At 38.9% G+C, this 263214-nt stretch overlaps 12 protein-coding genes and 1 long non-coding RNA gene across 16 annotated transcripts; 9 read left to right on the top strand and 4 right to left on the bottom strand.

Moving 5' to 3' along the window:
- Positions 1-16857: 16857 nt before the first annotated feature.
- LOC134662945 (uncharacterized) lies at positions 16858-17895 on the top strand. The gene has a single exon (XM_063519247.1). It carries the CDS (start codon positions 16883-16885, stop codon positions 17888-17890), a length of 1008 nt encoding a protein of 335 aa, XP_063375317.1. The 5' UTR covers positions 16858-16882; the 3' UTR covers positions 17891-17895.
- A 9634-nt stretch (positions 17896-27529) lies between these two features.
- LOC134662480 (low-density lipoprotein receptor-related protein 6) lies at positions 27530-53636 on the top strand. The gene is made up of 24 exons (XM_063518713.1): positions 27530-27838; positions 28060-28283; positions 28567-28757; positions 29669-29959; positions 30305-30489; positions 31381-31610; positions 31985-32155; positions 32528-32761; positions 33482-33623; positions 35709-35873; positions 37406-37556; positions 37691-37818; positions 38287-38440; positions 38847-39121; positions 39570-39815; positions 40264-40402; positions 40955-41230; positions 41833-42015; positions 42909-43080; positions 43896-44077; positions 44458-44619; positions 46030-46135; positions 52263-52453; positions 53414-53636. Exons 1-24 carry the CDS (start codon positions 27748-27750, stop codon positions 53634-53636), a joined length of 4512 nt encoding a protein of 1503 aa, XP_063374783.1. The 5' UTR covers positions 27530-27747.
- A 4006-nt stretch (positions 53637-57642) lies between these two features.
- LOC134662681 (cubilin-like) lies at positions 57643-68910 on the top strand. Its single transcript, XM_063518952.1, has one exon. It carries the CDS (start codon positions 57643-57645, stop codon positions 68908-68910), a length of 11268 nt encoding a protein of 3755 aa, XP_063375022.1.
- Positions 68911-76629: 7719 nt separating this feature from the next.
- On the top strand, positions 76630-82259 carry LOC134662481 (dolichyl-phosphate beta-glucosyltransferase). The gene is made up of 6 exons (XM_063518714.1): positions 76630-76781; positions 77004-77178; positions 77406-77614; positions 78254-78468; positions 80801-80938; positions 81978-82259. The coding sequence occupies exons 1-6, from the start codon at positions 76710-76712 to the stop codon at positions 82174-82176; spliced, it is 1008 nt and encodes a 335-aa protein (XP_063374784.1). The 5' UTR covers positions 76630-76709; the 3' UTR covers positions 82177-82259.
- A 3951-nt stretch (positions 82260-86210) lies between these two features.
- On the bottom strand, positions 86211-93465 carry LOC134662947 (programmed cell death protein 6). 2 transcript variants are annotated; one of them, XM_063519248.1, is made up of 6 exons: positions 93340-93465; positions 90323-90376; positions 90043-90149; positions 88772-89040; positions 88059-88154; positions 86211-86345 (listed from the first exon to the last, which is right to left on the bottom strand). In XM_063519248.1, coding segments are annotated over exons 1-6 (540 nt in total). In that variant the 5' UTR covers positions 93342-93465; the 3' UTR covers positions 86211-86333. The 2 variants fall into 2 exon arrangements, with proteins under 2 accessions (XP_063375318.1, XP_063375319.1); XM_063519249.1 differs by lacking the exon at positions 86211-86345 and having other exon boundaries at positions 87960-88154.
- Positions 93466-94047: 582 nt separating this feature from the next.
- Positions 94048-95999, top strand: LOC134662508 (uncharacterized). Of its 2 annotated transcripts, none has more exons than XM_063518760.1 (2): positions 94048-94264; positions 94656-95999. In XM_063518760.1, exons 1-2 carry the CDS (start codon positions 94180-94182, stop codon positions 95915-95917), a joined length of 1347 nt encoding a protein of 448 aa, XP_063374830.1. In that variant the 5' UTR covers positions 94048-94179; the 3' UTR covers positions 95918-95999. The 2 variants fall into 2 exon arrangements, with proteins under 2 accessions (XP_063374830.1, XP_063374831.1); XM_063518761.1 differs by having other exon boundaries at positions 94262-94396.
- A 3-nt stretch (positions 96000-96002) lies between these two features.
- LOC134662536 (uncharacterized) lies at positions 96003-96715 on the top strand. Its single transcript, XR_010098079.1, has 2 exons — positions 96003-96129; positions 96280-96715. It is a non-coding gene; the product is annotated as an uncharacterized LOC134662536 (long non-coding RNA).
- A 1990-nt stretch (positions 96716-98705) lies between these two features.
- On the bottom strand, positions 98706-102313 carry LOC134662482 (large ribosomal subunit protein uL15). The gene is made up of 4 exons (XM_063518715.1): positions 102167-102313; positions 101909-102006; positions 99628-99780; positions 98706-98864 (listed from the first exon to the last, which is right to left on the bottom strand). Exons 2-4 carry the CDS (start codon positions 101939-101941, stop codon positions 98736-98738), a joined length of 315 nt encoding a protein of 104 aa, XP_063374785.1. The 5' UTR covers positions 101942-102006; positions 102167-102313; the 3' UTR covers positions 98706-98735.
- Positions 102314-102913: 600 nt separating this feature from the next.
- LOC134662501 (protein SPT2 homolog) lies at positions 102914-111837 on the top strand. Its single transcript, XM_063518747.1, has 9 exons — positions 102914-103132; positions 103340-103736; positions 104459-104569; positions 105543-105702; positions 106785-106918; positions 108149-108997; positions 109354-109474; positions 110710-110798; positions 111726-111837. The coding sequence occupies exons 1-9, from the start codon at positions 103076-103078 to the stop codon at positions 111812-111814; spliced, it is 2007 nt and encodes a 668-aa protein (XP_063374817.1). The 5' UTR covers positions 102914-103075; the 3' UTR covers positions 111815-111837.
- A 4794-nt stretch (positions 111838-116631) lies between these two features.
- LOC134662519 (7-methylguanosine phosphate-specific 5'-nucleotidase) lies at positions 116632-126605 on the top strand. 2 transcript variants are annotated; one of them, XM_063518776.1, is made up of 8 exons: positions 116632-116841; positions 118048-118252; positions 118818-118977; positions 119673-119735; positions 123492-123621; positions 124281-124493; positions 126187-126336; positions 126576-126605. In XM_063518776.1, the coding sequence occupies exons 2-7, from the start codon at positions 118057-118059 to the stop codon at positions 126304-126306; spliced, it is 882 nt and encodes a 293-aa protein (XP_063374846.1). In that variant the 5' UTR covers positions 116632-116841; positions 118048-118056; the 3' UTR covers positions 126307-126336; positions 126576-126605. The 2 variants fall into 2 exon arrangements, with proteins under 2 accessions (XP_063374846.1, XP_063374847.1); XM_063518777.1 differs by having other exon boundaries at positions 116632-116779.
- Positions 126606-134545: 7940 nt separating this feature from the next.
- On the bottom strand, positions 134546-237074 carry LOC134662530 (phospholipid-transporting ATPase VB). The gene is made up of 16 exons (XM_063518790.1): positions 235892-237074; positions 170448-170652; positions 168273-169091; positions 167679-167821; positions 159023-159167; positions 158216-158422; positions 157180-157402; positions 156634-156878; positions 155868-156071; positions 151732-151822; positions 150151-150302; positions 148876-148999; positions 140308-140570; positions 137048-137235; positions 135910-136053; positions 134546-134762 (listed from the first exon to the last, which is right to left on the bottom strand). The coding sequence occupies exons 1-16, from the start codon at positions 236689-236691 to the stop codon at positions 134705-134707; spliced, it is 4011 nt and encodes a 1336-aa protein (XP_063374860.1). The 5' UTR covers positions 236692-237074; the 3' UTR covers positions 134546-134704.
- Positions 237075-243775: 6701 nt separating this feature from the next.
- LOC134662509 (rab GDP dissociation inhibitor alpha) lies at positions 243776-245716 on the top strand. The gene has a single exon (XM_063518763.1). It carries the CDS (start codon positions 243931-243933, stop codon positions 245260-245262), a length of 1332 nt encoding a protein of 443 aa, XP_063374833.1. The 5' UTR covers positions 243776-243930; the 3' UTR covers positions 245263-245716.
- Positions 245428-254874, bottom strand: LOC134662487 (beta-alanine-activating enzyme). The gene is made up of 6 exons (XM_063518724.1): positions 254488-254874; positions 253155-253984; positions 251736-252573; positions 250932-251244; positions 247292-247555; positions 245428-246199 (listed from the first exon to the last, which is right to left on the bottom strand). The coding sequence occupies exons 1-6, from the start codon at positions 254715-254717 to the stop codon at positions 245783-245785; spliced, it is 2892 nt and encodes a 963-aa protein (XP_063374794.1). The 5' UTR covers positions 254718-254874; the 3' UTR covers positions 245428-245782.
- Positions 254875-263214: the final 8340 nt, after the last annotated feature.

The following is a 263214-nucleotide window of genomic DNA, read 5'->3' on the forward strand; positions in this document are numbered from 1 at the left end:
GGTAAGAGATTAATTGACATCTCTTTTATTTTTTATTTATTAGAAAAATAAACAAGATTCTTCATGAACAATAGGTAATATTAAAAAAGATAAGATTCAGTTTCCATTAGTAAAATAACCACATAAACGCATAATGCGAGAACATAATAGTTCTGCTGTAAGTAAACTTAGATCTTTTGTACAATTTGCTCTTTAGTGAATTCATATAAGGTCACTGCGGGCAAGACCGGCATACTTTATTTTTTTTCTACTTTGGAGTGATCTAGTTGCGTTAATTATTCACCTACGTTACCGTTTGTAATCGCATACGACGTAGAATTTAATAATTAATAGTTTAGCCATAGTGACAGATCGTTTTAATCATAAATTAAGCAAAAACATTTGTATTTTTAAAAAATCGGCGAGTAGACGGACTTCCCTTGTAGTTTAAGGGAAGTCCGTCTAGTAATGATATCAGCCAATCTATGGGTGCGTATATGTTCGTAGTCGAATTCCTAAAAAGAATGAATCAGGACAATGAAAAGTGTACTTTCAACTTGTTAATATAGGGTTCTGGTTCGAAATAAACGCCATTTTTCTAATATAAAGGCAAAGTCATATACTACGAAAATGGGGTGGTAAACCTTTTATGGCTAATAATTACACGTAATCATTTTTTGGATTTCCGAAATAAAAGACCAATAGAAATTTTAAAATGTACTTTATTCGTTTCTTTTAATTTACTGAGATGAAAATTTAGGAAACTAACATCATGCGTAATGTCAGGAGGATTTGTCGATACCTTATCAAATCGTTACAATATTAAAATCGCAAAAACAGTTGGTAATCTCTGATTTAACGAAAGTCGGATTTAACGAAATATGACGGACTTGCCTTGTAAATAATAGACGGACTTTCAAACTTAGTCAAATTTTAATGTGATAAATGGTGGAACGTATAATTACAAAACTAAGCCAAATTATGATATTTTAAACACAGAATAAAGATAACTGGTTCTTATGCTATTTACGTAGGTACTTTCTGATGCACAATCTTTTCAAAAACTATTTTTAATAATTTTTTTTCGAACGGCTGTCGAACTATGACTTCGAGTTCAAAACACGAAGTGACTTATTTAGGCGGATTGCTCTGAAATTGGTTGTCACAGCGCCATGTGCATGTGTTTTAGAGTGAGGGAACTAACGCGCAAAACTGATTAATCGACTAGACTCCAAAGCGGCATACGCCTTCAAATTCAAAAGTTATAACGTGTTGACGGACTTGCCCTGTAGACGGTCTTGCCCGAAGTGACCTTAATATCGTACAATACAAATTGGAAGCAATAAATACTAGAGCTCATGTCATAACCAATGCTTTGAAAAACTTGAAACATTGAGCGTCGAGGGTGACCATAATGCTGAACTTCTTAGTACTACGAGCTAAAAGTACCTATCTAATATGATATGATATACATACATCCAGCTGAATAGAAGAAGCATCTCCGGAAATGAGGAATTATTTACATATAATTTCTATACGTGCGTAACGAGTATTTCTGTTCATTTTATTTCATTTTAATCTCTACTTATTAGGTAGTACCTACTACTAGACTAATACATGCTAGTACTTACATTTAATAGGGATGATGACACATGTTGAATTTTATAACAAAATCTAGTAAAATAGATAGCAAACGAGCAATTTATCACAATAATGTGCATATTAAAATAAAATATTGAAATATTACAAAATTACAGGACCTGAAAGTTTCAAAATTTAAGTTTTTGTTAACTTCCAAAAACGATAAAAGTAAGGGTACCATTCGATTCCTTACATTTCATCCAAAAAAAAATATTGTATAGCAACTATATACGTAAACGCAATATTTCACCGACAAAAACGCATTTTTCTTGTTTTGTCCATACTACAAGATGGGCGATGACGTCACGGCCTCTGGCCGTTTTGTATAGGGCGTTTCGCGAGTGAAGTGCGACTGTCGGACTTTGACTACAATTTCTGACTTTTGTGTAATGGGTCCCATATAGACATTTGATCCTAAAAACAAACCCGATCGATTAATATCATTAAAAAAAATAGTCATGTACCCTATTATATATTGTTACCGAAGTCATTTTTGGGCCTAAGTCATCATAAAACTGAGACTCTTAAATACGTTACCAATATCGCCAATATTTATTTTATTTGACAATTAACAATTCAAAACAAATCAGAAACAAACTAATATCTTAAATTTATAATTAGTAGATAGCAAACAGTGGCGGGGGTTCATAGAACTTGATTGCCAATGGCTTCTCTAAAATTCATACAACTAAGCCCTTGCCCTTTACGCAGACACATAGGTACACCAAATATGTAACTAACTGAGCACACCTAGCCGTAATAATTATCCTGTAATATTTCTTGTAGTAGTACCTATTAACCTCCTTCCTATTTAGTTTCATAGATTCTAAAATACATTCAATTTGTTTCATACGGTTGAAGACACTTGATGGGCACCCTTGCACAGCTCCAGTTATTGAAATTGCAAACACTGAAAGAGTGCTTTGATAGCTGGGAACGACTCGCCGCCGCACAAATTGCAATTTGTATTACGTTCATTTTGCCGGCGCCTGATATCGGGGCGATATTATACAGCGCTCCTGCTTCGGCGCCCGTCCGCGAGTAAAGCCTTACTCAGCTAAAAGAGTTTTTAAAGAGATTTACTTTGGTTTTTAGGGTTCCGTAGCCAAATGGCAAAAAACGGAACCCTTATAGATTCGTCATGTCTGTCTGTCTGTCTGTCCGTCTGTCCGTCTGTCCGTCTGTCTGTCCGTCCGTATGTCACAGCCACTTTTCTCCGAAACTATAAGAACTATACTGTTGAAACTTGGTAAGTAGATGTATTCTGTGAACCGCATTAAGATTTTCACACAAAAATAGAAAAAAAACAATAAGTTTTTGGGGTTCCCCATACTTCGAACTGAAACTCAAAAATTTTTTTTTCATCAAACCCATACGTGTGGGGTATCTATGGATAGGTCTTCAAAAATGATATTGAGGTTTCTAATATCATTTTTTTCTAAACTGAATAGTTTGCGCGAGAGACACTTCCAAAGTGGTAAAATGTGTGTCCCCCCCCCTGTAACTTCTAAAATAAGAGAATGATAAAACTAAAAAAAATATATGATGTACATTACCATGTAAACTTCCACCGAAAATTGGTTTGAACGAGATCTAGTAAGTAGTTTTTTTTTATACGTCATAAATCGCCTAAATACGGAACCCTTCATGGGCGAGTCCGACTCGCACTTGGCCGCTTTTTTAAGGTTCCGCGAGGAGAAACCGTGGCGCGGTGACACGATGATATATGATGCCGAGAATACGATAGATACGAGAAATCGTGTTTGTTCTGGTTTGGAAATGCTGTGATTGTGGTTCGTAGGTATTTCAAGCGAACAAAGCAAACACGCTTCAAAATTAAAATCGTCACAAATGGATTCGATCACACCGATCAGCGACACAGCCAATGAATATGGCAAAATAATCTCGCCGTGGGTTGTTTGCACACACGGCACGTAACAAACCGAAGAGACCTTTTCAAAAATTATGATCTCCTGTTAGGGTGCGTGTGGCAGAATTTTATTTCAACATTCGCGCGTGCCTCGGCCGACACAATTTGTCGGAGTTTTAAATATTCACATGTCCCCGTAGCGTATGCTTAATATATTCCTCATCTGCATAATGTAATATTTCGCGCGAAGTACCGTCTAAATGTACAACACCGTGTTACTGTTTTCTTTGCCCAAAATTTTATAATGCTTCTTTTATGTGCGGATTCGAGGTGTTTAATTTGGACCGCGAAATATTTATTACTGTATCAGGTAGCATTATTTCTTTCTTTTTCTTGCTAGTACTGCTACGAGTATTGGATTTAATTGGATATTAAAGCTTTGCGGTAGCTACTACTAAACCCCTCGTGTTTAGGCTCGTTTTGACCAATCTAATATTTTGAGAACGTACACTTCCCATACTTGAAATAAGTATTTTAAAAAAAACATTATCGAAGTAGTTAGGTATTTAAAATACGTAATTTTCACTAATAATCAATAAAACGCCCAAACTGAAATAACCCCCCCTTGCATCGTACCCGGCTCATAAGTCTCATAACGATAACGCCTGCAAGATTTCTCCGCTGAACTGCTATGGAGATTTGTTGGACCAAGTATGACTCGGAGTTGGGATGACAACCTCAAAAGATCTTGTTAATTGTCTTTGAACTCATATAATGCATGTGTTAAGTAGTGCGACAATGTATTCCAACTGTGTTAGGTAAACTAATTTATACTTTAACTTTACTAATTACATGCAATCCGCACATTGGGCTTCAATTACATATATTAATGTCAGATATATTATGTATTTCAAAGTGTTTTGTAAAGTCGTTATTTTGTGTAAAAGTATGTAATTTGAGATAAAACACGTGTTTTCTTCACCGTCTTACGTAAGCTTCCTTAGATATTATGATAATCTCAAGCATTAAAAACCCGTCTAATCCTTACGCATAATCCAAACAACATAAGCATCTGAATAGCATCACAGGAAAATGGCTTATCAAGATCCCCTGCTAGGCACGGCGTAGCCGATGCCATTAAAATGTCACTCCACGGAATCGTGAGTTTTCAAAAAACATCGATCGCTATTGGCCTACTGAGTCAAACATACGACCCTTGGGGACTCCACTCTTAGCCATCTCCATTCTTTACTGGATTTAGCTAATATAATGTATGTGGAAAATCAAACCTTATTCTATATGAAACAGGATCTTAATTTTGAAGCGAAAGCCAAACCGATATACGATTATTAGAAACTTTGGTTCGGACCTCACTTTGGTGCCGATGGGAGTTTGCAGTCGTTTATTCGGGGAATCGTAAAATATAGGGTATTTTGTTAGTTGTTGATTTTGGTAATAAGATTTATTGTATGTTTTAATTTAAAGAGCATTTTGGAAAATAAAAACTTGATTAAAAAGATTTTATTTAATAAGAAGTTCATTAAAAAAATAATGTTGAAAAGACGCCTGTGCTCTGTAGACGCTATCGATTAAGGATTGTCTATAGGTAAGCAGTTTGATCTCCTAGAACACAGAAACAAATACTTAAAATATATTCTTTGCAAATAAATACTTACTTAATGACAAACCTACATCCCAAACGTGCTCATCATATAAATGTCCTTACCGAGATTCAAACCCAGCAGTGCCAGCTTCGTAGGCAGGATCATTATCAGATCAACAGACTGAAGTAAGGTAAACGTACTAGTGCTCGACATGCTAATGCCCAATAGATGACGCCCTGCTGTCACCTCTATTGATAGTGACTTAAGTTTCAAGACACACGTCACTGGGACCGCGTCGAGCCCCAGTACGTTTACTCGTTGACCGAGAAAGTGTCCGTTTCAGTTTGGGCAAAACGATTTCGTATTTCAGTCAGGTCACATCTCACAACCGATTCACGTGAAAAATTTAGTTATGGTTTTTTTTTTCAAAATTGCGGATTTTTATATTATATTTAAGTAAAAGTAAAAATTATTATCTATATACAGGGTGTCCCAAGAAGTAGTGATATACTGAAGCTGGGAGGTAGAGGACCTAGAGGGCTATCTGAATCACCCCCATGTATGTTCCGCGATTTTTCGTATTTTCGGAGTTATGATTTTTTTTAATTTTTCAGCTATCGCCGAGTATGATGAGATTTTTATTTATGGTGACGTGAATTATTGCGGTAGATGCTTGATTTTTGTTGTGTGCTACGCTGATAGATAGGCCAATTCAGTATGGTAACATTTACTATCGTTAGATCTTTGAATGGAATTAAAAAAAAAATTAATGCCTAGAAAGATAAAATTACCCAGTATGTTCACAACTTCAAGGGCGCTTAGAAAAATAAAACATACTGGGTAATTTTATCTTTCTTGGCATTAATTTTTTTTTTTGAGAGTGCGGGACTTGAATATTTGTATAAAGCCATATTATTAGAACTTAAGAAAAGTAATTTCAGCGTTTTTAAAAATTCATCCCTTAAAAGGGCTAAAAAGGGGATGAAAGGTTGTATGGGGTTCAAGTTTTATTTTAAGTTAGGAATTTGAAACTTTGTAAAAATGTATTATATAAAAAAATAAGAAAAATAATTTCAGCGTTTTCGAAAATTCATCCCCCAAGGAGGTGAAAAAGGGGTTGAAAGTTTGTATGGAGATCAAATATTTTTGTGAGTGTGGGACTTGAAACTTTGTATATGGGTATATTCTTAAGACAGGAAAAATCATTTCAGCTTTTTTGTAAATTTATCCCCTAACAGGGTTAAAAAGGGGTTGAAAGTTTGAATCCATTACAAATGCTTTGAAACTTTTTAGAAAGGCATAACAGCCGATTACAAAAAAAGTAATTGCGACGTTTTAGGAAATTCAACCCCTAAGGGGGTAAAAAAGGGGATGAAACTTTGTCTTGGGGTGTTGGGGTGCAAATTTTATTTTAAGCTAGGACCTTGAAACTTCGCAAAAAGGTATTAAATCAACAAAACTAATTTCAGCGTTTTTAAAAATTCATCCCCCGAGGTGGTGAAAAAGGGGTTGAAAGTTTATACGGCGATCAAATATTTTTGAGAGTGCGGGACTTGAATCTTTGTATAAAGCCATATTACCTATTAGCTCAAGAAAAGTAATAGCGTTTTTATAATTCATCCCTTAAAAGGGTTAAAAATGGGTTGAAAGATTGTATAGGGTTTAAATTTTATTTTAAGCTACGAATTTGTAACTTCGTAAAAAGTTACTTCATTAAAAGAGAAGAAAACGAATGTCAGCGTTTTGTCAAAATTCAACATTTAAGGTGGTGAAAAAGGGGTTGAAAATTTGTATGGAGGTCAAAATTTTTTTAAATGCGGGACTTGAATCTTTGTATAATGACATATTATTAGAATAAGAGAAAAGTGATTTCAGCGTTTTTAAAAATTCATCCCCTATAAGGGTCCAAAAGGGGTTGAAAGTTTGTATAGGGTTCAAATTTTATTTAATGCTAGGAACTTGAAACTTCGTAAAAGGGATTTTATTAAAAAAACAAGAAATCCTATTCAGCGTTTTTAAAAATTCATCCCCCGAGGAGTTTAAAAGGGGTTGAAAGTTTGGATGGAGATCAATTATTTTTGAGAGTGCGGGACTTAAATCTTTGTATAAAGCCATATTATTAGAACACAAGAAAACGAATTTCAGCGTTTTTATAATTCATCCCTTAAAAGGGTTAAAAATGGGTTGAAAGATTGTATAGGGTTTAAATTTTATTTTAAGCTACGAATTTGTAACTTCGTAAAAAGTTACTTCATTAAAAGAGAAGAAAACGAATGTCAGCGTTTTGTCAAAATTCAACATTTAAGGTGGTGAAAAAGGGGTTGAAAATTTGTATGGAGGTCAAAATTTTTTTAAATGCGGGAATTGAATCTTTGTATAATGACATATTATTAGAATAAGAGAAAAGTGATTTCAGCGTTTTTAAAAATTCATCCCCTATAAGGGTCCAAAAGGGGTTGAAAGTTTGTATAGGGTTCAAATTTTATTTAATGCTAGGAACTTGAAACTTCGTAAAAGGGATTTTATTAAAAAAACAAGAAATCCTATTCAGCGTTTTTAAAAATTCATCCCCCGAGGAGTTTAAAAGGGGTTGAAAGTTTGGATGGAGATCAATTATTTTTGAGAGTGCGGGACTTAAATCTTTGTATAAAGCCATATTATTAGAACACAAGAAAACGAATTTCAGCGTTTTTAAAAATTCATCCCATAACAGGGTTAAAAAGGGGTTGAAAGTTTGTATAGGTTATAATTTTATTTAAAGCTAGGAACTTGAAGCTTCGTAAAAGGTATTTTATTAAGACAAAAGAAAACTAATTTCAGAGTCTTTGATAATTCATCCCCCAAGGTTCACCACCAACACCAAAGGGGGTTTAAAATTTGTATGGAACCCAAATATTTATTTGAGTGCGGGACTTGAATCGTTATATAAATGCATATTATTAGAATACAAGAAAAGTAATTTCAGCGTTTTTAAAAATTCATCCCCTAAAGGTTAAGAGTTGGACTTTAACAGGGGTTGAGAGTTGGTAGAGGGTTCAAATTTTATTTAAAGCTAGGAACTTCAAACTTCGTAAATAGGTAGTTAGGTAGTAGGTTTTATTAAATAGTGGACTTGAAAATTTTCTAGGGGTTGAGAGAGATTATATCGAGAACAATTTTATTCAGTTGGGGGCTTGAAACTTCGTAGCCAGTTTGTGAAAGACAAATGTCATGCGTTGTATAATAATTAACAAATGATTAACTGTCCCTACTGCTACCTTTTGCTGCATAATGTTCTAAGCTAATGTAGAATTTATAAGTTTTATAACCACCAATATACAAATCCACGCGTACGAAGTCGCGGGCAACAGCTAGTACCTGTATAAATACATCATAAAGCCACCATTTTAGCGGCGCTGTGCTTGGAGCGTTAATCGTAGTCCTCGGAATTAACTCCTCCATTTTGAATCGCCGATTGTCTTGTTCATTGAGAAATTACTGTTCCGATTGCCCTGACTTATCTTGCGATTAGATCGACCTTCAAGCTTTTATACTTGTTTCAATTCACTGCTTAGTCCTGTTTCAATGGAGGACTTGATAGCTTACAATAGATATCTACGTACAGCGATTTGCAAAAGTGCATGGACATTTTATAAATGATTTTTTGCAGCTGCTGGGTGTAAGTACAATCGGGTACATTCCCGGTGAACCATTTCAGAAAATTCAGATGAAAATCAGTCAGCGTCATGGGAGTCTTAAAATAACGAAAACATTGAAATCATAATGATTGCGGGCTCGAATCAGTTTTTACCTGTAGGTAATCAATGATACGAAATATGTTACAGTGTAAAGGTACGGGTAGGCTTACATAATTAATTAACTTAACAGGAATAAAACACGTTGATTATTAATTAGATCTTCAATAATAATACATCTTTTGAAATCTCAATGAAATTCACGGTTTCGTACGTGCGTGACGAGATGAATTTGATATCTCTGCTAATTAGCGAATACGGTTGTATATAGCCGTAGATACATATGTACCTAACAACATATCCATTAAGTATGTACCGCAAAAGTATATAACTTTGGCGGGCAAAGTTATGTTAAGGGCAAAGTTGTATATTTTTATGGTACACAAGTTAATACAATACCAGAAACAACAAAACAAAATCAAAAACTATTTCGGTAAAACTGTTACCTGAATGTAAAACTACTATTTTCAGTTTCTCGTCCTTTCTTTCCAAGAAAATCGCCGCTTTTTCCATTTTCGGAAGTGGAGTCTTGAGCATTGCGAGGGATAAACAAACTTTGCTGCCGTGCCGAGTGAAACGCAATAATTCGGCCGATGCAATGCAATGGCATTGCTGAGTGTAGACCTCACGTACTGATTCACATGTTTGTTTTGTTGTGAATGGTTTGTACTCGTAATTTGCGTCTTATTTTAGCGCATTGTCGGCTGAAGTTGAGTCAAACAATGAAGCTAATAACGCCGACTAAAATCCCATTTCAACGATTTTAGTACGAAGCGTGTTAATCTCAAAAGTTAGTAACAAGGTGGTATATTAACTAAACACCCTCAGTAATACCTAGCCGTTTAAAGAAGAGCTCCGCCAACCACCGATTTGGTTCCTAATGAGGGTAGTTCCACGATTTCCAAAGCTCAATTTAAATCAGTACATAATATTGTGAGTACTTAGTAGGTACTCGGACGATTGCTTTAATAGGTTAAGGTGCTAACAACTCTTGAAATTTACCGTGAACGAATTGTATTTCGTTTTAGCGAAGTTGCGGTCTTTTGTTTTTAGTTACCTAGTTGCTAAAATTTGGTGAATTATTATTTATTCGTAAAATTTTACGAATCCTGTTTAGAAGTTTGTAACTAAGAGGCTTAAATTTGAACAGTCAGATTATTTACAAAGGGCAGATACTTAATTGATATTAATTACCTAAGTAGGTACCTATATTAATTTTTAGGGTTCCGTACCTCAAAAGGAAAAAACGGAACCCTTGTAGGACCACTCGTGCGTCTGTCTGTTTGTCCGTTTGTCACAGCCTGTTTTCTCGGAAACGACTGGACCAATCAAGTTGAAATTTGGTACACATATGTAAACAAATGAATCAAATGAAAGAGCTCATTTTGAGGCCTGCTGTTTACAGAAACTACGGGGTCAAAAATTTAAAAAAAATACACATAATAGTGCTTTACCTATAGATGACAGGAAACCCAATTAGAAATGTGCAGTCAAGCGTGAGTCGGAGTTCATGTGCGGAAGCCTTGGAACGCGAGTCTGACTCGCACTTGGCCGGTTTTTTAGTGTTTACAAAAACTAACCCCCTAATTTTTCCAAGGATTTTATGTATATTCTTAGAACATGTATTTGTCAATCAATAGTTTGTATCCTTCGTTTAAAACTAAATACCTATTGTCTTCAGGATTTCATGAAAATTGGAAAATATCTTGAGCGGAGAAACCAAACATGTGAAGTGATTCCATTTTATTGCTCGCGACTGTACCTATGTGTAATGACTAAATACTTGACGACAGGGACAGGGGATATTGATACAGTATTAGAGACCGCTTTGATTGTATTGTGACAGTAATATTTGCTAGGAATTTATATCGTACAAATAAGAACAAAGGTGCCATATTTTTTTTTTCTTAAAGCACTTAACAGTTAGGTGTTTGCGCATGAACATGAACACCTGTTAATTGTTCAGATAAATGCAATTATAAATACTAAATTAGAGTTAGTAATTTAAAGGAAGAAAATGAATCTGCAGAACACAACACAGAGTACATTCCAGCTAAAATGTTGCTTCAAAAGCACCAGCGGCATTTTTACAATAGCAGCAGAAAATGTAAGTTATAGGTTAAAGTCAGTGTGTCATGAGAACAAACGAGCGGCATTAAGGTCACCGCGCCACCGGACGTCCCTTTCAAAACGGTACGTTTAGCCACAGTAGCGAAACTAACCAGAGTTTTAACTTCGGACGAGAGGTAAGTTTCACCACACAAAACTTGGCTTCACAGTCTGTGAGTAGTCGACATGATCTGGTGAAAAGTCGCCGCACCCAACATGGATTTGCCTATATATATCAAGGGAGTGTATGCAGAAGCGGTAATCTACATTCCTTTGAATGATAACGCAGTGTGAGATAAATCCTATAGGCATGTGATATGTATATCGTAGTCACATCGGAGTCAACCCCGAAGTGTCAGCACCCATTGGTTTGCATTGCATATAAAATCATATCATAAGATCATAACGTTTCGTATTTTTCTGCCGTTTCTATGTGGCATAGGTGGCATGTTTCTGCTTCGCTGAATATTTTTATTCCATTCGAACTACCTACACTTTTGTAGTAAATTTGCTAGGCATTTATCGTGCACTTACTGAGACGCAAAATTGTTTGTACTTTCAACTCCGTCAGTAACTAAGTAAATTTTGTGTTTTGCTACCGTATTGGACATTGTACATATAGGTCATCGTGATTCAAATTCGTGATGCAATTGACCATTACGGACGGTTACAGTTTACGGTTCCATTTATAATAGTTAATGGTCAAAAATTGTCAATTGAATTAACGTTTCGGTCAACACTGTATTGGGACCCATACATTTCACGACTCTTCTATTTCAGCACATACTCTAGTAGGTAGTTGTCCCGTGACAGATTTACGATTCAGAAATATGAATAAACATTAAACACATATCAGTGAAAGAATAAGGATCAAAGTCAAATAGCGTTCTAAAAGTTTTAATCTTCTGTCGAAAGATGGCAGTAAATTTACTGTAATAATTTACTTTGATAATCCGCTTTTATTTCAAATTCTCTTTGCTAATCTGCCGTATTCGAACTTCAAGATATTCACAAGAGACGACACGTACTAGATCCATTCTAGACACGTTATACCTAGTTTAGATTTCAACTAGTTCTCTTTTGCAGCGCAATTCGGGCAACCAATGTCACTTTTACTATAGATCGTGTTAGATATCTATTAGATGTGAATTAGATCTCTAAGTAATATCTTGTGGAAATCGTTCAAGAGTATCTCCCGGATCGCGGAAATATCAAATTTGACAGGTTAGATCTTAAACATATCGTTATCGTATCTTGGCGATGTCTAAAAGATATCTAATAGATTTCTATTGCAATATCCGAATCGGGCCCAATGAGTAATTATCCGCCACACTCACTTACTTACTTATAAATATTATATTTCTGCGTCATTCATTAGCTTTAAAAAAAATCTTAAATGATGGAAATAAGACACGGTCCACAATAAAGTAATTACATGTAATACTAACAAAGGAACCCATATAACTGCACATTTAGGAAAATATATGAACATACGATAACGTAATTGAATAACAACATTAATAACATGAAATTACTTTGCCAATAGACCTAATAACTAGACGGTTGGAATTTAGTGCGTCTACTCCTAATGAACGGAATTTCCACCATAAAATACGTTAAGAGCATATCCTATTTTCAGATCTCACTCCAAACACACTCATGACGTAGAGTACTTACTAATAGAGCCTACAGAGCCCCATCATGCCTCGATAGGAGCTTGAATAGATGGGCCATTATTACTTTGTTTAACTGCATCAGAATGGGGTGATATTTTAAAACAGTATGAAGAAAAATATTTCATTTCTAATAGGATAAGAAAGTGTCCCAAATTTTATTTCCGTTACTTACCTTTTTTCTTAACTTTCTATAACGGTAACGGAATGGACCGATCGAAAAAAGTATGGAAATTTTTAGATAGGTAGCTGCTAGGTGTATCTAGCAATTGACCGACACATAAACGAACCACCATGCGAAAGGCAGCCGTTGATTTCAGGCCTGATTGACAAAAAACGAACAAAAATTGGGCGAGTGTGTAGTTTTCAATTGCTTTTATATACCAGCATACTAGGTAGTAGATATTTTTTATCACACTTGCTCGTAAAAGGTGTTATTACACGTCGGAAATGCGGTCCGGTTGTATATTGTTACAATTTATCATGTAAAGTTTGGAAATTAAATACTTAGGTAGGTATATACCTACTTGAAAATCGCCGTGAAATGTGTCAACGTAGAACGTCACTTGTCCAACAGCAAATCTATAGGCTCGCTCCGATCCACAGACTTGTCATTTTCGCGCTCGCGCTTGACAGACAGCTGAAGTGTGCGAAAGGGAAGCCATCACGTATATGAACATCCCATGAGTGCGAAAGAGTCAGACTACCAATGAGAAAACGTGACCACTTTTGAGTTCGATGACGGCCGCAGACGGCCAAGAGCGTATCACGGTAATTTTCAAATTGAAAAATATACACGGATTAGAACGACAAGTATTAAATAAAGTAATTCAGTGAAGATGGTGTCTTGTAGTGTGCCGAATTTCAGTGTCACAGGGCCAAATCATCCAAGCAAATACTCATTTCAGAGGATTTATGATATTCAGAGCGTAATTTTCTTAACGATATTTTGTCAAATTAACAGCGTAAAAAGTGTAAGAAGCCGGTTTATACAGTTAATTATAAGTTTTTCTTCCTTTGTGTGCTAATATTTTATCATATTAGTCTATAATTTAAAATATTTTGTGTAAAAACATAACCTGTTACTTTACGTTAGGGCTTGACAAAATATTCATATGACAGTATCGATAACTTGTCGGTATATTAATAGCTATGTAATTATTTCTTCACAAATCATCATTAAGATATTAGCTTTTATAACCGACTTTAAATAATAACGATTGTTATACCTTTTTGAAGGTGCTCATGTTTAGCGGTAAATTTAAACTTCACTTTCCAATATAGTAAGAGTTACATTAAGATAAGTCTGCAACGATTTTGATAGCACACGCAGTGCAAGTGTTCTTTATACGTCATAATGTCGTAGAATCTTAACGTTTAAAATAACACATTTGAAAAAGTAGTCGATAAAGCAATCAAACATCGACAGATTATTAATATGTTGTAACATGACATCACTATTTTTGATCTCACATAGACAATTTACGCACACACTTGCATTTCATTTTTGGTCGCATTTTTGAAGATTGACAGTTGTTCTATTACATTTTATTTCTATGCTCCGATCCCTCTCGGCTCTCCCTGATAGAATGAGATGGATGTTAGCATCATGTTTGTGTTTCCCGTTAAAGCTTAGTGGCGCCCTCTAGAAACGTCTACTCTTTCTTGCCTGATTGCAGTACGTGCCCAGAAAATTTCAAACTGCCCTAAATGTTGCTCCTCTAGACATTATCTTATTCCTTAATCAACTTTGAAAAGCAAACTCGAGGCATGTTTAGTTTCTCGTATCAAAGTATTTCGAGAGATCTGAACTGTGGTGTTTGATATCAAAGAAAAAGTTTTAGGTACATACGCACCCAAATTCTTCCATTATCAGATATTTCAAGTCCTTTTAATATGCTTAGCGAATATTCAAAGCAAGATAACATTTCGCCCGCGTAAGACATGTTTCGAACTCGGATTTGATTGCGAACTTTGAGTCAAATGTAACTCTCTCTTCTGGCCTTTTCCTGAATTTATAATAATTATAATTATAAGGCAAGTAAATTAATTATATCATCGAAATTAACTTTCCGAAATTAGCATACACATACCCTCTGCACACCAAGCCCTGTTTTAGGCCAATTAGTTTAGTTTGAAGTTTGAACTACCATATTATAAGTAAAGTCATTTGGGGTAAAACTGTTCTTATTAGATATGCCCTGAAATCGAACGTACGTTAAAGAAGTAAGTAACGGTGCGGTGGTTGATTTTGGGCCCCTAGCATGCTAAAGATAATTAAGAGGATAGCACCTGCACGGTTGCTTCTCCATACGAGCGTAGTCCCTATTTACCTCCCTACACACATACAAATTATTGACATTATGGGAAATATTTTTAGGAAAATGGGGACTAGGTACGTTTGTATTGAGAATTTGAGAAGCGGTTTTCCACGATCTTCTTAATAAGATCAAAGAGAAATAGAATGTATTGAGGCTTTTTGTCATAGTTAATTTTGTAGTCACAGTAAATTTACTGCCATCTTTCGACACAGGATTAAAAAATGCTTAGTTAGGGTATGATAGGAGAAGTATCAGGCAAATGTTCAGCTTGCCTCAAGGACTTACTCCAAAATGTCTACCAGCTCTCGGACCTATAGGTCCCTATTGCGATCGCGAGATACATCAAGACCAAATTTATCCAATAAATATACATGTCATATTATTTTAATTACTCTCCCTGGTTTTATTTATGATAATTATGTTAAACTGCCCAAAGTAATACCCCAATCAGTTAATGGTCACAATTAATCATTAAAAAACCGGCCAAGTGCGAGTCGGACTCGCGCACGGAGGGTTCCGCACCATCAACAAAAGATAGAGCAAAACAAGCAAAAAAACGGTCACCCACCCAAGTACTGACCCCGCCCGACGTTGCTTAACTTCGGTCAAAAATCACGTTTGTTGTATGGGAGCCCCACTTAAATCTTTATTTTATTATGTTTTTAGTATTTATATATAGCGGCAACAGAAATACATCATCTGTGAAAATTTCAACTGTCTAGCTATCACGGTTCGTGAGATACAGCCTGGTGACAGACGGACGGACGGACGGACGGACGGACAGCGGAGTCTTAGTAATAGGGTCCCGTTTTTACCCTTTGGGTACGGAACCCTAAAAGGCAGTCCTTTAACACGCAGCTGCGTTAACAATTTAAACCTTCAGTTTTTCTGTCCAGTATTCAAGCTAAACAACGGGCCGTTCTTTTCTAAAATTTATGAGCAAATTTTAAGAAAAAAAGAAAACGGAGCTCAGTTTCGCCTTATTAAGACGAGAGCGGGCATCATTATTCTGTACATAATTTAATTCGAGTCCTTACAAATTACGACGACTCGACACTCCATTTCATCCGAGCTATCTGTGCTGTTATGTGCTCTGAAGACGCCTACGTAACGGCGGCGTATATGTATGTATGTATGTATATAATAACCGCGTCGTGTGAACGCTCCCAGCCAGTGACTGAATCACTTTATGAATCGTCTTGTGCGTAACATAATTTGTTAAGAAATTTCCTTAAGCGACGAGTAAATTTGTGGGACTTCCGACCTACGCCCATAAACGCAGTGCTATTACTTAATTTAATCAAAGCCGGCGCCAGTTGAGATTATTAAAAACAGAGCTGAATTAAATGGTTAAAATATTAACGTGCTAATTGTTTGGCTGGTTGGATAATTTATTAAGAGTGCTGGAGCTAATTGGCAACTTTGCGACGACGTTGCAACAGTAAAAGTGGCTTTTAATGCGCAGTATGTAAAAAATAGGGTTGCTGCTGATGTAGGTACCTATTACATAGTAACCTACCTACATATATTATTCGTACACTAATGAAAAGTATACCTACTGATATTACGGTATTAATTAGGTAGGTACACAAAATATTCATAATTTTTGCCATTATTATAAACGGTATGTATATTTATCGATTTGTTAAGTTTGGAATTAAAATTTTATTTTATGTAGGTAGGTAAATAAAAAATAATGTGATAATGTATTGGATATCTGTAAGCTTCAGTGATCGTATTACGACACATATTTACATTGGTATTAATTAATTGTTTGCTTTTTCTTGTTTTGCCTGTCTTCCTTCCCATTTACTTGGGGTCGGCCTTCTAATCATGCGCCGTCCTGGGTCGTCTCAGGTCTTAGTAATAAATAATTATTATTTTTATATTGCACCCCCTTTACATGGCCTTTCTTGACCTGCAAAAGGCTTTCGATTGTATCTCACGTCAGATGATCTGGTGGGCACTGAAGGTGAAGAACGTGCCACAAGTCTACATTGACATTATCCGAGACATGTACCGCGATTCGGTTTCTCTGGTAAGGACCTCCGTTGGCGACACAAAACCCTTCCCGATTACAGTTGGTGTTCATCAAGGTTCTGCTCTGAGCCCCTTTCTGTTCAGTGTGGTGCTTGACGCCGTCACGGCGGAGATACAAGACCCACCGCCGTGGTTGCTCATGTATGCAGACGACATCGCACTGACAGACGAGGACAAGCAGGTATTAGAGCGAAAGGTGAACCAGTGGAAGGGGTCGCTAGAAAATGGAGGTCTGAAGCTAAATGTCGCGAAGACCGAATACATGGCCTGCGGAAGTACGGATTCCACTCCCATCAATATAGGGAACGAACCTGCCGTGAAAACGGACAAGTTTAAGTACCTGGGATCAGTACTGCATGAGTCCGGGATCATTGATCACGACATCCGGGCCCGAATCAGCGCGGCTTGGTCTAAATGGCGGGAGGTCACAGGAGTCATCTGCGATCGCAGAATACCGCTTAGACTCAAAGGGCTAGTGTATAAGTGTATTATCCGTCCAGTACTACTTTATGGCGCCGAGACGTGGCCGGTTCTTGGAAGGCACGTTCAGGAGCTTCACGTTACAGAGATGAAGATGCTGCGGTGGATGTGCGGCGTTACACGCGCTGACCGCATCCGTAACGAGTACATCCGTGGCAGCCTCGCAGTCCGTGACGTAGCAGAGAAGCTCCAAGAATGTCGCCTCCGGTGGTTCGGCCACGTTTGTCGCAGGCCAGCTGACTACGTAGGAAACATATGCCTTAAACTAGCCCTTGACGGCCCCCGACCCAAGGGCAGACCAAAAAAGCGATGGCTCGATGTCGTGAAAGCAGATATGAGCGTGAACGGGCTCACACGAGACGACGCCCAGGATCGCGCAAAGTGGAGGAAAGCAAGTAGGAAAGCGGACCCTGGCAAAGGCCGGGATAACGCTAGGTAGAAGAAGATTGCACCCCTGTAGCCGCCGTGCAGGTCAGGAGCTCGACGACCCAAATAAAAAGCTTCAATTCTTAGTGAACTGATATAATTCTCCAATGTACTGGTTACAAGGGGTTCTTGACTAAACGGTTAAATGTAGAAGTGGTGTGGATTGTATGAAGGCTGATGAGAGAGTGATTTGCAATATTTGATCAGTACAAAAGGTGGTTTAAATTTAGGTGCCTCTAATTGGCCGCGATACAAAGTATGTGGAGCGCTCCTAATATTGGTGCTTAAGAAAAAGCTTCCGAATACTAGCCGAGCCCGACGGCCGCGTTTAGCTACTGCATTAGGAATATAGGTATTGAGATTTTATACAAATATAAAGGTTGCGTTCGCAACACCCCTTTAAATTGTTTATGGCGCCAAACGGTAATATTTAATGTACCAAATGCGTCCGTGTTTGGTGCAATAAAACTTCAAAGGGATGGATGCAATTTAAAAATGGTTGAGAAAAAAATTGGTAACTATTGGGGTGATCTGTCGATAAAATTCATCGTTTTATACGTGGTTAACGGCTCCATCATAATTGTCCAAACTCGTCCAAAGATTCCAATAATTCTACTAAATACCCAAGTTCCTGTAATAAACCACTAAAATGACTAAATTACAGTTAGTTGAGCACCCCGGCGCTCGAACAATACTAATGTGGATTTAAATTCCATTTATCTACCTGCCTGAATACGAATAAGTACTACATACCTTCATACTAGTTCGGCGAATAGGCTGAATTATCGTCGCCAATACTTGACAATAGGGTATGTTGCTGTTCACATCATGCTGAAATGTGGTCGTGCTCTCTTAGTGGTTGCAGTGATGAAATCAATTAGTGGTCGCTCCCCTTCTGTTCGAGATAGGTACAATGCTTACTTAACATTTAGTAACATTGGTTAACCGTATCGTATGGTTTACCGATAAATCAACTCAAGCGAGCTACTTAAAAACTACTCGCCTTATTGGCATTTTTGTGTCCGCACCTGCTGATTTGATCGGGGAATCAAATTGGCGTTTGCGATTCGATCGGACAATTTCATCAGATTGGCGAAAAATTGTCTCGTCTGGACTCCACTTAACTCACAACGCACTCTACAAAGGACAAAGGGCAAATCTAAATCCAACTGCGAACCGTGATTCTCTAGTGAATAGGGTATTATGTAGTTGTTTTTTGTCCTTTTGATGACAAACAAAGCATCCCGGTTATAAAAAGAACAAGATTTAAATAATGTAGGTACAATCTACGGACTTTATATATATAGGGTTAGGTAAGTGGGTATTTACTATTCTAATAGTAAGTTATGTATTTATGGTTCTCAATTCGTTTAGATCTTTGTTTTTTTTTTTGTACCATGCCTTAGTGTACGAAATATCATTTGATATTTTACCAGTCGCTTTTCGGTAAAGGAAAACATCGTGAGGAAACCGGACTAATCCCAATAAGGTCTAGTTTAACCTCTGGGTTGAAAGGTCAGATGGCAGTCGCTTTCGTAAAAACTAGTGCCTATGCCAATTCTTGGGATTAGTTGCCAAGCGGACCCCAGGCTCCCATGAGCCGTGGCAAAAAAATATCGGGATAACGCGAGTAAGATGATGATGAAAGTTAACTTATAATTGATTTAAATTTCATTGAACTCAATTTGTACTAAAATGAGCACTTTAGAGCGTAATCCAAATATTGTATCTTGTGCTCCCCTACTTATTACATACTAACCTAAACATTTGCCGTGCCGAGTTACAAGTAGGTAGAAGTTTGAGATCATTAATATACATTAATAGCACAACTTGGGAATATTATCCAAATCAACATGTTAGACGCGCCCAAAGTTAATAATTTGTAAATAGTTCCTTATTAGTTTATGGCGGGTGCGTCATATTTTCATATTAAAGGAGCTAGAGGTTCGACAGACGGCTGCGGCTGAGAGCCTACCGCGAACATCGAAGATGAAAATTCCGTTACAGGATAAATAGGGATGGCGGGGTGAATAGGGACAAAAACGGAACAAAAACCTGATAATTTCTTTAAAAATGTTTTAAAATATCTATCACAGATTGAAAGTAATAGTAGGTAATTATTAGACGCTTTGATAATAGAAACACTGCAAAATTCCAAATTGAATCTCTCATGAAAAGTAAAAGTTAGACCAGAGCGCCTACCGTTCGACGTGTTGCCTCTCTGTCGCACTTGTAAATTCGTACGTAAGTGTGACAGGGAGATAACACGTCGAACGTGGTTCGCGGTAGGCCCTCAGGATACGTACGTATGCAACGATTTCGAATGTCAACCAAGAGCATGTCGGGCCATGCTCAGCGTAGAGTTCCGTAGTTACCATTCTGTCAGAATAGGATAAACGGGGGCTATTAGTAAGTATCATGTATATCTATCTATCTATCTATCTAATACCTTTAAACGAGCAATTCTTGTTTATATATATATATATATATATATATATATATATATATATATATATATATATATATATTTCAGGGATCTCTGAAACGGCTCTAACGATTTCGATGAAATTTGCTATATGGGGGTTTTTGGGGGCGAAAAATCGATCTAGCTAGGTCTTGTCTCTGGGAAAACGCGCATTTTCGAGTTTTTTTTATGTTTTCCGAGCGAAGCTCGGTCACCCAAATCTATATAGAGTCGGACCAAGAAAAGTCTGCAGCGGATTTGATAGCCCCCGCAGTGCAAGTGTTATTTATACGTCATAATTTCATAGAAGTTTGACGTTTAAAATAACACTTGCCCTGCGTGGGCTATCAAATCCGCTGCAGACTTTTCTTGGTCCGACTCTATATAAATGCAAGTGTCCTGACTGACTGACTGACTGACTGACTGATTCATCAACGCAGAGCCGAAACTACAAAAGATAGAAAGTTGAAATTTGCACACTAGGTTGCATTTATAAAGTCTACAAGAGATAAGAAGCGATTTTGAAAAATTCAACCCCTAAGGGGGTTAAAAAGGGGATGAAAGGTTGTATGGGGAACAAGTTTTATTTTAAGCTAAGAATTTGAAACTTTGTAAAAATGTATTATATTAAAAAACAAGAAAACTAATTTCAGCGTTTTTGAAAATTCATCCCCCAAGGTGGTGAAAAAGGGGTTAAAAGTTTGTATGGTGATCAAATATTTTTGTGAGTGTGGGACTTGAAACTTTGCATATGGGGATATTATTATAAGACAGGAAAAGTAATTTCAGGGTTTTTAAAAATTCATCCCCTAACAGGGTTAAAAAGGGGTTGAAAGTTTGAATCCATTACAAATGCTTTGAAACTTCTTAGAAAGGCATAATAGCCGATTACAAAATAAAAGTAATTGCAACGTTTTTGGAAATTCAACCCCTAAGGGGGTTAAAAAGGGGATGAAAGTTCGTCTTGGGGTGCAAATTTTATTTTGATCTAGGTACTTGAAACTTTGCAAAAAGGTGTTAAATTAAAATACAAGAAAACTAATTTCAGCGTTTTTGAAAATTCATCCCCTAAGGTGGTGAAAAAGGGGTTGAAAGTTTGTATGGATATCAAATATTTTTTCGAGCGCGGGACTTGAATCTTTGCATTTGGGGATATTATTAGAAGACAAGAAAAGTAATTTCAGCGTTTTGTAAAATTCATCCCCTAATAGGGTTAAAAAGGGGTTGAAAGTTCGTATAGGGTTCAAATTTTATTTCAAGCTAGGAACTTGTAACTTTGTAAAAAGTTATTAAATTAAAATACAAGAAAACTAATTTCAGCGTTTTTGAAAATTCATCCCCTAAGGTGGTGAAAAAGGGGTTGAAAGTTTGTATGGATATCAAATATTTTTTCGAGCGCGGGACTTGAGTCTTTGTATTTGGGGATATTAATAGAAGACAGGAAAAGTAATTTCAGCGTTTTGTAAAATTCATCCCCTAACAGGGTTAAAAAAGGGTTGAAAATTCGTATAGGGTTCAAATTTTATTTTAAGCTAAGAACTTGAAACTTCGTAAAAAGATATATTTTTAATATGCGAGAAAACTAATTTCAGCGTTTTTGAAAATTCATCCCCTAAGGTGGTGAAAAAGGGGTTGAAAGTTTGTATGGATATCAAATATTTTTTCGAGCGCGGGACTTGAGTCTTTGTATTTGGGGATATTATTAGAAGACAGGAAAAGTAATTTCAGCGTTTTGTAAAATTCATCCCCTAACAGGGTTAAAAAGGGGTTGAAAGTTTGTACGGGTTTCAAATTTTATTTTAAGCTAGGAACTTGAAACTTCGTAAAAAGGTATTAAATTAAAACTGCAATAAAATTATTTCAGCGTTTTTGAAAATTCATATCTCAAGGTGGTGAAAAAGGGGTTGAAAGTTTGTATGGAGATCAGATATTTTTGTGAGTGCGGGGCTTGAATTTTTGTACAGAGGCATTTATTAGAATACAAGAAAAGTAATTTCAGCGTTTTTAAAAGTACATCCCTTAAAAGGGTTAAAAAGGGGTTGAAAGTTTTTATGGGGTTCAAATTTTATTTTAAGCTAGGAACTCGAGACTAGTGTTGAGTCGCTCACTCGTGAGGCACCTCATTTGTACCACTCATTTTGTTAATTTGTCGCAGTACTTCGTACCGCAAAAATGTCTTACTTCACTCCTCTATTCATTTTACTCATTTACACGCGCGCATCACAAACACCTCTTGCCACACAAATCATTCACACACTTCTAATTTAAAAAAAAACTCTTATCCGTTCAAATTCACTCGCGAGTCTCGCGACCCTCAAAACTCATACACTCCTCACAACTCGCAACAGAGTCCCTGGATCGCGCGAGGCGCTAGGTGCTCGCCTGCTCGCCGACACTCAAAACTCAAATGTCTCAAATGAAGAAACGAGTAATGATCCACACTGTCAACTGCCGAACTACAAACCTTATTGCAACGACAAAAGGTCCACCGACAAATGCGTTGAGTTTGTACCACTCACCGCCTCTCTGTGACATGAACCCCTCAAAAATCCTTTCAAAATGAAACAATGAATTAGAAATACCCAAAGAGGGAGTGAGACCGACACGCGGCGTACTTCAATATCGCTTCGCGTCACCACCGAAAATACGTTAACAATTAAACACGAAAGACAACAAGCGTAAGCGCTGCAAGCTTTCATACATCTTAAAAAAAAAATTGTCGCTGTTAGTACCTCACCTCGTTTGAAGTAAGACATTGTAACAACTCATTTTAGAAAATGAGGTACTCATACAAACTCATTTTAAATTGATGTCCTACCCATCACTACTCGAGACTTCTTAAAAGGGTATTTTATTAAAAGAGAAGAAAACTTATTTCAGCGTTTTTGAAAATTCATCTCTCAAAGTGGTGAAAAAGGGTAAAAAGTTTGTATGGAGATCAAACATTTTTGTGAGTCTTTGTAAAATGGCATTTTATTAAAATACGAGAAAAGTAAATTCAGCGTTTTTAAAATTCATCTCTTAAAGGGTCGAAAGGGGGTTGAAAGTTTGTAAAGTTGCAAACAAACTTGAAACTTCGTAAAAAGGTATTTCATCAAAAGAGAAGAAAACGAATTTCAGAGTTTTTGATAATTCATCCCCATGGTGGTGAAAAAGGGGTTGAAGATTTGTATAGAGGTCAAACATTCATTTGAGTGCGGGACTTTAATCGTTGTAAACTTTGTATATAGGCATATTATTAAAATACAAGAAAAGTAATTTCAGCGTTTGTAAAAATGTATCCCCTAAAATGGTTAAAAAGGGGTTGAAAATTTGTATAGGGTTCAAATTTTATTTAAAGCTAGGAACTTCAAACTTCGTAAATAGGTAGTTAAGTAGTAGGTTTTATTAAATAGAGGACATGAAAATCTTCTGGTTGAGAGGGATTATATCGAGAACAATTTTATTCAGTTTGGGGCTTGAAGCTTCGTAGGTTGTGAAAGACAAGTATCATGCGTTGTAATATTAATAATTAACAAATGATTAACCGTCTTACTGCGATCTTTTGCTGCATAATGTTCTAAGCTAATGTAGAATATATAACCACCAATATACAAATCCACGCGTACGAAGTCGCGGGCAACAGCTAGTATTACATATGATAATTATGATATGACAAGCAAAAGGGATTTTTCATGTCTTGTCCTAGCTAATACTTAGTTATATTTTTATATTTTCCCATGCCTTTTTTTTTCTCTCTTGCCTTACCTTTGCTAAGTTATCTTAGACTTAGTAACTAATACGTTTAAAAAACACCTTTTTTATATTTTAATATATTATTTGTAATTAGGGGTGAACTGAAAACCAATGCTGTGACAGCTAGTCTGTAACACAGCAAATGCTGACTCCATTCCTTTTGTCACACCATTGTTATAGATAGACTTAGGAAACTATGCTATGTTAATTGTTGCTGTTCTCCTATCTACATGTATATTGTTTGTTTTTCTTTGATCGTTTGTGTAAGTATTCTTGTATGTGTGTGGCAATAAACAATTTTTATTCTTATTGTTATTACTTTCGCGGCGCTTTGTTTGTATTTTTACTAAGAAGAGAAGACTTTTTGTAATAACTCAAAAACGGCTACCTATAGTGATCCAATAAGCTCTATTTCTACGATTTTTTTTTCATATTTTTGGACCCATGGTTCAAAAGCTTTTAATAGGCACTTTTTTTTTTCTTTCGGACCGATTACTGCCAAAAATATTCCCTTTATCAAAAAAAAATAGTTGAAGACCCCTATTCGTTTTGAAAGACCTATCCAACGATATCCTCCAACACTGTAGGGTTGAAGCCAAAAAAATTACACGAATTGTTTTCCTACATTTTATTGCACAACTTTGTCGGATTTATTGATTTACTTATGCATGCTGCGTGAATTTATTAATACCTGAATCTCATAAACAGAACAAGTGTGTAAAGAAACAGATAAACTAGAAGCTCTGGGAAATATCAATAAAATCAAATCATTGGAACGTAAGGAGCTACTCACAATCACAAACTACTAAGAAGATATCACTACATAGTATAAAACAAAGTAGCTTCCCGCTGTCTGTATGCTTAGATCTTAAAAACTACGCAATGGATTTTGATGCGGTTTTTGAAGTGAAAACTTCTTTAGCGGCGCTGGGCACTTTTTGAGGTGGGGAAAAAATGATAAACTCGAGACAGCGTAAGGCGATCACGTGACCGTAAGGTGGCTAGGTACTCATAATTTACATGGCATACTTTTATTCTTATTGTCCGCTAAACGTATGTATCGTGTTACCGGACGTCGGTAACATAGTGAGGTGAGTTTTCACTTCTATCGGCACTCCCGGAGTGCAACCGTTGTTGCTTGTTTTAATAGATAGAGTGATTCAAGAGGAAGGTTTTTGTATAATTTGTTAACCCGTGCGAAGCCGGGGCGGATCGCTAGTTACGTATAAACCAATATTAAGAAGAAATCTGTGCAGTGACTGATGGTCAGTACCAGGTCAGTACCTAGTAATTTGGTATAAAAATATAAAATATATAAAAATATCTTGGCGAAATAAACCTGTAAATAAAGTCCGTCAACCAAATCTTGTCAGTAGTAAAAGGCGGCAAATTTGAAAAATCGCGGGTTAGCAACACTGTGTTCCAAAACGCGTGTCATCTGTGTTTTATCTGTGGAATGTGGATCGTGAATGACAGCCGTCACCTTATTTGTTTTCATTTGGTTTTCATTCTGAATCGTTTCTGTTTCAAGAGATATTTCTGCTGTCACCATTAAATACCAATACATTAAAGAAGATTAAGCAAAGCTAAGGGGCCTACAATGTACAATCATGCTCGTTGATGGTAAACATTACTAAAAATTGAGGTTATGACAAGTATTGGAAGAACTCTTTCGAACTTTTAAGATTATGTTCAGTTTTTTTGTTTTAGGGTTAAAAGGCATAAATAAAATTAAAACGTATGCCTAAATCTATCCAACAAGACCATAAATTGTGTCCTGGAAACCGTCCATAGGCCCACATGTCAAATATTTTCAGCAATCAGTTGTGACTATTTACAAAGGTAAACCTTTTAAACAGTATTAAGAGCCATTATTATATCGCCGTTCTTTCGCAATATCTACCTAATCTATACATGTTTGTTGCAGGATTAAATCTTGCCCAATATAAGGCGTTCGTAGTAGGTAGTATCTTTTCAGACAATACTTACCTATGGCGGTTTATGTACGTGTACAACGCAACCAAGTCGAAAAGTGACCCTTATCTTATTTACCTTTAAATTAAATAAACACCTAAATATCAGTTGTTTTATTTTTAATATGTATATTGTACAATATATACCAATCAAAAAAATTACACAGGTATGTCATATTCATCCAGAACAATACACTAATTTACATTAACAAGTGGCATATTATATTGTAAATAACAAATATATGCACTATCTAATTATCTGCATTTTGATATGATTTTATTTTAGTAAACTTAGAAGACATAGATAGGGAACAAAGAGAATATAAGCAGTTGTTTTTGATATCTTCAAATTTGTTCATCATTTTAATTAACATTGTTTTAACATCGCTTTTAAATTGCCCGTCCATGTTTCAATTTTTTTCAATAAACCGCGAGTGACAATTTGAATTGACGTACGCAGGGCGCGCTCAGCGGAAAAAAAATCTTTGGTTCGATGTACATTGCTGCTTTTCTTAACGCAATACTGCTCTTTGAGTGTTGCCCTACTTTAGTTTGTTTTACATTGCTACTGACAAGATTTGGTTGACGGACTATATTTTCTAGTATCAAAACTATAATTCCTACTACACAAAGTGTGACCAGCCCAAGATCTCTTGAATTTCCCGCCAAAAATTGGTGTAATGGCTTCTCTACACGATGGGCCAACGCCGGCCACTCCAAGGGACGCATTTATGCGTTAGAGGGAGCAAGTGATATTGCTATCTCATTCTACCGCATGGCTGCGTCCCTTGGAGTGGCCGGCGTTGGCCCATCATGTAGAGGAGCCATAATAAAGCTGGTCAAGCAGATCTTGTCAGTAGAAAAAGGCGGCAAATTTGAAATTGTAGGCGCGAAGGGATATCGTCTCATAGAAAATTTTAATTTCGCGCCTTTTTTTACTGACAAGGTCTGCTTGACCAGCTTTATTTCAGTAGCCAGACTAGTTTTTAAATGAGAATCTTTTTTATGGGTTAGTGATATTCGGCGAGCTTGCTGTGGTGCGGTCAGTCGGCGGTCCATCGAACAGGCCTCGGACCGGATCCAGATCGCGGTCCGGTACGACCGTCTGTTATAGCTTTTAAACTTTCGTGCATATCAGCCTCACAACTTTTAAAAAATGTAGTCTGGCAGTACCGGCAGGGATCTAGTCTTTAAAAAAAATATGAATTTATGACCCCCAATTTAGACTCTCGCGCGAGCCACGAGACGAGCCGCGAGCCGCGCCACGAGACGCGAGTGTAAGCGGTGGGCTCGCGGCTCGTCTCGTGGCTCGCAAGCTCGTCGAGCTAATATAATTTAAACACTAACGGCACGGCATAAGGTTTATAACCGAATGACAAGCCGAACGAGAGTGTAAGCGGTGGACTCGCGTCTCGTGGCGCGGCTCGCGGCTCGTCTCGTGGCTCGCGCGAGAGTCTAAATTGGGGGTGAAAGAAAAAAAGAAATGTCGCTTGCAAGCGGTGCAGCCATCTCTCGTTGTTGATCTCAAAATATAATTATGTTGTTTATAGAAATTGCCTAAAATAGTTAACTAACGTAATGTTACCTGTGCGATAAGAATAAATTAAGTTTATTGTCATTTAGTGCCTTAATGTGTCGGTGCATTGAACATTAAAATAAACATATGAACCATTCAAGTGCTATTCATTTGTTTTCATTATGACGAAACGCCGAAGAATTCTTTATGCCGACAAAATTATACATAATGTTGTTAACATATTCTGTTTGTTAATGTTTTTACAACTAAAAGGTGATTAACAAATCAAACGTTAGTTTTTTAAATTATGATCATGATAAACACACGTAAACAATAGTACCAATGTCGACAGTCAGTATTATCATGAACTTCCAAAATAAGCTCTTTAAATCGTGTCAAAAGTGTTTCGCTTTCATTCATAAAATGAGAATAGTAGATACCAACCTTGTTTATATTTTGTTGTATGCTAATTTCCTATCATTGTACTCTTTCAGGTTTTTATACAGTGGCGAGTAACCCAGTGCTCTTATATTCGACGGGAACAGATATCAGAGTAGCGAACATATCAAAGCCCGGCAAAGTCAACACTATTATCAGGGGCTTAGTCCAGGGCTCCGCGGTTGACTTTTTGTATAAAAGAAACCTTATATGCTGGTCAGACCAAACAGATGAAGTGATACAGTGTATGAATTACAATGGGACACATTCGGGTGAAAAGGTAATCTTAGTTTTAACAAGTCTTTGATTATGAAGTGCTAAGGAATACATCCTCTCCCAAAATGTGTCTTTCTCCCGCATCTTGACATTCCCTATAAATACAATCCAAATTAAGAAGTTTAAAGTTTTGATGTGATCTGATGAATAAAAAAACATTTAGACAGATTGATTCTGTGGTTAGTTCTGCTAGTATTTACAGTTCAAATTCAGTTTCTTAAACTATATTTTTTACATGCTTAACATGCCAACACTATCAACATTAAACATAAATTATACTGTTGCAGATGGGAATAGTCTCCGAAGGCCTCATCACACCCACTGGAATTGCTATAGACTGGTACACAGATAAAATTTATTGGACAGATGGCGACACAAACCGTTTAGAGGTGATAAGCATAGATCAGAAGTACAGGAAAGTTTTATTTTGGTCTGAAGTGGACCTGGCTAGAGCCATAGCTGTTGTTCCTAAGGAAGGGTTTGTATTTTTACTGTATCTGTATTTTCCTTTTTGGCAAACTGCCTACTCTTTAGTTGAGCTACATAATATAACAGTAACTAAAATGTGATTTTCCAACATAGTAAAGTTAGCTTTCCTAATTTTTGCTCCATTGCCCTAAAACCAGTGGCACAGTTATAGCTAAGGAAGTAAAATTTAGTTGTATTTTTAATAGGGTTGAATTTCATTTGTTCCAAAATTTTATGAAACAAAAGAAATGTTACTTTGTTTTAACTGAAATTCTATTGAAATACAGTGTACACTGTAATGTACATTGGGCTGCATGGTGTTATATTTTTCAAAAAACTCATTAGTGCGAGCCCCCACCTCAAGTGTAAAGTCACATGCCTGGACCACTCTGCCTACCACAAGTTTTTATTGCAGACTTTTGGTAGGTATAGTAACAAACAAGATTATTACTAAACATTTTGATGTTATTGCTAGTATTATAACTATTATAAAAATAGGTATAAGATTGTAATAATATCATGAACTGTATTCAAGGGGGTCCCGTTGTTTCCCATAAAGTTTGAAGTCATAATGTATTGTTTGTCATATTATCGTTAGTCATAAAACTGAAACCGTTAACATTTCAGGATTTTCGTTAGGTTATCCTATAGATAGGTTAGGTTAGGTTAGGTTTGTTTTATGGCAATCCTGAAAAGCGACGCGTTTCTGAACCAAATGAATTATGAATAACGAAAATTCGGGCAAACAATACATTATGGCTTAAAACTATTTGGGAAACGATAGAGACCCGTATTCAAGTCAATTACAAGTATGTCATACGAACTTTACAAATAAAATAATGATTTGTAAAATATACCTTATTAAGGAAGCAAGAATATTCAAATAGCGATTTACTTATATTTTTCTTGTATTATCTTCAGGTTACTGTTTTGGACAGATTGGGGAGAAGTGCCCAAAATTGAGAGAGCCGGCATGAATGGTGACCCAGCCACGCGCAAAGTCATAGTCAAAGAAAATATTTTTTGGCCCAATGGCATTACCATAGATTATAACAATAATTTAATTTACTGGGTAGACGCAAAACTAATGTTTGTAGATGTAATGGACTTTAATGGAGAAAAGAGAAAGAGAATTATAAAAGGGGGACTCGAGTACCCTTATGCTTTGACGTTTTTTAATGACAATCTCTATTGGACAGACTGGAAAACATGGTAAGAAGTGAATTTGTAAATTATTCATTAATTACATGACAAGAAATATTCAGTTCATCTCTCAATTTAATTAATTTGCTTTTAAACCCCTGACTGAATGATATTAATAGGAAATTGGAGGACCCCTTAAAATGTTCCACCATACAAACAAGTTGTTGTATGATGGGTACTAAACTAACCCATTTTCCTTTCTGGATATTTACATCATAGAAAATATTTTTACACAATTTGACATATGTATTATAACTGTTATTTCCATTGATTTTTACCATTTAATAGTATTTAACTTTTACTCTGTATTCGCACTTGATGTTCACACGCGTAAATTCTTATCTTTATTTTCAGGAAAATCTACACATGGGACATATCAACAAGTGGTCCCATGAAGGAACTGATCAAGTCGGAACCGGTACCAGTAGACATCAGGGTATACGACGGCAGCAGACAACTGGCGCCGCCAGAGGACCACCCGTGTAAAGATAATAATGGCGGATGCTCACACTTGTGTCTCTTGGCTCCTACACCTCCTGGTAAGTTTCTTTACCACCCGTCTTCACGTAACGTGACGTGTAGCGAAGAGCCTCTGCCTACAAAATTACATTAATAAATAAAAAATAAAAAAGCCTTTATTTCCATATTTCCCTATTTTTACATTAGATTTTTCTGCGTATTGGTTAGTAAGTTTCTTATAGCTAGTAGTTAGTGTTAAGTTTATGTATGTACGTACTATTTGTTTATTTAATTTGGACCCCTCTAAGAGTGTAGGCCTCAACATTACATTATCCTTAATGTATTGTAGAATGGACAGGTCTCCAACTCGTCGACTAGCGCCTATTTTGCGTGACGGGGGTGGGGTAGGCTGGTCTTGCTAGCCCAACTCCTCAAGGAATCCTATCAGAACTGTGTGTTAAGTTAGGTCTCGGGAAAATCTCTGGGAGATCAGAGATGAGTTTGCCCTGTATGGAGCTACTCCACTACATTCGAGCACCACATGAGAGGCTGTCTCTTCTATCTCTATGCAGCCTTGGTGTAGGGGACTGGCTGTAACACCTGCTGATATAAAAGTTTTTTTGTTAAATATAATATATCCATGATCTGTTATGACTCTGGTTACCGTTCTCAGTCGGACCTTACAAAGGTGAAGGAGCGACTTTGTGAGTTTTATTATTATATTGTTTAATACACTAGCAGCTGAAAGCTGATGCGTGTATATCACGGTTTTTTTTAACGATTAATGTTCATTTTTATTGCGTTTGCTTAAGAGTTGATTTTCTAAACTTTTACTTTATTATAATATTGAACAATTGGACGAAGTATATCAAGTGCGCGTGTATGTGCAAGTTTTTAACTATATTAGGTATGGTATGGTTATACGGCATCAGTGGACATTTCTTGTCTTACCTTACACTTGTACATTCCAGGCTATACCTGCTCCTGCCCAACGGGTGTAAAGCTCCGCGAAGGCAGCAACACCACCTGCTTCAACTCTCCGCAGAGCTTACTCCTCGTGGCGCAGCGCTCCGCCATCTCCAAGATATCTCTAGACTCCCCTGACTTTACCCCTACCACGCTTCCCCTTAAAGACCTCAAGCGGGCCATGTCTATTGATTTTGATCCTAAAACTGAATACATCTACTGGTCGGATAGCATGGTAAGTATTTATCTTAAAAACATTAAAGCTTGACTTGTAAGAAATAAACAGTTTGCTCTATTAACAGAAAAGAATTCATATTTTCATTATTTAAAAAAATTACATAGAGGCAAATCACTCCCTGTACCGATATTTTTTTCAACCACTTTTAAAATGCACCCCATTAAGTTTTATGGTGCCACACACAGACGCACTAGGTAAATGAACACTCGATACATATGTACTGTCCAAATATTGGTGTTAAAAATGGTTAAAAAAAATTGGAATAGGGGTTATTTGTGTATTTCATCAACTGTATTACGGTTATAAATTGAGTGCTTGCTTAACATATAACTAATGTAACCTAATTCAAAGAATATTACTATCATTTGTAGGCCAAGACCATATCAAGGGCCCGTTTAGATGGCAGTGACCAGTCAGTGGTGATCCACAGCAACGGAGTGCCAGACAGCATTGCCATTGAGCCACTGGCACGGAACATTTACTGGACTGACCCCGTCACAGACACCATCAGTGTTGCCAGACTGGATGGAAGTGTGAGAAAGGTAACCGCTAATTTTACACTTGGCACTCTTGGTACCTAGTGACAATGTATTAGAACAAATTCAATTATTTTCAGAAAATATTTTAATTTGTTTTTATTTCAAGTAGACACTACTATATAATTTATAAACTTAAATAAATGTCATAAGAACCTATACTAAGAAAAAGTGACCAAGGCCTCCAGTGACCCAGGCTGGAATCGAACCAGCGTCCTCTGCTATCGCGGCAGGTGCCTGTGCCATTCGGCCACCGGGCCACAGCGGCATAACCGAATCTCTAAAAGAGTCGAGTTTTTCCTGGGAGCGCCACATAAGGTTACTGGCGATTTATTGTCGCCGGACTGTAACGATTGTTTTCTCCGTTTCGCCTGTCAGGTTATAATTTACGAGGACTTATACGAGCCGCGAGCCATAGCGGTCCACCCGACGGCCGGATGGATGTTCTGGTCTGACTGGTGCGAGAAGCGGCCCAAGATCGAGCGCGCGAGCCTCGACGGCAGCGGCCGCGTGCTGTTGGTGTCCGAGAAACTCATGTGGCCCAACGGTATCGCCTTGGATACCGTCAACAACAAGCTTTACTGGGGCGACGCGAGGACGCATAAGATTGAGGTATTGTATTGTATTGTAGTTCGGGCGATTTTCCGCAACTCGACGTCTTGCGCCTATTTTGCGTGATGGGGATGTGGGCTAGTCCTGCCAGCCCAGCTCCTCGAGGAATCCTATCAAACCTTTGATGTTGAGTAGGACCTCGGGGAGGTCTCTCGGGGATCCGAGATGTTTTGCCCTGTATGGGGCCACTCCGCTGCATTCCAGCACCACGTGAGAGGCTGTTTCTTCTGTCTCCATGCATCCACGGCATAGGGGACTGTCTGTGACACCTGTTGTAAAAAGATGTTTGTTAAAGAGTCCATGACCTGTTATGACACTGGTTACCATACTCAGTCGAACCTTTCCTAGTTGAAGATTGAGGTAATATTCAAACATATTACAACAGGCTAGTTGCCTGTCGAGAGGGTTTTGTACCAATCACTCGTCTTTATTACAAGCCTCATTGTCTGTAAATAATGAAATCTTGCAAGCTAAATTAGACTAACTTCTCATTATTCATTTAACACACAGTATGTTGGATGACAATGCAATATTGTGGTATGATTGCTGTAGAGCGGAGGTGGCAATAGGAACTCTGGAACTCTGTGATAAAACAACGCTACCTCATTTGTTAGAATTGTCTCGATAAGTATTGTAAGAAAAATAAGAAAGGTACAGTGGGCCATAAAATCTTGTATTAAGAAAGGACATTTTTGACAAAATATACCTACTTATTTTCAGGTGTGTAACATGGACGGCACAAACAGAAACGAGTTGCATAACAGTGATATCCTGCACATATTCGGTTTGACTTTGCTCGACCAACACCTGTACTGGTCCGATATGCAGCGGCGGACTTTAGACAGGATCGATAAAGACACCGGTATGTATAGTAATTACGTTTTCTGTGGACAAATTTAGAAATACGATTAGTCAGATCGACAGACGGCATGTAAATAAGGTTTATCCTGATACATTTAAATTTCTCTAACCTATTTAAACTGAAGAACCAACTTCAATTCAGCAAAAGAAGCAGCTCAGCATTTAATTGTTAAAAAGAAAAACATTCTCGAAGATCATTCTAAACCCAGCACGCGCGCTTAGTCTTCTGATGCTGACCATTTTCAAACCCAGTTTGGAGTAACTTATTTTACTTATTGAATAGGGTATTTTAAAGCACCAGATAATTATTAGAAAAACATATATAGCAGTTATTTTTAAACACAAGTTCTATTTAATAAATTGGATAGAAATATAAAAAGCGGCCAAGTGCGAGTCGGACTCGCCCATGAAGGGTTCCGTATTTAGGCGATTTATGACGTATAAAAAAAAACTACTTACTAGATCTCGTTCAAACCAATTTTCGGTGGAAGTTTACATGGTAATGTACATCATATATTTTTTTTAGTATTATCATTCACACATTTTACGACTTTGGAAGTGTCTCTCGCGCAAACTATTCAGTTTAGAAAAAAATGATATTAGAAACCTCAATATCATTTTTGAAGACCTATCCATAGATACCCCACACGTATGGGTTTGATGAAAAAAAAATTTTTGAGTTTCAGTTCGAAGTATGGGGAACCCCAAAAATTTATTGTTTTTTTTTCTATTTTTGTGTGAAAATCTTAATGCGGTTCACAGAATACATCTACTTACCAAGTTTCAACAGTATAGTTCTTATAGTTTCGGAGAAAAGTGGCTGTGACATATGGACGGACAGACAGACGGACAGACAGACAGACATGACGAATCTATAAGGGTTCCGTTTTTTGCCATTTGGCTACGGAACCCTAAAAAGTAGGTAAGTTGACCGTGACGTCACGATGTAATGTTTTATATAAATTCCAATTTAAAGGTATTAGATATCTGGGAGACCGAGCTCGGAAAACATATAAAAACTCGAAAATGCGCGTTTTCCCAGAGATAAAACCTAGCTAGATCGATTTTTCGCCCCCAAAAACCCCCATATAGCAAATTTCATCGAAATCGTTAGAGCCGTTCCCGAGATCCCCGAAATATATATACATATAAATAAATATATATATAAATAAATAAATATGCAAGAATTGCTCGTTTAAAGGTATTAGATAGATCGTTTTGACAGTTCTAAAAAAGAAACTGATTTGACTAGTAGGAAAATACCCTATTGTATAGGTAAACCAGAACTTTGGGAGTATTGTCAAGAGGGCGCTCGTTTTGAATTTTATATAGCAACAATTTGTATAGTGGGGACAATGGAAATTGGCAGATGATTTTTGTTTTATTCCGACAACTTTAATAAGTGCGAAGTTTGATGTTTGGATATTTCTTCGGTTTTTACGCTTAAATAGCTGACTCGATTTAGATAAAATGAATAGCGTAAAGTCAATAAGTAACGCAAGAGTTAGGTATAAGTAAGAATTTATATAGATAATTTTACAAATAAAATTATTTAACGTACCAAATATGTTCTAATCAGCATAGTTGAAATCGGGATCTAAATATTCTTCAGTCATCAAGGAATTTGACTCGTTCTCAACATTATACTCAAAATTGGGATCTAAATATTCCTCAGTCATTAAGACATCAACCAAATCGTGACGACCTGACTATAGTGACATTTGTCTATAAGTTTGAAACTTACCCGTCAATTCAGATGCTAATTTCGTTATGTTTTCTAATGGAAGAAATTTCTCTCCCGCACGTTTTTTTTTCCAATAAATAACTATATACACTATTTACAACTTTTTTTCTCTGTAAAATCTAAAACTTTCGGCATGATTATTGCAGTCTAATGATAATTCACACGAAACTAGACAAAGCAATGTTTACATTGTCAATATTGACAACTATCATAGAGGGTAGATGTTGTCTATTATTAAAATTGTTGCCATTGCTAGAAATTAGTACCAACAAATTTCCGTAACATGGCGCACCCTCAATAGATCCTGGTTCACCTATATTTATTTGTTTCGTTCGTCGGAAGGTCTAACAAGGCAAGCGGTAGTGGACCAGATGGCGAACATGATGGGCGTGAAGGCGTTCCGGCTGGGGGCGGGGCTGGGGCGCAGCGCGTGCGCGGCCGCGAGCGGCGGCTGCAGCCATCTGTGCTTCGCGCGGCCCAAGGGCGCCGTGTGCCGCTGCCCGCTCGGTAACGATACCTTCTGCGACCACGCAATTTGCTTTCGCTTGTTTATGGTATAGTATGGCTCTTCTGAGGTGAACTTTTCGCTTCGAACCTTAATCTTTCTAACAAAGGCCGTTGTCTCTATTATCGCAAAACCGCTTGCTCCCGACTTAGCACGTGCCAGTACAACATTCATATTGAAAAACAACCGGTATCGTCATAGTATTAAGGTTCAAATTTAATGTCACTGATATTCTAGATATTACGTTTTGGTAGTGTAGGACGATAGACCGCCCCGAAGCGATACGGCACTCATATTATTTTGATACTTAGTGTGGTGTTAAAAATGAAACCCGGTTATTTGAAGTTGTATGCACAGCACAGCACAGACTACCATAATTTCGTATCACTGGAGACATGTTAGCACCCAGCGTTGGCCGAACGTTAATTGCAATTGACCAATAACCAGTACAAATTGAACCGTAAACCCATGGTATAATAATATACTCCGCCTGGTACTCTATTCCGAGATTCGCGAATGACCTAACTGGCACTTGCCTACGTCATATGCTCTTTACAGGTTCTCAAACTTTAAAATGTGGGAGAATTTTAACCAACAGTGAAAATTATTTTAACGGCATTAATTTTAAGTTATTCATGTAGAAACATAGTAAAATAAAACAAATCTATACTGCACTTTTCACTCCTACTCTTACAGTTCCGAATAGAGCAGCCAACCATTTTCGTAACAAAACATTAATTACGAAGCTTACAACGTGAAAAGTTTGGAAAACACTGCGACTGCTGACACTGAGCGAGAAGGGAATAACAATTAACACGCGTTCGACAAGGACGGTCGGTCAGGGACAAAATGGCGGATTGTCAAATGTGAAAGCGCTATCCTGTGTTGCCAGTAGTGTAAATAGAATTACCCGAACGTCTGAAATTTCTTTCGTGAATCGGAAGATATTGCTAATGAATAATTAAAAATGACGTGTTATTGTAAAATTTAAGATAAAATACATATAAATGAAAATTATTAACTTATAAAGAAATAAATTAACTTATTAACCATAGATATAATGTACCCAAGTAACATGTTATGTTGAAATAAAGTGGCAATGTTATTGTGACGTAGGCAAGTGACACTCTGGGAAGAGAAGACCATGTTTTATTAGACCATGCGTAAACCGTAACGGACGATTACAGTTTACGGTTCAATTTATAATGGCTAATGGTCAAAAATTGTCAATTGCATTAACGTTTCGGCCAACACTGTTAGCACCTAAAGGCCTGTGCACACCGGCTGCGTGTGCGTGACGTGCGCGTGCAGCGTTGTAGTATACAGATCCTTATGAGAGACGGCATACCGCTTGCGTGACGTGTGCGTGTGCGGCTCCAACATTTTAGCGCACGCGCACGTGCACGTCACGCACACGCAAGCCGGTGTGCACAGGCCTTACGTCCTCTTAATTGCTACGCCGTGAAGCTTCATAAGTTTACACACCTTTATTTTCAGTGACTGTCCCTATCTTATGATATAATAATTCTTACAGGCTTAGAACTAAAAAGCGATAAGAAAACTTGCGCAGAGCCAGAAGCTTTCCTGATTTATAGTCGCAAAAACTTTATAGGACTTCTGAGCATTGAATATGACAACACGGACAACCATGCCATATTACCTGTAAGGGATATCAAAGAAGTCAGGTTAGTTACATTTAAATTTTAATATTCTTTGTATATATTTACGGTCTCTATTTAATCAGTATTAAATTAATATGAATGCTGTTTTAGAAAGGAACTTTAACTCGCTAAAATCAATAAATTGATTGTATTTTCAGTGCTTTGGCAGTTCATATTTCCGGCTCGAAGATATATTGGTCTGACAGCAAGGCTAAGACCATCAACCGTTGCTCTATCACCGGCGCACACATGGAAAAGATTGTGGAATGGATGGGTTTGGTCGAAGGTATGACGCTTTAGCATTTATTTGTATTACAAATCCTACATCATTGAATGTTTCTCAGACCTTGCATCTGGTAAGAATATCCATGCCAAATCGACGGGATCTGCTCAAAATCTTCATTTGCTTTTTTTTGTTGGAAATTTGTCCAAAACTGATTAAACCCTCCTAAGGCCCAGCAATACAAATGAAAAACCCAAAATTTGTCACTGAAATTTGAACCTACAGTGCAGGGCATAGAGTTGATTTTTATTTGTTTGAAAATTAAACGAAACAAATATTTGTTCCAATTTAATATGGCTTAAATTTATCGCACTGAAGAAGTACTATAAGTAGGACTAGGACCTTAGGAGGTTACCTAACCCTTTCACCGCCAAAGACGGCCACAGAAGTGCACGGTTACAGTTTAGTATTAACATTCCTGCATTCCAGTCCCATCAGGTTATATAACAGGCATGGTGATTTTCGTTTTAGGTTTGACGATAGATTGGTCAGGACAGAACATCTACTGGACAGACAGCACCACACAACGCATCGAAGTGGCGCGTCTAGATGGTTCCAGCCGTCGGGCGCTTATCTGGCAAGGCCTTAAAAAACCGAAGAGTATCACATTGGATCCTAAAAAGGGGTAAATATATTACCGTTTTTCTTACAATACCTTAACCGACCAAACTTAATGGAGTGTACTGAAGCGCTGGTGGCCTAGCGGTAAGAGCGTGCGACTTGCAATCCGGAGGTCGCGGGTTCGAACCCCGGCTCGTACCAATGAGTTTTTCGGAACTTAATGTACGATATATCATTTTGATATTTACCAGTCGCTTTTCGGTGAAGGAAAACATAGTGAGGAAACCGGACTAATCCCAATACGGGCCTAGTTTACCCTCTGGGTTGGAAGGTCAGATGGCAGTCGCTTTCGTAAAAACTAGTGCCCACGCCAATTACTGGGATTAGTTGCCAAGCGGGCCCCAGGCTCCCATGAGCCGTGGCAAAATGCCGGGACAACGCGAGGAAAATGATGACTGAATCTTTTACAGATACATGTACTGGTCCGAACTTGGATCAAAAACAATCAAGCGCGCTGCCATGGACGGATCGTCGCCCACCGTCCTCATGGACCAGGTGGGGAAAGTGCACGCTCTAGCCATAGACTATGAGAAGCGCACTTTGTACTGGGCTGCCCTGGAACCCCCGACCATAGAGTACGCGTTTCTGAACGGAACCGGCCGGAGGGTGCTGGCGGACGATGTAACTATGCCTTACGCGGTGACCCTGTTTGGTGATAGGGTATTTTGGGGCGATTGGAACACAGGTTAGTTTGAAATAATAAGAATAAGAATAAAGTTTCAAGCGGATGTGTAAAAGAACCATTCAAATACAGTATTATCGTACGAAAATATATATTGATTTAAATTTCATTGATTTACGATCGATATTAAAATGCTTTTGAGTATATTACAAAGTAACCAAACACAATGACCATTCACTAAAAAGCAATTTCACTTGAAATGACATTGTGTATACATATTACCATTACTATACTATTATCATTATTTGTATTATTTTTGTACCTACTAACAACCCCCTAGCTTGTAAGCTCTGCTAATAAAAATGTGTCCATGTGTTACACAAAAATAAATATTCATTCATTAATTCATTACAATGCTTATACAAAATGCATGCGCTTTCATAATATGCCTTACCATGAAAATTGTACAAGTGACCTTACATTACCCTACTACTGTTGCTGTCTCGTTCAGGCGTAATCCAAGCAGCCAAGAAAACTGACGGCTCAACCCGCAAATCCATCCACACCACCCCTCCCCTCGACTACATCTCGGACCTGAAGGTGTACCACCGGCGCCCGCAGCCTGGCAACCAGTGCGGCGTCGACAACGGCGGCTGCTCCCATCTCTGTCTGCCGCTGCCGGCGGAAACGAGAGAGGACTATCGATGCGCCTGCCCCACGCATTACAAACTGAATAAAGATAATCAGACGTGTTCGGGTAAGTTTTTGTTAGTGTCCGACCGAAGTTTCGGTTTCGGCCAAAAAACGGCCGACCTTTTCGGCCGGGGCGAAACTTACGAAATGGTACTTCGTACTATGAAACTAAACTATGTGACAAAGACCAAAAGTTGGGAAGCATGTAGGACAACAATATTTATGTATACAGAAATTAATTGGTTTATTAGAAAACACAATTCCCCTAATGAGGGCGCCACTGGACGGTCGACGCAGTATTAATATGTGTATAAAAGCGGTTGACGGTATGACATTTTTTCAACGATTTTAATAAGTCAATAAAAGTTTTGGTTTCGGCCGAAACTAAGGCCAAAGCCGAACCTTCGGTTTCGGCAAAAAAACATGTTTCAGCGGACACTAGTTTTTGTTTAGCCTCCTATGCCAGAAGCCTTAGTTTTATTTTGTAAATACAAAATGCATCTTAATTTTAGAACCAGAAGAGTTTCTCTTGTTCGCTCAAAAGAACGCGGTTGGGCGCATAATGATAGTGAACGGCGAATGTAACGATGCCTTCATCCCCGTGACCGGACTGAAGAATATCAAGGCTATCGAGTACGATCCTGACAACAAGTGAGTACCGCAAATACATTGGTTTATGTTACTGCAACTGCCATTGTGCAAAATAGTTACTCCAGTGCCATTGACAGTATTCACGTACCGATACTTGTCAAGGCATTTGAGCATTTTAACTAACTTTCTTTCTCTAAAGTGTTAATGTAAAAGCGCATGGTCGTTGAGGGAATCCGAATGATCCTTATATGTACAATGAACCACCGGTCATACTGTTCATGCGAGATCCTAAAAAGTCAGTATTACCATAGAGAAATATAGTAAGACAAGAATGCTCACTCCATACATCAGTTAGACTATTAATTTCAGTGTCTACATCTAGCATCGAGTAGCGGAACTATCAGTACTGCTACTTGACAATAGATGTAGCACCGACCGGAAAGTCTTATCTCAACAGCATAAGACTTTCCGGTCGGTGCTACATCTATTGTCAAGTAGCAGTACTGATAGTTCCGCTACTCGATGCTAGATGCTAATAGTCTTTTTGGTACTAAAACTGAGCAATCTATGTATTTTTTTCTCTATGATATTACGGTCTCAATCACTTCACAGAATGCTATATTGGATGGATGAAGACTCCCACTCGATCCGCCGCGTCCCAATGTCGTACTCCACTACCTCAGCTACCACAGACTCGACGACGGTCGTCAGTGATCTGTCGAGACCATTTCACATGGTGCTGGACGTGCTAGGTCGGGCGCTGTACTGGACCTGCCTCGACACAGACTCCATAAACGCCACGTCCATAGAGAACAACTCGCCGGCTGGCGTGATACTGCGAGGGAAGAATATGATGCCGAGACATCTGGCGTTTCATCAGACAAAAAGGTAAATGTGTGATTTCTTCCTCAGCCTCCGAATCCGAGATTTTTGCCCGAAGTGCAGCTATAATGCTCCCAGCGATGTGTGGTGTCTAAAGCACTCTCTTCAGGTCGTGTTCTGACATAGATATAGACAGCTGAGCTAATAGCTCTCAGTAAAAATAATTGCTTTCAAACCAATTCACATTAACTGAAATCTCTTCTCCATAAATATACGCCGCCCAACCAAAAACAATAAAAAACAAGTAGTGCATCTATCTATCTATCTATACCTTTAAACAAGCAATTCTTGCATATTTATTTATTTATATATTATGGTCAATAAAAGTTTTAAAAAATCTATACATCAAACGGTTGTCAAACCGCGCCCTGTACTGTAGCTTGTAGTCGAGTCGCTCCCAACAAAATACCGGTATATTTGAGCTCTAGGCAGGCTTTTATAGTTATTCTACTTCGTTGTTTACCTAGAGTAGAACTTCAGACAAAATCAGCATAAATTAAAAGTTATTGAATTACCAGATGTGTCTAAGTCATTTGCGTTTCAATTCAAACTGGTTAGTAAATTATTGTTTACCCCCCTTAATACACAATTTACTAATTGGTACGCAGGATAGTAATATGGAACGACCTGGGCCTGGGCGCCATAATGCGCGCGCGCGCGGACGGCACGGGCCGCGCGGAGCTGGCGCGCGCCTCCAACGCCACGGCGCTGGCCGTGGACCAGGCCGCCGGCATCGTGTACTGGGCCGTCAACAAGCAGATCCACGCCGTCGACCTCGACTCCAACAACAAGTCAGTACATAGTTTGTCAAAGGACTGTCTCATTTGTGGTTAAAGAATTTTATTGATCTCAAAAGAAATTTACATTTCACTTAATGAGATACATGCACTAATTTATTATATTATTCTATGTTAGTTTGCGCCCGTGAGCGACAATTTGATTCTATTTACAAAGTATATACAAGTATCGGAAGTAACATTTCAAACATAGACAGAGAGAATCATACCATTTTGTGGAATAAATAAATAAATCTTTATTTTGCTAACTATGATACAATTTCATGCTTAAGCTATTGCAAAACGGGCATATTTAGCTACGTACTAGCAGGCAAATAATAATATACACTTATAAGCTAACATCCCTATTATCAGCTTCCCTATTAGCTTCAATCAATCTTTGGGTAATATGGCTCCATCGATACTGTCGATGATTTCGCCAACGTCAAAGTGGATCCCACGTGGGATCGAATTAATATTATTTGTAATAAAATTCAGCCAGTGTACGGTATAAAAGTATAAAATTATTGCCTCTAGGGCTCTAGCCAGCCACGATTAGAGGTAGAAATACCAAAATAAATGCTCTAGAGCACGACGTTGTTCGGTAGTTGGGTTCTCAGTTCTTGTAAGGCGATAGCTAGACTTTACAAGAACCCGCGTGGGCTACCCGGCGTTGACGCCAGAATGGTGGTTTAACGCGTTTCATGATTATTTTTTCATGATCTGCACACTTCCACATTAGTTTACTGCATAATACGTTATTAATATTACACTTTAAACAATATTAATAAGCAAAAACAAAGAAATGAATCACGAGGCGATGTTACCAAAATGGCGGTCGACGAATAACCCCTATTAATTTAAAATCTGTCAAAAATACGGTGATAATGAATGATCCTTGTCAGCAGACGTATCATATGGCAAGGCGGCTGGGCGGGCTCGCTGTCCGTGTACGCGGGCTCGCTGTACCTGTCGGGCGGCGAGCGCGCGCTCATGCGCGTGCCGCTACACCGCCGCGACCTGCCCGCCTCGCCCGTGCCGCACCTGTCGCGCCTGCCCTGCACGCTCGCAGTCACCAAGGTATATACTATAGCAAGGCTGGGCGCTGTACCTGTCGGGCGGCGAGCGCGCGCTCATGCGCGTGCCGCTACACCGCCGCGACCTGCCCGCCTCGCCCGTGCCGCACCTGTCGCGCCTGCCCTGCACGCTCGCAGTCACCAAGGTATATAATATCACTTTCTGTCACTATGTACCTATATAATCTTGTTTACATTTTTTTGCCATACATATACATAAGTATGGTGATAATAAAAAGTGTTTTTCTCAAAAATTGGCGGCATAGTCGACGTTGCCGGTTAAAAAATAGGTCGCGAAGTGCGTAGTTTATGGTCATTCAAAAAATTAAAAAGTTAAAAACTTTGCAGTCTCGATTTCGGGACTGCAATGTCGCATACAAATTCCATTATTTGTCGAGTTCCAAACTTTGTAAAACTTTAAATGGCCATATCAAATGAAGGCATAGGTCCATTAAACAGCCAAACAGATGATCAGCACTTATTATTATAAGTAATGTTGGTACCGCGACTATTTAGGTGTCTCAAATAGGTTGGCGTATTTTCAGCAGAAAAATACACTTCTTTTTTTTTTTAAAGGCGGCAAGCAAATCTTTTTAATGGTTTTACTTTTTTCTGTGAAAATTAGAACGTTGCTTCTGTAAAATATTTCTATTTCTTGCGCCATTTTTGAGAAAAGCACTATATATGACTCGGCTGGAAGGCTACTTGCTGGCTTCGGATTCAATTAAACAGATTCCCAAGGTCGTCCGTTTAAAACGAATCCTCAGCCAGCAAGTAGCTACTTCCGATCCTCGACAATAATGTACTATTACCCCTTAGCCGGCGCGCTCGCACCCGTGCTACGGCGGGCGCTCGTGCGGCGGCGCGGTGGGCGCGTGCGGCGCGGACGGCGCGTGCGGCTGCGGCCTGGCGTGCCGCGCCTGCGCGCCCGGACACTTCGCCTGCGCGCCCGAGCCCGACCCGCAGGCGCAGCCGCCCGTCTGCGTACCCGACGAGTGGAGGTCACTATACTATACATACTTCACTATTCAAATACACTCCGTCTACGCTTCGCCAGCTCCTTTGAGTATTTCGTTTCTATGAATTTTAATATTATCGAGTGATCATAGGACACTAGAGAAAACGGTTCGAAAGAAAGAGTGCATCGAACCAGATGGCTGTATCTCACTTACACTAGTTACCATATTGACATATTGCTTTTTGTAACTTTGGTAGTAACAAGTTATTGATTTGAATACAGAGATCATTTTTTATAATAATCTAAAATCAAATATGAATCTAATGCTGTAAATATTGAGAGGAAAATGGGGACGACGTTTGTACGGAGAAGCGGTCCCGAGCCGTCGTCCACTGTCGTAAAAATCCAGTATTGTTGGTGTAGATGTGACGGGCAGGCGGACTGCCCCGGCGGCTCGGACGAGGCGGGCTGCGGCTGCGCGGCGGGGCTGCGCTGCGCGGACGGCTCGTGCGCCGAGTCGCTCGGAGACTGCGCCACCGGCGCCTACTGCGCGCCGCCCGACCCGCCGCTGCCAGACGCCTTCAGGTACGGCTACGAGGAATAGTGAAATAGGCAGAGTGCCGGGAGGGGAGTAGACACCAAACTCAAGTTATAGTTTGTAGCTTTCTAGTAGACCCCGAAGGCTTATCCTATTGTCTATTGTTCAGTAAAACCGCACTTGCTACTTACCTGCAAAAAAGGGTCTTCATTATTCTATTTGGCACCTGAGCGCGGGCTAGTCCAACGCTCAAAAAACCAGTGTAGGTCTGTAGGTGCGCTCTCCGATAACGCGCCTTTGTTACGCATCTCGATGACACATTTTAGACTGGTTCTGTAGCGTTCGACTCGCCGGCACTCAATAACCGAAGTCTGACCGCACACATCGTTACAAAATATTTATCCATTAGTTCATTTTGAATCTTATTGCAATTTCCATAGGAGTTGTAATTCAATTACCTGGGTAAAGTGAACGAGCGATTTTTTATGCAGGTGGTTGTGGCAAGTGGCACGAGCGGTTTTACTTAACAATAGACAATAGGATTAGCCATCGGGCTCTATTAGAAAGCTACAAACTATACTGTGTTATAGTTTATGTCATGACACTTTACAAGTCACCACCAATCTCCCTAGTAATTCTAATAATCAACTATATATATTGTTAAACTACGTATCTTGAAGAGGAAATCCCTTATCGGATGGAGAGGTGTTTAATCTGTTTATTAATTCGCTTAGCATCCAATACGTGGTTTACGTGTACTACGTGAGCTACGTGTAGATACGCGCATCTGCCTATCATAATAGGGATGATGACACATGTTGAATTTTATAACAAAATCTAGTAAAATAGATAGCAAACGAGCAATTTATCTCAATAATGTGGATATTAAAATAAAATATTGAAAAATTACAAAAATACAGGACCTGAAAGTTTCAAAATTTAAGTTTTTTTTAACTTCCAAAAACGATAAAAGTAAGGGTACCATTCGATTCCTTACATTTCATCCTAAAAAATATTGTATAGCAACTAAAGTCTATTTTTTATTCGGTAGACTGAAATGACAGTTAATAGTATGAACATATCGTCGTTGCGCTTACCAATTCTGATATGTGCGCGATTTTAATCAAATGAATTATAACCTTATGTGTTTTGTTGCTAGGTAACTATTTGTCAATCAAAAATCGAGCACATATCAGTTTTGGAAAGCGCAACGACGATATGTGATTTCATACTATTAACTGTCATTTCAGTCTACCGAATAAAAAAATAGACTTTATATACATAAACGCAATATTTCACGGACAAAAACGCAACCTCATCGTGTTTGGGTTTGTCGGAATTGTCTCGATGAGTATCAGTGAACCTCTGAAAGAAAAGTTAGTCAACAACGTATCAAAAATAAAAGGTTTGGCAAAAAAGTAATTCGATGTGTATGTAATATGTATCATTGATTGCAGATGCGACTCGCGGCTGTGCCTGGGCGCGCGCCTGCTGTGCGACGGGCGCGCGCACTGCGCGGACGGCGCCGATGAGGCGCCTGCGCACTGCGACCCGCGCCCAACGGTACCGGTACCCATCTCATACTACCTATAGTTTGTCAAAGGACTGTCTCATTTCAAACATAGAGATAATCATACTATCGTTGTCTTACACTAGTACTAGCACCCAAAAGAAAAGGATGAGTATAGTTTTATTTGTTCTTATTTACTGACAAATTGGTTTGACCAACTATACTTATAATACTCGTCTGCCCCGACTAGTCACATTGTATAGTCGCCACACACCCTACTTTGCATTTGCTCTTGGTGTACAGTCGTCATCAGATATATCGGGGCTGACGAGGTGCTCAAAAATATCTAAGCGCGCACTCTAGCGTCTTGATAATAGAGACGTGTTCAGGTATTTGAGAGCACCTTGGCCGTTCCGATTTATCTGATGACGACTGAACAACAGGAGCGAATGCGAGGTCGTGTGTCAATAACCTTTCACTCCGCACGCAAGAATCGCCACGAGTTAACAGGCGTTTTATTTATCTTGCCCACGAGTGTCGACAAGCTTTACCAGTGTATCGTTATAAATGCGATTTATCACGAAATAAGCTACATGTTTGTTCAATAAACACGTTCAATGACACAAAAGTACTCCAAAAATGTGAAGTTTGTTTTTTTTTACATTATTGTAAAGATATTTGAGTTAGAAAACGTATTTTTTTTTTTCGCTAATGGATATTAAACTCTGTATTTCATGCATGTAGCCTATTGCTAGAAGAGAGGCCTATACTCAGCAGTAGGCGATAAAAGGCTGATATGATGATAATGATAAGCCCATCGCTGAACTTATTTATTGACTTCACGCCTACATTAATTTGACTTCAGAAGCACAAACTTAAAATCAGCGGTCACCATAGGGTTTCGCGTGAAGTGTTTCGCCTATATTAGCCGAGAAGTAAACAATTTTATACATAATTAATTTAAGCTTTAGTTTTCATGTGTCGCCACAGAATAAATCGATGAGAGAACAGAAGAAGTGAAAGCAAAATAAAGAAGAAGTAAAGTCAAATAGCATTATTTCGTGAGGCGTATGAATAGGCATATCGGGCATAAGCTACTTAACAAGGCAACTCGTGTCTCTCGCGAAAATATGAGTACCTACATATATTCGGTTCGGTCATAGAGAAAAAAATACATAGATTGCTCACTCCATACATCAGTTTTAGTACCAAAAAGACTTAGCATCTAGCATCGAGTAGCGGAACTATCAGTACTGCTACTTGACAATAGATGTAGCACCGACCGGAAAGTCTTATGCTGTTGAGATAAGACTTTCCGGTCGGTGCTACATCTATTGTCAAGTAGCAGTACTGATAGTTCCGCTACTCGATGCTAGATGTAGACACTGAAATTAATAGTCTAACTGATGTATGGAGTGAGCACTCTTGTCTTACTATATTTCTCTATGTCCATAGTAAATGTATGCAAAAGTTTTTATTAATTTGTGGCTTTTTAGTACATTATCGAAAGTTGACCCCTAGGAAACTATTGATACTGGATAGGAATGGAATCTATTGGCATACAAAAATAGCATGTGAAAAATAAAAGTTTTCATTTTCATACAAATTGTATGGGAAAAGTTTTCCTCGATTTGTGGCTTTTCTAGCCGGAATTTTTTTTTTGGTTCCATACAAGCTTTTGATCCTGAATAGGAATGGGATCGATTGGCATCAAAAAAAAAGTTTGTCAAAAATGACGTTTTTCTCCCACCCTGTATGTTTTTTTTTTCAAAATCTTCATTAATTTGAAATCGAGGGAAGGTCTTCTAAGACCGTTTTCTCGTAGCAGCACGGGATCTGGTAGCTGCCCTCACTGACCCAAAAAGAAAATCCACCCTGTATATTCGGTTCGGTAAATAAAGTCCGTCAACCAAATCTTGTCAGTAGTAAAAGGCGGCAAATTTGAAAAATCGCGGATTAGCAACACTGTGTTCAAATAATTCCAAAACGCGTGTCATCTGTGTTTTATCTGTGGAATGTGGATCGTGAATGACAGCCGTCACCTTATTTGTTTTTTTTTTTTTTTTTTTTTTTAATGGACTTGAGGGCGGTGTTGCCCGTAGCCAACGTCAAGTAAATTAAAGGGAAGGAAATTAAACGCGGAACAAGGATTAAAGGTAATTCGGAATTTGGAAAGTGTAGTGGTCAGGACAGGTAGGTATATAGATGAAATACAAAATGATAAATATACTTAGTTTTATAAAATATTATACTTTTATATCATTGTAAACGATGAATGAAGCTAGGATGTTATAAAAGTCTGGATTGATGAGCAAGGAAGGGATGTCTATTGGAAATGGAACATTTTTGGATAGTAAAGAATCCATCAAAGCAGTACGATCATAAAAAGGACATGAAAAGAATATATGATTAATATCCGCCTCCTCGGCACCACAGTCACAATTGGGATCGTTAATAAATTTAAATCGAGCAAGGTCAGAAGGAGCAGATGTATGGCCCAATCTCATGCGTGTTAAACATGATATTTCACGTCTTTTAAAGTTTTTATTGTAAAACCACGGCTTTACAGGGATGTCACTTTGAATCTTAACGTAATAACTTCCGGATTCCAGGCTGCTCCAAAACCAAAAGAACTCCCAGGCTAACCTGAGATATCTTTTGGGGAGCAACAGAAGGTCATGACAATAGTTTTTATATGGAAATATATCACCAGAAGCAACAGCATCTACCGCCAGACGATCAGCCTTCTCATTTCCGGGAATTCCACAATGACTTGGCACCCATACAAAGTTTACAGTAAGCCCTTTCTTTTCGCATTTTAACAAGACGTCTCGGATATCATATAACAAAGGGTAACTGTTAGTCATTTTGAAAGGAGATTTTAATAGAATTTGAAGGCAACTTTTAGAATCGGAAAAAATTACACATTTATTTAAATTGAACATGCAAACATATTCAACAGCTTTATAAATACCAAATAGTTCTCCGGTAAATACCGAAGATTCTGGAGGGAGTTTAATTTTTTGTACAACATTATACTGGTGATGAAATACACCAACCCCAACACAACTATTTGTAGCAAGTTTTGATGCATCTGTGTATATGTAATGCCAACCAGACCAATATTCGCCCACTAAGTTGTTAAATACAGGTTGAGCAGTTATTATATCCTTAGAAATATTGGAGTCTAGAAAAACTTGTGGAGAAATAATCAAAGAGTCAAAGTCTTTCTCGTATATAGGAAGGTTAATATGTCTGACAGTAGGAGAAGATAGAGCCAAAAATTTAAGGTAACTATTAATTATACAAGGAGGAGTTCTATTACGCCAATATGGAGATGACTGCATGTGATCATAAAGAGTCGATAATTTTGTGATAAGAGGATGAACCGAAAATTGCATAGTCCTAAAAATGAATCTGTCGGATAAAAATTGACGTCTCAAATGCGCAGGTGGGTCAACACACTCCACTTGCATGGCATTAGCCGGACTGGTTCGCATAGCACCAAGGATTGTCCTTAGTGACTTATTCTGTATGACATTGAATACTTTAATGGCATCTTCTGTACCCGGAGTTAAAAGAAAAGAACCGTAATCAACAACGCTTCTTATTACTGCATTATAAATAAGCTTCAAATAGAAAGGATGGCTGCCCCACCATACACCAGCCAAGCATCTCAATATGTTTAATGAGCGTTCACATCTACCTTTAACATAATTACAATGACCCTTGGCTGACAAATTGTAGTCTAAAACCATTCCTAAATACTTGACTTCTTGACGAAAGGAGATTGTAGTTCCACCATAGGATAAACTTTCATTAACAGTTTTTTTCCTGGGAGAAAATATAATTGCTGAGGTTTTCGGGACTGAAAGGTCTAACCCATTATTATTTAAATATACATTTAGTTCATTCAAACTAGCATTTATGAGTTCACAGGCCTTTTGTACGGATTTATTTCTTGAGTAGAGCACTATGTCATCGGCATATTGTAAAATTGATATATAATCTGGCAAATTGGAACTAAGGTCGTATGTATACCTTATTTGTTTTCATTTGGTTTTCATTCTGAATCGTTTCTGTTTCAAGAGATATTTCTGCAGTCACCATTAAATACCAATACATTAAATAAGAATAAGCAAAGCTAAGGGGCCTACAATGTACAATCATGCTCGTTGATGGTAACATTACTAAAAATTGAGGTTATGACAAGTATTGGAAGAACTCTTTCGAACTTTTAATATTATGTTCAGTTTTTTTGTTTTAGGGTTAAACGGCATAAATAAAATTAAAACGTATGCCTAAATCTATCCAACAAGACCATAAATTGTGTCCTGGAAACCGTCCATAGGCCCACATGTCTAATATTTTCAGCAATCAGTTGTGACTATTTACAAAGGTAAACCTTTTAAACAGTATTAAGAGCCTGGATTATATCGCCGTTCTTTCGCAATATCTACCTAATCCATACATGTTTGTTGCAGGATTAAATCTTGCCCAATATAAGGCGTTCGTAGTAGGTAGTATCTTTTCAGACAATACTTACCTATGGCGGTTTATGTACGTGTACAACGCAACCAAGTCGAAAAGTGACCCTTATCTTATTTACCTTTAAATTAAATAAACACCCAAATATCAGTTGTTTTATTTTTAATATGTAATCCTATTGTACAATATATACCAATCAAAAAAATTACACAGGTATGTCATATTCATCCAGAAGAGTACACTAATTTACATTAACAAGTGGCATATTATATTGTAAATAACAAATATATGCACTATCTAATTATCTGCATTTTGATATGATTTTATTTTAGTAAACTTAGAAGACATAGATAGGGAACAATAGTAGTTTATGCAACAGTGATATAATAAGGGTTCTTAAAATTCAAGGGTCGAAGTTACAAAACGAGACGTAGTCGAGTTTTGTAAAAAAAGACCCGAGAATTTTAAGAACCAATTATGAGCTGTTGCATACATTACTTTTTCTATGACAGCTGCAGCAAAAAAAAAGAGTTATTATTAAAAAAAGCGGCCAAGTGCGAGTCGGACTCGCCCATGAAGGGTTCCGTATTTAGGCGATTTATGACGTATAAAAAAAAACTACTTACTAGATCTCGTTCAAACCAATTTTCGGTGGAAGTTTACATGGTAATGTACATCATATATTTTTTTTAGTTTTATCATTCTCTTATTTTAGAAGTTACAGGGGGGGGGACACACATTTTACCACTTTGGAAGTGTCTCTCGCGCAAACTATTCAGTTTAGAAAAAAATGATATTAGAAACCTCAATATCATTTTTGAAGACCTATCCATAGATACCCCACACGTATGGGTTTGATGAAAAAAAATTTTTGAGTTTCAGTTCAAAGTATGGGGAACCCCAAAAATGTATTGTTTTTTTTCTATTTTTGTGTGAAAATCTTAATGCGGTTTACAGAATACATCTGCTTACCAAGTTTCAACAGTATAGTTCTTATAGTTTCGGAGAAAAGTGGCTGTGACATACGGACGGACAGACAGACGGACAGACGGACAGACAGACAGACAGACAGACATGACGAATCTATAAGGGTTCCGTTTTTTGCTACTTGGCTACGGAACCCTAAAAAAAGAGTTATTATTTAAAAAAAATTGAGTTATTATTTAAAAAAAAAAAGAGTTATTATTGTAAATGAAAACATACCTCTTTCAATCAAGATGATCGGAACTTGTATCTTAAAAAAAATAAAGCAGTTGTATTATACTCATAAGATGACTGCTAGCAGTCATCTTATGAGCCTATAGACAAATCATTCAAATGACATTGCTTTAGATATCACTGTCAGTCATTTAATTGACACATTTAAGTGCTGGAGTAGAAAAAGAGAATATAAGCGCTACGATAGGGAGTTGTTTTTGATATCTTCAAATTTGTTCATCATTTTGATTGTTTTAACATCGCTTTTAAATTGTCCGTCCATGTTTCAATTTTTTTCAATAAACCGCGAGTGACAATTTGAATTGACGTACGCAGGGCGCGCTCAGCGGAAAAAAAAAACTGTTGGTTCGATGTACATTGCTGCTTTTCTTAGCGCAATACTGCTCTTTGAGTGTTGCCCTACTTTAGTTTGCTTTACATTGCTACTGACAAGATTTGGTTGACGGACTATATTAGTCATGTGATATATTGCAGCCTAGCGCGCGGTCGCCTAGCGCGTTCCTGGTGTGCGGCGGCGTGGCGGGCGCGGCGGGCGGGCTGGCGGCGGCGTGGGCCGCGCTGCGCCGCTGGCGACGCCGCCGCCGCGCCGCGCCGCCGCCGCAAGTGCTCGTGCCGCTCAAGCACGCCGACGTGCGCGCCCGGCCCGTCGGAGCCAGCGCCACCATGTGAGTCTCTGTCCTAGCATTCCGCGCTGCCGACTTGAGCGACCGCACGCACGTCGCACCGGCAACTTGAACCTCGTTCTCTGTTAAATAATAATAATAATAATAAATTCATTTATTTGCGACCAACTTGGATCAATTCAATGTGTTAGTGACAGTATCTATCTTAAGGCTAATGTTAGTATAATATACAAAATGATCTACTACTAACTATATACAAATGTGTTTCTTATAAATAAATAAATAAATAAGCAGATTCTCTCAAAGAGCAGTATAAAGAAAATCTGCCCACTCACCTATTCCTGCGCACATGAGTCATGCAGCAGTTAAAGCGAGCGTAAAACACATTTGAACGCAAGTGTATTTTGAGCTCGCTTTGACAGATTAACTATTACTGTGTTTGACTACTAAAGGAAGGTCAAATCACGCTGAAATCGCTTTCAATACCGACTTTTTAGGGTTCCGTACCCAAAGGGTAAAAAACGGGACCCTATTACTAAGGCTCCGCTGTCCGTCCGTTCGTCCGTCCGTCCGTCTGTCACCAGGCTGTATCTCACGAACCGTGATACCTAGACAGTTGAAATTTTCACAGATGATGTATTTCTGTTCCCGCTATAACAACAATTACTAAAAACAGAATAAAATAAAGATTTAAGTGGGGCTCCCATACAACAAACGTGATTTTTAACCGAAGTTAAGCAACGTCGGGCGGAGTCAGTACTTGGATGGGTGACCGTTTTTTTGCTTGTTTTGCTCTATTTTTTGTTGATGGTGCGGAACCCTCCGTGCGCGAGTCCGACTCGCACCTGGCCGGTTTTTTTTTAATTACCTGCCTGAGAATTTCGGTACAAAATTGCCCGGACTCGATGCCGGCTCGATCGGTACCCAGAAAAAAAATGTACTATAATTAATTAGTCCCTATCCCCTTCGGACCACCCCTGAAAACGCAATATACACCGACAGCTCCTCGGACAGCCTCTGCCGCTACCCGCGGCCGACGGCCAACCCGCCGCCGTCGCCGGCCACGGCGTCGGGGCTGAGCGCGCCGACGCGGCGCCGGGCCTACCGCCACTACCGCGCCATGAACCGCCCGCCGCCGCCCACGCCCGCCTCCACCGACGCCGCCGAGTCCGAGCCCGAGCACGCGCGCGCGCCGCCGCCCTCCCCCGAGCCCGTGCACTACTGAGTAGGGCATGCAGTACCGGTCCCGGTACCAAGAATTTCATTTCCCGGTTCTGGGTATAGCCGGAACCGGGATTCCCGGTTCTTCCCGGTTCTCTAGGCGTCTTATGATTATTTTCAAGAAATTGTTTGTGTTAGCGTAAATTACTTATTTTCATATAAATAATTGCATAAATATTCATAAATTATACTTATTTTATAAAAAAAATAACACTTTATTAGCGTTCCAACCTATTTTACGAAATTAACCGGCACACTTTGCCTCCGCCTGGGCTGGTGTTACGAGCCACACGGCCGTTAGTTGATGCACTCAGCACTATGACGGCACAGATACATTACATACGGGTCAGAAGGTAAAAATTCAACCCGAGAACGGAATATTTTCATATAAAACCAACTTCCTAGAAGAAGAATATTCGAATATAATATCCTAAAACTGTACTACTAAAAGATAACTACTATTGAAATGGGAATAAATACGCATACTGATGAGAACCGGGAAGTGTCGGTACCGAGTCTTCAGTATCGGTTCTTTAGACACTAAAATTCCCGGGAATTTCCGGGAAATTGAGAACCGGGAATTCCCGGGAGCATGCCCTACTACTGAGTGCTGGCGGTGGCGGGCGCGGAGCGAGCGATCCCAGTGATGCGAGGATCACCAGTTTAGTGCCTTGGATGTGTTCGTCGAGCGACCCCCATATTCGACTTAGCTCTCTGCTCAATTTTGTGTCCTAGCAAAACGACGGACGAATGATTTTAAGTACAGATGTACAAACATGGTATGCTATTTCAGTCAGTCTCAGTAGAAAAAGTACTGAGGTTGACTGAAGTAGCATGACAAATACGATTTTTCCGAGAAAATACGATGCCAAAAGATTATGCACTACATCTGTACATATTCCCCTAATGCATACGTATTGTACGTACATATAATTTTATCATTGTAAGTTTCTTGACGCGTTTTTAGTTTTTGTCACACGTCCGCAACGTGGCATACGGCATACCGCCACTTGCGCTTCGCCGATCGCATCTGTAAAGCCGGACGGCCACCAAGTTAGGTATCGATAATTTTACCCCTAACTACTGAGAGCTGATGTTAAGAGCATATAACAATTGGGCCGGAAAAAATAGTAAGGTAGGTAAGCTTTTACCTTAAGTTGAAATTGAACGGTTGTATTGTATCAATCGACTTGACAGTCAAGAATGTATTCTTAAGAAACCAGCTCGTAAGCCATGGTCTAGTGGATTGTTTTCAACATTTTCCTTTATATTTCGTTTTCATTTGTGCCATCTTGGTTTCTACATTGAAAATTGAAAAATATAGTTTTTTTGTAAATATCATTTTACATATTAAAATAATATCAATAACATATTGATGGCATTCGTTTAAACGTCAGCAAAGTTCCCAATTTATCATGTTACCGAATTTAAACTGTCGTGAGACATACTAACATTATTATAATTTTACGGTTTATAATATCGTATTTTTAGTTACTCGCGCGAATGACTAAAAATACGTGAGTTTAAACCGTAAAATTATTTTAATATCATGTTATGTCTATGTTCCAATACTGGAAAATTTCTACGACATAAAGAGTGAAATGTAACGCACACTCCTTGTAAAAAGTAGTATATTTACTAGTTATAGCATTTATAAATATTTAGTTTATAAGAAAATTAAAATTAGAAAGGGATTGGGGAATATTTGGGGCTTTTGCTTTATGGCTCCAAACAAAATGTAACGTTATATTACTAATATATTGTTTGGTTAGTAGAATGTTTCACTTGCGAAATAACGTTTTGCTAAATGTCGTCCAATAAGTCCAATGGGGCTGTTGCCACTGATCTCCCGATACTTTTACTTACTTACTTTTCCTGTACTAGGCCTAAAGTGTATACACGTTATTTACATGGCATTGCAAAAGATCCAGACATACCTACTTAGGCAAAACCTAACGGCTTGTATTGTTACATCCGCTTTGTCTAAGTAACTTATAAGTATGAAATCCTTTAATGGGAGTAATGTCGATATAATCCCAAATATTCCCCGTTTACAAATATGGTGAACTTCTGTTTGGTGCTAATTCACTGTGTGTGCCTCGATAGTTTTATTTTAAGCCAACTTTCTTTCGCATTGTAAGATTAAAATAAGACTAACAAATTAGAACTATGTATGTGTACATATGTACATACCTACAATTTTGATTGTAATATAAATGTCACCGGCGGCCGACCGTAAGATCAGGCATATCGTGAAACGTGAAAATCTTTGACCCGTTCCCTGAGTCGAAGGAGCCCCGCGTAGCGGGGCTCCTATTTCTGGGCCGTTTGCCCTTCGGGCATCTAAAGCAACCTATCGAACCTATCCTACCTATATATTGGTTTAATGTCACTATCGTCAAAACATTACACAGGAACATTACGATCTGCCTGATCTTACGATCGGCCGCCGACATAAACACCGATAATTGTAATAAGCAAGCAATTACAAATTTATGATCTATGATTGTGCAATAAGGGCGATATAGACAAAATTGTTAACAAGAATCTATTGAAGTTTTGAAGGTGCGTCCAGGTTGTCGCATGTCGCACGTGCACGCGCGTTATTAGCACAACTTCTGCAAGGCCCTCTCTAAACGCGCAATATATAACTGACTGATACGTGCGAATAGCAAGTTTTTAACCAAATAATTGTTAAATACGGTAAAATTTTTGTAATGGATCCGCCATTTTCTATATTGTATCGTAAAAATAGACAGATGGTAAATAGTGTTAAAATATTTTTTTTATAAAGAAACACCTTAAAATTAGGAAATATCTGTTTCATACAATGATGGCTTTAGATTAATTTGATAATAATAATTGTTGATATTTCAAATAATAGAAAGCTTGCTTACGAAATGCTTGAGAGCAACATATAATTGAATCTGATACGTTACGTTTCCCTGGACAAACATGCCCCTGTTTTACCGGTCCATGCCGACGACTGTTAGTGAAAGTTGGTCGGAATAGATAAACCATTTCAACACCTTCCGATTTATTCCTCCAAAATAATTGACGATACGTTGCCCAAAATATATTTTGATAATATATAAAGTACCTGGAGGTAATACGTAAAGTACATCGGTGTGTTTACCGCTTGTTTAACCTTTTGGACGCCAATGACCGATATATCCGCACCGTAGGTTCAACGCCAAAGACCGATTAATCGGTCACAGACCATAGAGCAACATCGACCTACGTGCATATACATAAAGTTCAACTTCCGTTTTGACACTTCAATGATGTGGCGTCTGAGTGACAGCTTTTGTGTTTGACACGGCGTGGAAAAGGTTAAACCCTTCTGATGCATTTTTGTTTTTTACATTTAATTATAATAATAATATTTCGTCCTAATTGTAAAAAAAACGCCTACTGAAAGCGACTGATAACCTTGAGATTTTAAATAAAACTTTTGTACCTGTTGTAAACGTATTTTTCTTTAATGCTTCTAATAAAGCGGTAGCCACCTATTTAAATCAGTAATCAGTTCGAGATTTTTTTCAAATACGGCGCGACGGTCGAACATATAAAGGTTCATAATTCAAAAGCATACAGGCCTTCAGCAAAAATGGAACCCCTATCCTTTCGTCATATCCGTCCGTATATCACAGGCATTTTAATAGAAAATTGTTATACTGAACCCTCAGAGAGTCAAAGGATTTGAAAGGATTTCTGCTTAAAATTAGCCCACATCAGGCCGCTAGTATAAAAACATTGGCAATGCATTGCCAAATGTAAAACATGTGTTAACTATTAAATGTAACATAAAACCACTGACCTGACTAAACAAATGATCACAGTTCGCACTAAAGTTCAGTTAGTTTCGTGTATTATAAGTTTTTGGGACCACATGGCTATCATCAGTGGGCGGATCGATGATAAGATTTTTATTTCACCTACGGGTAACGCCCCCTGTGAGAGAGCCACGACAGTCAGTCAAAGCGGTGCTATCGAGCACTCAGGACATCATGTCAACTCTACTTATACAATGTCTCTTCTTAACTGTTTGGTTTGTATACCTCGACTGTGAAGATTTTCAAGACCGACCCAAAATCAAGACTTCAGATGGCGATTTAATACTGCAGCCAGCTTTGAACAAGAATATATATCTTCTTCCTAACGGCCCCATGTCAAAAGTGTTCATCGGCTCCACAGACCTGCTCGCCGTCAACCGAAGCAGCACCCCTGGCGCTGCTGTACCTTCTGGCCCTGCCTCAAATTACGATACTAGTAAATATCAATCGGATATACCTGACATGTTGCGCAGATTAGACAACCTAGAGAACCGTGAAATCATGTCGACAAATAATGCTCAGACGAACATGTCTACGATTTGGAGAAGAATGAATAGAATAACCTCGAGAATTTCTCACCTCGAAGCCCAAATCAGTTCAATGATGAGAGACGCATGCCAATCAAATCCATGTAAACACGGTGGTACCTGTTTAACTTTAGTGGGCGGCTATCACTGCCTGTGCCCATCTAATTGGGAAGGAACTGATTGCGATGTGGATGTGAACGAATGCCGTAACTTTGCCGGAACAGACTTGGGCTGCCAGAATGGCGCTTCGTGTATCAATAAACCTGGATCGTATGAATGCCAATGCAAGTTTGGATGGTTCGGCCTCCACTGTACAAGAAAACAGAAGGATTGTTCTGGTGGCAACTATGAGATATGCGGCCATGGAACGTGCGTGGAAGGAAAAACCGGAACTGGTATCACCTGTTTCTGTAATCAAGGATGGACGCAGAATGACACTAGCTCCGCATGCTTAATAGACATCAACGAGTGCGATCCCAGCCAAGGACTTCATTGCTCCGTAAACCCAAGAGTCGACTGTATCAACACCCCCGGTTCATTCAGATGCGGCCCCTGCCCGCCCGGCTACGAAGGTGACGGCTACATATGCTCCGACATTGACGAATGCATGACACTTCCGAACGGGGGCTGCAGCCCGTTAGTCACATGCCATAATACTATTGGCTCCCGTATATGCGGAAATTGTCCACCCGGTTATATCGGAGACGGAGTTACCTGCAACTGGAGAGGCACGTGTAGCGTCAATCGCGGCGGCTGTCACCCCTCAGCGCAGTGCATCGATAATCCTGGTTTCCTCGGCCAGACGAGTCCGTGCGTGTGCCCTGCCGGCATGGCAGGCGACGGCGTGGGACCTCACGGTTGCTACGTTTCTACTGCAGGAAATTCTACACAAGGTTGCGAAAATAATCCGTGTGTTCACGGGCGATGTCATGCTCTACGCCAAGGTTACACTTGCATTTGTTTTGACGGCTACAGTGGCGCCCTATGCGACGTGTACGCCGACCGCTGTGCTAGTAACCCATGTTACAACGGAGGAGTCTGCAGACATGATTCCAGTTTGACAAGGGGCTTCAGGTGCGAATGTCTGGCGCAATATACCGGTGAGCTGTGCGACACTCCAGTTCAAAACTGCGGTGGCATATTGGACAACGAAGAAGGTAGCCTTTACTATCCTTTACACAATAGTACCTACACACATGACTCTAGGTGTGCTTGGGTAATCCGTACGGTCCCTGAAAAAGTCATTAATGTTACCTTTAGTAAATTCATTTTAGAACCCAGTCCAGACTGCAATTATGATTTTTTGCAAATACACGATGGTCGCAGCTCCGCCAGTCAACTTATTGGTAGATATTGTGGGAGTTCATTTCCAAAAGGAGGCAACATAGTATCTAGTCACAATAATTTATACCTCTGGTTTAGATCTGATGGTTCAGTTAATAAAGATGGATTCGCTTTGCATTGGACTAGTATAGTCCCGGTTTGCGGTGGCGAGGTAGATGCATCTAAACACGGACGTATCAGTTCTCCGGGTTCGCCCGGCAAGTATCCCCCCAATAGAGATTGTTACTGGCACTTGCAAACCAATCTTAATAAAAGAATACAGTTGCATTTTTATGAGCTAGACATAGAAGCACATTCTAATTGTAGCTTTGATCATATTACTATTTATGACGGAGAACACCTCAGCGACCCGCTAATCGCTCAGTATTGCAATTCAACCCTTCCTGCGCCTGTCCAATCGGCTGGCTCAGATATCTTAATTCACTTCCATTCTGATGCGTACAGGGGTGGAAACGGTTTTCAAATTTCTTATGCTCCTACCGAGGGCACCCCAGGTTGTGGCGGCTTGTACACTACAGATAGAGGAGAAATCGTCTCTCCGTCATTCAATGGTGCCTATTTACATAATTTACTTTGCGACTACAAAATTCAAACAGGTCCAGAAACTAAAATCCGAATTACATTCGTGTCTTTTGCGTTAGAGGGTTCACTTCGTTGTAAGTATGACTATCTCAAAATTTATGATGGGCCTTCGCCCGACTCGAGATTGTATGGCAAATTCTGTGGCAATACATATCCAAAAACCTCGTTCATATCTTCGTCTAATAGCGTCTTCATTAAATTTCAAACAGACTATAACATAGCCTCAGCGGGATTTAAAATAACGTATGAATCGATCTGCCAACATACAATAATCGGGGACAGTGGAGTCGTCAAGTCTCCAGGCTACCCCAATAACTATCCGGCAAATCGAGTATGCGAGTATGTCATCCACACAGTTCCGGGTAAAGCGATTCAATTAACCTTTCAAGATTTTGATCTCGAGGACAACAGATATTATAACTGCCGCTACGACAACGTTGAAATCCATGACGGACCTGATGTAAACGCGACTTCGATGGGTAGATTCTGCGGAGGCTTAGAACACATGCCACCCACAAAGACATCTACTCATAATTTCATGTATATCAGGTTCAGTTCTGATATGAGCCTCTCTGGCACTGGATTCTACGCAAATTACACAACAATCGACACCAAATGTGGAGGTATTTACAGAGATAATACTGGACTCCTCAATTATCCTAAATCGATTAATGAGCAGTACGAAAATCGCCAAACCTGTACTTGGATGTTAATAGCTCCTGAAGGATATATTGTAAAACTAACATGGAATAGATTTGACTTGGAAGACATGGATGACTGTGACAGTGATTATCTAGAAATCACTGAGATAAATTATAATAATGAAAATGATGTCCTGCAGAGGTACTGCGGCACCACTCTGCCGCCTGCCCTGACTTCTACTACGAACCGTTTGATGCTGAGGTTCCATTCAGATGCCAGTATACGGTCAACAGGCTTCTCTGTGCTATATGCCTACGTAGACGCGAAACAACATTGTGGTGGATATTATATCAAAACACATGGCTACATCTATTCGCCTGGATGGCCGAACCAGTATGAACGAAATCGTGATTGCACGTGGACGATCACAGTGCCTGTCGGCCAACAAATCATGCTAAATATATCTCAGTTCGATCTAGAACGACCATTACGGGGATCTTGTGACTATGGCGACTTTCTAGAAATTAAAAACGGTGCATCAGCTAATTCGCCTCTAGCAGGAAAGTTCTGCGGAAACTTTCAAACCAAGATTATAAAATCTCTCGGTAACACAATTTCCCTTCATTTTCATTCTGACATTTACTTACAGGGCAGAGGATTTAAAATTGAGTGGGATGGTACCATAACAGGTTGTGGTGGTACGCTTACTAGCGCCTCCGGATCGATATCTTCCCCGAACTACCCACAGACTTACAACGACAACGCAGAATGTTTCTACAAAATTATTATTAGTTCTGGGTCACGTATTCAAATCTGGTTTACTGATCTAGATTTAGAACGGACGCGGAATTGTAGGGATGATTACATTGAAATATTTGACGGTCTTACGGAAAACGATCCCAGCTTAGGGAGATACTGTGAAATGTCACCTGCCGTGAATCAGATTGTAACCTCCTTAAATTACGCCTACATTAAATTTAGGTCAGATATATACATAGGTAGTAAAGGATTTTATCTAAATTATAAAACTGTTTGTAACCACAATATAACTGGCAGCTACGGTATTTTGGAAAGTCCTGATTTCCCGGGCAAATATCAAGGTAGCTTGAATTGCCTTTGGACTATTACTGTTCCTAAAGGACACAAAATTAACGTTACTTTTACACATTTTGATGTCTACAGATCATTATATAGGAGTTATCTAAGTAGCATTACAGCGACAAGGGCGTTGTATTCGACTTGGTCTCCAAACATAAACGTCGACTGTATTGAAAATTACTTTCAAATGAGGCAATTACCTGACAGTGACTTTTCTGAAAAACGTTGTGGAACCACGATACCAACTGCATTCACTTCTAAGAGTAACGTGTTGCAAATTAAATTTGTAACTTCTGGTTTGGTGGCTGCCTCTGCCTTCCGGTTGGAATGGGCGAGACATGGCTGCGGAGGAATTCTGCATAAATCATATGGATCACTGTCATCGGATATAAATACTATGTCCGATGAAGAGATGGAATGTGAATGGTTGTTACAAGCACCCCTGGGCAGAAGCATTTCTATCACATTTATGAATATATATTTAACGGAAACCAACAATTGTACTGATGATGCCATTGAAATATTTAGTGGAGCAACTACAAGGTCCCCACTTATTACAAAGATTTGCCGTCGCCAGCCCTCTACAATCCAGTCAAACAGTAACACCTTGCTAGTTCGATACGTAAAAAAATCTAACCTAAGGGGAGCTTACTTTAAGTCCCATTTCGAAGCTTATCGAACTCGATGTGGAGGTAGAATTGATTCACCGACGGGAATATTTAGCTCGAAAAATTACCCTCAAAATTATGATACTAACACAGACTGTACTTGGCAGATATCGGTTCCTAAATATCATCGAATTGAAATAAATTTCCAGGATATTGATTTATACTCGTCATCCGCGGATAGTGACGACGATTGCCATGATTTTATAAAAATTTATGAAGATCTAGATGTGGTGAATAAAAATTATTCTATGTTAATATGCCCCAGGTCTATCATCTCTCAGTATACATCAAACTCTAATAGAATAGCTGTTCAGTTCGTGTCTGATACTTTCGGAACATCCAAAGGTTTCAAGGCCAACTTTTCTATGACTTGTGGAGCGCTTATCACTGCTCAGTTCGACGGTATTATAACTAGTGATAAATACCTAGACCACTTGAATCGAAGTTGTACATGGACTTTGCTAGCACCAAAGCCTGAGCAGAAAATTACGCTCACCATAACTCACATTGCAATTCCCAAAAATTACGACACCGTAAGTAATAGGAATTGCCCTTCCTCCTACTTACGAATTCGGGAAGGTAATGATAAAAACGGACCAGTCATTGGTGAATATTGCGGAAACAAAGTCCCTCTAACAATAATAAGTCAAGGAAGCGCACTTACCGTGGAACTAGGTACGTATACTAATAACATTACTGGTAGATTTTCTGCTCACTACACTACACTAAGCAATGCTTGTGGTGGATCCTATACTTCAGAGCAGGGCACCATAGCTTCACCAAATTATCCTCTAGCATATCCCGGTAGTGCGGACTGTGAATGGATCTTGAGCACGTCACCGGGTAATAGAGTGTACGTTATGTTTGAAAAGTTCGATTTGGCAATCTCCGAGGGTTGCAATGAAGACTATCTCGAATTACGAGAAGACAACGGTGCCGGTCGACTATTAGGAGTATATTGTGGCAACTCTGTACCAATGAATACTACATCAGCGACAAAAATATATATGAAATTCCACAGTGACAACAAGAATGCTGGTAAAGGGTTTTTGATCCATTACGGTTTTCTGCATGGAAATGAAATCACCGGTTTAGAAAATGGTGAAATCTCATCTCCGCTGTACCCTGCATCATATGAAGGAAATGGTGAATACACGTGGAGAATTTTTACGACAGACGCGTCAATATCTTTGATCGTGGACCGTCTAGAAATACATACATATGGAGCACGCTGCTCCAATTACTTAGCAATTTACGACGGGTATGACGATAGTGCTCCAGTTTTACAAGAACTTTGCGGAATACAGGACGGTTCCAAAGAATTCCGAACATCCAGAAATGTTGTATATATTAAACTCAAATTAGATAACTCAAACACTGAATCTTTATTCCATATTCGATGGGCTAAATCCGATAGCTCAAGTGAGATCAAAGAGGAAGCTGAAGTCATCAATTGTGGTTCAAACTTAACTGAACTAATACAACCAGGGAAAACAGTTACCGTGACATCTCCAGGATACCCAGAGCCATACGCTGATGATTTAAACTGTGAGTGGGTATACAAAGCTCCACCCGGCCAGCACATAAATATAGAGTTTCTTGACTTTCAGCTTGAAGAAAGGCCAAATTGTTTTGCAGACTACGTTTCGGTATTGTCCTCAGACACTGGGATGCAATGGAAACCCATAAAACAATTTATATGTACATTCGAAGCAGCCCAAAACATCAACGTGGATACTACTTTCATGAAGCTGATCTTTAAGAGCGATGACTCGATGACAGAAAAAGGTTTCCGAGCCCAAGTATCCTCAAAATGCGGCGGTCATATATCAGACCCGTCGGGTGAAGTCGGTGTCACTTGGAAAGAATTATCACATGGATATCAGTATGGGCCTAACATAAAATGCCAGTGGAGGATAAAAGTTCGGCCCGGTCGAGTAATAAAATTTAAGTTTGAGCAATTTAATATTACAAATCGGGACAACGACTGCTATAAATACGTAACTGTTCACAATGGTGATTCCGAGGAAGCCCCTCTTTTAGGAAGTGGTAAATATTGTGGGTACTCCCATGAAAAGCGTGGGGAAATTGAAACGTCAAGTAACGCTCTTTTTGTAACTTTCAATACCATTAGAAACCAGGGTAAAGTTCAAACTTTCCGGTTACACTATGAAGAGAATAATATAGAATGCGGAGTTACTTCAAAATTAGACGATGAACACAGCTGGGAGGTTTTCAGCACTCCCAACTATCCTTCTATTCCCATGCCATATTCTGAGTGTGTTTGGGTTTTCAGTGGTCCTGTGGGAGAAATATTGAGAATAGATTTCTCTGATTTTGATTTAAAATACGACTCGGATTGCAAAAAAGAAGTCCTCGAGGTTAGAAATGGTATATCTAGTTTGGCCCCACTTATAGGCCGATACTGTTATGAAAAACCTGGATCCATCAAATCCATTAGCAATAGCTTATATATTAGATATGTGACTCAAAGTGATATGCCAAACCGTGGCCTGAAAGCTAATGTCTCCATCGATGTATGCGGTGGAACAATAATTGCTAATTCTGGAGAACTATCGTCGCCCGGATATCCTCACTTAACGCCACTAAAGGAAGGCACAGTATGCGAATGGCGTATAATAGGGTATCCTGGTCATGTTTTCCAACTGAAAGCACAAACTATGGATTTACCTGATTCTGAGGTTTTATGTGCCACTAAAGTCACAATTGCAGACGGTACTAGTATTGGAGGCCAGTATAACACAAATATTAGGACATCGGACAACAATACAATAAAAACTTTCTGCAACGAGGACATAGAAGACCTGTATATCCCTATAGAAACATCTTCTAACGAGGTGATAATTAAATACTATGTCGGTAAAAGGTCTTTTTATCACACGTCCGATTCAAAAGGATTTCGGTTCACCTTCAATTCCTCAAGACCTATGTGTGGAGGTACCATTACAACACCAGAAGGCTATATAATGACTCCTGGATACCCTAGAAAAACAACAATGCACTACTGTTATTGGTTAATCACTGTGCCCGATACTTCCAGGCGAGTACGTTTAGAAATCGAGGATTATAACCTCGGTACAGATACATATCGTATAGGAATTTACAATGACAACCGTTTCCAAACTTTAATCCAAAGTATGTCAAACAAGGATTTGAATCCAGCGAAAGTTTTTGAATCGTCTGGTAATAAACTAGCTATTTATCTGTGGATGTCGCCATTATCTTCTCAACATAATAGGTTCAAAGCAAAGTTCAGCTCAAATGAAATGGCTTTATGTGGTGGTACCCTCACGGGCGATAGCGGCGGACTATCTTCACCAGTTCTGGATAGATCTTACTCTTGCGACTGGAGCTATCGTAGATATCCTATTATGAATCGAGGTGATGACAATGACAATGTTGCTGTTAAATATAGTACAATATTTATTAATGCTAAGGTCAACTCATCTACTTCTAGGACTCAATGCCGCTATAGCGACCCTAAACTAAGTATTAACGCTGTAGTTACTGATAAAAGTATCACATTCACGAGAGAACTCTGCGGTAATAACGAATTACAATATCGTATACCTTCAGATGGCATGGACTTAAAGGCCACTCAAAATAAAGGAGCGTCCCTTTATTTTAATCTCGATTGGAAGTTGCAGCCTTGTGGTGGAATAGTAACAGTGGGAGAAGAGTCTGTTAACGTTCTAAACGTCCCAAGTAATTATACTGATTCATTGGACTGTGCTTGGATTCTTAGAGTGCCTTCAGGAAACAGGATAAAAATCAAACTTGAAGGTGCATTTAAATTAAGTTGTTCTGATGAATTTATTCAGATTAGTCAAGGGACAGAAGCGTATCAACCCATTATCGGAAATTACTGTAAAGACAAAATGCAAGCCACCGATTTGACTGTGTCGTTTAGTGAAATTTACGTTCAGTATCATTCTAATGCTAAAAACAAAACATTCATTAAAGTCATGGCTGAAATTATTAACCACCAATGTGGAGGCTATCTCACAAGGTTTGATAGAATATTTACATCCCCAAATTATGGAAAGAATTACATTGAAAATCAAGAATGCGCATGGGAAATCGAAGCTGACGTAGGCAATAGAGTATCTTTGCAATTTGTAGATCGATTCGTTATAGAAGATACCCCGAATTGCACAAAAGATATGGTTATTATTTTTGATTGGGATGACGACATGTACACCGAAATGGCTCGCGTGTGTGGCCGCAATCTGCCACCCGTTTACAATTCTACGCAAAACAGGATGAAAGTAGTTTTACGGACAGACAGTGACACTAACTTAGACGGATTCCGTGCTCGCTGGACACCAATCTGTGGAGGAAAATACAGAGCCAGAGAAAAAGTGCAAATATTGTATAGCCCTAGTTTTCCTAATGATTACTTGCCGTCATTGGATTGTCTCTATGAAATTTCGGCTCCGGGGCAGAAGATAGCATTAAAATTCCTAGAGTTTGAGCTTGAAGGGACCTATCCTGAATGTTCTTATGATAACGTTACTGTATCCTCATATAATATATATAATTATGATGATAATATATATTGCGGTACCGAGATACCAACACTAAATCGATACAAAGACAAAGTGTTTATTAGTTTTAAAACTGACAGATACATTCAAAGCAAAGGGTTTAAATTATCTTTTTCATTTTATTCTTGTGGTGGCAGAGTAACTGCACCCACCATCATATCTTCCGGTGAGGGTGTAAACTATGACAGAGACATGAACTGTACCTGGTTTATTGAGGCTCCTTCTAACAAAATCGTCGTAGTAAAATTTGCCGGCATGAAAATTGAAGGTCGTTCGTGTTCTTATGATTACGTAGAATTATTTGATGGACATTTAATCGATTATAACAAACGTATAGTTAAGACTTGCGGATTCCTGCAAAAAGAAAACCCCGTTTTTAGAAGCGTCGGTAACAAAATGCTATTACACTTTGTGACCGATGGGAGTGTCAGCTACGAGGGATTCAAAGCTGGAATTTTCTTCAGCTATACTGAATCGGTTGGTTGCGGTGGATATATTAACTTGACAGAGACTTTGTCTCAAACCATCACATCTCCACTAATGAATAGTAGTGTCTACGAAAGTTTCTTAGATTGTTACTGGACTGTACGAGCACCGGACGATCGAGTAATCAAAGCAGAATTCATCAGTTTTCATGTAGCACCTTGCCAGAATGTCAACCAAACAGCCATGGGATACAGCAAATGTGACTGTGATTTTGTTGAAATTAGGGACGGGTTAAATCCAGACAGTTCCGAAATCGGTACTTATTGTGGTCATACAACACCATCTCAAGTTATTTCTTCCGGAAACCTAATGAGTATTAGGCTCTCAACGGACGGTGAAATTAACAGTTCAGGGTTCAAAGTTCGATTAACTGTAGTTCCTAACGTTTGCGGTGTCTCTGTTTTTTCAGTGACTACGCAAAAGTTGGTTATACGCTCTCCGGGATACCAAACAGGCTCCATTCGCCGAGGGTTGAATTGTGTTTATGAACTTATTCCGTCTGCTACGTATTATTACACTGCAATTCATATAAAAATTAATCAAGTAGATCTGCAACCTAGCGACAGAAACCAGTGTAAAACAGATAAACTTACTATATCTGGCCGGAATATACCACGAAACCTAAGTCTTGGCTCAGATTACGTATACGAACACAGAGATGCAGAGTTCTTTGATACGCCTTATTACTTTGAGGAAGCATTAAGTTTACCAAAAGAACTACAACTGTGCGGTGTTCAAAGTTCTGGGGATTATTATTTATATGGCACTATAATTTTAAATCTGTATACATCTCCAGATTACGATTCCAAAGAACATAGAGGGTTTGAAATTGAAGTAGCACATGTTGATTTTTGCGGTAGAAACTATACTGAACCACAAGGCCGCATAAGGGCACCACGACGAGATAGCGAAGAAACCGCAAAAGATTGTTACACGCTAATCACCGCTCCAGAGAATTACACAATTTCTGTATATTTTATAACTGTTAATCCCGATCATTGGAACGAAGAAGTATATTTGGAAGTCTTCGATGGCGATAAGAGGAATACGAAAAGTTTAGTCAGAGTTGCCGGGGAGTATTACGACTCGCAATTAGCAGTATTTTCAACTGGTAGGTACCTTCTCCTGCATAGCCACCAGGAAGCCGGTGACCGTGTTGGCTTCGATTTAAACTATGTTATAACCGACAAAGGAAAGGGTTGCGGCGGGAAAATGCAAAACGAGTACGGACTGGTGGGGAGTCCCCTGTATCCAAACACCTACCGTCAGAAGAACACCTGTGAGTGGGAACTGGAAACACTTGTCGGTACTAAACTGAAATTACATTTCTCGATATTCGACTTGGGTGTTGCGTGCAATGAAAACTACGTGAAACTGGTTAAACGGAATGGAGACACGATATCGACATACTGCGATGAGACTCCGGCAGATTACACCAGCGATGACAACTACGTTAAAATTGTATTTGCAACGAATATGAACAACGGTGGCTCGGGCTGGATTGTCCACTTCTTAGGTATTGTATAAATATGCACATAACATGTAACAGAAGTAAAATAACGTTTCTCTACATGTAGCTGCAGAGATAGGTGACCCCCTTGCATAGGTACCATCACTCAATGCAGGGGGGGTCACCTCTCTCTGCAGCTGACTGTACATATTTGACTTATAATAGGTATAATGCATACACACCAAGCCAACGAACGCCAACGAATGTTTTTCAGTGTTGGCTTTCGCACGTTCGTTGGTTCTCATTCAGGTGCGTAAGTAAACACCAGGCCAACTAATGGGTTGCGCTGGCCTTCGTTGGTTGTGTCTAGACGGAATAACAAACGCCAACGATTGTTTGATGGCGTGTGCAGACGATCCGCAGCGAGGCGGCAACATCATAGGATTTGAAGCAATCGACCGAACGCGGTGTGGATTGGGGACATTGGGGTGCGTAGCGTTACACACCAAGCAAACGAACGCCAACGAACGTTTTTCGAACGGTAGTCCAGACAGGGCCAACGAAGGCCGGCAAACCCATCCGTTGGCGTTCTTTGGCTTGGTGTGTTATGTACGCACCATAATAGGTAGGTAGGTTTCAAGTAGGTACCTATAAAGCCCCATCCACACTCGTGCGCGAATCGCGGCGCGAAGCCGTGAACGCGAGTGTGGCGTCGATTTCGCAGAGTATTGTATTCTTTGTTTGCGAATCCTCATTGTCAGGTTATGTAGGTAGGGTAGAGTCTGGCTACTGAAATTACTCAACTTTTTCGCGGGAAATTCTAAAAATCTTGGACTGGTCACTTTGTGTATTAGGAATTATAGTTTTATGTAATATTTATAAATACGACTGAAGGACTTGTATCCATGGTCATGAAAAAAAAGGAATTATAGTTTTGATACTAGAAAATATTTTTTATTTTCTGTGCACACGTAAGGTGGGAATCCCTACCTAAGGAAATAAGTTAAATATACGTTGACGTGCACTCAATGTCAGCTCACATAATTTCTACCACTAAGTAAAGTACAGTCAACAATAAACACATGTTTACACTTTCTTACCATAGATATAGTAGGTAATGGACCCTATAATGGACGTGGAACCGGTAATGGGACATAAAACCACAAATCCTCTAAAATAAATATGTAAAAGTAGTTTATAAACACTGGCAATATTTTACCATAAATAACAGTCATAGAGCTGTTTAAGTTCGACTTTTTATTAATTTCGGTTACTTTTTAAGAAATTAGCGCCAACCCAAAAGTTGTTGTGTCACTGGAAAAAATAACCAGTAAGAATTCTTAACAACTTCGCTAAGAGAGGTGAGTTCATATATTAAATTGTAATTAATTATTACTTGGTGTAAACTAGAATGTGTTTTGTTAATTGCATTTACCATGAGATAAGGTATACAACACACTATATTGTGACTCTAGAGATGTATAAAAAATAGTGGTATTTTGCCCAATCCCATTATAGGAGCTGTAAAACTGCATACCTCTTATGATGGGACAATTTACATAATGATATTAATGATGCTTGCCATGGCGTAATTTCATGTTTAAACAATACAGAAGTATAATGTAGTTACGAACTATGTCAGGAGGTCTCCTCGGACTTCGGATAAATTAATATCGTTTTTACAAAATTTTATTAAACTTGCCCTGTTAGTTTGTATGTTAGTTCGTGTGTTTCAAATCTTGGAAAAGGCATTTGAGCCACTTTCGGATTTCCGATCGAGTTGAAATTTTGGATACGTATGCAAATCGGATGACAATGCAATATTATGATAACATGGACCTGATCTCATGATGGAGACAGGAGGTGGCCATAGGAACTCTTTGATAAACGCAACCTACCTAATTGTGTTTGGGCTTGTTAGAATTGTCTCGTTGAGTATTAGTTGGCTGTCGAAAGAAAAATACATTCTTACATAAAAGCTTATACGAAAAATGACTAATAACTAGTTTTTTTTTCAAAAACTTATTCCCTATTCCAATATCATATACTGATAGGGTATGTCCATTATAGGGGGCCCATTACTGGATCCACGTCCATTACCGGGGTTCCATTACTGGAGCTTTGGTGTCCATGACTGGAGAAAAAAAACATACTTTTAATTAATTAATTATGTGGAAACTAATTGCAGCATCTTTGATACAACATGCCTGAAACATGAAAGAAGGATAGGATATTCATCTTTTAACAAGCTAAGCGGTAGAACTTTTACATGTATCAGGGAAATATCACAAATACTTCAAATTTCCTCTTAAATGTCCCATGACTGGTGCCGTTACTATATACCATTGTAACAAGGCGAAAAATGAAATGTAGTGTAAATAAGACCTAGCTCGATAATACCGTAATATTAATCCATCACCAAAACATGTACATAAGTATCAAAATATTTATAGAGCACCAACCTCCTCATTTGTTTATTACATTTGTTTACGACTTGTAAACATTGCAGTTTTTCGTTACACAACGCTACACATCGACTTCGCACATTGTCGTAATTATTTACGAGCTTAAATAATAGTTTGCGGACCTCACTCAGTAACACATTATTAATATTATTTAAAATAAACCGCAAACAATTTGAATGATTGACAACTGACTTTTAGCTTTTTTTTAATCATAGACAATTGGTGATACAACAAGGAAATATCTGTCAACAATATTTGGCTAGCCAGACTTCTAGGAGGTAAAACGACTGTATTCTGCTGGCTACACGCGTAACTATAAATCGTAGCAATTAATCTGTGCAGTCCGATTTGCGCAGTTTTATCTACCGTGTGTATGACAAATCGTTGTCGATTATTCGATTATCGTAACGATTTGTCATACACACGATCTTGGAGGATATAATCAAACGGAGACGCCATGTCTGTAATTTTCTGTACAAAACAGTCTGCCGATTTTTGCGGGGGAGGAGAACGTCAAATGTATGCGTAACGTAAAAATAGCCATGTCAGATAAACGTCAGTCCATACATTGTGTATGACCGTTGGCCGCCTATTTTCGACAGAGGGGAAAGCACACGATAGATAAAACTACGCAAATCGGACCGCACAGATTAATCGCTACGATTAAAGTGGTATCCAGACGGGACCATTTTTCGCCAATCTGATGACATTTTCCGATCAAATCAGGACGTGCGGACGCAGACATCAATTTGATTCCCCGATCAAATCAGCAGGTGCGGACACAAAAATGCCAATTTTCATAGTAATTGTCTATGGTATGCAAATTGGGGATTTAATTTGTGTACGTGTGGACGCTAGGTGAGATTGGCCAATTATTTTCCTGATGAAATCGACTGATTTGATCAGTCCCGTCTGGATACCACTTTATAGTTAACCTGTGTAGCCGGGGTTCTACATATAAGTAGCTCGTCAAGCAAATCTTGTCAGTAAAAAAATCAAATTTTCTATAGGACGATATCCCTTCGCGCCTACATTTTTCAAATTTGCCGCCTTTTTCTACTGACAAGATCTCCTTGACCAGCTATAACCCTATTTGTTTAGAGCCCCCTCCACACTCAGTCTTAGTAAGTAAGACATACAATTTTGCCTATTTACAATTGCTTAATTTTCAAAATAAATTATTTTGTCTTACATGAAGTTGTTTTTTACTTCGAACCCATTTCCCAATACTAAATTACGACTCAATCATAGCTGCGTCCTTAAGCACCATTCACACTCCTACATTGTAGTCCGCCTCATTATGTAGGATTGTGTATGGGGGTCGCGGACTACGTGCCGTCCTACAAAACCCAAGTAGGATGCCTCTTGGGTCCTAGGGTCCTACAAATCCTGCAAGCCCCGCCCACCGCTGCAGTTCGCCGTGCAGGATTGTTTGTGAGTTGACGTCCTACGTTGCGGACTGCCGTGTTTGACGTATGACAACAGTGCGCGCCATTTTTTTGAAATTTATAAAGAAAATCACTGTTTGTGGAGCCAAAAATCACCCAATCACCCCAACAAACAATGGAGGAATAGGCATTGCAACAATTATTACCATACTTAAGAAATATGACGCTCTCTGGCGAATTTTTAGCAGTTTCTTTTCCAACACTTTTTTATTTTTATCCAATAACAAGAAAATACATACGAGGGGCGTTCAAAATATTCTCAGTATTGATATCTTACGACCTCTTCTAAAATTTCTTTCGTTACTGGCCGCTAAGGTTTATTCATTGACATTAAAAAAAAGTATAATTCGAACCGTGATGGTCTTTTGTTTTTCTGCAATTGCTGAACAAACATGAACATCATGTGCGAATTGACAATGTTAACTAAATTAGAACATCGATGCGTGATAAAATTCTTAAAATCACGTCAACGATCTAATAAGTCATGCCTCGGAGTACACTCCCGAGCTTCCGCCCAGAAAACGTGTGCGTCGCCCGAGGCATGTCTTGTTGGATCCAGACGATCAAACAACGTTGGACCAAATAAGAGAGGCAGAAATTGACAAAGGCGGGTTTGTGACGAATAGTGGGAATAATTCTCCTACTATTCGTTACAAACCTAACCTGCGCAGACCTGTGGGGTACTACTCTACCCGCCCCCATTGGGAAAAGACCAGGAACTCATAACTCAAAACTTCTGTACAACTCAAAACATTCTGTACCTAGCGTTATTGTTTTTGCTACAAATTAACTTCTCTTCTCTTCTCTATTCTTGCTTTTCTCTTTTCTTACTCCTGTGAATTTCCTTTCCCTTTCGTCCTTGGTGGTGACGTGGCCCTTACGGCCACGTTACCAATCTTCTCCCAACAAGAGCAGTCGCTGGTCACAAGGTCGACCAAACTGCATACTAATTAAAAAAAAAAAAAAAAAAAAAAAAAAAAGTGCGAATTGACAATGTTAACTAAATTAGAACATCGATGCGTGATAAAATTCTTGACAAAACAGGGTAAAAATCAAAAAACCATAAAAGAGGAAATGGATTGTGTTTACCGTGAGTCTGCTCCTTCTTTATCTACCATTCAAAAGTGGTCAAGCGAGTTTAAACGCGGAAGGGAGAGTATTGAAGATGACCCTAGACCTGGCCGGCCTGTAGTAGCTACTTCACAAGAAAATATTGATAAAGTGGAAAAACTTATATTGGAAGATGGTCGAGTGAAGGTAAAATCTATAGCACAAGTAACCAATCTCTCTATTGGTACCGTACATGATATTATACATGACCATCTTAATATGTCAAAAGTAAGTGCAAGATGGGTTCCGCGAATGCTGACTCGGCTTCAAAAAGACATGCGTGTAGCTTGTTGTTCCGATTTTATTGACCTGTGCGGTGAAAATCCTGATGAGGTGCTGCAAAGAATAGTTACTGGAGATGAAACCTGGGTTCATCATTATGACCCAGAGAGTAAACAAGAGTCCATGCAGTGGCACATTAAGGGTTCAGCTCATCCCAAGAAGTTCAAGGTCATCCCTTCAGCTGGCAAGGTCATGGCCACGATATTTTGGGATTGTGAAGGAGTATTACTAATCGATCATAAAGAAAAAGGTGTAAATATCACAGGACAGTACTACGCTAACATTCTACGTCAATTAAAGGATGTAATTAAAGAAAAGAGGCGAGGAAAGTTAACCAAAGGTATTCTGCTTCTGCATGACAACGCCCCCGTCCATACTGCTCATATTGCCAAGGCAGCTATTGTTGAATGTGGGTTTAAAACTGTTACTCACCCACCGTATAGTCCGGACTTAGCCCTCAGCGACTTCTTTTTGCTCCCCAATCTTAAAAAGGATCTGCGTGGAAATAAATTTTCTGACGATGCATTGAAGGCGGCAGTGGAGGAGCATTTTTACACGAAAGATAAAAAATATTTTTACGAGGGATTAAAAAAAATAATTGATCGATCTTTTAAGTGTATGAACATAGGGGGGGAGTATATTGAAAAATAAAAATATCAAACTTTTCGTACTTGTTTGTTTTCATTCTCATACCGAGAATATTTTGAACACCCCTCGTATATATAATAAAAAAGGCGCGAAATTCAAATTTTCTATGGGACGATATCCCTTCGCGCCTACATTTTTCAAATTTGGCGCCTTTTTCTACTGTCAAGATCTGGTTGACCAAGTATAGCAGAAGAGATATTTTCTTTTTTTTTAATTGCACGTAGCATTTTCAAGAGTAGGTAGAGACACTAGTGAGAAACGAAGCAGTACTGCAATGCCGGACTGCAATGTAGGAGTGTGAATGGGGGGCTTTAAGTGGTATCCAGACGGGACTGATCAAATCAGTCGATTTCATCAGGAAAGTAATTGGCCAATCTCACCTAGCGTCCACACGTACACAAATTAAATCCCCAATTTGCATACCATAGACAATTACTATGAAAATTGGCATTTTTGTGTCCGCACCTGCTGATTTGATCGGGGAATCAAATTGATGTCTGCGTCCGCACGTCCTGTACGGCTATGATGGCCGGCTCTTTATCATTTGTCACCATGGCTGTCACGTTCTAACAAATATGTAAGTGCGAAAGTGACGCATAGCATGACAGGTGATAAAAATACGACCATGATAGCTGGTCTGATTTGATCGGAAAATGTCATCAGATTGGCGAAAAATTGTCCCGTCTGGATACCACTTTACAGACTGCCGCACACGTGCGCCAGTGTTGCCAAGTGTCCCATATTTCCATGTTATTCAACAAATTTTTGCAATGGAATTCTTTAAGAATTACATTCAATTAATGTGGCTCCGCTTTTTTAGAGGTAAGTACCTTTTTTAGTGTTTTTTTAGTGAACGACCTGAGGTAATATAATGCACCTTTTTCCATGAAAATCTGCGTCTTTCATGAATCTAGTCTAGTATTAAATTAGATTGGGCATGAGTGGTGGGGATAACTGACAGAACGGGATAGACTTATTAAATTATACAACGGGACTTAATCGCGTATCTAAGTACGAATATCGACAGTCGATAAATCGAATATCGTTAGTGTTGTGTGTCGACAGAGTGACATCCCTAGTGCGCAAAACGTTCAAGCGGATAAACAAGACCAAGTGCGGATAGTTCGAAAAACTCGCGCGGTTAGACGATGCTGATGTCAACTTAAGCCAGTCTTCTCCGAGACCACGGGGACAACGCCGTCCTCGAAACGTCGGAGGTAAATCTTAAAACTTAGATACGCGATTAAGTCCCGTTGTATAATTTAATAATGTGTAAAAATCGTGAAAGTTTAAATCAGTGGGATAGACTTATGTATCTTTCAGTAGGAGTAGCAGCGAAAGCGCTATTATTGTTTGTCCTTGTCACAGTCTCACATTTTTTTTATTCCCCACCGTAAATTAGTATGGATGATTGGTCGAATTTATTTGTTACCCACCATAACAAATAAATTCGACCAATCATAGCGTCGCATTGCGTATGTTTTGTCCCTCACGGAGGCACGCGTAGCGCGTAGACCACTTCTATAGGATGCTACCTTCTATGGCGTCTTTAAAGCACTGCTTCCGCATTTTTGTTATTTCATCAACTGGCTACATTGGTGTCCACTGGTGGACTATACTTGTTCATCGAATAGATCTCCAACCGTACCAAAATCGCGGTCCGGTACGACCGTCTGTTAGTGTTTTACTGACTTGTCAAGTTGTCAGCTTGTCACTGGTCACTGTCAGATCAGAAATGTCAGTTAACCGCAATATGCATGTTTCGCTCTAGGTATGGAGTGAAATGATTCAATTTAAATTATTATTATTAAATTGTAACTAACTCAGACCGTTTCTTCATTCGTTTTGAATTCATATATTATGTTAGTAAGCTGACTGACTAAAAAGGAATTAGCCCAAACGGTCAACATTCCTTACCTTACAATGGACATATTATCGCTATTATGGCTTTTTATCTTATATGGTGTTTCAAGCGCTGCAACACTTTTAATTTTGGTAAGTACTGTTTTATTTTATAAATTAATATATAAGGTTTTTTTTTACTGCGTCATTTTAAAACTATTTCATATTTGTGTGCTCTGCTGGCAAACTGTCACTGAAATAAATAAGCAACCAATTGCTATCGTATACGTGTCTTTGCGGCCTAAATCTTTATTTAAAGCATGTTTACTTTTTTAAATCACAATTAATATAATGTTCAATATATATTGTTTACAGCTTTCTATTGGAATTGTTGTTATGACAAATCCATATCCATCAGTAGAAGAATACCCAGAGGAGGAAAGTTACATGGATCCACACACCGGGAAGCGTCTTAAATTTCCAAGTATAAAAGACCCATACAGCGTGAATTTGAGTGTTGTAGTGCCTGCTTACAATGAAGAGGAGAGATGTACGAATACCAGATTTTTAATTTAGACACATTATAGTACAGTTGGTCCCCTAACATAAGTATCCACTCTTTTATACCACTTCCACAAAAGCTTTGGCTAATAATATTAGCAGGCTCACCACTCGCCAGTAGTGTTAGGGCAGATTACCCTATGTTTGTTGACTTGGTTGATATTGTTCAAATCATACAACCCATGCTAACATTAGCTAACGAAATTATTTTTACAGTGCCACCCATGCTTGACGAAGCACTGGAACATTTAGAAAATAGGATAACGGATTATCCCAATTACAAGTATGAGATTATAGTGGTCAGTGATGGCAGCAAAGACAAAACCGTTAAAGTGGCTGAGCGTTATGCGGCCAAGTATGGAAGTGAAAAGATTAGGTGCCTGGAGCTAGTGAGGAATAGAGGCAAGGGTGGGGCTGTGCGGTTGGTAAGTACTGTTGGTATACGAAATACTTATTAGGGCTATGACAAAAGCAATGCAAGTCACCGCGTTCTATGTGTTCCTCTCATTCAAAATGCAATATTACAATTTTTTATCTGCAATGAAATCATTCTCTTTACCTTTTTCTAGAAAAAACCATCTAATCCTTTGTTTAGGAACCATATGCATCACGTAAAAACATGTGTTCTATTCAATGAGTAAGACTAGCATTTTTTTTTTATGGTAGCCCATATATAAAGTGTCATTCTATGGTACTTGCTGGATTGGGACAGCACAGAATAGAGAGCTATGGAGAGAGCTGGAGGAGGCCTATGCCAAGAAGGCAGACTAAATAAGTAATAAAAAAGCAATAACATTAAAAATATATTTATTAAAATTACTTAACAAAAATGTTAAATGAAATGTGAATCAATTTAAATGTAATGTAATGAATTTTATTTTTTTGGTCAATAAAGGCTATTCTTATCTTATCTTCTTATCTATGGTACTTGCTAACTATGTAAACAAAAGTCACTAGTAAATTCATCATTCAGAGACAATTTCAATATGGCCGTTTGTTTACATAGTTAGCAAGTTCCATAGATTGACACTTTAGTTGGTTACAGGAGATAAAATTGTTTTTAGGGAATACAACGCGCTAGAGGTGCCACAATACTCTTTGCTGATGCAGATGGTGCTACAAAGTTTGAAGACTTAACTAAGTTAGAACTTGCTTTAAATCAACATGTGGAAGCTGATGTGAACACTCAGCCAGGAATAGTCGGCGATTGCCTCGCCATCGTCATTGGATCAAGGGCACATTTAGAAAAAGAATCTCTGGCAACAAGAAGTATTTTCAGGTATGTCTGAGTATAATAGGGATGTTGACATGAATCGCGAATCATCACTACATAGTATAAAACAAAGTCGCTTCCCTGTCTGTCTGTCTATCTGTATGCTTAAATCTTTAAAACTACGCAACGGATTTTGATGCGGTTTTTTTAAATAGATAGAGTGATTCAAGAGGAAGGTTTATGTATGATTTGTTAACCCGTGCGAAGCCGGGGTGGGTCGCTAGTATATATATATATATATATATAACATGTTATGTTTTTACCATAGCGGGGAATATTAGAATGCAGAAAATCATATTTTGCAAGTGTAAATATGTGTAATAAATTAATTAAAAATAATCAAAAGTTTTTAAAATAATGCCCAGTATCATGTGACTGCAAACGCCTATCGGAGCGCGTGACTTTACATGCCATGCACCCAAAGGTCCGTATGTAGTTTTAGATTTTCCCTTACAGTCTGTATCCCATTTGGATTAAATACCGTCATAGGTAGTATGGTACTAGACGTGTGCGCCGCGCCGGCGCGCCGCCGCCGCCGGTCTTTTTTGCCACGCCGCCGCCGCCGATAAATGATCGGCGTGAAATCGGCGTGACCTTGAGTGTTGTTAACTAGCTATTCCGAGTTGGCATCTGGATATCAATATGGATTTTTTGTATAATATATGTTACAGTTGTTAAATATAGGTACATCAATTATTAATTAAATGAAACAGAATAGCCAGTTACACAAACTATTTGACACACCAATAAAAATACTTAACTGAGTTATCCTAAGTATTCAAGAAAAATTAAGGAGCAATAATTTATGAAGTAGGATTTTTTCCTGTTAATTGTGAATTCACATTGCCTCACATACGAAGGCAGAATGTTCCATCATGAAAATACTTACAACTAGGCAACGAAAACCCCTGTTTTCGTTGCTCATGTAGTGGAGTCAAGCAAAAATCTGAGAACATTGGTGTGCGAGTTTTCGAGACCCTGAGTTTCCTAAAAAAATTCGTGTGCCAAAAATGTCTAGAAGAAAGAGACAGAGTGACAATACTGTAGATTCACTGTCAATCTGCCCCTGCAAAATGCTTGCCCCACGGAAATGTGCAAGCTGTAAATGGGTAAAGCAACATTATTTTGTCACTCGATGTTATAAGTTCTTGTAACAAACTGTGCTACTATTGTCGCCTTCCTGACGGGATTTACATGAAATGGCGACTCCTCTGAAGAAAGTTGAAGGTGAAAGTTCTAGAGAGGTCTTAAGAACAACCATTCCAAGACCAAAGTAAGGCGATTACGTAAAAGCGAGTTTATATCTTGGGTTGATAACCAGTGCCGGTGGTTGCACTGCCGAGATATTTACGCCGCAAATCTGGCATGGCTAAGAATGATATGGCTAAGGCTAACCTCGACAAGATCAGGAAGAATACAGGTATTCGGCGTGCAACTAAAGTGCGCTTGGTACGAGCTCTCGTGTATATTCCAGCTTCCAGCGCTTTTGAGATCTAGTGTTAACGAAGATTGCTGCTTATACCTTGGACAGCTAGAAGAACAAACCCCTCCATTATTTCTCAGAGAGCTCAATATCGCCACTCAGATCTTCACAACATGCAATCGGTGAGCCCTTAGATTCTTCGGACATATTAACCAACGCATGATGTGGAGAAAAACATGAATTTAGGAATTAATGGCAAACGTGCTCGAGTTGGAGCATGTGAGAGATCGTAGACCGCTATGAAGAGGTCGACTTGCGGCAGTCTGACCGCACAAAATGGACAACAAAGTACATGTTGTCGTAATCCTTAGCAATATGAAAACGAGAAAGAAGATACGTCTCAGTGAGCCTGGTGCTTACTGCTTGTACGACAAGAAAACCAATAAATAGAAGCCATAGCAGTCCACTATGTCTAGCAAACTTCAAGGATATTTGGAGTTTTGTTTTGTTAAAGTACGTCATTTTTAATACGGTAAGCCAATGAAATCATGAGAAAATTGAGAGTTACCGATCGGATCGAAGGTCATTGGGACCAGGTAATCCCTTAATGCAAGCCAGTTAGTAGAGAAATTTGAGTTATTATAGCTATGTTATATTCATTTACAAACCCTATTTTACTCACAGTCTATTCAAAACCATACGTAGTTCACTGACCAGCAATCTAGATTGATCAAATTTTCAAGAAAAACAACAAATTAATGATTTTTCTTAAGAAACCTGAAAGTCAAGGTCACGCCGAAAACACGCCGCCGCCGCCGATTTTTTGGCAAACGCCGCCGCCGATCATTTTTTAATCGGCGCACACGTCTATATGGTACATACATGTACCTGTCAATGACCAACCTTTTTTTTCAGGAATATCCTCATGTTCGGCTTCCACTTCCTGGTGTGGCTGTTCACGGTGCGCGGCGTCCGCGACACGCAGTGCGGCTTCAAGCTGTTCACGCGGCGGACGGCCGCCCTCACCTTCAGCAGTCTGCACGTCAACAGATGGTCAGCCACTTAATATTATATTATAATGTACTGTAAGTGCCCCAACTTACTTAAGGCCCCAGATACACTTGTAAGTTTTACTTACGTAAGTAGGGACAGAGCTATTTGTTAGGAGATAACGATATTCATCTCTCATTGTATTCGCTAGGTGCACGACTGGTGCTGCCCTCATTTTGGCAGACTTTCTACGTTAAATCTTATGGAGTAAAATTAGTTCAAGCGGCTGCCGCTAGTACTAATGGCGGCCATTCCATAAGATTACCTGTGTTTGTGACGATCAGCGCCACTTCCCCCTCCACCGACTTCGCACCTTGCCAATAGTATAGCTGTGTCCCCACTTACGTAAGTAAAACTTACAAGTGTATCTTGGGCCTAAGTCCGGGCACTTAATGTATGGTTGTGTTGTGTACCCACAATCCACATGGCCATACTAGCTGTATAAAAAAGTGGATACTTATGTTAGGGCAACAATTGTACCTGTCATAGAGAAACCAACCGTAATGGACTTATGGAGATGGTGATATTATTTATTTTATGGGCCAACCTCATACAAACCGACATAGTCCCACATTAAACACATACAATTTTATATTTTTGTTCTGTTAATCTTTGATTAGTTAACATTTTTATTCTTTTTGACAATGTAAGTATCTGTTTTCCTAGCATGTGAGTGAATTGGTCCAAAATTGTATGCTTGCATTGTGTTTAATGAATAAAATAAAATAAAAACACTCCAATCATTAGTGTCATTACCTTTCGAAAACAAGAGAGGGTGTCCATTAATTCCGTAAGGGAGTTTTTTTAGTCCTACACTAATTTTTGCCCAAAAAAGTATGTGACATTTGCTAAATCCCCCCTGTCTACCACGCCAGATTTAGTGAAACTCGGCTTCAACCAAGCTCCAACCCACCGCCACACCGTCTCTAATAGACAACTTCATTTTTCTTTGTGCAGATAAATTGGAATTTACCAGGCGCCTATTTCCCCACGCATCATGAATGACAATTTACGTGACATAATTGGTGGTTATTATTTTCAGGGCATTTGACGTCGAGCTACTTTACATAGCACAAAAACTGAACATTCCCATATTCGAGATCCCAGTCAGATGGACCGAGATCGAGGGCTCCAAGGTGACTCCGATCGTCTCCTGGATCCAGATGGGTTGCGACCTGGGCCTAATCTGGCTCAAGTACCAACTGGGCGCCTGGAAGATCAACACTGGAAAAAACGAATAATTCCTTATTAATCTTAGAGTGTTACATAATAATAGGTAAGCGCAACATATTTTAATATTGAGCAAATATATTTATTTACGTATTTTTATTGTTTTTATTAGTTTTCCACAGTCCGTTTAGGTGGGAATGTATTTTATTATAACCTCATGGTGTGTGGGGTGTCGTTTGATAAGTCTTTCAGAAGTACTTTGAACGTCAAATCCATATTTGGTGTACCCTTTTCCAAGTTGTACCAATCTAGAAAGTTTTCCCAACAAATCCAAATATTTTCCAAAGAGTCACGTTTTGGTGATTCATTTGAAGACAAGTCACATTTTCCGAAAGGTCAATCTAATTTGAACTTTAATTCGGATTGCTAAGGTTGAAATTAAATTGACACATATGTAAATAAATACTTTATTTGGGGACAATCTTACACAGAACCTAGACTCAAACTAAGCAAAGCTTTTACTATGAGTTTTAGGCGACGATATACATACGTATATAGATAAATACATACGTATACACATAGAAAACACCCATGACTCAGGAACAAATACCTGTGTTCATCACACAAATAGCCCTTGCCGGGATTCGAACCCGGGACCATCGGCTTCATAGGCAGGACCGGTCGTCGATAAATCGTACTACGCCGGAAAAGGGTTAATCAGCTGGATTCGACACGCACCTTTTAGATACTAGTCAAAGGAATTTGAAGCTTCTGTATAGTAGTTACGTTTTATTATTCGTTCTAACTATTGGGCATGGTTCTCGAGTTCTAGGCGATCAACGAAACCCTACGCTGAGCACACATGCCCTTTCCCACCCCGATCACTGATAGGCAATCTGTATGTCCTAAGTACTGATGTGCCTAAGGAAACTTTCCAAAATTGCGAAATGTTTCGGAAATTTGACGTAGGATTTTTTTTACATTCTTGTATGAGAATTGAAACTTTCCAATTTTAAATTTGAATTTCCCATATTTCCTAGTGAAAGTTTCATGAAATTTCCGAGAATTTATAGAATTTTATGGAAACTTTCCGCAACTTGCACATCTGTAGTCTTAAGGATTTAAAAAAATGCATAAGCCTTACGGATCCAAGTTGGGCAATAGCCAGATTTTCTATTAAAAGTTATTAGGCTTTTTTTGTATGTTTTTACATGTACTTTATTACCGTATTAAACGGATCTAAGACACATTTGTCAGATTCATTTTTCGTCAGGATAAATTATAGCCTGTTTTTTTTCGGACAACGGACTTTTGCTCAGATTCCGCATTTGTCAGAATTTTCTGTTCCAAAAACATTTCCTGCACAACTTAACCAGACGGAGCCCCGCGAAGCGGGGCTCCGTCTGGTTAAGTTGTGAAGGAAAGGTTTAAATTGTTCGATCCACTGGTGGAGCATATTAAGAGATGCAAGTATCACAGGATAATTCCAAATCTTCCATATTATAGTTAAGTTTTTTTCTGTCCAAAGAGTATTTCCGTTTTCGTCCGAAAAAAAACAGGCTATAATTTATCCTGACGAAAAAGGAATCTGACGAATGTGTCTTAAATCATTAAACGACTCAAATTGAGTTGAATTAAAAAATAAAACAAATAGTTGAAGAAATTCACGTTTAATTGGAAAAGGTATCAAGGGCAGCTTAATAAATATCTATACATAAATCTATAGGTAGTCTGAAACATTCAGTTTTCACAACAACATCGCCAGTGGACAATGTAATATCTATAATAGTTATTTTATTTGTGATACAAGTGTCATAGGTAAATTTTCAAATGTAATTTTTCCATAGAAAACTAGCCTATTTCAAACAAGTTAATAATAAAAATACGAGCGAATTTAAGTGTTTTGCAACGACGTGGCTGGGAAGCGCCCCACGTATGATACACGTTTTACGAGTATACAATGCATTGTTCGAAGAAAAAAAATGTAAAAACATCTGTATACAATTCAAAAAATATAGCATATTTTCTCTGTAAGAACGCTCGTCATGCCCGTCACATTGTCCTATTTATTGGCAGACATTTAGATCCATATTTTAAAAAGACAATTTCATATGCATTGTAAATTCTGTGATTGTAAAATAATCTGCGTCCTACGCTAAATTAAACCAAAAAAGTTTTTCGTCCCAGCTATCCATAAAACAAGTCAAGATATAATTTTGCTACGGTACTAAAGGTAAATATCTGAAAAGTTTTAAAAGTCCTTGCTAGTTATAAATAAAACTCTTATTGTCTTTTAAAATAAAGCGGTATTGGCCACTAGCGTACGTACGTAGGTACATACTAATATTTACACAACAGAAGATCAGCCCCACCCTGGCCCCACCTCCCGACACAGCCATTTTAAACCTCATTCAATTGTTTACTTTTTACATGCAACAATTTCCAAATCTAAATTTCGTACTAGTTTTTGAACGGCTTGTTAGTTTGTTAGGCCACGTACCCACTATCGGCAAGGAACGGCAGGGGATCCTTCGGCGTACCTAGGCGCAGGCGCACACTAACGGAAATTATTGCCGTGGTGTCCTCAGGCATGGCATGTCCAGGTGTACTTGGGAATGCCGAGGCATACCTCAGGCGTTCTCAAGCATGAGCAAAAACGCAGCAAGTGAACAGACGTGTGTATTAGAGATGAGCAACCCAAAGACTGGCGAAGCTTTCCGAAGACTGTTCCGGCGTCTTTAGGTACTCCTTAGGCTGCTGAAGCAACCCGAAGACTTCCGAAGAGGCTACCGAGCCGTGCCGTGCCTTGCCGATAGTGGGCGGCGGGCCTTACCGGTGCGGACAGGTTGATAGAATTAAGCTGGGGACAAACATCCCACGTACGCAGCGTATGCAATGCATTATGACATCTGCACCCTAAAATTTGTACGAGTAGAAACATACTTGTCATACAACGCAACGCATGACAAGTATGTTTCTAAGCATACAACTTTCAGGGTTCAGATTGTCATAATGCATTGCAATATTTCTGATTTCTGATTTCATACGTTGCGTACGTGGGATAAGTGTGTCCCTGCCTTTACATTTGTGCATTTTGCTTAGTTGCTATGAGTCACGAATGACTCGCTTGTCAACAGATGTGCAACGTACAAGTTGATTGCCTCTGGGTCTTGATAGCATTTGTTATCAGTTATCATCACTTAGTACTCAAATAAAGAAAGTACCTATAGGTATCATTTTGTTGCAGATTTTTATTATTATTATTCTTATAAATGTATTAGATCTTCAACGTTTCAGATCGATTTAATCGAAAGATACATCTTTAATGTCTAACGTAATTAATTTTCTAAATGAAAAATCTGCGAATATATTTTTAGAACAATAACATGGTGTCTTACCTAATTGAGAAATTTTATAAAAAAACAGAGCATAAACTTGTATTAAACTCACAATATTGCATGACATAGCATAGGTACGTAAACTACAAACTATTAATATAATAGGTATAAAATGTCCTCTACGGAGATTCTAAAAATGTGACTTAGTCTTTCCGGGAATCGTACCTTGGCCGTGCACTGCCGTGCACATAATAAGCTCGTAGATTGAGCAACATACAGAAATGCTTCTCTACACAAAAATTTGGCAAAGTGAGCAGAGACAGAAACAACATTTTTATACGATACACATATACAATTTAGAATAAACATTTAAAATCTACTAGGAGAGGCAAAAGATAGTATAAAAAATAAATAATAATCCATAAATGCAAGCGGTTTTATGTAGGTAGGTATCACAAAGTTTTACAGATATGTTACATAAAAAAACTACAGGAATATGTCTCCGTTAAACTTTTTATAGGTATTCATAGGTTCTTTACTAAGTATATGTATATATGCTTAATAAAATTTTGTAAATAGGCTACCTACCTATAAATAAATAAAGACTGGTATCTGCATATTAGTATGTATTATGTTCTTTAACGTAGATAACGTGTCTTAGCAAGTGATCTTAGTGAGCGCTTATACAATAACATGATTAGATTAGGTAGGTATGCAACTTTGTGTAAAGATCACTAGTCTAAATTATTAATTTGTCTCAAATACCAGTTATTTTTAGCTACATATAGAAACGTACGACTCGGGTATTTTAAGGTAAGTAGTTGAAAGTTTGCACGTACAAATGTCGGGGTGTTCCCAATCTTGGAGGCGCGACATTGAAACCCCGGAGTTTATGGCCAGCACTGGACGGAAAAAAGTCCACGGTTAGAGTACACAAAACATAATACACCAACAAACTACCTACAACATACAGTCACGGTCATAAACATGTATAAAACGTCTACTCTATTCCAATGGAACAGGTAAACGATAACTTTTTAGTCGTTAATTGACATACAGAGAATGTCAAAAACAATATAGCTGAATATACAGAATTCGTGTTTCGTCCCATTGAATGGACTGGAAATATCAAACGTAGCATAGAGCAATAGAACAACACTCAGCAAGTCAGCACGAACTTAGCGGGTCAGTAAAAGGAATATTAGGTATAGATACTTAATTAGATAGCTCGGCTAAAATTAGACCAGCATAAGCAAGACTACCGAGTAAGCGTGAATCTTCAAGTAAGAGACGCTAAGCACGGATCATTACGTACATGGACCCGCCTGTTCCTATCTATATCGCACGCGCGTAATTATATGTGACTTTATCTATGAAAAGGGACCTTATTGTCGATGGCGGTTACGCCATTATTAACGATGCTTCGATATAAATACAATGCCGCGCGACGCTGTGCGGCGTATGCGCCATCGACAATACGGTCCCTTTTCATAGATAATGCCCCATATTGCTGTCCCGCCCATGATGCCCATGGTCAGAGACACTGCGGGCGGGACAGCAGTACTTATAATTATCTGTATTAGATTAACTATTCAGGCGGATCTACATATGTACGAAATTCTACGTGCTTAGCGTCCTTTACGAATATGGAGATCAAGTTGTCCTCAAGCGTAGCGATAACGGCTTTTAAATTGTAAAAAAAATAATCTATTAAACTGAACCTTGTTGTAGTTGAAATAGGGTTGTTTTTCACGTTTGTGTTGTCGTTCAAACTTTAATACAGCAGCGTATCTACTTGATCATTGTTACGTCATATTTTCGGCGAACTTTGTTTGATTCTGTGCGTCTGTATTTTAAGTCAAGTGTCGTACAGGAAAATATGAATAGCTTTGTGCACTATTTAATATCGTGAGACAACATAAAGCACCTAATTTGTTATACCTTACGTTATTAACGACATATGAAACATCTAAACATATCCAATAACATTTATAATAACACGTATATTCGTTTAGCAATAGTTTTTTTTTATAAAACAAATAGGTATAGGTACCTAATAATTATAGTATAAAATTATATGTGAATGTTTTTTACATGCTCATTTTTGTATTAATAAATCACATTAATAGACTAAAATACTGACAAGCAACTCAAGCTCGTTTCTCAACATGAAACCTTATGCAGCGGTTCACTTTGCCTCGCTGAAGTAACTTAACAAGTAAGAAATGAAATCGAATTTGTTAAGTAATTGACCATAACAGAAATGTAATGTATGTATTTTACTAGAAACATACATAACATGTACAGTCACACCTGCAATAATATAGTACACAAGAAGGCCGCAAAAATATGTGACACGCTCTTATTGTGCTACAAATAAGAACAAACAAGATTGTGACATTTGTGACAGATATTATTGGGACCTTCGTTGTGAATATATTATTGCAGATGACCGTACATAATAATTTCAATTACAGAAATTATATCTAGCAAATAACATTTATAATTGTTTATACCTACATATTATTGAATATTACAAAAAGTTATGTTATTTGCTTGCTTAGAAAAATGTCTCAGAAACCTAGACGGTGGTTAAAGCATCTCCAGGTTTATACCTTTAGGCCGAATACCATCTTCAAGAACTGTTCGTAGTGGATGGTGATCACTCCATCTTGATCAGTGTCAAATTGACGAAATGCCGAAGTCAAAGTCTGGAAATGACAATTTAAAATAAGTATAAGAAAAAATCACATGCAGAAACACTTGGAAATATCTATATTCAGACACAACAAAATTAAAAAAGGTGGATTATAATAAGTATTGTTCAAAATAAATAATTCTAAATTTTATTTATTTTAAAATTACATCTAAACTACTAATTTTACTTGGAATTATTTCATAGATTAAAATATTTCCAATTTGATAGATTCATGGACCTATTTAAATTTTACTTGGAATTATTTCATAGATTAAAATATTTCCAATTTGATAGATTCATGGACCTATTTAAATTTCTAAGTGAATACAGCAAATAATGTTTCTACACAAACAAATGAAATAAATACGCTTTAAAACAATATCGTCATCAACCCATTACACAAAATACATGTATGGTCAAGGAATTTGATTTCCGTGTCCTGTCTGGGAAAACATCGTGAGGAAAAAGAAGGATTTCTAGTGTCTGTGCCAATTATTGGGATTAGATTGCCGAGCGGACCACAGGCACTCTAAGTAAATTCCTGGCAAAAATGCCGCGAAAAAGTTAGGAAAATGATGACGCGCTTTGTGGGTCAGTATATACCTGTTATAGAATGGTAATGGTACTTACATATAAAGTGACACAACATTGGATGAAATCATCAAACAAAATTGTGCCTCGTCCAAATCTATCAAATTTTTGGACCATAATGCCCACAACCTCATCAGATAGCCGGTACCCAAATGCTGTGAGAGCATTCTTCAGTTCTTGCCTGTCTATATTTCCAGAGTTATCTCTATCAAATGAGCGAAAGCAATTTTGCCAATCTGTGACATATTTCCATAGCGCGCCAAAGTCTTCAAATGATATGACACCTCTATTCTGTTTGTCAAACATACCTGGAAATAAGTTTTTGCATATGCTTTAATAATTCACAAAGACAACTTGAGGAGGACTGAGTTTGATAATACCCTTTTGATGGATATTTTCTATCGAAATATTCGAAATTTTGAAATAGGCTTAATCTGAAATAACTTAACTGATTAATAATAAAATATTTATAACTTTCATTCATGAAACTTTTTAAAAGTCTTACGTATGAAAGGCTCCATCTTCCATTGCCACTTTAATATTTGCATTGCTAGGACTTGCTTGGTGCATTAGGGTGGTATCCCACCTATCCAATTTCTTTGTCCAATGTGTATTGCGTCTCACATTTTACTTAATGAGAGAGTGAGACTCACTGACATTGGACAAAGAAATTGGACAGGTGGAATACCACCATTATGCACGGTACAACTTACCTATACCTTGTGCACTCGTATTTGCGTCATTTGACACATGACACTGACAACAGCAATAGAACGTAAAATATCTTGCACATCAAAATTACAAAGGAAGACAATTGCACTGCGAACGTTTACGTTCTACGTCTTTTTTTATTTATTTAGGGTTTGCCGGACACCACCGTTATAAATCGGTAGTCGTCTAAGTAAATCGATATAAATTTTTCATTTTAGGTCGCAACAATTCAATTCAATGTTTTATTCATAAAATATACATTTGACACGTCAAATTTTTAAACATTAAATTTAGGTAAATTTTGTTATAACTCATTCATATTACAATAGTTATTAGATATTTATAACAAAGAATTATTAAATTTATTATATCTTCTTATTATTATTTATTAACCATATAATTCTAGCTTTATTTAAATCTCAAATAAAAATTCATTAAACGTCACAATTCGATACCTCAGTCTAGGTGCCATCCAATCGTAATCGCTTGCTGTGACAATCGATTTGGGTTAGTTACATCTCTATATACGTCAGTCATAATGTGTCAAAAGACGCAAATAAAAATAATTTCACTATAATAAAAGATTTATTGAAACTTACCAATCATAAGTCTTACTGTTTCTGGGTTGAATGGGTTCCAGGTGCCATTTGACAAAGCCTGTTGCAGCTCATCCGCCGATATATACCCACTGCGGTCTTTGTCCACTCTGTTACACAAATATTAAACATTTGTATGTGGAAATTTCCATAATAAAATTAAAAATCACAACCAAGTTTTAAAGATAAATAGAAAATTAAATCAATTACTAATATTCTCCATCAATTCAAATATTTATAACACTAACATTTGTCTATACCCATAGACTGTTCTTATTGTTACCTTCTAAAGATATCCCAAAGGAACTCCCGGCTGGGCATTGGTGATTGGAATGACCTGAAATTGAAGGCAATTTATAAAGGAACTTGTACAGATATCACAACAGATAGCTAATCTGATCAATTCAATCATTATCCTTAACTAAAATACTATTCTATAAAGTCAAACAAATATTGTAAAAGCTATGAGATATTATGATTGTTAGTTATACAGGTTGTTAGTTAGACTAATAGAGAAATACCAAGAGAGACTGAGACCGCTCTACATTGCCTATGTATGTAGACTATCAGAAAGCTTTTGATATGGTTTCACACAATAGCACTAGTGTCCGACCGAAGGTTCGGTTTCGGTTTCGGCCAGTTTCGGCCAAAAAATCATGTTTCGGCTGTAGTTTCGGTTTCGGCCAAAAAACGGCCGAACCTTTCGGCCGGGCCGAAACTTACGAAATGGTACTTCGGACAAAGACCAAAAGTTGGGGAATAAGTAGGAGTAGGACAACAATATTAATACCTACATATACTGGTACTTCGGACAAAGACCAAAAGTTGGGGAATAAGTAGGACAACAATATTAATACCTACATATACTGATTCATGTATATTAGGTACAGACATTAATTGGTTTATTATAAAACACAATTCCACTAATGAGGGCGCCACTGGACGGTTGACGCAGTCTTAAGAGGCTGTCAATACCTATAAGTGAATGAGATAGCACTGTCGCATGTTACTGGGCCCTGGGCAAGATAATAATAATAAAACTAGCCTCACTTTTTACCTCAATTTACCATTGGTTTGTGTTCCACATGTCCTCTACTTCAACTTAGCCTTTGGCCTCGCTGCGCCATGCTCGGCCTGCGGTCTCGCTTTTGAATACAATGGACATTGGTTGGAGTCTGTGCTCAACTACTTATCCTGAAGCCTTAAGCACGGCTTTGACTTCGCATGAAAGTTCGCCTCAATGGGGCACTTCGGACTTTTCGGCCCAGGTGAAGATCGGTACCCGGCCTTGCGATATTGTTAACAAAAAATTTCGCGCTCGCTGCGCTCGCGTTTTTGGTTGACCCTGTATCTACATGTTAGTTTGACTGGTGAATGAATAGAGTTAGACCAAGAAAATTCTGCAATGATTTTAATAGCATACGCAGTGCAACTAGTGCAAATTTTATTTATACGTCATAAGTTTTGACGTTTAAAATAACACTTTCACTGCGTGTGTTATCAACTTATTAAAATCGTTGCAGAATTATCTTGGCCTAACTCTAGTAATTTTCATAAAAAACTGCTTAAGTAACATCAATTTCAAGGACTTTGGGTGTTGACAGCCCCATAATATGTGTGTAAAACCGGTTTTATGACATTTTTTCAACGATTTTAACAAGTCTACAAAAGTTTCGGTTTCGGTTTCGGCCGAAACTAGAGCCAAAGCCGAACATTCGGTTTCGGTTTCGGCAAAAAAACATGTTTCGGTCGGACACTAAATAGCACATGGGAAGCTCTTGGAAACCAGGGAGTAGAACACCCATTTAAATATTTAGAACTAACATTATAAAATTAAAAGTTAACTTTAGACTAATTCTAAAACACCAATGTTAAAATTTGCAAGAAATAAAAGGCTATTTTATTTTATATATTTATTTATTATTTATACTGATGCTAATGGCCTTTACCACATATAAGGTTCTGGCAAGAACTTTCGATCTACTAGTTTAAAAACATTTTTCAATCACTTAATAAATAAAATAAAAAAATATTTCAATTAAGGACAAGATTGTTAGTTTTATTTTTAAGCCAGAAATAAACATTTTTTTTTATTTATATAAATGCAATAGTCGGATGGAGAACATTAACACTATTACTGTATTTAATTATCCCTAAGAGGTATTGTTTGAATTTTCTTAAGTAAAATTCAGAAATTTAACCTCTAGCAGCCCACCACGCAACACAAATAGACAGTTAAATTTTAGTATTTGGTATTGGAAAACAGAATTAAATTTGTTTTATACTAACAAAAATATCTAGATTAATATGAAGTGGAAATGTTTTACTTCGACAGGTGATTTAGTAAACAATGTCTGTGTAAATATATAGAACATAATAATTGTTTTGTCAATCATGGCTATTAAACAGATTTGTGTAGATTTTTTTCTTGTTTTTGTTCAGTTTTAGAGCAGTTTACTGAATTGGCTGTTGATGGAAGAGACTAGGAACAAAAATTCCCACTAGTATTTTGTATTTGTACTTATACATATCACAAGCATCACATTTGAAGGAAAATGTGGGTTGGACTGTAGCAAAGGGGGGGCTGGGACTTAGATTTTTTTTTGACAAAGTGGTGTCATTATGACACTATTTTTAAATGATTGTAATGTGTATATCACGTCAAAATAAGCATCTTTTATTGGAAAAACTTTTCTCTAAAATAAAAAATGGCCGAGTTAGACGCCTCCAAAGATTGATATTTTTAAAGGGAGCTGGGAATTTTCATTGACAGTGGTGTCATTATGACATATATTTTAAATGATTTTAATGTATAGAACACATCGAAATAAGCAACTTTTACTTGGAAAACTTTTTACTAAAGCTGAAAATGGCGGAGATAGAGCTTAAGGCAGGCCAGGCTTTTAAGGCAGGTCGGAGTAGGTACGACGACGAGCGAAGCGAGGAGGAGTGTTAGGTAGAACTGCGACCACACAGCGCGCGAGCCGAGCGAGCGAAGCGAGCGTGCCGCGGCAGCGGCCGGCGAAGCGCCAGAACCGACGTTTTTATAATAATACAATTTTACAAGACCCAGCTCCCTCCGAATTCCCAGTTGTTACCACTGGTAACAAATGGTTTTGCCTTTATCAGTGTAACAAAAACGATCTTTTTCTTTATTGTATAAAGATACACAAGGAACCCTCCAGTTTGCGTGAATCACCGGTTTAGTTTCATTTCGATTAATGATGAAAGCTCTTGCAATCGAGGGAGAATACAAGATGTAAATGAGACTTGTCCAATACTTTAATGTCTTATACTTACATTTTATGAAGTTGCGATATTTAACAAAATCCTACAAACCAAAAAGCGATTTGATCTACACGTCCGAAAAATTCCAATACACCACAGTGCTACAATAATCTTGAAATTAGTTTTTGCAAAGTAGGTGAGGTGAATATGAGTAGTACCCTGTCAAGTAGGATCAAGCAAGAATATCAAGTTGACGTTCCTGATGACGTTTATCGTTTATCATACTCGTGATATTCAAGACAATGTTTAAACTATGACGAATTGATGATGGAAATAAAATCATTAATTAAACAACAAAAAAATTCATACCATCAGGATCTATGATAAATGGTTGGTCGTTCAATGGTTCTAATAGCTGGAAGAGCACTAAAAGAGTAGTATAATATATAGGACAAGATCACTAAAAGCCATAACACACTACCGCACCATATTCAAAAAGATATCTCTTTCTCGCTTTTCTGCGGTGTGGTAGTGTGTTATGACTTTAAGAAAATAAATGTCTTTATCTTTGGTGTCTTCTGACAATGGCAACACTTCCTAGTAATGTTGCCATTCCGCAGAATTTGTCGGTGAACGGAGTTCCGCTTTCGCCGCTTCCTCTGCGTTTTGTTATTTCACTTCAATTCTATGAATGAGTTTCGCAAAAATAGTTTTTATTAATTATCTACTCACTATATAGCACATTTTTATTATCCTAGGTTAATTATTCGTATCAATTTAGACATATTTGTATGAAAATGTATTAAAAGCGATAAGTTATTCGTCTTAGAAATGTTTTGTAGGTTTTGTTTCACAGTGCTGTGGCTGTTACGATGATTTGGTTATGCGTATGTAGCTTGCTTCGATATTAAAATGGCGGATGTCTCAAGTAATGACCGCAAAATAAAGCTTACTAAAAACGGAAAAGTTGTAAAACGACGATCTCGGAACCCAGAAGGTAAGTGTAAAGATAACACATTCAGTAAAAGTACTATCTTATTAACTGTATCGAGATTCACTTAAATATTACTTTCTTTGATTTTTCCTTCGCGAAATGGTCCAATTTTGCCTCTTAATACTTTCTTGACACGTAAGACCAAGACTTACAATAGTTTCTCGTAAAGTTTTTGCATCTAATGTTTGAGGTATACCGATGAATCATTATTTTTCATTGTGTAACTGATCTGGATAACGAACAAAGAATTACAAAAGACGCCATCCATGTACAACTGTGCCACGAGATATACATTATATATTGTATATTTGTTTATGAATCCGGGTCGCTCCTTTATTGAAACTTGCTAGGTATCTTTATGCCAATTGATTTCAATGCAATATTTCGATTTCAGAATGGCACAAACAAAAACAAAAACGTCTCCGTATAGCGGGGCTCGAGTACATAAATGCAAATGGCAAAATAGTTCCTCCAAAGCAGCCTGGCCCCGACTGCAATTGCCGCCGTAAATGTTTCCAGAAAGTGCCTGAAGACATCAGATTGAGAACATTCCACGGTTTTTATTCCATGAAAACACACGACGAGCAAAATGCTTACTTGTTCGGTCTCATGCGGCAAGTGGATGTTAAGCGCAAGAGAGTCAAGGCTAGCAGCAGGCGTACTTGCACATTCGAATATTTTATCCGCGTCAAGGGACGCGAGACCCAGGTCTGCCAGACGGCTTTTAAAAACATTCATGCCATTACTGAACGAAAAGTTCGAGTATTGTGCAAGAAAATGGATGATGGAGTTATGTTTCCCAGTGACAACCGTGGGAAAAACAGCCATCGTCGCTCTGGAGAAGTACGGCTTCCAAATACAGTGATTGAGCAAATTAAAAACCATATTTACTCTATTGTTCACACTCACCGTCTCAAGGACTTCATAAGGCTGGATAAAATTGCTGGTTTGGAGATAAATATTTCCAAGATGTGGAAAGATTACATTAAGACATATGATCCAGAAAACATAACAGCCACCATGCCCAAGTCTAAAAGAGGTTCTGAAATGCCTTTGCCAAATGAAATGCCTCCACAACCTCCACAGCCACCTGTCACTCAAGAACCATTTGCCCCACTGACATATCCAGGCAGTGGCCATCTTGTCAACTTGGCAGAAAACTACTTCCAGAACCAGTATCAATCGGCAGCACTGGCCTCTACTGGCACTCAAACAAACTTCTATCAGACTCAAAATGGAGCTCAGAGCATGGGAATTCTACTTCACTCCTCAGCTGCAGCACGCCCGGCCCCACCAACAACTGCCTACATTGTGCTGCAGACAAAACCGGAACCATCATCATCATCTCAAAATCAAGCTATTGCTTACAATCAAAATCCAGGGCAAGAGCGGGAGGAACCAGCAAAAGAGAAAAAAGTAAAGAAAGAGAGAAGGAGAGGTCCTCTGGTAAAGCAGTGGAGATACACTAATATCTTCCACTACGAGATTAATGGAGCAGCTCTTGCAGCAATTAAAACAAGACTGGGCATGTACTATGCTGAGAGTGATGCTGCAAGGAAAAAGGCCAAGCAGGGCCGTCCCGGAGAAGGTCCGTCTACTGCCCAGACGCCTGTTGAACAAATACGACCAACTCACACTGTTACTATTTACACCTAAAGTTTATGGCTAGGTTTACTGCTGTGAGTGACAACTTGAACATGTTTAAAGCAGGGCTAACAACATACAAAAATTTAAAGGGAGACATCTGTTAGAGTAACCAGGATTAGCCTGATATAATTATGAATAGTAATAACTTGAAGTTGTTGTAACTATCTATGAATATTTGCATAATGGTTTGCCTTAAACATATAGAATTCCTATAAAGCCCCGTCTCCATATTGCGCGGCAAGCTATCGAACATTGGCTCGTGACCCAGCGAGTTAGCTCGCGAGCCAACCCGGTATCCATTGCGCGCGGCTGCCGCGCGAGCCAATGTTCGATAGTTTGCCGCGCGATATGGAGACGGGGCTTAAGGCAAGTAGTAAGTTTAAGTTGATTTATTCTGAGTAGTTACCAACCACTTGCCAGCAGTATACTGCTGCTTATTGGCTTGTTTACTGAATGGTATGTGTAGTAACTACTGAGAAAATCATAAGTTTGTGTTAAATTGCAGCTAACAGATATTTGCTTGTAAGCTTTTTTTATTACTAGACACACCTACGTTATTAAACCAGGAACCTAATTCTGTGTTTTTTAGATAACATAAATTGAGGTGCAAGTTTGTATTTCATAAAATTATGATATATCTTAACAACACCTGGAGTTGGGTCCCAGGAATGTACTAATTCATCATTATACTGCCTTAGACTAAGTATCGAACTACATCTATAGGAGATAATCTCAACACTATTATTAATCATATGTGCATCTGTGCAACTTATCTTATGCAATTAAATATATGATATTATTTATAAACAGTTTCTTTTATTTCTTTCCTATTTATAATAGAACTTGGAGCAAAGCAGAGGTGGTGGCACAGGTGGTGGTACTGGTGGTCTTCTTAACCATTGGTTATACCAACATTCATTTTTATTAAGTAAGACGATTTATGGGTCGGGAGACGACCATGTTTTATTACAAGGAAGGCTGGAACTGTGTATATGTAATGGAACTTAGTAAAGTGCTGATGAAGAAAATCTGATTATTACCTAAATTTAAAAATTAATAGTACCTTTGTAGTTACAAATAAACGATTCTTACGTAATCTAATATCATTAAACGGCTCTAACGATTTCGATGAAATTTGCTATATGTATAGGGGTTTTCGGGGGCGAAAAGTCGATCTAGCTAGGTTTTATCTCTTTTTTAGGGTTCCGTAGCCAAATGGCAAAAAACGGAACCCTTATAGATTCGTTATGTCTGTCTGTCCGTCCGTATGTCACAGCCACTTTTCTCCGAAACTATAAGAACTATACTGTTGAAACTTGGTAAGTAGATGTATTCTGTGAACCGCATTAAGATTTTCACACAAAAATAGAAAAAAAAACAATAAATTTTTGGGGTTCCCCATACTTCGAACTGAAACTCAAAAAATTTTTTTTGTTCAAACCCATACGTGTGGGGTATCTATGGATAGGTCTTCAAAAATGATATTGAGGTTTCTAATATCATTTTTTTCTAAACTGAATAGTTTGCGCGAGAGACACTTCCAAAGTGGTAAAATGTGTGTCCCCCCCCACCCCTGTAACTTCTAAAATAAGAGAATGATTAAACTGTTTTTTTTTTATACGTCATAAATCGCCTAAATACGGAACCCTTCATGGGCGAGTCCGACTCGCACTTGCCCGCTTTTTTTTGTATTTTTGTGTATAGTTTTTATGTATTTTTCAAGCAAAGCTCGGTCTCCCAGATATTAAACAGGGGATCGGCCTATTCTTATTTCTTCTTAGAGGCGTCTGAAACTGGCAAAAATCGTCTTAAGGGACGTCATTGTAACTGCTGCTCCTCGTCTTTTCTTATTTTCTCGAGCCACTCCACGGCGACGATTAATTATACGTCACATCACATCGAGTGGCTCGAGAAATGCGAAGCTCCGATGCGTCAGACAAATTTGAATCCGCCAATTGCTCAACAAAACGTATCTGATGCACCAACCCAAATATTTATGCACCTCCAGTTCTCCACAAAAAAAAAACTACTACAAAATAGCCGAACCAGTGGGCATTAAGTTAATTTGGTCTATGAAGTTCATATGTATATGTACCTACTTCTTTTCATGAATAGATATAGGCCAGTCAAATAGTGTTGAGGTTTTGAGGAATTAATTCCCAGTAAGCTGGAAACCATTTTAATTCCTTCATTTGGTTCTACATGCGTATACTTAATCAGAGTTTGCGCCATCCCAGGAGGATGAGGATACATTTTGGGAGCCTTAGGAGATACTTTTTACCATGGCTTGACAAAAGCACTCGATGTAGAAGGAATCCACCATCAAGTACAATGTCACTACGTACGTGACACTAGTCTGTGCGGAAAGAGTCATGGAATCCAATACATTCCACGACTCTTCTCTTTCCGAACAGACTACCAGCAAGGTTGTTGTGGATCAGACACTGGCGAAAAATTTCGGATTTTAACAAATTATACAAAAAAAAAACTGGTTGCCATTTTTTACAATCTTGACTACGAATTCATATTAAGGTATCTTTCAGATCCTCAATGTCAATTTTTATCATGATTAGAGCAAATTTTCCGTCGGACATACAGTTTACGTTGAACTACAAGCAAAAAACTGAAAGAGCAAAAAAAAATTTTCTACTCCTGGAATGGAGCAAACTCGGATTACACTAATTTAGAACCAAATTACGATTTCCAGCTTCTGTGAATTAATTCCGCGAAAAAAAAATTGACTGGCCTAATATTTTAGGTCAGTCGTTATAAAAGGACCACAAAATAAACAAATGGGTTTTTAATGGAATTTTATTGTATACTTAAATTACGCAGACAAGACGCAAACGCCTCCGACGTCCTTGATCTTCTGTTCTGCCGTTTTCGAGAAGAACTTCGCCTTGACGATCACGGGCTGCTTGGGGAGCTTGCCTTTGCCGAGCAGCTTGTGGTAACCCTGTTACAAAAATAACAAAACTTCGGTTAAGTCATAGATACAGAAGGATAATTTTCACAAAATAAGACTATACTATAATTGCAATATTGGGCCTTGGTAGCCCAAACAAAACTTAATTAAGTGTGGTTGCCTGTATCCAGAGCAGGGATGTTGCGGATGCCGATTTTTTGACATCCGCGGATGCGGATTTTTAAAGGCTCGCGGATGTCAAGATAGGTACATAAAAAACGTCAAATATTACATTGTAGTAATTCTTATTTAAAAAAACCGGCCAAGTGCGAGTCGGACTCGCGTTCCAAGGGTTCCATAAATTAAGTCCCACTCACGCTTGACTGCTCATTTCTAATAGGTTTTTTTGGCTAATGACTAAATTACCCAGCAGTCTAGCACTTACGCCGATACAAAGACGTTCCTGTACCGACTTGTTCCACATCCGCATCCGCATTAAACTCCGCATCAATTTTATGCGGATGCGGATGTTGAAAATAATGCGGAAGTTCCGCGGTTGCGGATGCGGATATTCGCAACATCCCTGATCCAGAGTTATCAGTTTAGTATTGGTTTAAACGTAAAATGAGCGTGAGCAGGGTGCGAGCAATTTTGCGCACGCAAATTTCGCAGTTAAACCAATACTAAAACTAATCAGGTATCATATCACTTGAAACATAAGCTGAACAAGTGAACATAGCCAAAGTGGCCGACATAGCTAAGTTTTATAGCTTAGCTTAGCAGAGCTTTAGTCTGATTCTAGTGATGTACTTACAGCCTTAACTATGTTGATGACAGGCACCTTGCCGTCGGTGGCATTAGCGTGCTTGAGACGCGACTGCTCTGACACCAGGGTCCACAGCTTGTCCAGGTTAAGGACGGGGCAGAAGATCTTGTTCCGTCTAAGATGGTAGTTCCTCATGCCCAACTGGAAATGGTCATAAGTTTAGGTTAGTATTACTGTACATAATGCCGTCTCCGTCCCATCCGGACTGGAGGTATATGTATGGTATGGTGGATGCAAACAGCAAAGGAAAGGAATAAATGGAATGCTATGGAGGAGGTCTACATCAAAGGACAACTTGAAGTTATGTTGTGAAACCAAATTAATATACAGTAGAATCCGTTTATTATGACTCCGCTTATACTGACCAACCGCTTACTATGACGTAATTACTGTGCGATGTTTGGTTTTCATATAAAATTCTTTGTGACAAATTCGGATAAGATGACTTCGCTTATAGTGACAAATCGATTACTATGACCTAAAAATCTTATTTCCATGAAATTATGTTCGGTTATACTGACACATTCGCTGGTTTTCGTGGCCGTCACCACGTCTTTCCCTGCGAGGACGTTTGGTGCGTTCGTGGCGTGCAAGGTATTTTAGTTTTGATTCTCAGTGATAAGTTGATATTTGTTACAAGTTTAAAACTCATCTCTCACAAAAGAATTTCAAATTAATTTGGAAAACTTAACAAAAATAAGAAGCGTTACAACTCTGCTTTATATGACATCCTCTGTCATTTCCCTTCGATGTCATTATAAGCGGATTCTACTGTATTTTATCCTCGTAAGTGCTTGTGAACTCTGAGTTCACTTCAGTGTCCAATCAAAATTTGGACTGGCCAAAGGAATCCTCTATGATAAAATGCAACTACACAGAGTTTGGGCTCATTAGAAATGTCTTGGGAGTTCAAAGATGTACAAAAAAGACTAAGAATAAAAAACAACCCTTAAAAAGTAAATAGTTATTGGTTTTACAAGGGGGCAAAGTTGTTGTTTAACCGCTCGTGCTAATATTGATACCCGAGCAAGCGAAAGATTCAAAAATTGGAATCTTGAGCGTTGCGAGGGTTTCAAGGCACGAGGCTTAAACAAAATTTGCCCCCGAGTGAAACACAACATTTTTCACCACACCAACCCGAAGCAAATATTAAATGTAAAATATCAAACCAAATCAAATGAATGTTAATTAATATTTATCATCTAAAATCACCATTTAAAAGTCAATTCTACCAGCAAACATAAGAAAACAACTCAAAATTTGCATTTGATTACATGTGAATTACTAATAGCAAAGTGCAACTTTGCTATCCGTTTTTGAAGTGCAAAGTAAGCCTTTCCGAGCTGGTGGTGAAAAAATATTTGTCTTTTATCAGTTATTAGAAACCAAAGAAGCAAATGTTTACAGACATAAATAATATTCAACATTAGCCAACTCTAAACATAATATTATTTTCTGATAACTTTAGAATAAATTCTGTTTTGATTACATTATTTGTTTTTCTACAGTGCAAAGTATAGACGTTTGTTGAGATTTATAGTCGTGGCAGGGTACCGCTAACTTCAGAATGGATATTTAAAGTTTATTACTTTGCGATTATTGCTGCAGAAAATACATTTTTTTATTGTTTTTAATTATTAAGGGTTCTCTGAAAGAATCTTTGATGTCTTGATTCTTGCCCAAAAGCAGACGCCAATACTGCCCTCCTAAGGTAAAAGGTCGTATTTTCATATAGTGTTCTTTGAAAATACGGCCTTTTACCTTAGGAGGGCAGGATATTAAACTGTTTTCTGTTTAAGGACTGCATAATCAATTAATCACATCTAACATTGAACTTTATATAGTCATTTTAAAGTTAAATTATCTTATTTATAAGAGACCAGTGCCCTGTTTATCAAAAGCATGTAACTTGTAATACAAGTGGAAGTCTCTTTCTAGCAAAAGCTGTCAAAAAGGCACTTCCACTTGTATTACAAGTTACAAGCTTTTGATAAACAGGGCACAGATTATAAAATTTTGTTAGTAACCAAAGTTGATTCTTCATAAGAAAAGAAAATATTGTGCATCAATAGCTTTAATAACAAATTGGTTGATAGAGTTAAACCAAGATAACTCTGCAACGATTATGACAGCACAGACTGTGCAAGTGTTAAAGTGTTTAAACATCGTAATTTCATAGAAGTTTGATGTTATTTTAAGCTATAAGGCCTATAAGCTATCAAAATCGCTGCAGACTTATCTTGGTCAAACTCTATTAGATATTATTTACCTTGCCGAAGTATCCAGGGTGGTACTTGTCCATGTTGATTCTGTGGTGGTGCTCACCACCGGCGTTACCGCGACCTCCAGGGTGCTTGCGGTGCTTGCCTAGAATGGGGAAATGTTACATATGTATTATAAAAGTACTAGTTGGGGTACCAGGAACCAGCAAAAAAAGCGAGATTTTGAGGTTATCTTAGTCGAACATCTTTAAAGAAGAGTAATGTGTATTAACAGCATTAAGTGCTAAATGAGAAAAAATACTCACCAATACGACCGTGGCCATGGCTCACGTGTCCTCTCAACTTCCTAGTCTTCTTTTTGGAGGTGGCCTGCAGAATAAATCGTAGGTTATGATAAACTTCACTATAGAATCAAAATAATCTTTACACCACCACAATATCCATTTTTTACACGATATGCACCACGAAAATAAAATACTCCTAACACGATTTTATTGATAAAATTGGATAAAACATTGGGAAATAAACACCAACCATATTCTCGGCTTCAACGTCAAATTCACAAAAGAAAAAGAATGGATGAAATTCAAATTTGACATGTGTCAAATTTCGGAGTTGCCAGGAATAAAAATGTATATAAAAGGGTCAGCCACACTACCGCACCGCACATAGATTGCGGTCGAGAGCGCCCCTCGAGCAACCCTCGAGTCGAGTCGAGTCGCGAAGCCCCCTTAAGATCGGTTTTCCTATGATAGCGGTGCCGTCATATAGCGGCCGTCTCCATACTAAATAATACGGCTAAATATGGATGTCGTTGTATTTGTATGGAGACGGCCGCTATATGACGACACCGCTTTCGGAGGAAACCAAAGCTTTACAGGTATTCTAGTATGGAGACGGCCGATGACGGTGCGCTTAATATGGCTTAATAAAAGTGACAACACACTACCGCACCGCACGGTGACCTTGGTGCGGTGCGGTAGTGTGCTATGGCTATTAGGATGATGTTACCGACTCAAAATAAGATTGACTTCTATTTGAGTCCTCGCAGCTGGTAACTCGATTCAGTACGTTTCCAGAAAATGGCTCGGGTTGTGTGTCGAAGTGAAGTCTGACACGTATTTTGCTAAAATTCGTAGATGATTTGATAAAAACTTATTATGATTTTGTTTTAGTTACGTTATTGTGTATCATATTCTAACAAACCACCAAAAATGGAGTTCCGGGAGACATTGCTAGCTGCTCAACGAAATCAACAACAAAAGTCATCTGTGAGTTCATTTTTAGGTTTCGTGAATACATATTGCTGCGCCCTATATAAATAAAGTTTGAATACGCAATGTTATAATTATTCTTTTGCTGCTGCGCTGTCTTATTGAATACTCATGGAAAATGGTTTATCATAAGCATTTTTACTTTTCGTATTGTTAATCACCACCGTTAACAGACAAATATAAGTTCAAGTACTTTGTTTTTAGCGCAACACATACTACAGAGCTGGATTCGATCCGCCAAAGAAAGAACAACGGCAAAAGGACAAGTTGTCGGAGAATATATTAAAGTTTTTAGCTAAGAAAGATGAAGAAGAAAGGCAGAAACAACTGGAAGTTCAGAAGAAGAAGGATGAGCTGCATGCTATGCGTGACCCCAAGGCTTTGCGGAAGATTCAAAAGACTCTGAAGACTATCAAGTCTGCTAACAAGTCTGTGATAGATGATGCAGTGGACCACGACAACACAGCTGTCACCAGGGCGGGTCCAGATCAGCCGGACCAAGATGACTATGGATATGAATCTCAGGAGGCAGCTGCTTTCTATGGAAAATTGATGCAGAAATATAGCAAGATACCTGATGAACCCAAATTTCCTACGGGCAGTAAGTTGAATTTTATGTCCTCATCATACCCTGGGGATTTGTGTGTAAATGATTTAAAAAAGTGACAAGTAAGTGTTTGTGAGGGATAAATACTTTATGTTATATATAAAAAACTAGCTGAGGTACCCGGCTTCGCTCAGAGAGTTGACATCTGATTGTGTGGTAGTTGTAAAAAACACTTTCCACAACATTAGAGTGTTCTGGAATATTCCCTAATGATCTAGGATGTTCTCGAAAATTGTGGACCATTTATAAACCTATTTTGTATATCCGAATATTCGACAACATTCCTTCAATAAATGGAATGTTCCAGAACATTCGAAAGTGTCCTGGGATGTTCCACAGTGATCTAGGATGTTCTCGAACATTCAAAAACATTACAGAAGGTTCTGAAATGCTGTATAATGCTCTCGAATGTTCTGGACTGTTCTAGAAATGTCTAGCCTCCGAGACCCGAGACACCACACCAGGTACAAATGTTTGTACGTATATATTTCACGATCTATTCTGAACTTTAGTTTATTAAGTTAAGGTTCAAAATTCAAAAACAAAACGAAGCTGCTTCTGGGTCTGGGCGAAACTTTCAGCCCTTATCTCTTCAAACGCACACCCTTTAGGTAAAAACGGGAAACTTCTTCATGGACGGGAGGTAGAGGGCTACTGTTTTATGATAAGAAACACTATTATCTAAGTATTTTAATTCACATATTATCTTCTTTCAGAGAAGAGTGTAAAGACAGATTTGAAAGGCACCATGGAACGAGTGAAGAATGCCCTGGCACATGAGGATGATCCTGTCCCACACAAGAGAAGGCGGAGGACAGAAAATGGTGGTGTGTATTATTATTAGTTTACTTAGAACTTTTGGCTCGTGACACTTGTACTTTTCTATGTCTTAAGTTTTTGATGGGATAGACAAAATTACACTTCTAATGACAAAGTCTCAATCCCAAGTCATGTTGAGAATACATCAGAAACCATTTGCTGCTTGCTACTGCATACAAAATACTAATTCTCAATGCAACTTGAGACTCCGGTGCCGTCAAAAGATGTAATCGTCTTTCGGTAGATGTCGCTATATGCCACCCTTATAGCGTGTATGCATAAAGGAAGGGATGGAAAGATTTGCGATGTCCTGGTAGGCTTCCGATCCGTAGCTCAATTGGTTAAGAGCAACGCACGGATTGTGGAGGATGCGGGTTCAAGTCCTGCCGGAAGCGTAACTTTTTCCATTTTTTCCTTTAATATAAAATTTGGAATATCGCTCGCAGACGTATCTGCTTGTTAAAAAATTGATTTAGTATGGGTTAGCACATTGTTACTGGTGAATACTCAATGCAACTTGAGACTCCGGTGCCGTCAAAAGATGTAATCGTCTTTCGGTAGATGTCGGTATATGCCACCCTTATGGCGTGTATGCATAAAGGAAGGGATGGAAAGATTTGCGATGTCCTGGTAGGCTTCCGTAGCTCAATTGGTTAAGAGCAACGCACGGATTGCGGAGGATGCGGGTTCAAGTCCTGCCGGAAGCGTAACTTTTTCCATTTTTTCCTTTAATATAAAATTTGGAATACTAATTATGTTCTATTACCCCATAATAAAGTATGTGGTTCATTCATAAAATATGCGCCCGAATCATATTGACACGCAAAATGAAAAACCAACTCTATAACCCAAAGTAACTTGTGAATATGTTTTCTGTCAAGAGAAGAAAGACCTAATAAACCATTTGGTAACATTTATCTTGAATTCGCTATATTATAGCCGTGCTTATCATTTCATTACTTATTTTGTTTATGTTTTCAGAAAGAGAATCAAGTCCTCCTCAAAAGTATGAGCCAGAGAAACGAAAAGATGAGAAACCCGAGAAGCCAAAGTTCCGCAAGCCAGCGCCGCCGCCCATGGACTTTAACCAGCTGCTGAAGCTGGCCGAGGAGAAAAAAAGCGCCCCGCTCGAAGTGCCCAGGTATTAGAAAAAGTATCTGCTCACACGCACAGACTACATGTTACTAAGGTGGATAGGCTCTTTAAAAAAAATAAGTATATAATATTTGCATACACTACAATACTCTACCATTATCAACATTATTAATCGACGTGTGTATGCAAGCTCGTGTTATGGAGCAGGTTTCGAGTCCGTATTTTGATGCGCCGAAGGCGCCTATAAAGTAACGGACAGCCTTAAAGGTTTATTCTATAACCTTTTAATTTTAAGATTTTAGCTCTAAAATAAATTACAGTACTTAACTCCATACATATCTCTTTTTACACCTTCTTCACCTTTATACCTCTCTCAAAATATTTCAATTTCTGGCTGAAGGCAGTGGCCACCGTCTGCGTTCGAGCGCGAATTTATCACTTGCCATCCCTCCTCACAAATCTCGAGGATACAACAAGTCCTTCGCAGTGCGTCCAGTGAAGCTGTGGAATGAGCTGCCTGTTTCACTCAGGCAGGCACAATCGGTTGTGTCGTTAGGCGTCGATAGGCCCAGGAGATCACGCGGGTTACAGGAGATCTCCTTAACCCATGCCTGCGGGGAGTGCCACGCTCTGTATCAACCAGGGATGTTGCGGATGCCGATTTTTTGACATCCGCGGATGCGGATGCGGATTTTTAAAGGCTCACATCCGCGGATGCGGATGCGGATGTCAAGATAGTACCATAAAGAACGTCAAATATTACATTTTAGTAATTTTTATTTCAAAAAACCGGCCAAGTGCGAGTCGGACTCGCGTTCCAAGGGTTCCGTACATTAAGTCCCACTCACGCTTGACTGCTCATTTCTAATAGGTTGTTTTGGTTAATGACTAAATTACCTAGCAGTCTAGCACTTACGCCGATGCTAAGACGTTCCTGTACCGACCTGTTCCACATCCGCATCCGCATTAAATCCGCATCGATTTTATGCGGATGCGGATGTTGAAAATAATGCGGAAGTTCCGCGGTTGCGGATGCGGATATTCGCAACATCCCCGGTATCAACCAATGAAACGGAGCCATTAGGGTATTTCGCTGGGAATGTGTTTGAAGGCTGCCTTGTTTGTCAGGCCGGTGGCGGCCAAGTCGGAGTCGGAGCCGGAGCGGCTGATGACCAAGAAGCAGCGGCGCGAGTACGAGGAGGAGCTGGCGCGCCGCCAGCGCCGCCAGGAGAGAATCGACGCCGAAAACAACGGTCGGAAACGTGAGTGTGCCTTTATCCTCGCCCACTGACAATCCAACCTCTAGACTGAGCTTAGGCCAATTGTTTCATGAAACCGATGCTGCCAAAAATACGGGGGTGCGGGGGGACGAGGTGAGCGAATCCCGTGCCGTGATTGGTCCGTTCAAAGACACGGACCAATCACGGCACGGGATTGACTCGAAGATGGAGTAACGCTACCGTATGTGTGGCAGAGGGGGTAGCGCGACTATGCTATGTCTAGAGGTTGGATTGTCTGTGTCCTCGCCAAACATTATCGTCAAAAGGAATGGGATATTTACACGGTCGGAGTACCTGTAGCCTCGTAAGTTCTCACGTACGGTGAGCTGCGAAATTATGAATGAATTCATTCACAAAGTCGCCATGCACTTTTACGGCTAGTGCAAAATTAAAATCGAGTTTTGAACTATAGAAATAAAAGAAAGTTTCAAATTCAAATGCACAAACACTGCCCTGGGTCTTACGATATAGATGTCGGTGTCAGCGCAACTTTGATTTGACCGATAGGTTGCGGTTTTCTGTCTTTGTGATAATGTCTTAGTTTTATTTACCAGCATAATATATTATGATTATAATATACTAGCATAACAGAACTATTAACTAGAACATATGAAATAGTTATTTTCGATACAAGTGCGAAAAAGAGGAAATTCGAAACGAGTGGCGATAAATTAAAACACGACCGAAGGGAGTGTTTTAAATCGACACGAGTTGCGAATTACTTATTCGCACGTGTATCGAACAACGTTTTACAGTACATATGGCACTTTAAAGTTTCGACATACGCACGAAAAGTGCTATTTTACGCACTAGTGCGGAAAAGTAGCCCCCCCCATATGTACTGTAAAATACAGTATGATTTTTCTCTGCCTATAATCCACTGACAAACGACTTGTCCTACAGGTCCTACAAAAATAATATAGTTTGGCAAAAGTCGTTTGAAAAACCCCTGGTAGGTTTTATTGAAATAATGTATTGAACCAAGTTGCTTCCTTATACAACACTATTGACTTTTTCTTGCAATTTATATTTTATAAACATAGCTGGTCAAGCAAATCTTGTCAGTAAAAAAAGGTGCGAAATTAAAATTTTCTATGGGACGATTTCCCTTCGCGCCTACATTTTTCAAATCTGCCGCCTTTTTCTACTAACAAGATCTGCTTGACCAGCTATATATTATCTTAAAGAGTTGCATTCTTATTTTAATTCCAGCTCAAAGGGAAGAAAGAGACAAGCCTGCTGACAGAGAAAAGAAACAGATGCCTAGTGGATTTGGGAGAATTCCTAAAATCGGCGAGAAAACGTCTACCAACCAGTCTTCCAATTCCGGCTCCAACTCTCACAAAAATGACAGCACTAAAACATACGAGCGAAGCAAAGACAAACCATCCAGTGACCGGGACAGGGCCGACAAGTTGCAGAGAGAGAAAGAGAGGGCGAGGCAAAACAGGGACAGAGCGGACAGAGAAAAGGAGCGACTAGACAGGGAAAGACTCGATAAGTTGAAGGCGGAAAGAGAAAGGATAGACAGAGAAATGGAAAGACTAAATAGAGATAGAGACAGATTAGATAAAACAAAGATGAAATTAGAATCCAGTAAATCTTACGACAAACCTAGCAAAGACGTAGACAGAAGCAAATTAAGCTCCAAGGACCAATCCCCACGGCAGGAGGTCAAAAAGAGTATAGATCTAAAAAGCCAGAACACATACAGGATAGATAAAAATTCTAACGATAAGAAATTTACAATACCTAACAAAAACGGCGAGAGTTCGCAGAGCAAACTGCCACAGAAGAGTAAAGAGGACGCGAGAACGAGCGACAGAGACCGAGCTATAGCCAAGCAAAGGGTTCCGCAGGAGAACGGCAAGCGTCCGCCGGAAAGTAGGCCTGCCCGGCGCCCGGACGAGCGGGCCGGCAAAGCGCCGGCCGCGGCCGCCAAACCCGCCATAAACAACTCGTTCGACTTCGACAAGCACGTCAGCTCGCTCGCCAAGGACAAGCCCGCCAAGCGGCCCGACGCGAACAGGAAGATGGAAGATCCGAGAAAGAAACAGAAACGTGAGTGTATCCTAAACGGGAAATGGAATGTTAGCTATTAAATTTTGTTGTACCATAGAGAAAAAAATACATAGAGTGCTCACTCCATACATCAGTTCAGACTATTACTTTCAGTGTCCACATCTAGCATCGAGTAGCGGAACTATCAGTACTGCTACTTGACAATAGATGTAGCACTGAACGGAAAGTCTTATCTCAACAGCATAAGACTTTCCGGTCGGTGCTACATCTATTGTCTGAAACTAATAGTCTGAACTGATGTATGGAGTGAGCACTCTATGTATTTTTTTCTCTATGCCCTGACCAAGGGCTCGGGTCGGCACTGTATGATTGTAAACGGTTGCGTTGTCGGACAGGGCGCGCCATCGACTCGGAGTCGGAGTACGACTCTGAGATGGAGGACTTCATCGACGACGGCGACGAGAACATGGACTACTCGACCCACATCAAGGAGATCTTCGGATACGACAAGTCCAAGTTAGTTGTTCCTCATAGAAGGTAGCACCCTATAGAAGTGGTCTACGCGTGCCTCCGTCAGGGACAAAACATATAAATTGTTATGGTGGGCAACAAATGAATTCGACCAATCACGGTGGTCAATTTACGGTGGGGAATAAAACAAGATGTGAGACTGTGACAAGGACAAACAATAATAGCGCTTTCGCTGCTACTCCTACTGAAAGATACATAAGACTATCCCGTTCTGTCAGTCATCCCCACCACTCATGCCCAATCCAGTTATACTAGATTCATGTTGTTCCTACACACGTTCACGTTGGACGCGAATCTGAACGACGCTCCAGTGTGCGAGCGGTACATCGCTCTATATGTCATTGCGCTGTCTCGCTCACATACTGGAGCGGGGTCACAGAATAAATAATAGTACTAGGTACAGAAGATTCACTCTCTAACAAAATGCGTCTATTACGATTACGACAGATATGACCGCTAGGTGGCGCAAGCGCCACGCGTGGCCTATGGCTAGCCACCAAAATTGGTGTGGGACGGATGTACTTGTTGCGACGCGACGAAATCGCGGAGTGAGCCACGCCTGGTGGGGTGCAAAACCCTATCAGTGTTATAATAGGGTATTTGACTGTATTTAAAATAAATGATTTAAAATAAATGACCACCTGAAGATTAATAGAGAAACGTAGACAGCAGTTATTTTTAGTCACAATTTTTATTTTAAAACCCGTATAAAACTGTAAAGAGTAGGTTATTTGATTGTATCGTCACATGCTAGTGTGTCATATAAATTCCACAGTAGCAAAATCGTTTTGACAGTTCGAAAAAAGAAACTGATTTGACTAGTAGTCAAATACCCTAACCATGTATATCCTCAACAAAAAATACTATATGGAAATTCTAAATCTCATCTGTAAAATTCATCAAAGATTCAGATTCGAAATCGTCTATTTGCCTCTCTATAGCTCTTGCGTATTCGAGCGATAGAGGCGAAAAGTCGAACGAACGAAATGCTTCTGGACATAGCCCTGATAAACTTTTTCACCTCACAGACCTTAACCCTTCGAACGCCACGCCTATCGTGTGCGGCGCGTCATCGTGAACCTTGCCGGAAAGCACGAAGCTTGATATTAGGTTGTAGACGCGCGCATCAAATGACATCTTTGGCGGTCAAAGGGTTTAGGTTAGAAAATGTATTTATTTTGAAATGTTTGTACACGTTAGTAAATGTGTATGGTGTGCAGGTATCGGTACATGGACGACGACGACGACCCGACGATGGAGTCGAGCTTCGCGCGCCAGCAGCGCGAGGAGTACATCAGCAAGAAGATCGGTGAGTCCGCACCATGTCCGCACACTCCCCAGGCTCGCTCGTCAGCTATACTTCGTTTTTTTTAGCATTAGAAATAAGGTAAACAATCTTGATGTGTCTTTTAATTGAAAAACACATTTATTAAAATAAGTTACGGTAAATATGTAACAGTTATGAATCTAATACGATCTTTTATAGTCTTCTGCTTTCATAAGTAATAGTTATTGATTTTTTAAAAATGTTTTTCAATTAAAAGACATGTCAAAATCGCTTACCTTCTTTCAAGTTCTTTCTAATGCTAAAAAAAACGAACTATAGCCGGGTGTTCGGAAAGAAACAACTCGTCATATCGTCAGCTAAAGTCGCAAACATCCTATCCTCCAAATGAGTTTAAGAGTCTTTCAAATCAAAGTTGCAAATGGAATGTTCTTGAAATGGAGTTACGAGGTTTGCGATTTTTGCCGACGATATATATCGGTACCTCACCTACATAAAAACACGAAACCTACGAAACGAGCCATATACAGGGGCACTTGCGTATTATCGGCACATCAGAGTATGATAGAGCGATAAAATGGAATGAGAACGTATCGCAGCGTATATCAACGTTTCGTTTTACGCGGTTTTTAACCGATTGCAATATTTTGGATAATACCTTAGAAAAAAAAAACTCCTTACAAATGTTATTCTAGAAATCAAGGGATTGTTGCATCTTAAATTACTAACAAAAAACTTCGTTACCTGCTCATAATGTGTTGAAACGAAATGTACTACCCACGTTCAAGTTGTAGGCGTGACCAGCGATACCTCGAAGTCTGTGTATTAATGTATAGAGTCCCTCAGACAACTTGCGGCTACCATTCTGTCTCACTTAATATGAGAGTGTAAATAGCTCTCAATCGTGCTATCTCTCATTTCCCCGTTGACAATACACCTTTCTCTTTCCAGGCATCATGGAGGACCTGGAGGACATGCGCATGGAGGCCATGGAGAAGAAGAAGGCGGTCAAGAAGAAACGCCGCATCAGCGACGAGTGACCGCGCCACCCTAGCGCCGCGCCACCCTAGCGCCGCGCCCGCCCTCACGCCTGACGCCCACTCAACTAATCAGTAATCATACCTACGCTCCTAACACCCCGCGTCATAGACTAGGAATCCTCTAGACTGAGTTTAGAGCAATTATTTCATGAAACACCGATGCTGCCAAAAATACGGGGGTGCGGGGGGACGAGGTGAGCGAATCCCGTGCCGTGATTGGTCCGTTCAAAGACACGGACCCATCACGGCACGGGATTGACTCGAAGATGGAGTAAAACTACCGTATAAGTGGCAGAGGGGGTAGCGTTACTATGCTCAGTCTAGAGGATTCCTAGTCTATGCCCCGCGTACACATTTATGTAATGTACATATTCCACAATCTGTTCTGAACTTTTATAGAGTAAAAAAAGAGTTCCAAATTCAAAAACAAAACCACGATTTCTGAGGAGGATACAGAATAGACATATTAATAGTACTACATATATTGACGACTGGTCTGGCCTAGTGGGTAGTGACCCTGCCTGTGAAGCCGCGGTCCTGATGGGTTCGAATCCCTCGAAGGGCATTTATTTGTGTGATGAGCACAGATATTTGTTCCTGAGTTTTGGGTGTTTTCTATGTACCTATTTATGTATTTGTATATATTATGTATATCGTTGTCTGAGTACTCACAACACAAGCCTTCTTGAGCTTACTGTGGGACTTGAAGCTTTGGATTCCTCCGAAAACGGTGCCGTCATATTACGGCCGCTATATAGCGTTGTTGACTGACGTCACTAGAACGTTGTCTATGTAAACAAGATGGCGCGGTTTCCTAGACGGCGTTACGTTACGTTGATTGTCAACGTATACTTTCCTCTTCTGATGATATTTCATCCTCCAAGTAAATTATAGATGATCAAGCAAATCTTGTTAGTAGGAAAAGGCGCGAAATTCAAATTTTCTATGGGACGTTATCCCATCGCGCCTACATTTTTCAAATTGGCCGCTTTGACCTTGGTGGATGACGGTGTGTTATGACGCCGTGGTACTTTCCACATGTCGCCACCGTAAAGACGGCCGTCTTTTGCGGCCGCTATATGACGGCCGTCATATGACGGCACCGTTTTCTGAGGAATCCAAAGCTTTAGTCAATCTATGTAAGAATGTCCTATAATATTTATTATTATTTATTTATTATATACTTGGCCAAGCAGATCTTGTCAGTAGAAAAAGGCGGCAAATTTGAAAAATGTAGGCGCGAAGGGATATCGTCCCATAGAAAATTTGAATTTCGCTTTTTTTACTGACAAGATTTGCTTGACCAGCTATACATACTCTCTGTCCAATTTTAATGATGTCTGATACGGAAGATCTGTAATCTTGACGTCCCTGCCTATCGTGTGACTGTTTCTCGCTAGAGGGTGCCTTAGTAACTGTTCAGAAGTGTTGTGAACCTAGAGTCTCCTTTCGATAAAAACCAGCCTACGTCAAAATGGCTTCTTTGCCGTCAAAAATATAACATCTATCTGTTTGCACCGGTTTGGGGCGGGGTAGGAATAATATAGAATAGAACATAATTTACAATACTTAAAAAGAGGTACCAGCCCAATTATGAAAAATTGTATGCTACCAAATAAAGAATTTTAATTTTAATTTAATTTTTTAATTTAATAATAAGTAAAAAAACTTCCGTGAGACACGGACATATTAAATATATTAAAAAGGGGATTATTATTATATATATGTCAGTGACCCGTTTTAATATTTTTAATATACTTACTAATAAATATTTTCACAATTTATTATTTTGTCATAGTAAATATAATTATGATTGCTTTTGTTACATATAATCACAATGAATTGCGGACAATTTTCTTTGTGTCTGTAATCCTGTATGACACGAGTGTGAATAATATAAATATATAATATTAATTATTAGATTTAGTTAGTACATTTTGTACAATATTATGGCGAATAAATTAAATCAATGGTTATAGTTCACCTACGTTTAGTTGTGGTTGTATTAGAATTGAAACAAGCTGACTTTCGTGTGATTTATAGTAGGCAAAGTATGCCAAAACAATCAACAAAAAATGTACGCTATGAACTAATTTGCACTAGCAGACCTAGCAGTTCAGGTCACGTTTAGAAAGAGACAACTGAGTAAGAGGGGTCTTCCTTTATTTAATTTCATATAACGTCACTACTTTCCACTCTAATACAGTTGCCCTGACAGTTAAGATCGGTTTTCCTAGGATAGCGGTGCCGTCATATAGCGGCCGTCTCCATACTAAATTATACGGCTAAATATGGATGTCGTAGTATTTGTATGGAGACGGCCGCTATATGACGGCACCGCTATCGGAGGAAACCAAAGCTTTACCCATACTTTTTTCCTTTTAGAAAGTTAAAAAGTAAACTTATATTTTGAAACTTTCAGGTCCTGTATTTTTGTATTATATCCATACATTATTAAAATATCCACATTATTGTGATAAATTGCTCATCTGCTATCTATTTTACTAGATTTTGTTATAAAATTCAACATGTGGCATCATCCCTATTGTAGTGGGACCGCTTTGTACTTTATGGCTCCTCTACACGATGGGCCATCGCCGGCCACTCCAAGGGACGCATTTATGTGTTAGAGGGAGCAAGTGATATTGCTATCTCATTCTACCGCATGGCTGCGTCCCTTGGAGTGGCCGGCGTTGGCCCATCGTGTAGAGGAGCCATTACTAAGATCTCAATCTCACAACTATACTGGATCAACCAAATCTTGTCAGTAGTAAAAGGCGGCAAATTTGAAAAATCGCGGGTTAGCAACACTGTGTTCGAATAATTCCAAAATCGCGTGTCATCTATGTGTTATCTGTGGAATGTGGATCGTGAATGACAGCCATCATCTTATTGTTTACATTCTGAATCGTTTCTATTTCAAGAGAAATTTCTGCTGTCACCATTAAATACCAAGATTATGCATGACCTCAAGCAAAGCTAAGGTGCCTACAATGTACAATCATGCTCGTTGACGGTAAACATTACTAAAATTTGAGGTTATGATAATTCACTCGAACTGACGTATGAAGGGCGGAAAAATAAACACGTTTTGATTCGATGTACATTGCTGCTTTTCTTAGCGCAATTCTGCTCTTTGAGTGTTACATGGTGTTACCCTACTTTAATTTGCAGTACATTGCTACTGACAAGATTTGCTTGACGCACTATACTACAGCTCTTTATTTCCCAAATGTATGCTTACTTAAGATCGGTTTTCCTAGGATAGCGATGCCGTCATATAGCGGCCGTCTCCATACTAAATAATACGGCTAAATATGGATGTCGTAGTATTTGTATGGAGACGGCCGCTATATGACGGCACCGCTTTCGGAGGAAACCAAAGCTTTATTAAGTCTTAACTGTTGTTTAATTAAGTGTAGTAAATTGTAAAACTTGTACAGTTGTATAGCTTCATGACAAGTGAGAAAAATAAAAAAATATATTATTAAATTTCTATATATTGAGCAAGTTACCTAAAGTGTTTTAGTTTTGACCTTTTCCGGGTTTTCCTACAGCGTATTTAGATAAGGCGGTTATCTATCACTTTGGATGTGGTTGATTCCCTTGTCGCCGATGTTTGAGCGAGACAAGGCTATACGCGTATTATAGCGACATCCCGCTCGCACATCGGAGCTAACATGTCTAAATTTGACCCTCAGATAGCTGATAGGAAACTAAGACTTTTTTTTATCGACAAAGCACTATGGTTTGCCTTAACATCCCTGGGTGTGGACTAGTCCAATAGTCCAATGCATTCACGAGTGAACGTGAAAAACATTGACGTATAATATCTAAGGACGGGCTAATGGGGCACTAAACATCGTACTAGTTTAGCGGTGCTACCCAAGAATTCCAGCCAATCGTGCAGTCTAACGCGACTAGTTGCGACCAATAGCGCGCGTAATGCGAACTCGTCAACCAATCGCGCGCGTGATGCGAACTCATCCACCAATCGCGTTGTAGCGATTTCACACCGCTGTACTGGCCCCTGTCATGCCTCATTATTATTGCCCGTAAAACCAGTCCCTAGATATCTATGTCAATGGTGGAAAAGAATTACAAACTTATTCAATATAGATCTACCATTTCTTCGGTACCTCTATGTTATTTCCTTGCTCTTCTCTCAGCAGGAGCGCTTTATTTACCGTGTAATAAAAATGTTTGGTTTTCTTTTTCTACTAACAAATTGGTTTGCTAGCTAGACTATAAAAAAGTTATTTGTTTTACAAGGGGGCAACGTTGTTGTTTAACCGCTCGTGCTAATATTGATACCCGAGCAAGCGAAAGATTCCAAAATTGAACCACGAGCGTAACGAGTAGGCCGAAAAATGGAACCTTGAGCGTTTCAAAGCACTAGGGTTAAACAAAATTTGCCCCCGAGTGAAACACAAAAATGTTCACCACACCAACCCGAAGAAAATATTAACTGTAACATTCAAACAAACCCAAATCAAAATGAATGTTATTAAGTTTGTATCATTTAAAATCATCATTTAAAAGTCAATTCCACCAGTAAACATAAGAAAACAACTCAAAATTTGCATTTGATTGCCTACTTTGCCTCACATGTGAATAAACTGAAACTTTGCTATCGGTTTTTGAACAATCAAGACTAATCAAGAGCACAAGAGAGCCTTTACGATTCGCGCATGAGTGTGTAGGGGGCTTAACGTAGTGAGTTCTTTGCACAGATTAATAATATGTAGGTTCTTTGGCGCAGACTATAGAGTATAGAGTTGTCATTGTCAGTTGATTGTCAGTTTTAGTTTCTGAATACGGTGTCAACTGTGCACTCGATTCAGCTATTTATTTTCTCTAATTATTGTATTCGTGATTTTTTAAATAAAAGTGCAGTTAATTTCTGTTAAAATTAGACGACATATTTTACATAAAGTTTTAAGTGCTTGCAATAGCATCTTTAAGGTAGTATAATTAAGACCTTGAATTCGGAATTATAATTTTGATACAAGATTGAAATTGTTTTTGTGAGTAAAAAAACCTTTATTAGATGATCAAACCGTAACTTCGTCGTAGATATTAAGCAGTAAAGTGTGTGTCCCTTAGTAATCTCTAGTAGTTGTTTTATAATGGTGCTATAAAACTCATTTGTTTTCACTAGGCCACAGCACAGTCATAGCATAGTAGTGTGGCTTCATGTAGACTTAGAAAAAAAATGTGCTTTCCATGTTAAGAGAAAAGGGGACGGCCGCTTCTCCATACAAACGTAGTCCCCATTTTCCTCTCTGCCTCTCTGAATATTTACACTGAAAAATAGAAGTATAATAAATATAATAATCATAGCTATGCCCCTATGTTTCACTTTTTTCGATATTTAGATTACTGTAAATATGAGGAGCGAAAACCAGATTTCATACTTATTTTTAAATGCTTCTAACTTTTATAATAATTCAAAACCTCCATTTTCGTCTTAAAGATGTAAGATATCTACCATACCTTGGAAGTTCCCTTGTGACCATTTCCAGAATCTAATTCCTCTCTGGACTTGGGGAGGGGTAAATGTAAAATAGTAGCCATCACATTTAACATTTTGTTACTTATCAATTATTACTTACTAGGGCTTGGTATCATTTTCGTGTAGAAGGGATACAAAGACACCATTTTGTATGTGAAATTGTTGAGATTTAAGTCAGAACGAGAATTAAAAAATTCGAAATATTAAATCTCCATTATTGTATGAAATAATAACATCAAAAACAAAAACTTTATGAATTCTAATTCAACAAAACAATTAACTTTACACTGTTGGTTTTAGTAAAACATCACAAACATAATATGTTCTAGTTTTAGATAAAATTTTGTATAACATATTGGGGGATAGTGCAATACCGCATAACTAACAAATGCAGTAAGGTCCAATTACCTTGGACATTGTTTGAATTTTGAGCTCTTTCGACTTTGTTAGTTTTGCTATATGCTAGTTTTTAGATATCTACAGTCATGACCCACTAATCAACAACAGACAGATTTCATATAACTAGATACAGAACAGACAACTATAATTATCATAATTTAGCCCAATACAAGTAATGACTGTTAATTAAAGCTTTATAAATAGGAGAAAGTTATCAAAAACAAATTATCTTTGAGTAAGGGACTTGAAAGAAAATTCATAGAAAGTACTTTAATTTATGAATAACAGTATACTTAACAGTATTTTTTGTTACATACAGTTTTCAAACATGAAGCTACTGGATATAGTTGACATCCCAGAGTTGACGCGGCCAAATGTACATATTGGCAACACACCTCTGCTGATTGAGAAGATCAACAAACTTATCAGTGGCGGGCACAGGAAGCTGCAGATTGTCACCGACTTTGACCACACTCTCACCCGCCACAAAATGGACGATGGGACAGTTGTACTCACCAGCTTTGGTAACTATTTAAATGAACATTATGATAATAATAATAATAACACTTTTTCCCCGCCATATTTTTGGCTGTTAGGAATTTTAAAATTTGCTTTTGAAGGGGTATCTAATCCATTCATTCAATTCGATAGCCTGCACCCTATTGAAAGTAGATTTAATCTTAAATAATATATGTTAAGGCAGCCTCTTTGTCAGGAAAAAATTGAATTTCGCGCCTGTTTTCATGACAAGTTGGGTGTGTTTGAGTGATGAAATTCATCTTCAATAGTCCTTTTCGCTCGTAGTATTTTCTCTATGTACGTCTCATGATGTGGGCAGAGGGAGCATCCACCATGTACCCCTTTAATGTTAAAAAAGTTTCGACAAGTTTACTTCGACTCTGCGTATGCACCCCAAATAAATAGTCACACATGTACCATGATTTATTGGATAACACTGAGGGTCTACCGCGAACATCTAAAATCGAAATATCGTTATCTGCCCCTACGACAGAGAGAACGACAGAGAGGCAGAAAACGAAAATTTCGATGTTCGCGTTTGGCTGGTGTAGATTATGAACTTAATTCCAGGTATGTTTCGGGAATGCCCGTCCATTCCACAATACTATAAGGATGAAGATACACGGCTGTCAGGCATTTATAAACCTATCGAAGCCGATCCCCACATGAACGTAGAAGAAAAGATTAAGCATATGATTGATTGGTACCATGCGGCTCATGATATACTCAAGTAAGTCGAACATGTGTCGTATGACAAAATAGGTATGTTCTTCCCATGACTGCATCAACCTATCTTTAAACTTTTCTGCGTGTTGCTGTTGTATCTTTTCGAACCGCCTATACAGTTGTAACAATTTAAAACAGTTTATAACTGAATATTTAACACATTGAGTGCCGGGAACCCGCTCGGCGGGGTATCTGTTCGTAGTCACTTTCCTCTACAAAGCGGGGAAACGCTGGGTTCGGCTACGAGCGGAGCGCTACGAAAACGTTGGCAGCAAAAGTTCCGACATTGTTTTTGAGTTAAGTGTAGATAATGTGTACTTATTGAAGTTATTGACAAAAAAGTGTCGTGAATGTAATCGCTATTTTAATTCAAACGGCTCTTTGTTTCGATGTCCAATATGTCCATAGGCCATAAGAGCTTGTCGAGAAAACAGTTGATTGACTAAGAGTTTAGTTTCTCGCTATCGGTCGAACAGCTTCATGGTTACCTACTTTGACTCCCAATTTGAATGTCTCTTAATTCAGTGAGTCTTATGTATTCATCCTGTAGTAACATATACGCATCACAGATCAATACGATTACACCCAACCAGACCAAACCACTATTGGAATAGACCCTTAATTTTCAGCAACCTAATGGCAGTTCACGATTTGTACGAGTCACTGTAGGTACCTATATCTCTCGCATCCCTGTTTCAGAGGAGTCAAGTTGCCGCGGAACGAGCTGGCCGAAAGCGGGATTAAAATGAGAAATTGCTTCAGGTTGGTTTCTTTATTTTAAATATATAATTTAGCAATCTGAATATTTAATCATTGTGAGATGCCCACTTGTCTATGTCAGATAAATAAGTATAACTAATAGGTGTTCACGGTTGTTACATTATTTGAATACCATAAGGATTTCAAATTGATAATTGGTTGAGGAGCAGGTTGAAAATTAGACAAAGTTTATGCTGTGTGTTACCAGTAGGTATTTTTCAAGACCACGACCATCACGATTTAATGATTTCATAAATTAATCATTTTAGGTGCTATTTAGTGCCACCAATCACATGAATTTGTGCCGCATAGTACCATTGTGGTCGAACCTTAGCCCGACCGCAACATGATAACAAATTTTGTGCATTTACAAATTCATTAAGTACTTTTATTAAGTTTTATTTAGTACCACCAATCCTATGAATTTGTTGCGTATAGTTTTCAAGTGGCACTAAGTAGCACCTAAACTTAAAATGATGGATTTGCGCAATCATTATAATACTAGCTGTTGCCCGCGACTTTGTACGCGTGGATTTGTACATTAGCTTAGAACATTATGCAGCAAAAGATAGCAGTAGGGACGGTTAATCATTTGTTAAGTATTATACAACTTAATTATTAGATTTGTCTTTCACAACCTGGCTACGAAGTTTCAAGCCCCAAACTGAATAAAATTGTTCTCGATATAATCCCTCTCACCGGTTGGTAGAGGGTTCAAATTTTAAGGTTTTACAACCCCTTTTTAGGGTTCCGTAGCCAAATGGCAAAAAACGGAACCCTTATAGATTCGTCATGTCTGTCTGTCTGTCTGTCCGTCTGTCTGTCCGTCCGTATGTCACAGCCACTTTTCTCCGAAACTATAAGAACTATACTGTTGAAACTTGGTAAGTAGATGTATTCTGTGAACCGCATTAAGATTTGCACACAAAAATAGAAAAAAAACAATAAATTTTTGGGGTTCCCCATACTTCGAACTGAAACTCAAAAAATTTTTTTTCATCAAACCCATACGTGTGGGGTGTCTATGGATAGGTCTTCAAAAATGATATTGAGGTTTCTAATATCATTTTTTTCTAAACTGAATAGTTTGCGCGAGAGACACTTCCAAAGTGGTAAAATGTGTGTCCCCCCCCCTGTAACTTCTAAAATAAGAGAATGATAAAACTAAAAAAAATATATGATGTACATTACCATGTAAACTTCCACCGAAAATTGGTTTGAACGAGATCTAGTAAGTAGTTTTTTTTTAATACGTCATAAATCGCCTAAATACGGAACCCTTCATGGGCGAGTCCGACTCGCACTTGGCCGCTTTTTAAACCTTTTAGGGGATGATTTTTTAAAAACGCTAAAATCACTTTTCTTGTATTCTAATAATATGCCTTTATACAACGATTCAAGTCCCGCACTCAAATAAATGTTTGACCTCCAAACAAATTTTCAACCCCTTGTTCACCACTTTGGGGGATGAATTATCAAAAATTCTGAAATTAGTTTTCTTTTCTTTTTATAAAATACCTTTTTACGAAGTTTCAAGTTCCTAGTTTTAAGTAAAGTTTGAACCCTATACAAACCTTCAACCGTTTTTTAACCGTTTTAAGGGATGAATCTTTATAAACGCTGAAATAACTTTTCTTGTGTTCTAATAATATGGCTTTGTACAAGGACTCAAGTCCCGCACTCTCAAAAATATTTGATTTCCATACAAACTTTCAACCCGCTTTTCACCACCTCAGGAGATGAATTTTAAAAAACGCTTAAAAGTAGTTTTCTTCTCTTTTAATGAAATAACTTTTCACGAAGTTTCAAGTTCCTAGCTTTAAATCAAATTTGAACCCTATACAAACTTTCATCCCCTTTTGGACCCTTTTAGGGGATTCGTTTTTAAAAACGCTGAAAACACTTTTCTCGTATTCTAAAAATATGTCATTATACAAAGATTCAAGTCCCGCACTTAAAAAAATGTTTGACCTCCATACAAATTTTCAACCCCTTTTTCACCACCGTAAAGGATGAATTTTGAAAAACGCTGAAATTAGTTTTCTTCTCTTTTAATGAAATAACTTTTTACGAAGTTACAAATTCGTAGCTTAAAATAAAATTTAAACCCTTTATAATCTTTCAACCCCTTTTTAACCCTTTTAAGGGACGAATTTTAAAAAACGCTGAAATTACTTTTCTTGCGTTCTAATAATATAGCTTTATACAAAGATTCAAGTCCCGCACTCTCAAAAATATTTGATCTCCATACAAACTTTCAACCCTTTTTTCACCACCTTGTGGGATGAATTTTTAAAAACGCTGAAATTATTTTTCTTGAGTTCTAATAATATGGCTTTATACAAAGATTTAACTCCCGCACTCTCAAAAATATTTGATCTCCATAGAAACTTTCAACCCCTTTTTCACCACCTTGGGGGATGAATTTTTAAAAACGCTGAAAATATTTTTCTTCAGTTCTAATAATACGGCTTTATACAAAGATTCAAGTCCCGCACTCTCAAAAATATTTGATCTCCACACAAACTTTCAACCCCTTTTTCACCACCTTTGGGGGCGAATTTTTAAAAATGCTGAAATTAGTTTTCTTGTTTTATAATTTAATACCTATTCACAAAGTTTCAAGGTCCTAGCTTAAAATAAAATGTGCACCCCAAGACAAACTTTCATCCCCTTTTTAACCCCCTTAGGGGTTGAAATTTTAATAACGTTCAAATAATGTTATTTTGCTATCTTATGTTATGCCTTTATAAGAAGTTTCAAAGAATTTGTAATGGATTCCATCTTTCAACCCCTTTTTAACCCTGTTAGGGGATGAATATTTAAAAACGCTAAAATTACTTTTCTTATTTTCTAATAATATGGCTTTGTACAAAGATTAAAGTCCCGCGCTCAAAAAAATGTTTGATATCCATACAAACTTTCAACCCCTTTTTCACCACCTTAGGGGATGAATTTTCAAAAATGCTGAAATTAGTTTTCGTGTATTTTAATAATATATCTTTCTACGAAGTTTCAATTTCCTAGCTCAAAATAAAACTTGAACCCTATACAAACTTTCATCCCCTTTTTAACCCCCGGGGTTGAATTTCTCAAAATCGCTTCTTAGCTCTTATACATTTTATAAATGCAACCTAGTGTCCAAATTTCAACTTTCTAGCGTTTGTAGTTTCGGCTCTGCGTTGATGAGTCAGTCAGTCAGTCAGTCAGTCAGTCAGTCAATCAGTCAGGACACGTGCATTTATATATATAGATTGTATGCAACCGTTGTTTAAGAGAGCTCAAAAAAGGCGAGTGGCGTGAGTAACAATTTGAGGCGAAGCCAAAAATTGTTAATAAAGACGCCACGAGTATTTTTTGACTCAGTTAAACAACGTTGCATAGAATACTTTTTCTACGACCAAGCACTTACTTTGAAATAAAATTGTAAATTTAACAAATATCTTTCATATCATCTAGTGATTCTAGTGGACTTGGACTACGTTATCTACCTATTTTTAGTGACTTTGGGCTATCACTGATATTTCTTCAGGCGTAGACACTAAGTTTTCGTCGTAAGGTTTCGTCGCCAAATTTCTCTTAACATTACTTACAATATTTTAAATAAGTGTGCTAACTCGGGGTACGAATACTAAAGTGATGTTTATTGCAGCCCGCTGTCCCGGGCTCTAGCCCATTAAGGCTACAGCGTAACCCCCACGGTAATGGCCAAATATATTAAACGTCTGTTGCTACAATGTACTATTGATTGTCTTTCAGGCTAGGGGTACAGAAGATGATGGCGTGGAGCTCGGAGCGCGCGGTGCCGGTGCTGGTGTTCTCGGCCGGGCTCGGCGAGAGCGTGGTGGCCGCGCTGCGCGCCTCGCAGCTGCTGCTGCCCAACGTCAAGGTAGGCTGCGGCCGCGGGGCCGGAACACAGGACACCTTGATAGTACGCCCGGCCTACGGTTGATGTTAAAGCGAAATTTGGCAGTTACTTTAAAGGTCGATTGCAACGATTTCTAAATTTTGTTGTGTGAGATATCAGTGCGGGACTCATACTTATCCCATACCTATTAATATCCTTACCATACTCATACTATTACACATAATAACTATACACATCTTCATACTCACATCGTACATCACAGACTTTACCTACTATTTGTAGGAACTGCAACAGTAACTTTGTAATAGCATGTATTTACATGGATAGTTCCAAACTTACTTATGCAGTTCTTAAATCTTTAAAACGTGACTGATATTTCAATATTTTTAGGTTTTCTATAAGCTGCTGATAAGCTGAAAACTACTTATGTTTAAAATTTGAAGCTTGTGGGTATGCTAGAAGTACCTTAGAATTATGATGATCGTAGGTGCAAGTGTGTCAGTGTCGAAACTAAGGAACTTTGACGTACAATCATTCTTAAACTACAAGTAGGAAGTTTCATAGTTTCCTGCTGAGTGACGTCAAGGCAGGTGTTATTGGGTACTTTAATCTGCTGTCTATTCACGCTCTGATGCGCCCTCTACTATAGCATTAAGTAATAACACATCTCTCTTTCGCAGGTGGTGTCAAATTTCCTCGCGACAGACGAGAACGACGCCATAATCGGCATAAAGGGTGAAGTTATTCACACGTACAACAAGAACGAGACCGCGATCAAGGGCACCGAGTACTACGACCTGGTGAAAGAGAGAGACAACGTTATCCTGATGGGGGACAACATCGGCGACGCCGGTATGGCGGAAGGCATGGACCACTGCGACACGGTCATCAAGGTGAGTGTCATCATGGGTGTACAAGAACAGTAGTGAATCTTCATATAAATGTGCCGCTGACAGCTTGAATGTGTGCGTGCGCGCCGGGCGCCGTGTACGCACGCGCTGCCACGCACACATTCGCAAAAAATACGGGGGAATACGGTGGCGGCAGTGTGGGCCGTACCGCGACTGTGATCGCGCGCATTCGAGTACGCTCGCATTTGCCTGCTCTTACCGGCCTTAATTTATACCTCATTTCTGAATGGATAGAACATTTCATTATATTATATAAATAGAAACCTAGTGCTACTCATAATACGCAAATAATATTTAACTAAAAATAAAAGTGACGACCCTAAGCGCCAACGCAAGAGTAGGTAAATAACTTGCCGAGCGGCCTTAGATTCACTACTGTTCTTAGTATACTGTGTCATGGGCACCGGGGGTTGCGGGTTGGTGAAAGAGAGACAGATATCACCCATGGAGATATTTAATTTCATACCGTTGGATTGGTCGGTCTTATTTCATAAAAAAATAGTATTTTATACAATCGTGATATAATGGAGAGCTTTTCAGTCGAGTACCGTGTTTAGGCAACGAAGCTTGCTGAGTTGCCTAAGTAAAGGTACGAGATTGAAAAGCTTGATTATATCACTATTGTATACAATACTTTCTACGAGTCAACAAAAAAATTACTTAAAACTAGTAGAAGAATCATATATGTAGGTAAAAAAACCAAAAGTATACAGCTAAGATGCGCGATACCTTCATACTCGTACGAGTAGCAAAATAATTGAATTTTTTACGTGATTGGAAAACCAAGTTGTGTACTTTTTTACTGCTCAATACAAAAATCAACTTTATGTGAATACGATTAGGTCGATATCTATTTAGCATTAAACTGCAGACGTTCTCAAATATCTCAATTATCGCGTGCTACTCAAGTCAGTGCAGGAAAATAGTACCAACACAGGCTTAGTGTAAAAGAGACGGAGCATAGACGCTGGTTGCGACATCTGTAGCGAAGTAACCGAACTTCGGTTGACGAAGTTCAAATCATTGTGACGGGCGAGAGCTCATAACCTCATAATATGGCCAATCATGTCTCAAGATAGCGTTGTCTTTGTGGCGACAACGGTTCTCATAGTAATCCAGGCTTATTTCGCTTCTACTTTTTTATTTTTTATTTTGGTGGTACCACTGACAATCCAACCTCTAGACTGAGCTTAGGCCAATTCTTTCATGAAACCGATGCTGCCAAAAATACGGGGGTGCGGGGGGACGAGGTGAGCGAATCCCGTGCCGTGATTAGTCCGTTCAAAGACACGGACCAATCACGGCACGGGATTGACTCGAAGATGGAGTAACGCTACCGTATGTGTGGCAGAGGGGGTAGCGCGACTATGCTTTGTCTAGAGGTTGGATTGTCTGTGGGTGGTACATACCAAAACCACAACCCAAAAGGGTTATTTCGGTGTTTATTTGTTTTGCGACGGAATGTCCAAGCATACATTCATATGTTGTGACTAATAGCTCCTCTACACGATGGCCCAGCGCCGGCCACTCCAAGGGACGCATTTATGCGTTAGAGGGAGGAAGTGATATTGCTATCTCATTCTACCGCATGGCTGCGTCCCTTGGAGTGGCCGGCGTTGGCCCATCGTGTAGAGGAGCCATAAAAGCCTATCGAAATTTGAATAATTTGTTTCAGGTTGGGTTCCTCGGCCACGGCGCCGACAACCTGCCCAACTACCTCAAACACTTCGACATCGTGCTCGTGGACGAGCACTCCGTCGATCTAGTCAACGCCATTTTGAAACACGTGCTGTGATTATGTTCATTTGTCGGGGGACTATAGTTCGTTTTTTTTAGCATTAGAAAAAAGGTAAACAATCTTGATGTGTCTTTTAATTGAAAAACATGTTTTAAAAATAAGTCACGGCAAATATGTAACAATTATGAATCTAATACGATCATTTATATTCTTCTGCTTTCATAATATAAGTTACTGATTTTTAAAAAGCGTTTTTCAATTAAATGACATGTCAAGATCGCTTACCTTCTTTATAATGCTAAAAAAACGAACTATAGGGAATGTAGGTAATGCTGGATTCTTATTAACAAAGTTTTCGATTAAGGCAGGTTTTTTTTTTGTTAAAAGAAGCCGCGTTCCATAAACGAAATAGATAATTGTTATATATTTTTGTCCATGAGTTTTTTGTGGTTATTCCCGTGTGTTCTCTATTAGTTATATTGACATTAATTACCATTGTATTAGAATTAGAACAAACGGGATTAATCTATGTTTTGTTTTTGTTAAAAATATGTAAGATATATTTTATTATCAATTGTTTGTGTACAAATGTTGTTCCTCATTGACATTATATTAGAAACATTTCGTGTTTATTTAATATTTCTCCATTGTGATTTCATGTGCAGTAGCGTCATGTATCAAAACTGCACATCTTAAGAAGAAGTCGCTTTTTTGTGAAACTGCGATAACCGAATCGAAATACTTCGTTATATTATAATATTGTACAACATGGCCGAGAGGAACCGGGATGATTTTAACAGTGTAGTCCCGAGACTAAAATGTCGCGCCATGTTTTCTGGATTAGGCCTACTTACTTTCAGAGATCGATAAAAAAAATTGATCACGATCATTGCAAAACGCTACAAAATGCCACTAGGTTGTCTAGTTTGCTAATCGTTATTGACATCAAAGTGACAAGGAACACTTGGAAAAATTTGTTTTAAGTGATCGTTTTAACAATCAATTATTTAGGCCTCATGAATGCGTGGTTAAAATCCTCCGGATTCCGGGAATCTTCATTCAAATTGCAAGTATAAAGTATGTATATAGAAAGTAGTAACGGAGCAGTATAATGCCCGAATCTTTGCTCTGTCGGCTTTATGTATGTATAGAGAGTAAAAGCTCAGACAGACGGGAGAAATTAAGTTAGCTGCCTATACATTGTCAACTACTGAGGTAAAACCAATCAACCGATTGATCAAATACCGCAATGTAATGAAATTCGCATGTGAGTTCTCGCACTGTGACTTACCTGCCGAAACCGTCCCCAATAATATAGTTTTGGTCTGTATCAAGATTGTAGGTATTTCTTTCACCAAACACACTGTTGGACACGGGAAGGAAGAATTAGAAAGTCTGTGTACCTATGACTTATTTTTCTGATCAAATTTTTTTTGTAAAAAACGATTAGTGTAAGTTTTTGAAAAATGTACAAATTAAATTTTTTGTATGAATCTATACATAAAAGACGCCTCTAAGACAAAAAGAAGTTAGGTACCTACACTGTTGCCCGATTTGATTATGTCCTCGAGCAAATACAGGTTCATCGAGGGCTATAGGAAAAGGCGCAGAAATTTTAACGAGTTAGATTTCGCACCCTAAAACTTTGATATAGGGAATTACTTAACTGGATCAAGAAAAGCTATTTTTGTTACGACAGTTTTAGTATAATCAAAATTTTGATCTAGTATCTAGTCCTTGAAATCTTGAAAATTTAAAACTTAAAAGGAGGAAAATCTCTCGACGAAGCGTCGCTCCTATTTCTGGATGGATAGATTTCGGTCATCTGAAGCAACCTAACGAACCTACGTATCTATTGGTTTAACGTGACTAATTGACTACCGTCAAAACACACACACAGACACAGGTTCTGTTTTAGTTGATTTTTATTTAATTTCTACTGTTTATTGTCCGACCGTAATCCTATATTTCAGAAGAGCGATTACCAAGACCAAATAGCCTCAATGCACAAGTATAATAGTTAAAGTCTGCTATGATTATTGCTAATAGAATTGAAATTAGGAAAGTTGGTTAAAAATGAAGCTTGGTGGCGGTAGTCGTTTTCGCTGAAACTAAATTGGTCGTTATACATGTTGATAAATAAGTATCATGTATCATGAACACATTTGAGAATCAATAAGGTTCGATTTAGTCCCCGTCCCGCCACATCTGTCGACGCCGAACTACATCAGGCTAGTAAAAATAGGACCTTTGCCATTGTCATAGGACCATAGGAGTGTTACCAAAAAAAATATTTCTATTAACAATCATAAACAGTCGTTAGTCTGTTCGGGAAGAGAAGAGTCTTAGAATGTATTGGGCCCCATACATTCGACGACTCTTCTCTTTCTAGTGTTGTGGATCTTGTTAAACAGGTTACAAAATTTAGTGAAACGAGCCCCTGTGAAAAGCTTATATCTTTATATAAATATTGACTTAAGAAATCGTAACAGTTTTGTAATTAGCCAATAGTCGCACATGTAGTATTATGTATATGCAATTTACCTAATTGTATAGTAGAAAAAAAATGATAGGCTTCGAGGTCTCGAGATTATAGAGATAATTTGAAACGACTAATAAAACAACTGATATATTAAATAATTTGTTATTTTTATTTAATAAAACAACACATCAATATGTATTTCCAAGTCATCGTGGCTCGCGCCGGCATGCGTGGTGTCCTCTAGTTAAATTTAGACCGATATCACAAAAAACATAAATGCATTTTAAATAGATACAATAACTAGTCAAGAAAAAATCTACTTAGGTCAAATTGAACTCTTAAGTCTTATGTTAGGAAAACAGTGACACGACATCATTGTATTTATTTGAGAAAACCATATTTATACTACATAGGTACTCTTTGACTGTTTAGTCTGTATAAACATAATATCCAAAGATAAGTTTGATAAGTCTCCAATTAAAATTAATAGAATAATGCTTGGTAATATTTCGTTGACAATGGACTAGGTTGTTATACATAATAAATTAAAGTAAAATTAAATATTGTTGTGGCGTTTTCCACGTGCTCATAATATAACTATATATTTAGTTAAGAGAAACTGAAGCGAGCGTACCCGTTTTCATTGCTCTTGCTTTAGTATACACAGTTGAAATAACATTTCGATAGGTACAGTATGAGAACACAAGGAACCTGAATGTATCAGACTATTAATAATTTTTGCCATAAATTTGTATTCATCAGGATTAGCACCGAATCAGGAAACGCGCGTGTTAATGCAATAATATGACGTTTTTATTGTTTGCAATCGATTATCTAGTAAACTCATATTTTGTCTTAACAGTCAACACGTTATCTCAATGGTGCATCTTATTTTTACTCTTATTACAAACAATCTCATTCCGATCCATATGGCAAGAAAGTCAAAAGTATATGAGAAATTTAGCATATATCTCACAAAATGACTGGAAAATACATGATTTATTTCTAATACCTATTAGTAATTTAACTGAACAAATTAAAAGCTCTAGATAAACAACAGTCTTAGTACATACAAGTTATTTACACGAAGTTTTTTTTATATAAAAATATCCTACTGTACATAATATAACAATAACTATTAATGTAGAAATATAAATTGTCTCTATGTACACAACTAGAAACAGTATTAAAAATAGTCAAATCTTCTAGGAATCATTATGTTCAGAATACGCATATCGAGCGGTCGAGACATACGAGCTCGGAACAAAGGCGGGGCAAGAGCGGTAGAGTCTGGCTAATGAAAGTTGAGCCTGAGATAACGCGGGAATTTCAATAAAAACCGCACCTGGCAATAAAATTACTATGAAATTAAATGACAGCCTGAAACTGACAGCTTATTTGATAGGAAAAAAAGTTGCCATATAAAAAGTTTTAAATAAATCTCAGGCCCAACTTTCATTAGCCAGACTACCGATTGGAATGTTATATACGTCAATACGTCCCTTAGGTATTATCGCCCTGGATACATCCATAGTGTATTTCCCGCCACATCAGCCGGCCTAGCCAAGCTGGCAATCGCTATCGCTTCGACAACGAAACGCTTTGTGTCTCTCTATCACTCTTCCATATTAGTGCGACAGTGACAGTTGCGTTTCGATCGCTACGGAGCGTAAGCGATTGGCACGTTGGCTACGCGGCCTGGTTCGCTGGTCAGATTGCAGTACCATCCAGAAGCAGACGCGCTGCGTGGCGCTAGAAACGTTCTACCTGAACCACGCGGTGGCGCGCGTAACCGTTGCGTAACTTATTGTTAGTGATGATTTAGTTTTACAATATATAACCTTACACTGCCCAGTTAAAGTTGTATTTTGCTTGTTTCCACGTTCGTTTACACGTAAAACTTTAACATTTTTATGATTAGGACGCATAATGGTAGTTGCAAAATGACTCCCTGCCCCTTTTGCTAAACATCCCGTCCGTAACGTTAAAAGGAACGTTTTGCGAAAAGCGAGACATTTTTGAATAGCGATATGGATTTACAATTCGGGCATCTAGCGCATGGGACTTGTTATTGCAAAGGAATATTTTACTACTCCTACTGATATACATATTATACTTAGTTTTCCACGTGTGTCCGAAATAACATTATCTAATGTAGAAGAGATAATTAAGTTTCTTAAAAATCGAGCCTTCCATTCTTCCATTCTTGTGAAAATTTATGAGAAATTTTATAACTACATATCATAAAAACACAACTGTAATTACCGTCAAGTGGATTAACTGGGGACATAGGGGTATCAATAGACAATTTTTTTAAAGTAGGTACCTATGAATAGTTGAAAGCTAGTTAGTTGAAAATCTACCCTAAGGCTGATAGATTCTGATTCAAAGATCGTAAAAAGTACACTTCTGTCAGCCACGTTCATATAATAGGGGAATATTTACTTTGTCCCTCCTGTCCCCTGGGATAACCCACTTGACGGTATACGCCCTAACCATTTAAATTTTCCTAACAATCACTAAGCCGTCGAACGATTCGGCGCACTTTAAGTAAAGTTCATAAGACCCAATAAGGGGACAGTCTGGGGCAAGGCAGCGTCTCCGCTAGAAATCGTCAGGAAGCCAAAAATCTCACACTACGCTACGGAACATGGCCGCAGTCGCAATAAATATCTAACTATGAACACAAAATATAGCCACGGGTAACTTTCGCGAGCGGTTTAGCCTCTGAGGTTTAAAATTAAATGTTGTCATTAAAAGATTATATGAAAAACTGTTCATAATTTAGCATGTATAACTCTATGCCATTTAATAAGATCTGCGAAAATTGTCTGTCGATATGCTAACGCATCACTCACACACCGTTCACCCACGTATCTCAAGTCTCATGTCAAAAGTTACGGCGGACATAGCTACTTACCTACGAGTAAATACTTGGTCAAGCGTATGCAAAAATGCACATTAGAACTACCTACTAATAAATACGAGAATTTCACCAATTATTATACCTAAAAGTGGACAAGATAAGAGTCGTACGAAACTAGATAAAGGATCTTTAATACTTCTAGAATAATTATATAACAAAGTTAAGAAAATATTAAGAATTATAGATACCTACCAACTAGTAGGTGTCTATAATTCTCAGGTAACTACAGTTACCTACTAACTACCTTCTCGTACGACAAGAGTAGACTCGAAAATAAATCATAAGTACAGTCACCACACGGTATTGTTGTGTCGTTTAGGGTTCTTGCTAAATTGGAAATTCTATAGCGTAAGTATTGCACAACCAATTTAGCTAGGACCCTAGATGGAGCAACAAACGCGGAGTTTGATGGTACATTTTCAGGATACAAGTGGCGGCAGTAGGAAATATAGTAAGAGATCCCTTCATGTGAATGTGCCTGGCCTGTTAGATCCCACTAACATGCCTAGTGCCGTCACGCTCAACATAATACGAATAAATTTAACCCTAAAAAAAAGCATTTTCATTGACGCTTTGGAATTTTGAACAAAGAATATTACCTTTAATTATATTTATTTAACGGTTTTTGAATTAAACCGCAATGTAGTTTTTCTTATTTGGCGGGATTTAAAGGGTAAAAAAAAGTAACTATGCCTGTCGGGTTATTCCCGCTAGTTACCACCATGTTGTTACCAGTGGTAACTACTGGGATTTTTTTTCCACCTTTTACTACTGGTAACTACTGGGAAAAAATATTCTGGATTTCAGCTACTAAGAGATTGCGTGAACTGTAAGGTGGCAGCGCCTGCTTATAAGCATGTAAGTATCGTACTCGAGGGACCATTTTGCGGGCACGTCAGTTAGTAATGTTTGCAAATAAATCAATCAATAGGGATGATGACACTAGTTGAATTTTATAACAAAATCTAGTAAAATAGATAGCAAACGAGCAATTTATCACAATATGTGGTGGTGAGTGGATATTAAAATAAAATATTGAAAAATTACAAAAATACAGGACCTGAAAGTTTCAAAATTTAAGTTTTTTTTAACTTCCAAAAACGATAAAAGTAAGGGTACCATTCGATTCCTTACATTTCATGCAATAAAAAATTGTATAGCAACTATATACATAAACGCAATATTTCACCGACAGAAACGCAATTTTCTTGTTTTGTCCATACTACAAGATGGGCGATGACGTCACAGCCCTTGGCCGTTTTGTATAGGGCGTTTCGCGAGTGAAGTGCGACTGTCGGCCTTTGACTACAATTTCTGACTTTTGTGTTACTTTAATGCAATGGGTCCCATATAGACATTTGATCCTAAAAACAAACCCGATCGATTGATACCATAAAAAAAAAAATTAGTCATGTAGCCTATTTTCGAGTTCGAGTTTTCAAACAAATGACGACGACCCTCCAACCTCCAACGGACACGGTCCCTTTCGTAGTCGCAATATGATAGAAACAAATGAGCCCTAAAACAAAACCTCCTTTGTGGTCACCGCTACTGCCGGGATCTATATCTGAATCCCTAAAGTCTTTTCTCCTATCTTTGCATTCCCTAATATTGTTTGTCATAATGATCAGTTGTCCTAAGACTAAAAACCCTACTTTTGGTTTCCCTAATTATTGATTGCTTATCCTAATGTTATTAAGCATATTTTCTTTTTTGCGAGGGTCGCAGTTCTAACCCTAACCTAACCCACTTTTGTGGCAGCAAGTTCTAAAACCTAACCATTTTTCAGAACCTTACATTATGGAAAATAATTGTTATGACAATTGATCGTTAGGGCATGTGCCCATTAGGACAAACCAGTTAGGGCAAGTGACTTTAGGACAAACGTTGTTAGGGATTCAGAATGACATTCTACTGCCGTTAATGAGATGAGACATAAGTACATCAGCGTTATACCTATATTATATACCTACATTACCTACGCAGGAAACAAGTCCACATAGTTAAGTGTGGCTACAGTACGTCTACTGCCAACGTCGAGAGAGATTCACTATGCCAGCTACAAAGTACACTTCACACCCCTGAGGTCCGACTAGCCGCTTCCACGGCTCCGCCCAGGATGCGTAGCCAACATGTCAATCGTTTACGCTCCGTAGCGTACGAAACGCAACTGTCACACTAATATAGAAGTGTGATGGAAAGACATAAATCGTTTCGCTATCGTAGCGCAAATGATTGTCACCTTGGCTAGGCACCCGGGCATCCCAATAAGTATGAAGACTCAAAGCTATGAAAATTGGTCAGTTTGACTATTGTCAGAATTATTTCAGTTCACGTTTATTATTACCTAGAGTCCTAGAGCATATAGAGAACTAAAGTATGGTAGAAGTATCAAAACTTTACGGAATTGTGAACCAGCGTGCCTTATGTTCGACATAAGCTACAGCGACGACTCACAACTATGGGCAGTATATTAAAACAGTTATGTTAAAACTTAGACGCAGCATAATTTTCACATAAAAAGTATGTGTAATGTTTATGCCACTCGACTTTTTGTCGTATATGACACGGTGTAGCATGAATCATTAATTATAATGTGACACATTGGTCCCGACATCATACGAAAGCACTATAAATTAGTCTATAATCGAGCACGCTGACCCAACTAGCAACTAGGCAACAGGCTTATTATACAAAACGTTTCATCGACTGCACTTATATCGTATGCAAGGTTCAAAACTTATAAAGCTTATTTCCAGAACACTTACTACCATTATTTAATCGTATGTCATTATTGTTATTTATCGAGAATATAATTTACTTAGGGATCCAATTATTATTTTATCAAATCTGGTTCTTTCAGTTTAGTGGAAAGAATACCTTTTTTTACGTACACAATATAGGAGATTCTGTTTGTCGAAGGAAATGAGCGTGAGCGTCAGACGATGCAACGTTTCAGTAGCCGTGCCGTGTGGGCGCGCCGCCGGTCTACATCTACTTAAACGTTAAGACAGATCACAGCCTAGGTTCGGAGCTCGCGCGCGCGGTCACGTGATGGCCGCCACGTCCGCGGCGGTCTTCTGCAGACCGTCCTCGTCCGTAGACCTGCGGGGAACAATATACAAGCTATAGAACAACAATAAAAATAATATATTACAATTTATTAGCATTACTCACCACGCCATATTTGTTGCTTGCCATAATGACGCTTTAACACGTTATTCGTATAAAGATACAAGCAAATCTCGCCCTCATGGTAAGCGACAAAGTGGGACGTTTTGCCAGCTGTGGACACTTATTTTGTTCCATCTCATAACATTCAATAGGTATCGATAAAAAATAGCTTCTAGCACTAGGTAAATCCCAAAAGTATTACGTTTCGCCGACCAATTCCTATCTCTACTGATAATTTATTTTTCTAAATCGCATGCCAGGCGGCTCTGATCTTCACGCGAGGTCTCACCGGATGGTTACGTTGGGGGCCGAGACGTACCTAAGTGTTGTTTTTGACGCCTCGTCGATGGCGAGGTACAGTCAGCAACAACAGTTGCTAAGCGGGCCAGGTGTGTAAAATTATCTCGACACGACTTTATTGTTAAGAGAATAAGAGCGTGTCAAGGTAATTTTGAACACCTCGCTCGCAACTTCTGCTGCTGACTGTACCGTACCGCGCGGTCGGGACTTGACATGTCGTACCACCACTAGGTGCTGTATAGAGTCACAAAATAGATACAGTACAGAAATCAACCTACATACAAAGTGCGCTCGAGCAACGCACACATAGACACTGCTCACGGACACGATATCTCGGACCGGTTGGGACCAGTGCGAGCGCGAGTGCCACCCGCTTGAGACACGCGTCTGTGAACTTTTTTGTGCAATAATGGAGAAACAAAAAAAAGTTATTATAACTGTTCAGTGGACGGTTGTTTGAATTCAACATAAAACGATGAAATGTCGTTTTTTAAGCTACCAGTGGTTTCAGAGAGGTAAGTTATTAGGTAAGTAGGTATCTGCTTGTAGTTCGATGGTTCGTTTTAACGTTAAACAGAACAGTTAGGTACGAGTAGGTAGGTAAGCACCCCGCCTCGGCCACTACTAGATACTACGAGTGCCACTACCACGATAGTTTTTTGTGCATAAGTCATAGTTAACAACCCTAGAGCGACCGCCGAGCGTAGGTATGAAAAGTGAAGTACATACATGTGATTGACTTCTGTACTGTATCTATTTTGTGATAGAGTCGTGTTACCTGTAGACGTGCGCCTCGGCGCTGGCGGTGTCGCAGTGGTAGTGCGCGGCGTAGGGCAGCCGCGCGCGGCCGCGGCGCCGCGCCAGCACCGCCCGCCCCAGCACGTTCGGCCGCCACGAGTTACGCACCGCGTGGTACGCCATTCTGCGCACACAACATAAGCTCGGCCGCTTATCTCACCAACTCGACGACGAGTGCTTTTCCTGGTATCGTCTTGGATCGTCCCATTCGTTTTTCGTCAAGTTCTTAAATTAGTCCTATTCTGCTTTCGCCACCCATTCTACATTCGTCACAATCGTCGGTGGCTTTCAATGTAGAATGCGTGGCGAAAGCAGAATAGGACTAATTTAAGAACTTGACGGAAAACTAATGGGACTACCCAAGACGATACTTTTCCTTACGTTAAAGAAATGACGCCTGTTCCTACCTCTCTCGCCCACGCATAGTTATATTGCTAACCCGCTCGTACAGTGTTATTTACCACCGTCATCATGGGTGGAAATTAACCAATATAATTACTCGCGAGCGATAGAGATAGGAACAGGCATCTGACAACTTGAACTTAGATATGGGGGGTGGTTTGTCGATAAAGGGTCGATCAACTATTTCTTGTTGTTATTATGTACCACCAGCCAGGGGACAATAGTAGCAAAATTTGTTATTAGAAAAACTGTTATGTTATACCACGTTATGGAAAGGGGTCGTTTTACCTGTAGCATATTTACCGAAATGGTTTTTGATTTCGCCCAAGTCCATTTTTAACCGACTTCCAAATCTCAAAGAAGGAGGTTATCAATTCGGTTGTATGTTTTTTTTTATTCAATAAACTGGTGGACCAGAGGAAAACGGCCGAATGGCGAATACAACAAACTCATTGAGGGTAGTCGGTGTAAAAGTATATGTTTATCTACTATTATATTATATCATAACTTCCCTATAATATAAACATAAGCGATAAGCTAATGTCCTATATTAACAAACCTTCATTTGTGATTGAATTGTAATTGTTGATATTATTTAATGTTATTTTATTTATTTCCTTTAATTAATTGCGGTGTGTGTTTAGGTTTCATTCGTTTTAGGTGTTTGACATGTACGTTTATACATATGTGATGTTTATATATATGTGAGTACTGACCTCGGCGCGAGCGAAGCGACGGCGGCCACCACCACCACCAGCCAGTAGGTGGGGTCGGCGATGGCGTGGTGGATCACGTGGTACGCCATCGGCATCCCCAGGATGGAGAACGGGATGGAGTGGTAGATGAGCGTGCCCACGAAGAACGCGCCCAGCGAGCCCAGCAGCGCGATCGCGTGGATCACCGTCTATTCGTACACAAATACACATTTAACATATCTAACATTCGTAAAATTACAACTAAGGGCTCATTTAGACGATGCGAGAACTCGCATGCGAGTTTCATTAGTGAAGGCCTGAGTGGACGCTCATGTTGGGCGTGCAGCGGGGCGGGGCGTGCGGCGTGCATGTTAAACAAATGCAAACGTATAGGAGCGGCCTTAGTGCACGCTGCTCAAATCACTTGTAAGCCCGACGCCACGCTGCACGCCCCGCCGAACGCTCCGCTCCGAGCGTCCACTCAGGCCTTACACTTACATTGCGGGTTTCGATCGGTCGGTTAAATTGAACGTAAACAACAGTCCGCAATGTAACTAAAATTGCATGCGAGTTCGCGCGCTATCTACTCGTAAATCAGCCCTTAATAATAAAGGCTGAAATGCAGTATAACTCCTTGACTCGCACGGACGCTATATCGCATCGAAAATGATAATTCAATTTTAGATTTAAAACCTTAAGGTTGTTTAAAGGATAGCAAATTAATTTAGACCAATGAGACCCAAGGGGTTTACACGTAAAAGGTGACTGAAATGTTGCGAAGTTACTTTTATTTACAGACTGCTTAGATGAATCTTAATGCTCATTTATTTTGAATAATGGTAACCGAAAATAAATAGCCTCATTTAAAATGACAATTTGAATATCCCATTTCGTAGCCTAATTATGCTAAGGAATAGATCGCGTTCATTCTAATTCAGCTGTCTCCGCGTAAAACATGTATTTCTTTAACTATGATTTAAAATCTTGTTTAAAGCCGCTAACTTGTGGACAAGAACCGTAGTCAAGTGGGGTAAATGTACGTATAATCAGGGGTTACTGCTTGAAAGTTTTGTGCTTAATTAAAACTATTAGGCATGGTGTCGGCCACAATCGCCACACAGTGAAAATTAAACAACACAAAAACTGTGCTAATACATGGTCACGGTTTCCAGTTTCAGAAATTTGGTTATTATGCTCGATACGAGATTACTTAGTAAACAACGTGGAAGTATCCCAAAACCTTAAAAAAGAAACCAACATTCTGAGACCGGAAATTTACACATACAACACATCTTAATAAATAACACATCAAGACCACACTTTGCTACCCACTTACAAGTTTATGATAAAAAAGCTGCATGTAAATATGTGTTAATTTAGTCAATGCTGAGTAACAATCAACAATGTGTATAAATAACATCTAACAAAAATTGCACAGCACCTTGTCTTCAAAGGGGCCTTACACATGTGGATACTTTATTTCTTTGTAATTATTTTACAATTGAGTGACAAACGTAATGCTAAATAATGCAAACAAATATGTAGTATTTTTATTTAACCCATTCAGGGCCAGCGACTCAGCGTATGGGTCATGCTCAAACAGTTCCGCAGGGCCAGTGACTCACATGTGAGTCCTGAATAAATTCTGATTTAAACTTAAACGAAACGTAATTTGATGTAATAACGTAAGTAACATATAAGCTAACAATCATTTCTATAAGGCATTTAGGATAAAAATTATAAACACGTTTTTTTTTATGAAAACAGGGTCTCGAATATTCAAGTTTGGTTTACTATCAGTGCAATATAGTAAATATACTGAAATTCTAGATACATAATGCGATGCAAGCAAACAGAAAAATCTATATTGAAAAAATACAAAAAATATATATATTTCAGAAGTTATTGACAGGGCTCAAGGTATGGGTCACCGTGGCCTGGCGCTACTTGTAAAAACTGCTAATGTTTCCGTAGCAGGTTAAAATAAACTTTATTGGCTGGTTTTAAAGCTTATTTCATGTTGAAGCTGTTTGATATTGTACCATTTTACAACTGATTACTGTTTGGATGATGGTAAGCAACAATTTGTAGGAACCAAGCCGTAGTATAATAATATTTTGTTTTGTATGAGGGGTAAGGCAACGAGGATTTTTTCCCACTGTACTTTTATGTCATAATATTTGGTGATCGTTGTATTGTATCTTAGGCAATTACCTACTAACAATGATGTTAAAGTTAATTTTTTTTCGTTTCAATATAGAACAAGGCGGTTGAAACAGTCACCACTAACTAATATGTATTGTATAACAAATAGTTTGTGACAAATATTTACAAGTTTTTTCAAACATCGTGGTTTCTACGGCAGATTAGAAAGTAAGTAAGTACTATAATACATTTTAAGTTCTCTATTGTTACTAATATAATGGCGTTTACCAAAACAAAGATAATGACCGACCAGGTGTAAGCTTATCGGACACACTTGGACAATAAACAAGGAATGCATCCGAACGGCGGCGGCGGTATTATCTTTCATGTGGTATTTGTCACAAGAGTTCAAGATGTGATTCATCCCATTCCCCCTATTAGAGATGTATTTTGGAGTAACATGGGAAATATTATTTAGTCACGATTTATTCGTTGGCGACTTTATACTCCTCCTGTGCTGTTTAGTGATTTCGTATTTTGTGACCATGGCTATGGATTACCGGAATTTGAACCCGCCTAACCTGACCGACTGTGCTATGAACTGGACCCCGAACCTGCTTCATCCGAATGACCTGGCTACGAATTCTGGAACCCTGAACACTTGCACAGGCTGGGCTATAAAATTTGCTACCAACTTAGCTTGGTCAGACATTAAACGCTTGTAGAAAGTAAAAATATTCACTCCTACAAACTGCAATAATTAGTTTCTTTTTTGATAGGCACAGAAAATCGGTGGTTAGTAAAAATGTTGCATAATGCTGTCCAACTGGCCGGCTTCATAAGCGGCGATTTATTTACCGTTCGCGCCAGGCTCGAGACCCATAAGCTGAGTCATGCGTTTTAGCTAAAAACGATTTGTATGGTGGCCTGGCGTATTGTGTACGCTCGGCGGTTCGTGGCCATGAATGGGTTAATGATATCGTCAAACCTTTCCCACTTTATACTTTCAGATGTGCTAGTGGCGGTCAACTGTCCAGCACGTTCCACCGAGACCGATCGTGAAGTTAAAGATTAAATGATTGTGAACATTTTAGCCGAATTCTAAAAGTTTAAAGTACCGTTAAACGTGTACTCACCCAGCTCCTAGTCTCGATGGCGACGTACGCCAGCATGATGACCAGGCAGCCGGTCATGTTGCACATGCCGAAGGCCCACAGGTCCACGCCGGAGTCCCAGTAGGCGCCGACGGCGGTGAAGAAGATGACCACGCTGATGTAGAGCGACTCGGCCAGCACGAGCCAGTAGGAGTGCGCCTGGTAGGCCAGCCCGCGCCGCGCCGCGCTGTACAGCCCCGGCCGATCCGACAGCAGCGCGGCCGGCGCCACGCGGTCGTACGCACCTACGTACCGACGATAGGGATGATGACACATGTTGAATTTTATAACAAAATCTAGTAAAATAGATAGCAAACGAGCAATTTATCACAATAATGTGGATATTAAAATAAAATATTGAAAAATTACATGAAAGTTTCAAAATTTAAGTTTTTTTTAACTTCCAAAAACGATAAAAGTAAGGGTACCATTCGATTCCTTACATTTCATCCAAAAAAAGATTGTATAGCAACTATATACATAAACGCAATATTTCACCGACAAAAACCCAATTTTCTTGTTTTGTCCATACGACAAGGTGACCTTGACGTCACGTTCCCTTGCCGTTTTGTATAGGGCGTTTCGCGAGTGAAGTGCGACTGTCGGCCTTTGACTACAATTTCTGACTTTTGCATTTTGTGTTACTTTAATGCAATGGGTCCCATATAGACATAGTGTAGGGTTTTTGGTATTTAGCATACCTATTTAATTCGTTTTTAAAGTTACGGGTAGTTTGAAATAAGACCTAGCATACCTACTTAATAAGTTTTTAAAGTTAAGGGTAGTTTGAAATTGAAGACTGTTATTGGTTGGGTATAAAAAGAAAGACACTTGGCGGACAGCTCTCTTTGGTTGTTGAGTCGTGCTAGCAGGCGGTTGTCAAGAGAAGAGATTATTGTGAATTGGAAGAAGACAAGAAAATTAATGGATAAATATCTTCAAGGTGTTGTTATTTTTACACTTCAGAAGTGTGCAGAACGTAAGTACACGCCTACTGCTATTACTTATTGATTTAGTGAGATAACTGATAACATGACCCTTATTCTGAGCTTGGAGATAATTAATTAACTATACGAAATTCTAATGGATTACGTAAGAAAGATGGTACTGGTAACATTTTTATTTAATTTAAATGAGTACCTGCATCATTTATTAATAATATTATGATGATTATGATTATAGGCTATCTAATTGCATATCAGTTAAACTTAGGTTAGTTTGACCCATAAATGTAATTAAATGGACATAATATCAATGTGTAATCATAAGAATATATGCGTCAGTTGGTCGAGAATTCAAAGTATTTAACCACCATGCCACCGACAGCTATAATAATGTTCAGTTAACAAAATCAAGTACACGTGTTCTTCTTAATAAATAGATACGTGACTGTAGTTATTAACTTCTTTGCTACTTACTTACCCACACACATGTGGGAATTAGGCAGAATATGTCAACACGTGGGTCTTGATATGTGTTGGTTGGAGTATTCAAGGGTGCCTTAATTTTCATTATTTCTTCACTACGGCGCATAGTTTCAGAGATAAATTGATATTTATGATTTATAACCAGGTCTCGCAATTTAATTGAAGATTTTGAGTTTTGATTTTGATCCTTAATGTTAAAATTTGTGGAATATAAGTAGATGGCTTACTATGCAAACGGAGCATTGAATTTTCAGTCATTTTTTTTGCTACGACGCATAGTTTTTGAGATAAATGAATGTTTATAATTTGAACTACCATTAAACATTATTTTGTCATATAATTCCTTTATAGTTTATAAGGTATTATGATATAGTATACATATGTAACACCGGATACTTTTACGTTTCATGCCGAGTTGTTGGAGAATATGGCTGACGATGACTCATGATGATCAACGGCGCTTGCGAACACCAGAAGCCTCGGTCTTCGCGAAAGGGAATGTAGCTGGAATAACAGCGGCAGTGAAAAAGGAATCCAGACCGAAGCAGAGTCCTGTTGTGAAAGTCAGGAGTAACCCCGCTTCGACAGCCTTAGCGAGAGGCACGCGCCACTGGACATCAGGTCATGTACACCTACTTTTACTATTATATTATGAATGATTTGATATGGTAATGTGTGTTAGATACCGTGAATTGCTTGACTTCATCTCGTTCATCGACATCTAGCACATATAACATAAGTATAAGATGAATATATTGCCAGAGGATAAGTTGAGAAAAATAAATTTGATGAACCGATAGAAACTATTACTTGTGTACCAATTATGAGAAATTTTTGCCTAAATATGTCAATGCGATATAATAACGCGTATATATCTTATCTTACGAAATAATAGATACGATCTATGAGTGGTTCTCAGCCGGTCAGGCCTTTGACCCACTTTTGTGATTTCTATTTGAACTGCGAGGAAGCTCCACATTTATAATGCCATCTGATTATAAACAAAATTGGACAATAGTTAGCTCATTAACGGCACATTTTCTGTGAATTGATTGATTTGTTGCTTTGTTTATTTATTGGTCGAGTATCGAGTATCGAGTATCGAGTATCGAGTATCGAGTATCGAGTATCGAGTATCGAGTATCGAGTATCGAGTATCGAGTATCGAGTATAGAGTATCTAGTATCTAGTATTGATAGTCATTTGGTTTATTGAATTATAGTCATTTGGTTTATTGAATTATAGAGTCATTTGGTTTATTGAATTATAGAGTCATTTGGTTTATTGAATTATAGAGTCATTTGGTTTATTGAATTATAGAGTCATTTGGTTTATTGAATTATAGAGTCATTTGGTTTATTGAATTATAGAGTCATTTGGTTTATTGAATTATAGAGTCATTTGGTTTATTGAATTATAGAGTCATTTGGTTTATTGAATTATAGAGTCATTTGGTTTATTGAATTATAGAGTCATTTGGTTTATTGAATTATAGAGTCATTTGCTTTATTGAATTATAGAGTCATTTGCTTTATTGAATTATAGAGTCATTTGCTTTATTGAATTATAGAGTCATTTGCTTTATTGAATTATAGAGTCATTTGCTTTATTGAATTATAGAGTCATTTGCTTTATTGAATTATAGAGTCATTTGCTTTATTGAATTATAGAGTCATTTGCTTTATTGAATTATAGAGTCATTTGCTTTATTGAATTATAGAGTCATTTGCTTTATTGAATTATAGAGTCATTTGCTTTATTGAATTATAGAGTCATTTGCTTTATTGAATTATAGAGTCATTTGGTTTATTGAATTATAGAGTCATTTGGTTTATTGAATTATAGAGTCATTTGGTTTATTGAATTATAGAGTCATTTGGTTTATTGAATTATAGAGTCATTTGGTTTATTGAATTATAGAGTCATTTGGTTTATTGAATTATAGAGTCATTTGGTTTATTGAATTATAGAGTCATTTGGTTTATTGAATTATAGAGTCATTTGGTTTATTGAATTATAGAGTCATTTGGTTTATTGAATTATAGAGTCATTTGGTTTATTGAATTATAGAGTCATTTGGTTTATTGAATTATAGAGTCATTTGGTTTATTGAATTATAGAGTCATTTGGTTTATTGAATTATAGAGTCATTTGGTTTATTGAATTATAGAGTCATTTGGTTTATTGAATTATAGAGTCATTTGGTTTATTGAATTATAGAGTCATTTGGTTTATTGAATTATAGAGTCATTTGCTTTATTGAATTATAGAGTCATTTGCTTTATTGAATTATAGAGTCATTTGCTTTATTGAATTATAGAGTCATTTGCTTTATTGAATTATAGAGTCATTTGCTTTATTGAATTATAGAGTCATTTGCTTTATTGAATTATAGAGTCATTTGCTTTATTGAATTATAGAGTCATTTGGTTTATTGAATTATAGTCATTTGGTTTATTGAATTATAGAGTCATTTGGTTTATTGAATTATAGAGTCATTTGGTTTATTGAATTATAGTCATTTGGTTTATTGAATTAGAGTCGTTTGGTTTATTGAATTATAGAGTCGTTTGGTTTATTGAATTATAGTCGTTTGGTTTATTGAATTATAGAGTCGTTTGGTTTATTGAATTATAGAGTCGTTTGGTTTATTGAATTATAGAGTCGTTTGGTTTATTGAATGATCGAGTCGTTTGGTTTATTGAATGATCGAGTCGTTTAGTTTATTGAATGATCGAGTCGTTTGGTTTATTGAATGATCGAGTCATTGGTTGATTGAATTATAGTCATAATTTATAGTCATTGGGCTTGAATTATAGTCATTGGGCTTGAATTATAGTCATTGGGCTTGAATTATAGTTATTGGGCTTGAATTATAGTCATTGGTTGATTGAATAGTAATTGGTTGATTGAATTATAGTCATTGGTTGATTGAATTGTAGAGTCATTGGTTGATTGAATTGTAGAATCGTTGGTTGATTGAATTGTAGAATCGTTAGTTGATTGAATTGTAGAATCGTTGGTTGATTGAATTGTAGAATCGTTGGTTGATTGAATTGTAGGATCGTTGGTTGATTGAATTGTAGGATTGTTGGTTGATTGAATTGTAGAATCGTTGGTTGATTGAATTGTAGAATCGTTGGTTGATTGAATAGTAGAATCGTTGGTTGATTGAATAGTAGAATCGTTGGTTGATGGAATTGTAGAATCGTTGAATTATTGAATTGTAGAATCGTTGAATTATTGAATTGTAGAATCGTTGAATTATTGAATTGTAGAATCGTTGAATTATTGAATTGTAGAATCGTTGAATTATTGAATTGTAGAATCGTTGAATTATTGAATTGTAGAATCGTTGAATTATTGAATTGTAGAATCGTTGAATTATTGAATTGTAGAATCGTTGAATTATTGAATTGTAGAATCGTTGAATTATTGAATTGTAGAATCGTTGAATTATTGAATTGTAGAATCGTTGAATTATTGAATTGTAGAATCGTTGAATTATTGAATTGTAGAATCGTTGAATTATTGAATTGTAGAATCGTTGAATTATTGAATTGTAGAATCGTTGAATTATTGAATTGTAGAATCGTTGAATTATTGAATTGTAGAATCGTTGAATTATTGAATTGTAGAATCGTTGAATTATTGAATTGTAGAATCGTTGAATTATTGAATTGTAGAATCGTTGAATTATTGAATTGTAGAATCGTTGAATTATTGAATTGTAGAATCGTTGAATTATTGAATTATTGAATCATTGAATTATTGAATCATATTTTTAATTCATAGGTTACTGCAGTTAATGTTGCAGCATTACATTGAAATGATTTTAATATGATGATTTTAATATAAGCGATAATGAAGAGTGCATGGTTGAACCTGTAGAACTCACCACAATTAAACCGAGATCGAGGAGGATTGATGGCCTCTTATTGGTTATATTATTATGTTTAAATATTATGTTTAAATTAAGACTTGATAAAAATAGATGTACAATAATAAACATTATCTCATTACTAGATAAGCTGATATATTAAATAATGCATGAACTATAAAAAACTCGTCAAATAATAGTAGATTACCATTGAGTCAGTTTTTAAAAGAGATAATTTAATAATAAGAGATATTAATTTCAACTGGGAGGTTATTAAAGACACGTATTGCGGTAAAAAATTCACTTTTATACTTTTACTTATTGCCGAACTTGAAATTTGATAATTATATTTATACTAGTGCGCAAATCGTAATTAAAAGATTTATTCTTAATATTTTATGTTTACAAAAAGGCGAAGCTCCAGTATGTAGATCTCAATTAACGCAAGTATTTCCTTGAAGAAATCTTTGAGTGGATATTGGTGATACATGTTGCGTGGGCAGTTTTCTTACAACCTAAACATAATTACAACGTCGTCGTAATCACCCCAGTAGTTAAATGATACCATATTTCAGTTACGAAATATATGCGATTCCATGGTATACATTTTTGATTGTATTCTAGAACAAGTCGGAAGGTACGGATAGGTAAAACATCAGGTTTTTGCAGTTCTATCGTTTATGTCTGCCATGTAACATTTGAAACGTATAATTTATTTAATTCAACATGTAGAGAAAATATTACTGGTCCTTTTTCTGCGGAAACACGCCTATTTAGGTGCTATGTTTATTCCCGAACTGCGGGATTTGGTATGCTGTAAAGACGTTTAGTGAATTAATATACTGTTCAAGTCTTTCATAAAACAATATGCATATTATAAAAAAATCTAATAGTCTGAAAATCCCAACGCGTCTTGCGATTGATGGACTAAGTACTTTGTCAGCTTGGATAAATCCTAACAAGCTAGAATATACGACCTTCTCTGAAAACATTGGGAGGGGAGCTATTAGGTATAGGTTTTTAGTACCAGATGATTAATACATTGATAATGGGAACATAATAGGTCAAGTTGTACACAATAATTACTTAATTATCGCTGTTATTCATCATAGTAATATTTTATAAATTATAGTCAGGGTTAAAGTTACTGAAAGGTTCTCGGGAAATATTCCTGTCTCAAGAGTGAGGTTTATAATTGAAGATTTCTTGACATGATAATGGAAAATGATGTTGAAGCCACGAGAATTTGATTTGATTCGTGTGCTGACACAGCTAAGTACTACCATTTTAGAAAAGATTTGAACTGGTTCATATTATATATGGCAGGAAGATTGATAGTGCTTCAGTCACGAGAATTGAATTGGTTCGTGTACTCTGTTGTTTCAGTCACGAGAATTGAATTGGTTCGTGTACTATCTACCTGCAGATAGAGATGATCATTACTCATTAAAATCGAATAATAAATGGCAATTAATGATCTGTTACCCTGAATTACTAGTCAAGGTGTACACTGTTGTGATTATTAACCCAATGTTGGATATTTTTAGCAAGTTGAGCGCCGCACCTCTACCGGCGTCCCCCGCCTCGCGCCGCCTGAGTCCGATGCGAGCCGTCTCCAGCAGGAGCCCGCCTCGCGCCGCCAGAGTCCGGTGCGAGCCGTCTCCAGCAGGATGTCTCCGGCAGAAGAGTAACAATTTTAACCCTTCGTATGCTTTAGTCAAAATTTACCACTGAATTAATAACCTTGAAACTGTAAATTCTAGTCCAAATTGTGTGGCAGGCATACGAAAGGTTATTTAGATGATGTTTTTGAGATTTTGACTTGCTGATGCCTGATTGAAACTGTTTAGTATCCTATGCGATTAGTGTATCCACTGTTAAGTAGTATACGTAGTCTGTCGGCCAAGTGTAGGGTTTCCACCTGGCACGTGTATGAGGACATACACGGAGTCAGGATGGACGAGTGTAGGGTTTTTGGTATTTAGCATACCTATTTAATTCGTTTTTAAAGTTACGGGTAGTTTGAAATAAGACCTAGCATACCTACTTAATAAGTTTTTAAAGTTAAGGGTAGTTTGAAATTGAAGACTGTTATTGGTTGGGTATAAAAAGAAAGACACTTGGCGGACAGCTCTCTTTGGTTGTTGAGTCGTGCTAGCAGGCGGTTGTCAAGAGAAGAGATTATTGTGAATTGGAAGAAGACAAGAAAATTAATGGATAAATATCTTCAAGGTGTTGTTATTTTTACAATTTGATACTAAAAACAAACCCGATCGATTGATACCATAAATGAAAATTAGTCATGTAGCCTATACTCTTATCAATCTACGCAATTTAAATATTTATAGTTCAATATATTATAGGTCAATCTTACACAAACCAACCAACTTTTTCGTAATAGTACTTTAATCATTGAATAATTATACGGTTTAGACTCAGTTGTTTTAAGTCACTCGCGGGACATGTTTCGGAGAACCTAGGTCTCCTTTCTCAAGCACTAACAGTGCGAGCAGCGTTCACGACGGCCGTGTATCGTGTAGGTACTCAACATGTCGCGTACTCTCCGAAACATGTTGCGCGAGTGACTTAAAACAAGTGAGTCTAAACCGTAAAATTATTCAATGTTAGTATGTCTCACAACAGTTTAAATTCGAGTACTTTAATCATTTAAAAGGAAATTATTCGTTATGAATGATTGTGAACGTTTACAAAAATCATGTTACTTTTGTATGTTTTAACTAGTTTATCACGAAAAATAAATGATTTATGATTTTATTTGGCGTTTTTTAAAAAACGACCGGGCAAGTGTGCACTTGTTGAAGCCTAGCGCTTGGGAACCTTCCTTACCCTTGCTATAACATTAGTGAAGTCTAAATACAGAGACCAGAGGCCTGAAGTTCAAATCCCAGATGATTGATGAAAAACAAAGAGAAAATATATTAAAAAATCTTCTTCAGTACCTATAGTAAGGGATTTGTCTACTAAGAAGTAGGTACCTAAACACCAAAGAGTATTGTAGTGTATGCAACCTCCGGCCGCAGAACTACTTGGAATAAGGATTATGACTATACGTCAGTTCGAATGATACGTCAATGAATAAATGGTTAATGTCCTGGATGCTGTTCATCTTTATGTATATTCCTGCTGATATCCTAGAAGTCTTCATTTATACTTGTAGTGACAGTGACAAGTATAAATGAAGACTGTACAACATGTGTGAGGTGAGGTGAGGTGGGAACTCACCGATGACGAGCGGCGGGAAGGCGGTGAACACGAGGTTGTAGGTCATCATGTGCAGCTGGTCCACCATCACCGCCGACGAGAACCCGCAGTACAGCTGGTACCAGAACACGAGGAACACGAACGTCTGTAACACGACGAAGCTACATTATAAACCACTCCATGATCTCAAAACTTATATTGACTGTCGCGTGGGCTGTACGACCAAATTAAATAAATTAAGCAAGTTGGTTGTTTTAAATTAGAACTCCCGTGTAGTTTTTGTTTTAATTAAAAAATCCCTCAACTTATTGAGTTTTACATTGTATCATTTCGATTGTCGGTCACATTATCGATCACCTAAGAGCTAATTGCCACATAGTCCTGTTTTATCATAGGGCGATTTTTTTAATAGTAAGGTAAACGTACTGGTGGTGCTCGACGCGGTACCAGTACATGTCTTCTTGAAACTTAAGTCATTGTCAATAGAGGTGACAGCAGGGTGTTATCTATTGGGCATTAGCATGTCGAGCACTAGTACGTTTACCTTACCGTTCCACTTAGGTTTTAAATGTAAACTAAGAAGAGTTTAAAGTAAAATACATAAGTTATTTCTGAGATGTTCGATACTCACAGCGTTCTTGAGGAAGAAGTAGAGTATCATCCTGGCGAGGCGGTCGTAGCACCAGTGGCCGTGCACCAGCAGCAGCCGCTCCACGAACTTGAACCGCGACAGCGCGAAGTCGGACGAGATGTTCGATACTCACAGCGTTCTTGAGGAAGAAGTAGAGTATCATCCTGGCGAGGCAGTCGTAGCACCAGTGGCCGTGCACCAGCAGCAGCCGCTCCACGAACTTGAACCGCGACAGCGCGAAGTCGGACGAGATGTTCGATACTCACAGCGTTCTTGAGGAAGAAGTAGAGTATCATCCTGGCGAGGCAGTCGTAGCACCAGTGGCCGTGCACCAGCAGCAGCCGCTCCACGAACTTGAACCGCGACAGCGCGAAGTCGGACGAGATGTTCGATACTCACAGCGTTCTTGAGGAAGAAGTAAAGTATCATCCTGGCGAGGCGGTCGTAGCACCAGTGGCCGTGCACCAGCAGCAGCCGCTCCACGAACTTGAACCGCGACAGCGCGAAGTCTGACGAGATGTTCGATACTCACAGCGTTCTTGAGGAAGAAGTAGAGTATCATCCTGGCGAGGCGGTCGTAGCACCAGTGGCCGTGCACCAGCAGCAGCCGCTCCACGAACTTGAACCGCGACAGCGCGAAGTCGGACGAGATGTTCGATACTCACAGCGTTCTTGAGGAAGAAGTAGAGTATCATCCTGGCGAGGCGGTCGTAGCACCAGTGGCCGTGCACCAGCAGCAGCCGCTCCACGAACTTGAACCGCGACAGCGCGAAGTCGGACGCCATCACCGCTTGCCTGCCCTCTTGCCCGGACAGCCCTGGGAGAAAAATGGGGATGTTACTTGACATGTAGGTTCACATTTAAATTGAAAAGTGGAAAAATTACTGTCTTGGGTGAGACTTGACCTCCACCAGAGGCCGTGAGTTCAAGTCTCATCCAAGACAGTAATTTTTCCACTTTTAAATTTATTCTAAGCATAATAGCATCGAACGCAGACGTTTCTGCTTGTTAAAAATTAAAAATGTAGGTTCACATTCAGAAGCATGCAACACTCGCGCTTGTTCAGTTTAAGAACTTTGAGTTATGTTGTTATTTCATATTTATGAAAAAAAAGCACAGCGTAACGAACCATCGAAATAGTATTTTTGCGTGCTATATTGTTTAGAATAGAATAGAATAGAATTTCTTTATTTGCCAGAATACGTTGTACAAGATGACAACAGAAAAGGTTTTACATATTAAGTATCCTAAAAGTATATAGTACGCAAGACCTAATTATAGTACAATACTATATTAAATAGAACGGTTGGCAACCCGAGATGTTAGCTGTATTTAAAATAAATTATTTCAGAACGAACGAAATAAAGCTTTAGAAAAACGTAGACAACAATTATTTATTGTGTTTCATATAAATTCCATAGTGACTTAATCGTTTTGACAGTTTGAAAAAAGAAACTGATTTGAATAATCAATCAAATATGTACCCTATTAACCCTTTGAACGCCAAAGACGCCAACTGACACGCGCGGCTACAGCCGAGTACCTTCGTGCATTCCGACAAGGTTTACGATGACGCGCCGCGCAAGATAGGCATGGCGTTCAAAGCTAAGTATTTCCTGTTTGGTTTTTAATTGTCTTCTTATCGGGGTGTAATGCTTTGATCACACGTACCGAGTAAACGGGCGAGACAGTAAAACGAAGTATGAAATTGTTACTCGGCCGAGTAAAAATTCCATACTTCGTTTCACTGTCTCGCCCGTTTACTCGGTACGTGTGATCAAAGCATAAGGGCTCGGTTACACGTACCGAGTAGAGTGGCGAGACAGTAAAACGAAGTATGGAATGTTTACTCGGCCGAGTAACAATTTCATACTTCGTTTTACTGTCTCGCCACTCTACTCGGTACGTGCGATCCTGGCATAACTGCGCCGATTCGTGCGTATGGAAACCTTTATTAACTCTCAACTCAACAAGTATCAAACAAAATGTCGAAGGAATGAATGGTGATATGTAGTTCGTGCAGTTTATAGTTCAGTGTCCGATGTCTAAACTAATTTTAACTCTATAATAATATATCATTATAATTTGAATTGTATTCCAAACTGCTACAGAGACAGTTCCGCCAAGTTTAATAACATCATAATACTATTAAACGAAACGGGACTGCGTACTTCTACTATTTTAAGGCTAGTTTCGATACATAACAAGATTCCGTTTGGAAATCGTTTAAAAAGCGTTAAACATACCAACGCCGACGTCCGCGGTCTGTATCATGGATACGTCGTTGGCTCCATCCCCGATCGCGAGCGTCGTCACTCCCAGCTCTTCCTTCACCGCCTGCGAAGTAACAGCAGATTACTACAACGCAGACACAAAGGAATACTAAAACATATACGTTGAAAGTACCTACATAGTACAAATTAACTATAGATCATGACAGCCAAAATATAAGATCGGCAAGCTCAAACATTTCACGTTTCCTTTATCATAAAACGTAATGTGTGTGCGTCAGCGTGGCCCGGCCACCAGCAGGACGGTACCTTAACGATGTACGCCTTCTGCAGCGGCGTGGCGCGGCAGCACAGCACGGCGGAGCAGCGGCGCGCGAGCGTGAGGAACGGCGCCACCAGCCCCGAGCGCCGGTCCAGGATGTACGTGAGCGTGGCCCGGCCACCAGCAGGACGGTACCTTGACGATGTACGCCTTCTGCAGCGGCGTGGCGCGGCAGCACAGCACGGCGGAGCAGCGGCGCGCGAGGTGAGGAACGGCGCCACCAGCCCCGAGCGCCGGTCCAGGATGTACGTGAGCGTGGCCCGGCCACCAGCAGGACGGTACCTTGACGATGTACGCCTTCTGCAGCGGCGTGGCGCGGCAGCACAGCACGGCGGAGCAGCGGCGCGCGAGCGTGAGGAACGGCGCCACCAGCCCCGAGCGCCGGTCCAGGATGTACGTGAGCGTGGCCCGGCCACCAGCAGGACGGTACCTTGACGATGTACGCCTTCTGCAGCGGCGTGGCGCGGCAGCACAGCACGGCGGAGCAGCGGCGCGCGAGGTGAGGAACGGCGCCACCAGCCCCGAGCGCCGGTCCAGGATGTACGTGAGCGTGGCCCGGCCACCAGCAGGACGGTACCTTGACGATGTACGCCTTCTGCAGCGGCGTGGCGCGGCAGCACAGCACGGCGGAGCAGCGGCGCGCGAGCGTGAGGAACGGCGCCACCAGCCCCGAGCGCCGGTCCAGGATGTACGTGAGCGTGGCCCGGCCACCAGCAGGACGGTACCTTGACGATGTACGCCTTCTGCAGCGGCGTGGCGCGGCAGCACAGCACGGCGGAGCAGCGGCGCGCGAGGTGAGGAACGGCGCCACCAGCCCCGAGCGCCGGTCCAGGATGTACGTGAGCGTGGCCCGGCCACCAGCAGGACGGTACCTTGACGATGTACGCCTTCTGCAGCGGCGTGGCGCGGCAGCACAGCACGGCGGAGTAGCGGCGCGCGAGCGTGAGGAACGGCGCCACCAGCCCCGAGCGCCGGTCCAGGATGTACGTGAGCGTGGCCCGGCCACCAGCAGGACGGTACCTTGACGATGTACGCCTTCTGCAGCGGCGTGGCGCGGCAGCACAGCACGGCGGAGCAGCGGCGCGCGAGCGTGAGGAACGGCGCCACCAGCCCCGAGCGCCGGTCCAGGATGTACGTGAGCGTGGCCCGGCCACCAGCAGGACGGTACCTTGACGATGTACGCCTTCTGCAGCGGCGTGGCGCGGCAGCACAGCACGGCGGAGCAGCGGCGCGCGAGCGTGAGGAACGGCGCCACCAGCCCCGAGCGCCGGTCCAGGATGTACGTGAGCGTGGCCCGGCCACCAGCAGGACGGTACCTTGACGATGTACGCCTTCTGCAGCGGCGTGGCGCGGCAGCACAGCACGGCGGAGCAGCGGCGCGCGAGGTGAGGAACGGCGCCACCAGCCCCGAGCGCCGGTCCAGGATGTACGTGAGCGTGGCCCGGCCACCAGCAGGACGGTACCTTGACGATGTACGCCTTCTGCAGCGGCGTGGCGCGGCAGCACAGCACGGCGGAGCAGCGGCGCGCGAGCGTGAGGAACGGCGCCACCAGCCCCGAGCGCCGGTCCAGGATGTACGTGAGCGTGGCCCGGCCACCAGCAGGACGGTACCTTGACGATGTACGCCTTCTGCAGCGGCGTGGCGCGGCAGCACAGCACGGCGGAGCAGCGGCGCGCGAGCGTGAGGAACGGCGCCACCAGCCCCGAGCGCCGGTCCAGGATGTACGTGAGCGTGGCCCGGCCACCAGCTGGACGGTACCTTGACGATGTACGCCTTCTGCAGCGGCGTGGCGCGGCAGCACAGCACGGCGGAGCAGCGGCGCGCGAGCGTGAGGAACGGCGCCACCAGCCCCGAGCGCCGGTCCAGGATGTACGTGAGCGTGGCCCGGCCACCAGCAGGACGGTACCTTGACGATGTACGCCTTCTGCAGCGGCGTGGCGCGGCAGCACAGCACGGCGGAGCAGCGGCGCGCGAGCGTGAGGAACGGCGCCACCAGCCCCGAGCGCCGGTCCAGGATGTACGTGAGCGTGGCCCGGCCACCAGCAGGACGGTACCTTGACGATGTACGCCTTCTGCAGCGGCGTGGCGCGGCAGCACAGCACGGCGGAGCAGCGGCGCGCGAGCGTGAGGAACGGCGCCACCAGCCCCGAGCGCCGGTCCAGGATGTACGTGAGCGTGGCCCGGCCACCAGCAGGACGGTACCTTGACGATGTACGCCTTCTGCAGCGGCGTGGCGCGGCAGCACAGCACGGCGGAGCAGCGGCGCGCGAGCGTGAGGAACGGCGCCACCAGCCCCGAGCGCCGGTCCAGGATGTACGTGAGCGTGGCCCGGCCACCAGCAGGACGGTACCTTGACGATGTACGCCTTCTGCAGCGGCGTGGCGCGGCAGCACAGCACGGCGGAGCAGCGGCGCGCGAGCGTGAGGAACGGCGCCACCAGCCCCGAGCGCCGGTCCAGGATGTACGTGAGCGTGGCCCGGCCACCAGCAGGACGGTACCTTGACGATGTACGCCTTCTGCAGCGGCGTGGCGCGGCAGCACAGCACGGCGGAGCAGCGGCGCGCGAGCGTGAGGAACGGCGCCACCAGCCCCGAGCGCCGGTCCAGGATGTACGTGAGCGTGGCCCGGCCACCAGCAGGACGGTACCTTGACGATGTACGCCTTCTGCAGCGGCGTGGCGCAGCAGCACAGCACGGCGGAGCAGCGGCGCGCGAGCGTGAGGAACGGCGCCACCAGCCCCGAGCGTCGGTCCAGGATGTACGTGAGCGTGGCCCGGCCACCAGCAGGACGGTACCTTGACGATGTACGCCTTCTGCAGCGGCGTGGCGCGGCAGCACAGCACGGCGGAGCAGCGGCGCGCGAGGTGAGGAACGGCGCCACCAGCCCCGAGCGCCGGTCCAGGATGTACGTGAGCGTGGCCCGGCCACCAGCAGGACGGTACCTTGACGATGTACGCCTTCTGCAGCGGCGTGGCGCGGCAGCACAGCACGGCGGAGCAGCGGCGCGCGAGCGTGAGGAACGGCGCCACCAGCCCCGAGCGCCGGTCCAGGATGTACGTGAGCGTGGCCCGGCCACCAGCAGGACGGTACCTTGACGATGTACGCCTTCTGCAGCGGCGTGGCGCGGCAGCACAGCACGGCGGAGCAGCGGCGCGCGAGCGTGAGGAACGGCGCCACCAGCCCCGAGCGTCGGTCCAGGATGTACGTGAGCGTGGCCCGGCCACCAGCAGGACGGTACCTTGACGATGTACGCCTTCTGCAGCGGCGTGGCGCGGCAGCACAGCACGGCGGAGCAGCGGCGCGCGAGGTGAGGAACGGCGCCACCAGCCCCGAGCGCCGGTCCAGGATGTACGTGAGCGTGGCCCGGCCACCAGCAGGACGGTACCTTGACGATGTACGCCTTCTGCAGCGGCGTGGCGCGGCAGCACAGCACGGCGGAGCAGCGGCGCGCGAGCGTGAGGAACGGCGCCACCAGCCCCGAGCGCCGGTCCAGGATGTACGTGAGCGTGGCCCGGCCACCAGCAGGACGGTACCTTGACGATGTACGCCTTCTGCAGCGGCGTGGCGCGGCAGCACAGCACGGCGGAGCAGCGGCGCGCGAGCGTGAGGAACGGCGCCACCAGCCCCGAGCGCCGGTCCAGGATGTACGTGAGCGTGGCCCGGCCACCAGCAGGACGGTACCTTGACGATGTACGCCTTCTGCAGCGGCGTGGCGCGGCAGCACAGCACGGCGGAGCAGCGGCGCGCGAGCGTGAGGAACGGCGCCACCAGCCCCGAGCGCCGGTCCAGGATGTACGTGAGCGTGGCCCGGCCACCAGCAGGACGGTACCTTGACGATGTACGCCTTCTGCAGCGGCGTGGCGCGGCAGCACAGCACGGCGGAGCAGCGGCGCGCGAGCGTGAGGAACGGCGCCACCAGCCCCGAGCGCCGGTCCAGGATGTACGTGAGCGTGCGCCCGTCCACCACCAGCGCGCGCCCGCCCGGCCCGAGCGGGGCGCTCAAGTAGGCCTTGATCGTAGACTCGGCTTGATCCTGTCAAACGAATAACAACATTCTAAGATGCTACGGTCGATAGGGCCGGACCGGACATCACAGCGACGGCAACTGGGTGTCCCTGCCACCAATCGAGCCGTGTCGAAAGCGGATTTAATGCCTTAAGGCATTCTCTACCAGTCAACTATAGAGCAAAACATAAATACTGTTTAGTTTTCAAGTTTTTTGTCTTATCAGGTCTAGCTACCCGTAGTCACTCCCCGTCCCCTACCGACTGCGCCACTTAACACCACCTAAATTTAAAAGATAAGTTCTTATTTCTTGCGATTTCTTGCATACGAAACGTGTCACAGGAAAAATATTACAAAGTTGATGATTTTTAAAAATACAAAAAATACAAAATTATTTATTTATTTGTCCAACATAGGTAATTAATAGGGTATTACAGTAGGGGGTTTTTACCTGGAACATCCAATTAAAAAATTAACACAACGCCGAACCGAGACAATATATACTGTTCCCGTAATGGTCGTCTCTGGGTTATGCAAGCTCAAGAGCACACACACATTGCCGGACACGTTTTCCTATGACCTATACTGACCTTGTCTCTCGACATAAGATGGAGCAGCCTGTCTCTCTGCGAGAACAGCGCCGCCGAGTAGGCGATGTTGATGGCGGTCTCCGGCTTGTCCCCCGTGAGCACCCACACGATGATGCCGGCGTCCAACAAGGCCCGCACGGTGCGGGGCACATCCTCCTGGAGACGGTCTTCCACGCCCGTGGCCCCGACCAGCGTTAAAGCGCTTTCGAGACGAGCGAGCGATTCGCGAATGCGCTTCTCGCGACCTGACAACGTATGGAAATATGAATTATATATTCTTTAATTTGTTGTTTAGCTTCACTAAGAAAGCATGTTTTGAAATTCACTTCCTTTAATCATCGATAATATTTAACGATTTCTACATAGACCAACTGGACGAAGTCGAAAGCGGAGGCTACATAAAGCATATCCTCAAATTCTAATCAACTGATTAAGTGTCAAGATGATAGACTTATTCTTCAGCATTATTTGGTCAGTTCAAAAAAAAAAAAAAAATAGGTTTTATTAAACCTTCATTGGAAAAACGTTAGAACGCGACAAACGTACCTTCCCCCATCTCGGAGGCGCGCTGGTGCGAGGCGAGCCACTCCTCCCACTGCGCGGAGTTCATGCCGCGCTTGGCCATGACCAGCGTGCGCAGCCCCGCGCGCGAGTACTCGGTGAGCAGCGCGCGCGTGCGCTCCAGCGCGGCCGCCTCGGCCGAGCCCGCCCGAGCCGGCGTCAGCGCGCTCAGCACCGTGCTGTCCGCGCCCTTCACGTACAACACCACCTGTGCAGGTTGGGTTCATTCCCTTTGTATACTCGGACTTTATAAAATTAACCACACTACTTTTAGTGTAAGAAATAAATCGACATGAGCAAGATAAGTTTCTGTACCAAATCCTTTAAGTAGTTATTAATTTTGAGCCTTTTCTTGAAAGATAGTTGAAAATCAGGATTGGGAACAAATTTTCTTATATTATACAGGGTGCCATCTGAGTCGTGATCAGTAATATGTTTTTCTAACTCCATAAACAACGAGCAATTTAATGCCCGTACTCTTACTAAAATTAGTTTTTTTTTTTTTCATTTTTTCTTTTTTTTTGTCATTTATTTTTCTTTTATAAGTGGATTTAGGATATTACAACGGCTTATTAAGATATTTAAACTAGTAAATTGAATCGTCTCTTTGAATCGGAACTGTCATTGACATCAATTTTGTCATTTGTCCCAGTTAGCAATAAAATTTACATAATTTTTCATTTGAAACATCTTACAAAGCTGTTTAAATACCACATTGGCACTTGTAAAAGTAAAATAAATGACAAAAAATAAACAAAAAAAAAAAAAAAAATATCTTGTCTGATTTTAGTAAGAGTAGGGGCATTAAATTGCTCGTTGTTTATGGAGATAGAAAAACATGTAACTGATCACGACTCAGATGGCACCCTGTATTAACCATTTTATTAATGTCGCATTAACGTTGGACGTACAGTAAGTACCTATACAAGTTCGCTTCATCAAAATTGAAAGTTGAAACTCTCAAGTCTCTCTCAAAGAGGAGTATTAGGCCCGGTGTCGGTACTGCACAGTGCACACTCACCTGGCCGTGCGGGTCGCGCAGCGCCACGCTCATGCACTTGCGCGTGGCGTCGAACTGCTGCACGCGCAGCACGCGCAGGCGCGCCAGCTCGCCGCGCACGCCGACCTCCGCCTCGTGCGGCGCGCGCGACCGCAGCTCGTACCCGTACGCCAGCGCCGCCTCCGCCAGCGCCAGCTCGTCGGGGCTCTCCGCCTCGAAACGCACCGTCTGACACACGAAACGTAGAGTGCGATTACTTTTCTCGATTGATGCTGCTGCAGTTCTCCAGGGTAATTAATATAAAATATCGAAAATGTAGAAAATTATCTGTGATGTCTGAGTAGATCGAATAACTCATGCTTCAACTCTAGCATTGCTGCAATTCTGACCCCAACGACGTTGACAGTTTCAGTTTTTCAGTTGTGTTATATAAGAATTATCTATAATTATTTCTTAATAAGAATAAATTAATACTTAGGGGAAAAATCTAACAGACCAGGAAAATATATAAGTAGTTTGTGTTGAAACCCGTATCATAATATCGTAAGTTAAATAAAACCTAAAATATCAAAAGGTTCTATAATGTCTACAATTAAAGCGACCTCCAGAAAGATCTAAACCGGCTTTTTATGTACCTGTAATTATAATTATGTACCTGTCGGCCCTACGTTACGAAATCACAATGCCGTGATTGACCCGCGAGCGTTGTAATTTTAACCCAACTATTCAAGAAATAATGTTTACGTTTAAATAATTAGTAATCTTGCTCACTCCAGTCTAGCGCATATTTAATTGAACACGTCACAAAGGGCTTGAAATTTAGTGAACCTGTTGGTCGGCGCTAGTGCTGGGCTCGCTCGCGCTGTCGTCGCCGCGCACGAAGGGCAGGCGCGCCAGCTTGAAGCGCAGCGGCGACGTCGTGGACGGCGGCGGCGACGGCGTCGTCGACCGCGACTCTGTCAGCCGCGCGTACCTGTACCGATGCGTATCAATTGTCAAATGCCTTAAATAATTTCAATTATACATCTAATGAAAAGGGACCTAAATAATTGTTGACATTACAACTAATGCGACGCAGAGCAATGTAGGTACTTAAACACAGTCGAAATTAAGGTCCCCTTTCATAAATAACTTCACATATAGATATTAAACTTTCGTGAGACATATTTTAAACTGTTTAGACGACAACGGTTTCACTCACTTGCACGAGTTGCAGTCGCCGCGAGCACTCGAGCCTGAGGAAGGACCCCCGAAGGGCCCGAAACATGTCGCCAATAGCGACTAAAAATTCAAGTGAGTGAAACCGTTGTCGTCTAAACAGTTTAACTTCACATATATATACACGACAAAATATAAACGGGACCGAATTAAAAATTAAAACATATAACTACACATTATTATATGTATATTTTTTCGGCCTCTTCCTTAGTCAAGCTAAGGAAGAGGCCGAAAAAATTAGCTTGACTAAGGAAGAGGCCGAAAAAATATACATAGCTATGGACATGGTGCTCTAGGCCATTTTTGTGTTTTTACCTATAGATTTTTTGGCCACAAAATAAAACATGACGAAACGATTTATTTAACTGCAAAACACATTGTTTGACTGTCAGGGTTATTCCCACTAGTTACCACCAAGTTCTTACCAGTGGTAACTACTGGGAATTTTTTTCCCACCTTTTACCACTGGTAACTACTGGGAAAAATAATTCTCAGTAGTTACCACCAACTCGGTTTGGTGGTAACTAGTGGGAATTTTTATTCCCAGTAGTTACCACCAAAATTTTGTTAGGGTTAAATACTAATAAAAACAGTACAAAAAAATTAAAAATAAATATAGAGTGATTTAATAAATCATTATTAAGTCGATTAGTGTTTTAGTAAACTGCCTTAAAAGTGACGAAAAAATATTGAAACAGTTTAACCGGTACTAGTACAAAAACTATAATATATGCAAGGATAAATTTAATAATCCATTTAGATTATTTTTAAATGATTTTATTCGGTAATTCAAAATCACTCTATATTTATACTATACTATTTTATACTGTTTTTATTAGTATTTAACTCTAACAAAATTTTTAGTGGTAACTACTGGGAATAAAAATTCCCAGTAGTTACCAGTGGTAAAAGGTGGGAAAAAATTCCCAGTAGTTACCACTGGTAACAACTTGGTGGTAACTAGTGGGAATAACCCGACTGTCACTGTCGCACGAATATGGAAAAGTGATAGAGACACAAAGCGTTTCATTATCGTAGCGCAAGCGATTGCCACATTTGCCACCTTGGCTACGCACCCTGATCAGCCAAAGGGCCCGGCCACATGTCAGCGGTGCGACCGCTGTTATGTGGCCGGGCCCAAAATGCACGAAACGGCATTTTTTTTTGGTTTGATCATATAGTAAAAGTTACGCAATAAATATGTCTTATATAAATATTTACCTTGCAAGTGCCTGTTTATTATGTTTTAAACAATTTACATTACCCGTCAAACAATAATATAAGTAACCTAAAACATACAATTCAAATATAAGCACCAATGTCAGATAATAACCGCAAAAATTATGCCAACAAAAGTCGCCCCGCGACCCCCTCGCCCCTCCCGCCCGTTGCAAAACCTTAGTATCAGGAAGGACCCGGAGCTCGGAGCGAGGATCCGAACCTCTCTCCCGCATGCGTTTTAACCTTCACTTCCCCGAATCATAATTAACAAAGTTTGTTTATCACTTAATTAAAATATGAATGTTAATTGAGGATAATTGTACACATTTGCTATCGAATAGTTAATAGTTACCTAATGTTATATTAACAATCAATTTCAGTTTTTGTGCCTGCATTACTGCAGAGTTATTTGTTGATAAATACAGGTTTCTAATGTATGTAATATAAATCTTGGGGCACCATTTCTGCGGGTTGAGGCTGGGGCTGAGGTTTTAGGTGGAATATGGCCTAATGATGAGCATTGTAAGCAATTAACATTTAAGGCAATGGAGGCAATCAGACATTAAGACTTCGTCACAGTGCAGTGTAACGAAGCCTTTACTTTGATAATGCCATGGTAACTAGATACTGCAAAAACAATACATTGACACAGTACACTAAGAACAGTAGTGAATCTAAGGCCGCTCGGCAAGTTATTTACCTACTCTTGCGTTGGCGCTTAGGGTTGTCACTTTTATTTTTAGTTATATATTATTTGCGTATTATGAGTAGCACTAGGTTTCTATTTATATAATATAATGAAATGTTCAATCAATTCATAAATAAGGTATAAATTAAGGCCGGTAAGAGCAGGCAAATGCGAGCGTACTCGAATGCGCGCGATCACAGTCGCGGTACGGCCCACACTGCCGCCACCGTATTCCCCCGTAATTGACGAGAAGCTGGATTTCAAAGAGCACATAAAAACCACAGCAAATCGGGTACGCAAACTTATTTACGTTTTTAAAATTTTACGTAACTCCGCAAACAAAGCATTGCTCAGAACAGTCTACATTAGCATCTGCCAATCTGTACTAGCATACTGCATAACTGCTTGGGGCGGAGCATGCAAAACCTCCTTGATTTCTCTGGAGAGGGCGCAACGAGCTGTTATCAAGGTATCCCTTCGAAAACCAATTAGATACCCTACCAAACTAGTGTACAGCGATCTGGATGTCATCAGTGTTCGTGGTATTTTTATCCTCCGTGTTGTGTCCAGGATTCACGGAGAAGTCTTGAAGTCCTCCAACTACGACTGCATGCTACAAAAACGCACGTTCAAAGTCCCAGTTCCCCCGACTGTTTCAGCTTTCGCTCAACGTCTGCCAAATTTCATCCATCCGTTTGTCTACAACAAAGTCAACACCAAAATCCTCATCAAAAAATTAACGGTTAGGGAAGTTCAGAAAAAAATATCTTCATGGCTCAGCTCCTTTTCCTACGAGGACATAGAAGAACTTCTAAAAGTTGATAAATAACTACTTTTTCCTTTCACATACACACACACACACATACATTTATATATATACACAAACACACATTCACTAGCAACAATTAACTTGACTGAGTCGCACGCTGATGGATAAGTTTAGATTTTTCTAGGTAAATTTAGTTTTATTATAATTTAAGATAGTTTCACAAGATTTGTTTTTTTTTTTAATTTAATTTATTGTAAAAATGTAAGAGTAATTTCTGTTCGTATTTCCTCTTCCTTGGCTTTAAGTTTCAATTGTATAAACTCTCTTGAGTCTGGGTTACCTACGAGACAGGCTGAGCCTAGTGTAGGAACCAGAGCAACCTGACACAATATATTTTTTAGCTGAGGTACCTACACTTTGTCAATTGTACATAATTAGGATAATCTTTGCACCCCTGTAAATGCTTTTGTGTGTTACCTACAATAAATAAACTATATATAAATAAACTATATATATATTATGCGAATGTGTGCGTGGCAGCGCGTGCGTACACGGCGCCCGGCGCGCACGCACATATTCAAGCCGGCAGCGGCACATTTCTATGAAGATTCACTACTGTTCTTGTACTGTGACATTAATGTTCCTATTCCTAATTTACGTGTTCGTCAATTGTTGATATAAGATAGGCAAGTTCTCTTTTACGAGGTTTCCCATGACTTTCCTCGTAGAGTAGCAAAACACGTGTCGATGTTTTTCTTATCAGTTGTGGAACCTTACCTAATTTCATTTTGCGTGCATTACAATAATAAGCAAGCGTGTATTACTTATGGCCTACAATAGTAGTACAGCACGTAATTTAGCGGAATGGTGCAGTAATATTCATCTTTATTAATCTATATTGCCATTTGCCTTTATGAACAATTTCGATCGGGCTGAGAAAAAAAAAACAACGGGTTGCACTCAGGGAGTGCCGGCAGAAGTGAAAACTCAATGACTATTGCAAAATGCACTATGTATAATTGAGGTTTAACGCCATCTAGCGTTAGCGTTAATAACTTGAAACCCCTAAGCACATCACTGTTAGTACTCTAGTTATATTAAAACCAGTTAGAGCGAAACTCACTAGATGGCATTTAAATCAATAAAGAAAAACTCAATGACATTACATGTAACAGTTTTTCGATCAGGTCACGTGTCCGTCTTACGGTCACGTGATCGTCTTACGCTGTCTCGAGTTTAACATTTTTTCCCCACTTCAGTGCACAGCGCCGCTAAAGCAGTTTTCACTTCAAAAACGAAGCATTTTGGTGATGTGAATAATAGTGTTTTCATTTTTATAAAGGGCCAGCTTACCTGGCCCTGAGCATGGCCACCCAGCGGGGCAATGTTGCCAGCTTTTTGGACACCTGGCGCCCTCGCTGCGATCTATGACAAGCATTTAATAGTTTAATAGTTATATTCATTATGTTGGTGCCCAAGTGCATAGTGCATTCAGTAATATTAATTTTACATACATTGATGTATAATCTCTGTTTAATGTAAGGGTTCATGGGTGTATTTGAATAGTGTTTAAGGTGATACTAGTAATACTAAGCCTTTGAAAATAAGATAAAATAATATTGAAATAAGGTGTTAGAGCGGTTTCAGACTAGCGTATTTTTCTGCGCGTATTATACAGTCATTTCGGCGGTATGAGTTTACACGCGCCTTACATTTCCCTACATTTGGTTTTCAGTTTGGTCAGAAAATTCCCCTAAACATTTAGTTTGGCGACTTCGAATAAGTACATTTTCACATATACATGTCTCATTATGTTCTACTTTTCAGTGATCACGTCCTCAAGTCACATATTACCTAGTCGCTACTTACCATACCTATACTTAAGTATTCATGTCATCATAAACTTAATGAACTAAGTTCCCATAATATCATGCCATCGACAATCGATGTAAAAGTACGTAATGCGTAATGGTAGACCTACTCGTATTAGAAGGATATTTATTTATTTATTTAGAAACAAACAGTCATTCATTAACATTAATCAGTAGATTAAGCAGCAGTAAATAGACCTATAGTTTCCTTAATTCAATATAGTCATATACTCGTACTAAATCATTCAGAAATGACAATGAGTTGTTCACGAAATACCTATACAAATACTTGACTTTTATATCAGAACGTTAGCGTTCTTATAACCGTATATAGGGAATATATTGCTGTGTTTTTTGTAAGAAAAACAAAAATGTATTTATTCCACGACTAGGAAAGGTAACGGTTAGTTCTTACGAGGGGCGTTGAAAATATTCTCGGTATTGATATCTTACAACCTCTTCTAAAATTTCTTTCGTTACTGGCCGCTAAGGTTTATTCATTGACATTAAAAAAAAGTATAATTCGAACCGAGATGTTCTTTTGTTTTTCTGCAATTGCTGAACAAACATGAACATCATGTGGGAATTGACAATGTTAACTAAATTAGAACATCGATGCGTGATAAAATTCTTGACAAAACAGGGTAAAAATCAAAAAACCATAAAAGAGGAAATGGATTGTGTTTACCGTGAGTCTGCTCCTTCTTTATCTACCATTCAAAAGTGGTCAAGCGAGTTTAAACGTGGAAGGGAGAGTGTTGAAGACGACCCTAGACCTGGCCGGCCTGTAGTAGCTACTTCACAAGAAAATATTGATAAAGTGGAAAAACTTATATTGGAAGATGGTCGAGTGAAGGTAAAATCTATAGCACAAGTAACCAATCTCTCTATTGGTACCGTACATGATATTATCCATGACCATCTTAATATGTCAAAAGTAAGTGCAAGATGGGTTCCGCGAATGCTGACTAGGCTTCAAAAAGACATGCGTGTAGCTTGTTGTTCCGATTTTATTGACCTGTGCGGTGAAAATCCTGATGAGGTGCTGCAAAGAATAGTTACTGGAGATGAAACCTGGGTTCATCATTATGACCCAGAGAGTAAACAAGAGTCCATGCAGTGGCACATTAAGGGTTCAGCTCATCCCAAGAAGTTCAAGGTCATCCCTTTAGCTGGCAAGGTCATGGCCACGATATTTTGGGATTGTGAAGGAGTATTACTGATCGATTATAAAGAAAAAGGTGTAAATATCACAGGACAGTACTACGCTAACATTCTACGTCAATTAAAGGATGCAATCAAAGAAAAGAGGCGAGGAAAGTTAACCAAAGGTGTTATGCTTCTGCATGACAACGCCCCCGTCCATACTGCTCATATTGCCAAGGCAGCTATTGTTGAATGTGGGTTTGAAACTGTTACTCACCCACCGTATAGTCCGGACTTAGCCCCCAGCGACTTCTTTTTGTTCCCCAATCTTAAAAAGGATCTGCGTGGAAATAAATTTTCCTATGATGAAGCATTGAAGGCGGCAGTGGAGGAGCATTTTTACACCAAAGATAAAAAATATTTTTATGCAGGATTAAAAAAAATAATTGATCGATCTTTTAAGTGTATGAACATAGGGGGGGAGTATATTGAAAAATAAAAATATCAAACTTTTCGTACTTGTTTGTTTTCATTCTCATACCGAGAATATTTTGAACACCCCTCGTACGCAGCTGATGGCTTGCGTGCTACAATCTGAATTTCAATTCTGAATTCATTCACGCGAGCCACATCCACATCGTAATCCACGAGCGCTCCATTTCTTGTCCACACTCGCAACAGACAGCCGGTGATCTTGAATATCCGGCTTTTTCGTTGGATTAGACTACTAAAGAATGTAAACTAGAGCTAGGAAACCACAGATTTTGTTGAATCTTAGCGTTTTAATTTAAAACGATGAAAACTATGCGTTACATACTTGTACTGTTACATCAGACGTGCGTAACATGGACTTAAGTCGATGTGGGTCGCCGGTTTTTGGTTGTATTCTCCGGTACACTCTTTACAGAGCAACCAATTTGCCGTTTCGCCGAAGTTTTGTTGCCCGAATTTCACTTGCCAACCAACATTTCGCAGATGATTTACTTTGGCAACCAACATTCGGAAAATGTTCATTATGATGACGGTTTACTTGGTCTTTCCCATCACGGAGCAATGGTGTTCAGGACATTTGGGAGACAAACACGTAGAGGCCCATATCCTCATTTGACACTTTAATGAAATGTAAGGGGTACACTGTGCGGATGCTGCCTTTGCTGCCCCTCCTGCTTGCAGAGGCAGCATCCGCCAGGGTGTAAGGACTATATTTTTGCATCATATGAAGTTAAATTACAAAAATAAACCTCTTAATTTTCGTATTAGACTTACGAAGCGATTCTGCTGTGTTTTTTTTAATTGTTGGCAATACACTAATCTGTTAGATTGGGAAATCAAACGAAATATTGTGTTGAGTTGCCACTTAATTATTCAGCAAAATGAAATGATACTCGTAATGACATTTGGCGATGATTTAGAGAACCACCATAACATAAGATATTGAGACAGCTGTATTTGTTGAAAGGAAACAATCACCGGCTTCTTAATGGTGCGGAAAAGTGCTAAAGTATGTGTACAGTAAACTAATGTGCAGTATTCTTTAGGATTGTGCACGTAGCGCTAACAACTAGTGTTGAGCGCCACATTCTGCGTTTTATTTGGAGAGAAGTTAGCCGCGTTAGCGCGAGCCACTAGGTTTATGGGGATACTGTCTTATCAGTGGACCGGCTGGTGCAATGAAGTGTCCCGGTCGCCTGGACTAAAGACGCTCGCATGTAAGTCGTCTACGTTCATCAAGTCCGACAAGTGGTGGAACGAGTGGTGCCGTTGGAGCGTGCGGGCTCCAGGTCGCCGGGGCTGGAGCCGCTCATGTGCATGGCGTCCACGTGCGGCTGCGACCCCACCACCATGTCGCTCGCCGTCAGCACCTGCATCAACTCACTTGTCGGTGGAGCGAGCGGTGCCGTTGGAGCGTGTGTGCTCCAGGTCGCCGGGGCTGGAGCCACTCATGTGCATGGCGTCCACGTGCGGCTGCGACCCCACCACCATGTCGCTCGCCGTCAGCACCTGCATCAACTCACTTGTCGGTGGAGCGAGCGGTGCCGTTGGAGCGTGTGTGCTCCAGGTCGCCGGGGCTGGAGCCGATCATGTGCATGGCGTCCACGTGCGGCTGCGACCCCACCACCATGTCGCTCGCCGTCAGTACCTGCATCAACTCACTTGTCGGTGGAGCGAGCGGTGCCGTTGGAGCGTGTGTGCTCCAGGTCGCCGGGGCTGGAGCCACTCATGTGCATGGCGTCCACGTGCGGCTGCGACCCCACCACCATGTCGCTCGCCGTCAGCACCTGCATCAACTCACTTGTCGGTGGAGCGAGCGGTGCCGTTGGAGCGTGTGTGCTCCAGGTCGCCGGGGCTGGAGCCGATCATGTGCATGGCGTCCACGTGCGGCTGCGACCCCACCACCGTGTCGCTCGCCGTCAGCACCTGCATCAACTCACTTGTCGGTGGAGCGAGAGGTGCCGTTGGAGCGTGTGTGCTCCAGGTCGCCGGGGCTGGAGCCGATCATGTGCATGGCGTCCACGTGCGGCTGCGACCCCACCACCGTGTCGCTCGCCGTCAGCACCTGCATCAACTCACTTGTCGGTGGAGCGAGCGGTGCCGTTGGAGCGTGTGTGCTCCAGGTCGCCGGGGCTGGAGCCACTCATGTGCATGGCGTCCACGTGCGGCTGCGACACCACCACCGTGTTGCACACCGCCAGGATCAGCATGAACTCGCGTACCTAAACCAAACACAAAGTTTATTTCACTTCAATGGCAAGTCTCTTCATGGGTCGAATCAGCTCATAACATTCGTATTAAACTGCCCATCAAGTAGATATAGTTTGGCAAGAGTCGTTTCTCAGTAGCGCTTAAACAAATAAACAGAATCTTACTTTCTTATAATAGTATTGTAATATTTGTAACCACAAAAATGAAGGATGAGTATATGTAGTTTTTTAATATTCTGTTACTAAAAAAACTTATTTGCAATATTGTGATGATTAAGTATATCCTGATAAAGATACATTCGACAGATGTTACGTATAATTTTATACTTTTACTCAATAATGTGATAATGATAATGACTAATGGCTGACATTTGAGAAGTTGGTTTGTGCCAAAAATTCAGTTTGACATGTTTAGTCACTGCTTTAATAATCAGGTACATGTTAAAAATGAAACGAATTTTACCTTTTGAGTGTGTTCATTTCCATTGTTGTCGAGCAAATGTTGCAGCATCCTGGTGTTGGGCGAGATGTGGGTGACGGGGGTGACGATGGGCGGCAGGTCGAGCGACGGCTCCGCCGGCGGGCCCGGCGGGTGGTCGTAGTCCACTCCCGCCACCGTACACCGCCGAAACAACATCTTATTCTCGGTTAGCGTACCCGTCTTGTCACTGAACAGGTAGTTGATTTGCCCTAATTCTTCAGTGATGTTTAACGCTCTACACTGTACACGAGTGTTCGTCATCGGATCGTACATCTCCACGTCCTGGTGTATGTGGTAAACTTGCAACAGCTTCGTCATCTCTATCGTCACGTATAGCGACACCGGTATCATAACTTGTAAGACAATAATGTACGTCCAAAATATTATCAGTCCTTCGTAGGCGGGGGAGTTCGTGGTAATTATGAAATAAGGAAAGTTAGGCAGGCTGTAATATTTGTCGAGAAATATCTTGCAGCCGACGGCGCCTGTGCAGCAAAGGAATAGTAGGACCAAGATGCACCAGATAACGTCGGTGTTCATTTTCTTTTCAAGTTTGGAGCACTTGTAGCGGGGGCCGCCGTTGTTGAGCATGGCCTTGGTCTCGTGGCCGGCGTACACGACGATGCCCTCCACGAAGTCGGTGTTCTTGAGCGTGCACTCGCGGAGCAGCAGGTGGTCGGAGTTGAGCGGCACGCGCTCCTTGTTCGGGTGCGAGATGCTGCCCGTGAATCGGTTGATCTTGGTTGACGGCCGTTCCACTTCCACTGTGCTTTTGAATTTCGATGGACGAAAAGTTAAATGCTGGAAGTAAAAAAAAAGATACCATAATATATACGGTAAGCAACGATACCATATTCATTTCTCAAACATTCGTGTTTCATCTCTTTTTTTTACACACTTATGTTATGTATATTGAGTATAGGCACTATGCAAAATTAGTTTGTAACAAAGAGTAGGGCGCGCCTTTACCTTTTAGTTTTTGACAGTGAAAGTTTTTATGTAGTAGGTACTTAGGTAGTAGGTACTTCAAGAATTAGTAAGACAATATCTGGAGTTTTCATACATTGATTTGTTGCGAACCCATTATACCTATTATAGTTAATAGTTTAAGGTTGGTAAATCCGACGTGTTATACAACTTACGATTAAAGATCTTGTGAGTTGTGACAAACAATTAAGTAGGCATTAATCGTCGTGCGTCGTGCATGACACCTTACATTAATCTCGTTTTAATTGCTTAGAACTTTAATAGTCCGTAATTCCCGTTGATGCAACCCGCTCGCGGCGATCATTTCCGATTTTTCTTTGTGTCGCTAATATCCGAGAAAGTGTTCCCACGCTAAGTCTTTTAGAACTCCACAGACGAAATGTAATGCCATCCACATTAAAAGATAGCATGTTTGTATTAAACCTAAGTATCTTTAAATACAAGCTCTTTATTTTGAACAGTAGGTTAAATGAGTCAGTTAAAATCGAGAAAAACCGCCTTTACCAGGTAATGAAAGCGACATTAATGTCAGCTTACAATGAGGTTAAATGTGAAGCCGGTGAGCTGGAACGGCCGAGCCGGCGACACCGTTTGGAAGGTAACAAGTATCCGCTATAGAGACGGTCCGAGCGGAGGAAATGATTAATGATCATAGTAATTACGCCTCGGATTTTATAGGACATTAAACATATATGCATGAAAAGCACGTTCGGCCTTGACCTTATGTCGGTAGATGACGAAATTCGTCCTCTCTTTTTGTGATTAAAGTTCCGAGTAGTATTTAGGTCAAACAGGGAACTTGAACGACCCGCCATCTAAAATAATGGGCTTGGGAGGCGTGTTCAGATATTTGCGAGCACCTTGGCTTGTTCGATAAATCTGATGGCGACTGTACCTACCTTTTAAGTACCCGAAAGCATAACAACGACGACCTACCTAGGTACACTTAGTAATTATCTAGGCATACCTGAATATCTTAAATTCATTTGAAGGTAATTCTGAGAGAGAGAAGACAAGCACATTTTTTTTAAAAACGTCAGGGATAACGTACTAGGCCAAGCTAACAAGCTCTGGCCCTAATTCTTAATATTGAATATGGTTTTAATTTTAACATTTATGTTATGGAAATTCAGTTTTGCTAGGCCACTCCAAGATATGCGAGATTGTTACCATTTCTAAAAAACCAGGCGGCAGCATCCTCTGCTTGAGGTTGGTCTCGCCGTCGAGGTTGCAGGTGTCGAGGTAGCAGATCCCTAGAGGGTTGGAGGTGTGGAGCAGCACCATGTCCGCGGGCACCGCTTCGTTGTTGGACAGGTGCACCAGGTCGCCCACGCGCACGTCGCGCCATTTCACTCGCACGTATCGGTCCACGTTCCTGCGCAAAAGAGACAGACAGGTTGTTTATTTCACTCACTGAAAACGCGCCCGGAAAACGCGCCTATGTGACGGAACCTTAAGTTCATTATAGCGATCACAATAATTAGAGTAATTGTTGGTATATGTAATGCAAATTCTATACATTGTTATTTTTTATTATATAAACTACGAGCATTTATTGTAATAAGACTTTAGTATAAGATTAAAACTAATTGCTATACCCTGTCCGGGTTCATCTATCTATATCTTCTTCTATATAAATGCAAGTGTCCTGACTGACTGACTGACTGACTGACTGACTGATTCATCAACGCAGAGCCGAAACTACAAAAGCTAGAAAGTTGAAATTTGCACACTAGGTTGCATTTGTAAAGTGTACAAGAGATAAGAAGCGATTTTGAAAAATTCAACCCCTAAGGGGGTTAAAAAGGGGATGAAAGGTTGTATGGGGTTCAAGTTTTAGTTTAAGCTAGGAATTTGAAACTTTGTGAAAATGTATTATATTAAAAAACAAGAAAAGTAATTTCAGCGTTTTCGAAAATTCATCCCCCAAGGTGGTGAAAAAGGGGTTGAAAGTTTGTATGGAGATCAAATATTTTTGTGAGTGTGGGACGTGAAACTTTGTATATGGGTATGTTATTATAAGACAGTAAAAGTAATTTCAGCGTTTTTGAAAATTCATCCCCTAACAAGGTTAAAAAGGGGTTGAAAGTTTGAATCCATTACAAATGCTTTGAAACTTCTTAGAAAGGCATAATAGCCGATTGCAAAAAAAGGAATTGCGACGTTTTAGGAAATTCAACTCCTAAGGGGGTAAAAAAGGGGATGAAACTTTGTCTTGGGGTGCAAATTATATTTTAAGCTAGGACCTTGAAACTTCGCAAAAAGGTATGAAATTAAAAAACAACAAAACTTATTTCAGTGTTTTTAAAAATTCATCCCCCGAGGTGGTGAAAAAGGGGTTGAAAGTTTGTACGGAGATCAAATATTTTTTAGAGTGCGGGACTTCAATCTTTGTATAAAGCCATATTATTAGATCTCAAGAAAAGTAATTTCAGCGTTTTCAAAAATTCATCCTTTAAAAGGGTTAAAAAGGGGTTGAAAGATTGTATGGGGTTCAAGCTTTAGTTTAAGCTAGGAATTTGAAACTTTGTGAAAATGTATTATATTAAAAAACAAGAAAACTAATTTCAGCGTTTTCGAAAATTTATCCCCGAAGGTGGTGAAAAAGGGGTTGAAAGTTTGTATGGAGATCAAATATTTTTGTGAGTGTGGGACTTGAAACTTTGTATATGGGTATATTATTTAAGACAGAAAAAGTAATTTCAGCGTTTTTAAAAATTCATCCCCTAACAGGGTTAAAAAGAGGTTGAAAGTTTGAATCCATTACAAATGCTTTGAAACTTTTTAGAAAGGCATAATAGCCGATTGCAAAATAAAGGAATTGCAACGTTTTAGGAAATTCCACCCCTAAGGGGGTAAAAAAGGGGAGTAAACTTTGTCTTGGGGTGCAAATTTTATTTTAAGCTAGGACTTTGAAACTTCGCAAAAAGGTATGAAATTAAAAAACAACAAAACTTATTTCAGTGTTTTTAAAAAAAATTCCCCCGAGGTGGTGAAATAGGGGTTGAAAGTTTGTACGGAGATCAAATATTTTTTAGAGTGCGGGACTTCAATCTTTGTATAAAGCCATATTATTAGATCTCAAGAAAAGTAATTTCAGCGTTTTCAAAAATTCATCCCTTTAAAGGGTTAAAAAGGGGTTGAAAGATTGTATAGGGTTTAATTTTTTTTTAAGCTACGAATTTGTCTTCGTAAAAAGTTATTTCATTAAAAGAGAAGTTTTTAAAAATTCATCCCCTATAAGGGTCCAAAAGGGGTTGAAAGTCTGTATAGGGTTCAAATTTTATTTAAAGCTAGGAACTTGAAACTTCGTACAAAGGTATTTTATTAAAAAACAAATAACCCTATTCAGCGATTTTAAAAATTCATCCCCCGAGGAGGTAAAAAAGGGGTTGAAAGTTTGTATGGAGATTAAATATTTTTGAGAGTGCGGGACTTAAATCTTTGTATAAAGCCATATTATTAGGACACAAGAAAACTAATTTCAGCGTTTTTAAAAATTCATCCCAATTCAGGGTTAAAAAGGGGTAGAAAGATTGTATAGGTTATAATTTTATTTAAAGCTAGGAACTTGAAGCTTTGTAAAAAGGTAAAGGTAAAGAAAACAAATTTCAGATTCTTTGATAATTCATCCCCCAAGGTGGTGAAGGGGGTCAAAAATTTGTATGGAACCCAAATATTTATTTGAGTGCGGGACTTGAATCGTTGTATAAAGGCATATTATTACAATACAAGAAAAGTAATTTCAGCGTTTTTAAAAATTCATCCCCTAAAAGTTTAAACAGGGGTTGAGAGTTGGTAGAGGGTTCAAATTTTATTTAAAGCTAGGAACTTCAAACTTCGTAAATAGGTAGTTAGGTAGTAGGTTTTATTAAATAGTGGACTTGGAAATCTTCTGGGGGTTGAGAGAGATTATATCGAGAACAATTTTATTCAGTTAGGGGCTTGAAACTTCGTAGCCAGGTTGTGAAAGACAAATCTCATGCGTTGTATAATAATTAACAAATGATTAACCGTCCCTACCTCGCTATCTTTTGCTGCATAATGTTCTAAACCAGCGGTCGGCAACCCGCGGCCCGCGGGCCGCATGCGGCCCGTGAGCCTGTCACTTGCGGCCCGCGAGCCTCCCTGGCTATTTTGTATGTAATATTGACAAACGACAATGTCTGATAAAGTCATAAATATTAACAAAGTGCGGCCCGCGTCAACTTCGTTAACTACTATGTGGCCCTTGGCTGCTAAAAGGTTGCCGACCGCTGTTCTAAACTAATGTAGAATGTATAACCACCAATATACAAATCCACGCGTACGAAGTCGCGGGCAACAGCTAGTGTTCACATATGTGTACCTTGTATACTTATAATGTTGTACATGATTGCAATGATTAAATGATTAATGAAGATTATACCTACTTACATACATATTAGACAAGATCGTTATTATTACGTTATTATCGATATTATAGTAATTTAGCATTTTTTTTAAATCTTTGACTTGTATTGTTTTATTACAATCAGAGAAGAAATAATACCTACAGACCTACACCTGGCGTGGTTAATGTCGGATTTGAAAAGTAGGTAATCGAGTATTGTTTCCTTATTAAATAGTTAAATATCTGGGTGACCGAGCTTCGCTCGGAAAACATATAATATTATTAATGTTTTAATATAATATAATTAAATATATATATATATATATATATATATATATATATATATATATATATATATATATATATATATATAAATAAATAAACAAGAATTGCTCGTTTAAAGGTATTAGATAGATAGATTAAGTTAAGAATGTTCATAGAAACGACATAGAGGAGTCGACACTGTTACTATGCGGAAAACTTGTAAAACCCATTGCTAGTGTAATGTGGTGAATGTCCACTTTTAGTGTTTAGCAGTAACGCTTTGGTTTACTGCGACATAAACGCATATTGCTTGTGTCAGCGCAACCTAACGTGTATAAAACAATAGGCATTTAGAGAATAAACGTTCAGAATGTTCTTATACTATCACACATAAGGTGTTTAACTTCCACTAACTCCTCACCCGACTCTGCTCGTCAATATAGCTACCATAGAAGAAACTTATAATATTTGATGGCGATCCAGACCAGTGAACCAACAAGGAACTAACACCCAAGAAAGAAGGAAAAATCAAGCAAGAAAAAAAAAAGAAGAACCACTTTTTCAACACCAATCCACGCAGTCAGAACCAACCAGCTTATCAAGAATCAAGAAACAACCTGAGAAGAACCAACCAACATCAAAAAGCGGAAACCGCGTTAAGAAAAGAAATTAAGAAGAGACGAAGAAGGAAGAAAGAAGAGCGTTGTCCAGGGTTATCCCGGCTCGCAAATCAAGAGGTGTCCAGGGTTATCCCGGCCCATTTCAAGAGGAGTCCAGGGTTATCCCGGCCCACCATCATAATCATCGGAAGCAGAGCCAGCCAGCCATATGAAGCGTCAAGCGAGTGCCATATGGAAATGCCAGCTCGCCAGGCCACGCCAGCAGCAGCAAGAATGCCGGTTGCGAACTCGCACCGGACCGAACGAAGACGAAGCCGAGGACGGCCAGCCACGCAGCAATAGGATGTAAATCCTACATGTAATTTATGATTTTAATTAATTTTCTCTAAAAGCCAGCATTTCTTTTTCCAATTCAGTAGCAGTCAAATTTAAATCATTCATAATTATTAAAGGTTGTCGCTAAACTCAATTTCGTTTCGAGCATACAAATTTTTCATAAGAAGTCATAATATAATATTAAATATAAAAGTGTCGAATAGTGTCCTCAATCATGTATGTTGCAATTTGCAGCGCGTGCCACGCGTTGTGCGCACGTCAACAGAAAATTTAACTAGGCCGCGAGACTTTGCCGCGAGTTAGAATATTTTAATAAGCGATGAATGAAATTTGATACATCGCATAACGATTAAATAATTAACAACTCAATTCAATAACATTATTTAATTGTTTCTTAGTAATGATTGATACTTTAGCTACGTGTCGGACTGATCACCTGATATAGGTACAGCGAAAGTTTGATTTATTACATCGTTTTTTTTTTAATTTTGGAAGTTAAATAATAATGTTTATTTTATAGAAAGCTTACAGTACGGTACAAGTTTGAAAGTTTTAAGGAGTTTAGGCACATTTATTTATAAAATGTGACCTTATAGCTAGAGCACTAGTCCTTCGTACTTGATCATAGTGTGATATACAGTATCCTCCGTGAAAGTTGTAGGAGACTTATTGTCTTAATGTATTTGTGTCTCTAGGTACAGGCAGAGCCGTACAGCCTGGCCTGATATGCCATTTTATAGAGTTGATAAAGGGTGACCATGCCCTAGGTGTTTATTGAAGAATTGCTATGGATAGCATTGATAGGTGAAGGGTGCGCATAGAGGCGCAACCCAGTTATGCCCTTGATCATAGTCGACCTTATAGGTGTCCGTGAAAGGCTTAACATTTAATACGGCATTAGTTTATTTTATTATCAGAATTATGGGAGATACCGTGACTATAAACAGCGAGAGTGAATATTTTAAAGTTGAATATCAAATGTTTTTAAATGTTTTAAAGTTGAATAGTAAATGTTTTAAAGATGAAGAGTAGGTAAATGTTTTTAAAGAAGGAGATTTATATTTTATGAGAAAAGGAAGTAAATTAATATTTTAACGTTTGAGAGATGACAACATTTAAAGTGATGATATTTTCTTATTAGCACAACGATTTTTTTTTCTTTTCCTTAATAGGACTACGACACTTACGACACATAAGAACCTAGCTAAATAAAGATTGTTTGCATTATACCTATATAATTTGTTAATATTTTTTTGTATTGTTTTCAGAAAAAATTGTAAACAAGTAACATGCGTTTAAATTTTTTCTTCTGTCACCCCGGCGGTGAGAGGAACTTTCGGGGGAGGTGTAATGTGGTGAATGTCCACTTTTAGTGTTTAGCAGTAACGCTTTGGTTTACTGCGACATAAACGCATATTGCTTGTGTCAGCGCAACCTAACGTGTATAAAACAATAGGCATTTAGAGAATAAACGTTCAGAATGTTCTTATACTATCACACATAAGGTGTTTAACTTCCACTAACTCCTCACCCGACTCTGCTCGTCAATATAGCTACCATAGAAGAAACTTATAATATTTGACTAGTAACAGAATGAAGACCCAAGTTGTAACTACAATATTATATTTATTACAGTCTAGGTACATTTGATTCGTGAATACTGGGAGTTCCGATGATAGGTAGGTATTACGTTATAGCGATATGAAAGCACCACCTACGGTAAAGATAGCATTTAGTGTTAACGTCGTGTCATAACAGTGCTATTATATTTACATATTATTGCATTAGTCATAGTTATCTACAATCAGCCATGAAGATTGCAATGTAATAATAGTTTTTCTCAAGGGACATAACCTATAAACGTGATCGTGACTAGATATTTATCGTACACATTGACAACTTGGGGATATTAATGATGTACATATGTTGAATATTGATAAATTGATTATGTATGTAATAAATAGTCTGAATCGCATTTAAAAAAAAAACAATATAATCGGTAATCGCTGTTTGCCCGAGAGAAAAGAAGATTGTCATGAAGTATAGTGGCAGCCGTACGAGCCCAATTTCAAAGAAGAACCGCAAATCGATGTACAGTTTAGCCATTGGCACACGCATACGAGGTCGAAACAATTTTTTTGACCCGCAGTTCCTAAAAAAATTTCCCTTAGGAAGGAAGTGCCGAGTCATTTTATTTTTTGTATGGGATTTTTTTTTCAGAAACCTATCGAGTGTAGTATTATATTAAAGGGCTTTTTGAGGCGATTCTAAAAATATACCACATCATTAGATTTCAGCCATTAATTTTATTAAAACAAAAATAATTTTCAAAACATACCAGGGGTGGGGTTAGATATCATGATATTAGTGATTTTACGTATCATTTGTGGTATATTGTACAAAAAAAATCAGGTATATCGTATCTGAAGGAGCAAATAGATATTTTGTGTGAAACAAACTATACCAACTGACGAAAAGGCGCAGTAAAAGGGTTAAAGAGGTATTCCCCGTTGGATACATGGATATTACGTATCATTTTATGATTAATATGTAGTTATGTACGGTATCTGCAGGTATAGTTCCATAAGTCTCGTAAAATAGGTACCGAAGTAGAACTGTGTCACTTTGTAATATTGAAAAATAAAAAAAAAACTTAATGAAATGATTTTCGAAATTGCTTTCTTGGGGTTAGATTTGAGGATATCCCGTATCATTTGTGGTATATTGTATGAAAAAAAAATCAGCCATATTGTATCTGGAGGAGCCCAAACTTACCAACCAAACGTAGAACCCGCGATCACGTTTAATACGACTTCCCGCATAATACGCCATTTTACGCCGGCCCCTGCAACTTTAGGCCTGTTTTCATTCATTTTTTCATGGTTAATACGACTCCCGTCCCGCCTAATACGCCATTAATGTTACCAACTTATGTATGCGGGTGAAAAAAATGGGGACTAACCATACCGTAGGTACTAATATTCCGCAAGGGGACGCGATTCTGGCGACACCTCCACTTGTCCAGATCAGAAAATTGGTCCGCACATCAATTCTGTCTGTGCATTCGGAAGTCGGGGAAGTAGGAGGGTGTGCGCCCCGCCCGTAAGTCGCATCGCATCACGCCCGGAACCAGTGTTGGCTGTTTTTCTTAAAGTTAAAGGCCGAGCCACACCGGCTGCGTGTGCAGCACACTGCGTGGCGTGCGCTGCGTGACGTGCGCAGCACCCCTGTCACATCGGGTGACGCGCACGTCACGCAGCGCACGCCACGCAGTGTGCTGCACACGCCACGCAGGTGCACGCTGCAGCTCAGTCATGCGTGCAGTAAAATAAAATACTCCTGCGACAGTACCTACATCATGTGACTCCCGTTGCAAATGGAAGCAGCTCACCTAATGCCGCCATTGCAATTATTACACATATAACATGCCTGGTTAATACCTAACATCGATTTGTTCCCACAGGCCAAATTATTTATATAAAACGTATTTTTTTGTAATCTTTGTGCTATGTTGTAAATATACATTCGTATTGACGAAAGATTTTAATTAGTTTTTCTTTTATCACTGAATCCATATTAAAAACCAGCACGCGCACCGACCGAGTTGTAAATAAATACAAGCGAGCTGCGCGTGTACACGCACAGCACCTATGCAGCACCGAGCTGTGCGTGTCCGAACCTGCTCGGTTCGCCCTCTCATAGGGATCGCAGTTAAACACAACGTCATCACTGCACGCAACGAAGCGACGTTGCCGCTCCGCTGCGTGGACGCGTGCACGCAGTACGCAGCCGGTTTGTCTCGTCGGAGCTGCGTTGCGTGCAAGTCACGCGTACGCGCACGTCACGCACACGTCACGCAAGCGGTGTGTCCTCTCTTATGTGTTTTCGTATTCTACAACGCAGCGGGACGCGTACGTGTACGTGCACGTCACGCACACGCATCCGGTGTGGCTTGGCCTTAACTGTTACACACCATCTGCACGTTAGTGTTATTGACAACCGTCGGTCGTATTGTTATGCAATACGCCGTTACCTAACTATTTTTAATGTGTTTATTATCTCCCTTAAAGTTTTTGGTTAATATCTTTTGTCGTGTCCTTATCGGTCTGAGAATGCGATGCCATCTGCTTGACCGCCTAATGTTGATTTATAATCTTTGTTGGGTCTTCCATTGTAAGTAAATAAACAAATGACATGAAATATGTAATACAAAAAAAATCACGTTTAATACGATTTCCCGTTTAAGACGCTTTTTTTACTAGGTCCCTTCCATGAATCTAGTATTTTAACTGAATAGGGCATGAGCGGTGGGGATAACTGACTGAACGGGATAGTCTTATGTATCTTTCACTAGGAGTAGCAGAGAAAGCGCTATTATTGTTTGTCCTTGTCACAGTCTCACATTTTGGATTATGGTGGGTAACAAATAAATTCGACCAATCATAGCGTCGCATTGCGTATGTTTTGTCCCTCACGGAGGCACGCGTAGACCACTTCTACAGGATCCTAACTTCTATGGTCCCTTCAGAATCGTCTTAAGTAGGTTTTACAATACAATACAATACAAATCCTCTTTATTGCACAACCTCAGAATAAATGTACATGGAAACACAAATAATACATGAAGACAGAGGTTTTACTGTAGGGTTAGTTGTTGATCAATGGAACACAAAGTTCAAGCCTTTCTATCTCTGGTGTTTTTAAAGTTACGAGTGTGACATTTCGCATGAAGATAAACAATTTAGTTGGCTATCGTAAGGCATTCAAGGTTTCTACTTATCTTTAACAGTTTCTGTATTGTAAACCTTTTTTTGAAAAATGAGTTTTGTTTCATTGTGTCCTTGTGCATGTTTTCAATGCAACACTCTAATTTTTACAGTGAAACAGATGTAATATATATAGTCTACCACGAAACATCCTTAATAAACATTGAAACGTTGTAATAAATAAGTTACATTAATACATACATCCTTTCAATCAATTAATGAGAAAGGAAAGGAGAAAATAGTGGTAGGCTGAAATTTGTTATTTAAAAGGTTTCCGAAATATGGAATCGTTATAAGATTGCTGAAATATCTAAAAGCGAAAGACTTGTTTCATTGTACGCACACCTAAGTTTCATTGTGAATCGAAAATCTGGTCGGCACTTACGGCATGCTGCGAGAAAGGCACCTTTTATGTCCACGGAGCATGATTGCCAACTAGGTGGACGCGGGAGGGTTTTAAGCATCTCCATGCTCGATATCATACACTTTCTTGCAACATAGTGTTTATAAACGACTGTTTCAATGTTAGACATGTAACCTTAACCTTGCCATCAATGAAACATTCAACATATAAACTATCCTATCTCAGCCATTTCTAAAGTTAAGTATCTTATATTTTTTCATATGATAGACAAATTATTATCAATTTTCATGGTATTTTAGTTTTACAAACTTCGGACATAGTCTTTAATTAATTAAAAAAATAATGAGTTTGTTTCATTGTGTACTAATACTGGTGTTCAGTGAACATCATGTTTCCTTGTTTACTACATAAAAATGTTTCATTGTGAGACTAGGGGGTGTTTTTTGAATCAATTAAAAAAACTGCACCAAAGAGTGAAAGAAATTTAAAAATATTTAGCTCCAAAGTAACTTTAATACACATAGCACACAACAAAAAATTAAATAACGCCAAACTAGACTCTATATCTTGGTAAAAAATTGCGAAACATAAATGAAAAATATTACTTTTGTCGCACGAATTCACAATAACGCTCGTAGCAACGTGCTCCTTCTCCGAGGCGCGCTCGCATATTGGGGAGGTGCTGGGGGTCCCTGAGCCTGCCCTTGCTTGACAGACGGCACTAGCTGATAACACCTAGTTTCCGAGATATCGCAAAGTTTCACTGTGTACGATTGTTTCAATGTTCGACAAGTGACCCTATGTTTTGAAAATTATTTTTTAAAAAATGGCTGAAATGTAATGATGTGGTATATTTTTAGAATCGGCTCTAAAATCCCTTTCATATAATACCACACACGATAGGTTTCCAAGAAAAAAAGTTTTTTTTTTCTATACAAAAAATTAAATGACTCAGCACTCCCCTCCTAAGGGAATTTTTTTAGGAACTGCGGGTCAAAAAGTTTGTTTTGACATCTAGTATGCGTGTGCCAAGTGGCTAAACTGTATTTATTTATTTATTTAAACTTTATTGCACAAAAGAATAACTTAATGTACAAAAGGCGAACTTAATACCATGAGGCATTCTCTACCTGTCAACCTTCTACTGTACATCGATTTGCGGTTTTTTTATGCGTACGGCTACCACTAGTAGACACGAAAACCATTTTTAGTTGGTCACGCTAAATTCCGTATGTTTATAATTTTTTACAATTTTTTTTTGTCGTTTATTGTAGAATCTATGACGGTTTCAGTAGCTTAATAATTGAAAGTAAGGTGTATTCGGATAATAGGCTACATTCCTACTAGTCAAATCAGCTTCTTTTTTAGAACTGTCAAAACGATTTGCTAATATGGAATTTATATGAAAACGAATGTAGTGACGTCACGGTAAACTCACCTACTTTTTATATTTCAGTCCGATTTATTAAATACAAATTGTGTTTAAAAATAGCTGCTGTCTATGTTTTTCTAATAATTATTTTATCTGGTGCTTTATTTCGTGCATGGTTTGAAATAATTTATTTTAAGTCTCGGAGTAATAATCCAATATGGAGTGGTGACACGCACTAATTTCTATGTGAAAAATTCTGCCGTTTTCGGTGCGGGGGGCGAGGAACGCACACAAATAATGTAAACACTAATGCATTTTTTGCATGCGTCGCTACACACGCACACGACAAAATTATCAAACACTAGCATAAACTATATTCACACAAATACAAGAACAAACACAGACAACCCTGTCCGTGAACGAGATGATGTCAGTTCTAAGTAATCGTAGAAGTGCGAGGGACTTGTCGATAATATTGTCGATATTTTATTGACGGAATTTTAACTGTCTGCTTTAGTCAATTATAACCATCAAAAACATTACATGTAAAAAGGTGCAAGTCTCGCAACGCTTCTACTACAAAAAAGTTTTGAGATGTAATGCTGATGTGAAACCAAGTCGGTTATTTTAATCAGTGCCAGGGGGTGTTAAAACCGTATCAATAAGATATCTTTAATTTGTAATACGTATAATGACTTGGCCATCGCACGGCTGCATAATGACATAAGGATCATCGTCACCTATTAAAAATAATTCTAATTGAACATAACGCTAGCGCTAATTGCAGTTTGAGCATTACATATATTTACGAGTACGGTAAGAGTAAAGCATTATGTGCGATTGCCAAGTCATTATATGTATTACAGAGAAAAGATATCTTATTGATACGGTTTTAACACCCCCTGGCACTGATTAAAATAACCGACTTGGTTTCACATTAGCATTACATGTCAAAACTTTTTTGTAGTAGAAGCGTTGCGAGACTTGCACCTTTTTACATGTAATGTTTTTCATGGGATCTCATCTCTTTTTGTAGACAGTCCTTCTTTCGGGTACTCATACCCATACTATGTATACACATATCATAACTAAACACATCTTTATTCATACTCACATCGTACATACATCGTAGTGTACCTTTACTTTACCTACTATTTGTAGGAACTGCAACAGTAACTTTGTAATAGCATATATTTATATGGAATTACAAACTTACTTATGCAGTTCTTAGATATTTAAAACGTGACTGATATTGCAATATTTTTAGGTTTTCGATGGCTTGATAAGCTGAAAACTACTTATGTTTAATATTTATTGCATCTTTTGGAAATCTAAAAAAATAAATCAAAATAACAATATATTTATAATGTTCATATAGATTTTATCGATATTGGTTTTTATGGTGTCCCAACACTAACTATGGTAGAGTGATACCAGAGTAATAAATTAAGAGTGCCTATTTATGGAAAATGACGGCAGCAAATACCTTAAAATAAATAAATTGCAATACAAACATGGGACGTGTCAAATAAAAAATATACGATAGAAACTAAGAGAAAAATGAATTTTCAAACAGTAGTAGAGTAGGTGCGTTAGTTTTCGTCCAGCTCTAGTTTTCGTCCACTTGACGAAATTGAATATAAATCTACATTGCTGCACAAATTTGGACTTAATGCAATCCTTAATGTCGAGACAATATATATATATATCTATCTACATAAAAAATGTATTTGGCAAGTAGCAAATTAAATATCAAATATGTTATTTGCTAATCTGTCATGTGGACGAAAACTAGAGACTAGAGCATGGACGGAAACTAGCACAATGACCCTATATCGGTAATATCACGTTATTTATGATTTATACTATTTATTTCATTGAATGGATTATGTTGATATAAAAATAAGGTGTTATAGAAAAATAATGTGTTATATAAATTATATAACAATAAGCAACGCAAATTAGAAGTTAGGTATACCTAATGAATATTTAGAAAGTCTTCTTTAAATTTTACCCTAAATTAGATCTAGTACCATGAAGTGGTATCACTTTCAGATTGACAATGTTTTTTAGTTTTTTGCTAAATTAGTGCACTATTTCATAATATTTACATGTAATAGTACTTACATATGAAAAGAAACGTGTTTTGTAAGTACGCTAGATGTTTCCGATCGGTTTTTACAGGAGAAAACGCTACAATTCGGCATTTTCTGCTCCTAACATTCCGCTTAGACTGACGTTTGCTGAATGGCGTATGACGTATGGCAACTAGTTTTATATAACCTCCTTGACCGGTGGCCGCCGACTTTTGGCAGAGGGGAACGCCTGTTAATGGCGGTTCCTGTTGGTTTATTATTCCGAGTTTTAAGTACAGGAAACATCCCTATTTCGGAAATTGGGTAATGCCGAAAGTCCTTTAAACTTTAAACATCACTAATTTTCTTTTGGTATTAAGTTTCCTTTTTTCGGAATTATTCGATACTTTTTTAGTGTTTTCCTTTCGGAGTTTCAGTTGCATAAGATATTTTGCTACTAAACGTGATAGGAAGAAAATAGAAGAGATGGTTGCACTTCCTATATCATCTACATGTATGTCATGCGTCACTCTCGCACTTACATACTTCTAAGAAAGTGAGTTTTTTTTCGCCCAATTTTTACATACGAAACGTACTAGCTACCCGTAAATAAATATTGTTCACACTCGACGTACCTACATATTTCATAGTAACATTTTGCCAACTGTAGTAAAGTGTTGCAACACATCTGTTATCGTACCTATTACAACATAGGTATAGGCATTAGGCACCATATATGTAGTATGTGTTGGAAGTGGCCTATCGGGTTTGTTGGCTAGTATCACTGTACTGTAGTTACAAATAACAGTAGGCAAATGATAGTTTATGGTCCTGATAATGTCTGTCGTAACTTCTACATATAGTTTTATCTTTAAATTGTACATTAAATTTCGTCCTCCTGAAAGGAAAATACCTATTAATTATCCAACCATGAAGCTTATTAAATAGTTATAGAGTCTGTGCGGAAAGAGAAGAGTCGTGGAATGTATGGGGCCCAATACATTCCACGACTCTTATCTTTCCGCACAGATCCTAATTGTCACACTTGGTAATCATTCTTCAATCGCAAATGTTACTGTTGACAGCTGACAGATTGTATCAATTCATTCAAATTTAAAGCCTTCATTCGTTCTAATTCTAAGCTTCTGATGGACGAAGGATAACAAAACATGCTCGTCATTAGGTATTAACTTGAATTACAAGTTCGATACAGGGCCATCAAACCCAATGATTAAGGAACCTTGTCTTTAAGGGTCAGGGACCCATGTTATATTTTCAAAGATATTAAGTTGGTTATTTAGATTTCTAGTGTACTAATCCACGAATCGTATGAGCCCCTGGTACACGTACTTATTTATTTCTTTACCTTGTACCTACAGTAATTCTTTGTCAAAGCTCTTGAAGCAGCAATCGATTATATTGGGTTGAATTATATGTATTAGGGCCGGCGTTAGCGTCTCGGTTTTCGTTCCACAGTAAACAGACCGCTCGACAAAAGCAACAGGTGACGCAACGAGCCATTAACGACCGACTTTGAGCCTTCCATTAGAGAAGGATTCCGCACATCAACAAGAATTGTAAAAGCTTGGCTAGAAACTACTAGGAAAAATCCAGCTCTATGCCCCATGCCCCAACTAGTTGCGTCGTGTTATTTCCGAGGGGATTTCCCAATAAAAGTTTTATGTACAGTGCGCTGCGGTTGTTTTCAAAATTAGGCAGGTTTTTAGTATTAGTAGGTAATACAAAAAAAATAAAATAAATATTTAAGTGCTCCAATAAACGTGTTTTTTTGCCGTTTTTTGCGTAATGGTACGGAACCCTTCGTGACTCGCACTTGGCCGGTTTAGGTAGTTTAGCTAGGTAACTAACAACCGAATCACATACAACACAGAAAACATCACGTATGAGAACTGTACTCGTCATAACAAAGCGTACTCTAAAGGGAACGAGCCACAACGCAAGTAAAGAATGGCCACACAACGGTGGGAACAACATTGACCCAGTCCAGCGTTCAAAACAAAACGACTTTTAAGCTGTAACAGCAATGAGTCCTTAAGCCTTTCTCTCTTGGCCAGCGGTGGTAAGGTCCGCGATAACTGCGTCGCGGAACCTTAATAAATATCGTCGCAGACAATGGGCCGCGATCGCGACCCGTTCAGTACAACGAAAGTGATTTGAGAGCTGATAACCCACTCTTCGCTGTTTGCGTACCGGCTTTCTAACATTTTCCTTCATTTCATATCTCGCTGTGACGTCAGAGCCTTTAGTCACGGCTCTGTATCCTTTGTTGTGACATACCTATAGTGAAAAAGGGAATGTCGACAGTTGGATTGGAACCCGTAGGCATGGGAACAACAGACAATGGGCCGAGTAACTCAGCGCAGCGAAAGTGATTTGAAAGTTTAATACGAGTCATTCGGTAAACACATGTTTCCGCTCTACTATACTTAGTGCTTCTACTACTCATAGCATGCCATTAAAAAGTGTGCTTGCAATAAACCACAAACACATACCTATATTTGTATTTAAGTAAGGCGTGGTCATACTGGTCATAAGGAAGAAATAGCTATTTTAAATAAACACATTATTTATACTCCTATTCGTCGCGCAGACGGGTAAATACAAATTTACAGTTGGGTACTTATGTAAATAATTTAAGGGAGAAAAATTCAGGCGCATTTACACTTACATCAATTAGGTATATTACGAGAGTACCAAGTAAAAAAAAAAAGTGTCCTTCGACGACGCCAGCGGTATACTCGTAGCAGACTTAGGTACAATACAAATCCTCTTTATTGCACAACCTCAGAATAAATGTACATGGAAACACCTAAATACAGGTACCTATTACGTGACAATATACTTTTTGTCACTGTTCTAAAGGTCACAGTCAGACAAGCATTGTCAAACGGTGCAGGGTACCTTGGTCGTATCCAGATCATTGTCGGGGTTCCCCTGAGAGTCTAGTTGCAGAGTTCTAATCTGCAGTTGGCACTAAATTGGCAGTGGAAAGCAGGATGAATAAATTTAGCGTTAAATTAACGAATCGCGCGGCGCAACTTTAGATTTCGCAGTTCGCACGCTTGCTTGGAGGTTTGCTGATACGGTTGCATATTAAGGCCAGGGTCACTTTTAGGGTTGCCAACTATTTTTTGGTGGAATATAGTATTTTACAGAATAACGTATCAAAAATATAGTACATTTCAAAAAATATAGTACTTTTAGATAAAATACTAAACATAAGTGTAATATACGTTTAATCAGAAATATAGTATTTTAGCGTACTATATATTTTTCCAAAAATATATAGTACAGAGAGCCAAAATATAGTACAATACTATATAATATAGTACGGTTGGCAACCCTAGTCACTTTATATGTAAGTTTCGATAAAAAGTGGCCCGTTTTCATTTCTCTTTAGTGTACTAGGTATTTACAAATAACTAGTATCATAATATGGTAAGCTACATAAATTGTTTTGACCGTCGAGAAGTTCACTTTTGGACACCTGCCCTAGTAGCACGGTAGCATTTTTATAGTTTATCACCATGCCTGTCACGTTCTAACAAGTATGTAAGTGCGAATGTGACGGGCATAGTGATAGTCGATAAAAATGGAACTGTGCTGAGCCCGCTGATATTAATTAACCCTGTAACCTGTAAAAAGTCACGTTTTTTAAATGTGACTGATTAATTGGGCAATGTATTGCGCTGACTTAAACATTTACTAAATCAATTGACGACTAAGTACGGTTTGTTGAACTTTGTTGTACATAAATAAATGTGCTGGTGATTATATTTACACGTCAGTCATTACACCGGTGACCGAGGAGAGGCGTATGAAGAAATATTGGAAAGCGTTTCAAGAGTGGACGTGACCAACTGACCAATGGATGAGTAAAGAGACAAAACCTAGACTCCTCGTGGCAAATCTGAACTGACGCAATAGACAGCAATTATCCACTGTGACCTGCTACTAAAGAGTGTTGAGAGAGTTTAATAAAGAATATTTCGATTTTAGAGTATGTAACAGGACTGTTTGCTTATATGTATTTAGACGTGACAATAATTTTCTGTAATATTTTTTCTCGGCTAGTTTGTATAAAACAACGTTAACGTTAACTGACTCCCAGGAAAGCCCCGCCGGCGCCAATGTTCCAGTAATTCTATCAAGTCACCCGTCGAACGGAAATTGCCTTAATTTTTAGAATCTGTAGAAATAGGGCATGCAGGTTCTTGAACCCGATGTCTGACGTACTAACTTTCTATATACAGTATATGCAAGTATGCTATAAAGGTACAGTCAGCTGCAGAGATAGTTGACCCCCAAGCAAACAAATATATATGCAGGGGGTCTGTTAATCTCTGCAGAAAAAAGTCCGAAGCCTCAAACAAACGCTACTATGCCATTTTTTTTTGCAAAGATGTGTTAATTTATTATAAGTAGCTTGCCTCATCACTCTCCATACATTATTATGAAATCATTCATTGGCCCTTCAATTACCAAAAATCGAAATTTCATTGGCAATGTTCTTGAAAACGCCAAGTGAACGATGAAATCGTTAAATTTACTTGTTAGTTCGGCTTGGTAAACACCATTGAGCCTATCTTAATTCGCTGTTACATCACCACCATAAATACGTCCATAAAACCTCACGTTTTAAGGGCTATAATGAAGTCAGCATACTAAATTTAATAATTATTATTTGAAACATTAACATGACGGTACTTCTATTCTAACGTTACATTCCAATTTTTTATGTTTTACGAGTTGTACTCTAAGAACCAATAGGTGTAATTATTTAGTCGGTATTGTCTCTGTGATTGATGAATTCGATGATGCAAGCCAAGCTGGTCATCAAACATTCGAGTAAACCGGAGGGTCGCGGGGGAGGGACGTGAGTCACGGCCCGAACTAACCACTTGTGGAAAAGCACTAAAGGATTTACTCGCCTATTAAGGAAAATTTACGCACCGTCATTTTGGCAATGGACTAACATAAAATATCCTGATCCATATAATCGGTTACTCACTATACTACTTTTTTACTATATGTAGAATGAGGGGACGCGGTAAGACCATGTTGTCTAGTAGAAGTCAATACATCGTTTCGTTACTATCTAACATTAACCCTTTGACCGCCGTTGGCATGTATACAAGACAACGATAGAACGATACACTGGCGCCGCTGTCTTGTGTACAAGACAAAAATTCAACCGCTCGGTAAATGTGGAAAACATATCAATTATATTTTTTTTTACACTCATGTTAATGTTTTAGGTCCTTGTTTAAAAAAAAAATTGCATTTATTGCAGCTATAGAAATCCATTCTTTTATAATAAGGCTCTCAAAAAAATTGCTCCAGATTTCAACATTTTTTTTGTTCCTCGTCGCCGTTGTCTTGTATACAAGACAGCTAGGGATGGGAATGTTAACTCGATATGAGAATATTCAAAATAAATATCAAATCGCAAATCTGGTTTTATTTAAGCATTTGAACACTTGTTAAATGCCAATTGGTGGTAACTAGAATACGTAAAACGAGACGAGAAAGACAGGCATTAACTATAGCTGAAGTTCAGGGAGCTTCTTCAGCTGTTGATAGTAGAGTCAGACAAGTAAATCTGTCCTTATGGTTTATTTGCAAAACAAAAGATTCATTTTAAGATGATAGTGTAGTGGGGAGTGATACCCTGTAGTGACCGCTTCGCACAAGAATGGTACAGGCGGACGCTAGGACTATATAGTCAGTGTCGCCTAACTATGAGAATGTTGTATATTTGAAATTGACGAAAAATTGTCATGGTGGGGAGGATGTAATACGGGAACTGAGAAGCTCATCTAAGGAACATGTCGAATGTGAAACATGCATTCCCGAACATTTCCGATCCCCACCCTTTTCCAATATTATTGTTCTTCACTCATTGACAATTCAATTAACCCACGTGCAATTTTCCCCAATGCAGTTCCGGTACTTAAATTTATATTATCGACACACGATGCGCGGCTCTAACGTTACGCTTATAAAGTTTACGTACCGACAAGCGCTTACGCCGTTGACCTAGAGACTATTATTACATAATCCGCGCGGAAACAGTCCTTGTCGGCTGCACTGCGGACAGTCCATGCGCGCCGTTGTCTTGTATAAACGACTTCTTGTACAGCCTAGTGCGGTGATATTACGTCATGAATCGATATTGTTTAGTGGTTGTTTTTAATGATAAAGACCTTTATTTTTAACATTGTCGTGTGTAAAAAATATGTTAATTTTTGGCATTTTCGAAATAAATTAAAGTTGGATAAGAACAAAGCCAAATTGAGAAGATTTTTACCATAAATTGTAAATATCGATATCACTATTTGCAATCCCTAAACTTTTTATTAGTTGTTTACTTAAAATTTGCTCTGGCGTGTGAGTGAGCGTCTTTGCGGACTAGGTCCGGCGGCCAAAAGGTTAAAAACGCGGTAAGTACGGTAACTTATGTTACTTAGGTATGTGACTCGACATGTTTTTTTTTCAGTGTACTTTATGCGAGGGATCAAACTTATATGTATAGGTATAATTATAGTGACAGCTAGTGTCCAAATATATCGCAACACCCCTTTACGTTACAGTATATTAATGAGGGTTACAAATGTTACAATTTAGAATTGTTTACTCGTGTTTCCTTGGTAGTAAAACTTAATGCCAGTTTATGTACACATTATATAACAAAACAAACTGTGAAAGTGATTTCTTTTAATGTTAAGGTCATATTTATAAATATATTTTTATGGATAGTTGTCATCAAACATTGTAAGTATAGCGTTGAACTACAAGCAATCCTACCTCATTTATTATTAACTTACTTCCAATTTCCAATTGTGGTTGAATACAAACTCTAATAACACCAATAATTTCACAATTTGCCTTCAGCAATTTTACAAACTACGGCAAATTCTTACAATTTGACTGCGACATAAATAAGAAGAAAAGTTTTTTTTACTTGAAAAAAAAAATTAAGTGTTATTTTTAAGTAAGTACCTAAAAAAATATAAATTGAGGTCTCCAACGGGCTGAGGCAGCTTCAACAGGAGCGACTATTTATGAATTTATAACTTTGAGTCACGCGAAGTCTATTGCCAATATAACCACTTATTTGCAACGCTACCAATTGAACTTATTACAATCTGATGATGTTGATACAAACCGTTCGAAGGACCGACGCACACGGCCCGCATAGCATAGTATATTTCTTTAGGTAGTTAAATACACGTAAACCGCGTGTTTTTACATTTTCGGGTACTGAAATCATTTACTAGTTAACCAACCAATACAAAACTGCTTAGATCTGTCTATTTGTTCCTTATCCTTTTGACTTTAACCTATTTTACTAAGGTGGTGTAATGTTTACACCTACCCTCAAATTGCTAAACATTGGGTCCCGTTTTACGGTTATGGTTTGTTTACATTTTGTTAACAACCTGAAGAAATACACTATAACTGTTATGATTTATTCATATGGGTAAGGTGACCGGTAAATACAAGACCTCTACCTGTGTTTGGGTTTTTGACACAAAGACTTTTGGGTCATCTAAGTTGATGGGTGATAGGTATGGTCATACAGTACATTTTGTGATTTTCGTATAAGTAAGCTAGATACAAAATGACGTAGTCGTAAATAAGATACAATAACGTAATTTGCGTAAACAAATAAGAGCGCGACTGAATGGGCGTATTCTGGTGCGCCTGACGTCCGTGCCGTACAAGTCACAGACTTAAATCATCATCATCATCCTGGCGTCAATCCCAGCTGCTTCCGACTCCTTCGTGTCCACTTTGCCCGATCTTCGGCGTCCCTGGTGGTGAGTCCGTTGGCACGCATGTCCTCCTTAACGACATCAGCAAGCCATCGCTTCCTGGGCCGGCCTTTTCTTCCCGTACCGGGAGGAGGCGGCATGGCCAGGCATTTGTTACCCACGTAACTTGCCGGTCTGCGCGAGACGTGGCCATACCAACGAAGGCGGCACTCTTGCAGTTTGTCAGCGATGTCACGGACGCCAAGACTACCCCGGATGTGGGCGTTTCGGACGCGATCCTTGCGTGAAACTCCGCACATCCACCGCAGCATCTTCATTGCCGTGACACCCAGTTCCTGCTTGTGCCGCTCTAGTAAAGGCCAAGTCTCGCTGCTGTACAGAAGGGCAGGTCTAATGATGGTCTTATAGACCTGTCCCTTCAATTTATTAAGTCACAGACTTAAATATACCATAGATAAAGCAAATATCACGATTTGTATTGAAACCAAGCATGCCGACTTTTTACCACCTACTGTGACGTCACAGCCGCAATTTAGTGATGGGAAATCCTACCCGATTCAAAGACACCGATGCCCCTCTGCCCCGCTACGATTCAACTGTCTTGCTCATACTCATAGATTTTATATCTGCGATCCCGCTCGCTCACTTCCCGCTCCCCCGCGAACCACGCCAAAAATCGAATAGTACGCCGAGTAGTAGCAATGTGAGAGGACGCGCTTTTGAGCGGTTTCATTCTGTCGACGCTGGTGGATACCTTCGCGTAATCTCAAGTAAGTTTGTTAAAATATTAAGTATATTCGTTGATATTTTATTGAAACAGGAGAGATTAGTATAGAAGTGCAAGGTAAGAAACATAATTTTAGATAACCTAAAAATCACAAATCGATTAACGTGAATGTCATCGATTTTCTGACGGACGAATGACATTTAATGGAATCATTAGATTCCTAAATAATATTTGAATTGAATTTTAAAAATAAAACTATTATTATTCTAACAAAAGATTGTATCTAATACTTTTTTTATATGTATAGGTATAAAATTTATACAATTTTAATTTTTTTGGATATAACTCACTAAGTATATATATGTGGTATCTAATCCTTTGAATTATTATATTTACATATATCTAAAATTACAAATAAAAATCATAAATTAAAAAAAAGACAAAACGCTTCAAGTCGTTCCTGGTGCAAAGGTGCCCATGATGCTCGCAGCATTACCACGCTGGATCACCACGGACAGCCTTTGCACGAGGAACGACTCGAAGCGGGGGCCTTCCCCTTTCTGTCTGTTCAAATTACCCTCCTTTTTTAATAATAACGATTACATTGTTTTTTTTTTTATACTAGATAATATCATTCGTCTGTTCGAAATCGAATAATCGATTAGAATCGATTATTGATATTGTAGAACGAACAACACTAGTCGCTAAATTTGACGGACGAATGAGGAATGGCCTGTACCACGAAGTCGAAGCGATGCGCGACAGTATCGCTGTTACGATATTCATCGACTCTTTAACACACAACGTCAGATCAAACGCTCAAAGCAAACGCGCAATGTAATGTAAATATAGTTTTGTAACGTTAATCTACAGTTACTTAGGTATATTATTGGAAACACAACTTGGAATACTTAAAAAAATGTTCTAAAATGAATTTACGCATAATATCATTTTAAAATTCCTTACCTGTGATAGGAAATATGTCCTTGCCCTTGGGTGCTTGCAATTTTTGGGCTGTTGCAGTTACTTATCACGCAACGAGGCATTTTTTATTTTTTTACGAACTACCGGCTGCAACAACTGACGCGCGTGGACTGTCAGTAGCGACGGTCAACCTCGACGATTCGTCGGGGTTCGGACACGCAAAGTAGATGCATTTGCGTCATCTAGGTATATTTAAGTCTGTGGTACAAGTATTGCTATCTGGCGCTTCACTTTCTCCGATCCGGTATGTAGGTAGGCGAGTCGAAGCTGTGGAAGTGTACCTATGTCATCGTTACGTGGCGGATCTATCGGACTCGCAGGCAATGTGAAGGTCGGGACATTCACTGGCCTCACTGCTCGACCCGTTGACAATGCGACCAGGTACTCATTAATGCGATTTATCACGCGTGATGGCAAATACTGCTAAGTACCTATACTGACTGCCGGATATTCGAACGGTTTATTGAGACGGTCGATCCAATGAAAATAGTGCCGTGTGTGAAGCGCTCGGCTACTTAAGTTGTGTTTAATTCACGTTTGACTGTCACTTTCCTGGCAAAATGTATGGAGTTTGACATAGATCGTCAGTTTTGTGACGATTGCTAACCGCCAGTTAATGGTACACAGTTAAGTGAAAACACTTGTGGCTACTATTTCCTTGAATTGTAAGTATCATTGCCAAGAAATAATTGTGTTGTAATCTTTGCCTCGCTATTATTGTTTATATTATTAGTCAAGTAAGGCCATAAAAGCGTATTAAATGTTTTATGACCTTCATAATCGTCTGTCAAATCTAACAAACCATTGATAATCGTTTTCTCTATCCGTCATATAAGTATTTTGACATTTCTGTTTGTTAGAAAAAGACAAAAATTTAACAAAGGTTTAAAAAAAATGATGCTTAGTTTTATGATTAAGGGGGGAGGGGGTTTATTGATGTTTCAATCGGAAGAAATTATTCAGTAGTCAGGTACTCGTATCTACTCGAATAATATTATGTTTCTTTAGATCGCAAAGCTGCACTTCGTGCTCTCATGCTCTGCTCTAGGAAAGCTTGTTTGCATAGATCGGTGTTATTTATATCTGTGGGTTAATGGGAGATCTATCATTTATAGTGCACCAATAAGCCGGAACGGTATCATACATGCGCGTGCCGCCCCGCGGTCGAGTCTATTTACCGATTCAAATAACACTGACCCAAATTAATTTTATCAACTGCAACATAATTTCAAAATAAGAAACTTAGTGCATGGGAACGAATTACGGCACTGTTCAGATTAGAGCACTAATGTAAAATTAAATAAACGGACCGATAATGCCTTAAATAATGGAGTAGGACATAAAAAAAAACCGGCCAAGTGCGAGTCGGACTCGCGCACGGAGGGTTCCGCACCATCAACAAAAAATAGAGCAAAACAAGCAAAAAAACGGTCACCCATCCAAGTACTGACCCCGCCCGACGTTGCTTAACTTCGGTCAAAAATCACGTTTGTTGTATGGGAGCCCCACTTAAATCTTTATTTTATTCTGTTTTTAGTATTTGTTGTTATAGCGGCAACAGAAATACATCATCTGTGAAAATTTCAACTGTCTAGATATCACGGTTCGAGAGATACAGCCTGGTGACAGACGGACGGACGGACGGACGGACGGACGGACGGACAGCGGAGTCTTAGTAATAGGGTCCCGTTTTTACCCTTTGGGTACGGAACCCTAAAAAGATGCAGCTGTGGAGAACGCCACAAAATAAAAATAAAAAAGCGGCCAAGTGCGAGTCGGACTCGCCCATGAAGGGTTCCGTATTTAGGCGATTTATGACGTATAAAAAAAACTACTTACTAGATCTCGTTCAAACCAATTTTCGGTGGAAGTTTACATGGTAATGGACATCATATATTCTTTTTAGTTTTATCATTCTCTTATTTTAGAAGTTACAGGGGGGGGGACACACATTTTACCACTTTGGAAGTGTCTCTCGCGCAAACTATTCAGTTTAGAAAAAAATGATATTAGAAACCTCAATATCATTTTTGAAGACCTATCCATAGATACCCCACACGTATGGGTTTGATGAAAAAAAAAATTTGAGTTTCAGTTCGAAGTATGGGGAACCCCAAAAATTTATTGTTTTTTTTCTATTTTTGTGTGAAAATCTTAATGCGGTTCACAGAATACATCTACTTACCAAGTTTGAACAGTATAGTTCTTATAGTTTCGGAGAAAAGTGGCTGTGACATACGGACGGACAGACAGACGGACAGACGGACAGACAGACAGACAGACATGACGAATCTATAAGGGTACCGTTTTTTGCCATTTGGCTACGGAACCCTAAAAAGCGGCCAAGTGCGAGTCGGACTCGCCCATGAAGGGTTCCGTATTTAGGCGATTTATGACGTATAAAAAAAAAACTACTTACTAGATCTTGTTCAAACCAATTTTCGGTGGAAGTTTACATGGTAATGTACATCATATATTTTTTTTAGTTTTATCATTCTCTTATTTTAGAAGTTACAGGGGGGGGGACACACATTTTACCACTTTGGAAGTGTCTTTCGCGCAAACTATTCAGTTTAGAAAAAAATGATATTAGAAACCTCAATATCATTTTTGAAGACCTATCCATAGATACCCCACACGTATGGGTTTGATGAAAAAAAATTTTTTGAGTTTCAGTTCGAAGTATGGGGAACCCCAAAAATTTATTGTTTTTTTTCTATTTTTGTGTGAAAATCTTAATGCGGTTCACAGAATACATCTACTTACCAAGTTTCAACAGTATAGTTCTTATAGTTTCGGAGTAAAGTGGCTGTGACATACGGACGGACAGACAGACGGACAGACAGACAGACATGACGAATCTATAAGGGTTCCGTTTTTTGCCATTTGGCTACGGAACCCTAAAAACGACTCGACTGTATGCAGTTTAACTGCAAGTTTTTCCGAATCTGACTGCATAAACGTGGCACGTGGCCGGTCGATCAAACCGAGCCAGGCTTATCAATAATTCCTGAATTGTTGACAAGTTATCGTGCTGTTTTTCAAGCGATGACATTGTTCGACTATACAAATATAGGAACATTATACCATATCTGGTGCCTCTGACGGGCTGACGTTGCACGTTGTTGCGTTTGTTGCAAACTATTTTTTGTTTCGATTTTGCTTTGAGTACTATATCGTTTAAGTAATTATTAACAGGGAAACAAACAGTAGGTATACATCAATTTCAGGTTTCAGCGTGGGTGGTGCATCATCAAATTCATCAAACATGACGTTCTTCCGCCACGACGACGCGTTGCTTAGAGTCCTATCGGAGGACTAGATGAAAAAAGATCAGCCATACGATAATAGAATTGAATTGAATTGAATTATCATTTATTCACAAGAACATATGGTACTAATATGGTGGTAATAGCACGAATATACTTTCACACTGACTAAGGCATTAAATATAAGCACAAAGCAAGGACGACATCCACATCGGCTAAATAATGGATTTATCGAGGAGTTACCATACAATATATTACGCGATATGTATCATTTATACATGTTGTTAATTATTTTATGCAACCGTTGTTTAAGAGGGGTCAAAAAAGGCGAGTGGCGTGAGTAACAATTTGAGGCGAAGTCGAAAATTATTAATAAAGACGCCACGAGTATTTTTTGACTCAGTTAAACAACGTTGCATACAATACTTTTTCTACGACCAAACACTTACTTTGAAATAAAATTGTAAATTTAACAAATATTTTTCATGTCATCTAGTGGACTTCTACCTACGGTATCTACCTGTTTTTAGTGATTCTTGTGCTATTACTGATATTTCTTTCTATTTTGTCTTAATCCATTTTAACTTGAAAGACACACTGTTTTTTAACACAAAAGTTAAGTTTTCATTTGACAGGCACAATAGTATTAATATTCAAGATTCACAATATTCAAGAAGTAGCAAAGAATGGAGGGTACGAGCAGGAAAAGAATGAATGAAATTTCATTCATTCATCATGTTTTTTTTTTAATTAAAAAAAAAACATGTCTATGGTTCACTTATTTGTATATTTCTTTCTCGCTCTCACTTATGGGTGCGACGAACCAAGGTCGTGTTGCGGTGCGACAGTGTGTTATGACTATAAGGTTGGCAACAATGTATTTTTTAAGTGGCCATTACACGAAGTATTGTAAAAGAGCCAAAAAGATACTGCGTGTATGCACAAATGCTTTTTTAGGGAATAGACTAAAGACTTGTCTTGACAACTTTAAGATAGGGTTTTAAAGATGTGTGCACGACCCTTTAAATGACAAATAAAAGTACGGGAGTAGAAAAAATACTATAATATAGATGTTTTTACTAATTTTACAAATATTGTAATGTAATAGTAATATTTACTACTACTTACATAAAATATTTGTACATAATATATTATTTAGGGAAAAGGGAAAAGGAAGGAAAGGAAATATACTGAGATTGATAGTGTAGGTACACCAATCTCAGTAAATATTAACTTTCTGTCAATCATGTCATTCATTTGAATGCCCAGTTATAAAGGATGGATCTAAGTCCATTTACAACCATAATATGCAGTTTTAGTTTCGCACGTCGCCGCTGGCGCTAGCAGTTGCAGGCAAGCGTTGACGCATGGTATGGTCGCGTTCATAATTTCTCGTCTATTATAAATTTTTGTCTATGTTTATGTTTTTCTTTTCTTTTTGTTTTGTTTGTATTCATAATTCGTTTTCATGTATAATTTTTTGTATTCTCTGTTTTCTTATTTACTTCTTCTGTGTATCTTTTTCAAATGTTTTAATATGTATCTTTTTTTGTGTTATCTGTCGTGGCATCACCGAATGGGCCCTACGGAAGACCAGCGCTGGCTTTATAGCTAGCATTATGCTGAGTTGGGTCCATTTCGTGATGCACACTTATTGTTCTCTTCTGTTCTTGCTGTTGTTGTCTGTACATGTTCGTACATGTTTTGTGAACGTCACGAATAAAAATCTTTTATCTTTTTATCTTATCATAATTACACCAGTGATTTAAACCATTTAATAAAACGATCCAATCCAATAATCTACAGTGAACAATGGAGCAGTCCCATATTGGCCGCCGTCGATAGTGATTTAACGACAATTTAACTACTTGCGTTAATTTACGAACCCTGTAATTACAGTTAATATTTTCGTATGGTTTTTGTCGGTGTTTGTCCACAACTCCACAGAGTAATGAAAATCAATATTATTTTTAAGTAAGTGGCAGTTCGAAACAATGTTCTATTAAGTTACAGTAGTAAACAATATTGCCATTAGCCCTGTTTGATTAGACGAGTGCTTTACCACGGTATAGTAAAGAGGGTAAACATAGATTACCTACAATAACAATTTGCGCAAACGAATGGTATTCTATGTACATTGAATATTAGTAACAGTTACAATCGGTAAGTGCATATTACTCAGTACAGTCATTACTTAGTTTTCATCATAAACCAATCGTAATCATCAAATTCTGCGTCCCGTACTATTGCTAACTGTCATTCCATGAATGAAATGAAATGGTTCGTACCTCTTTCTCACGAACTGTTTAAGGTCCCTTTTTATAGTTTTTCGTAAATAACTCTTAAACGGTGGCCCGTAGCAAAAAATGTTCTATCACATATGTAATCTACATAAAATTTTCTACAAAAAAGATTCAGTGCACTTTTTCGTTAGGATCAGTATTTTAAAATGTATTAAAGTGGGAAAGTTACGTATAATTTGTTTTACGGTCGTTTTTTTTTAGTTTTCCGTAAATAACTCGTAAACGGTAGCCCACAGCAAAAAATTATCTTTTACATAAATAATCTACATATTTCAGATTCCTTATAAAATAAATGCTACGTTTTTTCGCTAGGATCAATATTAAAAAAATATTTAAAGGGGGAAAGGGTATACGACTGACAAGCCTGGTTTAAATATTGATCCTAGAGAAAAAGATTGAATAACCTTTTTGTAGGAAATTTTATGTTAATTATTAATGTTATAAAACATTTTTTGCTATTGGCTATCGTTTACGACTTTACGAGTTATTTACGAAATACTAAAAAAGGGGACCTTCGAATTAATATTCTCCCTTTAATATTGATCCTAGCGAAAAAAAAGCGGCCAAGTGCGAGTCGGACTCGCCCATGAAGGGTTCCGTATTTAGGCGATTTATGACGTATAAAAAAAAACTACTTACTAGATCTCGTTCAAACCAATTTTCGGTGGAAGTTTACATGGTAATGTACATCATATATTTTTTTTAGTTTTATCATTCTCTTATTTTAGAAGTTACAGGGGGGACACACACACATTTTACCACTTTGGAAGTGTCTCTCGCGCAAACTATTAGAAAAAAATGATATTAGAAACCTCAATATCATTTTTGAAGACCTATCCATAGATACCCCACACGTATGGGTTTGATGAAAAAAAAAATTTTGAGTTTCAGTTCTAAGTATGGGGAACCCCAAAAATTTATTGTTTTTTTATTTATTTTTGTGTGAAAATCTTAATGCGGTTCACAGAATACATCTAATTACCAAGTTTCAACAGTATAGTTCTTATAGTTTCGGAGAAAAGTGGCTGTGACATACGGACGGACAGACAGACGGACAGACGGACAGACAGACAGACAGACAGACATGACGAATCTATAAGGGTTCCGTTTTTTGCCATTTGGCTACGGAACCCTAAAAAGTAGCATTTATTTTATAAGAAATCTCAAATAGATTATTTACGTAAAAGATAATTTATTGCTGTGGGCTAACGTTTCAAAGTTATTTACGAAAAACTAAAAAAAAAACGACCTTAGAACAAATTATACGTCACTTTCCAACCTTAATATATTCTAAAATATTTATTCTAGCGAAAAAGTGTACTAAATCTTTTTTGTACATTATTTATGTAGTAGATTTCTTGCTACGGGCCACCGTTTAAGAGTTATTTACGAAAAACTATAAAAAGGGACCTTAAAACTCCCCCCTACCCGTTAGCTTCACCCCCACCCCCCCGGTACTTTTAATATCTTATTTCATACACCATTACCTACACCACATGCTAAAATTGGCTTACACATGTATTATTTCCCCCGATTGGCAATTTTTGGTGTTCGTTTGGTGTACTAAATTACCATGATTCGTAAAGTACCCGTAAATATTACCTAAGGCTACCTCTTTTATAAGCGACGCGAGCTTATTCGACAGCTGTTTTGTATGACTAATTAGTTACCATATCAAACCGTGCAGGCGGGCGGTCTAGCATGAGTTGCGTTTTCGGGCGCGACTCCATACATCTTGCGCGACTTCAAGTATGGAGTCTCGCGCGAGAACGCAACTCATGTTAGACCGCCGGACATATTCGAAGCGACCAAAGTCGCTCGTAGTATTTGATGTAGACGCAGAGTACCGTTAGTATGGCTTTCTTTTCTCTCGCGCGTGCGCGGCAGGAGAAATTAGCTTTGCGTGTGCTGCTGTGCGCTTGCAGTCTGAATCGTGGGTCGAGGAAGGCAAATAAATGCATTCGTATACTCAGATCATACAAGTAAGCCATACGGCTACCGTTTGACACTGACATATACGCTATCGTGTGCGTAACTTACTTTCTATGCATCTCGCTCGTACTCGCATATTAGTACTCGCATTTAGAAGGTAAGTTACGCAGACGTTAGCAAATACGTCAGTATCAGTATGCAGTAAGTATGACACAGCTAAGACAGTCGTGGTAAGGCTACAGCCACAGGTGTATACAATACTAGCTGTTGCCCGCGACTTCGTACGCGTGGATTTGTATACTGGTGGTTATATATTCTACATTAGCTTAGAACATTATCCAGCAAAAGATAGCAGTAGGGACTGTTAATCATTTGTTAATTATTATACACAACCTGGCTACGAAGTTTCAAGCCCCTAACTGAATAAAATTGTTCTCGATATAATCCCTCTCAACCCCCAGCATATTTTCAAGTCCACTATTTAGTAAAACCTACTACCTAACTACCTATTTACGAAGTTTGAAGTTCCTAATAGCTTTAAATAAAATTTGAACTCTCTACCAACTTTCAACCCCTTCTTAAACCTTTTAGGGGATGAATTTAAAAAAAAGCTGAAATTACTTTTCATGTATTCTAATAATATGCCTTTATACAACGATTCAAGTCCCGCACTCAAATAAATGTTTGATCTCTATACAAATTTTCAACCCCTTTTTTACCAACTTGAGGGATGAATTATCAAAAATGCCGAAAATTGTGTTCTTGTATTCTAATAATATGCCTTTATATAAATATTCAAGTCCCGCAAACAAAAAAATGTTTGACCTCCATACAAACTTTAAACCCCTATTTAACCCTTTTAAGGGATGAATTTTTAAAAACGCTGAAATCACTTTTCTTGTTTTCTTATAATACTCATACTCATACTCATTTATTCATAATATTATTATATATTACACGTCACAATTTTATTTACATGAGATAGATTACTAGGTTGTTTAATGTTACAGAGATTAGATTATTATTACAGTTTCGGTTATAGTTAAATATGTCAATATGCCCTTATACAAAGATTCAAGCCCCGCACTCAAAAAATATTTGATGTGCATACAAACTTTCAACCCCTTTTTCACCACCTTGGGGGATGAATTTTCAAAAATGCTGAAATGACTTTTCTTGTGTTCTAATAATATGCCTTTATGCAAAGATTCAAGTCCCGCACTCAAAAAAATGTTTGATCTCCATACAAACTTTCAACCCCTATTTAACCTTTTTTATGGATGAATTTTTAAAAACCCTGAAGTTACTTTCCTTGTATTCTTATAATATGCTCTTATACAAAGATTCAAGTCCCGCACTCAAAAAATATTTGATGTGCATACAAACTTTCAACCCCTTTTTCACCACCTTGGGGGATGAATTTTCAAAAATGCTGAAATTAGTTTTCTTCTTTTTTATTATAATACCTTTTTACGAAGTTTCAAGTTCCTAGCTTACAATAAAATTTGAACCCCAAGACAAACTTTCATCTCCTTTTTAACCCCCTTAGGGGTTGAATTTTTTATAATGTTCAATTAATGTTATTTTTTTATTTTATGATACGCGTTTATAAGAAGTTTCAAAGAATTTGTAATGGATTCCATCTTTCAACCCCTTTTTAACCCTGTTAGGGGATGAATTTTTAAAAACGCTGAAATTACTTTTCTTGTATTTTAATAATATGCCCGTATACAAAATTTCAAGTCCCGCACTCAATATTTTTTTCGATCTCCATACAAACTTTCAACCCCTTTTTCACCACCTTAGGGTTAGGGGATGAATTTGCAATAACGCTGAAACCTGTTTTTTTGTATTTTAATAATACGAGGGGCGTTCAAAATATTCTCGGTATTGATATCTTACGACCTCTTCTAAAATTTCTTTCGTTACTGGCCGCTAAGGTTTATTCATTGACATTAAAAAAAAGTATAATTCGAACCGAGATAGTCTTTTGTTTTTCTGCAATTGCTGAACAAACATGAACATCATGTGCGAATTGACAATGTTAACTAAATTAGAACATCGATGCGTGATAAAATTCTTGACAAAACAGGGTAAAAATCAAAAAGCCATAAAAGAGGAAATGGATTGTGTTTACCGTGAGTCTGCTCCTTCTTTATCTACCATTCAAAAGTGGTCAAGCGAGTTTAAACGCGGAAGGGAGAGTATTGAAGATGACCCTAGACCTGGCCGGCCTGTAGTAGCTACTTCACAAGAAAATATTGATAAAGTGGAAAAACTTATATTGGAAGATGGTCGAGTGAAGGTAAAATCTATAGCACAAGTAACCAATCTCTCTATTGGTACCGTACATGATATTATACATGACCATCTTAATATGTCAAAAGTAAGTGCAAGATGGGTTCCGCGAATGCTGACTCGGCTTCAAAAAGACATGCGTGTAGCTTGTTGTTCCGATTTTATTGACCTGTGCGGTAAAAATCCTGATGAGGTGCTGCAAAGAATAGTTACTGGAGATGAAACCTGGGTTCATCATTATGACCCAGAGAGTAAACAAGAGTCCATGCAGTGGCACATTAAGGGTTCAGCTCATCCCAAGAAGTTCAAGGTCATCCCTTCAGCTGGCAAGGTCATGGCCACGATATTTTGGGATTGTGAAGGAGTATTACTAATCAATTATAAAGAAAAAGGTGTAAATATCACAGGACAGTACTACGCTAACATTCTACGTCAATTAAAGGATGTAATTAAAGAAAAGAGGCGAGGAAAGTTAACCAAAGGTATTCTACTTCTGCATGACAACGCCCCCGTCCATACTGCTCATATTGCCAAGGCAGCTATTGTTGAATGTGGGTTTAAAACTGTTACTCACCCACCGTATAGTCCGGACTTAGCCCCCAGCGACTTCTTTTTGCTCCCCAATCTTAAAAAGGATCTGCGTGGAAATAAATTTTCTGACGATGAAGCATTGAAGGCGGCAGTGGAGGAGCATTTTTACACGAAAGATAAAAAATATTTTTACGAGGGATTAAAAAAAATAATTGATCGATCTTTTAAGTGTATGAACATAGGGGGGGAGTATATTGAAAAATAAAAATATCAAACTTTTCGTACTTGTTTGTTTTCATTCTCATACCGAGAATATTTTGAACACCCCTCGTACATGTATATTTTTACGAAGTTTCAATTTCCTAGCTCAAAATAAAACTTGAACCCCATACAAACTTTCATCCCCTTTTTAACCCCCTTAGGGGTTGAATTTCTCAAAATCGCTCCTTAGCTCTTATACATTTTATAAATGCAACCTAGTGTCCAAATTTCAACTTTCTAGCATTTGTAGTTTCGGCTCTGCGTTGATGAGTCAGTCAGACAGTCAGGACACGTGCATTTATGTATCTTTTAATGAAAGCCTTTGTTTTATCCTGTTGTGTAAAATACTGTGTCTTTTTCTTTAAGAAATAAATATATCTAATCTAATCTAATCTATATATAGATTACAAGCTTTTGTTTAACTTACAATAAGTATTTCCAAAGTTTGTTTTTCGATTCCGCCCATTATTCGATTCAGCTGAAACTTCACAGACATACGTAAGTTGGGTGACAATGCAATATTATGGACATAGGGACTCTGTGATAAAACAACACAACCTAACGAATTTGGGTTTGTTAGAATAATAAATAAATTTAGTTGCCTGTTGAAATAAAAGTACAGTGACTGTACTGTAGTCTGTAAACAGCGATAAAAGTTTGTATCAAAAAGCGGCCAAGTGCGAGTCGGACTCGCCCATGAAGGGTTCCGTATTTAGGCGATTTATGACGTATAAAAAAAAACTACTTACTAGATCTCGTTCAAACCAATTTTTGGTGGAAGTTTACATGGTAATGTACATCATATATTTTTTTTAGTTTTATCATTCTCTTATTTTAGAAGTTACAGGGGGGGGGGACACACATTTTACCACTTTGGAAGTGTCTCTCGCGCAAACTGTTCAGTTTAGAAAAAAATGATATTAGAAACCTCAATATCATTTTTGAAGACCTATCCATAGATACCCCACACGTATGGGTTTGATGAAAAAAAAATTTTTTGAGTTTCAGTTCGAAGTATGGGGAACCCCAAAAATTTATTGTTTTTTTTTTCTATTTTTGTGTGAAAATCTTAATGCGGTTCACAGAATACATCTACTTACCAAGTTTCAACAGTATAGTTCTTATAGTTTCGGAGAAAAGTGGCTGTGACATACGGACGGACAGACAGACGGACAGACAGACGAACAGACAGACAGACATGACGAATCTATAAGGGTTCCGTTTTTTGCCATTTGGCTACGGAACCCTAAAAATGAAATATTTGACAAAAAACTTATTTAAGAGTATAATTATGGTTACATAGTGGGCTTAAGTATTAGGTACAAAATTGATCTACATATTACGCCTTTTCTGGCGTGCGAATATCAAATGAAAAACTTAAAATTAAAGGACTATAACTATCATGCAACTAACTTAACTAATATATTAATGAGCTTTTTCCAAAAAAAACTTAACAAGTGGCAGGTAGAAGGAATATCGACTGTTGAGCGACCTGGTAAGCTAGTTAACTCTGCAAATCTTCTTGAGGCTTGTCTATTAATAGGGTTTGCAATCCGGATCCGGAATGTATGAAATTATCCGGATCTGGATCCGGATCCGCGGATCTTCCCATACATTTCGGATCCGTTGTGCAAACCCTATCTATTAACCACCCTTGATAAAAAATGGGTACTTAATTAAGCTTTACAAGTTTCAAACATGCAAATTGTACAAAAAAGCTAAGTGGGTGCATGGATAAACCTTGAACAAGTTCCAGTTCTTTTGCCGATTTAATATCTAAAGTTTAGATTCTAAACTATGTGTTTGAACTTGAAGCCGCGGGACACGCAGAGGCCGGGCACTTCCGGTACGAGCGGAACCGATTCCAGTGAGCAGATCAAGGTTGTGACGTCGGCAGCGTAGAAGTGAAGCAAGTTCACCGCGTGAGATTATTATTGCGACATGCGACCAGATTTCGAAAATGGGGAATTATCAAGAATTCATTGACGATCAAATGTGTCAGTGTGAACTTCGGTGCTGGGCTAGACGTAATGCTATAGAATCGTAGGTTTAGATCAAACTTTAAATTAGCAATACGTCAAGGTTTCCAGGTTAGCGATCTTGACGTTTTAACTTGGTGAGTCACTGATATTGAATGTATAGTAAAGTATTGTTAAGGACGTTTCCGACCGATAAGCAAAGATAACGGTGTCATTAGGGCTTGCAATATCCGCCCGTTTTTCGTATCCGGATATTTCGAATATTTATTATTTTACTATCCGGATATCCGGATAAAACGGATTCGAATACTTATTTTTTATTGAATAAAACTCACACGAACTTAATAAAAAGTGTAATATAATAAAATTTTACGTATACAAGGCTGCGTACCAGCAAGTATTAAGCAATTTTTGGCGTTCTACCTTTTCGCCGTTGCTTGTGCTGATGCTGATGTGCAAGTGCAAAGATACAGCTAGTGTAACAGTGAGGTAAGGTTAGTTAAGGTTAGTACTAATTATTGTGTTGAGTTGCCACTTGACGTGATAATGGCATAATGAAATTACACTCACCAAGCACTATAAATAATTTTCGGCAAATATATAAACATAACCTTTAATTGCTTGATTAGATATGGTCGTACGGGTGACCCAAACTATATTTGTAATAATTTACTAGGCTATGGCCATATTGCCGATACTTCAACCCTCCATTTAATATTGGCAGTCTGCGCTGCGAAATTCATTTATCAGTAGTGGCTTTGATAATATTTAGAGAATCGAATATCTTCTAACTGTTAGAACAGTATCTTCTTGTAGAGATTTTACATTGCATTCAAAGTCAATCAAAGTTTTCATTACAGATTTATCATTTTATCAAGTTTTCGATTCCGGCCACCACGTGACAGGCATAGCCTAGTGGGGGGGGGGGCACTGGACATTATGTATTATTAATAAGGTTTTTTATTTTAAATAAATATTATTCTTATTCTAGATTTATTCAAATACAACATGCTAAAACCTTCTTCATCATACTGTTAAACCCTACCGCATTTCGATCGTGAACTATCGATATATCAACCGAAGTCTTCCTCTGTTGGACTCATTTGAGTTCTGTTTGCACTTTGTTGATAATGTATTCGGACGCTAACAATAATAACAGCGCATCACGTCACGTAACGTTTGACAGGAATACGATACAAGTATACTCAAAGTTACTTTTACGGAGCTAGGTCGATCTGCATAATATTAATCTTAAATCTTTTTTATTTTATTTTACTTTACTTTACTTTTAAATATTAAAAAAATAAGGGAGTAGACGGCAATCAAGGAATAATATTGGAATAAACAGTTTTATACCGTAAAAATGTATCCAAATAAATAAAATCAACCGGAAACATGATTTATATTATAACTCCTAACGTTTTTAAAATAGTTTTCTTAAAAATGTTAGTATTCGAAATATTCGTTTTATCCGGATATCAACTTAATCTAAATCCGGATAGTAAATAGGACGGATATCCGGATAAAACGTTATCCGGATATCCGTATTGCAAGCCCTAGGTGTCATTCAATAGCGCCACGACCTCTTTATCGTCAAATCCGTCAGGATTTCGCATGAAATTCGTCAGTTCGTGAAAAAGGTAATTTATGCTGAAATTAGCGACCCGCCCTAGAATCACTATTGATAGGTGAAAACTGCATGAAAATCCGTTTCCGTTTTTCAGTTTATCTTGAACATAAAGGCATACGCAGATGCGGCGGGGGACAGACGGATAGATGCGGCGGGGGACTTTGTGAGGTTTGTTTTGTTTTTATAAGGTGTCGTGATAATATGTATATTTTTTTTACCTTGGCGTATTCACCAAGGGATCTCTTGTGAATCACTCGTGCAGCTCATGTGCATTCCCTCAGCGTGCACTGCTTTACGTTACGTTTACGAGGACTACCTACATACCAGTATTAATCCTTTGAATGCCACGCCTGCGGCGCGTCATCGTGAACCTTGTTGGAACGCACGAAGGTTGATATTATAGGTATAATAGGGCTGTAACCGTGTGTGTCGGCTGACGTCTCTCGCGAGCAAAGGGTTAATCAGGTAGGTAGTGCAAGTTACGCTAAGAGCTAGAATCACTTATTGCAAGTCCGATTTGAGAAAAAGAAGTTATTCACAAGGGGCTGGTGGGGTGGGTTTGTAAAGCACAGTGCAGGCTGAGGGCAGCACTTGGTGCAGTCTACGTTGAACTCAAATGTAGATAACATTATTGTCTCGTATTTGTAAAATATCAACTTTTGTAACAAATGAACACTCTTAATGACTGTATGTACAAATTTACCATTCCTTATAACCGTGAAAGTATCTGCGCGCAAGATAGACTACCCGTCCTTTTGTAACTGTATCAGGGATGTTGCGGATGCCGATTTTTTGACATCCGCGAAAGCGGATGCGGATTTTTAAAGGCTCACATCCGCGGATGCGGATGTCAAGATAGGTACATAAAAAACGTCAAATATTACATTTTAGTAATTTTTATTTCAAAAAACCGGCCAAGTTCGAGTCGGTCTCGCGTTCCAAGGGTTCCGTACATTAAGTCCCACTCACGCTTGACTGCTAATTTCTAATAGTTTTTTTTGGCTAATGACTAAATTACCTAGTAGTCTAGCACTTACGCCGATGCTAAGACGTTCCTGTACCGACCTGTTCCACATCCGCATCCGCATTAAATCCGCATCGATTTTATGCGGATGCGGATGCAGATACGGATGTTGAAAATAATGCGGAAGTTCCGCGGTTGCGGATGCGGATATTCGCAACATCCCTGAACTGTATTAATTAAGAAAGGGACGGGTAGACTATTTCGCGCGCGAGACACTGTCGCGGCACTGTTTCCTTCTAAGCCTCCACCCAGTAATAACCTTTAGAATTTAAGATCATTCTTATTTTACTATGATAGGTATATTTTATCAGCAGGAAGTGAGAGGAGCGTGTCGAGCGATATCGCGTATCGCGTGGCCTCGAGAAGACAACGCGCCTCATGCAAAAAGCGACCTGTCCAGCGAGACTCATTGTGTCAGTCAGCTAAGCCTAGGCGCCGGACGCGGCGCAGCCTTCGTGTGCCTCGGGAACTAGTTCTCGCTTCAAGACCTTACAGACTTAAAGGTCGAGTCGGTTTATAATTTATATCTAAAAAAAAATTTCTGATATACCTACATTTTAAGTGATTATTAGGTATAGCAAATATCTGAAATACATTAATTACAAAAAAAAATTGTTCGCAACTTAGCAGGGTGAATTACGGAGTACGGAACGGACTATAATATGATAGGTAATGACGTGGCGAGTAAATCTATAACAGTAATCCCTACTAAATAATAATATAAATGCTTACACCGTTGAATCTATTTAGATGGAATTAAGTATGGAGATTGTTTGAGTCCCGAGAAAGGATAGTTTTTATCAATAATCATCATCATTAAACGTAAACGAAGTCGCGGGCAGAAGCTAGTAGGGATATTCCGTGCAGCATTAGAGACACAGACACGCTCATTAATAAAAAGCTGTTATCTGCATAATTGGTGACAAATTGAACGTGAAATGGATGTGTCCCTGCAGCGATTGGATTTCAAAGAGTAATATAATTTTACGAGTTCGCGTGAATTGTTTGTAGCGAGGCATAAAGCTACATTATGTCGTGGTGCTATGCCAAAATAACGAGTTATGTCAGTAAAACTTTCGAATTGATGAGTTTATCTGGCTCTTATGATGACGACTGTTTATTTCATATACCTACTTACAGTTGGATGCATAACCGATATTAATTAATTAGGTAGTTTCACACAAACCGGCGAAGATCCCCTCTGTTTCAGGCAAAATGCTGTTGTTTACATCAAACCATATATTTACAGTTGGGTATCAATAAATTCACCTGATCATACATGCCAGAAGTAACCCCCCTCATTGATCGCTTGTGCAATCAAATACACATCGTGATAAGTTAACAGTTTCCCGAAACAGAATTTAATGTCTCCGACAACGAGTGCCGCATGTCAAATGACGCCGAACGGAGGATCGTGAGCGTCCACACAAGTTTATTACACAAACGTGTCCATGGGTGATGGCTGATGGCTGCACTTACGATTGCTCACACCGGGGACACACTACTCTACTCTAATTTAAGTATTTATATGCGTAGGCATACACTAATTAATGCTGTATATGGATATCGGGTTCTTCGGTCCAAAATGGTACTTTCCAAGAGCAGACGCAAGAGTTACTTACTATAAAATAGACACCTTTATGTGTGACTATTTATACTACTTATTTAAAAAGTTCCCTCGATTACACCGAGTTTTCATTTGGATTGTTGATGAAATTAGAATACGACGGTAAGTATTTTAATATTTTTAGTACCTACTGTTTTTAGAAGTCGGTTATTTAAATTTTAGCATTCTCATTTTGGTGGAAGCGCTGTTAATTGTTTGCTACAAGTGTTACAATAAGTTGATTCGATGTAGCTGGGTTCAGATCATAATACGTCTTTATGGGATTGTTGCTCCCGCTGTCATTGTATGTCACAGGCCGGGTCTCCTGCGGTCCGGAATCACCCGCATTGGAGTGGCGCCAGCAGTTTATCTACTCAGGTCACGTAATGCAGTTCAGGTTTTCTATTCTGAACTAAACGCCAAATATTCAAGGTTGGATGACATCGCACTTGTTTTATTTTTACTACGCATTTTACCCTTGAACGTGGAATCGGATAATTCAAATGCGCAAAAATTGGTGTCAATGAATGTCAACTGCGGACACTAGTCAACATAGTTGTAGTGGTTGTAAATTTGTAAATGAAGTCCATTATATTTATTTTTCTTTTGGCGAACATTGACACACGCCCCGAAGGCCTCCTTAGCAAATTACTCGGATACCTAAAACACTGTATCCGTTTATTTAAACTTATCTCATATAAATCTACCGAGGCTTTTGATACGTGTGTTTCTGACTAAATTGCTATACTGTCACAGTTTTCAGAAAAAAACAGTACCTAAAGTTGGCCTACTTATAAGATACTTTGTTATGAACACGGCACCATGGCCCAAAGGTTTGTTGTGGTCGTGGGAAATTTTATTTCATTTCATTATGTTTCAAGGACGGTCCCGGTTTTACAGTAATAAATGCAGTAAACAATAGTTTAGGTGCTGATTGTATGCCTAATAATATCGTTACAGAGATTTTGTATTTTAATTATACAAGTTACAATTTTCAGTAAAAAGTTTTACAAATAATCTCTTATTAACTCTGTTGATAAATCTTAACAGATATTTATCTACCTTGCTGCCAGTCGCTTTATTGACACCATTTTCTCCTTTATATCACTTTACTACATATTAAGTATATATTATTGGGCTCCGTCGCCGGGTCAACTGGCCTGTTAACCCGAATATGCGAGGTGCAATTGATTATGTTCATTATGTATACACGTCATAGTTTTACTCAAGATCACGGCTTTTGGCTATGGAATCCCAAACCTATCAAAAAAAGTAACACGTATGCAGGACAAGTCTCGCAGCTCAAACAGTTGTGAATCGTGCCTATTGGTTAAGTAGCTGTCAATTTCACTCGATATTCCACCTCGCGATGGCGTTGCAGAGTGATGAGGCCCGATTCCGATTTTGAACGATATCTATTAGACATCACCAAGATATGTCAGTGTCAAACATGTGTTAAAAGTGACGTGTTTCTTTGAATCCATATCGTTTCAATATCTAGTATTTGACGTATCTTATAGTTCGAATATGGCTGATGGCGTTCGGCAGCTGTCCTATCGTAGCACACGCCGACTGCAACGAAACATCGATTGGCATTGACCGTGCACTGACTTGCTGTAAATTGTACGGTGAGGCCTTGATTTCCAGCAATTTATAATGTACCTACCTACGTATATTATACCGGCCGTTATAGTGTTAGCAGTTAATGAGATGGGACCACGGGACTTGACAGGGACTAACGGCTGTTTGTAAGCATGAGCCGTTAAAAACAAGATTAGACAAATGGATAAATAATAACCTGTAAAAATTGCCTGTTTACAACTCTTCTAGTGTATAGTCGAGTTGCAAATAGTGGATACTGAACTATTTAACTGCAGTAAATGTGTGAATGTTAATTCAATTATCTTGGTATCGTTATGTTTAAAAAACAAGTTAGATCATGGCGTATCTGTAATTAAATATGAATCGTTGTTTAGATAATTTAGACAAACAAAATAAAATGTTTCAGTTGTAACTTTGTTGAAATTAAAATACTGTTCACACACATTAACATCTCTGCTGACGTGTTCAGGCCTTGCTAAACTAAAGCAAAAGCTTAACAGCGACTTCACTGTAAGTATACAAAATGCGCCGTTTAATTAAAAATAAATACCTATCAGTTACCTACGCTGCGAAATCATTCACCAATTGACCATACAAATTATGTTGTTACGTGGAGAGCTATTCATCTTAAACAATCCCATTCTAAATACGAGTATGTTCGTTGGAAGATAAACCGCATCAATATTTGTACTCAACATGAGCCGTCTTATTTTTTGCACTCACTCGCACTATAGTTCGTTGTTTTTAGCATTAGAAAGAAGGTAAGCGATCTTGACTCAACTTTTAATTGAAAAACGCTTTTTAAAAATCGGTAACTGTTACTAATGAAAGCGGAAGAGTATAAATGATCGTATTAGATTCATAATTGTTACATATTTGCCATTATTTATTTTTAAAACGTGTTTTTCAATAAAAAGACACGTCAAGATGGTTTGCCTTATTTCTAATGCTAAAAAAACCGGCCAAGTGCGAAAAATTAGAGCAAAACAAGCAAAAAAACGGTCACCCATCCAACTACTGACCCCGCCCGACGTTGCTTAACTTCGGTCAAAAATCACGTTTGTTGTATGGGAGCCTCACTTAAATCTTTATTTTATTCTGTTTTTAGTATTTGTTGTTATAGCGGCAACAGAAATACATTATCTGTGAAAATTTCAACTGTCTAGCTATCACGGTTCGTGAGATACAGCCTGGTGACAGACGGACGGACGGACGGACGGACGGACAGCGGAGTCTTAGTAATAGGGTCCCGTTTTTACCCTTTGGGTACGGAACCCTAAAAAAGAACTATAGTGGCACTATACCGCAAGCGCTAAATTAGGGAAAATGGCGTACTTGTAATGGTATTGAATTGCAGTTATAAATATATTGGTACCTATTGAATGTTCGTTTCTAAATACGGTCAGTGTTCTCGGAACGGGTGTTTTGATCCCGACCACGAGTGCCGTCAGACGAGGAACACAAACACAAAGGCTCGCTAATACACTCGCTACAAAAGCATTTACTACAAAAAAACAATGAAACCAATGGACGCTGCTAACGACTGTTTACAACGTCCTCGAGTCTGTTGTGACGTTTTGTATCTCTTATATTTAACGTATCGAGTTAATTGACTAACTTATGTCGGAAAAAGGCTTCTCCGGCTATCTGCTGCCCGTCAGTAGCTGGCCAGTTCCGATTTTATGTTTCGATTCAAATGGCCATACTAAATCACACATATACTTAATACGTAAAACACTAGAACGTGTTATTAATGCATATTGGCGCAATTTTTCTGTCTTGACTAATAAGAATAATGTGACAATGTGGCGTTTTTTATTATTTTATCTACCCAAATATCATAAACCCTCCATGATGCGTCCAAGAACCACACATTATGACCACCATAAAAATATACTGTTTTGTTAGAACAAATTTCTTATCTGTAACAATGTTATTATTGCTAAATAATAACATCGATTTCGATAATATTATGCATTCAAATTTCGAACATCTTTGAAAAACAAAGAAATTTGATTTGACCTCTATTCTAATATCAGTCGAGATGACGTTTAGTTCGGAATGAATTGTTAATTTTCAAACAAATTTGACAAATGTCGCACGTAAGTAAGATATCGAACGATATGATAGTTGGGGCCGACTCTAGTTTGTCTCTGAAGTAAAAAAAAACTATGACAGCTGCCAGAAAACTTTTCAATACTGCCATTACAGGCTAAAATTTGTTCTGTTGCATAAAATTGTTTAATTTGTTGAATTTAAACCATAAAATGAGCGATCAAGATGATATAGATATTTCGGCGACGCCTCCTGATATCCGTGACAAAGCAACTAACGTTATAAATGACTTATTACCAGCTAAGTCAAGGAAACAATACAAAGGAACATACTTCTGTCCGAGCTGGGCAAGTGAATTATAATAATTGCACCATCCAAACTGTAGGTAAATAATAATTATTGTTCTAAATCAATTTCTTCATTTTCGCATTTGTTTTCTGTTTTATTTTACTAATAATTATTGTTAGTGGCCCTGAACAACACCGCGATGCCGGTCATAATATGCGGCTCCTGAATGCATCATGAAGGCTTATGATATGTGGGTAGATAAAATAGTGTATGTAACTGTACATAATTAGGCATTAAAACACTCGTGTGATCCTTTTAAGAAACTCACTTCGTTCGTTTCTTAAACCCACACTCGTGTTTAATGCCCTTCATTATGTACAGTCACATAAACTACTAATTTAAAGCTTGTATGGTGAATAGTGATAATGATTGGACAACAACCATCATTTTGCTGCCAATATCGCTGAAACTATTGTTTTTTTTATCATACTTTATTTGATGGTTTATGACCCAGTTTTATCGTTAAGTTTAAATTAAACAATTAAGGTAGACTGTGCATTAGGTTATTGAAAGTATGTGTAGATGTTTTGTCTCATGCTGATTGATAGTATAAATTCTATCTATCTACAGTTGGTTAGCAGTATAGCAGTGTATCTTGGTTTTATAATAACAACAAGGTGTGCTAGCAGTGTTGCCAGATGAAATCTGCAATATTCAGTAGAAAAAAAATCGTTTTAGCAGTAGATAGGGGAAAAAAGCAGTAGATTTAAAAAGTGATGTCTGCAATAGGTAAAATTGAAAAAAAAAAAATGCTCTGACCTGACGGCCTACCGCGAACCACGTTCGACGTGTTGCCTCTCTGTCGCACTTGTAAATTCGTACGTAAGTGTGACAGGGAGGTAACACGTCGAACGTGATTTGCGGTAGACCCTCAGACACCAACCTCCCATAGAAAATTTGTTTTATTTTTCCTTTTTCTGCTGACAAACTGGGCGTGATTGAGTAATTGAGTATAGCTGGCAAATCAAATTGTCAGTAACAGTAAAATGAAGAGTATCATTCTGTCTCTTACTTCTGTTATTATAATTAATAAATGAGCACAAGTTTTTTTTCTACTCATCATTCGCTTGCCCTTATCCCATTCATTTGGGGTCGGCGCAGCATGTTTTTTTCTTCCATACCTCTCTCTCGCCCGTCATCGTCATTTCATCATTCACTTGCGTTCGTTTCATATCATCTCTCACACAGTCCAGCCACCTTTTCCTCGGTTTTCCTATCCCGTTAATTCCCTCCACATTCATTCGTAATACCTTTCTCGTCACATTACTCAGTCCATCCATCTTTTCCTCGGTTTTCCTCTCCCGTTAATTCTCTCCACATTCATTCGTAATACCTTTCTCGTCACATGACTTTCATCCCTCCGCATCACATACCCATACCACGCTAGGCGATTCGCTTTTACTTTTTCTACTATGGGTGCAACTTTCAGGCTTCCTCTTATATACCATTCCTTATATCCTATCCATTCTTGTCACACCACACATCCATCTTAACATTCTCATTTCCGCTACATGCAATCTCTTCTCATCCGTCACCTTTAGAGCCCAACACTCCATCCATACATGACGACAGGTCTTATGATGGTTTTATAAATTTTACCCCTCGTTTTCGAAAAATCAGTAGCTCACCAGCAAAAAGCAGTAGATCAGTAGATATTTTTAAAATCAGATAGATTTACTGCTTAATCAGTAGATCTGGCAACACTGTGTGCTAGCTATTTTGAGTTTCTAAGTCTATAACCGGTGAGTTAGTCGGGCCCGCGACAGCTATTTCTGGTGTAGTACGCGTTCGATCCAGCGCGAAGTGGACCGCGCTCCACTTACGTCAACGTTGCCGTAAAGTTACGGATGCAGGTAGATATTTCATGCTCTCGGTTACACCTATGCTGGCGTCCATCACGCGTCTAATATGTGTATGTCTGGGAAACGAGATTCAACGTTGCAAACATCATTTTAAACGTAATTGACCTTAAATATCCACCTAGTCTGTATGCAAGACTGGGAATATAAGAATAAGAATAAGAATAAGAATAATTTATTTATAATAAAATAGGTAGGCAATCACAAAGGTGTCCGGTAAGCACCAAACTAGGCTGAGCCTGTATCTTGGGGCTTACAAAAGAGTAGGTAACATACGGTAACTAAACCTAATTAAAATGATGTGTGAAAGAGGGTGATAAGGTGTAAGCTTTTAGGGTGTGTATATGTGTGTGTGTGTGTGTGTGTGTGTGTGTGTGTGTGTGTGTGTGTGTGTGTGTGTGTGAAAGGTGTAGGAGAGCGAGTAAGGACTAGATGATGACAGACCTAAACATAAGAACGTATTATATTTTCCGTATCATTGTAGGATAGGGTCACAAACCATTTTTTGAGTTTAGATTTAACATTTGATAAAGTACACGTTTTTAGATCGATAATTTTGCAAACAGAGTTATATATAAATGGGTGCATATGGGAAGCAAACCTCTTGGCGTGAGATGTATGGACAGCAGGTACCGGGACTCTATATATACGTCTGCTCAAAATGAGGTCTCTTACCGGTAAATTTGTAATACTTTTATGAACTCTACACACTGCGCTGAAAATAAATAATTGTCTGACTCTGAGGATCCCCGTTTCATTATACAGCAAGTCGGTAGGAAATCTAAAAGGTTTTCTTAGCATGACTTTGATGACAGCACGTTGCGCACGCTCTAGTTCTAGGAGTGCCGTCTTACCTGCGCTGCCCCAGACTGCAATACAATATTTTAAAACAGATTGGCACAGGGCATGGTAGACAACGCGAAGGACACTTAGAGGTGAACAGTCCCGCAGCCGTTTCACTAAATAAATCAGTTTTCTCACTTTTTTGGATAGACTAGTCAAGTGTTGTTTAAAAGAAAGGTGTTCATCAACGATAAGGCCCAGATACTTGACGGTGTAGCATCTACTTATGGACCCACATGAGCAGTTTAAGTTATTTGTGTCGCAGGAATGTAACTTTAAGTGGTATGTGAGCGGAGCAGAAGAGACTGATGTCTTTGAGAATGGGATGTGATAGCTTTTGTTCATATTTAGAGTGAGAAGATTGTGATCCAACCATTTCGATACTAATGATAGTCCTGCCTCAGCTGACAAGTATGTTTCCTCCCAAGTATTACCACTAAAAAGAGCTACGGTGTCATCAGCATAGCAGATGAATTCTGAGTTTGGGATAGTGGTTTGAAGAAGGTCATTAATGTATGTAATAAAAAGCGAGGGACCGAGGATACTGCCCTGTGGGACGCCGAAGTAGATGTGAGATCTGCAGCTTGTTGAATCTCCGATCTTAACCGATTGCTGTCTATTTGTTAGGTAGCTGGAAAACCAGTCGTGTGCAGAGCCTCGAATTCCGAGAGCTTCTAGTTTCTTGAGAAGAATGGGAATTGAGACGGTGTCAAAGGCCTTCGCCAGGTCAAGGAATACCCCTATACAGCATTTACCGGCATCTAGATGACCAGAGATCATGTTTGTGAGAGTAAGCACGGCATCTTCAGTCGATTTGCCGCGTCTGAAACCAAACTGATGTTCTGACAACAGTGAGTGTTTCTCTAAATAGTTCACGAGACGAATATTTACAATTTTTTCTAAGATTTTAGAGAAAACGCATAAGAGAGAGATGGGTCTATAGTTAGTGGGCAGATCTTTTGGGCCGGATTTGTGAATCGGGGAGACAATAGCTAATTTCCAACAGTCAGGGAAGTATCCTTTTTCTAGACTAAGGTTGCAGAGACAGACAAAAGGCTCAAGGATTACCTCTTTTATTTCCTTGATTAGTAAAGGTTTAATGCCATCGTATCCAGGAGCTTTGTCAGACTTGAGTTGCCTAATAAGGATCTCTACCTCAAAAGTATCGGTTGGCTGCATGAAAAATGAGTGTGGGGTGGTATGTGAGGGAACAAACTTGTCAGCTAGAGTATGTTGAGATTCCGCGAGTTTGGAAAGTATCTGATCAGCTAAATTACTACCTACCGTAGTAAAGTGAGTGTTACAACTATCAAGGGATTCTTGAGCGGAGTTTCCAGATTTGGTTAGGTGGGCGGCATCGTTTATATTGTTTGAGAATTGGCATATAGTCTTAATTGTTTTCCATAGTTTCTTAGGTTTATCTTTATTTTCTTGTATTTGCTTGTTATGAAATTCAGTCTTTAAATTGTATAATAAGTTGTTACAGAAGTTTCTGTAGCGGGTGTATATTATATGTGTGATCGGATTGTTAGGAGAGGCTCTTGAGTCCCTATGGAGTTTATCTCTGTGTTTTAAGCACCTAATTACCCCAGGTGTTACCCAAGGCTTAATATTGAATTTGGCACGGCTAATTTTTATCTTTTTCGTGTTATTTTTAATTGCAGAGCATAGGATAGTGTTGAAGTAGTTAGCTGCAGTGTTAACATCGCTACTATTAGAGATAGGACTCCAGTCGACCTCCGACAGCTCTTTAGCAATTAATTTGTAATCTGTTTTTAGCACCCAGCGATTTCTGTTATGGGAATTTTGTGAAGGACACTTGAGACCAGCCATAACAATGTTATGATCTGTTACGGAGCATTTACAAACAATACCTATCGAATCAACCGCGGCCTTAATAAAAATATGGTCCAGACACGCATTGTCCCTCGTGGGCTTAGTAATCGCAGGTAAAAACCCGTGGGCCGACATAAGGTTCAGATAATCTGATAGGTTATGATGGGAGGGCGTAGCATTATCGGAGATGTCAATATTTAAATCGCCAGCTATGATGATTTGGCGTGAGTTTGTAACATTGAGAAAAGTGTCTAAGGAGTTCAAAAATAAGCTTGAATCAGAGAAGGAAGGAGAGCGGTAAATGCCTAAAACTGAAGTTTGACCCTCAATATTTAAAGCAAGACAGTTTGCGTCGTCGATAGGTGGTTCGGTGCAGGTTACCGATAGACGGTTGTTTACATACGCAACAACTCCGCCACTTTTATTTATTACCCTTGTCGTATGGAACATTTGGTAGTTAGGAAGTAAATCTATAACCGTAGAATCATTTAACCAACATTCGGTAAGAATGATAATGTCGAACTCAATATTTATTCTATTTAACGTCACAAAGAAGGAATCGAAGTTACGTTGGAGACTTCTTATGTTTAGGGCTGCCAATTTAAAACTATAATTAGGAGTGAGATACTGTTGACAGTTTTCGAGGACTTCGAGTGCGAGACAATCAATAGCCAGGTCGTTGTCCAGAACATTATCTAACTCAAGTAACGCCATCTATGGAAATTAAATAGAAACAAAAAACTAAAATAAGGAAATACCATTCAGACATCGCTCCTAAGTAGCTTACCTGGATTTTACTCGCCGCTCCTTGTTTTAGTGTGGTGTTAAATTTGTGAAGTGTGTATGAAGTGTATAAATATATAACATGATTAAGAGAAGAACATATGAAAAATAACATAAGAATTGAGTAATAGTAAATAAAATAGCGCAAAAATGTTGTAAGAAGGTTGAAGTCAGGGATATTCGGGCTGCATATTTTCTGCTTCAGACCAGGACACATCCTGAGACTTCTCAGCAGCAGAGCTCGTGTAGCAGTCCAAACAACGGTCAAGGTCAGCGACGCGACGAATCCGGATAGCAGCACTGCCTTCTTGCTTTCTAATAAATATTGAACCGTGTTTGGTCCAGCAGAATTTGTACCCGGATTGTCTAGAGCGGGTACGGGCGGCACGAAATAACAGCCGGTTAGACTTTGTAAGCCTTTCATTGAAGAAAAGCTTTTCTGGAGGACCAGCTACCTGGATGTCAGCGGACGTTATGTTGTGCCTAGATTTGCCAGCTTGTAGAAATGCGTTGCGTTTGGTACGTCGTAGCAGGCGAACTACCAGAGGCCGAGGTCTCGTATTGCCCGAATCGTGTGAGTCGTTGGGTTTACGGCGGAAACCAACTCTAGTCACGGAGTCTACGTCCTCTTCTTTCAGAGCTAATCCAATCTTCGCGGCAATACATAACGCTAGATGCACCGGGTTTTCTTGGGGTGATTCATTGACACCCATTATCTCGATTTCGTTTTGGGTAAAAATTTGCTCCTGGTTATTGAGTTGCTCTTCAAGCTCACAGACTCTCTGTTGAAGAAAGTTATTATCAAGTTTCTGCTCTTCCAGCAGTTTAATTTTAGTTTCAACCGTTGTTAGCCTGTTTTCGAACAGAGCTAGTTTATCCGTGCACTTTGCGACGGTCTCAGAGAGCTTGGTTAGCTGTGTGTTTAAGTCATTGCGCAATAGCTTTATTTCCGAAGTGAGCCGTGCGATAGCGTCGATGTCAATACTCTCAGTAATTGGCGGATTATGTGGCACTAGGGTGAAGCAATTAGAGTTGTAAGATACATTTTCTTTACCAGTGTCGGCAGTGCAAGATCGGGTGGAACTGACGGATGGAGTGTTGGATGAGGAAGAATTATTCGCCGGGCTCATCGGTTTCTTTTGTTTGTTCATAGTAGGTGATGGCTTGCCAGATTTTTCGTGGCAATAACGGCACTTCCAGCTACTTCGGTTTTCTATAGTCATTAGCGAGAAGCGCTTATAACCCACACCAATTACATCTAAACACTCCAGGCAGAATCGGAGATTACAGTTTGAGCACTCTAAGAACTTACGAGACGCTGTTTTCCCGCCACATTTACCACATAAGGGCACCATGTTATTTGTGTTTGGAGACGTAAAATTAAGAATAAATGGTAGAAATAAATAAAATATATCGGGAGAAAATAAATTGACGTTGATACATATACGAGTATATCCCATTTAAAAACACAGCTTAGGGCAAATCCCTGTCTTTTTTTCTTAACGTTAACGAGACGTTATTACAAATACGTTATTGTTTACCGATTCGCTCGTTAACATAAGTATCTTACATACATATTTTCTTGCGCGACTTCGAAACATAATACGTGTTTAACAAACTCAAATGTAGATAAGTCTTTTTCGAGTCGCTGGGCCACAATAAGTGGCTACCGTGGAGGATATTAAGAGAATGCGAAGTGATTAGCAGAAGTCAGCGAGTAACTAACAATTAGCGCTTTAAGTCAGCTTCAATTAACAATATATACATAGTTTACATATGAATTACGCGGCATTACTCCATATAAGGAAATGGCAACTCTTCTCTAACAAACCTGTTTGTGTTCTGGTCGAATATTTGCAATGTGTAGTTCTTATTTGCTTGATAGTTCGTTAATGATTCAAGGACTCTATGGCGGCATTGTACATTAAAACTAGCATTATCATCTTAGCAGTATGCAGCGGTAGCATGTACAGGGTCCGCGCACCACGAGTTTTTTTTTAATTATAAATGGGTTTACCACGGGCTTACGCATGGCCACAGACTAGCCGAGGCGAAGACGTGGCCTACAATGGAGCGAGCCTGCCCAGAAGGTGCCTGTTCACCCTTGATTATAAATAAAACCTATTTATTCGCAGATATTCCAAAATATATCTTGTAAACTTGACGATTGTTTGGAACATTGTCGTTGACGCATTTACGGATTATATTTTGTTTATCAAAAGCGGGATTTTCTGTTATTGCTCTTTTGATTTTAGTTTGTAAAAAAGTTAATGAATGCTAGAATATCACAGACATGAGGGGTTGAAATATTAATGTTAATTGGACAAAATATTTAGAACCTCTGTTTATGTTGCTGTTTTCTTTTGTATTGATTTTTTTTATTGAGGCGTGAAATAAAGAGTATATGTATTGTACTGTATAATAGAACAATGAATTAACGACCAAAAATACCAACAGTTGAGTAACTTTAGTATGACTTAATATAGTAAATAAATAAGTATATTGTCCTCAAGTGCCTAACTTATAATAATTTTATGTTCACCAAATCCATATCGGGCTATGGGAAATATTACATCATACAGCACAACATTTGCAACTAAAGGAAAACATGTATCGCAATAAACATTTTGACATGGTCATACTTGGTCAAATAAAATTGTTAGCCAAAAAAATGCCAAACGGCTAGCCAATTTAGCAATGCACCTATTTTAGTAGTATAGTAAGCTACTCGTAATAGTAAATGAAAAGACACTTATTGAGAAATAAATAAACTAATATAATAAAGTAATTAAAGCAATTAAAGTTACATACTCAATAGTCTCAATACATACTTGCGAATACGAGATTATAACTACATATTTTTTTACTAGTTAGATGTTTATTTTGCGTTATAGAATAAGTATGCTCGATTGCACCACGAATATCAAAATTAAAAAAAATGTCCCTGTCATTCGAATATTGCATGCGCGTTATAAATTGTTAACTTTTATTTAATCTAGTAAATTCTAGTACGATAGATAGGAAAGCTGTAAGAAGGGCAGCACAACAAGGTCAACAGACGATGAAACGACGCCCGGACTTAAAGTTTTACATTGTTTGTCCCGCAGTCCCGCTGAAGAGTTTCCGAGAAAAGTGACGTCGGTTGAACAAATATTTTCTAAATGCCAATGTCCTTCGAACGGTTTGCCGCAAAAGGTCGTTCAGCCATGAGCCAAGGCCAATGTGAAACATGCAATTAGAAGTTTCATTAGTAGGGCTTCGGGCAAACACCAATCACCTGCCGTCAACACTCTCTTGTATATTCTGCGAGTCACTTAGCTTTTATTCAAAAGTCGATTCGGGACTAGAATGTGTTGATTGGAATTACTGATAGCTGACTTCGTAAGTCCAAAAACGTACAATGCGGGTTATGCGGGACTTTGCCTTTTGGTCCGACTAGAAATGTTCCAAGTGAAACGCAGTCCGGTTATACGGAATTCTTAATAGGAAGTTCATTACTCATTACTTTTCAGTGATTTTCATTTTTCCTTAAAAGCTTTATGTCCATGGGTTCGGTAAGTAATCGATTACTTTTTGACAAGCGAGCAGTTTTTATAGGTGAGCACAAACCCTGTATTGCAAACGTTCACTGGTCAAGAATCGAAATAGGTCTCAATGGTTTTTAACAAAAACTATTTATTTTATTAATATTTTTAGTTAACGAAGCATTACTTACATGCTTATACTATTATAATTATATACTATCGGCAGCGAAAGCAGTCGCTCTAAGGCATTTTTCGGAGCTTTGAAAGTCACATACCAGTCAGTGGAATTTCCCCAGAAAACTATGCTATATCACAGTTTAGAAGATACGTATTAATGATTTGCTGCCAACAAACTGTCCTGCAGTTTGGCAGAAGAAAAAAATATGTATGTTAGGGTTTATTTCATCTGAATAAACGATTATTTATTATTATTATTTATAAAAACAAGTAAAACGCCAAAATTAGACGTATTCAATATTTCTAGATAAAACTTTTATTATAAATGCGTCGTAGCGTGTTGCGTGAAATAATATAACTTTAACCATCCAAACACCTAGGTATGTAAGATATTTTTTAGTAGGTAATTATTTTCCCATTTAAATTAACTTGTAGTCACTCAGGAGCCTGTAAAAAGGCCTTTAATTCCATTGTATTTTGAATCTTTATTGACTTTTTTTTTGTGGCAAGTTTATATTCCTGTTGGTCGGCTAATTATATAATATTTAAAGGAATAAGTTAGTTGACTACTGGGTGGATTATTCGTCAGCTAAAGGTGCATGGTTAGATTACCTAGTTGGGCAGGTTTGGTATGATCAAATTAGACTTCAAAAATTCGCTTAACGTGCGCTTGTACTGAAGAAACAGAATTACCGTTTAACTTAAAACTTACGCACCGTATAAAAATAACATACTTTTTGATTTCGTTTTCTTTCAAATTGACTTAGGTTTCACTGTATTCACGAAGTCTATCGAGAGGAATACAGTAAAAATATTATTTCCTTCGTATTTGGGTACCTATACCGTTCCTCATTCACTGTAAATACCCGGAAAACACACAGAACCTGTAACTACAGCGGATGAAATAGATTTTTTATAGTAATAAAAAATATTCGAATATTCGAAACCTGAGCGGCCGAATATTCGAATATCAAAACAGGTCGAATATTCGACAAATTCGAATATTCGAATATTCGAATTGCAAGCCCTAGAAACCATATAAATTAAATATCAGAAATGAATTTAGCATCCTTGAGTTACACGAAAATGATACCAAACTTGACCAAATAGCAAAACTTTATTTTTTACAAATTTCGGGGGGCACCCCCTCTGAAGTCAAAATTTTGCATCAAAAATTCGATTGGCTCCCCTTCCTCAATCAATCTGTGAGTCAAAAGGAGCAACTCTGCAAAAGGAAATTCCATCATCATCATTTGCCGTATAATTAAGTCTGCACTAGGGACTATATCTCGCGGCGAGATAGAATACCCGTCCCTCTTTTATTAACATACGGCCATATTCGAACTTTATAAGATACGTCAAATACTAGAGATTGAAACGATATGGAATGGATATGTCAGTGTCTTGACACGTGACTTAAAAGTGACGTTTCTTCAAACAAATGCGTCACTTTTGACACTGACATATCCATTCCATATCGTTTCAATCTCTAGTATTTGACGATCTTAAAGTTCGAATATGGCCGATAGTTAGAAAAAGACAGGTAGTCTATCTTGCCGCGAGATATTGTCGCGCCAATCATGTGCTAGGCTAACTGATCTGAAGAGAGGTGGCAACCTGGCCCTTTCGGCCACGACACCAATCTTCTCACAAAAAAAAAGCAGTCGCTGGTCACTATGTCGACCAAACTGTGTAATAATTAAATAAAAAAATGATCTGAAGAGAGAAGCAAAAAGTGCGACTAATGAAGTTTTCGATTACGTTATTCTTAACCAGTTTAAAAAGATTATAATTATTGTGTTCATTGACCAAAAACTGGAGAAGCAATCATAAAGTTTGCACAAGTGTCAGCAAGGCTGACGCAGTGCGCTAGTCGTGGAGCATCTACGTACTCTACAACAGCAACGTGTTTGTAGTGAAATATCGTTTATAATATGTATATATTGAATATTTCAAGTCCATTTCATCTGAACAGTAATTTTGACTAAAAGCCTACTGTGAGTGTGACGCATATTCCTGTATGTAAAGCCACATCAGGCACATGGACATGGGTCCAGTGTGCAGAATTTTTTTTTAGAATAGCTAGATCGCAGTATCTGACACTCCTCAAGTCTTACAAGCACGTCGCTTTTCTGCAATAAACAGGCAGATCACGTAATAACCTGGGCAATCGTCTGTCTTTTTAGTGCTGTGATATAAAAACAGCGTTAATACTGATTTCGCACAAATATCCTTTAATTTTAGTTAAGACATTTATGTTGTTAAAAGTGTATAAAGAAGCAAAGATACCATTTTTATGAAGAAAGTAAAGACAATTTCGCTTTCTCTCGACTTAATTGCGAATTTAGATTAGTGATTTGAAATCGTGTAAATTTAAAGGTTAATTGAAATGACATAACTATGACTTGGATTAATAAAACGCGACTTGCACTTCTTGGCCAAGTTTATCGGCTAGCCTTGGTTGTGTAGGTGCATGAGCAAAGCTTATATGGAAACTAGTTGGACATCGAGATCTTTAAGGGGTCCCGTTGTTTCCCATAAAGTTTTAAGTCATAATGTATTGTTTGTCATATTATCATTAGTCATAAAACTGAAACCGTTAACATTTCAGGATTTTCGTTAGGTTATCCTATAGATAGGTTAGGTTAGGTTAAGTTTGTTTGATGGCAATCCTGAAAAGTGACGCGTTTCTGAATTATGACTAACGAAAATCCGGGCAAACAATACATTATGGCTTAAAACTATTTGGGAAACAATAGAGACCCGATCTTTAACTATAGCTAAGTCCTTCGTTTTTGACTAAGGTAACGCAAAAGGCTACTTTTTAGGGTTAGTACTGACCCCGCCCGACGTTGCTTAACTTCGGTCAAAAATCACGTTTGTTGTATGGGAGCCCCACTTAAATCTTTATTTTATTCTGTTTTTAGTATTTGTTGTTATAGCGGCAACAGAAATACATCATCTGTGAAAATTTCAACTGTCTAGCTATCACGGTTCGTGAGATACAGCCTGGTGACAGACGGACGGACAGCGGAGTCTTAGTAATAGGGTTCCGTTTTTACCCTTTGGGTACGGAACCCGCTATTAATCAAATCGTAATTGTGATGAATACCTCCGAGAAGTCGAGCATTAGGCCGCGTTTACATTAAGTCGAATAAAACTCGTGCCGACTACTTACTCGCTCAGTTGATACAATAGCTCCAGAGGGGCTACCGCGAAACCCGAATTTCGCAAATTGCGGGGATCTTTCTCTTTTACTCCAATTAGGGCTTGCAATTCGAATATTCGAATTTGTCGAATATTCGACCTGTTTTGATATTCGAATATTCGGCCGCTCAGGTTTCGAATATTCGAATATTTTTTATTACTATAAAAAATCTATTTCATCCGCTGTAGTTACAGGTTCTGTGTGTTTTCCGGGTATTTACAGTGAATGAGGAACGGTATAGGTACCCAAATACGAAGGAAATAATATTTTTACTGTATTCCTCTCGATAGACTTCGTGAATACAGTGAAACCTAAGTCAATTTGAAAGAAAACGAAATCAAAAAGTATGTTATTTTTATACGGTGCGTAAGTTTTAAGTTAAACGGTAATTCTGTTTCTTCAGTACAAGCGCACGTTAAGCGAATTTTTGAAGTCTAATTTGATCATACCAAACCTGCCCAACTAGGTAATCTAACCATGCACCTTTAGCTGACGAATAATCCACCCAGTAGTCAACTAACTTATTCCTTTAAATATTATATAATTAGCCGACCAACAGGAATAAAAACTTGCCACAAAAAAAAAGTCAATAAAGATTCAAAATACAATGGAATTAAAGGCCTTTTTACAGGCTCCTGAGTGACTACAAGTTAATTTAAATGGGAAAATAATTACCTACTAAAAAATATCTTACATACCTAGGTGTTTGGATGGTTAAAGTTATATTATTTCACGCAACACGCTACGACGCATTTATAATAAAAGTTTTATCTAGAAATATTGAATACGTCTAATTTTGGCGTTTTACTTGTTTTTATAAATGTGGGCATCTCATAGTAGGATGATAAAATCTAGTCAATTAAGTGGATTTCTGCAAAATATCATTAGTTTTAGCAATATGTGAAAAAAGCTTTTGAATAAAACGATAATAAACCGATTTCTCGTTTCTGTTCTTATTTTTTATAATATTCGAATAATTATTCGAATATTCGAATATGTCGTCAGAAAAAGTCGAATATTCGAATACCTGAAAGTTTCGAATATTTGCAATCCCTAACTCCAATGAAGGCGTAATTAGAGTGACAGAGAAAAATGCCCGCAATTTGCAAAATTCGGTTTTTGCGGTAATTAGCCCCCGTCAGACAGGTGACCATAATAAGAATTGTTATTAAAAATCTGTGACACTAACGACGTCAAACAAGCCCTCGCATAAACATAATCCTTTTAATCCCCAGGCTTTAGTTCATCACATAATTGTCTCATTGTATTCGATCCACTTTTAATTGCGATGATTAAAGCAATCGTTTAATTAACCGTGGAACATAACGCGATAACGACGCGATGCGTAGTAAACTGAAAGTTAATTGACAATCATAGAAATAGTTTCAATGATTGGATCAAGAAAAAAAAGCGGCCAAGTGCGAGTCGGACTCGCCCATGAAGGGTTCCGTATTTAGGCGATTTATGACGTATAAAAAAAAACTACTTACTAGATCTCGTTCAAACCAATTGTAGGTGGAAGTTTATATGGTAATGTACATCATATATTTTTTTTAGTTTTATCATTCTCTTATTTTAGAAGTTACAGGGGGGGGGGGGGGGCACACATTTTACCACTTTGGAAGTGTCTCTCGCGCAAACTATTCAGTTTCGAAAAAAATGATATTAGAAACCTCAATATCATTTTTGAAGACCTATCCATAGATATCCCACACGTATGGGTTGGATGAAAAAAAAATTTTTGAGTTTCAGTTCGAAGTATGGGGAACCCCAAAAATTTATTGTTTTTTTTTCTATTTTTGTGTGAAAATCTTAATGCGGTTCACAGAATACATCTACTTACCAAGTTTCAACAGTATAGTTCTTATAGTTTCGGAGAAAAGTGGCTGTGACATACGGACGGACAGACAGACGGACAGACAGACAGACATGACGAATCTATAAGGGTTCCGTTTTTTGCCATTTGCCTACGGAACCCAAAAATGAACAGGGTCGATTTCTACAGTTAGCTTCTAAAGTGCATAGGAAACTTTACTTTAATTACTTACGTCCTCAATCGTCAATATACTTAAAGTGGAGTCCAGACGTGACAATTTTTCGCCAATCTGATGAAAATGTCCGATCGAATCAGGCCGTGCGGCTGCGGACGCAAACGCCAATTTGATTCCCCGATCAAATCAGCAGGTGCGGACACAAAAATGCCAATTTTCGAAGTATCTATGGAATGCAAATTGGTGATTAAATTGTGTACGTGTGGACGCTAGATGAGATTGGCGCCAATTATTTTCCTGATCAAATCGGTCGATTTGCCCAGCTCGTCTGGTAGGAATGAGATGAGGTGACTGAGGTGAGACGTTGAGAGTGGGTGTTAAAATGCAACATACCTAAATATTCGAATTTCAATGTCACCTTGGACTAGTTTCTAATGACCGGTCAAGTGCGAGTTCGTTTAACTCGCGCACCAAGGATTCTATACAAACTTTCAATTTTTTCATGCAACTACAGTATGTTGGGTTTTTCAGGGATATTTTATTATCATGAGAACCGATTTCATTTATTTTTTGTTTAATTTGAAAGAAGGTGACTTTATTGTAAGTAATCTCATCATTCTAATAGCTAGTATAGTAGATAGTATAATGATTATTAGTATGATAAATACGAGCAAAGGTGGTTATTTTTTGCAACATACGAGTATAATGATATTATATTAAAAATGGTTACGAAATACTATAATACAGTAGAACCCGCTTAAGACGATTCTGAGGGGACCTAGCAAAAAAAGCGTCTTAAACGGGAAATCGTATTAAACGTGAACAAAAAAAACTATAATAATGGGTGATAATGAGCGAATGTGATCTTAAGTGTAGGTAGGTATAAGTTAAATAATCTAGGAACACTAACGATAGGCTCAACTAGAAAGTCTTGGAGAAACTGGCTGCAAATAAATCTAGAAGCGATAGCTTGCACTCCGTGCTCCATAACGGTCAAGCAGATGGCATCGCCTTCTCACGCCGATAAGGACCCGACAAAAGATATCGGACGAAACAAAAAACCTAAGGTAGGTAATAAACACATAAAAAATGTTGGCTAACGGCGTATTGCATAACAATACGACGGTTATGACAAAAACACAAATGTACAGATGGTACGTAATGGGACGGATAAGTAATATATAATTTTAGATGGCGTATTAAGCGGGACTCGAGTCGTATTAACCGTGAAAAAATGTATGAAAACAGGCCTAAAATTGCAGGGACCGGCGTAAAATGGCGTATTATGTGGGAAATCGTATTAAACGTGATCGTATTAAGCGGGTTTTACTGTATATGCATATAACGACAAGCATATTAGTTCCTCGCCAAAGACTCGTGCTCGTGTTTGATCGCGGCGATAAGAGAGATATATAATCCAAGTTTCTAAGTATGTATATAGTCTAGAAACTTATTACGTGTTATGTTATGTCATTAGCACGCATTCTGGGTTTGACGGCGGAGTTAACTACGGTTAATAATTAGGTTATTAACAAAGCATACAATATACAAAAACAGAATGGCATTCGCACTACCTTTTGCATTTACACAACGTTGTTTTGCAAGTTTTGTAACTATGTATAATACAAGTGACATATGACAAGTAAACAGCATGTAAAATATTTCGAGACACTTTATGGTATATGTATTTATATATTAATCATAGGTATGCCCCTTCGTTAGACTTTTCTCGATTTATTGAGATTTAGGGCCACCCCACATCTAGCGTCTTTCGAGCGTCGGCGTCTCGTCGGCGTCTACAACTCTATGGCCCTGCTCGACGCAACGTCGACGCAACTGCGCAGCGACGTCATTTTCCATAGCGCTGACCGACGCCGACGCTCGAAAGACGCTAGATGTGGGGTGGCCCTTACGCTACGGCTTACGTAGGCGGACAACGCGCGAACGCGGCGCGGCGCGGCGAGGATGAAACAAACCGTTGATACGTATAGGTATGTCCTACTCGTACGTGAGCGATTTAGACGTGAATGCCGCGCGGCGGCCGCGCGTCGTTCGCGCGTTGTTCGCCTACGTAAGACGTAGCGTTAGACACTCGCGTTTTATTTCTACGCGGAATATTTTGAAATTATCAATTGTACGGAGAAGCTGTTACACATTACAGCTACGCCATCTTTTTAACAACACTTAATTCAAGATTCGGAAAAAAATCAACATGTACAACAGTTAGTGTTAATATTTTTCAAATATCCAATGGATGCAGGGTTTAACCATAAGCCTATAAACGACTGACAATATGCCATACGATTAAATAAAATAAAATGTAAATATCTATCCAGAGAGCAAAATTATGATTTCAAATGATGATTTTGAATGATATATATTTAATGACGTCCATTTCGATATGATTCTGTTACATGTTTTACAGTTTAGTATATTCCTCGCGTTGGTGTGCTGAAAAATGTTGTGTTTCACTCGGTGGCAAAATTTGTTTAACCCTCGTGATGCCTTGAAACCCTCGCAACACTCAAAATTCCACATTCTGATAAACTCCAATCAAAGCAGTACTTTAGTACTATTACCACAGTTCACGACAGCTCACGTCTCACGTGTATAAACAAATAAATATAGGTAGAAGCCTAGTCGGTCGACAACGACTCGCAAAAGTAATGCTGTGAGAATCCGTAGGAAGGCAGACGTTCGTTTCTCCATTGATTAACTGCTTTAGCTAACGATAAAGTATATAAATTCTATAAAATAGATAAAAAAAAAACGTAAATTAGGAAATAATCACTACATAGTATAAAACAAAGTCGCTTCCCGCTGTCTGTCCCTATGTATGCTTAGATCTTTAAATCTACGCAACGGATTTTGATGCCTTTTAGATAGAGTGATTCAAGAGGAAGGTTTATGTATAATTTGTTAACCCGTGCGAAGTCGGGGCGGGCCGCTAGTAACATGTACAAAGCTGGCCATACACACTAGGGTATGCCTGCGCAATTTTGCCTGTACAGTTCAACTGCACAGGTAAAGCTAGTTAGGAAACTGCACAGTCGAATGCCACATACGCTCCTTTTTACCTGTGCAGTTTGCAAAACTGCGCAGGCATACCCTGGTGTGTATTGTATGGTCAGCTTAAGGAAATATGGTTAAACAATAAGCTATAATAAAAACACTTATAAAGTCATATTTTTGTTGCTCAATAGGCGTGACTTTACGATCTTGATAAATCCTTACCTGTTTGTAATGTACTCTTGTTATAAGAGTGTTAGATGTTTGCTCTGTATTAAGAAGAAGAACATAATATAATTCATTAGGTAATTTTATCTTGTGAGTGTTTTGGGGTCACCTGTAAGCCCGCAAGTTTTTCACAAATAAAATAAAATAAAAATAATGCCTGGGCCCTGGGCCACACTAACGGGAAAGCCGTTGATTATACGCGATAAGGGGCTGTCCATAAATTACGTCATCTATTTTTGATGATTTTAACCCCCCCCCCCCCAACTTCATCCAAAAATCATGCTTCGAATGACCCCGTTTCCTCCTACGTCTTGCTACCATCATCCAATATCCAGACCCCCCCCCTAATTTGAAATGAAGTAATTTATGAATAGCCCCTAATCCCAATGTGGCCGTATGAAAAGTGTCAATTATCGCGATAATCAGCGGCGTTTCCGTTAGTGTGCAGATAGAGTGTACGCACAGCGCACAGCCCGCACAGGGGAACAAAATTAAACCAACGCGGGCGGCACTCCCAGGATCAATCCTAATCAGCCTTGAGCAGAGTAACAACCACATTAAAGGTTTAATTGCCATTGTCGTGTCAGTCCCTAAAGGACCTTGACCGGGGGTTGACCCACTTCAGGGTTGCTGCGCCCATCGCTTACAGGCCATTCGTACGCTTTCCAGTATAACTCTGGTCTATACATACGCGTAAATATCACTGGGATAGAGGTCAAGTAATATTGCCCAGCAATGGAGTGTTCTGTGGACAGATAGACAGCGCCATCATTCAATATTCATGGCCCCGCAATCACTGATCGCTGTAATGGGTTTTGTAACACATTGCATTAGACACACATTTCCGTTCAATAGGCACAGACAAAGAGATTTGTTTTTAGTTATGACGGATGTTTAGATCATGGGCTGAATAGGCCCCTTATCGCCATTTCGCCGAGCCTACTGTTTTCCCATCATCTTCCTCGCGTTCGTCCCGGCTTTTTCGCCACGGCACATGGGAGCCTGGGGTCCGCTTGGCAACTAATCCCAAGATTTGGCGTAGGCGCTAGTTTTTACGTAAGCGACTCTGACCTTCCAACCTAGAGGGATAACTAGACCTATTGGGATTAGTCCGGTTTCCTCACGATGTTTTCTTCATCGAAAAGCGACTAGTAAATATCAAATGATAATATCGTACATAAGTTCCGAAAAACTAATTTGGTGCGAGAATAGCCGGGGTTCGGGGTTCTTATATATTCTTACCGCTATTACCAGCGTTTCTATATACCTATGTACAGTCAGCAGCAGAAGTTGCTAAGCGGGCGTGGTGTTCAAAATGATCTTGACGCGACTTTATCGTTAAGAGAATAAGAGCGCGTCAAGGTAATTTTGAACACCTCGCCCGCTTAGCAACTTCTGCTGCTGACTGTACCTAGCCTACTATTATCTACTACTACATTGCATCTATCTATTTCGTTTAGACTAGACATTAGGTTTGGAATGAAAATTAATTATGAAAAGAAACTTTTAACTATTTTTTTAATATTGAGGAATATTGTCAACTTGTTAAATAATCACTGGCAACTTTTATGGCCATGCAAAAACGTGCCGTGCCATGTAATGCCAATAGGTTTAGTGCTGGTTTAGTGACACCTACTTGTAATACCTAAAATGTGACCGACATACTAGTACATAAATATGTACAATTTTATAGAGAAAGTGAATGCTGATTGACAACCCATGTCCCGAACTTTACTAACAGCCTTGACCGCCGAAAGCAGTGGTTCAGTCACATGTGAGGAATTCTTCACGTCTATCGATCGCTTTCGCTTACCACCTGCATCTTTTCAAATATTACTTAGGACACAACTTTCCATGTTATGTTTCACTGGATTTCAGTGAATCAGGGTCAGAATATATTACAGTCATCGTGATAGCCGGCCCGTGGGCCCCGTGGCGTCTACCGTGGTAGACGAGCCGATTTTGCTAGAATACAACGCAATGTTCAGCCCGACCCATTACTTTTCTTACTTACTTAAATCTACCCCGTTTAAAAAAAAATAAAGGTAAAGGAAAGACGTTTATTTACAGTTTTTTTAGTCGATAATAGCCAGTAGCAGTATTAAAGAAATCAATAATGCTTTTAAAACAAACTGTATGTAGGTAAGCACTATGTGATTTTTTTTAAGAACAATTGAAATAAAAATGTGTTATCGGAAATAGTAGACAATATGATGATTAAGGGGATCAAGATTTATGCAACGAGGATAGCCGTCAGAACACCAGAACCTTGAAACTTGACACTGACATTTGGGAGCTGCCTTGATTTTGTATCATGTAAACAGGTATAGATATATTATATACGCTTACGCGCCTATAAGCCGGCACGTAAGGTACCTACGCACGCTACCGCGATTAGGGATTCCCACGTGGCTTACAAGCGGCTGAAAGGTTTGAGCAAACAACATAAGAAATTCAACGATATTCTCAGCAGCATGCCGGCGAGTCACATGATAAATTCATAATTCATGGAGTATTGTTTATGGGGCGTGCCACTGGCGGGGATGGCGTGTACCAGAAGCTACTCCGAGGAAATTGCCTTCGTGTCAGGCTGCGTCATCAGGGTTCTTATAATATCAAACGTATTAGTACGAGCGAAGCCTTGTGCAACGCAAATCTGCATTGCCTGTGCAAAAATTATTACCGCATTGTGACTGTGACTGCTAAGTGGTCGCTAGTTGTTAGGACAATGCTATTATATATTATGCATTTGGCGCAGGCAAAAACTAATAAAATATACGTATTTATTTGCTGCAGGTTCGTAATTCTTTTTCCCCTGATAAGGTTGAAAAATGATTGCTACAGCACAACTTGCCAAAGTTGAATTGTGTTGTAAATGTGGAAACTACGTATAACATCTACAACAGCGATTTTAACGATTTAAGATATTGCACAGCTTAATATGTGTTTTTAAGACCTGAAATAAATGTTTTAATTTAATATTAAGTACAGTATACAAAAAATTGCCTTGTATGTTTCATTAAGAATGATGTCATAACCTGTACTGAAGTACCTACAGAATGGTGTAGGTGTGAATTTTCTTGTTTACATTAATTAAGGTTCACTGTCCTATAAAATAAGCAAGATTTGGTCAAGTGTGTAAGACATGTAAGTGGGCAAACATTATGTCAGACTTGTCTTGTCATAAACTAAACAGGCTTGAAGATCAGAATACAGTGTTTCAATTGGGTAATATATAAGTGAATGGAAGAGATATGATGGTAAGTATATTTAAGGACCTACTGCTCTATGGGAATGTTCCCTGGGAGTAGCATTGTTTGGATGATTGTAGTGTAGTAACATTTTACATAATTGACTAGTTATATTACCTACAGGTAGTAATGGTAGTATAGTTGTCAATTTTTAAGCTGAACGTTTAGGACTATGAGAGCTCATAGTTCTAAATGGTCAGCTTAAAAAAAAATTACCTCTTGCTTTGATAATGCCCAATAAAATACAATCAACCCTAACTACTTGTAATATAATCACAAAAGAAATTTAATAGTTTTAACTAATTGTTAGTTTGTCCAGCCAAAGTATGATAACATTGATAGTTAATTACAATAATTGCTATTGGTCGGGAGTAGGAGTGCTTAACTTGTTTGTTTAATTAACAAGGAAAGAGTAGAACCATTATCAAATTGACTTGCTTAAATATATATACATAGAAATAGACCAAGATAACTCTGCACTGATTATTATAGCACAGACTGGGGGTGTGGAAGTGTTATTTTAAATACTTCTATGAAATTATGACATTCAAAATAACACTATGTTATCAAAATCGCTGCAGTTTTATTGGTCTAACTCTATATGCTTAAACACCAAAGCATAGAAGCCAAGGAGAAACTATTTCATGAGACTTAAGTTCATAGGTCCTATTACCTACCTACTTATTACTATTAGGTACCTATTACTCAAGAGAGTATTATTAGTATATTTATAAATTAAACTATATTCATGAATAAATCATTGATTTGTACCTAAATTCAAGTAGGTAGATAAGTGATAAGTAATTAGAAAAATAATATCTCTAAACTTTATAAAACAAAGTCCCCTACTGCAACTATGTCTTTCACAATAAACTCAAAAACTACTAAATGCATGGAAATGCAGTTTTCACCTATCAATAGAGTGATTTTTGTATTAACCCGTGCAAAGCCGGAGTGGGTTGTTAGTATCATATATAACTACTGCATCCTATAACAAAAATAAGAAACAAGACAAAACAACAAAATGGCAGGTAACTCACATTTGTTCTGTGTAACACTGCTATAAATCCAGGATTTCCTAGATTTGTCTCTGTTGGCATTTCATCAGTTTTTTAATGGTGTTCAAGTAAAAAGTGCACATATGCTAATGCATATGGGCAATTAATAACATAATTTTTTTAAATATTTTTTTCTGTCCTATAATGTAGGTTTTTTGAACTCTGCCCAGTATCCGCAGCAATATCAGCAACTGGGACAACAGACATCATAAAACAGCAATGAACTGAAATTGTACTTGTTTTCTCAGTTAACATATTTTGTCTAGTGTGGGGTAGAACAAATGGGAATCACCCTTCCACAATAAAAAAAACAGTTGCAAATATACTCACACTTTATAAACTCTGCAGTAGGAATTGTTGATTCTTTTATCAGAGAGGTGTCTCCGTCGATCTTCAAATAAGTCCTTGATGGCAGTCACAGTTAGCACAAACACAACAGGGCACATGGCAATCTCCTTGCCAAAAGCATTCAGGGCCGGCACCCAGTTTAACAACACTATGAATATAAAGTACACATTGGCAACTCTATGAAACTGTTCAAACAAATTTTTAGGAAGGAATGACAACAGAGTGTATTTAGTAGTCCTGATTTTGTTATTGCAGCGCTGGCCATTTGGGTGCTCTTTTGGGGGGGTTTTTTCAGGCACAAGATGGTTGGGAACGACTGTGATGTGACGCGCGTCCACCTGAGGAGCCTGCCGGCGCATCAGCCAGAACAATGTGCGGCGCCACGGGCTCACCACCGACGTGCGGCGCAGGGTGTAGATGGAGTCGGAGCGCGAGGCCTGCCGCGAGTGCGCGCGCACGGATCCTGTGCGTGGCGCCGCTGGCGCATCCGCGCGGTGCCCAGGCGGCAGGATGAAGTCTGTGCGCGACCCAGTGCGGCTGTGGCCCGGCGCACCCGATCCAGCACGGCCGTCGCCGATTTGGCCTTGCGAGAAGGCGCGCTGGTGGCCGCGCAGAGCCGATTTGAGCGGCCGCGGCGCTGGTGCGCCCGCCAGCATCGGCGTTCCTCCATGGCTTATGGACCTCGAATGCCCTTTCGCCTTTGGGAATAAGTATGTTTGCTCCGGGGCCCCAGGCAGGCTCGGACCGCTCGATGGAGTCTCTCCGCTTCCTTCTGTTGACATTTTTATTCATCTGAAATGGGGTCGGTGTTATCTTTCTGCTCATTAAAATCCACTATTCAGGGCGCTTCACCGGCCGTTCCGGCACTTTCGATAAGATTGGTCCCAAACAACTGCAGGTATCGAAACATATGGTTTGATTGAAGTCATCTGTTTACAATTTCACACATTGCTCTAGTTTTCATTCGAAGGAACCAAACAAACACAGAACACTACAACCGAATTTAAGTGAGATTTATTCATTCTCAATCGCACACAATGTTTGTTTGAATATGAAATCAGACATTAATAACCGCCACGGTGCAACAATATGAAACGGAACTCAAAAACTAGCAAAACTTGAATCAGCCGTCTCACTGACAGCCAAGCAACTGACGACAACGACAACAGCGACAGCGAGCGGTATGCGGCTGCGCGCAGATGACAGAGGCTAGTGTAGCGACAATATCGTTAGATTCGATACTTTCATATTGGTTAAAAATGTATTTATTCGATGAAATTAAGTTTCTGAACTTTTCTTTTTTATAGTTTATCACATTCACTGCCTGCTGCAAATGCCGCAATCGGCTACGCTCGTAGCTGATTCCGGCATTTTGTAGAGGAAAGCAACTACAAACAGAAAATCCGCCAAGCGCCAATTCCCGGCACTTATGTAAAGGATTTTTTTTAATTATTCTACTGGTTATTGTTTGTGGCTCAGATATGAATGCCAATAAATATTATGGATTCTTTTTTAGAACTAACTAAACCTCCAACTCGCTAATAAATTGCAAACTTGACGCTTTTTGTGATACGGAGAGGCCTGTAATTTTCATATAAAGCTGGTCAACCAAATCTTGTCAGTAAAAAAAGGCGCGAAATTCAAATTTTCTATGGGACAATATCCCTTCGCGCCTACATTTTTCAAATTTGCCGCCTTTTTCTACTGACAAGATCTGCTTGACCATCTTTAACAATGAAAGGTAGAAAAATGCTCGAAGAAAGAAATTTTATATCACTTAAGTTAATTTTGTATCAATTGCGAACAATGCTATTAAGCTTAGAAATAAAATTAAAAGTGGAAAAATTCACTGCCTTGGGTGGGACTTGAAAAGTTGAAACCACGATGACCGGATCGCTAGCCCCGGTGGGCTGGATGGCTCGAAAAGACGACATTAGCACTTTTTTCAGAAAATCATTTTTTTTAAATGCTATCCGATAGAGAATTATATAAGGAACAATAAATGTGGTATACATTTTTTCGAAATAAGGCATATTGACAGCAGAAAAAAATAAAGTCTGTTTTTTTTTTGTATGGGACCCAAAAAAAGCAGATTTTTTATACAGGTGCTGGTTTTTTTTAGTCCACTAAAAAGTCCACGCAATTTGATTTTTTCGTTTGTCTTTTTTGGGATTCCACATTATTTTTCGATAGTTTAATTCTATAATAATAATAAAAAGTTACACATGCGACGTTTTATTGACAATTTTTTTTGGGAAAGAGTTGATTTTGGTTCAAATTTGTTGTTAGTTATTACTTATGATTTTTTTCATAACTTAATAAACGTTACATCCATAATGTGTTATTATTATTTTTACTTTTAACTGTCGAAAAATAATGTGGAATCTCAAAAAAGACATAAACGAAAAAATCAAAGATGTGTGGACTTTTTACTGGACAAAAAAAACCAGCACCTGTATAAAAAATCTGCTTATCGTTTCCTACTCTATAAAAGTAGAAAAACAAAGTATTGAAAGGTAGAAGACGGGACCTCTAATAGTTTCTGAGAAACAAGATACATATTTTTGGGTTCCATACAAAAAAAAACAGACTTTATTTTTTTCTGCTGTCAATATGCCTTATTTCGAAAAAATGTATACCACATTTATTGTTCCTTATATAATTCTCTATCGGATAGCATTTTACCCTTAATTTGACGGTGTCCGGTGTGGCGGTCAACTCATTTGAAAAAATATGACAGCTTTTCGTGAAATTATTTACTATATTTTCACATGGCAATCGATTTTTGAATTTCTGCGGATGGGTAGAAAAATATAGTTAAAGTACCCTCAATGTCATTATATTAGTTAATCTGTAAGATGGCACCGCCTCGCACGTCAGTTGTTTTTACCAAGGTATATATGCGTTTATCTCTGTTATTTTGCAAAAAAACGACCCACTTTGAATCAAAATAATAATCTTTGTTATATAATTGAAAGGAACTAATATTATAAAATTGCATTTTATTACTTTGTCATTATCTAAACTGCCGCGAATCAATTGTCCGTCGCACCGGACTTCACCATATATGCTGTAAACGATGTTTAGTAATATTTGTCCGCAGTGGCGGACTCTGCCAATGACACCGAGTTTAACTTTACTGATATAATAAATTTAATTTTTATGAATGTATAGATTTTTTCGTGAACAAACTCACTCCTTTGCTAAGACTTTTTGTTTACCTTCCAACACAACAGCACAAGGTGTTAGGCCGCTCAGCTAAGATTTTGGCGCTCATACCTAAAGAACATGCCGAATCTGAAATCTGAAGCAAGTGAAGTTTCTACTCGCGAAAATGAAGTGCTTTATAATTTTGACGCTGACTCATATTTTTCCTCATCAGCATCGTTGTCGTCCTCGCTAGAACGACTGAATATTTCAAATAGTTCTGAAAATGACCATGAGCTTACTTACAACAATGTTGTAAATAGTTATGATGTATGTACACATTGCAGGATGTAAATGTCCCATTAACACCTATTATGCGGGAAGTAATTGATCAAGAAAATTATACTGATCGGCATCGCCGGAGTTGGTCTACATTTTGCGCGAAAGATACAGCATATTTTCTGTGGGAACTATTCGTCGTAATCGATTGCGAGGGGCTGATGAAAAACTTACTAGCGAGAAGGTGCTGAAAAAGAAAGCCCGAGGTAGTTTCTCCGAAGTTGTCTGCAATACCAATAAATTGGCGGTAATACGTTGGCATGATAACAAATGTGTCACCTTCATAAGTTCATATACCGACTCTCAACCGGTATAAAAAATTAAACGCTACTGCAAAATTGCTAAAGCTAAAATCGACGTGGAATACCCCAATATGGTGGTATGGTTAAACTATTGGTGGCGTAGATTTAGCAGATATGCTTATATCTCTATATACAGAATTCCATTTAAAAGTCGAAAGTACCACCTACTTGAATATCTTCACACAAATTCTTGACATATGTATAAACAATGGGTGGCTTTTGTATAAAATAAATTGTTGCTCGAAAAATCTAAAATCAAAACCACTAAAAGCCTTCAGACTAGACTTATATACAGCTTTGACTAAGTCTAACAGGTCAGATCATCGTGAAAAAAATGTGGTATGTAAAAAGGTCAAAAGGCCAGTTGCAGCTCATCCAGCTGACTCAGTGCGTTATGATAATATTGGGCATTTCATGAGCATCAAATCTGAGGGTCGCTGTATGTATTGCAACAAAAAAACAGTTGTATACTGTATAAAGTGCAATGTCAGATTATGCTTCGTTACAGGAAAAAACCCCTGAAATTGTCAACTAGATTTTCACACAAAATAATGTATATATTTGAATTTTGAAGTACATTTGTTATTTCTAATATTTTTTTTATTTCTTTGGCAATGTCCGTCTCGGCGGACATCTCCATTTGTCTATTATATTCCAGGAATTTGGCAGAGTCCGGTGTAGCGAACATAGTTTTTCTCGGGATCTGGAAAATCTAGATTTTTATTTTTATTTTTTGGAAGCTTCTGAAGGTACAATTATTAAATTTTATTAGCAAAATATATAAATTTGTGTTATCAAAGTCTCTGCCAAATTAAGGGTTAAAAACGATTTTCTGAAAAAAGTGCGAATGTCCTCTTTTCAGGCCATCCAGCCCACCGTGGCCCGGTGCCCTTCCATCTGAGCTACCAAGACCTGACCCAATACAGCGAATATTTCCACCATGTATGGACTTAGGGAGGCCCTAGCGAGTTAGAGACATCTACCGTAAGAGTGTTATACTTCTTAAACGGCTACCAGGTTCCAAGCCATATTGGAAATTTCATCATTAACGATCTAATCATGCGCTATCCTATACTAAATTAATTTTGTACCAAGCAGAAACGTCTGCGAACGACGCTATTAAGCTCAGAAACAGAAGTATTCTTACTTACAGACAGTGAAAGCATATAACTGGAAACCGCCTTTGGGAACATTACCGTTCAAATTCTCGGGCCAAATTAGCACACATCCACAATTACGCCTACATTTAAATAAGACGATACGTTTACAGAGCCTGTCTCTATTACACTAACGTACACAGCTAAGTGTCATATAATGTCAATAACTACCAATCAGCGACATTAATCCGCTAATAACCTTCTTGCTGTACGTACTGGCCGCTGAGAGTTCGCGGTTCATATTTGATTAGAATATGACTTGGACAGGGATAGGTTTATGCCATACATTGAAGAACCAGTCAAATAATTCACGTATAATAATTTAATGCAGATTAAAAGATAACTAGTTAAAATGTTGTTATGAAATTAAATGACAGACTAACTCAACATAATTAAATATTCATTGTTGTAGGTATAAATGTATTCCGCTATAATAAGTATTTTGTATATTTTATTATCAATCTGTATGGCAGTGCGAAGTCACGTTCAGAGCCCGTACCATGAGTCACTGACAGTGTCAAAACTGACATTTACGATATCGAGAACGTAATTTACTTTCTATACATCTCGTTTGCACTAATATGCGAGTACGAGCGAGATGTATAGAAAGTAAATTACGTTCTCGACGGCGTTTGTCAGTGCCAAACTGATGGTAGCCGTACTGGTATAGTCTGTCCGTTTTTCTAAGATCAAGTACGCCATAGTAAATGTATGGCGAACTTGATCTTAGAAATCGGGCAGGCTATACAGCCTGCAAAATTTACATGGGTACACGAATCGGGTCAAAAACATTTGAACAGGCGGAGTCACAATAAATCCCCACTTTCAGTTCCAATGGAAATATTTTATATGTATATAGCCGGTCAAGCAAGTTTGTCAGTAGAAAAAGGCGCATAATTACAATTTTGTATGGGACCATAACCGTTCGCGCGCTTACATTTTCTAAATTCGCCGCTCTTTTCTACTGACGGAAATGGCTTGAGAGAGAACCTACATATATGTGACAGTAGAGGGTGGATTAAAATGATCAACATTTTGAGATAATGTGTGTATTTGTTAAATTAATTCAGTGAAAGCGTGATAGAAAAAAATGTATCTACATATAGGAGACCGGGTATGATTATCTCACGGGTTATCTCATGAATAGAACATTAGATATCTTGCCAGGCATCCACTCAATTTCATGTCTCTCTAATTGGACAGCTTTTTTCCATAGTTCTCTGCGAATAGCATCTTGAGGGAATCTGAATGGAAAGTAATGTAAAATGACAATACCAAATTTGATTATTAATTTGAAATAACTAGGTAGTTTTTTTATAGCTCCATCTCATGAAATAAAAAAGGAAAATACAAATCTGTAAGAAGGAATTTATTACTACATTTATAATTACAGTGGAATCCGTTTATTATCCGTTTATCCGTTTTTTTTATTTATTTATTTATTATGACTCCGTTTATACTGAGCAACCGCTTACTATGACGCAATTACTGTGCGAAGTTTGGTTTTCATATGAAATTCTTTGTGACAAAGTCGGATAAGATGACTTCGACCTATAAATACTATTTTTATAGAATTATGTCCGGTTATACTGACAAATTCGCTGGTTTTCGTGGCCGGCCCCACATCTTTCCCTGCGAGGACGTCTGTGGCGTTTAAATTGTTTTAGTTTTTACTCTCGGTGAAAGTTGATAATTGGTATAAGGTTAATAAAACTCATCTCTCACAAAATAGTTTGAGATTAATTTGGAAAACATAAAATAAAAAGTTTATCAACTATGCTTTATATGACATCCGCTTAGTATGATATGTTTGTTACTTCCCTTCAATGTCATTATAAGCGGATTCTACTGTATATAGAAAATACCTAAACCAATCATAAGTTAATAAAATAGTCTACTTCATTTGGCATAAAACTATCCCTATTATCCTCGCAATTTAAAAAGTCGTATGTTGTTAGGAAAGTCGTATGCAGTTGTTACGTTTTAGCTTAGCACGGTAGTATTGAAAAAATGTCGTCATGTTTATTCCAAATTTTACTGAAGTTATCTGTTTACTACAAGTGAAAGTGATTCCACTGTCCTTGATATGAACTAAAACAACTTCTGCACCACTTCACGACACATGAAGACATTTTTAATTACAAAAAAACGTAGTTTTTATAAACCAATTTAGCCATCCGTCACTGACTGTCATCTCGGCCGCACTGAAGTTGCCAATCGAACAGTCTGTAAGCACCGCCTACAATCGAATACTTTACGTTGGGTCATAATTGAGCGGACAGAATACTTCCATGGTTTATATGCGTTCACTGCTTACAGACGATTAAAACTGTTGGAATGCCATTTGTCTTTGATCCTTATTCTTTCACTGATATGTTTAAATTTGTTAAATATCAAAAATCAACGCTATCTATTCGACAGTAGGCCAAAGGTATGGCTCTATCGCTCGAAAAGAGTGCACCATACCTTTGGCCTAGTGACATTCTAAAAGTTTTAATCTTCTTTTGAAAGATGGCAGTAACTGTATCGAGGCTACATAATTTACCATGACAGTAATTATCTATATACTCTATTCTCTTTCCAAGAGTCTGGAAAAGCCATATTATAAAAACGACGAGAAGTTCTGTTCAAATGATTGTACCCTCATATTATAATTGTAATCTATCGATAAATTAATAAAAAAATGGAACTTCACTATTACTGCAATGTGTCAAACTTCGATGCTACCAACCTACCAACTTTAAGTCACCCTGAGTTGTTTTTCATTTTCAGATATCACAAATTAATTCTAAAATCCTCGAAAGAAAACCCTTTTCGTCATAGCAGAAATACTTTTAGAGATATTAGATAATAAGTAATTCATATTCAATATTTTTACAAACCATAAACAAATCTTTGTTTGCTATTGGTTGCCGCGTTATGTTTTTCTCTGCGCAAGTTGGAGTTGTTTGGTTGGCATCTGTCTCGTCGACGTCATCGCTGGCGCTGGCGGACATTTTCGTCCGACATTTTGACATTTATCGCCTCCTTGCCAGAGCTTTTATATTGGAGGAATTTTGCCTATCTGCAATTCATCATGGATGAAGAATACGACGCAATTGTACTCGGCACTGGTTTGAAGGAATGCATTCTAAGTGGGATGCTTTCCGTGTCCGGCAAGAAGGTATTGCACATTGATCGAAACAAGTACTATGGAGGTGAATCCGCGTCAATTACCCCGTTAGAGGAATTGTTCTCAAAGTTCAACGCACCGGCGCCGGATGAAACCTACGGTCGAGGTCGCGACTGGAATGTGGACTTGATTCCTAAGTTCCTGATGGCCAACGGGCTGCTAGTCAAGCTGCTCATTCACACGGGCGTCACCCGCTACTTGGAGTTCAAGTCAGTGGAAGGAAGCTACGTGTACAAAGGTGGTAAGATCTCCAAAGTACCCGTGGATCAAAAAGAGGCGCTCGCTTCAGACCTAATGGGCATGTTTGAGAAACGTCGTTTCCGCAACTTCCTCATTTATGTCCAAGACTTCCAGGAGGAAGACGCCAAGACGTGGAAAGACTTCGACCCCAGCCAGGCCAACATGCTGTCTCTGTATGAAAAGTTCGGCCTCGACAGAAACACTCAGGACTTCACTGGTCACGCCCTAGCCCTGTACTTGGATGATGATTACCTCCAGCGACCGGCCATAGAGACAATACGTCGCATCAAGCTATACTCAGATTCTCTTGCTCGGTATGGCAAGTCTCCCTACTTGTACCCCATGTATGGCCTCGGTGAGCTCCCACAAGGCTTTGCCCGTCTTTCAGCCATTTATGGCGGCACATACATGCTAGACAAACCTATTGATGAGATTGTACTTGGAGAAGGTGGAAAAGTGGTAGGTGTCCGGTCTGGAAATGAGATTGCTAAGTGTAAGCAGGTGTATTGTGACCCCAGTTATGTTCTTGATAGAGTCCGCAAGAAGGCTCAGGTGATCCGTTGCATCTGCTTGTTAGATCACCCTATTGCTAATACCAAGGATGCTTTGTCCACCCAGATTATTATCCCTCAGAAGCAAGTGGGTAGGAATTCCGACATCTATGTGTCTTTGGTGTCTTACACCCACCAGGTGGCAGCCAAGGGGTGGTTTATTGCGATGGTGTCTACAACTGTTGAAACTAATGATCCCGAGTCGGAAATCAAGCCTGGTCTGGACCTTCTTGGAGCCATCAGACAGAAGTTTGTGTCTGTGTCCGACTACTATGAGCCTACAGATGATGGTAGTCAGAGCCAAATTTTTATATCCGAGTCTTATGATGCTACATCCCACTTTGATTCTACATGTGTAGATGTGCTCAAGATTTACAAGCGGGGTACAGGGGAGGACTTTGATTTCTCTAAGGTGAAGGTGGAGCTGGGCGAGGAGGACCAGTGAGTGGATAGGTTGTATTATGTACATTTACACTGCTTGTTAATTATCGTATTTGTTTATGAACTGCTTTGGCAGCAATGTAATGTCATTAGGGTGTTTTGGGTAAAGATTTATAAAGAGCTTTGATGTATTTGCAGTAGAAGTATATGTGCAATTACCATTAAGTGGTCAGCATCTTCATTATTTTATTTACCAAAAATATTTTCAAAAATATAAGATTGTTATACAAAGCATTTTATTCAGTTTTAAGATTGCTTTTATTATTAATTTAAGAATAATAATGTGAGTGATCTGCACAAGTGAAGTGACAGGATTATCTCTAAAGGAATGCATTCCATTGTGGTACATTAATTTGATCCTGTAACCATATCATATTGTAATGTCAAAATTATGAATGCTCATTATACCTATGTATGTCCTGTGTAAGATCATGAATAAAGTTTCATTATACAAGGCAGTTTGTTTAATTATTTAAATACATAGCATTTACAATTTTACAAGTAGTATCACAAGAATATTTCACCTATTCAGGTACACGAAAATTATTAGCAGAAGTAGTCAAGTCACGAGTATATTTGAGGCAGTACACATTGTCATTTCTACAACCAATGAAAATATAATCCCCATAAACTGTGGGTGATGAAAAGACTTCGCCAGGAAGCATGTAATCTGACTCCATGGTCCCATTACGAGAGTCTATGACGCAAATCCTCCCATTATTGGAAACAGCAACTATGTTGTCCCCAATACCACACGGAGTGGAGTACACTTGGGAGTTCATCTGCACCTTCCAATGCAAGCTCGGTTGGAAGTTCTTTATGTTGATGCTGTAGACATTTTCGTCGTGGCATCCGAACACTACCTGCCATTGCAAGTGCGCTGTTTTTTTAATATAAAGTGATGAGAAGATATTTCCTTTTGTGCCTTGATATTTCCATATCTGCAAGAACAATATTTTCTTGTTTTATGATTACGAATACTTGTGAACAACAGTCTAGCTAAGTAGCTAGGCAGTCAGCATCAGTAGTTGTTAAGCCGGCGAGGTGTTTTTATTGAACTAAACAATAAAATTGTGTGTGCAGGTCAACTTGGCCACCTTACTAGTTAGCTTACTGCTGTTAGCACCTGCTTAGTTTTACTGCTGTCCTGCTAAAAATAGGCCAATTATACATTATTAAGTTTATAATTGGTCCAACAAGCGCGGCAGAAGCAAGAGATGAAAATATACTACAATAGTTATTTGTTTTACGAGGGGCACAGTGGTTGTTTAACCCCTCGTGCTAATATATCTTATCCGAGCAAGCGAAAGTTTCCAACAAATATCCAAAGCTTCACAGATGCAAATTTTAAGGATTAAGCAAGACTCAAACAATGATGTCATAATTATTACTTTTATCATTTGCATTTTTGGTGAAAATCGTGTGATTTCACCCCGGTTTACGGTAAGTGTCAGCCTGACACTGTCAGGTAAATCATATTTTAACACCTTCACTGTACCAATCTGGATTGTTAACCTTACGGTTTTGTAATAGAGGCTTGCCGTGACCCATATACGGGGCACGGACAGTGAACGTGTTAAGTTTTGTCCCTATTCCCCCAGCTATCCCTATTCACCCCGGTTGACGGTACCTATTGGCTGTAGCATCGACACTTTATGAGAGATTTTTGCACAATATGGCAGCTCACTGAGTGGACATTAGGTATAGGTACCTACGTGATTACACATAAGGTAATATACCTACCTATCTCTTCCATCCTCCACCTTACAGTATTGTATATTAAATTACATCGCCCAATTCGCCCACCTCACGGAAAATAACTTTTCCCGAATCTGTCACTATTGTCGAGCTGAGCTCGTGGACCGAGCCTGCCATGAAAGATTCTACAGAAATTGCAACAAATGCCTTGCGATTTTAGTTATAATTTCAGGCTAAGTAGGAGCTACGAATTCAATCGATCGAAGCTACATTGTAACGTAAATAGCATGCGACTATCGGTGACGTTAGGGGAGGCCATCACATCACATTCTCACCTTGATCCCCTTCTCCACCGTGCGGCAGTGTATCTCGCCGCTCACCTCCGCGAACACCACGTACTTGTCCCCGTCGTACAGCGCCGGGCTCGCGAACACGGGACTCCCCAGCGAGCCGCGCCACACCACGACGTTCGTCTCTGTGTGGACGCAAGCGCAGACCCCAGACAGCGTACCCACGAGAATGAACTGGTTCTTAGCGAGCACCAAGTTCGCCGATATCCCTTCCTCGGTTATGGTGATGGTCTGTTTGAAGCCACCCGTCTGTAATTCAACGAGATAGCAAAATTTTAGTGGGTATGCCTAAAGTCGTTGTGTGTTATAACCATCAGTCACACCGGCTAGAGCGCTAATAAACTAGGTAAGTACCTAACTACAGTCGTCATGGCTTAATAATGTCATCAAGTACCTAACCCCCGGATTCGATTTGAAGTGAAGTTTACGAATAGGTACATATGTATACCTATTTACGCTCCTACATTATCGCAAATATATTGGCATTTGAATATAGTTTTCGGATGTTAGGAATGGCGATCTACCTATTCGTAAAAGTACCTACAACAGTCAACGTCAAATAACACTCCTAATGCACTCCTATAATTTAAAATCCGTTAAATGTTCTTTTCCGTTTCCGAGTTAAATGGCGTTGACATACGGACAGACAGGGGGACATGGCATGGCGAAACTATTAGGGTTCAATTTATGACATTTTCGCTACGTAACCCTAAACAGATGAAGGTCGGTTTTAATTCCAACTGCAACCTTTTGACCGCTAGACGGCGAAGGAATATGCCGTGCTCTCGACGCCAGGCGATCGCAATTATTTAAGCGAAATTGAACTTTACGGAGTTCCGCGTAAATCCCTAATATCCCTATTACATTGGCGAAGTTGTCGGCTGTAGCCGACGTTGGCGTCCGTGGCAAGACTTTTCGATGACGGCCACAGCCGACTGTGGCGGTCAATGGGTTAATCGCACTTGGTAAATATTTGTTGAGTTGTCTCCCATTGTGCGGCACAATACGAGGGGCGTTCAATATATAATGAGAATGAGATGCAAACTCTTTAAATATTAGGAAAGTAAATACTGGCCGGTAAAGCTAATCTACCTAGCTGATTGCCATGAAAAAAAAAACTAACTGTTTTTTGTTTAAAAAAAAAAATACGGCGATTTCTTTGCGATGCTGTTGGTACGTTAGCGAAAATGGAGAAAATTGAACTGCGCGCCGTTATTAAATACTTGTGTTTGAAAAATTTTTCTACGGACCAAGTCAATTTAGATTTACGGGACACTTTAAGGTCTAATGCTCCTCCGTATTCGACAGTTACACGTTGGTGCGCCGAATTTAGACGTGGAAGAACATCGACCATGGATGACCCCCGCTCCGGACGCCCTACTACAGCAGTAACTGAAGAAATTGTGAAAAAAGTCGAAAACTTAGTTTTGGCGGATCGTCGTGTCACGGTTCGTTTTATTGCTGAAAATGTAAAGATTTCAACGGGGAGCGTGCATAATATTTTACATGAACGCTTGGGTATGAAAAAGGTATCAGCGCGTTGGGTACCCAGAATGCTTACTGACACGCAAAAACAAACTAGAGTCGAGATTTGTCAAGAAGCTTTGGACCTGATACAGCAAGACCGGGAACTTTTATTGGCGCGATTTATAACAATGGACGAAACATGGCTCCATTATTACGACTCTGAAACGAAACTGCAGTCTATGACATGGAAAAGGCCATCATCTCCAAATCCGAAGAAATTCAAGGTGGGCCCATCTGCCGATAAGGTCATGGGCTCTGTTTTTTGGGATGGTAAAGGGGTCGTAGTGATTGAGTATCTCGAGCATGGAGCCACTATTACGGGCTCTTTGTATGCCAAACAAATAGCAACATTGCGCAATGAGATCCGTGAAAAACGGCGAGGTAAACTCTCAAAAATTGTGTTGTTCCATCAGGACAATGCACCGGCACACAAGTCCGCCGTTGCAATGGCTGCAATACGTGATGCTGGGTTCGATATCCTTAAGCATCCTCCGTATTCACCAGACCTCGCCCTTAGTGATTTCTACCTATTTCCGAGATTGAAGAAATACCTAAGAGGCAAGAAATTTGAAGACGACGACGCGGTAGTCGCTGCAGTACAAGATTTTTTAAGTACTCAAGATAAAACCTTTTTTAGAAATGGAATATTAAGTTTAGAAAAAAGATATACTAAGTGTATTATGCTAAAAGGTGACTATGTCGAAAAATAAAATAACATTTAATAAAAGTTGTATATAACATACTCATTCTCACTTTTTATTGAACGCCCCTCGTACATTTGGTAAGTACATATCGCCTGACAGATGATAAGTTTTCCTTACTTAAAGGATAATGTACTCTTCTATGCACAACATTAGGTTCATTTTAATTGTTACAAAGCGATATGATAATACTTTATTATTGTAACAATCGAGTATTACTCATAATCATCTGATTATAATTTATCATTGGGTAAGTACTATGTGCAAGTTTTGTACGATAAATGCGAATCGCTATATTTTTGACGGTGAACGTTGTTATTAAAATTTTATTGTACAATGTAAACGAAAACTGAATAAACATGTTTTTAAACAGATGCATCCATACACTATACCACAAAATAAATAATAGTACTAAGTACAGAAGACTCACTCTCTAACAAAACGCGTCCGTTACGATCAGCACAGATATGGCCGCCAGGTGGCGACAGCGCCACGCGCGGCAATACTATTACTTATTCTGTGGCGCGGCTTATGGCTTTCCCCAAAATTGGGGCCGAACGGATATACTTTTAGCTGCCTGTAGCAAAGCGACGAAATCGCGGAGTGAGACACGCCTGACTGTACCAAAGAGAATTAAGATGACATAAAGTGGTCACTTCATACACCAGTTTTGTTCCCAAAACTATTATTCTCGTAGTCTTCGTATTCATTCATCTAGTCTAGCGTCAAGTAGCGGAACTATCAGTACTGCTACTGTGTACTGCGACTAACGAAAAGTGTATTGCTCAACATTTTATAACTAATATTATAAACAGGAGTTGAAAATATAGATTCGGTTAATCCGAATCCTAAAGAGCGATCTCTTCTGGACTACCTAAAAATAAAGGATCCGAAGTAAGATCTAAAACAAAAAAATCAAAAAATACCCATGAACATATTTTTACAGCTATCCTATTGGTATAATTATGTTGTTCATCCGATACCTTTGGGTACATAACCCTAAAAAGTGGAACGAACGGAATAAGTCATAAAAAAACGTTGTTTTAGTTGTTGTCTTCTGTTTTTAGTTCTACCTTTGTAAATTCTGACATGCCAATTCAAGATTTAAAACATGTTCTTGCTTAACTTAACCCTTTTTACACTGAAAATGTTCTTAAAACGCGATCTAATTGTTATATTCTAGCAGCAAAGTCAAAGTCAAAATATACTCATGTAGGCCTAGCAACAAACAGTTATGAATAGTAATTAGGCGTTACATATATATTATCTTAAGCTAATTGTGTTCATTTTGTTTATGATAATTATTGACTTCTAAATAAATTAAGCCCTAAAATATCGGCATATGAATTAAAAAAAGTATAACGCCTAATATTTACATCGTAGCAAATTCAACTCACCGTGATATTAAAGCATCGTATGTTTCCATCGTAAGCAGCGACGTATACGAATCCATTGCAGCACACAGCTTTACTTTTGATCATGGATGCGAGGTTGACCCTCCACATTTCCTTGCAGTCCTCGAGGGTGAAGCACACTAGCGTGCCGTCGTGGGCGCCGACGACGCCTAGCGGCGGGATGGGCGCCAGGCGATAGCACAAAACGGAGGCTTCAATACGCGACTTTATGTATATCTGCCCTTGTAGTGTGCCCGTCACAGCGTCAGCTACTATGATCTTGCCGGAGTGGCTGCCGACTGCTACGAACATTTGGCTGGAAAAGGCATAACAGATTAGTGGTTTGACCAGTAAACTTATGTAACGAACAGTAACGTAGGCAAAGATGAATTTGTATGTATAGTATGTATGTTACTAAAACCTGTTGAAGGAGATATCTTGTCCTAATTACAGGGAAACTGAGACTTGGTATAATACGCCGTACGCCTTCAGTTGTACACTAATGACACATAATAAATAATAATACTAGGTAGGTACCTACAGAAAGTTCACTCTAACAAAACGCGTCTATTACGACAAATATGACCGTTAGGTGGCGCAAGCGCGAGCAGGCGTCCGTTGCGTAGCGGTGCGCGGCAACTACTATGGCTAGACACCAAAATTGGTGTGGGCCGCATGTATTTGTAGCGACGCGATGAAATCGCGGAGTGAGCCACGCCTGCTGATGATGTTGACGTGTGAGGGAATAGATGGATAAGAGTAATGGCGGTTAAAAGGTTAACACTTGTAAATATTTTAAAATCTTACTGTCCAGTCAGAAACAAAGACGGCGATGCATCGACGCACTTGCCGGTGTCGTGGGTCCACAGCACAATGAAGTCATTCACGTTTGAGGGGCACACACTAGCGCTTTTGGGGCTTTCGTAGGTCTCGGTCTGCCATTTAGCTCGTTTGGACTTTCTATTTGAAACCTTTTTATCTATTTTAAATTCGTTGTTATACAATTCCAATATCTCATCGATTGATTTATTATGTGATAGCAAAAGAGGGAGAATGAATTTACTTAGCTTTGGATAACTTAAAGACATTTTATTACACATTGAGACTGCAAGAAACGATGTTCCACCTATTGACAAGAAATCTTTGTTTTTAATAGAATCATAACTAAAGTTCTTGCTAAATGTTTCATTAAGTTCCTTCAAGAAAATAGATTTTACTCCAGGTAATAATTCTGATGAGCTTTCGAACATTCTGGAGAGCATTAATTTTGAAACTTTTCCGTGTGGGTTAGTGGGAAGGTTGTCCACGCGCACGATTTTGTCTGGCCAATGCTTGTCGTCCAGTTTGCATTTAAGGAAGTCGGAGAGCTCCCGACTACTAAGTGTCTCTGAGGAGAAGTAAACTACTAGCAGCATAGGTTTTGGCAGCCATAGGCAGGAGCATGTCTTAACTCGTGGACACAACATGATGGTAGATTCAATTAGTTGTAAATTTACTTTGTTGCCAAATCTTTTTATGACGTCATCTTTTCGGCCTCTGTAGTACATGGTGCCATGCTTTTCTTCTGCTAAATCACCTGTGACAATTTTTATGGGATTTTCTTTTTTATATTTATTTAATATAACACACCGTCTTGTATTACTCACTGTAAATAAAAAAATGAGATTAGTTGTATGTACAATAAGTATGTATAGTTAGCCGCAGAGATAGTTGACCCCCTGCAAACAAGTTTATATGCGGGGGCATTCAGTTATACATGTTTTGGAATATTAATTTGGAATAAATGCAAAGGTTGGCTGTAACATTATGTTGGCTGTAACATAAAGAGAAGAGATTGAAAGAAAAGTTATATTTAGGTCATAGCCACAAAAGAAGGGTCCAACAAACATGTATTTCTATAATTAATTTATTCCAACATTTAAAAAAAAATCTGACTGTTCAGATTAAAGTAAATCGAACCTAAGATGTGTCAGTAGGTGGGTGAAACAGATGGATCAAATACTAGGCTATTGGATTAAAAATCGGATGCCTGTCTATGTGCCTAATAAAACAGTACCTGGTTTTATTTCTGACAGATGGTGTCACACATGTGCCCCCACAATAAGCAACATTTAACTCTATGATGGCTTAAGGGCAGCATCAGTCTTGAAGGCTGGGAGTAGAGGTGGCACTAGACTTTAAATATAGCACACTAATCCTTAGTAATATTAGTTATTAATTACTCACCTAATATAATTTCACCTACTTTGTTGGCCCTTTCAATGGGCTCTACTATAATTTGTGTCTCTGACAGACAATGGCCAAGTGGAACCTCCCTGTCAGTCTGAACTTTCTCAAGGTCTAATTCAGCAACACTAGCCCAGCAGGACATTTCAGTTACTCCATACAGGGTGAATATTCTAGTCTTATTGTCCTTGTCTTTCAGTTCCTTCAACCTTTTGATCCCGTTCAGTGGTTCTCCCCCTAAAGCTAGTATTTTTAGTGTTGAATTTGCACTCAAAATTTTGTTTTTGATATCAGCATTGGAGTACTGAAAAAATTTAGAGGGTGTGGTTTGCCAGACAGTTATAAAGTTTTCCTTGTTTGAAGGGAATAGAACTTCAGCTTTTTCTGGTGCAATAAGAAGTGAAGCACCATTCATGCAAGCTAGGAGTATCTCAATCATGGAAGGGTCGAAGGTGAGTGGTGTTGAGAAGTAAATGATGTCATCTTCGGTGATGTTAAACATTCTAGTGAGATCATCTACATTAGGCTGTATGCTCTGAACTGGGACTTGTATGTGCTTGGGTTGTCCAGTGCTACCAGAGGTCTGTGCAATAAAAGAATGTTCTGCCACAAAGGAATTATTTTGTGAACAATGCTCTTGGCTAAAAAAATCCAAAACCATGTCAAACACCTCAATAGTCTTATCTGGCTTTTTGCCAAATAGCTCCGATGTTGAGCCTCTTTCAGAATCATTGATGATGATAAACATTGTGAACTTGACATTTTGAATAATGCTATCAATATCCTGCATAGGATCAAGAAACATAAATGTTGTACAGCATTTGTGGGCTCTAAAACAAATAATTATTAATATAAAATACATCATAATACATAGAAAGATTAGTAAGTAGATGCTTACATTGAATATCTATTGTAAAATCAAAGTATGTAAAGCTTAGGCAGATTAGCAATTTTATACTGAAATGATAATTCTAAAATACTCTTAGAGTATTTCAAGCACTGTCAGTCTGACCACTGCAATAAAGTCATTACTGTGTACTGTTTGAATAAATTAAGATCTGTTTAAAATATAAACAAAAACTTGATCAGTTACATAGAAAACATATGTAATTAGGACATGAAAATAGATAGCGACATTCATAATAAGATCTCAATATATGGCTAGTAAACTCAACTGATCATAGGATTTTGGGTCACAGAATGGACAACTATAGCTGAAAGTGTTGAAACAGATTTTCCTGGGAATACCTATACAATAAAATAAATAAATAATCACTAGAAGAAACAGTACTCTGACATAGCTCTCCAGGTCAAACTACGGTTTGTTACTTACGCGGCTACAACGCATGGGATTAAAATGTTCCTCTTCGCTATAAGGCCGATTACCCCTCTATTGTTTTGAAATTGTTGAATATTCTGGGAGATACATTCGCACACGCCGTACAGCTCTGAGTACGTGTATTTCTTGTACACACCATCCTTGTACAAAGTCACGGCAACCCTGGATGGATTCTTGCCACAAGTTCGTACAAAAACATCGTAATATCCGCGCTTATGTTTCATTTGTTTACTTATAAGATACGAGTAGTTTACCCTAAGTCTGAGTGCACAAAGAAATTTATTCGGAGTAGTACATTATCTAAGCATGAGATAAATGTATACCTATCTTTCATAATAATAAAAAAGGTGCTATATTTGTTTGGAAAGCGCGGAGAAGAAAACAGAACAGGAACACCATTCACACATGATTCACACCATAGAATTTTGTTGTAGCTGTCAACTGTCATTGTCACTATTGTCTAGTGTTGCCAACTCGGGCTAATCTTTACTTTATGGACCGTCGATTTGGAGGGAGTGTTGGGTATGGGGGGGTAGAGGGTGCAAAGGCCTACCCCCCAGTCCAACCCCCATGGCGCGGAACCCCATGGTTATGGAGATATCCATGGTTAAAGTTTGTATGAAATTACTATGAAATAAAGGAGTAATGTCATAGCAGATGTCGAAAGGTGCTGTTTTGTGTTCATTTATATTACCTTTTATACCACACCACCATCCTCAAGGTCACCAAAATCTCAAGGTCACGAAATTTATGGTCACCAAAATCTCAAGGTCACCAAATTTTTTATCCCCAGAATCTCAAGGTCGCCGAAATCTTTGGTCACCAGAATCTCAAGGTCACTAAAAACCGAATCAGAGCACCCCACTATCCACGTGGGCTTGTCTGTCCTACCCCTAGAGAGCAATTCCAAAAACGGAGGCGCGGAGGGAGGGCAGCCCTCGCCCGCCGTGACGGAGCGCGGGAACGAGCGAGGCGAGCGGCTGAGGCTGGTCGCCGAAGGCGACCAGTAAGCCGAAGCTGCGGAGCCGAGTGCAGTGAGCGTGCTTTGTCACGCGAGGGCGGAAGGGCTGCTCTTCCGCAGCGCCGGAGCTACCCCCAGATCCAACAGCTTCACCGCTGAGGTCGAAGGCTCGCGGAGTAGCCCCGAGGTCAGCTCGCGACCTCAGGGGCGACGAAGCGGGCCTTCGGGCGAAGCGCGCCCCCCCTCACCCCTCACCCCCTCCCCCTTCAAATTTTGCTGTAATCCCTTATTTCATAGTAATTCCATACAAACTTTAACCATGGATATCTCCATAACCATGGGGTTCCGCGCCATGGGGGTTGGACTGGGGGGTAGCCCTCTCCCCCCCCTCCCCCCTCCACCCCTCCCCACCCCAAAAATCGACGGTCCATAAAGTAAAGATTAACCCCAACTCGGAATTTGAAAAAATGCCAGACTTATGTCTAGATTATGCCAGAAATATGCTAAATAATTTTGAAATGTGCTAAAAAGAATGCTAAACATTATCCCCCTTATTTATAAACGTCTGCTAAGTTAATCAGCTGATGATCATAGTTTCTCCCTCTCTATGACATAACGACAGATTGGGACAAACGACGATCATCAACTGATTAAGTTAGTAGCCGTTTATGAATAACGCCATATATAGGTAACTAAAAATACGAGTCTTCCTCATAAAGCTGTATCCGGACGAGCTGGGCAAATCATCCGATTTGATCAGGAAAATAATAAAGTTTATAGTGGCTCTCCACACTTTGTAGCTGTTGATGCAGAGAAGGCATAGGCCGATTCTCTCGATTTAATTGTTACAATAATGGCATATATTGGAAAATTTGGAAACAATTTAAAACAAGCCTTTGTGCTGTCAAATTTAATGTAATGTGGCTAATGTAAAATAGGCACAACAAAAAATATAGTTACACTCTGGCTGACACACTCACTTTGTAAGTAGAAAAGGCGCGAGATTCAATTTTCTTATGGGAATTCAACTTTTCGCCTCAACATTTCTTCAAATATTAGTACTCTCGTCTATTACCGCGGTAGTCTGTTACCGCCTCGGAATAATAAACCAACAGGAACCGCCATTAACAGGCGTTCCCCTCTGCCAAAAGTCGGCGGCCACCGGTCAAGGAGGTTATATAAAACTAGTTGCCATACGTCATACGCCATTCAGCAAACGTCAGTCTAAGCGGAATGTTAGGAGCAGAAAATGCCGAATTGTAGCGTTTTATCCTGTAAAAACCGATCGGAAACATCTAGCGTACTTAAAAAACACGTTTCTTTTCATATGTAAGTACTATTACATGTAATTATTATGAAATAGTGCACTAATTTAGCAAAAAACTAAAAAACATTGTCAATCTGAAAGTGATACCACTTCATGGTACTAGATCTAATTTAGGGTAAAATTTAAAGAAGACTTTCTAAATATTCATTAGGTATACCTAACTTCCAATTTGCGTTGCTTATTGTTATATAATTTATATAACACATTATTTTTCTATAACACCTTATTTTTATATCAACATAATCCATTCAATGAAATAAATAGTATAAATCATAAATAACGTGATATTACCGATATAGGGTCATTGTACTAGTTTCCGTCCATGCTCTAGTCTCTAGTTTTCGTCCACATGACAGATTAGCAAATAACATATTTGATATTTAATTTGCTACTTGCCAAATACATTTTTTATGTAGATAGATATATTGTCTCGACATTAAGGATTGCATTAAGTCCAAATTTGTGCAGCAATGTAGATTTATATTCAATTTCGTCAAGTGGACGAAAACTAGAGCTGGACGAAAACTAACGCACCTACCCTACTACTGTTTGTAAATTCATTTTTCTCTTAGTTTCTATCGTATATTTTTTATTTGACATGTCCAATGTTTGTAAGTATTGTAATTTATTTATTTTAAGGTATTTTACTGCCGTCATTTTCCATAAATAGGCACTTTTAATTTATTACTCTGGTATCACTCTACCATAGTTAGTGATGGGACACCATAAAAACCAATATCGATAAAATCTATATGAACATTATAAATATATTGTTATTTTGATTAATTTTTTTAGATTTCCAAAAGATGCAATACATTTTAAACATAAGTAGTTTTCAGCTTATCAAGCCATCGAAAACCTAAAAATATTGCAATATCAGTCACGTTTTAAATATCTAAGAACTGCATAAGTAAGTTTGTAATTCCATATAAATATATGCTATTACAAAGTTACTGTTGCAGTTCCTACAAATAGTAGGTAAAGTAAAGGTACACTACGATGTATGTACGATGTGAGTATGAATAAAGATGTGTTTAGTTATGATATGTGTATACATAGTATGGGTATGAGTACCCGAAAGAAGGACTGTCTACAAAAAGAGATGAGATCCCATCAAAAATATTACATGTAAAAAGGTGCAAGTCTCGCAACGCTTCTACTACAAAAAAGTTTTGACATGTAATGCTAATGTGAAACCAAGTCGGTTATTTTAATCAGTGCCACCCCGGTGTTAAAACCGTATCAATAAGATATCTTTAATTTGTAATACATATAATGACTTGGCAATCGCACATAATGCTTTACTCTTACAGTACTCGTAAATATATGTAATGCTCAAACTGCAATTAGCGCTAGCGTTATGTTCAATTAGAATTATTTTTAATAGGTGACGATGATCCTTATGTCATTATATTCGAAAAATATGGTTATTTCTAAGTTTTTGCAAAAAAACCGGTTCCGATCCCTGTGCAGCCGTGCGATGGCCAAGTCATTATACGTAGGTATTACAAATTAAAGATATCTTATTGATACGATTTTAACACCCCTTGGCACTGATTAAAATAACCGACTTGGTTTCACATTAGCATTACATCTCAAAACTTTTTTGTAGTAGAAGCGTTGCGAGACTTGCACCTTTTTACATGTAATGTTTTTGATGGTTATAATTGACTAAAGCAGACAGTTAAAATTCAGTCAATAAAATATCGACAATATTATCGACAAGTCCCTCGCACTTCTACGTTTACTTAGAACTGACATCATCTCGTTCACGGACAGGGTTGTCTGTGTTTGTTCTTGTATTTGTGTGAATATAGTTTATGCTAGTGTTTGATAATTTTGTCGTGTGCGTGTGTAGCGACGCATGCAAAAAATGCATTAGTGTTTACATTATTTGTGTGCGTTCCTCGCCCCCCGCGCCGAAAACGGCAGAATTTTTCACATAGAAATTAGTGCGTGTCACCACTCCATATTGGATTATTACTCCGAGGTTACCGCTTATATACTGGGTGAAGCAGATCTTGTCAGTAGAAAAAGGCGGCAAATTTGAAAAATGTAGGCGCGAAAGGATATCGTCCCATAGAAAATTTGAATTTCGCGCCTTTTTCTACTGACAAGATTTGCTTGACCATCCAATTACCATCTATAGATAATTTTTATTTTTAAGTATGGTAACTGTGGCATGGGGCCTTACCGCGAAAAACGAAATTTCTTTATCTGAGCATTTTCATTGTAACTTGTACTTTAATAGCGCGACTTAAAGTCGTCTTTCAGCAACGCCTAACCGTCACATTACTGGCAAAATGTATGGGATTTTAATGGTATTTTACATTGACCGTCAGTTTTTGGTTTTGTGAAAATTGCTAATGCTAACCGGCCGTTAAGTATTTAAGTGAAAATGCCCATCTACCTTTTAATCGCTCGAACATGCAAGATCGACAGAGAGGCAAGTACTTACTTGAGCGTTTTCCAAAAAAAAACTACATTTCATTCATGTCTTCAAAATACATATTGACTTCTTGGGCTCAATAGAATCATGTGTACATCACGCCTCATACATGAAAAAATGTGTCCCAAGATTTCCTTTCCAGATCTTCACATTTTTGTATAAATATTTTTTTTTATTTGTATGAACGTGACGCACTGGAAAAATAGTTTTTTATACAAAATTTTGGGACACATTTTTTCATGTATGAGGCGTAAATGTACAAATGATTCTGAGTAAAATGAGCCCAAGAAGTCAATATTTTGAAGACATGAATGAAATGTATTTTTTTTGGAAAACGCTCACTTACTTACCTATTAAAATTTTGATTTTCGGATTTCATAACCCATCCATAATCATTTATTTCGCGGTAGGGTAGGATTACGTGCAACGGAAAACTGCTGTAAGGATGCTAACCAGGGTGGTAGAGTCAGACGTCAGACCGAGAAAAGTCTGCAGCAATTTTGATAGCAGTGCAAGTGTCATTTTAAACGTCAAACTTCTATGAATTTATGACTTGTAAATATTGTAAATAGCACTTGCACTACGTGGGCTATCAAAATCGCTGCAGACTTTTCTTGGTCCAACTCTAGCACCCGTTGACTGGTCCCCTTTCGCAAGTGCCCGGCGACCGTGTTGATCTAATACCTAATCCAGCGGTACCCAATCTTTTATTTATGAGTGCCACAAAGACGGGTTTTGCCTTGCAGTAGTTGTAGCCCCAGGCCGCAAAATGAATTTTCTTAAAGGTGACGTTCGGATGGCAAGGAGGTGAAAGGTCGACGGTAATAATACATACCTACAATAGTAAAATACACCCTTGTTTGTTATTTAGTTATGACTGTTACGAGTCTGCTGTTTTTAGGGTCCCGTACCTCAAAAGGAAAAAATGGAACCCTTATAGGATCACTCGTGCACTGTGCGCGGTCGGACTTAATGTACGGAACCCTTGGAACACGAGTCCGACTATGAAAATAGTTATTTGTACAACAAGTGATCAAAGTTTGATATTTCTTCGAGTGCTTATTTTGAGTCCCGTGCAAGCGAAAGATTCTATAATAGATTCACGAGCGTAGCGAGTGAATCTAATTTAGAATCTTGAGCGTAGTAAGGGACTCAAAAGCGCACGAGATGTAAATAACTTTGATCTCGTGTAGTACACAACATTTTTCACCTCAGCGCAGTGAGAACATACCTATTAGACAACTTGAAAAATGTAATCCTTGTTCATCACTTAATACCTGCACTCATGTTTTCTTAAGATATACAAACAATTAAGTTTAATTACCGCAATGGAACACAAAAACAAAACGTAATAATAAATTCCATTAAAATAATATAGAAATAACAAACATTAACTGACACTTCAATCGACAACTTTTTTGAAAAAAAAAAATCTTTGTAAGATACGGTCCGAATTGCGGATACGTACTATTTGTCAACTATGGTAGAAATTCTTAAAAGTAAAATAATTAATTTTGCGTGGTGATCTGTGTATTTTTTGAGTTCGATATTTTAATTGTACAATAAAATACCTAAAATATAGTATTTTATCAGTTTTTATTAAATCTTAAACTTTATTTTTATTTATTAATTATTAAGAATTCATACTCGTACGTGGTTTGGAACGATGCGGTCTGAAGTTTTTCGGGGGTCTATTATAAACCGTGAATATACTGTTGAATGTCGTTTTAACTTTTTTTTGTCTGTTTCTTTTTGCTAACAGTGTGAAAGGGACAGAGATAATAGAACCCAAGTATTTCGAACTTTTATTAGACCCCGCATGTTGAAATGACATTTGACTATAAAGGTCACTTGAATGTCATTTTGTCTCACTCAGTGAGCAAAATCGCATTTTGCTCACTGTTTTTAAGAATCAAAGTACCCTTGTTCGAGCTGCTGAGGTGAAAAAGAAATTTCGTTATCAGCCTATCTATCCAATCGCACATATATGAAAGAGCGATTGAGCGAAAGCGAAGCGAAAGATTTCAATATTTAACAACGAGCATAGCGAGTGGTTCGATAATTAGAATTAAGAGCGTTGCGAGTGTTTTAAAGCACAGGGGTAAACAAGCTTCGCTACCGAGTGATACACAATTTTCCACCCTATTGAATAAAATTAATCTTTCTCATCAGTTTTTAGGGTTCCGTAGCCAAATGGCAAAGAACGGAACCCTTATGGATTCGTCATGTCTGTCTGTCTGTCCGTCCGTATGTCACAGGCACTTTTTTCCGAAACTATAAGAACTATACTGTTGAAACTTGGTAAGTAGATGTATTCTGTGAACCGCATTAAGATTTTCACACAAAAATAGAAAAAAAAAACAATACATTTTGGGGGTTCCCCATACTTAGAACTGAAACTCAAAAAATATTTTTCCATCAAACCCATACGTGTGGGGTATCTATGGATAGTTCTTCAAAAATAATATTGAGGTTTCTAATATCATTTTTTTCTAAACTGAATAGTTTGCGCGAGAGACACTTCCAAAGTGGTCAAATGTGTCCCCCCCGTTAATTCTAAAATAAGAGAATGATAAAAGTAAAAAAAATATATGATGTACATTACCATGCAAACTTCCACCAAAAATTGGTTTGAACGGGATCTAGTAAGTAGTTTTTTTTAATACGTCATAAATTACGGAACCCTTCATGGGCGAGTCCGACTCGCACTTGGCCGCTTTTAAAGAATGAAGAGAGCCTTTACGAGCTGGTGTGGTGAAGGTGAAAATAATTGGCATTTTCCCTTGATTAAAACGTGTAACAATTCAGTCTAAAAACTACAGTTTGGCGTTATTAATGGATTTTACCAAATGTTTTGTGCCAGATTTTTACATCCCAAAAATATAAATACCACCGCTTCCCAACGAAACGCCTTCAACATATTTTCAAACAAACTATTCAAGCAATGTTTATTTCACAATTTTCTCGCCATGTCCGTCTGTCTGCCTTTCCGAGGCTCTGCCCCGTGAGCGAAAGCTGATATTTGGTTTGGATACTTATATAAAAAAAACTATCTAACAAAGTATAAGATTAACACATTAACTGCCAGCGACTCGCTAGGGAAGTTCACTGTTCGTAGGCGCTTTTCGCTACATACGGTTTTTCCCGTGTTATCGGCTACGCTCGTAGCGCGTAGCTCGCGCTGGCACTGAATGTGTTAAGCATATATAGTCCAGAGTGTCCAGACCTGGTAAACAGAACGTTTTTAGGGTTCCGTACCCAAAGGGTAAAAACGGGACCCTATTACTAAGACTCCGCTGTCCGTCCGTCCGTCCGTCCGTCTGTCATCAGGCTGTATCTCACGAACCATGATAGCTAGACGCTAGACAGTTGAAATTTTCAAAGATGATGTATTTCTGTTGTCGCTATAACAACAAATACTAAAAACAGAATAAAATAAAGATTTAAGTGGGGCATCCATACAACAAACGTGATTTTTGACCGAAGTTAAGCAACGTCGAGCGGGGTCAGTACTTGGATGGGTGACCGTTTTTTTGCTTGTTTTGCTCTATTTTTTGTTGATGGTGCGGAACCCTCCGTGCGCGAGTCCGACTCGCACTTGGCCGGTTTTTTTTATGTTATAGGAGGTAAACGAGCAGACGAATCGCCTGATGGTAAGCGATTACTGTCGCCTATGGACACCCGCAACACCAGACGGGTTGTAAGTGCGTTGCCGGAGTAGTACGCTTTTTACTAAGTACCCGGGGCTTTATAAGAGTCCGTAAAAGTTTTGAAAGAGACCCCTTAGGGCCCTTACCCTTATTTGGAACGATTTCAATGGCATAATGTTATATATTTTTCAATATGAGTAATACCTATATAATAAGTACAAGATTATAAACCAGACCAGACTGACCAGACTTGGTAACCAGAACCAACTTTTACTTAGGTAGGTCTCTAACACAGTTGGCAAATAGTTCGGCAAAATTCTATGAAATCATGATG

This window comes from Cydia amplana, chromosome 3 (genome assembly GCF_948474715.1).
Source record: "Cydia amplana chromosome 3, ilCydAmpl1.1, whole genome shotgun sequence".
Lineage (NCBI taxonomy): Eukaryota > Metazoa > Arthropoda > Insecta > Lepidoptera > Tortricidae > Cydia > Cydia amplana.

What these genes read in the sequence shown, in the direction of transcription:
- LOC134662945 (XM_063519247.1), top strand. Translation starts at nt 16,883, where the DNA reads ATGATCTGGTGGGCACTGAAGGTGAAGAACGTGCCACAAGTCTACATT.
- LOC134662480 (XM_063518713.1), top strand. Translation starts at nt 27,748, where the DNA reads ATGACGAAACGCCGAAGAATTCTTTATGCCGACAAAATTATACATAAT. An exon ending in CGAGGACGCATAAGATTGAG is followed by an intron (nt 32,762 to 33,481) that starts GTATTGTATTGT and finishes ACTTATTTTCAG; the next exon opens with GTGTGTAACATGGACGGCAC. An exon ending in AGGGATATCAAAGAAGTCAG is followed by an intron (nt 37,557 to 37,690) that starts GTTAGTTACATT and finishes TTGTATTTTCAG; the next exon opens with TGCTTTGGCAGTTCATATTT.
- LOC134662681 (XM_063518952.1), top strand. Translation starts at nt 57,643, where the DNA reads ATGTCAACTCTACTTATACAATGTCTCTTCTTAACTGTTTGGTTTGTA.
- LOC134662481 (XM_063518714.1), top strand. Translation starts at nt 76,710, where the DNA reads ATGGACATATTATCGCTATTATGGCTTTTTATCTTATATGGTGTTTCA. An exon ending in TTACAATGAAGAGGAGAGAT is followed by an intron (nt 77,179 to 77,405) that starts GTACGAATACCA and finishes TTATTTTTACAG; the next exon opens with TGCCACCCATGCTTGACGAA. An exon ending in GCAACAAGAAGTATTTTCAG is followed by an intron (nt 78,469 to 80,800) that starts GTATGTCTGAGT and finishes CTTTTTTTTCAG; the next exon opens with GAATATCCTCATGTTCGGCT.
- LOC134662947 (XM_063519248.1), bottom strand. An exon ending in CTTTGGGATATCTTTAGAAG is followed by an intron (nt 90,150 to 90,322) that starts GTAACAATAAGA and finishes TTTGTGTAACAG; the next exon opens with AGTGGACAAAGACCGCAGTG. An exon ending in AATGTTGTGTCACTTTATAT is followed by an intron (nt 88,155 to 88,771) that starts GTAAGTACCATT and finishes TGTCATTTCCAG; the next exon opens with ACTTTGACTTCGGCATTTCG.
- LOC134662508 (XM_063518760.1), top strand. Translation starts at nt 94,180, where the DNA reads ATGGCGGATGTCTCAAGTAATGACCGCAAAATAAAGCTTACTAAAAAC. An exon ending in ACGATCTCGGAACCCAGAAG is followed by an intron (nt 94,265 to 94,655) that starts GTAAGTGTAAAG and finishes TTTCGATTTCAG; the next exon opens with AATGGCACAAACAAAAACAA.
- LOC134662482 (XM_063518715.1), bottom strand. Translation starts at nt 101,941, where the DNA reads ATGGACAAGTACCACCCTGGATACTTCGGCAAG. An exon ending in ACCCTGGATACTTCGGCAAG is followed by an intron (nt 99,781 to 101,908) that starts GTAAATAATATC and finishes GACCATTTCCAG; the next exon opens with TTGGGCATGAGGAACTACCA. An exon ending in TCATCAACATAGTTAAGGCT is followed by an intron (nt 98,865 to 99,627) that starts GTAAGTACATCA and finishes TTTTTGTAACAG; the next exon opens with GGTTACCACAAGCTGCTCGG.
- LOC134662501 (XM_063518747.1), top strand. Translation starts at nt 103,076, where the DNA reads ATGGAGTTCCGGGAGACATTGCTAGCTGCTCAACGAAATCAACAACAA. An exon ending in ACCCAAATTTCCTACGGGCA is followed by an intron (nt 103,737 to 104,458) that starts GTAAGTTGAATT and finishes ATCTTCTTTCAG; the next exon opens with AGAAGAGTGTAAAGACAGAT. An exon ending in TCCGAGAAAGAAACAGAAAC is followed by an intron (nt 108,998 to 109,353) that starts GTGAGTGTATCC and finishes GTTGTCGGACAG; the next exon opens with GGCGCGCCATCGACTCGGAG.
- LOC134662519 (XM_063518776.1), top strand. Translation starts at nt 118,057, where the DNA reads ATGAAGCTACTGGATATAGTTGACATCCCAGAGTTGACGCGGCCAAAT. An exon ending in GCGGCTCATGATATACTCAA is followed by an intron (nt 118,978 to 119,672) that starts GTAAGTCGAACA and finishes TCCCTGTTTCAG; the next exon opens with AGGAGTCAAGTTGCCGCGGA. An exon ending in AAAATGAGAAATTGCTTCAG is followed by an intron (nt 119,736 to 123,491) that starts GTTGGTTTCTTT and finishes ATTGTCTTTCAG; the next exon opens with GCTAGGGGTACAGAAGATGA.
- LOC134662530 (XM_063518790.1), bottom strand. Translation starts at nt 236,691, where the DNA reads ATGTCAACAGAAGGAAGCGGAGAGACTCCATCGAGCGGTCCGAGCCTG. An exon ending in ACCGCTCGCTCCACCGACAA is followed by an intron (nt 159,168 to 167,678) that starts GTGAGTTGATGC and finishes GCATCGGTACAG; the next exon opens with GTACGCGCGGCTGACAGAGT. An exon ending in CGCCTCCGAGATGGGGGAAG is followed by an intron (nt 156,879 to 157,179) that starts GTACGTTTGTCG and finishes ATACGTTGTCAG; the next exon opens with GTCGCGAGAAGCGCATTCGC.
- LOC134662509 (XM_063518763.1), top strand. Translation starts at nt 243,931, where the DNA reads ATGGATGAAGAATACGACGCAATTGTACTCGGCACTGGTTTGAAGGAA.
- LOC134662487 (XM_063518724.1), bottom strand. Translation starts at nt 254,717, where the DNA reads ATGAAACATAAGCGCGGATATTACGATGTTTTTGTACGAACTTGTGGC. An exon ending in TCTTTGTTTCTGACTGGACA is followed by an intron (nt 251,245 to 251,735) that starts GTAAGATTTTAA and finishes TGCCTTTTCCAG; the next exon opens with CCAAATGTTCGTAGCAGTCG. An exon ending in TACGATGCTTTAATATCACG is followed by an intron (nt 247,556 to 250,931) that starts GTGAGTTGAATT and finishes GTTGAATTACAG; the next exon opens with ACGGGTGGCTTCAAACAGAC.